The following is a 288,358-nucleotide window of genomic DNA, read 5'->3' as shown; positions in this document are numbered from 1 at the left end:
AACATTTGTCGCACTGCTTTTCTAATTCGATCAAGAGAAACCCTAAACATATCATGAGATTAGAATTCTGACATTGACATTTTGCTCGTTGAAAAATGTGAAGCTAAAACTGCTTTTTATATTTTCTACAAATTAAATGCTTTTTTATAAAGATTTAAAAAGTATTAACCACCACACCTGCTATAAAGTTGGACTGTTTCAAAAGATTTTTGTTTCTACTAGTAGTTCTTCAATTATATCAATTTACAATACAGAAGTGTATCTATGAGACAGTTATTTTTAAATAAATGCAGTATCTATTCTACGGGACAATCAATTCAAACAATTCTGTGTAACATTGGCATTAATTATCTGTTCACTATTGACTAACATAACATGGCTAAAGTAATTCATTGTCATGTTTCATTCACTAGCTTCATTTTCAAATTTCATCAACACATCAACATCAACTCGTTTTTGTTTTTAATACTATCAAATAAAATGTACCCAGTATATTCTATTTTTGAAATATGTATGAATGTTTAAAGAGTATTGTTACTATTAGAATATTTTTGAAGAAAGTATTAAAACTAGCCCTCGGAAATTACTAATATAGAACAATTGGCATACTAGTAAATATCACTCTAGTACTTATGAACTAATTTATATGACCCTAAGAAAATATTAGAATATAAAAATTGAAAATTTTAAGCTATTCCATTGTATAATGGTATTTTATATTAAAAAAATTTACTTGATACTCCATATTAATATAATGCTAAATAATTAATGTAATGCTAAATAATCTATCACTGTAACACCATTGTGTCCACCAAATTGACTCTATTATCTATTAATTACCTGTTTGCACTAAAACCTTTAAACAAATAGAGATTTAAAAAAATTAAAATAAAGTTAAATTAACGTAAAGTCTTATAAATTATACAAATATATTTGTCAATATTAGTAGTTATCCAGTTTCTATTTAAATAGATTATGCTGATGAAAAAAAACTACTAATAATTTGATATTATTAATGATTAGATAAATATAAATCATCCTGAAAGAAACAACTATAAAAAGTAATCTAGAAAGATGATTTAAATATTACGACCGTTTAAAATTCCAAATATTTTTTATTAATTTACAATAATCCTATATGTTAATTCTCCATATTATTTTGTTTAAATTAACTAGCTGTTTATAAAATTTGCATTATTATATGTAAAATAACTACTTTGGCTAGTATTATTATTTTATTTTTGCAGGTTATTGAATACTTACTGTTATTACAACTGACAAAGGATCCGGTTGACTTACCTAAAACAATAAGAAAGATAATTAAAATAATATCCTAAACACATAATATAATATATTGTAATATATAATCAATAGTTATCGATAACATTACGATTCAATAACATTTAAACCTTTACACCTTTTATATTCATCTTTCAACCAACATATCACCAGGATAACTATCCACAGCGACTGAAAGCAAGATATAACGCTTATTTATATTATATCTCAATAACATAAAAAATAGGCAAAGAAAGTATGGACACAGGAAAAAATCAGTAAAATAATAAAATATACTTGATATTATTTGATGGTTTCAGTTTGGCTTTCGCAATAAGCATGGGACTATAGAACAAGTGCATAGACTTCTGAACAATATAAAAACTGACCTAAATGCCAAAAGATATTGTTCGGCCGCTTTTCTAGACATATCTCAGGCTTTTAACAAAATATGGCATACGGGCTTTCAGGTTAAACTAAAGAAACTTCTCCCTCATACGGACTATCAGTTACTAAAGTCGTATCTCACTGATAGACATTTTATTGTAAATCGAGGCGATGAACATACCGAATTAAACCCCATATATTCAGGAGTTCCGCAAGGTAGTGTACTGGGTCCAGTACTGTATCCTCTGTATACGGTCGATCTGCCCACCACAAAAATAACTACTGTGGCAACATACGCAGACGACACAGCAATCTTAGCATCCCATGAAGATCTAGTCACAGCATCAACAAACCTACAAACCCACCTGGAGCAAATACAATTATAGTTGAAGACATGGCGCATTAAAGCCAATGAAACCGAATCCACGCATGTAACGTTTACCCTGCGTAGAAGAACATGTTCACCAGTGAATATCAATCATCATCAACTCCCCCAAGCAGAGCATGTTAAATATCTTGGTATGCACTTAGATCGACGCCTAACCTGGAAGAAGCACATACTCTCTAAACGGAAACAACTTGGACTTAAATTGTATCAAATGTATTGGCTCATCGGGCGCAAATCCAAGTTATCATTAGATAACAAGGTATTGCTGTATGAGTCTATACTCAAGCCCATTTGGTCATATGGAATCCAACTATGGGGTACCGCTAGCAAATCTAATATATCCATCATTCAGCGGTTCCAAAATAAGGTGTTACGTGCCATTGTTGATGCTCCGTACTATATTTCAAATGAAGTGATACAACGCGATATTCCTCTAGAACCTATAACGAGGGTAATCCAACGTGTTTGTGTGAAGTACGTCGAAAGAATGTCGGTGCATCCCAATGTACTCGCTAATCAGCTAAATATGCGACTTGATAGCGAAGTCAACACCACCTGATTTGATTACTGGACATATGTAGACCTTAGAATAAGCTTTAGAATAAGGCTAAATAATTAAGATAATATTTTATACAGAAGATTGCTTAATGAAGTGGTTTTCTACATGCCATGTATATATAATATAGACATAAGAAATACTTGTTGCCAATGGGGCAGATTGTGGAATCACGAAGAGTAATAAAAAATTATTTGATGTTTGAGAAACAGTAATTATTTTGATTAATATTTACAATGCTTAATAATAATCATTTAATTACTTTTTATGTCTAAACTGATTATGAGATGAATATTTGATTTATTCGTGAACTCTATAGAAGAGCAAGTAGATCTGCTATAATCAAAGATATGTTATATCTAAATAATATTTTTAAAGTTTATTTGAAATTATTAAGTTGATTAAGAAACTGAAGTAATATAAAAAGTTTGTATTAAAAATACGATTTATATTAATTCAAAACTTTCTAATTCCTGTTGAAATTCACCCAGTTCGTTCAGTATAAGGCAAAAAAAGCTTTTGAAATATCATTTATAAAACGCGGATATATAATACATAACTCGAATACTGTTCTTGTTTCTTATCGGAATTTCCTGTAAATATTATAAATATCTCGGTCAATGTGGGCGTATTTTGCATATAGATGTTTGAAATTTATTCGCGCCGTAATATATTTCCCACATGAAGTTTTAAATGATCCTACACAAATGAAGACTTATCGTTGAAACCATAAACATCTCCACATGATGGAGCACATACAGTGTATGTTAATGTCGACGTAAGCTCTTCTTGTTTTATCTTTATCTCGACTACTTTCCATTAATAATTAATACATTCCGTTTTACTGAAATAATAGTAATTCTTTCAATAGCAAGTCTATCGAAATAAAACAAAGATTAAAATATATATTCTTCAAAATTTATTTCCGCTCTTTCAACCTCCGCCCTTTCCCCCTCCTGAAAAACAATTTATTTGTACCAATGTTTTCGAAATAGTTTTGAATTCTCAGTATCTTCTCGGTCAACTCATAATTTTGTCCCCAAATTATTTTTCAGCTTAAGAAATAAACTGACGAAGATAAATCACACAAATAGAAAACTTCTAGAAACATATTTTTGTTGAAAAAGTTCGAAAAACTTGAAAAAATAAGTGTAATCAGAAAACAAGATACCAGTCCATAATTCCGACTTTTTGAATCTGTTTTTGGAAAAAAATAGTTTAAATGTTAAAACCAGATATGCAGTGCCAACTCAAATTCCCTAAATTGGGGAAAAAGTTTGTTGATTCCCCACAAATTCCTCTCGGAATGAGAAAACCGTTTAAATAATATTTATTTTTTACATTTCATGACATGGAATAAAGTGTAATGTTATGAATTATAACGTAACGTTTTCTTCCTTATTTTTTTTTCTGGCCTAAAACCAGGTGGTGGAATGCCTATGTCGCCTAAGACCGACGAGTTGGACCAAGTTATCTGAGACTGTCTCTGCGTTTACCAATACGCTAAATCGAAATTACATCAGAGCTGATCAGTGCAGATCACTACCGTTACTTCATTAAGTTTGAGGATATGGTACCCGCCATGATTTGATGAGAGCGTTTAAGTTACATTTTATTCCATATTTTTCTTTCAAGCATTTTGTTTGATATACTAAATTTGACAATGCCGCCCAATTTATTAACGCCTCTCTGTGTTGCCATTAGTTACGGTTTTCTGTTTGTAAATTTATAAGGATACCAAATTTTCGCTCGACCCTTGCATTAGTATCAGCTGTAAGCACAGCACAATTTTTATATTTGAGAACAAGTATTCTGCCCCAGAGTTTTTAAGGCGAAAGCACTAAAAGCGTAGCATTCACCATCAATGTTATCTTCATGAAGCTCATGCTGATCAAAACCCAGCATAGCATGAGCTCGTCATTCATCATTTAATTGTGTGCTGTCATATATTCATGAAAGTACTGAAAATCGATACAGCACTGGAGCCAGTGATTTAATTATCTAGTAGCTGTTGAACTTCTGATGCATTTACAACGAATATTAAAGAAAATCAAGGATCACTGAGATGAAATCGCCTGGTAATATCTGACGTCAATGTAATGCAAAATTCTTGATATACTTGAATTTATCTCGATTTCCTACCTTTATACATAATAATAATTTCAATTTGTATTTTTTCAACCCACAATTTTTTAAATTTGTTTATTACTTTTTTGCTTTTTAACTCGCTTAATGCTGAACTAACATTAGCAAACTTATACTTTGGTAAAATGTTATGGGGTTTCATGGCTTTTCATAGGAAATATATTGATTACAACTTCTAGGTTTGAGCTGGCCATTGAAAGATGAACGATGATTAAATTAATATAAACGAGTAACAGTGATTTACAACTGATAACAGTCATATTATGCAAGATAAGAATAGAGACCACGTGGGTTAATTGAATTTTAATGAATACACATTTTTGCAAATAAAATCTTGGAAAGTTGTTTAAAAGTAATTCAATCATAAAAAATTACAAATTTTATTATAGTTTTTAAGAGAACCGTTATTGTACCGATAGTGTCACATCGACATACTCAAGGCGCTAAAATTTACATAATAAATATGATAGTTAATAACTATATTAAACATAATTTTAATACTAAACTGAAATTATGTGGTATCATCATTTAAAAACAATAACAAAAATGAATGTAATAAATAGGTTTTAAAGGGTATATAGACACGAAAAGCAGTCAACAGGTATGTTTTACATTAAAAACAAAGCAATGTTTTGAGAGATACTTTGTCGTAGTGGCACAGATGGATTATTACGGTTATTCAACGATATTTAAAAAATCCTAGCCAGAACGAAAAAACTAGAATATTTAACATGTAGACAGAATAACAGTAAAATAGAGCACAAGTAAAATATAGAAAGCTATAGATATCCTTCGCTTTCAATACTCTCCATACATTAAATGTCAATATAATAATTTATCATAACTCTCTAATAATATCAAATGATATATAATATTTATAGCATATACTATATGGGTGCCCAAAACCATTTTCTGTAATTTTAAACTACTTCTTGACTGTCGATGCATTTACGCAGGTACGTCGGCCATCTTCAAAAATTGTACGACCATTTTAAACGAACCATCTGATTTAACACACTTACTACCGCGGTACGAATTTTTATTACATTTAAATCCATTCACAATATTACTGATGTTGAAAATTTACATTTGAGTTGAAGTTTTAGTTCTATTATTGAAAAATGGATACTTCGCGCACTTATCGGCAAATTTGGTAGTGGCCCTGACATTGATTCGGTATCCAGAAGAGGATATTGAAGAAGAGGAATCTGGAGATGTCCTGGTTTGATGTAATTTGAATGGAATGGTCTTTTCTTCTAATTTCACTTGGTTTGTGGTGATTCTTAAATGATTTCAGTTTGAACCAAATTTAATTTGAGTACAACGCCAATCACACAACACTCATCGCTATTCTACGTATTAAGTTAGTTAAATATGTTATCAGTTATGCTGAAGGCCTGCACCGAACATTGCACACCTGATATTTAACCTTTTGCAACTATTTCTGGTGAAGTATTGTATTTCTTCAACAATCCAATAACAATTAATATATTGAAGCTATATAATTGGTTTTAGATAATGAACGGTAGCCTTTTGTTGAAATTTGACATATTTACTAGTTCAATATAAATGTCTCACCTTATACATAATGTAAGTTTGTTTGCAACTTTACACAGTAACTTGTTAGATCAAGAATCAACTTCTTTCAAAAATATATCTCCGAATTTAAAATTAAAATGTGTTTAACTTCCAACATCGACAGCCCAATACAAAGAAAAACCAGTAAAATGGCGTGACTTTCTCCCTATTACGACCCTGATGGCCTAACCGAGACAGTTCCAGAGCGCACGCGAGACAGAAAGAGACGGAAGGAAAAAAAAGTTTATACTTGATTAGTAGCGTTAAATTAGGACCGAGAAAACTTAATTAAATTTTATATAATGAACTAACTGAGGAAATGCTGAACAAAAATAATTAAAAACCTAAATTTGCCCCGCCTGGTGAACAGTTAAGTGACAAACTTAATTAACAGGGTTATTCTTTGGATACATTCGAGTACGTTCCGAGCCCTTATCGTCAGAGTTATCGCCTCTTCTTATTAAAAAAGTGGAATACATAAAAGCGGACCGGCAAGAGTGGAGGGGGATTTAGCGCGCCCTCCATAAAATGTTGAATGAGCGACAGAAACAAGCAACAATGTAAACCTTTTTTCGCAAATAATTAAAAAGCCAAATGAAAAAGGTACGGGGGCGACTTGGAAAGGGAATGGATGGGTTAAACGACAACAGAAAAAAAAACAACACAGAAACGCCGGAACTGGGCGGCGGAGGGGGATAGGGAAGCGAGAGGCAGGAAGATTTTTTCGAGTAGTCAAAGAAGGATGGCGGAAGACGGGCAAAGAGGCTTTTATTTTGTTCGATAGCGTTTCTTGAGCGAACAGTTGTGGCCTAAATTAACGTCAAGACAATAAACGGGAAGAGATAATGACAAGCTGCAGTTAGGGCCCAACCGATTTTCAGTGGGGTTCGCGTGTTTTCTTGTCTTGAATAAGACCGTCTGAATGTCTCGTGATTAACAGGCAATTGGTCTTCGAGTGGATGTAACCTAAGTGATCGTGACGAACAATATATGTTAAAATGTCACTGTAATGTATTTTCAGAAAGTTGTTCTAGTTGCAGTAATTTAATAATAGCTTTAATGGGTTTGATGACGTATTAATCTCTTGACGTTGTATAATAATAGATCGATTTTATGTAGATCGATATTCAGATGTGCAATATATCAACACTAATATAATATATACTGAAAAATTAATCCTGAATTTGAAATTGACCCTCCTCTGCCTTTTTATTGCTTAATTAAAAGCATGTTAATTCCAATAAACTCGAATCTACTAATCTCTTCATATTATACAGAAAGGCATGTCCATTTTTAGTACAAGACACCTCAAAAGAATCTTTATATTTACTGGACTGACTTTTAAAATAATTAAGTAAAAATAATCGTCTTTCCTCAAAAGTAAGGACAAATAATTGATCAGACATCTCAATCTTTTCGGCTGGTTTAATTGTTACACTAATTGAATTTGTTTTGTGATGCTGCTTTCAATATTTGTATAACCCGAAATGTAATTATTTAGATTCGAAGGCTAGGATGGTCAGGAACAGACTAATTAATACTCTTCACGTTTTTTACTGATCTTATAGATGTGTAATTCCAGTGTCTTAAAACTTCTTCACACATTTTCAAAAGAGAAGAATATAAGGCTCATCTTGTAAATAGCGAAAACCTAACAAAAACCAAATCGTCGCCAAATCGCCGTTTTTCTAAAATCTATGAACATTAACACAGTCCGCTCCCAATGAACGCTCCATAGATAAATTCTCAAGAGGCAGCACATTAACATACCCCCATGCACCGCGAATTCGTTACATTCACGAAGCAAGCTAAACAATTAAAAAATTTCCCTTAAGGCATCTTAGAAAATACACATAATCCCTAAATTCAAATATATTATTTTCGTAATTAGTTATTTCGTAAAATTAAAGAATTACATATCAGACAAATGCCTGGATCAGCGGTATCAATTCAAATAAAATGATAATAGCTTAAAAAAATTATTTAAAACCTGTACATAAATCAATCTAGACCAACAAATATGACAAGGTATTTAGAAGGCAAGGCCTTGTCCCGCAAATAGCACAGCCACAGAGCAAAGAATGCACAAAGAAGCCAAACAAAATCAAAAGTTCTATCTGTTGATGACACTAATACAAACACCACCTGGTGCCTACCGTAGTAGATTTAATAAAACTGAAAAAACGAATTATAATGTTGGGAATTTAGGATAGGATAAAAGTCATATTCATAATCAACATTTTAAGACATAGAATATATAAGAGTAGTCATCGATATCATCCAAGCTTAATCCTCATGATATCTGGGATATATTGATTTCCCCGTTATAGGTAGAAAGAAAGCCACTTCTGGCGAACTAAAAGGAAAATCTTATTGTTTGAATATCAATCCTAGGAAAAATTAATTTACTGTATCAGAAAAAGCAAAACTCAATATAATTGATCCGTTATAGGTAGTTTTAGAGCAGATTTCTCCAATACCATTGAAGCAATTGGTGGATGTTTTGATAAAAGAATAGGACAACATTCCATTCGAAACTATTCAGGCACTCTAAGAATCTATTCCGCGAAGAATTTGAGCTATTTTAAAAGAAAATGGTGGTTCAACACATGATTAATAAGTACATATTTAGTAAATCAAGTGTTCATATTATTCTGTCTATCCCTTTGTATCCCCTGTATATTTAGCAGATATTTTACCCTACAATATTCTATTTTTGTATACACATTTTTTCATACATTACTGAAACATTACATTTATTGAAAAAGCAAAGAAAAAGTATCCATTGACCGACAGCTCAAAGTAAAACGAAGAAACTACACCGACTCCCCCTGTTTGTTTACACAAATCGATAATATTATTAGAAATAATTTAAAACCGTTCGCAATACGAGGCCAAAGCAATTTTTAAAATATGAAATGCGATACGACGATACAATAAATCCACCCCGAAAAGTATTATTGTGTTTTTGAAAGATCCTAGAGCTTTCATATACAGACGAATTCCGTTCCATCGGAAGATCCAATTCGCTTAGTTGATTACTGTAGTCAATTTGTATAATGGGCGGAATTCTTTGATATATGCACGCGGCCTTCTAAGTGTATTACTTACAGATAGTGATAGAAGGGACTCTGCTACTATTGATGACTACGTTTCCGTCCATTTTGTTATTGCAAATCGCGTTATTCTTATTTCTAATATAGTAAATGGCCAATTCCTATTATTTAGGGTCGATGTTGTTTTCTAAATTAAATAAATCGTATTTTTTCGCTGTCTTGGAGAAAAGCGTTTGAAATATTAAAGCTATTTTTTACACAAAATATAGTGCTCTTCGAAAGGCTTTGCTATATATATTATGATGTTCAATAAGTTCATGGAAATGACATTTTTTTTAAGTTAATGTGTCTTAATTATAACAATGACTTTATTTTTCTGTACACATTGATTAATTTTCTACTGTTTTACTAGTTTGAAAATAATCCACGTCCAAAATGAATTTAGCACATCAAAAAAAAACTAACGATGAATTGATCAAATTCCTTACTAAGTGTATATACTCATTAAAATAAAAGCAGAAAGATATGGAGTGCAATAGAAAAAATCTATTTTGATTTTTGTGATATTCTTATCTAAATTCTTATAAATATTAATGGATGTGTCTTTTTAATACTCTCTATAACGCTCTAGTTTGTGCAAAAAGGCAATATCCTGAAATCATAAGGAAAAAGAATAGAACAGTAGCTATTTTGTAATTACTTCAGATACTATGGATGGACAAAATAATATAAATATATACACAATATTTTCTTATGAATAAGGTTAATTTGCAATTAAAATAGCTGTAATCCTTTGCCGAATAAATTAGCAAGTATATACACAGTTTCCAATGAAATGTTCTCCCATTCTTGTACCAAAACATCTGCTAATTGATTCACTAATGTTCAAGATGGAAGTCTACACCTCAGTCTCTGTTTTAAAACTCACCATATATGTTGCTTTATTTATGTTGAGGTCTAGCGATTGAATGATGGCCTTGATACCGAAAATGTTTGATGATATTCTGATGCTCCTTTGGGCGAAGATAATAAGTCAGTACCTATATTTTAATTAATAATCAAAAATTGTGTTTTCTTCAATGCAACAATACATGTAATTCACCCTATAATTTTATCCTAGATAATTAAACGACAAATATACTCAATTTAATATAACACAATTATATTGTTTCAAAATGTGTCACTGTCTAAAAAATATATAGCTTAAAATTAACCAATAGACAAATTATTAATTCATAAATGGTACTTTGAGCTTCAAGTTATATCAACCAATGTGCTTAAAATATAAATACACAAAAGAAAGACACGATAAAAACGAAATAATATGTTTCAGATATTCTATAAACTTAAATTACAAAACATGTTGTTCAGCTGCTTTCCTAGACATATTTTAGGCTTTCGATAAATTATGGCATACGGGCTTGCAGATTATATTAAAGAAACTTCTCCCTCATCCGGACTATCAGTTACTAAAATCGCATCTCACTGATAGACATTTTACTTTAAAACAAGGCGATTATCATACCGAATTACATCCAATACATTCAGGAGTTCCACAAGTTAGTATATTGGGTCCAATACTATATCTTCTATATACAGCCGATCTACCCACCACAAAAATAACTACTATAGTAACATACGCAGACGACACAACAATCTTAGCATCTCATAAAGATCCAGTCACAGCATCAATGAACGATAGAATAACATGTCTACCAGTGAATTTCAATCATTGTCAACTCCCCCACGCACAGGATGTTAAATATCTTGGTATGCGTCGCATACACAACGAAAACAACTTCATCTGAAAATATATCAAATGTATTGACTCATCGGGCGCAAATCCAAGTTATCATTAGATAACAAAGTATTGCTGTATGAGTCTATACTCAAGCCCATTTGGTCATATGGAATCCAACTATGGGGTACTGTGGTACTGCTACTGTAAGAATCGTACCAAATATTTAAGTAAGGATTTGGATGGCAATTGTATATATAGAAAATAGAAGGAGCCTATTAAAAAAAATTAGTCGAACTTAATTATAGTGGCTTGAAAGAAAATCAAATATGTTAATACATAAAATTATGATTTACAATCAAGTGCTAAATCCAATATGGTTATATTTAATTTTATATTGATTTTATGACTGCCGATGTTCTTCCTTTGTGTGATCATTGTGGACTCGCAAAAAAAAAAGAAGTGCAACACGTTTTGCTATCATCCGAAGCCCTAAGTTATATAATATTTAATTTTACTAATTAGAAAAATCTAATTATTTTATCTTTATAATATTTACATTATATTTTATCTACTGTTTTGTCTGAATGTATTGATACTATATTTACTTAGGAACTATATTTACGTCATTGTTATTTTATATTTGCTTTTGCATTCAAATTTATGCATTTTGTCTATATTTTTATATTTTGTCCCTATGTTATATATATTAGACTTTAGTTTTAAATTTATATTGTATCTCATATTATATATTGATTTGTTAGTGTTTTATTTATACAATTTGTTTTTGTATTGTATATTTATTTTATACATATTTATTCTGTTATACACTAGAATCCTATTTAAATAAATCTACGTTATAAGTCGCTAAATAACAAATAATATATATAATATAAAGTCTTACCCAACCCATCGTATTCACTAAACTTCATGGTATAACTGATAATTCTTGCATTTTTATGAAAATATATAAAAATAAGAAGGCCTAGTTATCTATATCAAATATAATTTTTCCGGTGAAAGATGTCAACATAGTAATTGAAAATAATAATTTGCAATTACATATTACAAAGGATTGAATTTATAAGAACTAAATCTTTAATATCTAACATTAATTTCGTAGAGCTTAAAGAAAATATATATAATTCATAAAAATCGGTGAACTTATTATTTTAATAAATATATTATAAGTAAATAAAAAATCATTTACGCTTCTTTATGACAAAATAAAGCAAATATTAAATGAAACCGAAAATAACTTCACTACTAACAACTAAATATCCAGTGTCCGCCCTGTATCGACTCATCAGCTGGCTCGTCCTTTTCGCCCAACTCCCGTTTCGTCCTCGGCTAGTCAACCTTCCACCCTCCCCCATTGCTTCCCCGTCAGCCACCGCATTCCGTCCGGCTTCATTCCGGCCTTCTCATTATTGCGCTCCACTCCGGTCCAGTTCGGCTTTCCGCCGCACGCTCTCTGACATTAATTGAATCCCGTGTTTGTGATGCTTATTACCAAATTAGCGACGCTTAATTACCGATATGTTTTATTAGTAAACAGGCGGGCCGGCCGCAATTTTAGGCCGCTTCAAATTCGAAGCCGACGCCGCCGACTGACTGACGGCGTCCGTTGTGCTAGCCCACGACCCACCCACCCCCGAGTCGACCGGATCTTTTTGTTCCAATTAGTGAACAAAGCACTGCCTAGATTTGCGTTAAATTAGATTAGTTTTTATCAGCTTTTACTATTCTTTGGGAAACTAATTTCATATGCTACATAAAATCTAACCTAATCAATGTAAAAATTACTTTACAAAATACCCATTTTTAACCTCCAGCAGCCTTTCAAATCTTCAGAATTGCTGCTCCAAAATCTCTGATACTGATGGTATGAAATGCAAACAGCTTATATCGATCACTCGTCACGGAAAAAATTTCCAAAAATAATACGTTGCGATTTCAACGCTCTGGGGTGCTCCAGAGGGAATGCCGCAGACAACAGCATCGTAACCCTAAGTGAAGACTTGGGCTACGATCTTGTCCTGCCAGATGAATCCATCCACCATCCCAGCTCAGTTTTTCAAAGCGCAGAAAGACTCCTCGCTATATTTATTCTTCAATACGTAAATCACCTTTTCCGAAGTTCACGTCCTTGAGAAACTAGACTCTCCATACTCCGGTCGTTCTCAAAATGGGGAACTGCGCCACCATTCAAATCTCACTCACAAGATTCAAAAAAAAGATCGACTGGAAAAACTATCAATCTCTTCTCCCGGAATCCGGTTAGAATATGTACGATTAGAACATAATTTTAGATAAAAAAATAATCACAATGAAATTATCTGTTTAACGAAAATTGGGTGCTTACGTATCTTTTGATGAGGGATATTTATTGCTGAAACATATGATAATGCTACTCCGACATATGTCAATTATTAAATAAGTACTATTTTAAAGTAGTCATCTCGATGTCAGTAGCAAAGAACCACCTGGAGGACCAAAAGCACAACGAATTGCAACACTTATTGGGCGAAAACCCAGATAAAATTCTCAAATGGATTTCAGACAGTCTAGAGTTGATGGATAAACTATTTTCAGGCATTTACATGCGATGAAAAATATCTAAAAAGAGGAAAAAGGCTAGAATATCCGTACTAGTTGAATTGAATAAAAATGCCATTTTGAACTTCTCCAAAAATGGAAGCATTTCCTTTGACGCCTTGTGGATCTAAGAATCCTGAGTTCACTAAGACATGAGTTAGTCTAGGAGAGTCATCCACATCGATACTAAATTAGAATATTCATGAACATACAGCCTTACTGAGGATATGGTGAGATCAGCAAGGGCTAGTCTATACAAGCTGCTGATACCGAATGAAACTATTATTGCAGATATATACCGATGTAAATTGAATAAATCGAATGACGTACTGTTGCAAAAGAGACCCGTAATAGCCAGTAATAGACGTAAAAAAATTATGATAACCTTCAGCCACATGTTGCAAAAGTTCTATTGCAGTTCGAATGAGAAGTTCTGCCACACGAGGCGTACCCTCCAGACCTATCGCCTTTTGATTACTACTTGTTCAAATCGATGCAGAATGGGCTGGCTGACACAAAGTATCGAGTAACTGGATATTGAAAATAACAGCCTTTTTTTCGACACGGTACAACATTATTGCCAGATAGAGAGGAAAATGATGGAAAATATAATGATTAATATATATTGATACACCTTGTCCCAAAAGACGCTTCTTTAAGGTGAAAAAATCGTCAGAGTACATGCAACCACTTAACATATTATAGATATGATTTCTCTTTTTGTGATACTCTCCCTAAAAATCATAGCATTATGTACGGAAAAACAGTCTTATGTCTACCATACTAATTGCCTAGTATCATAATTCCAATGTTAATAAAACGAGGATTCAAGTTGCAAGTTTTAGAGATATATTTCAATATTTTCAATCTCAATTTCAATATAATAGATTTGTTGAGTAATACAGCAGGGTTAGCTGTAAAATAAATGATTTGTTGGGAATATACAAACCACGCTTGCTCGGCTACTATTTCTGCTTGACTTTGACCTGCATGTCACAGTAAAGAAGTGTTCACCGAAAACCGTTCACTACTTAAACGTGGCTCAATCTTGGTCTACTACTTGACAAAATTGGTTCCAAAATACACAATTCTTAAAGTGTCAATGTTGCAGTGCAGTTTCGACATTAGCAACATTTTCGCACTGATAAAATCACTTATATGCAGGCTTTGGTAGAATTTGATGTATTTGTGACAAAATACGTAAGTGAAGCATAATTACATATTTAGTATTTGTATTTCATTTACTCCTTAAAAAATTAATTTGCAATTCATATTTCAAATGCCTGACACTGAAGTGTTTTGTAGCTAGTATTTCAAATTTAAAGTAAAAATGAAAACTGAAATAGAAAAATACAAGCCTACCAAGCAGTGAAACTGATTTTAATATTAAATGTTGCAATAATAATTAAAAATACCTACATAGAAACCTATATTATACCCTATAAATTAAATACCCTACTTATACTTATTGAAGGAAAGAACAAACTTTTTGAAAAGAATATATAAGATTTGTATATAACATTTTTAAACAGGATTGTACCGTAGCATAATTCAGATATTAGATCATTTACATTTCTTTAACTATTTGGCGGTGAAAAATGATAAAACTAGTTCAGTATCCATTATTGTATTAAACCGTAGAATAAATAAACTCAAATAACCCTTTAGGAGGGTAAAAACTTAATCAACAGAGAAATAAAGCAGTCTAGTCGTCAGAATAGTACTGACAAATTGTAGTTATGTGTTAACTAAGCCAATTAATGCAGCGTATCGGATGTTAGAACAGTCCTGCTGTGACACCAAAACACTTAAGGTAAGGAATATTCGAAGTCATTGGCTCTTCCAGGATTTTGGTAAGATCAAACATCTCTATATCAAGTTTAGATTAATATTTACGTGTAACAAGAGGCTGTAGACGCTTTTTTGGAGGAGGATAGTGAGGTTATAGCATAAACTTTAATCTGCTGCTTGAAATCATATGGTCAATTACAGTGTATTTGTAAAAAAATAGACTTAACTTGTCTTAATTAGAAAAGAGTCGATAATTTTACATAACCTCCACAATAAAAAATCGACATAATGTTATTTAATTAATACCATTTTTTAAAAACAACCTAATCTTGCTACATCATTGATCTATTATTAGTTTTGATAGGCTTAACTAATACATAAACATTATTTAAAAATAAATATGATATAAGTACAGTTACGTTCGTTGTCAACAATCTACAAATTACAAAAAAAGGCATAAATCGATTATACACAAGTTACAGAGAACAAAAGACCAGTCCGTCTTAACTAGCTGACCTCAGATTTCGCGGTAATTGGAGTAAATAATTGCTCATCTTAAGCCGATCCAGTCCGTTAATTATTTAATTAGTTTAGATATTATTTACACAGCGTGTCACGCTAATTAGCAGAACTTTATTACATACGTATGCGTTTATTAATTGGCTGCCAGTTGATGGAGAACAGAGACGTGCGCGTGGGCACCAGCCAGACACGAGTTAATTCACCGATGTCCTAATTGAATTCACTACGCGACGTTATTAAATTAATATCAAGTAACATTATCGAGTAACGTGCGCGGTTTAACAAGACTCATTCAGTTGAAAGATTCCCAAGAGCAATGTTCCTAGGCCTTCTTTCCTTGTTTATTTATTTTCTACAATTATCCTGCTGTTTAAAGTTCACTTTAACCATGTACGTTATTATATCGGGTGGAACAACTGTTGCTTAATTCTTGAAGCGTCAGTGTTGAAGTATAATGTCAACAATAAGAACATTATTATTATTTATTAAACTATTATTAATTAACGCCAATTTGAGTAAGATAATCCTTTTTCAGGTTTGCGTACTACATGTTTTATTAGATATCCTTACGATCTTAATTTACACACTACTGTATTAGTATCATTATGTTGTACTTGCATCAATGCGGGCAGGGTGACTGCCGACTGAATAAATACCTTAGTATATATTTCCCAAATTAAAATTAAATTTAAATTAGACTACTGAAACTAAAGTTAACAGTGTAGCGACCTTGAGAGGCATGTCGAATTTTACATAGTGGAATAACGGTTTACAAAATACCCAGAAATATAATCCCAGATGTTGAACACGGGCGGGGTGCCAGCAGCGCCAACTAGAACCCGATAACGAATAGCTGGCAACCCCGAGACGTTTATCTGGGATGTTATTGAAGGGTATTTCCATTCATTCCTGCCCAAGCCTTGTCACCAGGTAACACCGCTGCCATCCGTTTTATCTATTTTACATTTTCCATATTTTTATATTACTTCAAAAAATAACAGTCACATAATGTAAACACCACTGTTTCATTTTGTTTTACCTCCATTCACCGAGCCATCTAATTTACCCTAAAACAGAAAAATTGATACAGTCTATACAAAATAGCAGTAAACTCGCATCATCAATATGTGCCTGTCGAAAGTTGCAATTTCATTTTACAGTCAGACAATATTTTCCATCTCATTTCTTCAATCAATCAATTTCTCATTCTCATTCGAATGAGCCTGTATCAGCTGTATCAGAGATCAAATATACGACATGTATAAAATCAGTATGTAGTTTGTTCAATCGAAACATAATTTAATACAATTATTTAAGAGACAATCTTTAGTCTGGAAAGTATCTATAAAAAGCTGAAAGATATGCAGCTATTTAAAGGATTTTCAACATCCATTCATACACTGTTGGGTAATCAATCAATTCAGAGCACGTGGTTTAAATAGACTACACACTAATGATACTAACTACTAATAGTTCAGTTCATACATAGTAAGTTCATTTGGTTTGGTTCGCTTGAATATTCTCCTTTCCTACGTGTTATTGTTCTGTTGTTTCCACGTTGCTATGATGTAGTGACCTTATTTCATGTTTTAAGACGAAATATTACATAACCTTGTAGATCCATTAGTAGACTGTGATACAGGTCTTCGTTGGTTACGTAACAACAAGCATTGGTAAATAATCGAAGAACACCCTATAGGTCCAAATAGCCTTATAATTTACTGATAAATCAATTTGTTTGATATTAGGTCTATATTAAGTTATATAGTTTTTTAATCTATAGCCTGATGTGATTTTTTATTTTTTCAAATAAAAGACATTTTTATCTTGAAAACTAATCACTAGAGCAATTTATATTTGAAATGTGATCTTTTGATTGGTATCAGGTTTATTCTTATATTAACTTTCTTTCCAGATTTCCCAACTTAGCACACTAGTTTATATTTATTTACGGCCGCAGTTGAATTAGTTAGCTCCAAGTTTTTAAGCTATATAATTTATGAAACGTAACTATTCAATCATATTCTAGTAATAATTCTAAACAATTTCCAGAGGCCCATTCATCAACTGTCTTTAATGTAGGATAAAAGTAAGTCAATGAAAATTATTGAAACATTAACTGTCAGGGTTCAACATTTTAGAAGTGGTGACACAATAAACCAAGCATTTTAGAGTTTACCAAGAATGCCATGAAAACCGAAAATGCTTCAAGTTGAAAAATGGCAACTCAAATCTAATGGATATTATGAAAACAGAAAGACAACAAAATAAGCACAACGATCATCGGTTATAAAGTCTAAATATACCAAATATATATTATAAAATCTAATCTATATGTTTCATAAATAATTAATATTCACAATTATATATAAAATCCACCCTCACAGTCACTAGCTGTAATTTATTAAGAATAAAATTAAAATAAAAAATAAAAGTAACTCTACGAAATGTCTAAATAATTATTAACAAGATATATTTATTTTTATCTTCAAATGAATAATCTCTGTAGTAACACCGGAAAATTCATCAGTATAAACACAATTAAAACCTTTGCAGGTAATCAAGCCATTCTTTATTTTAAAAAATAACATTTTTCTCTTAAAAGCTCCATTACCTCCAAATAAACTGAAAGATTTGTTTTAATTCCCTAGCTAAGTAAATATGACGAGAGGGCATTATTTTTAAGTCTCGGCCTAGGCAGTGTTAAAATATTTATTGAAGTGGAACGTATAAATAGTGTAATTAGAAAAAACAAACTAGGAAGGTATTTAGACATGTTATTGTTAAATAATTATATGTATACATAAGACGGTAGCATACAAGGTGGACAAGATAAAAGACATCTGGTTATTGTAACGAAATTATCACATAGCGTTCAAATAAACAAATGTCGAAATAGTGTAATTAACACAACGTATTGGGTGCGGAAGGCAGTAACTCATAATTTTCTTGAGCGATGGCACTGAAACAGCCTTATTTTTAATGTCATTCATTCTATGACGACGATGTAGCTTCATGAAACACAATTTATATTTAAACAATTTCGAGTTAACCTACTTATGGAAACTTACAATTGCAATATTTTTGCGAACAGCGCTTGCACATGTTGATATAAACCATTTAGAAATGAAAATATCGACTTGTCCTTGGTGGTTGCATGTACTCCGATTATTTTTTCACTTTCAAAAAGTATTTATGGAGAAAAACTTATACTATATATTAATAAAAATATTTTTCGTCACTTTCGACAACGTTTCCCAATCCTTTTAGCAACGTGTCGAAATAACGATGTTGGTATGACAGCGATCAATTTTAGCATTTCTTCAGCATTACGAAACCGTTTAGCGACCAAGACAGGCTTCATCGCTCTGAACAAGTGGTAATCACAATGCGCTATGTCTGCATCATCCTGTCATTCAAGATGCAACAATGTATCTTTCATATCTCTTACAACGTGTGGCCAAGGGTCTTCACGTTAAAGTATGACTTGTATCTATTACTCGATATTGCTGATACGTTGTTGAATTTATTGAAAAAACTTTGGTAAATATCTGCAGTAACACTTTCATTCAAATTTTGCAGCTACACATACATACACTAAACATTACTAATCTGACCATATGCACAACAAAACTTTATGCCTATGAATACTCCGCTTCGGTGTGGAAGTGCATTGATTTTCTAGGCTGACACAAGATTTCCTTGCATTTAGAATTGTGGTAATAGATACACTTTTCATTGCCAGTCACAAAATGCCAGAGAAAACTTTTTCTTTTTTGCCGGACAACCAACAAAACTAGTAGCCATTTTCCAGCCTTTTGGATCTCTCTTATCAAACGTAAATGTATAGATCCATTTGATTTATCAAGTGCTAAACTATGTGAAAGCCTTTAAAAGTTTAAGCCGGATTTTAGTAAAATAAATCTTGGATACATTGTCTTCAAACTTTTTGGGTCCTCCAGTTCGTTTTTTTGTCATTTATATCATAATCAATAATATAGAGACCAAAATAGACAATTGATTATATATTTAATGTATGATTGTATTTTGTATGATTAATAATTCGAATTGCAATTATTGGACAAATACCCAGCAATAGAAGGCACACACTTAACTGTTACTCTATGTGTTAGTAGTGATGATCTTCATGTAGCAGAAAATATTAAGAATGTAGGAAAATCAATAGCACATCAGCTAAACAAGGAGATGTTACTTTCTCGGCATAAAAAACTTTTTTCAGCAGATTTTGCATACAAAATATACATATATTTTGAAAACTCCACACGTAAAACATCATAGGTTGGATACAATTGCTTGCTTTGCAATCTGGTTTTGTCTCACAATGTTTAAAACATGGATTTGTTGCTACGCGTGATAATTAAAACACAAGTCAAGAGCAAAGTTAGAAAGAAACATGAACGTCGTTCAAAGCTACCAAACCAAAAATTATGACCTGCGTAGAGAAATGTTTTGAACAAAATAATTATCATTGATTATAATCAATATTAACAGTATTTTTAATCAGTACAGGCCACACCACGCAATTTTGTCTAAAAATTGAAAAGCAAAAAATTATAGACGAAATAGGCGACTACAAATATATTGTGTGGATTATAATAATGTATATGTTATTTTTCAACGGACATAGTAGTCATATATAGATACCACCACTAAAATCACCGGTAAATGGCAACACTGAGTATAATTAATAGGAAAAACAGGAGAATTTTCTTGTTAGAAAACTTTACAGCAAAAAAAAATTAAACGTCGTCAGACCACCCTGTAAACTGAAGGAAGAGACGTAATTTAATCAACACTTTCGATAAATTTACACAAAGAGGTTGGTGTGGCTGGAACCGGGACCATCCTCTAATAGAAACCACACGCCCCGAAGGACAGATTTATGACCCAAACAAAAATATTTCTTCGTCGACCGACTACCAAAAATTTTGTATATACATCGAATGGTCGGTCGTAGATTAATACGTTCGACTTGCTAGATATAAGGTTTTTCTATTGTATTCGATAATAATGCGACTTGTATTCCTTTAGGTAAACAAACATTAAAGTGGCATCACATTTATATCGACATTAATGGGCAAAAAACCTTTCTATAAAATATCAAGTAATTACAGTTTCAAGATAACTTACATTTTTCTAAGACACTGTGTATTCCTTAACTACGATATATTAAAAATAATATTGAAATAATAAATAATCAAAATAAAACATACGAACGAACTATGAATAAGTTCAGGAACCAAATAATGTGGCTTCTCAAATCCATCCGAACGAAATTACAAGACTTTCTTTATCTATGTCTATCTATTTATCCATCTTGTCTTACCCAGCCTGACTACTGGCGTGACTGGGATGGTTATTCCTTTTCAGCTATCAACTAACAGGCTCAACTATCGCAACAGCAGGAGGACCATACTGTCGCCCTGATTCATAAATGAGAAATCAGGAATGTCAGAATCTCAGTAACAGGTGATTAACAATAATTACAAACAGAGACAGTGATTCTATATTATTTGTAGAATTCATTCCAATCGAGAGCTTAAAGAATTATTATAAAAAAGCCAGACAATTTAAACAAAATAAGAAGAATCAATGTATTTATTAACAAGAACATATTTGTTAAGATTCGCAATTCAACGGTACCCACCCAACCTCAATCAAATCTAGGCCAAGCGTTAAGAAAATTGTCATTGATAAAATTAAATAACCAGCTATTTTCAAACATTGTTTATTATACTGGTACTTTACAATGTTTCGACTATAAAGATTATTTAATGGTAATATACGTAGTTAACGTCATAATATACATTATTTTTTATGACATTGTGAAATACACGAAATCAAATAATAGAATAAGAAATAATACCAATAAGAAATTAACATTAACTAGTAAACATTTCTTAATAATAAATTTACCTGTACAATAAAATAAACGAACTTAAATTTCTCTACATTTATGTGTGTAATAATATAAAGACAGACTTTTTGTTAATTGTTTAGTTAGTTGTATATACGCAATAACTACACTGAACTATATATGAAAAACTTTTATACAGGTTTTAATTATCTTTTGCTTTATTCATTTATTAATATACTCACTTAAGAGCAAATAGAAATACTGAAATGAAAATTAGTTAAACATTTTATTTAACATAATGAATAATCAAAAAATGTCAATATTAATAATAATTTTGTATTTTTAATACCTTTAAAATACATTAATTAATTTTCAACTTTGAAATGCATTACAAACAACTTCAAGCCCTAATTACAAGGTAAAAAAATACGTTATTAATTAGCACGCTAAGGGGATTATCAGGTTACGTCTCACTCCTTTCAATTCAATTAGCGAAGGAGTCGAACCTGAAACCGAAAAAATGTTAAAAAAATGCGATTAAACTAATTTACTTTGGAAACCTTATATTGTGGAGTGTTTATACCCTTCCCTTCTCATTCACCGTATTACCCAGGTGCCCCTTAAGTCGACCGACCAATCCTCCCCCCACCCCCCGATCCCCAACACCTTAACCGCCGCCGCCTCCCTGCCCCTATCCGTCATACGTCAGACCAAATACAGGACCCATTTAGAGTCGATCGTGAATTAGAGTAGGCCGTGCGCTAGCTATTATGGGCCCTTGTATTATTTACCGAATCCCATTAGCTTAATTAGTAATTCGATATCATAATTGCGGACCTCCTGGACATTTTAAAAAGCTTATGAACGCTAATAGCCGTCCGACCTCCTCTCGATCCCTGCGCCCTAGTTGTCATTACCACCTACCGTGCTCAAGTAGGTAGTAGCTACCCGTAAGTGGCCACGTTTTACGTTCTTTCATAATTTATTTCCCTCTAATTTTGGGTATACCAAATTTAATCACGTATAGAATTAGTACAAAAATTAAATTCTTGTAATTATATGTCTTTGCTTATAATTATAGCACCTATACTTTTCTGTCTTTAAATTCAACATTGAACAATTACAGAATAAAATATTATTTATTTCTTGATGGATCTTCGGGATCCTCTTTTGGATCGAGAAAAGGGAAAATAACAAATATTATCAGCTTTAGCTTATTCAAATATTCTCAAAATATGAAAAAATTACATATGTCAAATGCTGTCTTCTAATCTTAATTTTAATTACGTGTCTTAATGGCAGAAGTTGTGCCTTCTTTAACAAGCTGCAGTTTCCAATACGTGTATTTTACTTCAAAATGATGATTATACGATGTAGAAAATAGAAATATTGTTTTTCTTATTAACACTGACTTATTATTTTACACAATCAACGAATTTATTTATATATTATAAAATAATCAATGATAAATTTTTCAATATCTTTTAGTTTCAATCAATATGATTTGATCAATGACCTTGATTATAATAATTCAGCTTCTGAGCTCCTCTATATCCAGCATTACATCATTGAAATAATTTTGAAGAAACGAATATGAAGAAAAATGCTGGCCAAGTTCCAAGCTTTACTGCAAATGCATTAGGACATTCAAACCAATATCGTTCGATTTTTATGAAATCAACTGAATATGTGTAATCTAACGTTAGCAGAATCAAATTCTACCAAAACTGCATCACCATCAACGATCACGCGGACTTCCGCGAAGCTTCCGTAGGATTCGACAATGATCTTTTTCGTACATTGTCCTCGTTATCTACTATTCATTGACCGTAATATCATTTGTTTAAAAGATGGCTCTATTTTGTTTCACTTCTGCAGCAATTCACAAATGGAAACTGGATCCATTAAATATTTCACCATTAATTTATATGGAACCCAAATATCAAGCTCTCTTTAATATCCAATGTTATGTCAATGGTTCAGAAATATTTTATAGCCAATTTTCAGTCCTGTAATAATAACTCGAGATGACATATAACTCGATATTTTAAAGCACATTACCCCTTTAACGATTGGCTAATCAGGCCCAGTTTCATATTTAAAAATCAAACAAGCAAACCGATTCTGATAGTATGCGTACACTATAATAGTATCATTAAAATATGGCATTTATTACCACAGACAAAATAGAGATTTAACTTTATAGGCAATTTTGGAGAAATGTTTAACGTCATCCAATATCCAGATGTAACTACTTTGAAATTATTACTTGTTTAAATCGCTATGCTAAGAGCCATGAAGGGATATGATTGATCATTTTGTTTCTATGGTGCGCTTGTTTTTATTTTAGGCGCCATTTTCAGTGTGGCTTACGTAGGAAGAGTTTTACACTGAGCAATCAAATTACATGAACTAGCGATTCTAATCCCCATCTAGATATTGGACGTAGCGAAACTTTTCTCCAGACCCCTATTGAGTTTTCTCTCTGTTACTCTATGTTTGCTACCATGCTTCATTTTTGCATAATATCAATGTACAACAATTTATATTAATTATCTTTATCGGTAGAATGATCTACAAACTGTTATCTTTCAGACGCGCTATAGTATGGATTCACTGAATAAGTATTACTAGAAATATGAGACTTAAGCGATCTCTAATGGAAAACCAAACTTAAATATTCACTGACCTTATAGTTTTTATTTACAAGTTGTTAATTATTCTGAGGTGGAATACGTCAAAGATATCAAACCTACTATGCGTCAATTATTCATAACCTACCTACGGGGCATAAATACTAATAGCAATAATATATATATATATAACGTCATATTTTAACACAATAAAATTATTTACAAAATTGTGTAATTTGTAAATGAAATAATTGCATTTGCGCTTAGAATGGTTAGACTTCTCAACTATGCTTATTATTATACATAGCATGAAACAAAATAGTATGACTGTAATGAAGGATTTCTACTTAAATTAATTAATGCGCATATAAAAGGTTTTACTTAATTTGTACCAAAAGTGTGGAAGTACCCCTAAACTAATTGCGCCAATTTGTCTTGATAACTTATACAACTTTAACTTATATATTTAGTAGGTGAACATTTATTGAAAAATGAGAAAAATAATCACAAGTTCAACGTAATTAAAGATTCAATTTTCGAAAGAAAAAAACATTGAATATTTACTAAAAGAACCTTTACTAAAAAATATATCTCTATAAAATAAAAAGTATAAACCCTTGATCGATTTGGATGGCATTTGCAAGCATCAAGCATCAACAGGTGCTGCGTTATTTTATTTTTAAACTTACATTAAAATATATTGTGCTGAACATGAGTACTATAAAGTCTCGACATTTTTGATATGTATAAAAAAATATATTCAAATAAACATTTTCAGTGACGAGTATATTGTAAACATTACTTCAAATTTCCAGAACACGAACACGACGGCATCTTCGCGATCCGAAGGCGAGGGGGGATCGTGGGGTTCTTGACGGCGAGCGAATCGAGAACGGGTCGAGTCTATGCGCGATGCAGAAATCCAATTTCACAGTCCTCCAGGATCAATTTAATCACTTAGCGAGTCCCTTTCGGGAACCGCTTGTTAATTATTGACCAGTCTGTTAGTTCAATTGAACGATTGTAATCCGCTTCAATTATTTATTAAGTTTTAATCAGACTATTTACTCCTGCAACGATTCCTGTTTTGGAAATTTAATTGATAGGAATAGGGCCAATTAGAATGTCCGCCCGCTGTGCGATTGTTGTTTCGCTAATTCGTAATGCAATCAATATACGGGCAAGTTTCGAATTTAAGATACCGGGGGAGTGAGATAAATGAAGCTATATAATATAGTTATTTTAAATTGGTTTGGATAGTTGTTTTATACGGTATTATTAAATATTGGGAGACATGCCAATTATTATTATTATTTAGTCAAATTGATCAAACTCATGAATCAGAAACTATCAATATGTCATCTACTTTTCACATCACCTTAGATAAAAAGCAAAGCACCTCAGACTAAAAATCAAAGAATTGAACTGGTTAATATACTTCCAACTGGACCTAAGATCAAAGAATCAGTCAATTATAAAGCCTATTTGGACATATGCAAATATGGGGTTGCACTAAAACATCAAACCGACTAGTAATCCAACGCTGCAAAAACAAAGTTCTGCGATCAATTGCAAAGCTTATCGATACCAACTATACTAAATCCGCTAAAGTAGCGAAAAACAACACGATGACCTCGTATACTCCCAAACTGGACCTAAGATCAAAGAATCAGTCAATTATAAAGCCTATTTGGACATATTCAAATATGGGGTTGCACTAAAACATCAAACAGACTAGTAATCCAACGCTGCAAAAACAAAGTTCTGCGATTAATTGCAATGCTTATCGCTACCAACTATACTAAATCCGCTAAAGTAGCGAAAAACGACACGATGACCTCGTATATTCCCAAACTGGACCTAAAATCAAAGAATCAGTCAATTATAAAGCCTATTAGGACATATGCAAATATGGGGTTGCACTAAAACATCAAACCGACTAGTAATCCAACGCTGCAAAAACAAAGTTCTGCGATTAATTGCAATGCTTATCGCTACCAACTATACTAAATCCGCTAAAGTAGCGAAAAACGACATGATGACCTCGTATATTCCCAAACTGGACCTAAAATCAAAGGATCAGTCAATTATAAAGCCTATTAGGACATATGCAAATATGGGGTTGCACTAAAACATCAAACCGACTAGTAATCCAACGCTGCAAAAACAAAGTTCTGCGATTAATTGCAATGCTTATCGCTACCAATTATACTAAATCCGCTAAAGTAGCGAAAAACGACACGATGACCTCGAAATTAAATGTATTTATGAAGTTATCCAAGAAAATATGAAATAAATTTACTAAATTACAGAATTGTTGAAGTAATAGAGCTACTGGACAAAGCCCATAAAATCAGAAGATTGGAGCCAACCAAACCAAGCAAAATTGTATACTGTATAAGTGTTACTCTTAATTTTACTTTAGTGGTCTACTGATAAATTTATCCTACATGTCTTTTTTATGTATTAATGCAGGTACAACAGAACAACAACAGTTTTTATCTTTTACCAACGCCAACCAAGCCGTCAGAGCACATTAATTTATAAATTAAGAATATATTGAACATCTAATATAAGATGTACTAGAAACAAATAACTTTTATCTAAATTGCCATCCACACCTACTCAAAACCCAGTTTTTACAATCTTAATTAGTTACTGATAAAACAATAATATCATAAAAACAATAATGTTCTTCAATTTTGAAAGAAAACTATTAAGAGTCGTCTCAAACAATCGACGACAAGAAGGTAAGTATATGAAGAAGCAGAAGCAAAAATATTAACAAACAAAAATAATAACATTTGAATTGAATATTGAAATAAATAATCATTGTTTTGCGAAAATGTGAACAAACTGATTTAGCAATATGAGAACGTTTGACCATATGCCGGTCGGCCGGTCATACCTACTGTATTTGCCGGACATTGCTCCCTCTACTTATCAAAATCTTATATAAAACAAAGACTCTAAAAATTGGATCAATTTGTGATACAATAATCTCAAAAGATCAACGTAAACAAAATAGTAGCTATATAGAAAAATAATACTCAATAGGGATGAGCCGGCTTAATTGGCGCAATGGTATAGACGACAGGACGGACTGCCTGCTGTTGCGATAGTCGCGGGTTGCGGGTTGTGATAGTTTAACATTTGTGTTTGTCCTTAGACAATAGTGTAAAACTGACAAGAAAAATTATCCCAATCTCGCGATTAACCCGGCTGGATATGACCGGATATCTTCTGGAATGATCTCGGTAAGCTTAATGATGAGAGTCGACAAAAAACAGACTCTAAAATTTAAAAAAGTATAGATATCACAATATTTTGAAGAAACGGATGATACCATTATTTCACAATTAATGGCTACATTATTAGTAAAAAAAGGCAAAGACTTATTTGTGCTCCATCCAACAACTATCTAATAAAATATTGTCAGAGTTATAAGAAACAACACAAATTCAGTATTAAATAAGAAACAAATATATTTTATAAAACCAACAAACACAAAAAAAACACTAACTCAATAAAAACACCCCGTATTACAGACTTAATTAACTCAGTATTTAAATACATTCGCTAAACAGTTTTTTCTTTTATGTCTCTCCACCTCGAACTCGATAAACCTAATTCAATAGCAAACAATTCGCTGAATTTAAAGGTCTTTTATTGGCTGGAAAATAAGAAACGACGGAGAGAAAGAGAGAAAAAAACGCGAAAGAACTGAAATTGATTGCATATTTCGCTAAGCTCTTTAACCAGCAAATTTACATCTCCATCTCGGTCTCAAATACATCATAAATCAATTTTCTTATTAAAATTAATGGGCGTTCCCTCCTCAAGACAGTCTTCGTTAACATCTGTTGCCCGATAATACTGTTTTCTGCGTTTCTTTGCTTACGAACATTGAAAAATCGGAATGATAACGGGGGGCGTCTAAAATTTTCTTTTATAAACACTCAACTTCTAAAAATTTGCCGTGAATTTTTTAAATATTAAGTTGTAGTATTTTAACCCTATAATGTTAATAAATAACTAATTTCAGATTGGTTATTAATTATTATTATTAAAAGTCTTATTCAACAGATAACTCCTTTATTCCTCCCGCTATTCGATAGTATGCGCTTATAAATTATACTTGCATCTACACGCTGTATTAACAGGAATGTTCTAGAACTATCATCTTCGTATTTTACCATCTTATTATAGCTTCAACTAAAACTATAATATCAATGGCTCTATAAAATCACGTTAATATTTCAATACTATACTAAATGACACGTAATTTCGTGTTAATAATATGAATCATGTCACTAAGATCTTAAATTAGTTATTTATAAACTAATCTGCTAATATTTTATATGCACTAATATGTGATACGTGGTACTAACAACAATTACTGTTGGGACTGATGATTTCTATGAATTTCATTAAGTCTGAACAATTAATAGATGTACTTCTTTTAGAGATATTATTAATTAATTAATTAAAATTAAATTACACTACTAAAACTGAAGTTCAGAATAATACTTATACACCTATACTACTATACAAGGTCGTATCGTTAGGTTCTCTTCAATCTTCTGGTATTCTGCGCGTTGTCCACTGGATTTATTGCTTACAGCTCGCTGTAATTTAGTAAGCTTATTTCATGCTTTAAGGCGAAATATTGGATAACCTCGTAGATCCTGATGTTTCTGTTGGTTATATAGCGAGAAGTAATGGTAAATAACCGAAGAACTGTATGATGTCTTAGGGTAATGTTATGTGCAATATTTGATTTTGTCACTTTAATCTTAGGTCAAAATGGAAGTATATTTCGATTAAGATATAAATGATAGCAAAGTCAACAAATCCGAAAGGAATCGTGAGCATAAAATAATTGTCTTTTCAGTTGGCTTACATCTAGTATGTATCTTGATGGAAGAAGTTTTGCTTTCGTTAACAACTTAGTGTCTTGAGTACGATAAAGGGATTCTTCAATACGACTGGTTGGCATTATTTAATCTCCCAATTATATTTAAAGGATGTAGAAGATTTGCTGAAGAAAATTTCCCTAATTTACGTGATCACCATTCTCATCACCAGCAATTATTTCAAAACCTCAAACAGTAATTTTTTTAATTAGTGATAGATACTGCCATAAAGTTTTAAACAACATAATATTTTTAACCATTAAACCATAAAAACTAATTCTAATTTAAATAAAACTGATTATTACTGATCATTTTATGGTCACAGCTCAACATCTCTGCTGTTTTACATTTTAGTTTATTACATTTTAGAGCCTCTCTTTTACTAACTAGGGTTTATCTGGACTGGACCTACTGTTAAACGTAGGCTCCGAACCACGGTCCTAGGCATTAAACCTACTGACTGGCCAGTGACCAACTTAGTGACCATCCCAGAAGATACCCGGTGTTATCCAGCCTGGTTACTGACGAGACTGGGATCATTTTTCTTCTAAACAATCACAAATATCAATTTACGACCATCTCCCAGCAAGATTCGAACCCGCGATTATCTCAACAGCAGGACCTGTCGGTCCTAACCTGTCGGTTTTATCACTACGCCAAGTAAGCCGACCAGTTGAGATTTACTTTAAATTCCCGAAATAATTGTTATTCAGTTCTAAACTTGAATAAGTTGGAAGTAATATTGTTGACCGATTTCCAATCTTAAGATATAGGATTTAAAACAATATAATTTTATATTACCGAAATGGTAATAAGTTCTCGTATTAAACTCTCATATTAGTTCAGTCCAGTTTCATATTATTAAAAGTAAGATATTAATATTATCAGTGTCTGTTTTTTCTTCACCCAATATAAACTGATCTTTATTCGAATATAACTAAGTCAAATAATTTTATGTACAATGTCCATAGTCCATAAAGTACTGGGCGAGATGTTTGCCATGTCTTGTATCAGTTCCGATGGCCATTAAAAGCATCAGCGAAACATTCTTCAGTAATCATTTTCCGCTTTCAAGAAAATTATACAAAAAGGAGGCGGAGGCGAATTGCAGATCTCGCTCGAGAGTTTTTAATTTTCGTTATGGAGCAGTAACTTTAAACATTAATCGGGTAAAGTGTAATAATTCGGCCGTTATAAGTGTCGATTTTTATAAAGAATAGAGCCGGCAAAGTGGCCAGGGCCCTTTTAAGTAAATTGGAAGTAACCGGGTATATAAGTTAGAGGCGTCGATGGAGCACTTTAGACACACAGACAACACAAAACAGGCCCCTTTCAGATAAATTACTTTTATCGAAATTCACCATCGAACTAAGGCTCTTATAATATTATGGTTTTTTATTGCCCTCTCTCCTCTCGCGCTCGCTCTCTCTCTCTCCCTCTCACTCATTCTAATTTATCGGGAAATCATCTAATGAGAATAGCTCGATACGATACAATTAACGGTAAGTGGTTTAGTTTCTTCGAGACACTAATTCCATAATATAGGTGCTTACCATTAACCAGTAATGGTTCGAATTTATTGACTGTCTAGTTTATAAATCATAACGTTCTTAATATAACACTTAACTGAAGCATATTTTGCTTAAATAAGATATCTAGAATAATGATATATATTTACTCCATATATTTACTCCACAAGTAGGGTGAGATTCCATACAACATTGTAAAGTTATTATCGATTAACATAAGAACTTTGGAATATTTTTGCATAATTCAAAAATGGTTAATTTAGCGTTAATAAAATAGTATAAAATAATGGAATTAATAATTAGTATTAATTATTCTCTACAAATTGATGATTTTGTACGTAAGAAAACTAATGAAAAATATATCAAAATTAATCCACATATAAATTATTATAAATTATAAATTATATTAATTATAACCACGAAAAAATTATTTAAAATTATAATAATTATATAAGGCGTTTGCATCTATATTCATCAACAATATCTATTGGTGAAAATGCGAACTACAAATGTAAACAAACGTTAAATAAACCCTATCTAATTGTTACAATGGATGATTTTAATATTTATCCACATAAAATAACAATTTTGGATTTTATTGCGTTATTCAGTATATAGGCGACACATAATCATGGAACGCTCAAATTTTCGACATTCATTACTATTGGTGCTTGATTTGAAGAAAACTGCTGCTGAAGCCCAACAATACCTTTGGAAGTTAACGGTGTTGATGCTCCGCAACATCCCAATTATTGGTTCTGGTCTCAATAACTTAACACGGATGATTTTGATGTAAATGGCAAATAACAGCCTGGAAGAAAGGAAAAATTCGAAGATATATATGAAGAAGAGTTTCTATATTTTAAGAATAAGTTTCCTAACCGTTTCTATATTTTTCTGTTTCTACAACGTATTTATATGATCTAAGTAGCTCAAGCGCTTGTAGTCACAGGTTAGTATAGGAGAGCTATTCATATATACAGGCGGAATAACTATGGCCATAAAGTACATCTGTGCATATGATAGGGCAAGCAACAGTAATCTATTAATAGTTGCATAAAACTGCTACTGCAAATGACTTATTGTTGGCGAACAGACTCAAAGTCATCCACGATATGACAATGCTCGACCACATCTTATAAACGCAGCAGCAATGTTGAAAAAGTGCTAATATGGATTGACTCGCTGCCAAACCAACAGAGTTTTTTCGAGACCTTATGTTATCAGAAAAATGGAAAAATTTCAAAAATAAAAATCAGGTATACAACAATTAGACAATAATAACAAATTATTTTCAGTTAATATATGTTAAATACAGAGTACGAGTAGAGAGTAAAAAGAAAAAATTACCAAAGTAGGGGGGCAAAAATAGTACATACAGCTTACCAATTATATTGATAAAATAATTAATAAAACCAAATATTAATAGCAGTGGGTTTAAACATCATATTAATGAAAGCAGAAATAAGACAGGCAGTGTAATAAAAAACTAAACTCATTTACAATAATGTAAGAGGATTGTTCGTCTGGACTAAAATATTCACACATTTACCGCATTTCACCAATTATTTTTAACATAAATTAGCAATTTGCGTAACGGTTTTATATTCCACCTGCCAGAATTACCGCTCACAGAAAAACGGGAATATGACCGAACACCTCACGATAATACACATCAGGACATCATCAGTTGAATATAAAAGTTTAGGGGTATAGGCCACGGAAATATTTTTATGGTATTTGTAAATAGGTTTTAAAATAAGGAGTGTTAGAGAGGAGTCCATCAAAAGTTATCCATCAATATATAATTATTGCATTCCTTACCTCCAAAAATTATAAAATAAGTAATTCGTGAAATGTTTTATATACGGACAGAGTATATGTATAATTATCATTTTAATTATCACGCCAAACTATGCAAAATAGAATAATTCGAGTTCCATATAATTCTAAAATTATTCATATTAAAAATCGTTCGATTAAATTCATAACCTTTATTATCAAAACATTATTTGCAAATAATAAAAGTATGAACCCACAATTTTAATAACACACTAATAAGTTCGTAAGATATATAATTTTCTTGTCTCTAGTACCTTCGCTCGACTTGACAGATCCAGATAGAACTTCCTTGCCTCTTCCATATGCTATAAGTGATACCTCCAACCATGTATCCATCCAACCATCCTCAATGGTTTTATAATGGGAATTTTCTTATTTGCGTGTTTCTCACCCCATAGACCTTTATTACTCTTCGCACAGTCTTCTAAAAATATGCCATTTATACGGTTTAAATTATATTTTCATATTTTGGGATAGTCACCCATGCCTCGCAACCGAATATTGATCTGGAATGGTGAAGATTGAATTAATAGTTTTCCAATTAAGATATCATTTCACTCTTTGCTGCTCTCCATTACTTTCAGTATCTCATCTCAGATATATATATATATATATATATATATTAATTAAAAGAAACAGTGAGTGGTTTACATATAATTATCTCAAATGTCTCAACCAGCCCAGCGCATAGTGAAATAAACAAGTAATAAAACATTAACACGGAAACTTTTCTTATTTTATGTCACTAATTAAATTATGTAGTATTATTATTTATTAAGTTCAAAGTGAACTTAATTATTACAATGAAAATTAATTATGTTAAATATAAAACATACTAAAGATATAATAAATCGTTCAATAGATTACTCTAACACTGGGACCAGTTCAACAATACAATTTGTCGTTCGTCCTTGTATTCTTGCTTTGTAACACGGTGATAGTTTAAACAGCAGAAGCCATATGAATATCCCCGATCTTTAGATCATTAGGGAAATACTTTACTATACACCATACTTACTACCCTTTATTTTTATTTTTGTTGCTTTTGAATTTTATTTTGCTACTGTTAGTCTGTCACTGCATTATTTTTCAAACTATTACTCTTCGAGATCTTTACATACTTTTACATGCGTCCAAATTATTACAGAAATCATGATATATATATATATATATATATATATATATATATATATATATATATATATGGCTTTTAAGCGCACCAACGGCTTCTTCTACGTTCTGAAATATATATACTTTTTTCGCCGTTCTATTTCTAGCATCTTTTGTGGAATCCAACAAGAAAAAAAACTGTCTCCACATCTAAATCGTGATCCAATATCTTATATATAAACTAATGCCTTGCCCAGAGTTGTTCAAGCTTCACCACATACCCATTGTACAAACTCTCCGACTTCAGTCAGTCAGTAAATGGTGACTTTGAACTTGTTGGAACAAATTTTCATATTGCCAAATGACGGGATTTCTCCTCTTTAAAATATCTGTATAAAATATAAAATAATTTAATAAATCAATACGTATTATAGGTCATGCCATTCTAAAAGTTAAATATCGCAATACTTTTAAATTCGAGCAAGAAAAACAAACCGAGAGAAGCAAGCGAAAATATTACTTCGACCTGGTTAAGCGGGCAGAACAGTTGCCTTTAGAGGCTTTTCGCAGGAATTATACTCGCAAAGAGGACCTAGAAACTGAACCCGACCACACCGTTGCTGATAAAAAAAACAGCCACTGGGTTAATCATTTTCGAATCAACGATGGGCTTTTTTACATTGTCATGAATTTAAAATGGTTTTCCAAATTTCGCCGTTTTAAATACATAATATTTTAAATACGAAATATGTAAAATAGGTATTTCACAGCAAAAACACAAAACAAACAAAACTTTTTCATTTATATCTGATTAAGAGTGATGAGCAACCAATATGTTCTGTTTGCGGTGACTATTTTTCCGTTCTAAATATTTTTATTCAATGTCAAAGGATAGTACAGATTAGATAATGTTTGTTTTGGTAATTTTGTTTAGATCCATTGGACATATAATGTTGTATTTGAAACGTATCTCATGTATTATATTAATTTATATTATTGTAATTATAATATTATTACGTACCTTTGAAAATACTTTAATCAGGCTCAAAATTAAAGAACTGTACTGATTAGTCAAAAGATACTCGCAACTTGATCTAGGTATATCACAGGAATGCAAATATGGGACTGCACTAAAACATAAAACCGACTAGTAACCCAACGCTGCCAAAACAAAATTCTTCGACTAAATACCTATGCTTATCACTACGTAACCAATGAAGAACTGCAGGATGAGTTCGAAATCAAATGGATATACGAAGTTACGAAATATTTCGTTTTGAACTCTAAAGGAAGGTTGCTAAATCGTAGCAAAGCGGAAGCAATACGGCTGGATTGGAATGGATAGAAAAAAGTCATGAAATCAGGAGTTTGAAGTAAACATAACCACACAAATTTGTATATAAGTTACTCTTAAATTCAGCTTAAGTTGTTTGACTTAATTTTAGTTTGGTAAATTCATACTACTGTATTGATCTCGTACTCCTTTTGCTTATGTACTGATACAACATACCAATATCAATAAGTCAATTTGTAAATTAAGACGGTACTAAGGATATTTAATGTAAGATGTAATAACTGACAAAGAATACCAATAGAAAACAGCATGATTAATAGCAAAACGCAAAACTCTTTTAAATAATACTGTTTCAGCAATAACTCCAAAAGCAATCTACAATTCGGGCTGCCTACAGTTACTTTTGAGGTTATATAATTTGGAGGCCTGTTTCGTAGTATTAATTACGCCTTCTTATTCACATCACTGAATGTTTTAAAGCCCCCAAGCATTAAATCCTTACTATAGTTATTACTGGCAAATATTAAAAAATTTAGTTTAAGATGCATCAAAATGTCTGGAATGTTTAGACAGATCAACTCAAATAATAAACCATGTTAACAGCATCGTTCACAAGTATTCTGACCATGGATGGCATGAAACCTTGACATTAACAAACCTATTCCACAAAGAATTGCATCCGTACTGCTGATAATGAAAAATATAGTTTCTATGTGAGATATTTTTATAAATAATAACAATTTCTTCATTTTGGTATACCATCTTTACATACTCCAAATGATTCTCCAAATATTATAAACCAGAATTTTACATTTTACATTACATTTTACAAATTTTAACAAAAAATAGAATTGAAGAACGCGCAATATTTTTGTCCAGCAATGTGTTTTATAACCCTATTATATTTTTATTTATTATAAATATTTAAGAAGAACGTTTAGGCAGCTTCTGTTATCTTTAATATATACCACCTCGTACATGATGCATAACGTCACCGTTAGATCTAAAAGGCAAACAAACGATGAATAATAGGCCGGTAATTATCCGGTTTAATATAATTTATCGGTATGCTACGTGATGCGACGCTAGAGGTTCCTATGGTTGTTTCGAGAAGGATGTCTGGGGTCTGAAGAGTCTGTCTAAAGAACCGAAGCCTCTGATATAATGGTGCTTTTTATTGTTCGTTAATGCTTTGCAGTAGCTACCGTGGAATTTATTTGGAATCCTGACACTCATATTTTCTTTTATTCCCGCTTGTTCGAATTGCTGGCGACGTAATTACAAATCAAGAATTGTGCTTAATGTAAATGTAATGGTTTCGTCTCACTTATACGGTGTTCAAAAATAGATTAAGACATTCCGGGATACTAATAAACTATATATCTAAATAACATTAAACGAAACACTTTTAAGTTATTTTTGGAAATTCGAACAGTTCATATTCATTATTGACCTTGTCATATTCTTAATCAGTATGGTAATGATCAATATGACAATTATAGAGTCAACGAGACAAAATATTTGGAGTAAGCAATAATTTAGACTAATTGAAAAATGAACTAGAAACTAAATAATAATCACTGTGTGACACAATTTTTCTAACATCACTCAGTTTTTTTTTTAATTTCTTATTCAATTGATGAATTGATGATTATCAATTGATTGAATTGATGAATTGGTAATATGATCAGTATAACAATTATAGTGTAAAAGAGACAAAATATTTAGAGTAAGCAATAATTTAGAGTAATTAATAAACTAAATAATAGTGAACGACAAAATTGTGGTTAATTATATTTAATAACACTGTGTGACACAATTTTTCTGACATAACTAAGATTTTTTTATTTCTTATTCAATTGTTAAAAACATTGTCTTTTGATATAGTTGTCCAACACGTCACGTTCCTTAGTAATAAGGTGAATACTATTTACGCTTAAAAGCTCTATTACTCGAGAAACGAGAAACTTTTAAATTATTTTTGGAAATTCGAAGAGTTCATAGTTATTATTGACCTTGTCATATTATTAGCAGTATGGTGATATGATCAATATGACAATTATAGAGCAAACGAGACAAAATATTTAGAGTAAGCAATAATTTAGAGTAATTAATAAACTAAATAATAATGAACGACAAAATTGTGGTTAATTACATTTTCACCAGGATATAAAACAAATAGAAGAGCGTTATCAAGGAAGATGGAATGCTAAAATGTTAGCATTACGATATTTTAAATAAAATTAGTAATATAAATAAGTAAATTATTTATTTAAAAAATAGTGTTTGATTCAAATCTTCATTGTCATTCTTATAATTTCTAATCATTAAATTTTGTCTACAGTTCAGTTCCTTCAGTCTTATTTACTACTTAAATTTCGACTTAGCTAGCGTATAATCTCTACCTTCTAATCTTCCATGACAATTTACATAGCACAATAGATGGTTGTAGAAGTAAATACGGTGATAAGGTAAAAAGTTCTCGATCTGACAACGAAATACAGCGATTTTCAGTTAAAAAATTATTTTATTTTTTGTTGAGACTACCCATAATTTCCCATGACTTTGACACATTTAGTCCAGTGCTTCTCCAGCATTAATTTGTTATCTGGAGTACCGGAAAGGTTGTTAAAACGTTCATCTGCGTGTAACAGGTGCGAACAACTTGTAAGAAACGAATCTCTTCGTGTTCAAGTGCAAGCCTAAATTTTACAGTTTTCTCACATCTAGCGCGCGAGCAATCTACTCATATTCTGAACAACAACTCAAATTCGCGTGAACAAACTACTTGAGAGAATATGTGTACCCAGACAGCAAAACATATTTTTTGTTCATTGTTGTTAGGTTAAGAATTTTTCATCTTACCCCTGTATAATATTTTAAATGAAAGGTATGACTTATTCTTCTTTTTAAGGTAAAACAAATTTATTCACAGATTCGTTGTGATTCATTCATATTTGTGATTTTTTAACTAGCTGCTGGAAAAATTTAAAAAAAAAAAGAAAATTTTTATATATACTGTCTTTACTTACTTATAATATTTTAATTCATCATAAATTTAAAATGGTATCTTTTACAAAAAATCAATATGTTCATAAAATATAATATGACAAAAAAATCCGTTTTATTTAATGTTATAGCACAAACAAAACTTGCCACACAGTGTAATTCACGAGCTCCTATTATTAACAATTCTATTTTACCATATTTCCATAATGACCGAATTCACCTTATCTTTATTGCTATAGATCAGAAATCATATAAAAAGAATGTTTTGTTCAAGTTGAATATTTTAATAACTCCTGAAATGAACTTGAATGAATAACTGAAATTAGCGACAAAAATGTCAAAGAGTCTGATTGTCTTATTTAATGAAAGAAAAATCTTAAGTCCTGCGAAACCTAACTACTCTAAGTTTCTTGCTTAATACACTATATAACAGTATACAAAATACTTGAGCTTGCAGGTTTTAAAGCCTTTCTATAGAATCTGACCGTATACGAGATACTGACAGTGGCACAAGTCCTAATCAAAAGTCACGTTAAGACGAAAAGAAACCGAGAGGGACCGGGTTTGTGACTAGAGCGGCGGGAGGACAGGGGAAAATAACAATTTCCCCCAGTCCATTCAATCACCGAGTCTCTCGAAATCGAATTTAAAGGCAGCTCACGCACGCACATATACAAATCCAATTAAAAGCTCATTTCATATACCGAAAGAAAGCTGCCTCCCCTCTTTTTATCCTCCCTTTTTTTTTGACTGACCGTCGTCTTCGGCTTTTTGCGCCATCCACAAACAGTGGCGCGAGGCAGGCGGCAAGCGCCAGAAAGAAGAGAGAAGAAGAAAGAGTCGATGGAAGGGGCAACGCCATGGAAGACCGCAAAACCTTCACAATAAACGATCTAATTTCCTTATTTTTCATCGTGATTGTACCCTGGGACGATAGCAGTCTGCCGTTAGATTTTAATTTAATTTTTGACCGTTCTGAAAGCTCTTCCCATTCGGAATGGGTGACGTCAAGTGATAATCGAATAACATTTCAAGATGCCCACCACGATTTTGAATTATATCCAAAATCACTACAAAATTAAAGATAATATTAGTTCAGCAACCATAATAAATGGTCATAATCATAACTATTTGAAAATTGAGCATCCATTTAGTTTTTTTTTTGTAACTTTAAATATCGAGTAATTCAACAACAGTGTTTCGATATAAACAATTATTTTTTTGGGATCATTTATAACCATCATCAATAAAAATTAAAGCACCAATTTTATAAAAGTTGTAATTTTAAAATGGTTGGTATTATTCTAAACATAAAAACAATTCATTAACTAATAGTATAAAGCATCATGGTATTGATGCATCATTAGACACTAGGCTAGATCACGACAGACTAGTTCTTATAGCTTTTATTTCTCGAAAATTCATTTCAATTTAGTTCAGCACCTAAAAAATATGGTAATTTTTTAGAGCATCGCCTGAATAGGACTACACGTTTTGTGGGAGATTAAATTGAGATGAAAACGTACTTTGAAAATTGATTTTAATGTGTTATTTCAAATGTCAACGCAGAAGATATATACTTTCAACTAATATTCATGAAAATATCCCCAAAAACAAAAAAATATTGTTATGGACAAGATCTTGTAAGTAAAGGCAACACCCTACTACCATATTTAATTATCGAGAATATTGAATAAAGCTGGCAATGCGTCAAATTTAATTTTGGTAGATCCAGAAACAGATGCAGTAAACAAAAACCTCAATATTATCAGAAGGCTGAACGCCATGATTATATCAAATTATGCATAACTATAAGACTAGCTCTCTATAAATTTTAACAAATCGAAATTACATTAAATTCGAAGCAGTTAATATGAAACTAACTAAAGAATTATATAAAACGGAACAATTTAATTTAAAAAATGACATGGAAATTCTATAGCATAAGAGATAAGATTAAATAAAATTAGTACTTATCAAAATACCTATATCACAGAAGCCACTAGATATAGTGAATGTGTTTAGTAAATATATCAGGAATAACCTATTACTTTTGTTTAGTTAAGCAAACAGAACGCATACCATTATTATCAAAAGTATTCATCTCTCAAAATATATATCCTTATCTCTATCATTAATGTCAATTAACTGCAACTGTTATAATCTTATCTATAATCGTGATCTTTTAAAAATGAAGAAAATACTAAAGAATGATGAAATTTCTAACGATTGCACGAAGCATAAAAGCGGTGAAGACTAATGTTATGCGTACAAATAGTCATCCATCCTTCAGTATAAAAATAAGTCGGTAAAAATAAATTGCTTATTGATTTGGATCGCAATATTATAATTCTCCAGTAGCTAGTTAAAAAATCACAAATATAAATGAATCACAACAAATCTGTAAATAAATTTGCTTCACCATAAAAAAGAGGAATCATTCATACCTTTCACTTGAAATATTATACAAGGAGAAGCAGAAAAATTATTAGCCAAACACAAAGATGACAATCCAATGAACAAAAAAATATGTTATACTGTCTTGGTATACATATTCTCCCAAGTAGTTTGTTCACGCGAATTTTTGCATCAGACATCTTCCATGTTCTCTGGAAGAACAAAAAACACCACAACAATGCGCTTCTAGAAAAACTGTAAAATGTAGGCTTGAACTTGAACACGAAGAGATTGGTTTCTAAAAAACTGTTCGCATCGAATGGAGAAGTTAAGACAACCATAGATGAATGTTTTAACAACCTTTCCGACACTCTAGACAACAAACTAATGTTAGAGAAACGCTTGACTAGGTGTGTTAAAGTCATGAGGAACTATGGGTAGGCTCAACAAAAAATAAAACAATTTTTTAAATGAAAATCGCCGTATTTCGTTGTCAGACCGAGAACTTTTCACCTTATCACCGTATTTACTTCTACAATCTATTGTGCTATGTAAATTGTCATGAAAATAGTGGAAGAGATTATACGTTAAGTCGAAATTTAAGTAGTAAATAAGGCAGAAGGAACTGAATATTGATTAAAAAGTTAAAGAATGATGAGAATGAAGATTCGAATCAAACACTATTTTTTATCACATAAAAAGGCTACAGATTAATTACAGCATCTAGTACAATTACAACGCTGTAAATATATCAATAAACAAAACTCATACTTAATTGTATGACACCATATTCATAAATTATGTCTCTTAAAGTTCGGAAAAATTTTAATCTTATTTATTTATCATTAGCATTCGTTATCTCCTACTTATCTATTTTAAACACTGCAATGTAATTATCTATTTAACAAATATGTTCTAATCGTTTACCGAATCGATCGTCGTTCATCGATCCACCAGTCTCCGGATGACCGGAAATTCGACTTCCTCCAGAAGTGACGTATCAGTTCTGACTAAATTAAAACAAACTCCAATCAATATTTCGACTAGATAATGCGCAAACACATTTTAAAAACATCCAATTTCCGTTACATAAAAGGTCCGAACAAAACCCGAAAATCCGCCTTTTAATTGATTTAGATTTCGAAAAAAAATTTGTTTTAATAATAGAGCATTGTTTTGGTCATGCACTCGCTAATGTTGCAAGTAACGCTGTGTTGTTTACTCAATTTTAGTAGGTTTGATTTGTTAAATTTAATTAATAGTGACAAACGCACAGATATTTATATCAATCATACTTTTTACCTAAAATTTTACTGTTATAATAAATATATTAAAAATAGTCAATGTAAGAGAAGGCAAAATCAACAAAAACAGCATCACAAAATAAAGTAGGATCTATATCGTTACACCTAAATTATTTTGTTCCTACACCATCACTTCACTATCATCAATGTAATCTAGTGTGCCATGACAAACATAATTAAACATTTATTAATTGCATAAGCTCTAGAGAAAATAATCAGTATTATTTACAAAGTTGTAATATTACTGGCTAAACGGTTCTCTTACTCAATATGATGTTATGTATTGTTTATGATTACTCACATGTAAATCACGCAAGCAGCCAAAGTGAGTAAGAGCGAATATATTTTAATTGTTTAAGTTAGCACTCGCTAGTCGGAAGGGATTATACTAAAGATCACGGTACGGGATCTACATTAAGCTATAATACTATGCTATGCTATAATAGTAATAATTACTATTCTCCAAATAAACTCAAGTAGATAAAAATGAAAATATGGTTCAATAGATAGCGATATTTGAATGTGTTGAAACTTAACTCTCTGACGAAAACTAAACGTAGATTGAAAACGCCCCAAATTAGGAGTTTCACAACAATTTTTGCCAATAAGGTCTGCAAAAAACTAATTGGAGACACTAATAATAAAAGTTTAAAATATGTTTTTAGGAAAATAATAGCGAGAATGTAGCAAACAGGAAGAATATTGATATTCTGTGCATATTTAGTTCCTTGCATTTTAAACTGATATATTTTTAAAATAATTGAAATGGAATTAAGACTAATGCAGAACAACTTTAAATATTCAAAATACTTGAGAAATATAAATATAGTTAATAACAACAATCAGTTAGAAGGAAGCTCACAGCTGTCTGTTAAAAGCAACACATTATCTGTTAAAACTCTTAATGGAATAAAACAAAAGTCAACTATTATTTAAAAAAAAAACCTATTCTTCTAGTCATCTTTAAGTGACTAACAGATTAATTATTTTCTGTAGAAAAAGTGCTGAACAACTACAAAGAGAAAACATTAATTTTCACCATACTTGATATGAATTATATAAAATCAGTTCACTTAAGTTATTGGTTTGCCAAAATGATGTTGTAGCTATATTAGATTCTTAAATTAAAACAAAAAACCTAAAATATATCATTATCATTAATTTAGTGATTAACTTATTGATGAGAGCGTTATTGTGGCTCATCTGGTTAAAGCGATAAGAAAAAAAGGAAACATGCATTATTAATATATTTACTTTACAACACTTGTGAGTTCCAGTCTTCATACATACGGTGAAATCCCAAAGAATCAAGGGATACTGTAAAATATCGTAGCATCTATATTCTATATTAACTTTTGAGAATTCACCATTTCCTCGAGGAAGAACAGCATCTCTAGATCGCGCAGTGGTCAGGGCGATAGGAGGTTCCTCCTACAGTTGAAAATCCGACAGAAAATAACCATTCCAGTCAACTATTATTAAAAAAAAAAGAAAAAAAAGAACCTATTCTTCTAGTCATGTTTAAGTGACTAACAGGTTAATTATTTTCTGTATAAAAAGTGCTGAACAACTACAAAGAGAAAACATTAATTTTCACCATACTTGATATGAACTATATAAAATCCGTTCACTTAAGTTATTGGTTTGCCAAAATGATGTTGTAGCTATATTAGATTCTTAAATTAAAACAAAAAACCTAAAATATATCATTATTATTAATTTAGTGATTAACTTATTGATGAGAGCGTTATTGTGGCTCATCTGGTTAAATCGATAAGAAAAAAAGGAAACATGCATTATTAATATATTTATTTTACAACACTTGTGGGTTCCAGTCTTCATACATACAGTGATATGATGTTTATACAATAACAGAATTTAAAATCTGGATATTCAAGTGAACTTAATCAAAAGAATCAATCCCAAAGAATCAATGGATACTGTAAAATATCTTCTATATTAGCTTTTGAGAATTCACCATTTCCTCGATGAAGAACAGCACCTCTAGATCGCGCAGTGGCCAGGGCGATAGGAGGTTCCTCCTACAGTTGAAAATCCGACAGAAAATAACTATTCCAGTCACGCCAGTAACCACCCTGGGTAAGACCGGATGTCCGAGGACCGTGGTTCGGATCCCACGATAAACATTATAGGTCCAGTCCAGATAAACCCTCACTGGCAAAAAGAACACTTTAAGAGAAAATTTTAAAGAGACATCTCTAGTTCAAAAACTTTAACGCTATTAGTGAAGAGAGAAAATTTTTCCACTTTACAAACATTTACATTTGCATTTATCCAAATTAAAAAGGAATAATATGTAACGATTGTACGACATATTTCATGCAAGTGCCAAACATAATTCTGGTTCGTGCATGAACTGTATCGTAATATTTGCCTCGAAAATTTTCCGTCATATTGTCGTCGAGCTCGATCCTATTTCATTACTCGAATTAAGGCTGGCGCAGGGTCCATAAAGAAAAAGCGATACTGGTTTTAATTTTCGTGGAAATTGTATTCAATTTCCGTTCGGATGATAGTCAATTTAAAGTAGGAACCAGAATAAATCATTTTCAGGTTAAGTTCTCCAACTCAATATACTTATGAGGTGATAAATTTTAAATTTGGCCGATTTTTTCGTGACGCTCCCCGTGCCAACGATTTCGACCGGATATTAAAATTCCGTTAATTAAAATCCGTTTGATTCGCGAACTTTACACATTTTCAATATTGCAAATGAACCGTTTACTTATGATCAATATCAATTAACCGACACAAATTTTAATTTTAAAACAACAAAATGGAGATGTTATCATTCCGTTATTGTAATTGATAATAACAGGTGAGGCAAAAGTCCTGCTACCAATTCGATTGCGCGCCATCTTGGTTATGTGACGCTTAGCTCAGTTTCGCTTTAACCATTGTGTTGTATAGACGTCCAAATTTTATTATGGATAAATATATGCCGCAAGAACGAGCAGAAATAGTGACAATATTTATTGAAAATAATCGTTCCATTATTGCCACTTAGCGGAAATAGCGTAAAAAGTATCCTAATCGTCCAGTGCCTCACAAAACCACAATTTATCGTTTCCATGAGAATTTTCGACAGTACTGTACGACAGCAGACAGTCCTCATTCTGGAAAACAACGGACGTCTCGTAACACTGAAAATGTGGCTCTGGTGCGCGAGTCTCCAGAAACTTCAATTCGGAGACGTGGTTCCCAGTTACACATTTCTGCACACAGTTTAAGGCGAATTTTGGAAACTGATTTGAAAATGTTCCCATGCTAAATTCAATTAGTCTAAAAAGTGTTACCGAGAAATCCTGATCAACGGGCTGAGTACAGTAATGCAATCTTAACGCTCTCTGGTGAAATTGAAGATTTTTCGTCTAAATTGATCATGAGCGATGAAGCCATTTTTTCTCTCCCTTTTTTTCTGTTTTGCGTTCAGTAAAAACAACTATATGGTGTGGTATTCATGCTGGAAACATCATTGGTCCCTATTTTTCTGAAAATGGCCAAGGTGATTCTGATGTTTTTATTCCACACGGCTCCTGCTTGTATATGGATACAAGTACACCTGAACAATAGTAATATATTAATTTTATAAATCAAAATTATACTAACTATATCCAATAAACAAAATAATAAAAATGTTAAGACTTAGTTGGCACAGTGGTAAAAGTCGGGTTGACATTGGATTGGCAATCGTACCGAAGTTACTAAAAGCATTCCTTAAGATAGTAAAATGTAAAAACTTTACTAAAAGAATTACTAAAAATTCTCTCTTTGGAACGAATATCCTCTGGTAGTGGATTCCTGACACAAACATCGCTGTTTAGGATGCAAGGATACTGAAGTTGCTAGCTGATCTAACATAAGATACTGGAATGGATAAAAGCTTACTTATCATTAGAATTAGAATTTGGAGACATCAAAACTTAAGGAACCATTCCATATATGCTATAATATGGAAACTTGGGTAAAAACAGTGCAATTCAGAAGATAATTAAAGACAAACTAACGGAGCTTTTGGACGCCGGTAAAATATATAAAATGCCAGACAGCGATGAAACAAATGTTTTTGGAAAACAAATTAAATGACAACATTAAAACAGAGCTGAGTGTCATTTATAGCTTCTTTGCATTTTCATCGCCAATAGTAAAATAGTGAATTCAAATGAATGAAATCCAACGTTACTGAACAGGCGTTTTAAATTAATATAATTAAATGGTGGACACTTGTATTTTCATATTTACATAGCTTAGATAGTCACTACAACCTTATTGTATGACATTATTGTCTTAAAATAATCGCAAATACTAAGCTAGAAAAAGTACCATATACAAAGTGTAACAATTCTTTAATAACTGCAATACGCTTTTATGATTTTATACAAAAGATCAGTTACTATTCCTAAATAGTTTATCCAAGACGATTCTCTTAAAATATCCATTCTGTTTGGGTTGATTTAAAGCCCCAGGTGTTCCTTTAATCATCATCATCACCCAAACAGATTGCTTGTAATTGAGACGTAGAAGTCGATATGAGCGGTAATTAAAAACCCTCTTAAAATCCCAATACAAACATTTTTTTCGTTCTGAAAAACAGTGGCGTAGATTACTTTAAAATATCCTTAAGTTAAGATTGGGAATTGCAACGTTAGAAGACCAAACAATATGAAAATTAGTAATTTTGCGAAATATTTTTGTGCTTTTTATATAAATGAAATTCTAAACAACCAATAAATAGATTATTTAGATAATAAAAATTAAATAAAAATATTATTAAATCATATTTTAGTTATTTATAATATTTTAAATTAACTAAAGATAAAAACAAAAAGAGTTGAATGAATCTAAAATTAAATCATTAAGAATGTCCTGGCTAATGAAAAGACGACAGAGCTTCCGTCATACGCCACTGCTCGCCACATATGTTAAACGACCATCAACTGTCGACGCTTAATAAAAACGGGCCCCTAACTTAAAAAAATATATATTAAGCCAGGATGCGACAAATAGAAACAAATTTCAGCGACACCTACATTCTGTCACTTAGATTATGAGACCTCGACTGTAGACACACAACAGGAAATGGCCGCTAATAGCCCGACATGAATGTGAAAGATTACGTTGACGTTTGCATTCGCTAAATGTTGTCGTTTTAAGAAGTGTTTAACCGCTTCAGCTTTACCTTTTTTAAGGTTCGGTTTTAGTTACGGTTAATTTTACGACTAAAATTAGACCATGTCATTAACTTATTAGGAATTCATCTTAAAGTGTATTATGGCTGGCTAGAAAAATACTGTTCAACAATACAAACAATTTAAATGCATTAACATTAAAAAAATTATATAATCGATTTCATATTTATAGAATTCGATTTTCTTTTTCTGTATATATTTCCAAGAAAAGCTAATTACAGTTCATAATTTAAAAAGCATTCAAAATAATTACCAATATTAATTAAGTAATTTTTTTCAATTGAATAAATAATTATAAAGTTAGCCAAACATAGTATTATGTTTTAATTATATATTTATATTATATTATATTATATTTATATTGTATTATATTAGTTTGTCATTAAAATTATATCATTTGACGAAACAATAACAAACATTTGTCAGCTTAAAATGAATTTAAAGAACTGTACTGACAATGAAGGGTAACATAATAATTTAAAAAAATTTAAAATAACAACACAGAAATACGTACGAAAAATGTTATTACCATTATATTACTTTATTAATATAAAGTAAAATATCAATGAAAGTGAAAATAAAAATCAATAAAGTGAATTTGCCGGCTTGGTAGGCGCAGTTGTAAAGGCGACAGGACGGTCCACCCACTGTTGCGATAGATGCGGCATGATTGTAAATTTATGTTTGTGATTGTTTAAAATTTTCCAGTGTTTGTCGTAGGCAAGGGTGCAAAATCCGGCAACGAAAATGCCGTTTTCTGGGATGATTTCTAAGTTGGTCACTCGCCAGTCGGTAGGCTTCATGCCGAGGACCGTGGTTAACTGTACCGTTAAATAGTCTAGATAAATCCCTAGTTGGTAAAAGGAAACTCTAAAATATGTATTAAAAAAATAAAGTGAATTTTATATTAAAATTAGAAAATTTAGAAACGGCATTTTCAATAATGACCTAGGACGACTTACATGGAAACAAAAGGACAACTTGCAATATCATAAAGTATATGTCAGCTATGGCTAAACATTTATAAGTTTTCTAAGAGTAAGAAAATAAATGCCACGTCACCTAACAGAAAAATGTTAAGATATCTTATTTCAATGGCTAAAAAATAAAATAATCTTTATAACAAATTACTTAAATAACTTAATTATTAAATGCCTAGGTAATTGTAGATTATTTAAAGGTTTATTTAACGCTCGACTATATATTGCTAAACAAGATAAAGCTGTAATCATGACATAAACCTGATATAAGAAACGGTTTCCCTGGCTTTTGTTAACTACCCATTGTTTCGGTCAATAGAATATAATTTATTTACTTATAAACATGTTTCAATATTATGAAAATGTTAAAAAATTACTTAAAGTTAGAGTTGCTCTGAAGGATTTTCAATTTCTTTAGCGCATAAGTCATATTTTTCTGGAGAAAAACTTAATTGTTAACTATCCATTGTTTCAGTCAATACAATGTAATCTATTTATTTACATACATGTTTGAATCTTACGAAAAAGTCGAAAAATTACTTAAAATTAGAGTTGCTCTGAAGGATATTCAGTGTCTTTAGCACATGCTCATATTTTGCCAGAGAAAAACGTAACTGTTAACTATCCATTGTTTCAGTGAATAGAATGTAATATATTTGTTTACACATATGTTTAAATCTTACGAAAAGTCGAAAAATTAGTTAAAATTACAGTTTTTCTGAAGGATATTCAGTGTCTTTAGCATATAACTCATATTTTGCCCTAGAAAAACTTAACTGATGTGGTCATTAATAGACTACATTTTTAACAAAATTATTTTACTCATTACGAAATAATTAGGGTTAATTACAATAATTACTGATTGATCATGGGAATAAGAGTAATTGTTTATCAATATTTATGAGAATTTTTTTCTTTACCCATAGTTTCCGGTTTAGCCAATGCTTATTACTGATATCACTGGGAACAAAAAACGGATGATGTTTGCTTGTTTTGTCGGTTAAATGACCCCTGTAATGACACGTTATATCATTGCATTGACTGCCTTGTGTTAATTATATATGGATTTGTTATTTCGATTGTTAATGTTAAAATAAATCTGGTTGAGTTTGTATATCATTTATTTTAGAATTAAATTATTTATTTACTCCTTCAGAAATTTAATTGGGATAAAAAAAAGATCAGTAATAAAGTAATCTCCTGAAATGTTCAAGTATAAGTATCTGCAATTATTTTATACAAATTGGTAATTTTTACAAATATTACTTATTGTATCTGAACAAAAAAATAACGAGGTTTAAAGAGTGTTGATTAACTTATGCTGTACTTTGTACCAATTGATTCAATATGAACATGAACATATCCCTCGACTGCAAATTTAAATTATTTTATTGTTAGACAATGTGAACATAATTATAAAATCAAATTAATTTAAGTTCGCATATTATATTCAACTCAATTCATATTTAATTGGAAATATTGCATAAATCAATAGAATAAAATGTTGAAATAACATTCATAAAACAATACATTCTAAAGTTAGAGTCTTTCTCTTGTAGAAAGAATAATAATAACCCAATAAGGGAATAACTGTGTATGGTACACATACAATATACAACTCACAATAATATCTCCTATGTACCTGACTTTACTGTATTTTTAATTACAATAATATAGGATTGGGGAAACAGTAATTTCAGATTTCCCTAATGCATGCCTTCATAGTTACATAACTCCAATTATACATATTAAATGCATCCACACTATAGTGAGTTTAAAAGGTAACATTCTATAAAAAATTCTTGATTCTATTGCATTTTGAATCTGGAGATTTCAGAAACTCTCTAATGGAGGGAAAAATGATGATAAAAATATATATATAAATATACAGAAATATAAGTTACACCATCTATTAAAAATGAATTACAAAAAAAAACCTAACAGTTATAGTGTTATTCAAATAAACGCAGTTTTGTTTTATTTTCACACATATAGGCTTAAATTCGATATCTAAAAATAGCTAAGTTGGTACAAAGTAAAGCCAACTGCAGCTATTAAAATAACGTCAGAGTTTTCACACATTATTAGGAACGAAACGATGCGGACGCGTTGTCTTTTTAAAATAATTAGTCAAATGTAAGTCAAAATAAGATGGCACGTTTTGCTTGGCTCGAAATTGATATTTATGTTACGGTATAATCGAGGAAATGCACTGCCACCAACATCAAAGACTTATTTATATACAAATAATAGATATCAATTAAAAGAACGATGAAAATTGACTTGGGTATTATTAATCTATTTTACAAGATCAACCACATTAGTCGATACTAATTACTTACGAGTCTTCTTTAAAGGAAATCAGCAAAATATTGAAACTGATGTAAGGCTCCATGGTTCATAATCCTTACCTGAAAAAGAAAGATACGTATAATTAATCATTGAGAATCTAAGGGTTTATACACAGCAACTAATAAATAAAATAGAGGTCAATTACATAGTTGTAATGAAGTCATTGTTCAGAAGTAATTTTCCACTTTTTAATTCCATAAATATCAGTATTTTTCAAAATTATTTAATTTTTCTTTTATTTACATCAATACCAAATATTACTGATATTACGTGTTGTTATTTTATTTCTATTGCTTCAATATTCGCAGGTTGCAAAACCAATTGCTTAAAGCCTCTCATTGAAATCGATAATTTGTTAATGTAATACATTTCTAATTTTTTCGAACAGCCGTAATTTACAGAAAAAAATATGTTTGTTCTACGATAGCCAACCGTGTCTAAATTAAGAATTCTCTTTCTTTGTTTCAAATTACTAGGAAAGTTACAATTGTGTCAACAAGGGTGTGCCAATTTTTTCAGGCCCCCAACTTCACTTCTTCCATATTTTTCCATTTATGTGTTCCTCAATATTAATAAATATTTAGTAAAAAATTGACAGCAGTAATATGGTTTGTTTTGTTTTTATTTCACTTGAAAAACTACCTAAAATTAATCCCTCTAAGTTAGAATACCCCGTTTTTGCAACATACAATGTTTTATGCATATATTATTTTCAACCTTTAATTCAATATTTTGACTACTAATAGTTTATAACGTAATTAATATATTAATATTACTAAATCTCATCTTATGATGATAGTAAGAAATGAAGAATTATTTTGTTATATTATATATATATATATATATATATATATATATATATATATATATATATATATATATATATATATATATATATATATATAATACTAGCGACCCGCCCCGGCTTCGCACGGGTGCAATGCTGATACTAAATTAAATACACTACAGAAAAAATATGAACGTTGTATATAAAAACTTAGCGGCCCGCTCCGACTTTGCACGGGCATAAAATATATATGCCTATGTCACTCAATGAAAACATGATTAAAATCGATCCAGTATTTTTGGTTCATTCATTACTGCCCTTGGCCTGCACGCATTAAATTTGGAGTAAAACAATTCCTCTTTCCCTATACTTACTATGAAGATTTCCTGCTATCTTTGGAATATCTAAATTCATACAATTTTTATTACATTACACATTTTTAAACGCAAATTTTAAATTTGTAATATCTCCGAAAATATTTGTTTAATTTACATGCTGTAAGGAACCATATTGATCTATATTAATTGCACACTGTATTTAAGGTACTTAACTCGATAAGGATTAATGCCGTATTGCTTAAAATAGCTTCGTAAATAAGCCATTTTCTCACGTAAAAAGTAAACAATAAAAATGGTTAATGTGGGTTATCCCTAAAAGATAAACATATACCATCGCGGACTTTTTTGTAGACCTTTTTATGGTGTACAATACTGTAGTACATTAATTTGATCTAACTCGTAGGGTTAGGCAGCGTTTTTGCAAATTGCTAAATAAGCCTAAAAAAATAGGTTAATTTACGACATCACGTTAGAAACCTCTAAAATTAGCAATGTTGCCTTAGTATATTATGCATGTATTATACATATAAACCTTCCCCTTGAATCACTCTATCTACTGAAAAAAACCGCATCAAAATCCGTTGCGTAGTTTTAAAGATTTAAGCGCACATAGGGATATAGGGACAGAAAAGGCGACTTTGTTTTATACTATGTATTGATAACAAACTATACATATAACATTATTATATATAACAATATATAATACCTAGTTTAAATGCACCAAAATGCATTCACAGTAACATATAGTAAGTAATGATGATAGCATGATCAATACCAATACTAATATTAATTATTATTATATTAATTTTCTCGCTAGATACCAACCATTAAGAACTAACTGATGTAAAATAAACCAAACATTCCTAATTATTCGTGATAATCTATTAGAGGGTAGGTAGGCAGATGACAGCAATTAATCAGTTTTCAAGGTCTTTCGCTTTATTTTAGTCGCATCCATCCTGCCCAGCGAGTTTACAATAATTATTTTCGATGGCACTCAAAAGACGTTAATTGCATTTGCATCTTGACAGTTTCTTGTTTGGTGGCTTGTCACCGCGGGTTAAGGTGCGAAAGTTGTTGATATGAATTATTCACGACCGTTCACCTCTTATACAGACGTCTCCAGTTAATTGGATATAAGGTCCCGATTTCCTACGCCCTACGGATTTATTTAAAATAATCGATCGATAATCATTAACATGCAACCGAGTGGGAGTACCGGGTTGGATCTTGTTATTGAAACAAAGTTATATCGAATGTTTCTTTCTCAGATTCCCCTCTACTCATCATAATAGATATACTCGTTTTTGTTTGTAACATTATAATATTTTTCACCCTACGCTAAAGTATTATAGAACATATTATGGAATAACTAAATTATAAATTAATCTCATATATAATTGTAAGCTAACAGATAATAATAATAGTTTAACAGTTTTTAAATCATATCGATCGATTTTAGCCTGTAAATCAGTTTCAGTTCAATCAGTGAATCAATCATAATCAATCATCAGTCAATCATCAATCAATCAGTTCAGTGAAGTTTATACCAATCATGCATGGTTTGCAGGAATTTTCAATTATTACTGTGTTGTAATCGAAGGGCTCATAGAAGTGCACTTGAACAAAAAACATTTATTGGTTTTGAATTAAAGAATTTTAACACAGAAAATAAATCATATGGAAAATCGCAGTACTGTAGACGACCAAACATAATAAAAAATTGAGGGACAGTGACACATATTTCTAATAACGCATATTAAATAAAGCTGTACTGTAGCAAGTTTAAAATATCAGAATCTTTAAAACATTCTATCTCTTTTTTATCTAAAAAGTGACATTTACTTACTCAAAAGTTATTGCACTATGAATATGAACCCTTCAGAAGGTCATTTTCATCGTATTTTGTTGTTTAAATTTCAAAAAAGCAGCATGGGCTCTAAAGGCAACTAAGGAAGGTGATACTAAAAGTAAGTAAGTAAAGTATAGTAAAAAGTAGGATTGAAAATTAATTATGCATGACTCTCTACTGTCAAGAGCTAATGTGATTAAAGTAGATTTAAATAAACCGGCCATAATTAACCAAGAGAAAAAACGCTGTCTTCCATCACGCCACCTCATCAGTAGACTACAGACATTTTTAGTGTCTTGACAAAAACTGAGAGATTGGCTGTGAAGAGCATAGGCTTTAATATATATATATATATATATATATATATATATATATATATATATATATATATATATATATATATATATATATATATATATATATATATATATATAATATAATTAATTAATGTTTCAAAGTTCTATGAATAAATTATCCCTGAAATTCACGAAAAAAAAGAAATCACTTTTTCCCAACACATTATTGGTAAGGTTCATCAAACTTAAGGAAATAACTAAACTTAATTTTGAATATTATATGCCAATGAATCACGGATAAGAATGATATAGGTAGTTAACATATTAGAGATAGGCAAATACCAAATCGTACTTTTTTCAACTTAATGAAAAATATTTTATATGAGAAGTAATACTTAGAAATAGTAGAAATGCTTCGTTAATTCACCTTCTTGTTATTTGTTGCTGTCAATAGAGCCCCGGTGTTATTTGAAGAAAGTTAAACAAAATTGAATAATTTTAATAAAAAAACCCTTTAATAATAACTATATTCTCCTATAATTCTGGTATCATTTCAAATCAGTTAATTCTTGGGTAGAAAATGGAAATAAGTTTAAAATTAAATGTATCATTATTTTAAAAGATTTTACTAAAAACCTATATTTCCTGAAAAAGATCTTTCAAAATCCAAGTATAAATCAATTTTAATTGGCGAGGACTAGATCTGACGAGTAGGATAAGAGATCAAGGAATTTAGAAGCAATATTCTAAGCGCAAATACAAATAAAATTAATAGTATAAATAAAAGAAACAAGACCTTTTTCCTACTAGTGCGGTAGTCCCAGGTTCGATTACAGGTCAAGACATGAATGTATTAAATTTATATTTGTAATCGCTTGTGCCTATCTATAAACAAAAGTGTAAAATTCGACAATAAATAAGCACTAACACGAGTTGCCAACCGTCAGTAAGGTTAATGCCGCTGACTGCGGCTTCATCATCATTAATCGCTTCTTTTTATGTTAAAGATCAATTTTCACAAAAAAAATATGCGAAATATTCGTTCACCTTTCATTCGACAGACATGTTCAAATCTTTGTCATCTGCGCTTCTCGATTTGTTTCTCAACTATACACTGATTCTCGTAGTTTAAACGAATAAATTCTGACTGCTATCTCGAAGAGAAATATGCAACATTAAATATTGTAACAGTTTGGACTTTGTGTTAAGTATCAGATACAATTTAACAAAAGAAAAACTGTGTACTTGAAATTTCCTTAAATTTTGAAACATTTAAATGTAAATTGAAAGGTAATAAAATAAAATAATGAAGAAGTTCCAAAAAAAAGGTCTAGGGAATACTTTTCGATTAACCCCCGGTAAACGATCCTTTTCCATTCTATTAACCGAACAGGAACAACATTATTCGGTCGTTCGGCCGAAGTAAATAAAAATTCCGGTAACAGGCCGAAATATATTTGAAATCGGAGGCGATGCCAAACAGCATGGATTCAATTGGCCCGTTGTTGACTTAGGATGATTAGCTATTTGAATAAATTTAAAGAGACGGGGAAGGGCCCCAGCCCATCCGATATTGTCAATTCGTCTTGCGATCTGTTTACAAAGCCTTGACCACCCCACGTGCACGCTGGATACTCGCTTGTACCAACTGATTGTTTTTTTTGTTAAGCGTCGGCCCCATGAATAGGAAGGAGATCTGTTTGATTTGAGAGAATCTGTGAATTGTCTTGACGTCTGGCTGTATTTGATTGGAGAAAAAAACCCTTCGGCTGCGATTATTTTTTAAATTAATTTTATGTAAATCGTCTATTACTAAGTATCTATTTCTGCGAAATATATATTTCGTACATTGTGTGAGCTATTTTTCATTACGCAGCCAGTTAGTCTTTCTTGTATTTGACATTAATTTTAAAAATTATGAAGACTTATAAATGAAAAGGTTTATTTCATAGGTCAAAATAGTTCAGTATTCTCTGAATTGTGACCAGATTGTTATTTTTGGTACAGTTATTGTATGTTAACAGAGCAGAATTTCTGAGAAATAGCCAATACATTCTTATAATTTAATATCTACTTATTTTCCCCATAACATTTTGTATCTGATTCCGATTCTCATGTATATCTTTCCAGCGAAGCTTTCAATTTTTCACTGACTTTTGAAATTTCATTACTACTTCCTGGTGGTCTTCAGTATTATCAAAAGCAGGAACATTCCTAACACACTACTTTGTGGCCCTCACGCCTTTATTCCTTTAAATTTCTTTAATCTTATCTATCCTTCTATAATTTAAACCATTAAAATAACTCCAAATTAATATCATTGTGAAGTTGATCTTCAACCTTCTATACACTTTGTCAACCACCAGATCTATCTCTTATATACTACAGAAAATATATAATCTATCAATCTAAATATATAACTATACATATAACATAAGCATCAAAATTTGATCCTATTTTTTTATGTCTTTTTGTCCCATTTAATTTTAATATGCATGACAAGATATTTGGAAAAAAATATTAAATAAAAATAGTTACTATCTTTGAAAATAAGCTGTGATTTGTGACAACTTTGAATATTCTGGCCCCATAATGTTAGTTTTATCATAAGCAGTTTGTGAAGTAAACTTGAAATTAATCATGAAAATGTATCATCCTGAACTGTAAGGACTACCGTAATATCTACAGTACATATAGTATTTTAGTTTGGCTATTATAACAACTATATATATATATATATATATATATATATATATATATATATATATATATATATATATATATATATATATATATATATATATATATATACATTTCTATAACAATCCTATAAGAATTTAATTTCTAATTATTTTAATTTTCATATGGTCTCCAAGAATTCTAACATATTTTTAAAGGTGTGCAACTTAAATAACATCTAGACAACAATACGTAGTAAAATGCATTGTTTACCCCGTAATCATATATCACAATTGAAAATACCACCACATGAATATGAAAATGTCTACATCAGGAATTTTTATCAGAGAAAAACAAAATATCCGAAGGTTTTTATCATCATCTGATAAATATTATGCAAATTTATAATTAACAATTAGAAATCTATTAACATTTAAATTTTATATTGTGATTAAATTACTTGATATTTTCTCACTAATGATTAAATAATAAATTAGTGATTAATACCTTGTGCAAAAAAACTGTACAACATGTAATAATAATATATTACAGTAATATATGTAAAATAATATAACATGCATATTATAACTTAATTTCTACATATGTTTAAATAAATTTACTTCATATTAAAAATAAACAACAACGAATATAATCTAAAGAAACGAAAGAAACTTCTACTATATACGACGTGGCCCACAAAAGTCCCGCTACCATTTTGATTACCTATAACTTTACTCAAAGAAAAGATAAGTTAGTTCGGTTTTCATAAAAAGTTTACTTGGTCTTAGCATTTTTTTCGTTATGAATAAAACATTATATCGGCTAAATGGTGACCGCTATTCGCTACTCAACTTTTGGCTCTTTTTAAGGCATTTTTCATGACACATCTGCAACATCTGCGGCTGAATTTCTTCAATTTCGTTACGAATATTGTCGTTAAGATGTTGAGTAGTTTGGGGCTTATTCACATAAACTTTTGATTTTAAAAATCCCATAAGAAAACATCTGGTGCTGTTAAATCTGAAGATCTAGCTGGCCATGCTAAATCGCCACTTCGCGAAATTAGTCGTCGTGAAGAAACGTCATTCAATAATTGAATTGTTAAACGAGCTGCGTGTGCTGTGGCCTCAGCTGCAACACCTTGGTCATTTTCAAAAAAATAGGGACCAATAATGTTTCAAGTATGAATACCACACATTGTATAGTGTGTTTTTAGTGGATGCAATGATGTTTCATGAATTAACTGAGGACTGTGTTCCCCAAAACCGACTGTTCTGTTTATTGACGTGGGCAGTGAGAAGAAAATGGGTTTCATGGCTTAATTTAGATGAAAAATTTTCAATTTCACCAGACAGCCTTAGGATTGCATTACTGTACTTCACTCGTTGATCAAGATCTCTCGGTAGAAATTTTTGGACCAATTGAATTGTGTACGGAAACATTTTCAAAATTCACCTTAAACTACTTGCAGAAATGTGTAACTGAGAACCACGCCTCCGAATTGATGTTTCTGGAGACTCTCCAACAGTTTATTTTCCTTTCATCCTATCTTTAGGACGGTCTTCTGAACGCGAACAGTATGTCCACTTCATTATCCGATCAATAGGTCTTTCTAATCAAGTTCTTCGCTGAGTTTATTCAATTGTTCACTGTCTGAATAGCTTCCAAGTGCTTGTAATCAGATACACAGGAAAGCCTTCATTAGTTGGTTGCCTTTTTTAGGTTTAATCAACTGGACTGCTCAAGATCTACCCATGAGTTTTTAAGTTTAGAATTCTCGTAAAAATTCTGTTCTAAAAATGTTTAAACATATTCTAGTGCAAAGACTTGAAAATGGTTGTTCAGATAGGCAACTTAAATAGGAATAAATGCCCATTCTAAAATGTTTATTAATGTTAATAAAATACGTCCACACCAAGAATATCATAAATTGATTTATAAGCATTTTCCTTCTTGGAATTCTTATATTAAGATACTGTGTGGAATGTGATGTATTATAATCAGTTACCACCATAAACATAGCACTTTTCTTTCGGTATTTTATACCTTACATCCGATTCTTTCACAGCCACAAAAGACCATTTTGAAAAAATGTTTGTAAAAGTTAATAGTTTAATTAGTCAATTGATTTAATTTTAAATCATCAAAAATAATTGATCGCTTTTGAAATTGTCCGTCGGGGATGTATACATATTGACGCGAAATGATTTATCGACTAAAATAGAGTATAAAAAAACGAGAATCTAATCAACATAACGTACAAAGTTCGAAAACTACTGCTTTTATACCGAAGCGGGTCTCGCTACACGGTCCTAATCTTTTCCCGGCAATCGAGGGAGGCCGATGTTTGATAGTAGTTCGTCGGTTCGCCGCAAACGGCGCTATTCCAATAATTGAATCACTCTCCAATAGCTGTAATGCGCTAATAATACGTCATAATGTGCGATTGTATAGCCTGATGAGATTGCTTTGTTTCGTATAGATGGCGTATCGTATTCTTGGATTCGGGCTCTGCGAGGCTCTCAAATAGATTGGGAAACGTAATACAATTTACTTTCCTCGTGTATATATATCACCAACGGTTCGTGGCCGTGTTACTCTGATTAACTTTCCATGAGGAGTTATAAGCCGGCTCTCGTTCTGGGGTTTTGTCTCTCTCGCTCACTCTCACTCTCCGACTCCGTTTTATTTATTTATTTATTTAGGAAGTTATTTCCTTTATTGGTCGACGATAAAATGTATTAACCGATTCTAAATGTATTCCGGTTTAAAATAATTACATTTTATAGCAACCTTTGTGACCCTCCATTGAACAACGAAAAGAATGTCTATAAATATATTTTTGAGACAATAGGAAGTATTTGTGCTGATAGTAAACACCTATCTAGTTATCTAAATCGTATATATTATTATTCGCAGAAGCTTTAATTATTGCTATTGTTTAAGCATTTTAATTGAAATTATCTTCATTTTTTTCTTGTCACCTTTCATCCATTTTAACTTCTTTCATGTTTAAGGGTTTGATAAATTCTAAGAAATAAACAGTTCTACATCAAACCTCTATCGAATTATCGAAATACTTTACCTAATATTAATTGATAAGAATTCTGAAACAAGTATCATTCAACTATTGGCTCTCAAAACGATCTCGATCAGACATATGTGCTAAATTCTTGACTTGTCATTGATGGCCATAGCGTAATAAACTATCATAAAACCTTAAAAGAAGCCATATTATTTAAAAAAAAAAACAGCTAAATATATTTGTATTATATTTGTATCTTAGACCTACTTTGGCAAGTTCCATTAAAATTGTATGTCTTATATTAATTGGTCGATATATTTCTGAAAATTATCGTATGAATCTGATTTACGCATCTACCTCAATATCTCTCTCCTAGAAGCCTTCCTATATTTCCACTGTTTATCATTCAGTTTATTATTTAGGCTTGATAAAATTTTATCAACTGTTAGCTAAGTACAGTCATTCCTTCAAAGAGGGAGTACAAGAGTATATGTAAGGTATTCGGTGCCTCAATGACTCTATTAGGTATTCCTCCAATAAAGGTTATCAATTTATTTGTATCGTTGTTTCCAAAATAAAGAGCACAAAATTAAAAAAACACCTTTTTACTAACTTTATCCTAACAAATTAGCACAAATTAGATTTGACTTCCATATCTTCATATCAAAGATTTAACAATTTCTTAAATTTTTTATATAATCGAGAAATGCAATTCAGATAGTTTTCTTAACATTAAGACAGCCTATAATACTTAATCGTCAATTTATGGTTAACTTATTTCAATTTCTCATAACTCCCAACTCAGATATAATAAAAAACACGGAATCCATATTAACAATTAACTCCTATCCAAAAAAACAGTGGCATATTGACATTATTTTAATGTATATAAAAATAAATTCTTCATTGTAACTTTAATTACAATGAAATTTCAAAACATTATATAATAAACTGTAGAATAAATACATATTTTACCATCAACTTTAATAAGAAAGCTAAATTAATATGTGATCGAGCATTTTATTTAATAATATAACCTTAAATAAAACAATTATTATTTTTCTTCTCACGTGAATTAGGTATCAAAATATGATTAATATAAATAAACTATATAATATAAATATGTTTAATACAATTTTCAATTATTTTTCCTTGTAATAGACATATACAAAACGCTTTGAATAGAGTTGTATATTATTCTTCATACGAAACAATAAAAGTTATTGGATATTAAATCAGGACTATATGGAGGATAAACCATTAAATAGATGTTCTAAATACCCAAGAGATATTAGTTAAGTTGATTAATTTGACGATAAATAGTAAGAAATTAGCAAGAAAAATGAAGATGATTTAATTTAAGTTTTAGCCTAGATAAATTTTCCTGTTACTATATTTTATTCTATATTTCTGTACACCATATAAGTGTCACAAATGTTAAGCCGTATGTTATAAACTCCAATGTCTACTAGTTTAACGCAATATTGAAAACATAAAAGGCAGCTCTATGTTTTTCCGAATAATATCACACAATATAACTATATATAATATCAGAATGTAAGAATATCATGAGATTATTCTCATTTGGTTGGAACGAAAACCAAGAACGAAACATTATAATTAATAATCACCAGTATTACACATTATAATTATGACAAAGATTATAATTTGTTAGTCATTTTTTAACATTGATATATAATCCGCATGCCATTCTCCGAGTTTGTTTGCCTCTTGGCGATCCTATGAATAAATTAAAACACTCGTACACTCGTACTAGTATTCATAATAAACGCACGATGTTTAATCATATGTCAGCTGTATAAATTACCGCATTAATTACTAGTGGATATTATTTTAATTATTTCTTATATCAACCAGGTGTGGCTGAACAGGAATTTTTCTAATACACTGGTTTAATTTTCTAATTAAACGTAATATGTTATTCTATCTTAATAAGTATAAAAACAGTCGTCACGTGGTGTATAATAAAAATATAATGGGTATAATTTTCACTTTTATCTCAGTCTACTTGATCATAATGACTAAAAATATAATAGGTGTAATTAAATATACGTTTGTACTTCTACTATGTCTAGATCAGTAGGAATCTTTTTTGTAATCAAATTAGAATCTCAGAACTATCATTTATAATATAATAATATAAAAAATCATTCGCCATTCGAAATGGATTTGTCACAAAGGAATTCACAGTCATCAAGCAAGATCAACAAATAATAATCATAGAAATTAAATGTAAAAAAGTTCTAATAACCGGATAAATTTTACAGAAACTGTCAGAAAAGGGGGTAAAGTTACTAACATTCATATTTAATTTAGGAACTAATTATTTTCCTAACATCTCGAAAGTAGCTGATATAATAATGATTTTCAAACCAGGGAAAATACCAGAAGATGTCACTTCCTAACGGCCTATGTTATATTACTGATAATCTCAAAAGCTTTTGAAAAACTGTACATAAAGAAGTTCAATTGTATAACAGAAAAAAGGACCAAATTACATTCAATATATTCAGGAGTTCCGCAAGGTAGTGTACTGGGTCCAGTACTATATTATCAACTCCAGCAAGTAGAGGATGCTAAATATATTGGTATGCACCTAGATCGACGTCTAACTTGGAAGAAGCACAGCCAAAAAAAAGCAACTTGGACTTAAACTCTACCAAATGTATTGGTGTATCGGGCGCAAATCCAAGTTATCATTAGATGACAAGATATTAATCTGTAAATCTATACTCAAGCCTATTTGGTCATATGGAATGACTATGGGGAACCGCTAGCAAGTCTAATATAGTCTAATATATAATATATCACACATCGGTTCCAAAATAAAGTGTCGCGTGCCATCGTCAATGCTTCGTACCATCTTTGAAATGAAGTGATACAAAGCGTAATTCCTCTAGAACCAATAACGAGTGTATTCGTAATCCAACATGTTTGTGTGAAGTACTTCGAAAGACTGACAGTGCATCCCAATGTACTCGCTAATAAGCCAAATATGCAATTTCATTTGGTTTTAGCAGCTTGTAATACCCTGCTGGTCGCTGGTCCCATCATATGCATATCAAGATATAAAATTAAATAAATCTATGTAATAGATCTATGTAATAAATACATAAAAAAAAATTAAAATATTTGTTAGCAAGAAATTTTAGGTTTTCAATGGTTCAGTATCTGTGACAAATAATCTGTTAGATAAAATATAACCAAAATATATAGCAAATATCTTCGAAGGGTAAACTGAAATTGAAGCACCCTTTTTTTATTATAATTACTCACTAGTTCAATCTGCCCAGTGGGCAATAAGTATTTCTTATGACTATGTATATATTATACATGACTTGTCGAAAATCAATTCATTAGTGATCAATATTTTCTTAATTAGTTAGTCCTATCTTATATGTTCTTCTATTAACCTATTCTATATAACCAACTCGGATTGTGTTAATATACTCTACGCACTTCACTATCACGTCGCATATTTAGCTGATTAGCCAACAACTTAGGGTGCTCTAGCACTCTCTTAAAGCACTCAACACAGACATTTTAAACTACACTGGCTTCTAGATGAATATTGCGTTGAATCACTTCATGAGAGATATAGTGCGGAGCATTAACAATGGCATGCAACACTTTGTTTTGGAACCATTGTGTGATAACTATATTAGACTTGCTAGCAGTACCCCATCATAGTTGGATTCCATATGACCAAATAAGCTTAAGTATTGATTCGTATAGCAATACCTTCTTATCTACTTGATGAATGAATCTCATATCATCAATTCTCATCTTGGACACATATATTAAGGTTCCATTAAACTCAAACTGCTTGTATAAACCATGTTGTATATTAGTTACCTATTTGATTATGAAATATAAATAAAACCAACTTCAATCCAATAACACAAACACTCAAAAACACCTTCATTTAAAGCTTTCAACACCTGCCTGGCGATATCACGAAAGAAGCATTTCCAATTTATTTCAGTGTAATTTTGCTTCTACATCGATCCGATTCATTTTATTTAATTGAATTTCATCCGATAATGGGAAATTATAATTACTTATTTAGGTAGAACGTCAAAGACTGATTATTTTCGGACTGAGTGTGACTCTTAAACGTATGGCAATCACAAACATAATAAAATGTCTAATATCTTTTTTCATATATTATGTATTTTTTCAATGTAAAATAATACAATTTTTGCATACTGCCATATATAATCCTTGAGGTAAATATTTATTTTCGGAAGACATTGTTAGTGCTAATAATGACTGATTATGTTACTAATTTTCACATTTCGAAATGAGACTAAAATAACAGTTGATAAAGTTTTCGATGGATTTTTAAATGATTATCTGTATAAAAAATAAGAATAAAATAAAATGTAAAGATACAAAGATTGACAAATTAATGTGAAACATAAAATATTCTCGTTCTACTTCTACCTATAGTAAAAATGGTCATTAGAGCTTCGACAACCTTCTTCTATTAAAATATTTTCACCAAACAATTATAATTCAACTAACAGTACAACTTCATATGCAATTTACCAGTGAAACTTATATTTAATGAAAGCTATATATGATAATTAATGCTTATCAAATATTTAAATAATAGAATATGCAAATCTTAACTAACTTTATGGTAGTTAGAGGTTAGCGTGCTTCCAAAAAGACGTATAAAGCGCGATACCTTCTAAATTTAATACCAAAAATAGATCGAAAAAGTCGGCAATTTAAGTACAACTGAGAGTAGGTAAACTATCATCATGACGCGCATCATGAACGAACAGAAATTAAAAACAATATTTCACAGTATTAAACTCGTTAGTCAACAAAATACATCTCAAATAGTTTGTTTCTATGTAAAGGGCAGAATATCGACAGTGCTTCGTTATTCTCAATTTTTTCAGTCTTTCATTAATTTATTTCAATACCTTCAATCAACAACAAAAACTTCAGAACCTTGTAAATATTGTACCTTATTAATACATATATCCTATTATGTTTAAAAGGTTTTTTTTTTGGAAGATCCTGATTACGCTAATATTTTCCAGGCCTATGATTCAAAGAGCAATCTTTCTTATAGAGCCATGTTTACAAGTCATGCCATTAGAATGATTTTTATTCTATCCACTACCCTAATTTAAACCTATTGATTCCACTAAAACCTTATGTCAAAAATCTTTCAAAAACTTATTAACTAAAAATATGAAGTTAACGCGCAAGATTTGTGTATTATTTAATTTAACCTGCAGCGACCTTGAGGCATGTCGAATTTTACATCGTGGAATAACGGTCAACAATGTACCCAGAAATATAATCCCAGATGTTGAACACGGGCGGGGTGCCAGCAGCGACAACTAGAACACGATAACGAATAGCTGGCAACCCCGAGACGTTAATCTGGGATGTTATTGAAGGGTATTTCCATCATTCAGTAACCGACCATCGTTTGCTTTAGACGTACCACCATCGACTGCCCAAGCCTCGTCTCCAGGTAACTCCGCTGCTATCCGTTTTATCTATTTTGTACTTTTTACATTTTTTTCATTTCGTTTTACCTCCATTCACCGAGCCATATCAATTTACCCTAAAAACCATTGCTTGAATGTTAGTTCAATGTTCAGGTTCAGTCCAGAATGCAGTACCCAATTTTTATATGTATACTATTTAGCTATTCCCAACCATAATGATATAATGAAATCAAAAATTAGATGGACTAAGAACCTTCATAAAGTTCATGCTGAATCAGTTAACTATTAAATAATTTTGTTGCTGTAATATACAATAACATTTTAGACTTATTCTAATATTAACTACATAATCCGACAATCAGATCTTACGCACTGAAGATTCAATCTATGATTTGGAATCCGATGTAAAAAGATTTTGCATAACATAACATGTTAGCAATAATATTATTATTACAATTATTATTTAAAATTCAACTAATATTCTCTGAAGCGATAGTTATACTTTCATAACTATCTAACGATACCCGAATAAGAAAATAATTGTAGAACTATTCACATCCAACAAACAAAAGTTTCCATTTCGATTCTAATTAAAAGATTATATTAGTTAATTAGCGAATTAATTTAATAAAATGTATTAGTATAATTATGATAGCGTAACGGTTTTTAAGTCGTGCTTTTATAATTAGACGCGAAACTTCGTACACTGTTCCCTCCTTCAGCCGAAGTCTTCCAACTTGGCTAATTAGTATTGGTTTACAAGTTAGTTTCGCAGCAAATGTAATGAGCGAAAATTACGGCCTTCTCAGTATTTGTTCGTAGGATCCAATAAAGAACAACGTAAGAAAAAACGCACACATTAATTAAACTGCTTAATTATTATTTTCAGTCGGGTTTTGATTACATTTCGACAAAATGTATATCGATGTAATAATATTAATCTACGCATATTCGAACTATTTGTTTATATGTTTACATACACTAGAACACATTGACGACCAGTTCAAATTCTTCAAAACAATCATTGTTCAAAAAGTATACATCATCGAAATGTTATCCATATTACAAATATTTTACCAACAGGCCAGCAGTCTGTTACTCTAGGCCCAGCTTATGTTTTATATTAAATTAACATATTTTTTCTGATACATAGTATATCACAAATTCTGCTAAAACCAGTGCTAAAAGTAACTAAAACCAATATTTACTTAGGTTGGTATAACAAAATATAAACTTTATTCAACCGGCTTGGTTGGTGCAGTGGTAAAGGCGACAGGAAGGTTATCCTGCTGTTGCTATAGTCGCGGGTCCGAATCCTGTGTGGCGACCGTTACGACCCTTTAGGCCACCACGCGTTCACCTACACCAAGTTCAAAGGTTGGCAACGCCGGTGGATTAGTATCATGCGGTTCCCGACTATAAAAGACCACCACGCCGACGTCTCGCTCTTTTTTCTTTTCTCTACCCCCTTGTAACAGTACCACTTCCACAAACACATGTATCGTTTAATATCGCAATAAACAAGTATTTCCTCAATCAGTGTTTTTAGTTCTCGTGCAAATTCCTTCCAAAAATAGTGGTGAGTGTTCGGATAAGCAATCGCATCGACAGCCACACATTTCGACAGACCGACCATACGAACATTCCTACACCTGCAACTCATGTTTGTGTTTGTTTAACATTTGATATTGTCCTTAGGTAAGAGTGCAAAATACGACAAGGAAAATGGTCCCAGTCACGCCAAACTGGGTAAGACCGGATGTCTTCTGGAATGATTTCTAAGTTGGTAACTCGCCAGTAGGTCCCGTCCAGATAAACCCTTGTTACTAAAAAGAACGCTTTAAAATATATAAAGTTCATTCATAGTGTGGACACAAGGTACAAAATCCGTTTAATAGTTTTAAAAATCACACTCGTATGTTTTTATCCCATTGCTATCGAATTTATCAGTACTTTTACCTATATTATTAGATTACAATGGTATAGAATCTGAGCAAGCTAACTGAACAACATGGACAACTAGACAAAAACATCCATTTGATATAACAGAAGTACCAACTTTGAAAGAATATTAATCAAAATATCTTCAGATTGACATCGATTTAGAGTGGTGATGATCTCACACGTTTAAAATGTACTATTTTCTACTTTCTTACTATCTAATATTTAAAACTAAAACCAAAAAGGGTCATCCAAATATCTTAAAAATAACAAATCAACAATAATCCACAAGAGCTAGCTGAACAACAGCGACTATTCAAAACATCAACAAAAAATATAACTAGAAAGTGTCAGATGTTTGTTAGGTGTTATTTTCCCGAAATGTTTTTAAACGCAGACAAAGACATGCATCATTCAAGGAAATCAAAAATGGATCCGTATTACTTATGATTTCATCTGGTAATGTGAAATTTTTGGAACTTTTTAATTTTGGGTCATTTATATTCAAAAAAGTTTTAACAGTAACGTAAGCTAAACTAGGCGGGACTGTCGTTTTTTGTAATTGTGGGATTTGTCACCTTTGCAGGCTCTCAGTATCAGAAAGAATTAACATAAATGGCAGTATTTTTGATAATTTTTCGTGGACATTGCCAGATGCGATATCAAAACTTGTTTAACATTGTTATCAATTATCGCCATTATCATTGTTATTGTTATTTCTTGGACTAAGATTGTTGTTAACCATCATGGTTATTCCGTTACTGCTATTGACTATCATTGTCATTGTCTGTTATTAATATCATCAATACCATCCATTTAAATTACTGTTACTAGGCAGTACATTTATTTATCGGTACTATAATAATATTAAAAGTTATTACCGTCATATTTTATTATAACAATTCTTGTTATATTTCATGTGTATTTTTAATTTAAAATTGGCTGTTGAGCTATATTTTCATTTCATTTTTCGAAATGTAACTTGACCATCTCGATATCAAGATCTCGTTCGCTTACAATTTGCTTTATTTATTATGTGAAAACACATCAGTTTGGATTTTTAACCGACATTCAACAATTGACCAGGTGCATAGAGTAACAGATATAATTAAAAGAGCCTATGAAGGTAAAAAGTTATGTTCAGCTATATTCCTAAATGTAGCACAAGTCTTAGATATGGTATGACATAACGGCCTTGTTCATAAGCTACAGAAAATGTTGTCGAAACAACATACTAAATTATTGATATCTTATATTATAGTCAGAATGTTTGAAGTCAAACAAGAGGAAGCCTACTTTACAATAAAAGAAGCCGAGGCAAGGAAGTGTATTGGCGCCAATTTTTTACCAACTCATATATGTGATATAAAACAAATGGCATATATCGCGATGGTTACATTTGCTGACGATGCTGAGATTGGTTACATTTGCTGTCGGAGACAATAGCGAAGAAGCCACACGAAAATTGCAAGGGACTAGTGAAAATATAAATTGGACCGAAACTTGTAAAGTACAAATTGATGAAAATAAATGTGTGTATGTACAGTTTACGTATAATCAGACTGGCATAAGCACCAATTCCATCATCAATACCATCATTCCGTATAGTAACAACGCTAAGTATCTCGGAATTAATCTTGAGGCAAAACTTCTCTGGAAGGAACATGTCAAAAAGAAAAGGAAAGAACTGGAGTTAAAATATAGGAAATTGTATTGGTTAAATGGATGAAAATCACAATTATCAGTACCTAATAAATTGCTATTATACAACTATTGAATCCTATTTAGGGAACTATATTATGGCTGGATGAATGGAGATAGGACAAATCAAACAATGGTTGTTTACGTGGTAGGTTAATTATTAGCATTAAATAAAAATATTATGAAACCCAAATAGGTGAAAAGGATGGCAGCGGTGTTACCTGAAGACGAGGCTTGGGCTGTCTATGCTGGCAGATCTGACCTGAACGATGGTCAGTGACTGAATCATTCAAAGAACACTTCAATAACATCCCACATAAATATTTCGGGGTTGCCAGATCTTTTTCTTGTCTGCCAGAGTATTTTGTAAGCCGCTGTTTTAAAATGTAAGATTTGACATGCTTCAAGATCACTACCCCTATATGGACTTACGGAATTCAATTAAGAGGATGTTCCGCGAAAACGAATTTAAATACAATACAAGTTTTCTAGAACAAAATCCTGAGAAGTATTGTAGGTGCGTTAAAGACAAATTGTAGGTTAGCCGGCAAAGACTAGTATAAAGTAATAAAGTAATAAATAAATTTTAAAAAAATATATTTTGTTCTCTGTTTTTTTTAAGATGTTAAATTATTTTATACTATTTTATTTAAATATAATTTTTATTTTACGTTCATGGTTTGAAATTAACGCCTCCATTATATTGAAATATATTAATTTCTTTAAGTAGACTGGGCATAGATTAAAAATATATATTACAATCGATTAACTCCGTAGGCAATTTAATATAAGCGAAGAGACAAGAGTTAATGTAAAAACTTTAATGAAATCGTGCGGTACCAATAACAATGTGCTCTCAATTTCGGACGAGCCGTTACGGAAGAATGTACCGGCAATGAGTAAATTGTTACGTTATTAGAGCTGATCCTTTTAGGCGAGTGCACGGAAACACGGGGGGGAAATTTATGGAATAGTTGCCTTCAAGCCGGTTGACGCGTGTCTGGCTTAATTATAATGGGGAATATTCATAAACGGGAACTACTGAATGGCGAAAATTTAATTAAAATGGCTTGTTACCAGAAGAACGTTGAACACATAAGTGAAGTTGTGTGTTTTGTCGTGGGGAGGAAAGCGAGGGGCACGGTGCGAAGGGATGTTCGTGAGGTAGGCCGGGTTGGCGTGGCGGAGGCAACGGGGAGAACGCGGCGGCGGGGGCGGAGAGGGGCGAACGAAGCGTGGTTCTGTGTATAATTTATTAAAAAACTAATTAGGTGCTCTGGTGTAATATTCATAATCGGGATATTAATTTTCCTAATTGAGGATGAGGAATGGCGAGGGAGGACGCGATTACAGGAGCGAAAATCGAATATCGTTTTTCTTTTAAATTAAAATCTGCCTGATTATATTTCGTAACTTCAAAAAAAAAACAATTTTGTGTATCTTGAGGATTAAACATCTAATATTTGCTTTAAAAATTAATAATATAAAAAAAATTAATTATGCTTTAAAATATAGTCTTTAAGTTCAACTGAATTTCTTGATTACAACATATAGAAAAGTTAGATCGATTGAATAAAATTATTCCTTTATAATATTGGCTGCTGAACATATTTTTTTTCTATATTTTAAAGTCTCCTTTTACCAACTAGGGTTTTAACTGGACTGGACCTACAGTTTAACGTGGGCTCCGAACCACAGTCTTCGGCATCAAGTCTACCAACTGGCGAGTGACCAATTTAGAAATCATCCCAGAAGACATCCGGCCTTACCCAGCCTGGTTATTGGCGTGACTAGGATCATTTTCCTTATCGGGTTTTGCACTATTGCCTTGGACAATCACAAACATAAATTTCCGTCCATGCCTCAACAGGATTCAAATCCGCGACTATCGCAACAGTAGGTGGGCCGTCCTGTCGCCTTTACCACTGCGCCAACCATACCAACGCTGCAAGATATTGATAATATTCTTTATTACCTTAAAATTAAATATATTATTTTCAGAGTATAATTATTTTAATACATTAAAATTATATACCATACAAGGTATGATTTTAAAAACAAGTCTAATAAACTAACCGCCCTCTTTGGGTCAAGCAAGGAATTATCGTATATTTTTAAATAAGGTTTAAGAAAAACGTAATTAAATGAAGTATATAACAAGTTTCTAAGATGTCCAATAAGACCTTGAATATAATGCACGTAAGCAGATGATGCCTTTTCGAGTTAAAAACATAAAAATATTGAAAAAGCCAATAGTTTTAATTCGTATCGACAGGTTGGCGAAATAAATGTATATTTGAAGAAATAAATAAATGTGCATGCATTCAAAATGAAATATTTTACAGTTCCTGTTTTATTATATAATATAATTTCATATTAACACAATTTTGTTTCTATAAGAATATAATAACTTGTTTGTACCATATAAAGAATTTCTTATATTTTTAAGAATAGTGATATTTATGTTTAACGAATGCCCTAAAAACATTTAGATTTTTTTCAATAATTCAGATGACAGTTATACTCAAATAATTACGGTGAAAATACAATGTTTTTCTTATAATGAACACATTAATTTTATGGATGAAGTGTGGGCAAGAAAACCAATGTACTGTATGTATTGTATTTTCTGAATTTAGTAAATCGAGTCCAGTTATAAATGCAAGCTGAACAAAAAGAAAGAAATACCATACAACAAACTTAATTCATTGGTTGATTTGAACTTCATTGATTTAAGAATTCAGTTATTTTACAATTTATGGAAGAATAACTATAACAAAAACCGCGCAAAAATTCAGATTATAATAAAAGTTCTTTCTTAGGAAGTAAGTCCCGGAGATAGAAAAGTCAATTAACTGGTGTCTGTATGTAAAGCTGTTTTTGAGAAAACTTAGGGGTGAAAATTTATTACATAGTATATAATTTATGGAAATGATTTATACAAATTTTGAATGACTTTTTAACTTACAGCTTAGTTTAACGCATCCTCTATCTCACCAAGGCTGACACAATAAATATATAGTATTCAAGTTCGCTATCGAACACACTCAACAGTTAGAGCTTACTCACATTGTAATTGACGTACATCTTCAAAGAAATACGGATCACACTTTCTAACCAGAGTAGATATCATATCATCATCATATATGTTACATCATACAGTTACTGGTTCAGTTATAAAAAGTTTTTATGAATAAATAGTGGTCGTTCACACTAAATTTATTTATTGTTCTGCTTTTAGTTCCTACAAAACCAGTTTTATTTTATATTTTTTTAAACAAGTTAATTAATACTGATTTCAGGTATTGATTTCATTCATACAGTATACAGATGTTTTTGAGAAAACCTAAGAGAAAAGCTGAATAAATAATATATAGTGTATAAATATGATGAATATCTGATCAAAAAAACTTTTTAACAAGTTTTAGACAAATTTTGAATGACCATTACAGCTTAGTTTAATCTAATCTCTATCTCACTAAGGCCAACACAATAAAAATAGAGTATTCATATTGCAATATCGAACGCAACTCACAGTTAGAGTTTTCTCTCATTGTAACTGACTGCATCTTCAAATAAATACGGATCACACTTCCAAAGTAGATATTATTGTGGTCGCTCATGTTAAAATTGTTTATTACTCTGCTCTGTTGCTTTTGGTTCCTACAAAACGAAACTGTTTTATTTTCTATTTTTAGAGTGAATCAAGAATTGATGCTGATTTCAAATAGTTTGTGCATGTATCACGTGATTTGATAAAAATGCTCTCCTTTGAATAACATTATAAATATATACAATATGTACACTATGAATTTTTTTGGCAAAATTAGTTTTTTTATTCAACATAATTCACTTCAAGGGTGATACACTGATTATAGCGACCCTCTAACTTTTCGATACCATTTTTTAGTACGATTTGTCCCTTGCTTCAAAATAGGCCTCAGTTTCGGCGATTACCTCTTCATTCGACAAACATTTCTTCCCAACGAGCTTGAGACCTGAGAACAGGAAATAGTCGGTGGGGGTCAGATCTGGAGACTACGGTGGACGAGGAAGCAATCGAAGTCACTGCTATCGCTTTCACTGACTTGCGACACGGTGAATTGACCTGGTGAAGCAGCACTTTCTTTTTCTTCAAATACGGCCGTTTTTAACGGTCCAATAACGCTATTTAGTAGTCGCTGTTGATGGTCCTTCTTTCTTCAAGGTAGTCAATGAAAATTATTCCACGCGCATCCCAAAATACAGACGCCATAACCTTGCCAACCGACTATTGCGTTTTCCCACGCTTTGGAGCGGGTTCATCGTGTGCAGTCCACTTGGACGACTGCCGATTGAACATCGGAGTGAAATAATGGAGCCATGTTTCATCCATTATCACATATCGGGTTTATTACGCTTGATCATCTTCAAACACTGTTCCGAATCATCAACTCGTCGTTGTTTTTGGTCAAAAGTGAGCTCGCGCGGCACCCACTTTGCACAGAGCTTTCTTATACCCAAATATTCGTGAATAATATGATGTACACGTTCAGTTGATATCTTTAGAGTGTTTGTTAGTTCATTCAATTTCAATTTACGGTCATTCAAAATTATTTTGTTGATTTTTTTAATGTTCTCGTCGGTAACAAACTCTTTTGTGCGTCCACTGCGTTCACCGTCTTCGGTAGTCATTTCACCACGTCTAAACTTAGTATACCAATGTACTGTTGCAACTGTATTTTTTCCTTCAAAAAGCAATATTTTATCAACACGCGAAATTCCTTTTTATATATATAGCACTTAAAATGCTATAATTCACAAAGTAACGATCCGATAGCTGTCAAATTTATACACGTATCTTTTGAGGGTTAGGACTAACTAAAAGACATATGGATTTAATTCTAGTATTTAATTTATCTATGTGACAGGCCTGGGACTTTGCAATTGAGCTGTTATGGCAACTCAGTACAAAAAAACAATAAATTTTGCGATCAACAGGAAAAATTAATGAATATTTCAGACACAGCTAAAGCTAAAGCAATTATGGAAAAGTATTTATTTCTTAAATGGAAAAGCACATCAAGTAGTTCAGAGCTGAAATAATATAGTTGAAGGAAACGAGGTTATTTAGAGAGTATCGTGGATCGAGTCCCAGATAACAGTTATAAAACCTTTTTCCTTCTTGTCAAAAAACTGTCTTTTTCTTCACCAAACCTCGCCACAATTGACGATTGACTACAACTGTTCTGGCATTGGACAATATTAATCGTCCAACTTCTTAGACGACAATGCAGATGTTTCAAGAAGTGTGAATGAAATTCTATTGCGATATCAAGCGCCCAAAATATCGCTGGGCTGACACATGATTGTGATAAGCTAACGAATTACGCAAAATGAGTACATGAATGGATAAGATCAAAGGTAGTCTCGTTTTAACGCAGCAGTATAACTCTATTGCCAAAAAGATTCGATAACAATTAAAAAGGATTTTAATTTAGGGCCTAATACATTACCATAAATTCTGAAACAGTTCCGCGTCAATCAAACATTGATTGATCTTCATAAGAAGGTTGGAACGAGACGTCGACCTTCGAAACAAAGGACCGCGCATCACGATAAAAACCTGGAGCAATAAAATTAAATAAAATATAAGCACATAAACATATTCCACATTTCATTTTGGAAATGCTTGCGGGCCTCACCATCACCGAACCTTAAGGCGTATATTGTGGCCGGGAAAACAATTTCTGAAATGCTATTTAATTATTTATTTCGGGGCAATCAAACAAGTGCCGTTTTAAAAAACGTTTCATCCGTAAATGTTTGAGGGTTCGTGACCTTTCGGACGACCACGTTATTTTTCCCGTCAGTCGGAGGGACGCCTAAATAATATACAAGTTAAAACCATCAACTCATCCGTCTTATGGTGCACAATTTAATAATGAAGTCCCTCTACTTGTTGTTTCTCCTTGCCCGTACATGGAATAAACTGTGTGGCTCGCCCGGTGAGCATGTTTAGTTCGCAATTTTAGATATTCTGCGTTTGATAATGTAAAACAACTCGGAATATTTCAGACTTGAACGTGTTAGTGATAATAACACTACCATTCTTGTTAATAAGTTGTTTCTAAAATTATATTCCCTATATTTTATTCACCCTCAGTTTCAGTTATCCGGCCAATAAAAGGATTTACAACAAATGGTGTTACATAGTATTATCGCATCGGGTACATTTCTTAACCAACCAACTAACTTGGACAAAATAAATCGCATTTGTGGGTGTTGTTGCAAGTTTTTAGTATGATTAAAAAGACGGCTGAAAATCATTGAATGTTGTGTGAAGTTTAGGGTTTGTCTATATGGGCTCGGTGAATGGAGGTAAATGAAATGAAACAGTGGTTATTTACATGGTGCGACCGAAATATTATTGATGTAATATAAAATGTGAAAAATACAAGTAGAATAAAGAAATTGCCGCGGTGCTACTTGTAGACGAGGCTTGGGCAGTCGATGCGAGCACGTCTAAACTAAACGATGGTCAGTGAATATGAATGAAAGTACCCTTCAATAATATCCCAGATAACGTCGATAACGTTTCGTGGTTGCCAGATATTCGTTATTTTGTAATATTTGGCGCTCCTGACCATGTTCAACATCTGGGATTATATATATGGGTATTTTGTAGACTGTTATTCCACGAGGTAAAATTCGACATGCTTTAAAATCACTACAGAAGGTTATGCTTATGTGAATATTGGTCGCGACGCCATCATCGAAGAACGATAAAGACAGTTAAAAGACGATAATATAAAGACATTACTGTATGAACAATTAATGTTTTTGAGCCATACACTGTGCGAAAACGGCCAAACGACCAAAGACACAAATGTTATTCTTCAGCGTAAGAACGCCCGATCACATATTTGCAAAACCGGTGAAAACATACTTGGAAACATTAAAATGGAAGTGTATTCTAGTGGAAGTGTATTCTTCAAACCTTGCTCCGTCTTATTACTACTTGTTGCGACATGAGTCGTGACCTGTTTGCGCACAGCTTCACCTCTTATAAAAATACTAAGAAATGCGTGAATTCGTGAATAGCCTCAAAAGAAACATCGTTATTTTGAGATAGAATCCGTAAATTGCTGTGATAGACAATACTTTGAATAAAATACATTGTACCGATTTTTCTAAATAAAGATTATAATTTAAAAAATCCTTTAAAACTAAATGTATAGGCACGTAACAAAATCAGTATACAGTAATATTCACCAATGTCACTAACATGTTTGCTTTCATAGCTATGGTAAGCTGATTCTCTTATAAAAAGAACATACAACATGAATGTATTTACACCCTATACTTATTTAATATTATTTTCAAGGCACTGACCATTATATAAATTTACACATATTTCTCATTTGTAGCAGTACCCTACTAGGTAGTCCTTTCCGCATATCGAGAAACTTCAAGCATACACTATAACAGATCGTTCTGTATTTCTTTTGAGGTGACTTTAAATACTGAAGCATTCTTTAAGTTCTCACTTATTCAAATGAGCCATAATATTAGTTGACCCTAATAATGCAAATTCCATTCAATTATGAAGATTGATTCTGTGCTCTAGATCGTTGACCCCTAATTCCGTCCAAGCTTTATCCGAGCCACCAACAAGTAAGCAGAAGAAACACTACAACGTATTATTTTTGTCACATCCACAAAGACATTATTTTTTTTAAATAAATGTCTGTAGTAAATTTACGGGTGTAACTTTTCCCTCTACTTGCACCAGATTTCTCAATAATAATATCTGATAATGATCTACCTTTTCTTTTAAATTTTAACTTTTCTTCCTAAAAATATTTTCAAAAACTCATTGTCACAGTTATTAATAGTTTTCTTATTAACTAAACGAATACACATAAAATTCCGATACAAATAACCGGTATCACATACGGGCGGGCCATAACGCGCTGAATTAAATGCAGCAAAATCTCTACTTAAATATCGGCCTTATTACAGACCGTTTGGACTGGGGAATAGAAGGTATTTAAAGGAGCTCGCAGAGCACGATCGTGTGGCCCAGATAAATAATAGCGATAGCGATAGGGTGAGTCGGTAATCTACAGTAGGTTATTCCGCTGGTCCACATTACTTCCGTCGCTCGCACTTCCAATGAAGTTTTCTTATCATTTATTACAACAAAAATTCGCCAATGCTAAGTGGGATTTGCTTTTGTAAACTAATAGAAAATATGTTAGTATTTTAGTGAGATTACAGAACTACTTTTTGTACTGCAGCGCTTATGCACCACCAGCCTGGCATAATTCTGCCAATTTAAACGGAAATCAATATTTTCCAACGTTATTACAGCGATTTTCTTACATCGTTGTCAATGTCAAGCGCACTTCAAAATATACCGCCAGATGGCAGTGGAGTGTTTAAGCTCACATGGTCATATAGGAATATATATATTTGAAGCTTACTAATTCCGGTTCTACAGCGTCATAATAAAACATACAAAGCGCTCAAGTCTCCCTTGTATAATGGCGAAAAATAAAATAAAAGCCCGCTCGTTCGCATACAGAAATCTTATTTAGACGTCGCCGTTGTCCTCTGTTCAGTTGCCTTTCCAACGGGCTTTATAAATTTATAAACCAGTCCAATTAAACTCCACTTAATACGTGTTATAAAAGGCCGTACGCCGATGTTAAATGTTTAATTATCAATTACCCCGTGAATATCGCCGAGTCGATTTCGAGCCTTTTCCTTATTAAGACCGAGAAGAATAACTTTTCGATAAGTAATGTTTGTAGCGGTAGCTCAACGACTAGATAGCCAGTCAATTAAGCCTATTAAACGGATAAGATTAACAATTATGCGCCTTTCCTGGTCGTTTGGCTTTCGAAATTTTTATTGGGCATCGTCACGATCGCAGGAAACGATGGTACAGTGAAATGCCGGGCAAAGTTCGGCCTCTGCAAACTGAAAGGCTCGCTTGTATTGTTTCGCTGGAAACAGCTTTGTGTAAAGCGGACTGTCACTTAACTTAGCTCTTAAAATAATTCTAGCAATTATATTACCACCTCGTATTCGTCATTACCGCGTCGTCAATCTTACTTCAAGTAAATTCGTTGAACTTTGCGAATGTACCAGGTAATCCAACATCCATCAGCATCAAATACTTCAGAGTATCGTTAACAAAACATGAAATTAAGACATCTAAACCAACATAAGCTAGACAAGGATCAGAATGAAATAATAATGCTTTCAATTTAAAAGGAAAAATCACTCTGAACACAAATACATCAAAGTAGAGTGTTGGGCGCCGGGAAAAATATCGATATTGCGATATATCGATATTTTTTAAAATTACTAAAAATTATTTGACTAAATAAATATGGATATTTTTCAGAAAATATAAGAATATAATAAGTACTAAAATGAATTAAAACTTTATAATTAAGTATTTTATAATATTTAAGAAATATATTAAATTTTATTGAAAAACTGCCGAAAAATATCGGCTAACAAATATACGGATATATCGGTAAAAAAAAATCGACCAAAAATATCCATTTTTTGAAAAAAAATCGATATATTGATATTTTTTCGCCACCTGTACATCAAGATAACATTGCTCCTGAACAAATACAGGCCTGTTCTATGACCAGTACTTTTACTAAAATAGTTCACATGGGATATCACAATCCAGTGAACAATATGTCATCGTGAAATGTTACAGAATCCAATGAATATATACTATGGCATGAACTTAGCGACAGCATGATTTAGAACCTTCCTAATTTACTAAACTTAATACTAAACATTATCATAATAAAATCAAATAACTGGTAAGAGATAACTGGTAACTATTATTTAAGTATAAAATCAATAGAGATAATAACAATAATGAAAGTTACTGAACTAAAACTATCTAAAAATGTTACTTTCAGTCAATTAAATTTCCTTTTTTCTTGAAATGATTTCGAACCAAAGGTAAGTTTTTATATAAACTGTTAATAACAACGATTTTTATTGAAACTATTGAATAAAAGACCACTCAGACAGTATGTCCATCCATGAATATTTCTGCAAGTTTATGTGGCTTAGATAGTGGTTAGATTAGGCATGTTTAACTACAAAACACTAAAACACTATACAAAATGTACAAAATATGAGCTGAAGTAGTAAATCCCAACTCTATGATCAGTTCAGCATTAATTCTGATACATTTAGCATTAGAGCTCTGAACAAAAAAAACTTTTAAACTAGATATTAAACATTATTAAGTACAGGGTACTATTTTTTATAACATTGATAGTTTTCTATTGCTAGTTAATTATTGGAAATTATATAATATTTTATTTTATGATCCAATCCAAATGATTTAAATTATACTCCCACCACTGTGTAAGTTGGCTTATCCATTGATTATATTTTAACCTACATTTTCATAGCATATAAACTTATGGAATATCCAACGACATTCTCTTAGTTTCTAATAGCCAAGCTATACACTCATACATTGTGTATCAAGTTCGGTAGCCTGCTCGGTCCATTTAGTAAATGAAATAACAAATTTGCTTGTTTACGTCAGATATATTGATTCAATTCTTTTTTTGATGATTTATACCGAAAGGATTTATACCTACCCTAAGGATTGACCAATAAAATTCCACGTTAAAAATACATAAATAATTTTAAAAAATTCAAAAGGTATTAAAATCTTGTATTTATTCTACTTCTCGTACTTGAACTTAGAAGATAACACAAAAAAACAAAGAAAATTAAATTAAATTATGTAATTTAAATATTAATTGCTGTTAACTTAAACTTCCTCAAAAACAAAACGATTTTAATGTGTTTGTTTAAAATAATACAATGTCGAAGAAAATATACTTTTATTTATTATTTGAATTTAAAATTGTATTATTTTAAGTTTCAATATTTCAGTTCAATACAAAATTAATATATAAATGTAATATATAAAAATTAATTCTTGACTTAACAAAATAATGGATTTGAGACAATAATCCTATTAATTATTCCTTACATATCGCAGAAAAATGTAATTGTTAAATTTTTACCAGTAAGCCAGTCACATGAAGTTTTTTGTTTAAGATTCTCTATTATATTGTCACCAGTGCCTCTTAAAGCCTCTGCAACTGGAACACACTATCTCAGAAAAAATATTTGGCCGTAAGTATTGTTCCATAATTCTCGCAAATAAGAGGGTTCGTCACTTAGCAAATGCTCATACGTCAAACAGCAGTGGCCTGTTCTCAATCTTGCTTTAACACTAAGCTTATGTCTGCTAATACGTTTAAAAATTTTAGCCCGATAAAATGTTTTAAAACTCCCATAGTTAGGTAATGTATACTGTTAGCAATAATGCCCACGTGTAGGGGCATTCACATTATATTAACTACTGTATTTGCTTTTTCTCTGAACAAGGGTGTGTTTCTTCTGTTCGTATAATGGAGACCAATGGGTGATGGGGGCGAAACTGATAGCAGTAAGGAGGTTATGAAGTACAAACGATACTAATGAACTAATCGGTTATGATACAAACAATGTTTATGTAGGAACTGACTTCAGCGAAGTTAAGATATCTTTAGGATGGCGATGAAAAGTCCCACTGTTAATATTTTGCTTTTTGTAGGAAGTTTGTAGTAATAAAACAATACTAAGCAATTGTAGTAATAGAACGATACCGAGTTTATGATACACTCCACACATGGTTATGCCTTTTTACCATCTATATAGATAAAAATATAATAATCTTCCTTCTTGATCTGTACAAATAGAGCTCGGGTGTTTTTTTTACTTGTTAAGCTAGATATCATATCTTATTGTAGAATTAAGGTGTAGTTTTATTTTTATACTGAATGCTGGGGAAAACGAAGGCGGTGACTAACACTTTAAAATCTGATATGATTCCTTATGTCTACCTTTCGGTGGGCTGCATAATTAGGAAAAAACCTCATTCACTATAACTAATTGTGTCTTGCGGAGAGAGAATACAGCTCAGCTTCACGTATGGCATTTGGCATAGCGGAGCTATGAATAGTGTCCAAATTTCTCAAATCTCTCAACATTGACTACCATAATTCAATTTAACTAATATAATCCTGTAAGCTCCCCAGAGACAATTTAACAAAATTTGAAGCATCCCAATATCAGCCGAACGTTTTACTCTTAATGTCAGGTAGACAGCTCAATAGAGAGTCAAATTTGATTCAGAGAAATTTATGCCATCATTATTTTTATAGCAATATTTCCCATGTTGATTATGCTAATCCGAGAGTCAACGAAAATTAACACTTGATAGACTTTTTGACAGCCTAACTTGATAAGCCATTCAAGCAGTGCGCCAATATCGCTTTAGTAGAATTGTATGATCGGGCAGTGTGATTCAGAACTATCATCAGCAAACCATCCGAAAGTTATGTCCTGAGGGAGTATCATGGTAATAGAGACCATTTAATATAGATAATATACGCATTTAATACAGATAATCAACATTAAATGCGTAAGTAATTGGCAGTCACCGCCAACAAGGCTGACAAGAAATCTGCAGAATGATGCGATTTACTATAACTTTTGTAGCGACCTTGAGGCATGTCGAATTTTACATCGTGAAATAACGGTCTACAAAATATCCAGAAATATAATCCCAGATGTTGAACACGGGCGGGGTGCCAGTAGCGCCAACTGGAAACCGATAACGAATAACTGGCAATCCCGAGACGTTTATCTGGGATGTTATTGAAGGGTATTTCCATTCATTCAGTGCTCAACCATCGTTTGGTTTAGACGTGCCACCATCGACTGCCCAAGCCTCGTCTCCAGGTAACACCGCTGCTATCCGTTTTATCTAATTGTATTTTTCACATTTTTTTATATAGCCAATAAATAACACACAAGGTCACATAATGTAAACACCACTGTTTCATTTCGTTTTACCCCCATTCAAAGAGCCATATAATTTACCCTAAACTATAAATAATAAATTGCATAGACTGACATGAAATAAAATACATTTTTACTTTTACAAACGCTTTTGAACCTAGATACATCCTGTACAATCAGCTAGTTCTTTTTTTCATTATCAAAGCTACATACTCTTAATTAAACGAAATTAAATGTAAATTACTTAGACTGATTGTTTTACCATCGTTCGTTGTAAAGCCGCCGCGTTTTTTCTTTCATTCCCATTCTTGTTGGAATTCTCGGCGATCTCTTTTTTTCTGTTCCACCGAAGGAAATACATTTGAATATTACTAATGATAATTAGCCTTTTGCTGGCTTTCCCAACAAGACATTAATGGTAATTATAGATATGCCAGTGTATATATGTGTGTGTGTGTTTGCGAGTACGCGCGCCAGCGCTTGGTTATGAACGCCTGAAGGCTATTACGGAATCACGCTGGATTTTGTGCAATGATACGTTTACGATGTGAACAGAAATTAAATTCGATCGTCAGTCAGATAAATGCAACTTGTATTGTTGTTTCCGATCAACTGACAGACCGGAATTATTAATAATTGATACAGGATTTTGTGGTGGTTAATTAGAACTAAAGCTGTTTAGTTGGGTTAATTAGGCCCTTATGGTTTGACCGACCGGAATCGTCGATTGAACGTTTACCAAATTTTCATACAAAGATAACAGGTATTAATAACATCCAACGATAATGATTGTGATAAGTAAATTATAGAAATATGATTTAGTTTTGAATGAATAAATTCACAATAGACCCAAGTTATGCTCAATAACACCAAAGAGCACGGTAGCTACAAAATATTAATGTCAAAACATAATAATTCTTGCAATAATAGACCAAGGGGCTTTACTTTTTTACTACCAGTATAAGCAACAAATTTCTCCCAAATCCAGAAAGCAGTCCAGAAAGGTTCGGGAATAGCAAACCTGCTATCTTCTGTGATCTACCCCTATAGCAGACTTTTCATATCCAACATGTTAATTCGGTTCGTACTCCTCTACAGATCTAATGTCTACTTAAAGTTTGTTACACCCAACCTGATGAAACGGCTTCAAGTTTTCCAAAATAAGCTCCTCAGGAGAATCTTAAATGCCCCATAGTTTATCAGAAATAATCAAATTCAAAGGGAAACTGACACTCCAGAAATCAAGCGCCTCATATCTCAATCCTTCCACAAACAACAACTCAGCTCACCTTCTGAAAACGCGTTTGTTCGCTGGTCAACATGCTGAGAACTTAGCACCGCGTCACCGCTCACCTCCCCTTTTCCAAGCTGAAAAGACCTCAATCGTCGCTGTAGTCATAAAATTTCCTCTACACGACAGCATCCACTCGTGTGTTAACTTAAGTTCGCAAATTAATAGTTAGTCTCATTTTCTGTTCTTTCGCCGGGTCCACGTGTCCAATAACGGCTGTACGGTTAGCGGGTGCCATATATCCAAAATTAATCCAGTAGCAGTAGGGATCCACAGGGGTCAACTGTGAGGTGGATTCGGTCTAGTATATTGGTAAAGCCACAGACAGTTCTATAACCCGGAAACCCCCAACTTTTCACTCCAAGGAAAGTCTCAGCGATCAGGTGTGCGTCATACATTCCACCGCCTTGTTTTAGGCCAGAACAAAAAAAGATTAACAAATGGACTCAAGACTGGAAAATTAAAACTAAAAATACATTTTAATAGCTTCAAACTTGTCTATGTTAATTTTACATTGTAACAATAAATGCAAAATGCAATGCAAAAATAAATAGTAACTGTATAATTTAACGTAATAATAAATGGTGAATTTTCATCATATAGCAAGTTGGAAATTAATATAGAAAGACCCTTTATTAATATTAAAAGTTAAAGATCTTCAATACTCGAATCTGTCCCACCAACCTTCAACCGCTCCGCTCCTTTTCTCACTCAACTTTTACCCCCTTTTTAATTTTATTTCAACTGGGTCTTTTATGGGGCGTGAGAAAATCGCTTTCATACCAAATTACCTACACTGGTTTTTTCCCTCTAAACGGAAACTCGATATTTCACTGAGCAACTTTTTAATTATGGCATCGATGGGATTTTTTTTATAAATTTTTATTTCTAAACTTTACCAATTTATTGAAATCTGTCCTAATTTAACGGATGAGTTGAGGCCCTTGTGCCATCCCCAGCTACGTAATCGAAGGGCGACGCGGCGCGAGGGTATAAGGAAAAATGTATTAAATCGATTTATTATTGGATGATGAACAAGAGTTCCGAAGATGCGAGACTTTATTCTCAAATACAGGCAAACAAATCAACTGTCGAGGAACATAAAACTTTTGGTCATAAAAACCATAAAAAGATAACTATATACAATACGTTCCATTTAATTATATATTTTTTAATCAATCAATACTGGTTCTAATTTATGCTTTTTTTTGTTGCAGAAGATGAACCATATTTCGCATTTCCATTGACTTGCCCTGTCAATGGAGAAAAGTAAATATAAGGAACAATAAAATTTATGAATACAGTACGTGAGGTAGAATATCGAATTTTTAACCGATTGATTGAAATAAATTCACCAAATTTAAAGTATACATAAAAATAGTCCCTCCTAAAGTAACTAAAGACTTAATATAACTTCTGCAATATATAGTGGCGGCTTCCTTTCTGTTCACTTATCTTTTAACTTATTTAATTCTCTAAATTTTATTTTATCAAATTATAATCATAATACGTACTACGGGTATAAGAAGTTTGCGTTCAAACAAAATATGTTACTTTAAAATGTCTTAGTCTGTGTCTTTTAAAAGTATATTAGCTTGTCCATGACCTGTTAAAGCTACCACAGAAAAAAACCTAGAATGATAGTAATCATAATATAGTAATCATTTCTGTATATATATATATATATATATATATATATATATATATACAGAAAACTTATATAGATTCCTTGAGCGTCTACGAAAAAAACTGTTCTTAGAAGACATCAGACATATTCCCCCAAAACTCATGGTGTATGAAAAAGTAGTTTGTTAATAAGTAGGTAAAACGCCACTATGACTAATAATTCTAAGCAAAGAATATGGAAATTCTCGCCTATCATTATTTGGTATAGAAGAAGTATAGAAAAAAAGAAGTATAGAATGTTAAGGTGTCACGTAATACGTAAAGAAGAAGTGAAGAAACCTCTTGTATCAGGACACAATGTTAAAAAATTTGAAAGAAAATTACAACGAATTTTTTCTAAACAGAACCTTTTTGGGTACGCTCTATGCGTCTCGCCCATGTAAATAAATTAATCCAACAGACCGTTAAACACCCGCTAAATATGCACGTTTAAGTCTGTCTTTCAAAACTGGAATTTGACACCTTGAAATTAAAGATAATTTAAGATCTGCTATCTAAAATTTCCAAAATATATCAAAAGATAACAACAAAAAGCTTCGGAGTTATATTTGTTCCGTACGGAAGCAAGAAACTGATGTGGACGTACTCCATAGAAAATGGTTTAACATTCTCGCTGATATTCTTCAAGAGGTTGGAACTTCGAGAAAAAAATTTCCTTAATAAATTAACATAATGGTGGAATGCTCTTATCCCAGAATTATTTAATTAAATTAGTAGCATTGTAATTAGTATACAAGCCAATGAGATTCCAAGAATTTATTGATAAAGAAGGACACTGAATAACTTATTAAGTGCGTGCATATATTCTGCCATTTTCTCAATTTTAATAAACATTTCCTATAAATCGTATAAAAGCTGCATCGATCTAAACAAATCGTAAACAAAAGGCGCTATGACTAGTGAGTACGACGGTTGCTGCAGAACATTATTCCAGCTGCGACAGTGTATCCTTCACAGCTCTTACGCCATCTGGTCGAGCGTTATTACTCAAGAGGATGATTTTGCTTCTGTTTCTTAGTGATACTGATTTTTTTACAACATCAGTTCATTCAATTTGTTCTGTTGGCGTTGGTAGATGATATCTGCAGTAACACTTTGACTCTTAATACACTACTCCTTGCTCATCCCATTATATGCACAGCAAGAGTTTATGGCCATGAATATTCCGATTCGATGTCGCTCCCGGATTAACTCTTGGCCTTTCGCGATTGGGATTACCGTAGTACATTGTAGTAAATAATTTTTTGCCTGGCAAGCAATGAAACCCCGATGATGAAACGGGTCCAAATAATATTCTTTTGGATCATTCCAATCGCTGATAAACTTAAAAAAAGTTAATTAATCAATAGCTAGGGTATCTAAAATAATTTGCGAGTTTGAGAAGCAATCATTGGGATTGACAGAGGAGCATCATCGTAAGTTTCTAAAAGTCTTTGATTAACTTCGGTAGAAATCTCTCTAAATCAAATAACAAAAGAGATCAATGTCGACATGTCACTTTGAGCGTTCCATGATAAACGTCTGCATATACCTGCATATAATATATCAATAATACAACAAAACTAAAAGAAAAACTATTACTTTATGTAGATAAATATCAATACCACCGAATTCAACAATCAATTGAAAAATCCTCGGCCTGACACGTAGATGGCGCTACTAGAAATAAATCCATTTGTTTTTTAGTTATCCCTAACCCTCAAAAGATGGGTGTATACATTTGACAGCTGTCGGATCAGTTAGTTTGTGAATTATAGAATTTTGAGTGAAGCAACTTTTGTTACTGTGAAAAAAAATGGATAAAAAGGAATATAGCGTGATGATAAAATATTGCTTTTTGAAGGGAAAAATACAGTTGAAGCAAAAACTTGGCCTGATGCCGAGTTTCCGGACACTGTCTCAGGAAAATCAACCATCAAAGATTGTTATGCTAAGTTTAGACGTGCTGAAATGAGCGCCGAAGACGGTGAACGCAGTGGACGCCCAAAAGAGGTTGTTACCGACGAAAACATTTTAAAAATCCACAAAATGATTTTGAATGACCGTAAATTGATATTGAATGAAATAGCAGACACTGGAAGGATAACAACTGAACGTGTACATCATATCATTCACGAATATTTGGGTATGAGAAAGCTCTGGGCAAAGTGAGTGCTGCGCGAGCTCACTTTTGACCGAAAACAACGATGAGCTGATGATTCGGAGTAGTGGTTGAAGATGATCAAGCGTAATAAACCCGAGTTTTTGCGTCGATATGTGACAATGGATGAAATATGGGTTCATCATTTCACTCCGAAGTCCAATCGACAGTCATCCGAGTGGACTGCACACGATGAACTCGCTCCAAAGCGTGGGAAAACGCTTACATAGCGTTATTGGACAGTTTGAAGGACGAAATCGCATTTTAAGAAAAATCAAGTACTGCTTCACCAAGAAAATGCACCGTGTCACAAGTCAGTGAAAACGATGCCAAAAATCCATGAAGTGGGCTTCGAATTGCTTCCTTATCCATCGTATTCTCCAGATCTAGTCCCCAGCGACTATTTCCTCTTCTCAGATCTCAAAAGAATGCTCGCTGGGAAGAAATGTTCGTTGAATAAAGAGGTGATCGCCAAAACTGAGGCCTATTTTGAAGCAAAGGGCAAATCGTACTACAAAAATGGTATCGAAAAGTTGGAGGGTCGCTATATCAGTGTGTCATCCTTGAAGGGAATTATGCTGGATAAAAAAACTAATTTTGACAAAAAAATGTGTTTTACTTTGTTTAACATTTGTCTGCATTGATACTTCATTATTTTCACCAATAAATTTCGCTGATCAAAATACATGCAAACATCTAATATTAGTGATGAAGCATACATATGCAGGTATTTTTTCTTATCAAACAGGCTGCACTTTTAATTATAATTAATATGTATGTCTTACATCAAATCGAATTATGCAATCGTCCATAAACTTTATTAACAAGATTTGGAAATACCATTCATAGATTTGAATAGTTACTAATCCGAACCATTCATTCAACCAATGTACGCTTAGCAACCAGAACGGAGCCTGACTTATTAACCATCATTTAATTACAATCGAGACCCATACGGTAAAAATGACCTTTAACTTTCATAAGCGGTTATTAGTTATTCCCTAGGTACGTTTTTCTTACTTGAAAAGCGAGAAAACTGGGGTCATAGACCGTGTAATGTTCAAGCTGTTTTGTTTATTTAATATTCTGATTACGGAGTCGGATATTTTGCATAGGTTTAGCTGCAACGTTATTGCATAATGCGATGTATAAATTTGTTTCTAATCGCTCAACTAGTTGTTGCGGTCTTACTAATAACTGTTTGGGTGGGTCGGAAAGTGTCAGGGTAATTTATAAACTTGCACATAGTTTGCACATTATACTAAGTCAATTTATTATTCTTTTTAATGGAAAATGTCAGTTGTTAATAAATTAGATGCATGTTTTATATTGTTTTTAGTTATACTGTGAAACTATTTGATAGAGATTCCATAACTAAATGACTCAATTAATTTTATTTGCTGCATTAACTCGGCCATAAAATATGTTTAATTATTTATTATTAATATATCAATGGCTGGATAAAATAAATGCCATTAGCCCATAACTTTTACATACAAAACCCAGCCGTTTTTACAAAGTTTCAATAAATCCTTGTCATATCATTGTTGCTTCAAGTGATTTATCTCTGCCTAAAGCTATAAAAAAATTATAAATAGCAGTTTACAAGATTCAAAATAGAGCTAAATATTACAAAATAAAGCTTAATACCTCCAAATCTATCCATGTTAATTTTGAGTTTGAGTCGAAATGACATTAGGTTTATATCATTATATCATTTGACGAATGACCAATTCCTCAAGCAGAATCAGTGAAATATCTGGTTATCCATCTCGATTGTAGGTTAAGTTGAAAATATCACATCAGAGTCAAAATCAAAGAACTGTAATGGTTAGTCAGAAAATATTTCCAACTTAACCTAAGATCAAAGAGATTGGTTTATCCGTCGATTATAAAGTTTATTTGGACTAATGGGGCCTAAATAGTTAAGTTCGTCATTTAATTACCCATGCTTATTGCTACGTATCTAACAAAGAGCTACACGATGACTTCGAAATCAAATGGATCTACGAAGCTCGTCGTTCGTCTTAAAATATAAAATACATTGATTAAAACACAGAACGCTGGAAAAATACTGGCACTCAACAATGCGCAGGAAATCAGAAGATTCAAGCGAACCAAACCACACGAACTTGTATAGTGTTACACTTGACTTCAGTTTAGGTAGTCTAGTATAATTTTATTTTAATTTAGGAAATATATACTAATGTGCTCATTCTGCAATCGTCTGGCTAATATATGGATGCAAATACGACAGAGTAATAACAATAAATTAATTTGTAAATTAAAATTGTACAAGGATATCTAATATAAGATGGTAAGATGGTAAGGTAAGATGTAATAACAATGTCATGCTGTCTTTTTTTTTGATATTCTGTCGAAAGAATGGATCTATTTAATTTGTAATAATACTATTATTCCTAAAATTGTACAGGGTGATCCTGAAGAAAATTCATCTTAAAAATAAGAAGAGGGCATCAATAAGCTAATGGATTATCCTAGACTAGTAGACAAAATATTATCTCAAAAACGGGTTACATAAAAAAAGTGTCATATCATGGATCACAAGGAGTACCGATTTAAGTGCAGCAGAACTTCTTTTTATTCAAAAACATTAAACTCCAACTCACCAAGAACGCTGTAGAAATCAAAACTGAATTAAACCAAGAAAAGGAATGCGAACCCATTTGAAGGATGTCAAGAACCCTATCATTATTTGATTTTTGAAAAATATATATATATTTAATAATATTCCTATTAAAAAATAACTAAAAACAATATTTTTTCCTATTTTTTTGTACTTTTGTATAAGCGGAAAAACGAATGTAGAAACATATAATAGCATAAGATATTAGAACTATGCAAACTGTCAAATAAAACAATAGGAAATTCTCAAGCAATTTCTGGGTTTCTAAATAAAATTGATACCAAAAGACAAATATAGTTTCCTTTGAGTATTTGCCGGCCTATTGAAACAAATTACATATTTTTTGCAATATTTTTGAATATATTAAACTGTATTTGATTTTGTTGTTAAACTATTAATAACTTTTATAAGACTCTTTTTTGTGTGTTACGTTAAAGAATTAATTATACCTAATAGACACAAAATATGTTTACAGAAAAGTAAACAACAATAATTGACCAATTTAATTAATGCAGAATATTATAATTAACGCAGTTGCCGATGGTCATCATGTAATTAAACAAATGTTTCACAGGTGTTTAATAAGTTTTAAAACTGACGATATTGATTACAAAGACAAGAAATAATGCGGACAATCGGCAAAGGTATCTAAATAATTGACAGTTGATTACCAACAACAGACAAATGTCAGACAATCTAAATACATATATATATATATATATATATATATATATATATATATATATATATATATATATATATATATATATATATATACATATACGTTCTAGATACAAGAAAATAATTAAAGTCGTATATCAACATACAGGGGAAGCTCCCAAAGTTGCTTGCTTTACAGACTTTAATATTAATAAGATTAAAATCAATCGCCAAAACTAAAAGGTAGTAAAAATCATGACATAAAGTCGGATATTTTTGCCTACATAAACATAAAGGCAAATTTCAGATTAATTTACTTATGTACGATTTACTTATGTATGACATGTAGTTCTTGAGGTGATACCCTTTATATTTTATATGTTCTGAAACTTACATATTATACTAGGTTCCATAGATTAATTTTGTGTATATCTACATATCTTTGTAATAATTCATAGATTGATTGTTTTAAAATTAACATAAAAATATTTAAATATGTATAACGCATGTTTAAATATATATAAAAAATGTTTATAATGTGAATAGGAATAGACTGGTCAAATATAATAGATTGTAGGAGACAATAATATATAAAAGATAAGACAGCTACAATATGAGCAGAAGGTAATTGTTGAATGCTAAGATATCCATCAAAATCAAATTTTCGCCTAATTGATAATAGATGGGTACAATTAATCATATGACCAGGAGAAATATCAAATGGAGCTTTGCAGTAGGCCTAATAGGTATTACAATTATATTTATAAGATTGACGATATAAGCTTGGAGGTCTATTGGGCTATTGTTCGTTTTAGTCACTATGATAAAAATGCTACGGCAACACATGTTAAACCTTATTAGAGAGAATTTCTTACAACTTCATAAAATAAAATTTTATGAATAAATTGAACAATATGCTATAATTCGCTCCTAAAAATGTTCACATCAAAATGTAACACATGGAACGAAGAATACTTTTAGAGGATGAAGAAATTATTAATTTTCAATGACGTAAATCTCTGAATATTACATAACTTTATCAGATTTTTAACATATAATTTATATGTATAATTCTTCTGTATAATTCCATGTGTATGTCAGTGAATACCTCCTAAACGGCTGGACCGACTTTGATGAAATTTTTTAAATGTATTTTTGTGAATGCGAGAATACACAAGCGGACCGGAACATTTTTCGATTATAATAATATATCACAACAAAATCACTAATTGGATTATTGTGATCATTATATAGTATTTGGTTTATTGTCAATTGTCTGCTAGGTCTACAGGTGATTTAATCACCCTAATAGAATCAGGAGAAAAGTCCTAATAGATTTAGACAATATTCAATGCCTTAGAGTAGGAATACTGATACTCTGAGATAGGTAACTGAACTGATATGAGTAAGAATGTTTGTATGTGAACGTCTTGACATCTCAAAAGCAATATTACATTAAAGTTCCGAAATGTTAGAAAAAAATCCGTAATACAATTATAAGTCATAGTTATAATTACGCCTCAGTGGGTTACTGACTAAACAAATATAATCAACATATTTATAAAAATTTATCAATGATTTATCTAAGAAGGAAATATTAATCATAAATTTAATAATTCATATATCACAGCATTGCCGTTATTAAAAAAAGATATCTATTGCAAATTAATTTATGCAAAACTAAATTTAATATTTAATTTTTATTGGCCGCAAAATCCGTATCGCTCCCATTTAAAATACGAAATATCATAATTAGAAAGTTTATTTATTTTAATTTTAATACTGATACGGATTACCAATGGCGTCATTGTTTGCGTCTATTTATTGCTATCATTCGCTCTGTGTTGTTTTCAAAATTTTTCACGGGAATAAATGTGTTCGTTTGTATGCTGGTGATATAAAAGTAGAGTATCTAAAAGCATTTTTTGATCGTTTTTCAAGATTTAGAAGATGTTTGTCGAAATTTACGTGAATAAATAACTTTACCAGAACAATTTTCTACATTTTAAAACACGAATATTAACTATGAACAGCGACCCATTAAAATATCTCGGAAAAAAACTTTCATAAAAATATTATACGGTGTATTTGTTTCCCAAATATACATTATATGCTATTGGTTTTAACAGCCTAATGAAGACAAACACTGAGTTCAAACATTTAATGAGATATTTTAAGATATTCATTTAATGGATATTAGGAGGTAAATATATTAAAAAAAATAATAATTTTTTTTCATTTCATGTCTTAGTAATTGTAGTAATGCACCTCCAAATATTTAACATGATATTATATTTTCAACATTTACTACGAAGTTTATAATCCTTCAACAGTTATTATTATTAATCTTACATTTGTTATTCTTCGGCTTTTAAACCCCTAAATGAACTTTCTCCGAAATTATAAACAAATCAGAGAATATAATAATTCAGTGGTGATTTAAATACATTCTAATAAAAGTGACTTTATGAAATTGAAACACCAACACTTTTAAAATCCTAACAAACGTGTTAGTTAAACCAGTTTCAGTTTTTCATTGATAATTAAACCACTTTATCATTCAGCCTAAGAAAACCACATTTAAATATCAACATGTTTTAAATGTATATAAATTACTAATTAACCATTGGAATTATTACCACTATTAAAATAGTGTCATAATTGGAACGTGATTGAAAGTAAACTTGTTTTTTCCTCAGGCCCTTTCTACTTTAGAATAATATAATTAGGATGTATTGTGGACTGTTTGGTAACCACAATTGAATCAATTATCGATACGTTTTGCTCAATCATTGGGTAAATAAATAACTATCTTGGTAGAATAATATAAACAGGTTAATTATGAGTCAGTTGTAGGCAAAAATCCGAAATCATTCCCGAACAAAAAATGCGAACGAATGTAAACAACGGTTTTGTTTGTTTACAAACTCGGTGGCTGTAAAAAAGTACAGATCAGACACTTACCGCTTTAATTTTCAAGCTGTCTTTATCACCGTTCACCAGAGAATTTCAATGAGAAACAAATAAGTGAGGCAAACACCGCGATTCCTTTGGACGAACGACAGACAACGAGCGAGCACAAGAACGATACCGCGCGAAACGAAAAAATAACCCAACAAAAACAATCGGCACCCGATTCGTTATCGGTCAGATGACGCTACGTGTGCAACCTATCCCAATAGACGAGGCACGTCACCATCAAGAGCGGCGTCCTCGCTTTGGAGAATGTTGAATACCAGGGAACTGTTTTCTCGAGTAAAACACCAAACCGTGTCGATCGCTCGACAGTCTGACTCGCAATACGAGTGTCGTCGTCGACCAACCTGCCGACAAGCTTTCGGAGCTTTTGAGGAACGAACGCGCAACACGCAAACCGGACGGCCGCCGGTCGTGGTGGTGGTGGGGGGTTGGAAAGGATGACCGACGCGGCGGCGTTGAGGGGTGGCGGCGGCGGGGCGGCGATCAGGGATTGAGGGGGACCGAACGGACGGGAGACGCTTCTCCATGTCAAACGGGTAATAAGCGAGAGAAACGATTTTGATTGACGCCGTACCGAATCGTCTAATTGGAACTGCTTTGTGTTTTCCGGGGCGGGCGGCGGGGATGAGGTGAGGTGATGGCTGGCTGACTATGTGGAGAGGGTGACGGGGAAGGATGTTGTTGAATGTTGGTATAGTGGTTTGGTTCCGTTTTTTCTCGATATATGGGTCGCAATATAATGTATATATTACTTAATATTAATACTTTATTTTAAAAAAAATATTTACAGCTTACTTTAAGCACTAATACAGTATTAAATGTTGGAGTACTTATTGATATTAAATATTATCTCTCATTATCCAAATTGTGCAGTAAAACAATCACCTCCAAATTTTCTCCGTCATACCGGTAAATATCACTATTGCGGGCAATGTCCAAATTATTTGAAAGACTTAAGGATAAACCCAATCATTGAGGAAAATCATATTATTCCGAATCATAAATTTGATTTCAGGAAACAACATTCCACGATTCGTCAAATTCACAGAATCGCCAATGCCATAAAAGAAAATCACTTGAAGAAAATAAAGTTTGTGCTGCAATATTTTTAGATGTTGCTCAAGCTTTCTATAAAGATGGAGGTTTTTAACCTGACCAATATAAAAAATTTTAAAGTCACATATGAATGACCGATATTCCAGAGTCAAACAATAAGTTGCCTATATTGACTTTAGGAAAATGCAATGCAAGCCAATAACGACACTGGGGTGTGTAGTGGCCACTCCTTTATCTGCTGTACCGTCGGGATTTTCATACAATTAACAAAAAAGTTGTTACTACATTTATAGATGACACAGCAATCTTATCCATTAGATGTAACAACACTGAATTAACCGAAAGGTTACAAACAACTGTTACCAAAATACAATTCTGGAGAGAACAATGGTGTAACAAAATAAATCAGCGTATGTCAGTATATATGCAAAAGAATCAAGTACCATATAATAATCATATACTATACACTAACAGGTGGTTAATTGAAATGTTTTTGGTCCGACACATAGATGGCGCTACTATAATTAAATCCACATGTTTTTTAGTTAGTCCTAGCTCTCAAAAGATTGGTGTATAAATTTGGCAGCTGTCGGATCATTCGTTTTTGAATGATAGCATTTTGAGTAAAGCAACTTTTGTTATTGTGAAAAAAATGGATAAAAAGGAATTTCGCGTAATATTGTATAATGTGTAATATTGTAATTATATAAAATATTGATTTTTGAAGGGAAAAAATACAGTTGAAGCAAAGCTTGATGCCGAGTTTCCGGACACTACCCTAGGAAAATCAACCATCAAGGATTGGTATGCTAAGACGGTCTGGTAAGTTTAGACATGTTAATTTATTAAATTGCTACAATAAATTTAAAAAAGAAGATTTTGTCTAATGTTCAGTCACTCTCCATCATCTCTATACTTTCTACATTCCAGGAGGATGTATTTCACAGTAATTTCATGAGTTCATGAGTTAATGTGCAATGGCCCAACCTAAGGCAGGTTAGAGTAGTCTGCTGAAAGAGCTTCTTTATATTTTGGTGGTAAGTCTTATTGATTTCCCCTAATTTGTTCTGCTCAAGCAGATTCCAGTTAAGTTGGCCCAGCTTTTTAAAGATAGAAGAAAGGAAGGTGTCCAGTTATTTCCTCCATGTTGATCAGTTGCTATTCATATAGTCTAATATGGACCCGTCCGTGTATATAATTGTATGTTTGGGGTATTTCTCTTCACAGATGCTGATGAAGAATTCTCTGATGTATATATTGTCTTATAGGTCATTTGAGCGACTTTTTGGGAGATGGAAAAATCAATGGAGAGTTATCCAATTTAGGTTTACACTTTGAAGGTTATTTGGAGACGGTGGATTTTCAGGAATCTATGGTACTAACGGCAATATTATTCTCCAAGCGAAAGATCAGGTTGGGTGGAAAAGACAATCTACAGTAACATTCTGGGGCTGATTGGATAGTGCCTATCAATTTAATATAGGATGAAAGGACTGCGGTAATGCACCGGCATCCTTATTACTTTAACTTCTACTATTAATGTTACATATTGGGAGTGAATTTTGAAGAATATTACTTTAAAGAAACTGTTCCTTCTAAAGACTCGATTTCTTCTACTTGAAAATGGTTTAAGTACTACATGTATATAAATTCAGTTCTCTAAATTCACATTTGTGATATTATTATACACAACAATAATTCACCTTCTTCATAGCATTCTTTGAGAATTTTCCATGATAATTCGAACTTCTTCCCTAATATCATGTAATCGCTTCATTTTGAGCAGATTGAGGAGATCAAAACCAAATCGAAAAAAAAACAATAAATGTCGCTACATAAATGACTCAATCATCAATTATTTTCTATGAATACATTTAGTATGAATTATAGTACCATATTTCATCAGTTCTGAAGAAGTGGAATAATTAGCCTACGATTTAAAAACCATTTGTTTAATAAAAGAGTTTTGAGAGAAAAGCAAAGTTATATAATGATTGCACTAATTACTTATCTTGTATAACCTACCAACCTTGTACCTTGTACCTGTGTAACCTTGTACCACCTACCATCTCAGAAAAAAAATATAAATAATATACATTCACACACATCATGTAATGAATATGAGCTTGGAAGAGTATCAATAATTGTAGGGTAATTATTACTTTAAAATAAATTAAGTAAATAAAGCCTCTGCTTCACAGCTTAAACACAGCTTTATTCTGGCATATAAATGCCAACATATAATAAACCAAAACTTAATTTACATAAACAATGATCTAAAATTACTAGTTTTTTTCTCAAAATTATTTTCCTTTCTCCACAACTGTATATCATTACTGATAAAAACGTAATTTTATTTATGTGCCTTTTATTTCCAAATATTTATAAAACTCTCCAAACCACTCATTCTTTTACATATTTTTACATGTACGTTTTACTACCGAATTTCCCCTCGTATAACCATGTACAGTTGTTTTTTGTTTACGTGTTGATGAAATTATAATGTGCAAATGCGTTCAAGTTTAATTAATTTGACTGATATAAAGTAGATTTGTCCTAATTAAATAACGCTACACATACAGCAAATTGATATATATCTAAATACAGGCATGTTATCTGTTGAATTATTCCAAAGAAGGAAAATGTTTTCAAAAATACGGAAAAACAAGATAAATTTGAATTAGTTCAATAATAGTATTGATGTCATTACTATCACATATATCATATTAGAAGTGAATAAATATACACAGTTGTCCGTAGTTTCATATATTAACTGTTAATTAATAAAATACACCTTTGTATCAAACCAAACATTACTTATCAAAATTAATATTAATTACTAATTACTTCAATTTATCTTTAATTTATTAATATGATATATAACAGGCAGTTGTAACACATTCGCTTTATGCCATATTTGATCAAATAGAGCAAAATTTATTGGTACGAAAATCAGTAGACAAAGTAAACATTGACTAATAAATAATTTAATCATAAACAATAATCCTATTAATAAGCTAGAATAGTACGCAATGAATGAAGGAATTTCTTTCTTCTTATGAATAATAGATGGATCTCTTCTGAGATGGTTTTTTTAAATTGGTCTCTAGCCAGTTGGTAAGCTATAAGCATGGCTATATTAAATACAGCAGATCGTTATTCTGAGCCCACGTAACGCAGTAGGTCCAGCCCAGATGAACCCTAAGTGACAAAAAGAAAACTTAGATAATAAAAAGTATCTATCTACATTTTTGCCCTCACAATTAACAATTTTACTTGCGCTTGTGATGCCATCACGACTTCAAGACAGAATTAAGTATTTTTGTCAAATAAGTTGGTAGATATTTCTATAAATAGAAACGCACACTGTAGGCAAATATATATATACAATAATTATTATTATATATTTAAAATGTAATACATATAATGAAGGGAAAACTTTTTAGACTTTTCACGTTTATCAAAACGTATTTATTCATACAAATTTCAAACACCATTACATCAAAAGGAAACTCAGTCCATTAAATGTTTCGCTGTTAATTCCTATAGAACCATATATCCAGCGGTTTCAACAGGTTCTTTCTTAAGCGCGTTTCCAAAAAATATATATTTTGGCTTCATTAAATAAGTATTACTAGAGATATGCGACTTTAAAACCACCTATTAGGGAAAGCCAAAATTGCGGTTTCCCAAATCTTATATTAATAATTAAATACAAATCTGATCATTTTCAAAAAGTGTTATAAATATAAATTATTGCATTCAATTATAATAAATATAATTAGAATAGATTTTAAACCATAATAAGGAATAGCATCCATTAAATGGGGTAAAGCATAAAATTATCCAAATATTTTCTGTTACACCTATAGCGATCGTAGTTTGAAATTTTAGAAGAAAGAGGATGAGGAGGATTACCAGTATTACTTCATTTCTACCTCAGACTATAATATCACCTACCTATAATATCAGTTAAATCAATCACTTATTTATTGCTCAACTTATTTTTAATGATTAACTCAACGAAAAAATGATGACACTGATGACAAAAATTAATAACGAATTCAGATGTTAACACAGACTAACACATGGGATGAATACTTCCGGGCCTAACACATAGATGGCACTAGTTTTATTGCATGTACAACTTTTTCAGTTAGTACAAACGTTCAAAAGAAAGCTGTTAAAATTTCATGATATTCTACTAAACAATTTGTGAGTTATTGTGCTAAGAGTGACATTAATTTTGTTATTTACAAAATAATGGATCAAAAACAATTTCGTGTTTTACTTCTACACTGCCTCTAGGTGGAAAAAATACCGTTCAAGCGAAGCAATGGATGGAAGTGTTATAAGGACTCCGCTCCATCAGAAATAATAATAAAACGTTGGTTTGCTCACTTCAAACGTAGTGGTAGAGACACCGATGATGCAGAACGCATTGGACATCCAAATGAGGTGACAACACCAGAAAACATCAAAAAGGCGAAGAAAAGTGAACTTGCGTAAGTTACCTCACATCGTAAAGATATCAAAAGAACGTATCAGATTTATATTGCATGAGCATTTGACTATGAGAAAACTCTGTTCAAAGTGGGTGCCGCGTTTGCTTACTGTTGACCAAAAACACGAACGCGTTGATGATTCGGAGCAGTGTTGGACCATGTTTAAACGTAACAAACCGAAAATTTTGCGTCGATATGTGACAAGTGATGAAAACGATCGTCATCAGAGTGGACAGCAACTGGCCTCATGATGGAAATTGATGAATAAAGACAATTTTGAACAATTTTTCGGCGCTTTCTTTGTTACGCTCGGAACTTTTCAGAACATGTGTTATTGTACAAAATTTACTGGACATAAAATAGCAAAGTGAAGACTATCCCATCGTTCTTTCAGAAACTAAAATTTTTCCTTGTGGCAGCATGTGTAAGCGACCAAACCTGGTATCACTTGACAATTTTTCTCTAGTCACATAGATAATCAATTAAATCTAGATAAAATACTAATTAAATATCTTGACGAAATGCCTGCAAAACATCATAAAATTAATGAATTTGAACTAAATAATTTAATTCATAGTCTAATCTGATCAAGTAAAATTTTTGACTATATTCAAGCTAACAAATGAACCTCGACTCAGATTATGATGAGACTTGTTGAAACTGAGTTTATTGAATTTAGCCGACAATTGGTATGCTGCCATACAGTATAATTACTATTAATTCAAATAAATAACACAAATCAGGCCATTACAACATTTTAACATATTAAATGTATCCAGTTTTTGGACAAAGATTATTCAATGAAAAAAATAATTAATAGCTTTATAAAGCAGAATATTGTTCGGTTTTGCTCTACATGATCAATATAATTAAAGTATGCATTCCAAAGGTATAATCACGAATATTTCTTATTTTCAGATTTCAATTATAGATAAGTTAAATTAAAACAAAATGACTCGTTAAAGGGTCACTCGCCCTCCAGAGATATTAAGAGAAGTATAATTGATAAACAAAGGTAGTTCACCAGCCTCCATCATTAGGCAATAATTTTCGATATCACATTATTCTATTTCAAATAGCAGTCAAAATTCGTCTATATTTAATTAAGTTCAAATAAAATATTGAAAAATCTAACTTAAAAACATGTTATGATGTATACCCAAATGGGTGTTTTAATTTCTTATTATTGCAAAATGGGTTTTGTATCATTTGCACATTGTACTGTTTTATGGTTTTGATGATTGCTTATTTTTACAGTATTAGCTACACAAAATAATAATACCGGCATTTTTAGTTTGAAAAGAATATCAGTATAATAACAGTGTCTGATAATTTTTTTTGATCCATAATATTAAATAACAGATCAATTGAAAAGTCCCCGGCCTACCATAGTAAAACATATTTTCTTGGCAAAATTAGTTTTTTTATTCAATACAATTCCCTTCTATACTATTTTTGTAGTACGATTTGCCCTTTACTTCAAAATAGGCCTCAGTTTCGGCGATCACCTCTTCATTCGACGAAAATTTCTTCCTAGCGAGCATTCTTTTGATGTCTGAGAAGAGGCAATAGTCGCTGGGGGCCAAATCTGGAGAATACGGTAGATGAGAAAGCAATTCGAAACTCAATTCATGGATTTTTGATATGGTGCATTGTTTTGGTAAAGCAGCACTTTCTTTTTCTTCAAATGCGGCCGTTTTTCTGCGATTTCGTCCTTCAAGCGGTCCAATGACGCTATGTAATGGTTTCTGTTGATGGTCCTTCTTTTTTCAAGGTAGTTAGTGAAAATTATTCCAAGCGCATTCCAAAATACAGACGCCATAACCTTGCCAGCCGACTGTTTTCCCACGCTGGGTTCATCGTGTGCAATCCATTCGGATGACTGCCGATTGGACTTCGGAGTAAAATGATGGACCATGTTTCAGACATTGTCACATATCGACGCAAAACTTGGGTTTATTACGCTTGATCATTTTCAAACACTGCTCCGAACTGCTGCTGTCAACTCGTCGTTGTTTTTGGTCAAAAGTGAGTTTGCGCGGCACCCAGTTTGCACAGAGCTTTCTCATACCCAAATATTCATGAATGATATGATATACACGTTCAGTTAATATCTTAAGTGTGTCTGATATTTCATTCAGCTTCAATTTACGGTCATTCAAAATCATTTTGTGGATTTATTAAATGTTTTCGACGGTAACAACCTCTTTTGGGCGTTCACCGTCTTCGGTGCTCATTTCACCACGTCTAAACTTAGCATACCAATCCTTGATGGTTGATTTTCCTGGGGCAGTATCCGAAAACCCGGCATCAAGCCAAGTTTTTGCTTTAACTGTATTTTTCCCTTCAAAAAGCAATATTTTATCAACACGCGAAATTCCTTTTTATGCATTTTTTTCAAAATAACAAAAGTTGGTTCACTCAAAATGCTATAATTCACAAACTAATGATCCGACAGCTGTCAAATTTATACAGGCATCTTTTGAGAATTAGGGCTAACTAAAAAACATATGTATTTAATTCTGATAGCGCCATCTATGTGTTAGGCCGGGGACTTTCCAATTGACCTGTTTTTTTAACAGCTTTTTTTGTCAAATTTTCCCTGCTGAAACAAAAACTTAAACTAATTTTTTGTAGCACGTATCACGCCGTTTAGTGTTATGATAAATTAAAATAATATAAATAAATAAGGACATTATGTAAATTTTAAATTATATTTCTTTACATTATTAATTTAATAACAAAATTGTAGTATATATTTACAACTAGACAACGAATCAAAATAGCTCAATGGTTAATAGAAAAAATGAGTTATATATTCACAAATAGAAATGATGAAATATTAACTTTTCCTCTTGTGAACAGTAGAATCCTCTTTCGTTGCAAACCAGCAGTAATCTACTAACATTTTACCATTCCATCTTCCTTGAAAATGCTCTTCTATCTATTTTATATCCTGGTGAAAACGTTCACCTTGTTCATGACTCACTATTCCAAGTTTAGGGGGGAAAATCGAAATGAGAATGCAAGGAAAGTAATTTTTAAAGATATCAGCGGCATTTTCAGCATCTTTAGAGATAATCAAGCCGCCAACTCTTTCGCGGTAATATTTTCATTGAATTCATTGTTTTTTTTTATTATCTTATTTGTGGCCTTCTATTAATTTAGTATCACTTTTTAGAGAAAACAGCTTTCTAATACAAAATTTTTTACCATTTTTATCCATGACCTTGACAAATTTTAATTCACTAAACCAAGTTTTATATGTAAGGATGGAAGAATCGCACTTTATTGTGGAATAAGAGGTCCATATTTATCGTTTGATTTACCACAAACAAATTCAATTCGTTTTGGCCAATATTTAACTCAATAGTTGATTTTTGTCTCTACTGCCCTATAGAGAAAACAAAAATATTTCGTGAAACCTCCCATTTCCCTCCAAACAGAGTCCAAGCAATATAACAACAACTTTTAAATCAGCAAGAAATTTCCAGATTCTTCGTATTTGATTAAGTCTATAATTAGCTTCATTTTTTCATAAGTTTCTTCTAAAGTCACTGAATATGCAATAGGTGTGAAAGGATATCGGCTGCCATTGTGGATTAATACAGCTTTTAAGCTTAAATAGTATTCATACTGTTACTAAGGAACGTAATGTGTTAAGCAACCACATCAATAGACAATGTTTTTAACAATGGAATAGGGAATTCAAAACATGTAATCTTATTTATGTTAGAAAAATTGTGTCACACAGTGTAAATATAGTAGAGATTATAACATACTATATACATATCATCAAACCAGCGTCCACAGTAACTTTGACGGATTTATTTTCCTTAAATAGCCATAAAAGATAATTTCAAAATAATTCAGAGTTCTAATATAACTTGAGACTTACACGGTCGTTTACATCTAAACGATTGCATTTTCAAGGCGGGAACACACTAATATTGAGGATCTCTTAATCAGGTTAGCCTTTTTCAATAAGTGCCTATCAAAACTGAGCGATCAACCCATTAGGACTCTGTTTTAACAAGTTAAAAACCAAGGTGTGTTAGATAATTAAAGAAGGATGGTGAGTGTCTTTATTAAAATTGTTATGTTTTATACAAATCTCAAATTCTCGCAGAAAATCTTGTTTTTTCTCTTCAAACAATAGTCTTGTGAATGTACAGTTCGACGTCCCCATCTCATCACATGACTTTTGTGCCCTTATCATCAACCCAGTTTCTCCACTCAATTTCTACAATCTCCCGCACTCAAAGGAAACCTTGGACACTCCTCTCTCCTTTGATAAATACCTTTAGGCTTTGTGGTTAGGAAGAACTGCATTCGGGTCTTCCTGTGTAGTTAGAAAATTTCTTTGATATTATGTTTCTTTTGTATGCCTACCAATGCAGGCATTCCCTGAAGAAATAGGAGTGTTTGTGTTAGACTAAAAATGTGTAATAACCAGACATAGAGGTTTCGTTTATATTATCATAGGAGCCGGCAGTATCGATTGTTTGGTCCAGTAAATATCTATTTCTTTTCATAAAATATAATTTATTATTGTATCGAACACTTCATATCTCTAATTTGGCATCATTCAATTAAAGGATATCAACTTGATTATAAAAAAATAAGACAGGTTGACGTTGTATTGGCAATCGTTCCGTAGCCCAAAACATTTCATTAACATAGCATAGCATAATTCAGTGGAGTTCGGGTAAAAGTATTGCAGTTGAAGCGGTAAGGTCACAAAAAGTTGAAGGTAGTTATTCAAAGTTCAGGATGTTAAGCTTGAAGCTCAGAGTGTACAGCTATTAAGAGAACTATTTCATATACGGTATACTATGAAAATGTGGGTACTTTTCAGGAGATCATCAAAGGCGCACTGTAGAACATGCAGACAATACTCATAAACAATTTTACAGCAATTGTAAGCTGTCCAGACAGGACAACGACCGCGTAAACCCTTTACGTCGTTCCTTTAGGAGGTAGGTGTTATATGTCTCGACTAATGCCATATAACCATATAACACAATAGTTCAAAATAAAGACGGTGTGTTTATGTTAGACACGACGATAAGTGTTATAAGTGATAAGTGAGATGTCTAGATATAGAGATTTATTTTCTATTAGAATTGAATTATTTGTATGATAATTCCAATAAGGCGCCACTTATTTCCGTAAAATAAAATAGTTTCGATGTAATTAAAAGTTGTTGTTGTGTCTTTCTCCTTCACATGTAATAACTATCTTGCATTCAATTAAATAACACGCCACCAGTTAAGCAATGTTAAAAAGTCTGATTTAAAACATAACATTATAAGATTAAACATCTACCATCAACATAACCTTCTTAACTAATCAACCATGATAACCATCAGCATGATATCTTTTTTCTCTGTCCATATTCGAGTTTTGATCAAATTAAACATATTTTGGGGTGAACCTTTATTTTACTTCGTTAATTTAAAGAAACCAGGAAATGAGGTATATCGACTGTTTTTAGAAGCACTTAGTATAGTAATGCTGACTTAACTGACTTGTTAAATTTTTTTCAATTATAAAAAACTAAAAATGATACATATATTACAACAGGACCTCCACTACTTAGTAAAAGTAATTTTGTATTTATAATGTTATTCAAACGCAGGTCTAGAGCTTCCAACCAAAATCAAACCACATTTGATTGGTGTACTTTCACTTCATATATGTTTAAAACTTTTTTGACACATAATTTAACTTAACTACACTAGTCCGAAGCTCGATGTTAGAGACAATTGGTACAGAACTACAAACATAACAATAACGAAGTAGAGGTTCTATCCAGACAGCACACATTAGTACCCATACCGAAGTAGTAAGGTTCTTTAGTCAGTAACAATTAACTTAGCATAGGCTAGATTCTATGGAGAAAATCGAGTCTGTCTGTATTTTCTCCTGTTAAGGCATTTCTAAAATTTTGCAGCCCATACTTAGCTCTAATCTGAGTGAGCCATGGTATGTGGTTGACTGAAATAGGGGCACGATGACAAATCTTACAGTAAGCAGACGGGCTCGAAGTGACCATGCGAGAAATGGCAGTTGCCCAATCTCAGTTGATTCAAAGCTAAGACATCGTGACGAAACGAAGGAACACGAAGAGGACAAAAAATCAGATTTAACCTCAAAGAGCATGTTGTGGTTGGCCTCCTGCGCCCAACAACGTTGTACAACGTTGAACGTAATACCTCGTTCTTTGTGAAACGAAAAACGAATGGGATAAGGTCAGAATGGATACAAATATTTTTGATGGGGAGGGAAGAGATTTGGAGCCATCGGTATATGTGTGCTTGCGGCCAGAATAAGAGTGCAAATGAAATTAACAGAGCCTATCACTCACACAGGGTTATAGATAATCTATATTTTTATAAGTAAAATTTTTTCAATCAATAGTTTTGTTGACAGCCCTTTGTAATTGGTTGATGATTTGTTATATATATATATATATATATATATATATATATTATATCCACTGATATAATACGGAACCTCTTCTATCTGACTGTAGCCTAGACTAAATATATTCGTAACCCGTAATACGTCGGATGAAGGTACGTCTGATGAATCATGAACTGAAAAAAATTAAATTTGAAACCGAAATTGAAAGTCGGTTTAGCAACGGGAACTGGTCACGTGACCTGTCGGTATCAGTAGCCACAGCGGTGTAGACACGTGCCCCCTATCTCAGTCAGATCTAGGCGACCAGGGATGAAAGTGCGCCCATATTCCACGCTCAGATAGGCGACGACCCTCGCCATTCATGGTGGACGATGTGGCGGGAACGGTTTCCACCAACGGTATTAATTATTACATATGTATAAAATGTGTTATTAATTTTATTGAATTTCGCTATGTTGCTGTCTTTAAACTAAAAATTAATGAAAATTAGAGGAATAAAAGATAATAATGTAGAAACTCCATAAATAACTAGAAGATATTATAATATCATATATTATTTTTAATTCATACTATTAATTAAATAAAAATTATGTATTGAGAACAAATCACCAAAAAAAAAAGAAAAAAACAAACACTGAATAAAATTACAACCAATGGTGAAAATCTCCTACTGCTTTGGCCGTATTTTATTCCCATCGCTGTCCAAAACACAAAATTAACATAATCTTTACTTATGCGCTTAGTCCCGAATTTAAAAACCTAAATACACAAGAATGGCCACCCCATTACACAAATATCATAAGTAATGGTGGTCGCGATTACGAATGACATTATGGGAAAATATACGAGGAGTCTTTTGAAGTGCACGGACAGACGTACCAGCAATCATTCGCAGCTCTGGGCCACGTGGGGATTCACGATGCTCGTTTGTCATTAATCATCATCATCGCCTGCTCGAAAAACTGGTTATTTTGCTGATTACAATTAGAAATGTTGTACCATCAGCTTCGAAACCTATATTTTGAATTGAATATCAGTTAAAAATATTATGTTCCTTTTATTCAATATAGCAAACTTCAGTTCAGTTCAAGGTATAGTCTATGTAGACTTTATTTTTCTTGTAGGGCCTTTTACCTATTTATTCAACGTATAACACATGGGCTGATAAGTCCCTAGTCTAACACATACATGGCGTTAGTTTTAATACATTCACCTCTTTTTCAGTGAGTACTAACCCTTAAAAGAAAGTTGTTAAAATTTCAAGACGCGTTATTGTAATAAGAGTAACACTACTTTTGTAATTTTCAAAACAATGGATCAAGAACAATTTCGTATTTTAATTTTACACTGCCTCTTGATGGGAAAAAACCGTTCATGCGAAACAATGGACTCAAAAGCATTATAAGTACTCCGCTCCATCAGAAACAACAATAAAACGTTGGTTTGCTGACTTCAAATGTGGAGATACCGCTGCTGCAGAACGCAGTGGAGGTCCATGACGTGGTAACACCAGAAAACAAACAAAAATCAATAAAACCGTTTTGAATGTTCGAAAAGTGAAGTAGGTGAGTTAGCTAACATCGTAAAGATATCAAAAGAGTGTGTTGGTTTTATATTACATGCGAAATTGACTATGAGAAAGATGTTTTCAAAGTGATTGCTCACTGTTGGCCAAAATCAAAAAGTGTTGGTGATTCTAAGCAATGTTTGCCCATATTTAAATGTAACAAACCGCAATATTTGCGTCGATATGTGACAATGGGTGAAACATGGATCCATCACTTCACTTCGAAATCAAAACAATCGGCATCTGAGTGGACACCAACTTAAAAGACAACGCACCGTGTCACAAGTCAATCAAAACAATGGCAAAACTAAAGATGTTACCGCAGAAACTGAAGTCTATTTTGAGGCAAAAGATAAATAGTTCTACAAAAGTGGTATTGAAATGTCAGAGCGGCGCTGGAATGATGTGTGGCCCTTAATGGTGATTACATTAATGAATAAAGCCAATTTTGAACAAAAAACGCGTTTTCTTTGTTATGCCCGGGACTTTTCAGCCCGTGTGTTATATTATCTTTTGATACTCTTTAGTTTCATTCAAAATTAAGTTGATATCCTAAAACATTGAAGCTCACATACCAAAATACCTATACCACACATACCCATTATATGTTTACTATTCTACACGTTTCATAACTGGCTCAATCTGTAGGATTTCCGAAGATCAATGTTCTCTTTTGAATTCATTCTATTAATCGGAATCAACTTATGTATCAAGAAAAAAAAACAACGTATTAAGAAAAGAAGACATCTTACGACTTAGAAATAGCCAACCAATCCTGTTAATTATATTTTGACAGTTTCATCTTAATTAATATTTTATTAGAAACGCTTAGTACAATCTTAATTATAAATTAATTTATTACTACATTTCATTTGTACTGGGATTAATTCACAAGCAAGACGAACGCGAGAAAATACATTAATATGTATTCCTCAATATTGAAATATATGATACATATTGATAGTAGAACAATCGAAAACAACAACTATAATCATTATCTCTTAAATATTGAAACAAATACTGATACGTTTTTATTTGGTGGTCAAACATAAAAAAGCCAATGATCAACGTAGAAACTATCTCGGAAGGCATCCGGTGTTTCCTAGTCGGCTTGACTGTATTGATTGGTACAAATTACATCGCAGTAAAAAGACCGCCCAAATAACATGATGAATTTTAAATTAATAGAATGTAAACATAAATTTCTACTGAAAACAGAGAGCATTTGTATATGTATATGAAAATTGATAGTGGGCAGGTGGTATTTGTAAATAAAACAAAATTAATGATTAACGGTATATTTGAGTAACTAATGTTAATTAATTATTATATGGATATCAAAACCTTCTTGATTCTTAATTAACCCGACAAAAACGAAACCGTTGCATCATAGTTTATAGACGAAGGTCCGCCCTTGTTACCATTGTGTTTTCCAGGAATACTCAACCCCTACTTCGAAGGCTATAAAGAAGTCCAATACAAACGATTATTATTAGATATGATCTGATAAAATGTATATGCTGATAAAATGTGCATACATATGTTTTCCTACTTACATCGGAGAATCACTTCGATAGTCTTCCACTCCTAAGCGCCTTCATTACCCGCAAATAAACTTCGATTCAATTAAAATACTCCAATTACTTAACATATTTATTGAGCAAATACCTCTTACAACTAACTATATATAACGAAGCGAACCAGAAATGTATCTATAATATTATACGAAACCACAATTATTAATACTCCTGTATCATACCTATCGCAATGTTATTCACCGTGAGGGAATATTATATTTTGCAAGAACCTTGCCCCATAAATATCTCATCAATAAACACTAATAAAACTTTCATGAAATTTTTAAGACGACAATACGACGACAATAAGAAATAATCCATGAAGCGTAATGTATTAAATATAAAATTACAGTAGATAAATATACAGTAAAAAAAGTAAAATTTGTTGTAAAATATTTTTTATAATTTATAAATAAAACTGCTGACTTGTTAGCTACAGTGATCAAAGCTACTTTTCTTCTAATGCTAGATAGTCGTGGGTACGAATTTTGACATTGCATGGACATTGTTATTCAAGTTGTCTATAGGCAGTCCTGCAAAGTCTAAGAAGAAACAACCAATCCAGTCAAGCCTGATACCCGACTAGGAAACACCAGATGCCTTCCGAGATAGTTTCTACGTTGATCATTGGCTTTTTTAATAAAAACGTATGAGTATTTGTTTCAATATTTTAGAGATAATGATTTTAGTTTTATTAACAAACTGCCTACAATGCCTATTTTTTATTATTATCTTAGTATTTTACAATGTATTCAATGGGCTATAAATACTGGATGGGATTTGTTTTATGAAATAACATGTAGAAGATCACTATCGCGCTGTTTTAGTTTCTAATGACGTAATGTGAGGCGTTAACGATAACACTTCATTTTGTAATCTCTGAATGATGGTTATGTTGGATTTGCTAGCAGTACCCCACAGTTCGATACCATATGTCCACATAGACCTAAGAATTGACTTCATTGATTCAGTTTAAGTCCATATATGTTTCTACCAAGTTAAGCGTAGATCCAAATACATTCCAGATATTTTCTGACGTTTTCTGACACAAGTTTACAAATTCTTGTCAATTTTTAAACCTGAGCAAAGGAAAACAATTCTTAGCGTTATTTGATGCTCTGACCTCAGATCTTTAATCCTTATGTCAAAGTTGGTTCTGGATTTCAAGTTCGCGTATGATGGCAGCAGTGCGCTCTTATATCAGCTAACGCTGTTGCATTAAACATCATATGGAACTTCTTTTTGTGCTATGATTCTACTTCGGAACTTAAAAATGCGGAGACAACGTTACAAAGTAAATTCAAAATGTTTTTTTACTTTTGTGTAAATGGATCTAATGATGCATATTTGCAATACTTTGGTTTTACTGTAGTAATCACTGACAAGCTATGGGTACCAAAATTGTTTTATAACGCGTGCAGAATTAAGCTGAACCACTTAATAACTTAACGTAAGTGTCCACTTGATAAAAGTGTATAGTTTACGTTTTCTGCGCCCACATTATAGAGAGACAAACAAAAATATATAGATAATTGCTACATTTTCTCGATGAATGTTATCGGTATAAAGACAACAAAAATAGCTTAGTACAGATATCCTGATGTATCATCTGTATCCAACCTAGTTCCACGTACGGATAGTGATCCATTGCCCATTTTTTCAGGCACATGTGCAAAAAAATGCCTTAAGAACTTCGTCTTCATTACCGGCGAGCAATCACAGCAATTTTGTTATGAAAAAAAAAGCATTTTATTTACTAAGGTATATTTTTCGGATCTGAAAGTCGAAAACTACTAACAGCAGCAGCATGGGCATCGTTTAAAAGTACCGTTCACTACTTTCTCGGTAACCACAAATAATGTAATTACAAGCACGTAATCGACCACTTGATGTGCAAAATTACGATAAGATTAGAGCTCGAATGTCTCTCAAAAAAATAGTCGATTATGTAATAAGTGGCCAATAAATGGCCGTTAATGATCAAAAATAGTAAAATAATGAATTTATTGAATATTTCGAAAACTAGAACCAATTTTAAAAAACGGGCTGCCGATTTGAATTTAACCCCCAATATACTTTATAAACAGCTTATGATTGCTCAAGACCAAAACCGTGTATAATTGTGTTAATAATATTTACCGGAGGGTTTCTATGTAGGCTGAACATCACATAGTATTGTTTAAATATAATAGTAACATTAACAGGAAGATAACACAATTTTGAAAATTAAAATCTTAACTTTATATAAAATTCTTCCAAACTAATTAACGGCTTTGATACAGAATACCGAAATAATTTTTGTAATCCAATATAAATTTAATCTAAGAAAAAGTATTAGGTACTATAAATTGTGCAGGGCTCTACATGAAAATGTAAAAGTCATGAAAAAAGAACTCGGTGTTAGCCGGTTGATTCCGTTTCTTGTCTCTTGCCCGCGCAAGAAGAAAAAATACAACAGACCCAGATCTTGATCTTTCCGGAGCTTAATTTTTAATTTGGCTCATTTCAGAAACGAGCCGCTCAAAATTCATTTCAGACTTTTTATCCCCCGACAAGCTTATCTCAGTTTTACCTCATCGCCGCGGGCGCATTTTCTAATTACCTTTCTCTAATTTAATTACCTACGCAGTTTTTAAAACGAAAGCGAATTTTTTCCCGAGCCCCCTGCAGCACCGCCGCTTCGTCCCGTGCCGCAGCATCCATTCCCTCGCCCCCACCTACCTCGCCGGTTGTCTTCTTCGTCTGTTTCGAAATGATTTATGCTTGGTCAGATAAACCGTTTAATAATTGCCATTTTGCTGATAAAGTTTCTTCATAAAACTTCTAGCTACAATCTGTATAAAGACGGAGTTCTTATTAACGATGTGTCTCGACACTCTCACCAATATATGAACTTTCGTATATATTGTACTTTTTGATTGAAATAGTAGCGCTGTAGTCATTGAAAATAAAACAATAACTAAGTAACCACGCAAAAATGTTTGTTTATTAAATATGTATTGTATGGTATATGGCACAAAACGGCCCTAGATTGTGCTTAACTATGTTTTAATCCAACCTGTGATAACTGAAACTATACATAGGGTTGCCTTTTCTTACAGTAAAATAAAATAATTTTTGAAGTAAAATAAAAACATTTGGTGTTATAAACCCTTCCGTAACTAGTGTTTTCAGTAGAATTCCGGAACTATTATAAGTTTGTCCTCTTTTGAATTCATTCATTTAACCGGAATCAAATTAACAAGAAAAGAAGACAGGTGGGAGTTGGATTGGCAACTAACGATAAATAATAACGTTAAACGATAGATGCGTCAAATCTGCCCGGCCTAGCTGGAAGACAACGTCGTACCTATTAACCAGCTGACAGATTTTTTAATCGCCTGCAACCACATTAGTTGTTGACTGTGGAAGCCAAATTTATGGTTTGATTACTCTCAAGCAACTTATAATGGAGTATTCACAACCCCTATCACCACCTAACCCTTGGCATCGTTTTCTTTGACGTCAATGAGCGCTTGTTCATGCTACGATCATATTTTTTTGTTGTACGTGCTCGACTTTTCATCTCCCAAAATGACTTGATTTCGTTTCGTTTCAGCTGCTGCTATTTATGAATAGAAACTCAGTCTACTAAAAGTTTCATTGTTTATTAATGAGAAACTTAAATATCAAGCATCTTTTGGTAGGTAGTCTTGTGCACATAGTTAAAAACTGTTTTGTCATTGATATTTAGTTCTGTAGCAATATCTCGAGATAAAATATGGCGGTCTACTTCGATATTTTTAAGTGTTTTATAAACTTTTCCAAAATATTGACAGGTTCATTTTTAACATCGGAATTTCCGAAACGATATAGTTTATTGTCCGAACCACACAATTATCGGTGTATCTCCACTTCAAATTTTCCATTTCAAAGGTAAATTATTAAATATAAGAATATTCCATAGACGCCAAATGCGTTGTAATATAGCTTTATTGAATAAGTAATAAGTAAGATATGTAACTTAAAAGTAAAGGAAAGACCAAAATTACTTTTAACCAATTATGTTTTCAAACGTCATACAAGAATAAACACTCAAAAAATCATTTTTACAAATTTAAATAAACCAACAGATAATCCACCTTATAAATGTCAGCGTCATCAGAATAGAATACCCAAATACTATCGGACTGATTACCTACATCGAGACCTTCAGATACCCACAGTCAGTCAAGAAATCAAGAGAATTGCAAGGGGGCATAAGGAAAGACTCCATTCTCATACTAATATTGAAATATTGCAACTTTTGGATAACACCAGAACAGGACACAGACTCAAAAGAATCAAACCATCTGATCTTGTGTAGTGTTGTGTAGTATGGTGCATATATTATTTCATTTTAAACATTATTTCACCAGAGACTGAGTTAGGGCTGATGGGTCCTCCTAGTTATATACCTAGATTTAAGTTAACATAAAGATAAATGGTAGGTTAGACGGAAACGACTAGTAACAATATATTAATTAAATAATAAAAAAAACAGAATAGATTGAGAAAGTAAAAATATTCACTAAAACGAAACTATCTTCTACTGCTAAGGAAATTAACCAAGTTAAAAAGGCAGAAATTTTAGATAATTCGAAATAAGAGTAATAACCATAATTAAAATTAATAATCAACATAAACAATGTTTGTTTACAAAGTTTGATATATACCATCGTCAAAACATATCATTTTTTTTATTTTCATGGATCTCATCATTCCAGAATCACCTTACCACTAAAATTACTCGATCTAAATAATATAACCAATACAGGGCACACATAATTTAGATGTGTTTCTCAGATAAAAAATTGACAATTTATTCAAAAAAAGTATGGAAATATAGAAAGGATCTAAAGAATCGAGGATCATCAAGAGCACAAATTACCGGGCACGTTTATCACATTTTAAACTTTCCTCCAATACACATCCCGAATAGATGCTGAGGACTGTGATGATGAAGTGAATATGAGATGTTCCCTCCTTTAATGTAAAGATCCATACTTTATTCTTAGTTCACATTATTCAGTAAAACCCGACCTTAAAATGTTATAATGGCTATGACTTTCTATTCGCACATATACAAATGTACAATATTGTCACCATGACAAATATTTTAACAATTACATTTCTATAATTCTCATATTGTTAATAATATTGAAATTACTAAAATAATAGCCGCTTAAATATACCTAAATCTGAAAAGATTGATATCATGCAAAAAGATATAACCATTTAAAATGATAACTATTAATATAAATATTTGGAAGCTTGACACAAAATATTCATGCAAAAATAATAAGCATACAATGTTACCCGACGATCAACCCAACCATCAATTTAAAATTTTAATTTGCATTGTGACTTCTTTAATCCTAAAGCAAAATTAATTTGAATTTATAATGCAATTTGGTAATTTCTTTCTGAAACTACCCATTTCGTTAAAAAGTAGTTCTTGTTCTGGCTTTTTTCATCGAAACCAACCAATTACCAATCGCCAAACAGATGACTAAAGGTATACAAGGTATGTTAGAAAAATAAAGAAACAATAACCTCAAATTTAACATTTTACGATTTTTGACAACGGTTTTAAGTAATTTCTATTTTATTCTAAGTTAACTCTTTGTTGATGTAGGAGTTCACAACTTATATAAGTCGTTCAACAGATTATTACAAATTCAAAAAATAATGCTTATAGTATTATAAATATAGCGATTTGTATATTATTGACTTAATTTCGACAAACGCTACTTTTTGTTATTATTTGATTTTGCATGAGGTCAGAAAGAGTTATTTTTTATTTGTTTTTATTTGTGTGTATAGTGTGCACATAGTGTTCCAAACATATAGAAGAAAGAAAGACATAGTCGTTCTTATCATATGATACCAGTTCTTGCACATCACCAACCACCAGTTCTTCATTGGTGATCGTGAAGTGGTCTACAAAGGAGCAATAGATCACTACAATGTTCCTTTCCGAGAGAGGGGTGCTACGAAACGTGTCTTCGTGGGTTTGAAAGGTTGCCTTGCAAAGTTGAAAAGCTTTGTAATAAAATAATCAACAGCAATATAGAGTATTTGAGGATTCCATTCTGTTTTGACTCTTGATCTTCATTCACTTTGACTAGTATATTGGAAACGTCGGATAGGCAGTATTCAATTAGTTTCTCATATATTTCTTGTGTATTCATTTGGAGATATTCATGGGCATTCTTGTGGCCCTTTTTGATCTTGGTATTAGCTTAAAACACTGATTAGTTTTTATTTATTACTTAGATATACTATTTACTTTATAATTAAGATTATTACATGGTCTGGTAATAGAAAACAAAAAGAATCATAATATTTCTGGTATTTTATACTCTCCCACCACATACTAAACATACAGTTTAGATATGTACCAATTCTGCATACTAGAATAATAGTAACTAAAATAATAATAAAATAACAGATAATAATAACATAATACGCATAGCCAACCACTAATTCCTCCTAGGAGTATTTGCCCATGCCCATATCGATCGCTAAAAAATACTTTGATGTAGTAAGATTCATGACTCAGTAGATAATTGTGAAAGCATCGGTTATATTCATCATAATCCTATTATGTATTAAAGTAAGAAACATTTGTTTCCTTAGAAAAAATTGAAAAAAAATTGTTTCGAACAGTGAAGAAGTTCGTGTTTGCAAATATTAATAAATGAATAAATGATTTCCGTTCTATTTTGAAAACCTTTCGAAAAAAGAAAAAATAAAATATTCCAAATAAGTTCGTAAAATGCTCATAAAAACTTTAAGCCATTTTGTTGGTTTTTGGTTGTATTTTGTTGAATAATAAAAAATCTGCTGGCTTGGCTGGCGCAGTAGTAAAGGCGACAGGACGGACCACCTACTGTTGCGATAGTCGCGGGTTCGAATCCTGCTGGGGCATTCTCGTAAATGTATGTTTGTGATTGTTAAATATTTGTGATTATCCTAGGCAAGAGTGTAAAATCCGACAACGAAAGTGATCCCAGCGACGCTACTATCCAGGCTGGGTAACCGGATGTATTCTAGGATGATTGCTAAGTTGGTCACTCGTCAGTCGGTAGACTTAATGCCGAGGACCGTGGTTCGCAACCCACGTTAAACTGTAGATCCACTCCAGATGAACCCTCGTTGGTAAAAAGGAGACTTTAAAATATCAAAAAAATCTACCTGAAATAATTTATTTTATAGCATTCTCATGGTTCATGATCGTCTATCTAGAACTTCTAGACTAGCAACTTTTTGAACATACAAGTTATCATTTTGCTCATCATTTATTTATCTCATTGATTCTAGTATACAAGTTGTTTCTATATAACCCAAATAAACTTTTTAGAATAAGATTAAATTACTGCTGACTTAGTATCTTAGCTCAGTGGTTGAGGCAACAGGATGATCCTCATACTGTTGATCGCAGGTCCCAATCCTAGAGGGCATGGTTGTACTTTATGTTTGTGGTTGTTATTGTAAATGTCTCTAGGCAACAGTGTAAAATCCGACAAATAATCATACCAGCCATGCCAAAAACCAAGGTCAATAAGATCAAAAAAATCTATATTGACCAATTGGTAAACTTAGTTCCGGGGACTGTGGTTCTAAGCTCACGTTAAGAGGTAAATCCACTCACTAAAAAACCAAAAGGTTTACACGACTAAAATCTATAAAACATGCAAGTTCTTCTTCTGTTTATATATATATATATATATATATATATATATATATATATATATAAATTAACAATATTATGTTACATATCTCTTTTAAAATAAACAATGTTGATTATTACACGGTTAAAATAATAATATAGAAATAAAATGAAATTTTATTATTATTATTATTATTTTTCTCTCCCTTTTTGCTGACTTAAAATTATAATATGATATTCGGCACCAATTGTACCAAACTATTAAGTCACAGAAAATTCTAGAACACATTTGGCCTTAACAAACCTATATGCTAATATAACTGGAATTTTTATTCCTTATTAGATCTTACTTCTACTTTTATCTATAATCTATCAATAGATGTAGCATTCCGTTGATCTTCTGATCATTGCACTTCTAAGTCGGCTATAAAAATAATTTAGTTAGATAAGGAATGAAAAGTATCTACAAGTCTTAATAATTTCTCACAAGATCAATTTTATATATAAAAAAGTTCATAAAGTACAAAATAAAAATAATCTAAGAAATCTATACATTGAATGATTATACAATTTAATAAATGACTTCATTAATTATATGAACGGCAACAAAACATTTCATATTACTGAACAAGTCTGGTAAAATGTTAAAAAATAAAGTACCAACGGCAAAAACTATTAAATAGTATTATTGCATATTGCCAATTAGTTTGTATGATAATATAATTATAATAATTACAGTTTGATGGTGTTTGAATTAATATGGAAGCTTTTTTGTATTTCCAATTAGAAAAACAAATTACTATTGTAATTATAATTTTTTAACGCCAACAGTAAACTTTGCATCATTGTATCCCACAGCAATACCTAACTAATGAATACATTTTCTAATTATAAATGCTTATCAAAAATAAATAAAAATTTAAATATATACTTACAGTATACTAATGAGTATTTTTTTAGTAGCAACTCGCTGCTGATAAAGAAAATACCAGACTATTATAAAACATTGTATACAGTATCATTTTTCTAGCGATTGTCTCTAACCTCTATTTTCTCCGATCTTTCAGATAGTATTTAAACTCCACATCGAAAAGTCAACAGGTATTTTATCGTTTTCCAAGAGTCAACTAATTTGTTGGTATCTTCATAAGATTAGAAAACTTTTAAGTCAATACTGATATTTCGATATATTACTATTCAGTAGAATTCGAGGTTTTGGGTGTAACTAAATTTAACAATTTGAAGTTGATGAAAATATGTTGTTTATACTTAACCAAAAATGGTACATAATAAAAATTGTAGCCTAATAATGGAGTTTTTTTTAACAAAAATCTAGTTATTCATTACGATACAGCATATTCTACCATAAATCCGACAAACCGGCAGAATAAATACTATCTTATATATATGCAATAATAAAATTATTTGAGAAACTGCTATTAACACATGTTAAACCACTTATAAAAATACCAAATTCCTAGTTAGGTTTTCGAAATCACTATTCAACAATCGACTTGATCAGCAGCATAGTGATAATGATTAGTAATGTGATCGGTAATTTTTAATTAAAAAATTATGGATTATGTGAGAACTATAAGTTTACCTGACTATCACAAGTATCTAATTTTGGAGAATCATAGAATGCGCATAAAAATTTGAAATCGTAACATTGCCAGTTATTGTAAATTATACGTACATTTTGAAGAACATAATATAAATAGTTTAAATTATCTTGAATTCACTAACTTAATATTTCCGTTGAAAATCAAGTTAAAATGTTTTACAACATAAAAAATATAATTTAAAGAACGTTTTTAAGAAAGAGAATATAGAACAATTTGAAATTATTTATTTATATATAAATATTACAATAATTAACCAAAATTATAGGTCCTGTAAATTATTCGTATATTTGAATATTATATAATAGGTCAATTGAAAAGTCCCTGGCCTACCATAGTAAAACACATTTTTTGGCAAAATTAGTTTTTTTTTATTCAACATAATTCCTTTCAAGGGTAATACACTGATTATAGCGACCCTCCAACTTTTCTATGCTATTTTTGTAGAACGATTTGTCCTTTGCTTCAAAATAGGCCTCAGTTTCGGCAATCACCTCTTCATTCGACGAAAATTTCTTCCCAGCGAGCATTCTTTTGAGATCTGAGGACACGAAATAGTCGCTGGGGGTCAGATCTGGAGAATACGGCGGATGAAGAAGCAATTCGAAGCCCAATTCGTGGATTTTTGCCATTATTTTCACTGAATTGTGACACGGTGCATTGTCCTGGTGAAGCAGCACTTTCTTTATCTTCAATGCGGCCGTTTTTGAATCAATGAAAATTATTCCATGCACATCTCAAAACACAAACGCCTTAACCGACTGTTTGCCTGCGTTTTCCCACGCTTTGTCCCAGTCCACTCGGATGATTGTCGATTGGACTTCAGTGTGAAATGAAGGAGCCATGTTTCATCAATTAAGTCACATATCGACGCAAAAACTCTGGTTTATTACGCTTGGTCATCTTCAAGCACTGCTCCGAATCATCAACTCGTCGTTGTTTTTGGTCAAAAGTAAGCACGCGCGGCACCCACTTTGCACAGAGCTTTCTCATACTCATATAATATTCGTGAATGATATGATGTACACGTTCATTTGATATCTTTAGAGTGTCTGCTATTTCATTCAATTTCAATTTACGTTCTTCCAAAATTATTTTGTGGATTTTTTAAATATTTTCGTCGGTAACAACCTCTTTTGGGCGTCCAGTGCGTTCACCGTCTTCGGTGCTCATTTCATCACATCTAAACTTAGTATACTAATCCTTGATGGTTGATTTTCCTTGGGCAGTATCCGGAAACTCGGCATCAAGCCAAGATTTTGCTTCAACTGTATTTTCTCCCTTCAAAAAGCAATATTTTATCAACACGCGAAATTCCTTTTTATCCATTTTTTTCACAATAACAAAAGTTGCTTCACTCAATATTCACAAACTAATGATCCGGCAGATGTCAAATTTATACACGCATCTTTTGAGGGTTAGGGCTAACTAAAAAACATATGTATTTAATTCTAGTAGCGCCATGTATGGGTCAGACCGAGGACTTTTCAATTGACCTGTTACTCTCGAATTCTATTTTGTGAACCTAAAATCTCCCTTGAAACTCAAGCTCAAATTTAATTAAGTTTACTGTTTATTGTTTTAAGTTTACATATTTTGTCTAAATTATTTAACCTTTTATAAACATATTTAATTTTAAATGAAACAAGAGAAAATAAATCAGTATGTAAGCTAACAGATATATTTTATTTATTAATATATAAAAACACAAGCATCCATTTATTTTTAAAATTACTCAATAATATATTTTCCACAGCTCTAAAAAATAACTTCATTGTTTTGTCATCGAATTTGTTCGATAAGCAAAAACAGCATGAAAACACCTCTCTAAATTCATTAAATACAAGCAATGCAATTTAGATATATATATATATATATATATATATATATATATATATATATATATATATATATATATATATATGCATTAAGCCCGTGTGTAGCATCTAGGTGTACACATACACTTTAACCTCTCATATTGTCCATTCATTATGATTAACATAAAATCAACTTCCTTTAAAGTGAGGTAGATGGCAGATCCATGCTCCAACACTTGTAACATCAATTTTATGCTTTGCTACGGAATTCACTCGATTTACTTGCTAAATATTATATAAATCTTTATTAGTGAATAAGTCTAGTCTAACCAAAGTGCTCGGAATTCATCCAATATAGCATCCATTGAAATATTAGTTGTTCTTTAAATTTAATCTCTTTAGGCCACAAAATATTCGAGCGATTATAACTTCAATGTTATTTGTGCATTTTTAATATAGTGAAATGACTCTATATGATCAACGAGCTGTGATTTTGATGACATATGTCCACACAAAGGACATAGAGTCATATTTATCTGTACTTTTACTTTGGTAGACTCAACTATGCCTAAAATATAACATATAATCGATGATTTATCTATTTCTGCCTACTATTTATAATCAAAATATGAACAGTACAAGAACAAATAAACTAGAAACAACAAAATTCTTAATCTCACAAAACAAAGCCTTTACCAGTACCAGAATTAAACCCAAAACTGCCGCTGTAATCAGTTAGATTCTACTTTTTTCTGTGGATTATATCTCTCAGTTTCTTGTAAATGGCAACGTCGCAAAATCAAGCGGAAATTATCAAAGCTCACCGAATACAGAATATGATTCTCCAAAAATAGCCGTCTCCAAATATATAGTCCCCAAAATTACTCTGTCTATCTTGCACCATTATTTCCCATCCAGCAGCCACCCCGCCACCATTCTTATGTTAATAAGGTATCGAACGGTCCATCAGCCGGAGTCAAAAAGTCACCGGCCGCGTCTAATTAGATTAAAAGCCAATTTTTAGCCCATTATCTTCGTCGGTGATGTCGTCGACGATCACAATGGCCCTCCACGTTACGCGCGTCGTCCCACAATCGTCGGGATGATTGGGGGCCGTCCGCTACGACCCCGTCGAGTCTTTCTCACGCTGTGTCGAACTCGCGTCACTCTAATCCGGATTACGACGGTGTTTAGCCTCTGGTACGGCTTCAGCTGGTCCAGGATATTTATTATCGTTTGTTTCCCTTGTATAAAAATAACTCATTTCACATAACACACGAGCAAATTGCGAAAAATATTTCAACTTTTTTGTCAGAAATATTACGTATGACTTAATTTTTACAATTATTTTCTCTCAACTTAATTATCATGTTTTAAATAAAAATGTTTCAATATAATCTAATTTAAGGGGATATTACAGTTTAGAAATTTGAATAATTCGTTTTTTTAACCAAAATTCCAGTCAGAAAAATTACTCTTTATTTCCGCCAGGTGTTTGAAATTTTTTCTTAAATACCGCTTTTTACATAATCGATTTTTTTATATATTTTTTATATTTATTTTAAAGTCTCCTTTTTAGCATCGAGGATTTATCTGGACTGGACATACTGTTTAACGTGCGCTGCGAACCACGGTCCTCGGCATTAAGCCTAAACACTAGCGAGTGACCAATTTAGAAATCATCCCAGAAGATATCCAGTCTTACCCAGCCTTGTTATTGGCGTGACTAGGATCATTTTCCTTGTCGGATTTTCCATTATTGCCTAAGGACAATCACAAATGTTAAACAATCACAAACATGAATTTACGACCATGCCCCAGCACGATTCGAATCCGCGACTATAGCAACAGCAGAAGTAATGTCCTGTCGCTTTTGCCACTGCACCAACCGGCTATATCAGACTTAATTGAAAATCACTTTGGAAGTAAAATAAGACAACTTTTTTCATACTAAAATGTTTGTAAGATCACTATAAATTATTATCATCTACATTTTAACCAAATAAAACATTTTGAAACGGACGTACGTAACATGCATATTGGGGAGAGTAAATTGGTGAAGAACACTGTTCTATATAACTTGTTCAACCTTCTGTAAAACTTAAGTCACAAAATTTTTGACTTATTGTAAATAATCTTATGCAATGAATCTTAGAAACCAGATTTATAAAAAATCAACGTATGCATACAGACCTTTAAACCAACAAAAACAACATTGATCATTTAGAAAAAAAAGCCGGGAGCCTTAAAAAGAACAACCTATATTATAAAGACTCAATATTAATGCTACCGCCCTAAAGATACAGTCTGTAACAATTTAGAAATATCAGATTTAATTAATTTATTAAAAGTAATCCAACGGAATCCCACTAACAATTGCGAAAGTTATAGTTCAAATCTAATATAGCTAAAAAATTAATCTAAATTATCCGTATGATAAAAATATTGAGATATTACTGACCCCTAAAACATTGAGCACTGAATATTTTATTACTAAATTCCGTTACCAGTTGATTTTGGCAAGCATTGTGGTGATATTATTTCTTTAATCTCTCATATATTTTCTTATTTATATACTAGTTATTTTATTTATCTTATTATAACCTATTTAATATATGAATGGTTTTCCACATATTATACGAATGAAAACTTTAGTAATAAGAATTATCGCATTTCTAGTAAGGATTTTTATTTTCCTTTCAATTATTGATTTCTATATGTATTCTTTAAAGTTCTTATTTTTACTTTTATTTTATTTTATTTTATATTTAAGTTATGCTGATCTATGCTATACTGCTAGTTCAGCATAATTTTAACAATATTCGATAATCAAGCTTAAAATGGAAAAGATTAGCAAACTTCATTTGAATTTACGAACATAGTAATATAAGACGATAACCTAGAATAAAACTCACACAGACCTTAAACACTCAGTGTTACCTTCACCAACCAATCAATGGTATAGACTCTTATAAACACATATGACAGGTATGACTGTAGCTGACTCAGGATTTTAGATTGGTGCTAAAAATTTATTTTGGGATTTGCCACAGAAGTCTATATTTTTTATGGAGAGATATTATTTCTATAATCTCTCATATATTTTCTTATTTGTATACTGGTTATTTTATTTATATTATTATAACCTATTTAATATGTGAATGGTCTTACACATATTATACGAATGAAAACTTTAATAATAAGAATTATCGCATTTCTGGTAAGGATTTTTCATTTTCCTTTAAATTATTGATTTCTATGTGTATTCTTTAAAGTTCTTATTTTTACTTTTTATGCATTTTCGATTTGTTTCTTTAAGTTATGCTGAACTATGCTATACTGCTAGTTTAACATAATTTTAACAATATTCGATAATCAAGCTTAAAATGGAAAATATTAGCAAACTTCATTTGAATTTACGAACATAGTAATATTAAGACGATGGCCTAGAATACTTAATAAAACTCACACAGACCTTAAACACTCAGTGTTACAATCACCAACCAATCAATGGTATAGACACTTATAAACACATATGACAGGTATAACTGTAGCTGATCCAGGATTTTAGATTGGTGCTAAAAATTTATTTTGGGATTTGTGACAAAGGCCTATATTTTTTATGGAGAGGAGAATTTAGAGCTTCGTTACTGTATAGAACAAGCTGAAAGAGCTGAAAAATTTAGATAAACACTTGTTCCTATGGTTCATAACCGTTCACTAGTTCAATAAATACAGAACAGAAAAAAAAACTTTTAATATTCTTAATATTCACTAAATGATTAACTAAATTTAGACCGCACCTCTATAAGATTTAACAACCTCGCGTTTCTTACAAATTCGATTAAAGAGCGTCACACTTTTTCAGGCGGAAAAGTAAAGGCGAAAAAAACGGACGTATTCATACGCGTAATTTCTTGCACCTATGCATTTAAAGCATGAGATGCAGTTACATTTGCAAAATCGCCCAACAAGAAATATAATAACGGCGGACCGCGGCGCAAATCATTTAAATTTAAATTACATCCATTTTAATTAAAGTTAAAAAGTTTATTTTGCATTCAGATACGTTTTTAATTAAAATTACCATTTTAATGCGAATTTTACAAGCATACACAGTCATAAATGGTCTCTCGGTGTCGGTATTTCGTTCGTTGACAGAAGATCGTTTTGGATTTTTCTCCATTATTAATACTTGGGTACAATAATGTACTTAGTTATACAACCAATCATACATTCTCTCACTTATACCCTATATGTTAACATTACTTCAGATCTAATTCACATGAAATTTTTTATTATCAGCATCAAACATATGGTTTTTCAATAGTTATTTTAATTTGAGAATATACTTATTTTAATGTCAATATATAAAACAAAATTGAATTGTACTACATATATATATATATATATATATATATATATATATACATATAATTTCTAATAATAAAACTGGCTTTTTTCACCTCAACCATCCCAGATACCATAATTTCATAAATGATAAACCGTGATTTTTTTAGTATAGTCCAGATTAGATGCCTTTCTCAGGGAGCTATCAAAAACTTTAGAGACTTAGAAGGGGACCCACGTTTTTGATAAGTATTGTTAAGCTTTTAAGTTGTTTGTCTGAAAACGAATAAGATAATTTAATTAGAATGATCATTAATAATGCACGATGACTGTTACAGTAAACAGACAGCTTAGCCAATTCGGTTTATCACACAACAGATGCCACTTTATTCTCCTGTATTACTGATCCCAAGTGCTAAGTACTTCGGAGTTATATTGTTCTACAATGGCAGCTATATCGCCAAAAATGCTATCAGCAAATATAGCGATATCATCAGCATCATATTGAACGCCATGCCTATTTTTTTAAATCTGTTACCATGTCCAAGTCGTTTTGACAAATCGAGACAGCTAATAACATGCTCCAAAAGCTGTCCAAAGTGTATCAGTCAAAACTAGAGGGAAAATCAAGAAAAAGCGACCATCACATGCTTTTCATATCTAATATGGTCCTCCATCAGCTGGTATCGGCATCGTAGCACCTGGTTTTCTCCGCTCTATCTCGAGCTCTTTGAAGTATCATTTATATAATTTTAATAAACATCTTCCCGGCATTTGATAGGAGATTTATATCTCGATAGTTATTACGCCGTTTACTGTCGCCTTTTTTTCAATATACGTGCATACAACGAAGTAGATTATAAAAGAAGAAAACATAGCAACAAAACAAAACATCTAGATATATAATGGGAACTTAAATACGTACACCCGTCACCATGTTTTGCAAGTCCAAATCACAAGAGGATTGTAGGTAAAATTATTACAGATTTCTATTCCTTCTTTCGATTTGAAATTTTGTGACATCTATGTGACCAGTCACTTTTATTTTATTCAATTTTTGTGTATAATTGTAACGAAAATTGTTATTATGTTGTTATTTTGGTAGCATTTAGGGTAAATATTATTTATTTAAATCATAACATAAAATCATAATAATCATAACGATTAAATCATAATACGAGTATTATTTTCCATAATGTCAAGGTTCATATGAAATTAATTACTTTCCAAAGAATTCTGCTCTAGTGCAAAAATAGTTTTTAAAAGTAAATAATGATAAACTTATGATTTGCTACATAAAGTTCTCAAATAGAAAGATTTATTGTTTGCATTTCGGATTGACCTGATGATTATGGACACAAATGTGTAATATCATTGCTTAACCAAAATGCAAATCTACATCGATAATTTAATTGAAATACATAATATGTGTATATTCACAGATCATTTCCCGTAACCTAACAGATGAATTGAAAAGTTCCAGGCCTAACACAGAGATGGCGCTTCTAGAGTTAAATCCATATTTTTTTAGTTAGCCCTAACCTTCAAAAGATGTGTGTATAAATTTGACAGCTGTCGGATCATTAGTTTGTGAATTATAGCATTTTGAGTGAACCAACTTTTGTTATTGTGAAAAAAATGGATAAAAAGGAATTTCCCGTGTCGATAAAATGATTTTGAATGACCGTAAATTGAAATTGAATGAAAAATCAGACACTCTAAAGATATCAACTAAACGTGTACATCATATCATTAACGAATATTTCGGTATGAGAAAGCTCTGTGTAAAGTGGGTGGTCTCGTTTTAGACTGACGACACTGCTTTCTTCACGGCCTCCAGATTTGAGGTTACAATTCAATAACGTTTACAGAAGCACGTCGATCATGCGGTCAAGTGGTTCAAATTCTGAAGGTTGCAAATCAACCCACTGTAAACCCAGGCCGTCATTTTCCATAAGAAGAGTTATGCACTGCGCATCTCGCAACTTAAGATCGACACCGCAACAATTCCATAGCTGGATAACGTCACGTAATTAGGTCTCCGCTTCGATCGACGGTTCGGTTGACACGCCCAAATCTAGAAAGCAATCCAGAAACGTTCAGGAATAGCAAACCTGCTATCTTCTGTGATCTGCCCTTCTAGCAGTCTTCCCATCTCCATCAAATGCTTATTTTACAAGATGTTAATTCGGTCCGTACTCCTCTATGGATCTAATGTCTACTTCAAGTTTGTTATACCCAACCAGGTGAAACGGTTTCAAGTTTTCCAAAATAATCTCCTCAGGAGAATCTTAAACGCTCAGAAATCAGAAATAATCAAATTTGTAGGGAAACTGACACTCCAGATATCAAGGACTTCATATCTCAATCCTGCCACAAACAACAACTTCTGAAAACGCGTTTATTCGCGAGCTGGTCGGCATGCTGGGAGCTTAGCACCGCGTCACCGCTAACCTCCCTCTATTCCAGGCTGAAACGACATCATCCGTCGCTGCAGTCATAATTTTTGCCCCTATACGACAGTATCCAGTCGTGTGTTAACTCAAGTTCGCGAATCAATAATTAGTTTCACTATCTGTTATTTCGCCGGGTCCTCGTGGCCAATAACGGATGCCCGATTAGCGGGTGCCATATCCCCAAATTTAACGCAGTAGCAATAGCAACCCACTGGGTTCAACTGTGAGGCGGTATCGGTTTAGCGTATTGGTAAGCCCAGAGGCAGTCCCACATAACGCGGTCCAACTTGTCACTCCAGGACAAGTCAGGTCACTCCGCGACCATGTATGACCTATACATTCCACTATGCATTCCACCGCCTAGTTTCAGACCAAAACAAAAAAAAATCGTATTCTAAGTCTGTCTATTTTGTGATTCACTCTTATCGCTCAACCTGCAAAATATTTGGTGCAACGTGCAATATTCACTTTTCGATCGCGGCGAGGCGCCCACGCCATTCTATAAAAATAGACTTCTATTTTTGCTTTAGTTTTTACCTAATATCTCATATAATGAGGAAGCAGCACATGCTACGATCCTTACAGAATCTTTTGTGAAACGCTACGAATTAATTCCAACGCCTAAACCATTCATTTATTTAATCCATCAATACCCCATTCATTTATTGTACATGAGAAATAAGATTTTGCAGTTAAAGCGGATATTATTTCGAGACACACCTATGATTCAAGCGACGGTCTCAAGTGAAGGTTTCGTCTCAATTAGCCGGTGCATATTTTCATTTCGGGAAAATGCGCCCCGTAATTTTTCAAAAGTTTGCCACGTAATAAATCTGAGCCGCTGCGGAGAGTGAGAAAAGCAGAATAGAAAGAGCCAGAGTTTTAATTAAGCTAATTATTTATTATTGCTCGTTTTCCAGAAAACGGATGCGCTTTTAATATTTATTATTAAGTTTGCGCCATAATAAAAATAACCGAGCGCTGGTGGAGTGCATATGCTTCTATATTGCCGGTTCAGGTTTTAGCACTAACTTTTTGCTAATTTAGTGAAAAACTTTTAGACAATTTTCATAAATATATATAACATGACTCTAAATGGTAAATGATTTATTCAAACTATTACAGCCGCAACCTTAAAATTAATATAAACTACTTGAATGCATCCGCATATTTGGAACTTTCTGCAGCTAATTAAGGGCATGGCGATCTGCAATAGGTCAGTCCAAGAATCGTTTTTTTTTTGTATAATTCGATTAAATGAATCAACTTCAAACAACCTAAAATTGACTTTTGATTCTACTACTTACTGGCAGAATACTGTTTTGAAATATCGTTTGATCATTCACCAGTACTACCGAAAGTCTTTTTAAAAATTAACACCAAAGATAAGCGTCTTTCTACGTGTAGTAATAACATTAACTGACCACTATTTAGAGAAAAGCTAGCTAGGAAAACATCTCTAAACTTCCTTTTAAAAACTGACATAGATATAAAAGAATCATCAATAAATATAACAAACTATATAGAGGAGGTGAAGCCTAACAGTGAAATATACCAAATGTCTGCCACAATTCAGCAAAAAATTTCAGAAAAAAAAGTTAGAAAAAAATTGGCAACATATAAGAACGAAAGAAACAAGAGAAAATTTAAAAAGCATTAAAGAGCTCAAAGATTCGATCGAACGAACGAACGAACGAAAATAAATATTTATGTTTAATGCAATGTTTCGAATAAATTACCCTAGAATTAGAAAGTGATTAAAAGTCAATATGATAATCAGACTCGAAAAAACCCAAAAGAGGTTACTTCCTACCTACTAATCCTACTAAACCTGCAAGCAAGTGTATTACATGTAATTTGTGTCAAAGATTTTTGAGATATTGTACATTAAGAGGCTTAATACAATAATTGAAAATAAAAGTAATATTCGAAAACTAAAACTTGTTTTCATAGTATATTGAATATAAGATCAGAAATGTATTTGAGACATAACATTAATAAAAATAATAAATGTCTGTATTTTAATATACATCCAGATATTTACAAAATATCTAATTTCAATAACCATTTTTAAATGGCATTTAATTAAATCTAATTTCCATTAAGTTTCAATAATCAACAAAGTATTAATAAGAGAAAATTACTTCCACTTATTACTATTACACTGAACATAATAACAAAGTATCATGAATAAGATTATTTTCAGAAATGTAACTTCATAGCATCAAATATAAGTATATATTTATTTACTTTAATATTATAAACGTAAGTATGGAATCATATTTAATTTGTTTATTTAAACCCATCAGCCTCTTGGGCTATTTAGGGTGAGTTACAATGCGTTAGGAAACATTAAGTGCTATAAGAACATCAACAACATACAATATTGCAATTTGACAGTCCAATAGGATGTGTCTGCCGCTAAGTTGAATCTGGCACAAATCACATAAGGGTGGGCTCTGTCCCTTCAGCAAATATTCATGTGTCAATCTACAGTGCCCAATACCTAGTCGTCCAAGGATGCTTGACTTATGTCTACTGATGTTATTATAATCTATAGATATTATAGAAGATCCTCTTAATTTCCCAAAATTTGTTGTCGTTTATGAGAAGGTCCCATTCTAATTGGGTCACTTGCCTATTTAGGCCCTTGATATAAACCTTGGCATCTTTTTTGCCGAACAGCTCATTTAACCTGATTGACTCCTCTTCCCTACTTGCCAGATAGTCGGCTCTTTCATTACCAGATATTCCCTTATTGGAGGGGACCCAAAGGTATGTTATTCTTAAACCCCTAAATTGTAGCTTTGTCTGTATCTCTCTGATGGATGTGACCAGAGGGTGGACTGTCTTTACCAAACTTAGGCTCTCTAAGGAACTTATAGAATCTGATACTATTAGTGTCGATTGGCTAATCTGAGATTATTCCAAGGCAGATAAAGCCATATAGATAGCCAGCAGCTCCGCGGTAAAAACGCTAGTCATGATGGAAGCCAAAAGTGTCTCTCAAGTAGATTAGACGTATAAGGGGCATCCACAAAGTTGTCTCGTTTTGAACCATCTGTGTAGATGACAACATGATTCGGATAGTTCTCTTCATTTATCTGTCTAAAAAAACTTTTTATTGTAGAAGGACTATTTGGTTTCTTGTGCAGAGCCTTCGTAGAGAAGACTGTGTGTATTCTTTAAAACTGCTGTGGTATTATAGTAGTGATTCTACTATTCGCATCTGGAGTCACAATCATTATTCGTTTGCATATCCTCTGGAAGACTAATGAAGGACTTAAGTGCCTCTTCCTTATATTGGTCCAGTCGGTCTTCGGTGGGAAAAAGGTAATGAACTGGTCCAATTCAACACGGAATTTGAGGGAACTTGCATAGTTTAGTAGGAGGAGCTCTCGCCGTGACTCGAGTGATGAAATATCTGCTTCACACTGTAAGCTTTCGACCGAACTAGTGCGGAATGCTCCCAGTATGATTCTTATAGCGGCATTTTGAATGGGATCCAGTTTCTTCACGTATGAAAGGGGTGCGGTAATATAACACTAACTTCCGTAGTCTAATTTGCTTCTTATCAGCGCCTGATATATATTGCTCAACGATGCTCTATGTACTACCCAATTAATGTTGGAGAGGGTCTTCAGTAGACCTATGTCTGCCAAACGTTTATCCTTAATATAATTTATGTGTGGAAGCCAGTTGAGCCTGTGCTCAAACAGCAAGCCAAGGAATTTGTAATCTGGTATATTTATCAGGTTCTTACCCTGCATCATTAGTGTTGCTATTCGCGAGTGATATATTGTTAATATTACTCCATTAACCCTGACCCGAAAGCTTCTGTTAGTCAAGAAGGTTGCAATGAAGTCGAACATTCTGTCCTCTATTTCCCAATTAGATAGTTGTTTCAGGATGCTATCAATATTGTTGGAGTCAAAAACCTTTTCTAAGTCAAGAAAAACTGCAGTCACATGTTGTCCCGTATTAAAGGCTTCACAAAGGTCCTCCTGAAACCCGATCAAGTGATCAAGTGTAGAGTATCCTCTAATGAAGCCTTTCTGACGATTATTTAGTAGTCTCTGCTTTTCAATCACATATATCAACCTATGACAGACCAGGCGCTCAAGTACTTTACATAGGTGACTGATTAACACGATAGGCCTGTAGCTGGGTACTGAATGCCGTGGTTTACCTGGCTTATATATAGGGACTAATAGCGACAGCTTCCATGACAAAGGCAAATGTCCTCTCATCTAAACTTCATTGTAGATATTAAGCAGATGGAAGTGTTGCGATTGGGTTAGGTTTTTGATTAATGGGAAGCAAATTTTGTCTAGTCCGGATGATGTGTTTCTGCCCCTGCTCATAGCCTTATTAAGCTCTTCAATTGTGAATGGAGTATTTAAAAAGTCAGGTGCATTTTTGCTTGTCCCAACATTACTGTTCATCTCTTTCTCCTTATGTTTGTTTAGTATGGAATGATGGTGCGCTGCAAACATTTCAGTCGTCTCACAAGGGTCTTCAATACGTCGACTTCCATCAACCATATATTATATTATAGGGTGCCATTTAGTGTGCATACTTTCCTCCATATAGTATGGGATGAGGTTTGCGGGGTAAGGCTACTTGTAAATTTTCTCCATGAGCTAAATCTTGCTTGCCGTATACCTTCTCGCAATTGCCATTAATCTTTTATAATTTTGGATAAAATTCGGACGTTGGATTTAATTTGAATATGTTAAGGGCCCTTTTCCTATCCTTTATCACCCTAGCACAGTCTTTATTCCACCACGGTACAGGTAATTTGTTTATTTTTGTGGCGTTAATGGAAGTGGATCTTCTAGCTGCATTGATAATAGAGTCGGTGAATTATTTTACAACTGTGTCTATATTTTCAGTGATTGGGGATGGTTTCAATCAGCGCCCTGTATTGGTCCCAATCAATACCTCTAATATTAAATCCGATCGCTGTAGGTAATATACCATATGAGTCAGTGAATTCAACCAGAGTGGGAAAGTCATCGCTGTCATGCATATCAGCTATAGTTGTCCATCTCGCATGTCCAACCAATGAGGAAGAGCACAGGCTCAGGTCCAAGTGTGATAAAGTGCCTGACAAGGCCGATACAAATGTAGGCGATCCATCATTCATAATACACAGATTATTGTCATCAATCACCTCAATATAGAACAATAAATAATTAGGTAATTTTTTTTAGGACTTAGCGTATATTAAAGGAAACTTAGGCCTGTAAAGTAAATAATCAAAATAATTGGTACAAGTTTCAAATAATAAAATGGCATATAGTTACATATCGTCTTACATTAATCGTAATGTAATCAAATCAAAAATCAAATGTACTGTTAATTCATAATTTATTCTATTTGTCCTATGTGTTGTCCTACGTGTCCCATCTATGCAAATTATGTAATTAGATTCATTTTAACTCCTGCGTATTTTTATTACTTCATTTATATATTCATATAGTCTTTATCTTTTATCCACATTTCTCACCTAGAATATCTATTGCAAAAACAATAAATACACTAGGCTGATTAAAAACATAATTTTATTACCTACATTTTTAAATAAAAATTTTTAAAAAATTAAATAAAATCTTTGCTTATTTAATTTACTCTTCAATAACACCCTTGCAGATAACTCACCTTTAATTTGTCTTCTATGGCTTTCATTTATCTATTGCTTTCTACATTGTCTTATGTCCCACGTGGGAACTAGCTACTCATCAACAAACGAGGATTGAAATTCTATGAAACCATTTTATAACTGTTAATATTCTATGCTGCATTCATATTTTAACTATTGATACAGAAATTAACGCATTTACGCGGGTGGTTCAAATATGATCGAGACAAATACTCTGACACATCTATTTACTCTTGAAAAAATTTAAAAAAAAGTAGTTTTTTAGGTATTTTCCCCTCACTAGTTACACATTTTGTCCATCTTTCGGGTATGCGGACGCGCGTTATCCTGGAGAAGAATCGCACTTCGTGCTAGAATGCTCCTCCATTTCGAGCGATAAAGGGGTTTCACGTGTGTTTTCAGAAGGTTAGAGTAGTATGCAGTATTAATAGTAAGTTGGGTGTGCAGAAAATCGACGTACAGCACGCCCGCCGCTCCCAGAACACCGTTAACAGAACCTTACCTGCGAACCTGGTTGCCTTCGCTTTGACTGGCGCCCCTTCCTCCTTCTTCCACCACTCTTTAGACGACATCTTGCTTTCGGGAGGGTAATAGTGTACCCATGCTTCGTCTGTAGTGAATATTCGCGTTAAAAAACCCGCCCCCTCCCCCTCGAATCGCGTCAGCAAGCAGCGACAAACTTTCAACCGCGTAAATTTTTGGCTCGAAGTTAAACAGTTTAGGAACCCATCGTGCCGTTATTTTCCCATATTGAAGGTGTTCGTGGATGATAAACTCTACAATTCTGATGCCAGGTTCAGCCAAAATAACTCGAACATTCATTCTACTGTCCTCCAAAATAAGTTGTTCTACGGGGCGAATGTTGTCCGGCATGATGCTGGTTCGCGGACGACGATCATGCGGCTCATTCTCTATTTAAACACAACAGCCGTACTCAGGCCTAAAAAATTTCCTTCTTTTTAACGCCTTCCCACACTAAAAAATGAATAACAATACATTGCACTAAGACGGTTGGCACTTCACGTCGACTCATGATCGTAGCACGCGCGTGAAACATGTAAAATGAAATTTTGCGATACAACGTTACTAGATTTTGATTTTAAAAATTACACATCCGTGGTTGATTTACGTATAACAGATAAAACAACGGATAGTCTACCGTATAAGAATTTGAGGTCGCACGCACCACCCGGAGTCTAAAATATTTGTTTGTAGCACATATTACACAAAAATATTAGGCTCAAAAATTCTTCCTCGATATAAGCATTAACTGTGTCAAATTTAACGCTTCCAGGTTCCCCCGTTTTCCTCAAAAGAGGAGGAATCATTTTGGCTAAGCCGATTAATATATAGATACATAGACTGGTACACCAAACAAATACAAACCTAAATGTTAAAAAAAATATTGATCAGCTACATTCTTAAATATATTTCAGACTTTTGATAGAGTATGGCAACACAAACCTTCAGATAAATCTAAAAAAGCTTTCCGTCATCCGCAATTTCAGCTACTAAAATCGTACATTCCAGATTACTATAAAATTAGCAATCTATAAAATAAATTCTTCCTCGATATAAGCATTAACTGTGTCAAATTTAACGCTTCCAGGTTCCCCCGTTTTCCTCAAAAGAGGAGGAATCATTTTGGCTAAGCCGATTAATATATAGATACATAGACTGGTACACCAAACAAATACAAACCTAAATGTTAAAAAAATATTGATCAGCTGCATTCTTAAATATATTTCAGACTTTTGAGAGAGTATGGCAACACAAACCTTCAGATAAATCTAAAAAAGCTTTCCGTCATCCGCAATTTCAGCTACTAAAATCGTACATTCCAGATTACTATAAAATTAGCAATCTATAAAATAAATTTACTATAAAATAAGATGATGAACACACTGTGGCTGAAGCACTGAATAGCTCTGACGATGTAACTTTTAATGTAATTGCGTCTTGCATTGGGTTGTACTGACTCTAACTACTCTACTCTGACGTCTAACTTGGAAGAACAAACTTGCTAAATGAAAACAATTCTGACTTAAACTAAAACAAATACCTTGTCGGGCGTAAATCAAAGTTATCTATAAGTAACAAGATATTGTCGAAATCCATTTGTAGGGTATTATTATTTAATAAATCTAATGTAGCCACCATTCAACGGTTGCAAGGCAAAGTACCGCGTGCTATAGTCGATGCTCTGTACTACGTCAAACAACTAGTTACCGTATAATATCCCTCTAGAATCCTACAACCCTTTAGGCCACTACGCATTCACCTACATCAACGTGAAAGATTGGCAACGCTAGAGGATTGGTACCATGCGATTCCCGGCTATAAAAGAACACCACGACGACGTCTCGCTTTCTTTTCTTTGCTCTACCCCCTTGTAACAGTACCACTTCCACAGTGCTACCGTATTTCCTTTACTAATATCATGTCCATTCCCCCGTCGACCACATATCACTCAATATCGATTTATTCAACTAAAGTTTTCAGTTCTCGTTTGAATTCCTTCCACAAAATAGTAGCGAGTGTTCAGACAAAAAATCGCATCGACAGCCACACATTCCGACAGACCGGACGAACATTCCCACAAGTACATTGAAAAAGTGTTAGTACGTAGATTTGCCAATCAGCTAAATATGAGTGATAACAGTGAAGTGTGTATATTAAAATGTTTACTACCATCTAATCTTATTATTGATATAGCCTTAGACTTTAAATCAAAATTTAGAATAAGTTATTTTAAACAGGAAATCACTTAATAAAGTGATTGTCTATATGCCACATGTATGCTACATGTATATAATAATTATCATAGAAATACTTATCGTCTATTGGGAAAATTGTTGAACCACTAGTACACAAACCTTCAGATAAATCTAAAAAAGCTTTCCGTCATCCGCAATTTCAGCTACTAAAATCGTACATTCCAGATTACTATAAAATTAGCAATCTATAAAATAAATGTATTATAAAATAAGATGATGAACACACTGTGGCTGAAGCACTGAATAGCTCTGACGATGTAACTTTTAATGTAATTGCGTCTTGCATTGGGTTGTACTGACTCTAACTACTCTACTCTGACGTCTAACTTGGAAGAACAAACTTGCTAAATGAAAACAATTCTGACTTAAACTAAAACAAATACCTTGTCGGGCGTAAATCAAAGTTATCTATAAGTAACAAGATATTGTCGAAATCCATTTGTAGGGTATTATTATTTAATAAATCTAATGTAGCCACCATTCAACGGTTGCAAGGCAAAGTACCGCGTGCTATAGTCGATGCTCTGTACTACGTCAAACAACTAGTTACCGTATAATATCCCTGTAGAATCCTACAAACCTTTAGGCCACTACGCATTCACCTACATCAACGTGAAAGATTGGCAACGCTAGAGGATTGGTACCATGCGATTCCCGGCTATAAAAGAACACCACGACGACGTCTCGCTTTCTTTTCTTTTCTCTACCCCCTTGTAACAGTACCACTTCCACAGTGCTACCGTACTTCCTTTACTAATATCATGTCCATTCCCCCGTCGACCACATATCACTCAATATCGAAATAAACAAGTATTTATTCAACTAAAGTTTTCAGTTCTCGTTTGAATTCCTTCCACAAAATAGTAGCGAGTGTTCAGACAAAAAATCGCATCGACAGCCACACATTCCGACAGACCGGACGAACATTCCCACAAGTACATTGAAAAAGTGTTAGTACGTAGATTTGCCAATCAGCTAAATATGAGTGATAACAGTGAAGTGTGTATATTAAAATGTTTACTACCATCTAATCTTATTATTGATATAGCCTTAGACTTTAAATCAAAATTTAGAATAAGTTATTTTAAACAGGAAATCACTTAATAAAGTGATTGTCTACATGCCACATGTATGCTACATGTATATAATAATTATCATAGAAATACTTATTGTCTATTGGGAAAATTGTTGAACCACTAGTAGTAATAAAAAAATTACCTATAGTCACAGCACAGCAACGTAAAGAGCAACATAAAAATAATAATACATAATACTAATCTCGTATATAAGTATAAGAGTTATAACCTCTTATCACTATTGCTTTCAAGAATTTTGCATAGGTCAAACAACCGGACAACTTTGACAGGCCCATTCGATTACGTATTCGAACTAATCAGACAGCATTGTATCTCTTTTTAACTAGAATAAAATGAGAAGGAAAATATTCTCTGATTCTAAAACTAATTTACAAATTGCGGCAGGCAATACATTAAACATCTTGATGACGTATATACAAAAGAACTTTGGATAGACTATAAATCAATGAGCAAATATAAATTATCTATAGCGGAGGAATGTAAAATTTAGATTTAGGTAGGTTCCGACGTAATCGGTATTTTTTTACGCTAATACTGAAAAACGGACTACAACATTATGCTTTCAGGGCGACCGTATATCGGGCAGGTCCTGTGGGCGAACAATTTTGCAAATCGGGATTTGAACTTGCCATTTCGGAATTTCGAAAGTTCGATTCCCGAAGGTGTAATCAATCGAAGGGAGACCCTCGTCGCGCGTCGCGGTGCCCATTAAGCGTCTTCCTGCAGGTCGCTTCGGGAATTGAAAGGCTTGCGAAACTTATCGGAGGACGACGCAAGATAAAGCCGTTAACTTTATAATGGGTCCGTAGATTCGACTCTGCGGACCTGTGTGAGTTGTTGGAAACGTCCGTCACAATTGGAAGCCGGAGAATTCCGAATTTGTAGGTTATGGGCGATATTTTGTTTAGTTAGTGTCTCATATACATTTTTTAAAACGAAAATATAGCCCGTTCAATAAAATAGTGATCTCGCGTCATCTAAATTTATGATGTCGAAACGTCGCAATGTTGCCGCATCAACTTTAAGTTTTAGTTCGATTTTGGCTTTAACATTTAACAAAATTCTAATCTAAATAAAATAATGAAACAAAAATGATGTTATGAGATACAATTTATTTTAACATTATCATATTTACTCCATATATTATCGAAGGACTTAAGCTATAGTTAATTATACAGTTAGTTTATAGGTTAGGATTTTATTTTATTGTATTTACATTGAACTTTTCTCCATGCCGCCACGTATGAGGTAAAATTCTAGGAGCAATTCTTAATGTAGTGGCATCCCCTGGAGTACTAATCCACCTAATTAACAATTGTATGGCCGAATAACATTTTTCTTTTAGTTCTTGTTTTCTTAGTTGCAATGTATCTTAGTTTGCAATCTGTAATTATCATCAGTAATGTTTTGAAGAATATTGCAGACGTTCGACAACAGCGCGACTTTTGTAGGCTGATGCGGTTAAATATTCGAACGTATCAGACAGCATTGTATTACATTTCAACAGAATAAAATAAGAAGGGAAATATTGTCTCATTTCAAACAAATTTTCAAATTGCGATAGGCAACACATTAAACATGGTGATGACGTCTGTCCACTCTTATTTTGAACAGAAATACAAGACAAGATTCTTACAAGATTTAACTAGGGTAAAATGGGACGAAAAAACCGCTCTTAATTTAAAATGAACTTAACATTTTTACAAAGTGAATTTGGCAATATATTCGACCTCATCTATAAGATGTATTGTCTATTTATTGGGATGGCTATAGCTTTATTTTTTAACTTTATTTGCAAATAACTAGCTGACACCCACCCGCTTCACTGAGCACAGTATTAAAGTTGATTGTAGAACTTAGGTGTAAACCCCAGGATCCCTTAATCATTAATATGAAATGCAGGTAATTTGAAAATAAATGGTAATATTTTAAAGTAAGTAAGAACTAAGCTTAATATATAAATTAGAATTAGTTATTTATTCTGCATATAATTATGATAGCAATTATCTAAAATTCGCAACACAACCATACAGCGCCATCTATTAAAATTCTAGAGACCTTATGGGTCAATAAAAGTTAGTTTTCTGTAGATCCCTCTCAATTTATACTGGACAATAAGTTATAAATAATTAAATAAGAAGTTTATATATGAATATTAAGGCGCACCCAAGCACTCATAATTAAATAATTAATGAGGAAAATATAATTCTAATTATCATAAACTTAAAAAGATTAATTTGCAGTGCTAAATATTAAATTTTGTACAGATATAGTGGCACAAAACATTTATAAATAACTTATATTGGCTGAATCCTTTGTTATAATTAGCAATCTAGACTAAAATCATTCATCCATCATTCCTAAATAACTAACAAATTTTTCAAGGGTGGGATATGTTTTTAGTTGTTACTTGCTGAAAATCTCCAAGGCCTATCACACGAATGTTATGTATTTTCACCAAATTTTTAAGTTCAATTCACGTAAATATAACACATGTCTTTTAAAGACATTCACAGAGAATTACTCTATAAAGACAATTAAGAAATTTGGAAATTAAAGAACATTTGTCATTTTATGTTAAGTTTTTTGTTTCTAAAAAATATATGGATTTTTAATATTTATTTTGTAATTATTTATTGTTCGTTAGTATACAACAACGAAAAAAACAAATGAACAGATTTAGTTATATGAATATACTAGGTTTTTTATTGTGTCTTTAGTTAATTTTTTAGTTTTTTAGTTCTGATATTCTTTATTAACTTATCTTTATATTCTGTACAATCAAGGTTCAACAATAATTTAAATTTTGTATAACCCTGTTTAGACCATATTTTTAAAGTTGAGCTTTGAAAATATGAAAAAAAAATGGATTTAAAATTTTTAGACTAGAATACACACTAATAGAATTGAAATTAGTCATAATAAAAGTAGCACTTCATTTATATTTGTAAATATATTTCGTATAACATACAAATCTACTCAGATTCATCATCTGATGAATCTTCTTCTTCAGCTTCTTGAAGCCAGTTAGCGAAAGGCTCTACTTGATTATACAATTTCGAATCCTGTTTAACGTTGCTGAACCATTTAAGTATTGCCTCTTCGCTAAGGAAATCTTTTTCATATAGGTATTTCAAAAGGAATATAACCCATTTATCCTTTAACTCAGTATTAGATATAGCTATATCCTACAAATGTGTATAAGAAAACTTGAATGAATGTTTCATATTAGTTTATCACATACCTCTATAGCTTGAAGACAATCGGCCATTGCTGCCTCATTTTTAATATAATTCTTAAGTATAGGTGAAAAATAGGATAGCAGTTGTGATAGCTGAGGGAAATATTGAGTTCCATTTGGTAAATTTTGGGATAGGGTTAAAATTGCTTTTATGACATTGTAATTTACCTAAAAAATCATAAAAAAACAATATTAATACAAATCATTAAAAAAAATATTGCAAGCATTGTTATAATGAATTGTGTTAAAAAATAAAATCCTGAATGCAATATAAATAACTACAAAATTAATTCAGAAACAGTAAGAACTCTGAAGAAAGTTGGTTTAAATCAAAAATGTATATTATGTTTATAATTATAATAATAATAAATATAATATTATTAATAATATATAATATACAAATATGTTTATAATATATATTTCAAATAAGAGCGGTCGATGTTAGCTTCCTGTGCATATCGAATAGAAAATTGAATTATATGGAAGTGGACGACAAAGTTAGATAGTGAACCCCACTAATAACATTCTGCATTAACAATTTAAGTGTATTCTCTTGCCTAAGTATCGTGAATTGGCCACTAAGATCTGGTGATTTGACACCGCTAGACTTATTAACATACATTAAACACAAATGCTTTAACATATTTAAAATGCAACAAAAATATGTATGTATAATATATACTAATAGTGTTTTATTAAAACAAATCAAAGCAATAAAACTTACCTCTTTTAAAGTAATATTATAAGCATATCTTGATGAATTCACTTCTAAAATTAAGTTATCACAAAGTAATTTGTCTTCATAGCCCCTTGTCAAACTATCAACAACTTCAGTGAAAAACACTAAAACGAAATAGTTAAAATATGCCTAAAATAAAATTAAAGATTTACATTTTGTATCATCTGGTGGAGGCGAATAAGTATGAGATAATTCTTCTGAACTATCACTGAATTCATCATCGCTATCTCCATCATATTCATACAAATCATCACCAATATGCAATCTAGATAGTTTATTAGCTAATAACTTATCTAGATTTAGATCTTCTTCATCTTCACAGGCCCTTAAACGGTAAGCAAATTCTCCGATTTTATCAATTGGTTGAGCTAAAACTTACAATAACAATATCTTCTCTTTCTATACGTATAATCTTCACTTACTATCATCTGATTTCGTTGATTGTATCAAAACATTCGTAATTAAAATATCCTCATTAATAACAACACCTTTTCCCAGAATAGAACCAGCTGTTACTTTGGCACCTTTTTTAATAATACAATTAGGACCAATAACACTTAAAGAAATCACAACATCATCTTCAATTTGAACGTTATCAAATATAAAAGAATCTGTTATTTTTACATTTTTTCCAATTGTAACATTAGAGCCTATGATGACTTTGTTAAAACTAGAGTTTAAATCAATTGTACTTTGAGTGGAACATACTGAATTTTCCGGTAATGTTCTGTTTCTAAAAATATTTTCTGATAAGTGTTTAATATAAAAATTCCTATAAACAAATATAAACATTCCTATATCACCTGCATAAAATGATTAATTTTAAATAAGGTATATATACTTTATTGAAATTGTATTAAAAAAGATTTTTCTGACAATTTACTGAATTGGTACTACAAACCATTTGGTTTACTAGTGCAGACAAGAAAAAATACAAATGAAATGATTATACAAATCAGCCTGACAGACAGATCTATCAAGCATTGAAAAATTCAAGTAGTTATTGAGAATTAGTTAATAATAGTCGTTAACTTTCAATAATTTGAGTTGGGTCAATATGAATACTATTCGGCAATTGAAGATTGACAAACATAGTGGAAACAATGTTTAAGTGAATTCTTATGTTTTTAAATATTGCTAAATCAAAACTGCAACCACAGCCCATGTCTACATTATTGTTATTATATGAAAGTACATTATAAATAAGAATTACAAATAGACTACCAGAATATATGTAATAAAGATAAACATTTTTAATAAACTGAAACATTAATTTGAAATGAATCATATTATGCAATGTTTTTTTTATATTTACCTCTTTACAGTTGGTACTATAGGATAAACCCATTTATTGTTTAATTCTAAACTAACAGCTTGATACATTCTCCAATTGCTTATAGCACTGCCATAGTTACTTCCCTTCAATATCTGACAATAAATTGTGCTTCCTAATATGTCTTCATTAATAAGCAAACCTTTAACAAAATCATCTTTTGTTTGAAAATCAAAATTATCAGAAAATAAAGGAAGAACAGCAGGGGAACATATAGCTATATGAGTATCTTTAAGATTATGGCGAACTGACACAGATGAATTTTCAATAAATATTTCCTGGAATTAATCAATTATGATCAACATGGTACTAAATATCTACTAAATATTGAAATATGTACCAAAGGGAAGGTAACTCTTTTCTCCTTAGTTTTCTGTGTTTTTTTGTGAAATAATACCCTGTTTTTACTATTATATGCTATAATTGTTTCATCTTGAGGACATAATGCCATATGACCAATTGATGATTCTTGATAAATTAATGTCATTGCAGCCCCTTTATCGAGTTGAAACACCTCACTAAAATTAATAAAATAATAATTACTCAATAATGTAATAAACATGGTTCTAATTACCTGTGCTTTTTAAGTAAAGGAAGTAATTGAATATTAGAAATAACACCTGGTTCCAATAATACAAAATCACCTCTTAATAATCCCTTTGCATCCAAATCTCTCAGGCAATCTCCAAAAGACCAACAACTTTCTGATACAATTATATGAACTTTCATTGTTAATGTCCATCCTACAGCTTCATCAATACTTTTCCTTAAAAATATATATATACCTTGATATAAATAACAATCATGTAAACTTACTTTATATGAGCTTTTACTGCAGCAACATGATTACAACAAAAAAGAAATGTCTCTTCTATTCCACCTAATGATAAAAATTCCAGAGTATAATCAATAAGTGGTCTGTTCACTACAGGAAATAAACACTAAAAATTTAATTACAAAAAGAAGGTGTACACTTCCAAAATATGTTAGTTAATAATCCTGTTATTTTCCAACTTTTTTAACGACTTACTAAAGGTACATCATTAGAAATTGGGACAAATTCATCTTCAAAGGTGTCTGCAATCACAATTGCTTGAGTTGCATTATCCTTAGCTACAGTATTCCTAGATTTTGACATTTTTGCAATCAGTACTTATTTACATGAAATGTTATTAGAAAAATATGTGTGGTTAGAAACTAAGTATCAATATTCTTCGTTTTATAGTTATGTGGATAACCTTTTAAAATTAATTACCAATTTTAAATGTTTATTAAAAATAATTAAATTACATATTTAATTTTTTTGAAAAAATATCGAAAAATAACGGCTATCAAAAATTTGGATATTTTTTCAGGGTCCATATAAAGATTAATAAGAAAATAAGCAAAGAAGACGAATAGATTATTAACCTGGAAGTGTTTGTTTGTATTGAACGAAAACAATGATCTATAACTACAAAATTAAATAGCAACATTGAATGTAACATGGAAAAAGTAAAAAGTGACTAATTTACTGAGATTAAAATGGTACTAATGTAATTACTTTTTAGCTACTTTTTCGTTTGGAACAACCCCATGGGAATGGGGATATTTATGTTTCATGGCAAAAAGGGTCTGGAATGTATTTAGCTACAACTGGTATTGATTGTATGGTTAATATATTTGACCGTTATGGAGAAATATTTGAAAGAATTAAATTGCCTAAGTCAGCCCTAAGATATAATTTAATTTAAAATTTTATAATGTATATTATAATCTTCTAGCTTATGTACAAGCTTTAGCTGGGATTCAGATGGAGATCTACTTGGTATTGTCAGTCAATCTCAATTAATAATTTGGGATGCTAATTCATCTAAGAAAGCTGTAATAGATGTTGGGCTTAAGGATTACATGTCCTGTTTAACTTGGTCTAAAAGAGCTCCAATATTGGCAGTTGGTACAACAAAAGGAAATGTTTCAATTTATAATCATACAACAACAAAGTATGTCTAACGAGTAGATTATATATTCTTACTTATATGGAATATTTTAGGCGTATTCCAATAATAGGAAAACATAGTAAGAGAATTACTTGTGGAACTTGGAACAAAGAAAATCTACTTGCTTTAGGTTCTGATGATAAAACAATATCTATTAGTAATGCTGAAGGAGACACACTAAAGATAATCAATTTAAGAGCAGAACCTTCAGATTTACAATTTTCTGAAATTAAAGTAGATGAAAGAGTTGGAGCAGAAAATACAGTAAGGGCATTTTTTAAATATTAGTTTCCCCACATATTTTTACTAAAATAAATATTTTTCCAGCATTTTAAAAGTAATTTTAATGAATAATTGAAATTTATTTATTCATTTATGTATTAATATATTAAATTATTATTTCTCTATATGTTTCCAATATATAAATTTAGGTAAATTAACTAGTAGACTGTAAAACTAGTTACTTTTCAGATCAGTGCAATAGTTGGTAGAAGAACTCTGTACCTGTACAATCTTTTGGACCCAGATAATCCATTTGAACTTGCTTTTCAGCCGCACTATGGCTCAATTGTATCATATAGGTGGTTTGGAGATGGATACATATTACTTGGTTTTACAGCAGGTTATTTTATTGCTATATCAACACATATCAAAGAAGTTGGACAAGAATTATTTCAAATAAGAAATCATAAAAATCTGTTAACTGATATTGCCATTTGTGAAACTATTGGAAAAGCAGCATCTTGTGGAGATAGCAGGTTAGCCCATAGGTTCATTAATATTTGCTTATTTTATTTACATAAAGTTTTTAGTGTCAAAATTCATGATTTATCTAATCTTCAAGAAACTTCAAGTGTGTTAAATTTACCACAGGAATCAGGTTTAGAAAGAATAGCTTGGAGCTATGATGGACAATTATTGGCAGTTATGACCAGAGGAGGCTCAGTAAATGTTTATGTGTCTCATATGCAATTACTGACAGCAGTTTGTCCTCCAAGAATAGCAATATTATCAAGTTTAACTGAAATAAGTCTTTATAGTTACTCTTCAGATAAGGTAAAATAAGCATTAATACCCTTTTATTAACATTATATTACAGCAATGTATATAAATATTCATTGTTGAAATACATTTCACATTAGTACTTATTTATAGTAGCAAAAATAAGTGGTACATTTTTTTTCAGGGAAAAATAAAACCTATTTTAGTAAATTTGGATACAGAACCTTCTTTTATAGCTGTAGGACAATACCATCTTGCTGCTGGAATGAATAACAGAGTATGGTTTTATGATTTAACTAAACAACAACCAGGATCTGAAGACATGCCACTTAGTCTGAAGGACAGACAGTACTTGGGAGCAATCACTAGTGTCAAACTGAACCCTGAATATGCATCAGTACTATTTGAAGGAAAGATTCAGTTGCATATGGTAAACATTTATTTCAGATGTTACTTTATTATATTATGTATAAATATATACATTGTTCCTAGATTGAACAACCTGAAGTATGTCATGAAGATCGCGAATCAATTATCTTTCCTGAACCAACCAATGATTCATTGGTAATAACTTGTCATGAGTTAACAACCGATTTTTTGGTTTATGGTACTGATATGGGACATATAGTCTACTTTCATATAGAAGATTGGGCAAAGGCTTCTGAATATAAGCATGTTATTGGTATCAGAAATCTTTACTTGGATCCAGCCGGTAGCAGATTAGTTTTTGTAGATGTTAAAGGACATGGATATATTTATAACGCAGTATGTTGATAATTATTTTATCTTGAAAATATTCTTATTAGTTTAATGTTGTTTTAGGTTACTAGTGAATTAATTATGATTCCAAATATGCCAAATAAAATAAACGGTGTAACATGGGACAGTAATATATCAGATAGAAATATCTTTGTTGTTTATGATGATCATGAAATACATACTTATCTATATATTAGGTTGTTTATTGAAGGTATAGTAATGTAGTGTAATTAGTCAACATTTGTAATATATTTAAATTGTATTTACAGGCTCTAAAGTCAAAAAAATCGGCGAAACAGTATTAGTAGCCAAACAAATTCCGCTACTCATGTATCAGGGAGAAATTATGTGTGCAACATCTAGCGGACAATTATCTCAACTAAATTTAACAACTCACGACGTCTCACATATTATGTTAGAACGGGACAGAAAGGCGTTGGAAACTAATTTCAATAAGCAGCTACCCTTGCATAGGTATGTTTTATCTTTCATTCATTCTAAACCTCAATCACATCAATAGATATTTGGTTCGTTTCTCATAAAATTATGAATTCATCATACATATACCATGGTGCGGATCCAAGGATTTCGAATCTTCTTCACCAAATTTCTCTTTCGTCTATTAATAACTAGTTGCATCTTCAATCCTCCATTCAAATTCAATCTTCAATTGTTTAGAATTCCTTCGCCTTTCATTTCACAAACAGTGTGTCACAACAAAATGTGGTCGTTGGTAAATGTTATTGTAATATTACTTGATTATATTGATTAGTTGATTGATTTGATTTTTGCAGAAGGTCTTCATCGTTTGCTTTCTAATATTTAATATAGAGTTTTTGCTTAATTAGAATTTGAATACGATTTAGTGATTTTCGTGGTATTCTTGAATGAATGGACTTAATTATTGATATTTTTTTGTCATAATCAATTAGCAATTAAACTGAGGTCTATACATGAAAATAATACGCCTATAGCAAATTTAAAATATTTTAAGTTACCATCTAAGACAAATTTATTATATTATAATTGAAAAAATGATTTAATATGATTAAATGTAATATTACTTAGATTTGAATCAGCTTTAAAAACATGCCAAGCTTTAAAATCCAAGGAGTTTTTCACTAAACTAGCTGAAGAATGTTTGAGATGCCTCGAAATTGAGACGGGTATTTATAATTTTTCAAAGGTAAACCATATCTATGAATACATAATTGTAGCTATTGAAATTTATAAAGAGATTGAGGATGTGGCGATGGTCTTGAGTTTGGAAAAAATTTTGGATATTGACGATTGGAAATTACTTTTCGGATACGTGGCTATGTTTTTGAACGAATACGATCGGGCGCAAAGCTGGTTTTTGACCTCTAATCAACCAACCGCCGCGTTAGAGATGCGGAGGGATCTTTTACAATGGGAAGCAGCGCTGGAACTAGCTAATAAATTGGCCCCCGAACAAATCGCAATGATTTCGCGAGAATATGCACAACAATTAGAATTCATGTAGGTAATTTTAATATTCATGATTATTTTCATATATTAAATCTTGGTTATTAGAGGAAATTATTCAGAAGCTCTAGTTCATTATGAAAGAGGTTTGCAAGAAAATTTAAGTCAAGAGCATACATATACTTGTAAAGCTGGTATAGCGAGAACCACTTTATATTGCGGAAATTACCGTCATGGTATTAGTATAGCTGTGGAACTAGACAACAAACCATTAATTCGAGAATGTGCTGATATCCTCGATAAGAAAAGACAAATTGCCGATGCTGCTATGCTTTATGAAAAATGCGATCAGGTACGTTTTTTTATTAGTTTGAGTATCAATACTAATGTTGTAATTTTAGTATGATAAGGCAGCATCGAATTATATCATTCTAAAGAACTGGACCAAAGTTGGCGATATTTTGCCACATATTACATCAAATAAGATTTACCTGCAATATGCCAAAGCAAAAGAACAGGAAGGGAAATATCAGGAAGCAGCCAAAGCTTACGAGAAGGCAAAGGATTTTGATTCTCTAATAAAATTACATTTGGAATACTTAAATAATCCAGAATTGGCTGTAGAAATTGTCCAAGAAACAAAAAGTGTAGAGGGAGCCAAAATGGTTGCACGGTATGTGCTGTATATACTCACTTGATACAAAGGATAATAAAATATTGTTCATTAGGTTCTTTCAGAAACTCAATGATATTACATCAGCGATAAAATTTTTGATTCTGTCAAGATGTACAGATGATGCATTTGAATTAGCAAAGAAAAACGGAAAAATCGAACTTTTTGGTGAAGTATTATTAAACAGTTTCACCGATGATGAGGTCAAACCCAAAGATTTTGTGAATGTGGCATCACATTTTGAAGCTGAGAAGGACTCTCTGTTGGCCGGAAAATATTGGTTTCACGCTAAAGAGTATCATAAGGTTTGTATGTTTGTCATATAATATATTGGGTAGTAATGTAACTTCGTGGATTTTTGAGTTCAATTACTAAGTTAAATTCAACTAGTTTTCTATAATATGAAAGTTTATTTATTTCAGGTATGTTTGATTATCATCGACAGTGTTTTGTATTTATTTGCTGTCTAAGATAATATCTTTCTTATAATATAATTTCTATGGTTTTCTTTCAATTGTCTGGCGTAATATCTTTATTTGTCCATAATAGAATGAACACGAATCTGTCTGATCAACTAAAAGTAATTCATGGTGGCCGATCCTATATTCTTCCAGTCCTACCATATCCCTTTTCCTTGTGATTTTGCAAATGCTTGTGCTATTTCTTGTCTATGATTATTGACGTTTCCAGTTATCATACGTGATCCATTTTTGATTATTATTATTAATATAACTTTTATCGATTTATCATGATTTTCACATTCAAATGAGAAAATATGAGAATTTTGTAACTAACTGTATATAAATGTTTCAAAACAGTTTTATGGTCATGGCAATGTTAACACAGTTGATATGCTTCCTTTGTTGGGCATTTTCAATTATTTTTCCTAAACTTTTTCAGTGATTGCATAACCGGATTGCATTATCGAAAGCAACTTCACACTATACTGAACGGTGTTTTTCACAAGCCTATGCAGCGTTATTCCTTTTGTCGTGATATTTATAAATGCGGAGCAAAGCAATTTTGACCAATCCCATACCGATTTTCATGTTTGGCCAAAGTAAGGCCACAAACTGCCTCAAATTGTTTCCACATCGGTTATTAAATATCACAAAGTATTATAGTTTTGATTTACTTTTATATTTATACTATATTTTTATATTATATTATATATTTTATATTATATTGTATTTTTTATATTACATTGTATTTTTTATACTATATTAAAATTATGTTTAGGCCATGAAGCATTTACTAACAGCAGCAAAATCTAATTCCAAAGAAAGGGAAGCCATTAGTACTGCTATTGACGTAGTTGCCTCTGCCAGTGATGAGTCTCTTGTATCAACTTTGATAGAATTCCTACTTGGTGAATCAGATGGAATTCCTAAGGAACCAAAATATTTATTCCGACTGTATATGGCCAGAAAACAGTATAGAGAGGCTTCAAAATCAGCTTTGATTATAGCCAATGAAGAGCAAATTAATGGTAACTATAGGTAATTAACATACACATATTTTTTGTGAGACTGGCACATTTATATCTGATGTATTCCAGAAATGCCCATGATGTTTTATTTGCAATGTACCAGGAATTGAAACAGAACAATATACAAATTCCATTGGAAATGTACACCAATCTTATGCTGCTTCATAGTTATATCTTGGTCAGACTACATGTTAGACGTGGAGACCATATTAAGGGAGCAAGGTTATTAATAAGAGTGGCAAATAATATTTCAAAATTTCCTTCTCGTAAGTTTTTTTCTTTATTTACCTATATCTAAACTTTTATTATTATTGTATTAAATAGATAATTATTTCAGATATTGTTCCTATTTTGACTTCAACAGTTATTGAGTGTCACAGAGCTGGATTAAGACATGCAGCTTATAAATATGCAACTACATTAATGAATCCTGAATATAGGAAACAGGTAAGTTCTATAAATAAAACATTTAATTTTGTTATGTCAAATTATGGTTGTCTTGTTCTATGCTCATGGGGCTTTAAATTACAGGTGGATGCTAAATACTCAAAGAAGATTGAAGCTGTTGTAAGAAAACCACCGAGAAGCGCTAAAGAGGGTGAAGATAATAGCGATACTCCAGAACCATTGAGTCCATGTCCCTATTGTGATAAGCTTTTGCCGGAAAATGATACTACGTGTAACAATTGCAAAAACAAATTACCATTTTGTGTTGTAACGGTAAAATAATTATATTAACTGATATAACTTTTATAGTTATCGTTAATTTACAGGGGCGCCATATATCTACTACAGACTTAACCTGTTGTCCTAACTGTGATTTTCCTGCCATTAAGAGCGAGTTTTTGGAGTAAGAGTTGTTAAACTAACTTCTGTAATATATTTATATTTTCATATATTGTACTATAGGATATTGAAAACAGAAGATTCTTGTCCAATGTGCTCAGAGCAAGTGGACTCCAGAAGACTTGTTGATCTCCAGGACTCTAAAATATATTTAAATATTGAATGAAGCTTTTATTAAATAGTGTAATTCATATGTGATCTCACTCATCTTTGTTACAGTTACAAATAGTTATAGTTATTGTTAATTATTTATTGATTAGTTAGTTTAAACTGGCTTTAATTATAATTTGACCTCATACAATATACAAAATAAACACATACATATATTTTTGCTGTTTTAGATTTTATTGTAATTAAAAAAAACAATTTTTGATAGTCTAAGAATTATAAAGACTTTTTTGTATTTCGCCAAAAGGCAAGTAAATTAGCAAAAAAGTAATTTCGTTTTTTTTAAAGCGTGTTAGTCCACGTAAATATGTTGTTTTTGTCAATGGTAGTTTGCCAGTTTTCTGGTATAATAATTCCAACACACACTTCTGAAAGTTCTGAAGAACTTCTAAGATTTCTGAACAAAAATGTGAACCAAATGATTTTGACCTTTGTTTTATAGTCGAACTTTAGATCAATAGTCGGGTTACAAGATGAAATATGTCTCGATATTCTCGACGTTCATTTTTGATATAAAAATTTCCAGAACAAGAATGAGCAAACTAATTCTGCAACTGGCGTTCACTTATCGCTATAAACAGTATACAATTGTCAATGGGCTTTGCAAAATTTTCCTTCTTGGCAGTAAGTTAATAAAAGTATCAAATATTTAATTTTGTAATGTCAATAAAGTGAGAATTATTAAACTCCGATGTGAAAACTGCGCATTTTACTTATTAACTTTTTTATAGTCGAATGATGAATATAATAGGTAAATAATGATAACTCAGAAAGTATTTCTAAAAATTCCGTAAACAAGATTTGTATTATGTACTACTCCAAAAATTATGTCGACATAGTACTGGATTTAATTAGTTTAATGTATTTATTTAATAATAGGCAGGTTTATTGTATCTTATCCACTCACAGCGCTATCTTATCAATGCATTAAATAAGTTAAGAAATGCATTACTCAGTATATAGAGATGCTAATCCTGGAACGCTTCAAATTGTATTTTGGGCATTTATTACATTTATGGTTTAATTTGTGTTTGATTTTTAAGTTTGGTTGAAGAAGCCCAGCAAACATTTTGGATGATCACAGATGTTCAACATAAGTTGCAATGATTGAATTGCTTAATTTTTATCTGCATAAAAATATTCATCGTATCCAAATTATAATACTTCCTTCGCAATAATAAACAAATTAGTGTATTTATTAAAAATAGCAATTGTCATGATACGATATGGCATACGATACGAATTTGGTATTTATTGTGACCAACTTTAGATGAATTGGTAACAGTTGAAGATCAAAACGAATTTAAAAAAATCTATTAGCAAAAGTTGCAGGAACTCATCGATGTTGCGACGTCCTACAATATCCGAAAATATTTTAGGATATTATTGTATTATTTCATCATTGAACATATGATACTGTATTTATTATTCATCTGTTAAAATCAAACCAAGCTTCGATATGAAAAATATGTTAGTTTAGGCTGTTCAGTTATAAATTATGATAATACAAAGAAGTTTGCAAGATTAGCGCATTTAGTCTTTCATTTATTTTTTATTATTTATTATTTCATTTATTATATATTCCATTTCACCAAATTGAGCGACATCTACTGGTAGCCAGATGTAACTAATATTTTAATTTTTTATTAACCTTAGTGGTTCAACAATCTACCCAATGGGCAATACGCATTTCTTTTGATAGTTATTATATACAGAAGATGGACGAAATAATATGAATATATATACACAATTTGCTTTAAAAATAGCTGAAATTTTGCGAGGAATATATTCGCAAAGTGAATAGTTTCCAACGAAATGTTGTTCTATTCTTGTGCCAAAACATATGCCAATTGGGTCAATTATATCGGAGACAGAAATGTACTTATCACGCTCTGTTCTAAAACTCCTCACAACGGTTCAATTATGTTGAAGTCTGGCGATTATGCTGGCCAGGCAAGATGTTTGATGATATTTTGATTCTGGGCCCATTATCATCTCGTGTCAAGTATCCAGGTTTTATGATCATTGCACACATCTTTCGCAGCTTTCTGTTGGCTTCCGTTATAAAGGATTTCGCAGTCGCAGCCCTTTCATAAATGTTAGCTTTGTGGAGCTCTCGCCGTACTGTTTTTATAGAAACATTATTACTCAAGTGAGTGTTGAGTTCTGAGGTCACTTTTGCAGCAGTAGTTCTATATTGATGATATATATGATATATGACGACATTTATTTTGAATGTTCGTCGATCTCTGTGAGATCACTTTGGTTTTTGTTGACTATTGCTCTTCACCGATGATGTTTTACCATGTTTTGTATATGTTGCCATCACCGTAAATACTGTCGCTCGTGAGATTTTAAACTGTTGAGATTTTAGGTTATTAATTGATATTCTGAGATTACTTTAACAAATAGCTTTATTGATTTAATACATTTATCTAAACTTTTGAAGACTCTATAAACGAAATAAATGAATGATCTATATAAAACAATGTGGTTTTTCTCTTGACTGACAGATACGTATCTAACAACTACATAAGTCAAAGTCCCTAGAAACTAGTAATGCTTGATTGTTGTACTTAATACAGAATCTTCCTTTTAACTAAAGAAGAAATGGTATACTTTAACATTTTCCATTTCTTAAGTACAATAATTAAACAAAGAAAAAGAATTTAATCCTACAGCAACCTTAATTCTTCTCCGTCGAGACATGCTGAATTTCGAGTCTTCCTTCTGCAAGCTTTTCTCCGATGAAAAGTTTTTGTTTGACATATGTTTAGTTCTGTGATGAAATTCAGGATTTTGTGCCAACCTTATTGCTGCTGAATTATAGACTTTTAAGATTGGAACATGATGAAGCCTTGCGATCCTGCAAAGTAATCAATTTAACCAAACAATCTCAGCTTCAGTAGTTAACGTTGCCACCATAGCTTGTCTTTGGCTTAACCATGAAATTGCCCCTCCAGAATACTTTCTGACAAATCCGGATGTTGATTGACCTGTTTTTAAGCAACTTCCGAAATCTGCATCACTGTAACACCCCATTTTCTGGATTCGACTGATGCGTGATTCCGTAGTTAGTTATCCCTGCTACATAACGAAGAACCCTTTTCAGTCGTAATACATCTTTAGTGGTAGGATTTTCGAAATGTCTAGACAATATTCACACTGTAAGCCAGATCTGGTTTAGTCCCAAGCATTAGATACATGAAGGTTCCGACTGCTTTTCTATATAGAAACATCTGATTTGCATTATCTTCTTTCCCTGATTGTGAAGTTTCTCCAAACTTCAACATTGGAGTAGACACTGCTTTGTACTCTTCCATTCAACACAATCTTTATGCTTGATTGTATCCTTATAAGTCTCAGGAACTTCGCTTGTGTTGACTAAACTTTCTACTGTTAGAATGTAATCATTCAAAGACTGAGGCTTTTTTAAAGTTGAACTATCTCTTAGTCTGTCCCTCTTCTTGAAGCTCCGAAACATCTTCATCAAAGTCTTCCTCTGAACTGTCCTCAATGGTGCTGTCTGTCTCACAATCTTGTGATTTATCATGAACAGTTTCCTCTTCTAGTTTCACTTCTTGAAGTGGTAGATTAATATGTTCATTACAGCATCCAGGTTTCTCTTCAAGTCGTACATCTCTAGACAAAATAACGCTTTGATCCATTTCAATCCAAATTCTAAACCATTCATCACCATCATATCCTATGCCCTTTTACGGCTTTTCTATCCATTTTTCGCTTTTGACTATGGATATGGGCATAACATGTTGACTGAATGATCCTTAGATGTTTGGTTCGCGGCTTCTTTCCATTCCACCACCATTCGGCACCATCTACAGATGATTTTCCCGTTCTGTTCAGAATGTATATCACGGTGTTAACTGACTCAGCCCATAATCCTGCTGGATAGGTCACTTCTGGATTTGAATATTTCAAGGTCCTGGCCATTTCAACAAAAGTTTTATTGTCTCGCTCTCAAATTCGCAAAAAGTGATTGTCTATCTCTGATACAGGACACAGTAGAAGATTACGTTTTTAGGCTTAATATTAATTATTGCTCTAGTCTATATATATCCATTAATCAGATCAGAATCATAAACGTTTTGTCTATGGACTTCACTATTATCAATCACATTTAGCTGATTGCCAAGTTTAATACTAAACACTAACTAACATTCTAGAAGGATGTCACACTATATAACAGAATTAAAAGCCTAGTACGTAGAATTAGCCAAAGTCCAAATTAGCCTAAGTATTGATTTTTGCAGCGAGATCTTATTATTTAAGGATAAATTCGATTTGCGTCCGACAAGTCAGTACATTTGCTCTAGTTTAAATCCAAGTTGTTTTCTTTTAGTAAGATCTACATTTTCCAAGTTACACGTCATCGTTTTGTACTGTGCATCTGTAAGGTATGATTTGAGTAGCTGAAATTGGGAATGAGAAAAAAGGTTTTTGAGTTTAATCTGCAGCCTGGTGGATAGCCTGAGATATAAGTCTCAGGACTAGCACATAGATGGTGCTACTTTTATTGTATTCACCGCTTTTTCAGTTAGTACTGACCTTCAAAAAAAAAGCTATTAACATTTACGATATTCTACTCATAAATTTGTGAGTTATTGTGCTAAGAGTGACACTATTTTTGTTATTTTCAAAACAATGGACCAAAGCAATTTCATGTTTTAATTTTACACTGCTTCTTGATGGGAAAAAATACCATTCAAGAGAGGCAATGACTTGAAAAGTGTTTTAAGAACTCCACTCCATCAGATGTAACTATAAAACGTTGGTTTGCTGACTTCAAATGTGGTTGTAGAGACACCGATGATGTAGAACACAGTGGACATGCAAATGAGATGGTAACACCAAAAAACATTAAAATAATCCACAAATTCGTTTTAAATGATCGAAAAGTGAAGTTGCGTGTGTTAGCTAACATCAAAAGAACGCATTGCATGAGCATTTGACTATGAGAAAGCTCTGTTTAAGGTGGGTGTCGCGTTTGCTCACGGTTGACCAAAAACAAGAACGTGTTAATGATTCTGAGTAGTGTTTGGCCATGTTCTAACGCAACAAGCTGGAATTTTTGGGTCGACATGTGACAATGGATGAAACATGGATCCATCACTTCACTCTGGAATCAAAACGATCGTCATCTGAGTGGACAGCAACTGGCCTATTTTGAGGCAAAAGATAAATCGTTCTACAAAAGTGTTATTGAAATGTTAGAGTGGTTTGTCAATCTATGCATTTGTTGTATAGTTTTTTTCTTAATCTGAAACCCAAATTAATGTTCAAGAATAATATTTCTTTGTTCAATTATTGTTTTAAGTCTCTTGTTGTACAGTTTCTCAAAATCTTTTGAGATTACGTGTAATAAACCGTAAACTAAACGTGTAGGAGGTAACTCTCTTGTTTTATTCCGGGTTTGAGGGTTTAATGAGCTACTTTCTAAATGTTAGTGAATTTGGATTATCCGAATCTTTTCTAGAAGTTCTTGTAGAATTTTTCCAGTTTAACTATATTCAGGAATATTTTTTATGGGGTAGATATATTTGGAATGGGGAATTTAGAAAGCCGATAATTTTATTTATGTCTATACTTCATCTGTAGATATCTCAGGGTTTAAAAACATTTTTTTTATTACTAGAGAAAATGTCAGTATTTTCTATATTGTAGCCCAATTATTGTAATTAATTTTAACTGGTTACACTGTTGTTGCCTTTTAAACTTTCTTGTTGCTAAAACTTTAGTAAAAAGTAAAATAGAAATGAATTAAAAGGTGTTTTGGAAAGTTTTGTTAATATCATTTATTTACACACAAATAATTTTTGCAAAATTATAAATTACTTAAATTAATATTTATATTATACAATTTGTAACCACATGCACACAAAATAATTCATAGATATGTCTTTACATAATTATATTTCCTAAAACAAATTTGGTTAAGCATGTAAGAGAGGGGATAACATGAATTAAAAAAAACAATGCTTGAGGTTTTCCCATCACATTTTTTTGTTGATTTCAGATCAGAAAATATAATCTTTTTTTTGTAAATTTACATAATTTTTACATGGATTTTGTTACATATTACAATAGAGGTTAGTAGTGAGTTATACCTGAAATTTTTTATTTACAATTCAAGTAATTATTAATTATGGCTTTATATAAGGGAAACGAAAACAACACTAGAAAATATCGTATCGCTTAGTATCACACACATACATACGTACAATCAAGACTCTTTGGAAGGTAAAAATATTTTTGGCAAAAAACATATTTTATTGTTGTTACACAACAGTAATTTTGTATGCTTAAATTAGTTAATTTAGCTTAAGATTTAAAATGAAATTTTTGTACAAATGATAATCTAAAGTAGATTTTTTAGAGTTAGATGTAACAATGAATTTGTATTTGCACATTCCCATCTCAGTCATCTTCCACACATTTGTACTGGGTGTTCTTTAATTATACGTTTCTGTGGAAACAATTGAACAACTATCTATCGTAACATTCCTCACTACATTGAAAAATCTAACTCGACATAATTTATAGTAATATTACACTTTAGAATAGTCCGTATATATCCTTGTGTATCAATAATTTGAATGTTTCTGTTCGTGTTTTATACTTAACTCCACCAAGGTCACTGTATGCGCGGCCAATATTGTGAAGTCATGTCGGTTTGTCCTGGAACTGCTATAGGAACTGATACTCCAGGTGAAATCAATCCTAATAAAATACCCAGGTAAGAAACAGTCCTTAAATTATAATAAATAATCGCGAAATAACTTACCGGTTGAAGTTCCGTTGGTGTTATATTGATGGCCGTTCATCTGATAGGGCTGGCCTGGACTGCAAGGCGATGGTCTGGATCCATATCCAATACCCAAATCGTAACCGGAAGGCCGACCCATGCAGTAGCTGCTCATGGCACCGCCCATACCTGGACTCTCTCGTTGTTGAAGACATGCCCCAGGAGATGGTCCCATAGCTGATGTTATTCCTCCGTGAGTAAAATTGGACATAGGAGACATCGTGCTAAAATGTAATATAATTAATGTAAGCATTTTATTTGAAAAATTAACGCTTGTTGGTTTAGAATTTAATAAACGGTATTATTGTATAGTCTATTCAAAATAACAGTGAACTCACGTCATCTAGATGTTTAATGTATTGCCAGTCGCAATTTGTAAATTCGTTTTAGAATCACACAATATTTTCTTTTTAATTTGATTCTAGTTAAAAAGAGATACACTGCTGCCTGATACGTTCAAACATGTAACCGAATCAGCCTACGAAAGTGATATGGCTGTCAAATGTCTGTAAAATTCTTCAAAGTTATTGTTATAATAATTATAAGTTATATACCGACAAAAGTTGTTTTAACGTTTTGATAAATTCCAAATCGCTCAATATTATTACTCCGATTAGAAATACCGAAGCCAGGTATAATAGATTGCGTCTCCAATCAGTTATTTTGAACAGGAACGAGATAAAGGAGGCTCCTTTTTGCCAGTAAAATTCGTTAGAGAGGTAAGCATTTTTACTGTTAAATTTTAAGTTGCTGAGATTTTTATTAAAAATATTTTTAGCGTGTTGCAGTTGCACTGAATATTAGCATGGGCACGGTCACAAAAATATCTCAAAAAATGAAAAATATAATTTTGGATTTAATGAAAAGAAACGGTCTTCTTACGAAGCGGGGTCTTATCAGAGATCAAAAATATAAAATGTATAAAAACAGTGAGTGGTTTTTTCAATATCAACATAATTTAATACAATTATTTCGGAGAAAACTGTTAGTGTGGAAAGTAACCATAGAAAACGATATTAGAGATATGCAGTTCACTAAAGGCTGTAGAACATCTCTGTTAGGGACATACACTGTTAGGTAATATAGGATTTAAAGGGTGTAAAAACAACCCATGAAAAGGTCTAATGGAACTTCCATACATTGATTTTTAAAGAATTCAATTTTTATACAAGCATATAATAAAATCAAGGAAAAGTTATTATTTCAATTTGTGTATTTAGATATGGATACATGATATATAAATATTTCAGAATGCGACATTGGGTCATTCATGGAAAGATGATAATAAAAATTGTGTTCTGACAACAAAAGTTAATGAAAAAAGGTAAAACTTGAAATAACAATTGATTAGGTTTTATTAGTCATGACTTTTATTAATAATTCATCGCAGATATAATGTTCTTCATGCTGGAAACAGGAATGGTTAATAACACCTTCGATTTGAATGAATTCGCTCAGATACATTGAAGACAAAATTGATAAATGATGGAATCGTGAACAAATGATTGGAATAATGACTTGAAATTAACAGCTCACTGATTCATTTGAATCAAACTTTCTGAATAAGAGACTATGATTCAATGTTGACAATTTCCAAGACAGCGCGATAAGATTGGAAAAACTAAAGTTGAGCATATAATTTATTTACGACATCTAAAGGAAATAATATTATAGAGTGTGGAAGATTTATGTGTATAGATATGTGTGTATAGATATGTGCGAGGAGAGAAATCGTATTAACTGTTTCGCAGATATGGAAAATACATTAGGGAGAATGTAGTGATTAAATCTAGTTTTATCTAGAAAGATGTATACAGGTAGGTACAGAACAAAATAAGGAGAAATACAGTGACATCAAAATTACTTTACAAGGAAACACTGTACCCAAGAAAACAAGAACTAAACCTCAGAAATAAATATACTCCGTAATGAAAGTAAAATACATTACTTGGATATACAATTGCTAATTAAGTGGTTTGGGTCTTCAGGGGATATCAGTACATAAAAAACGCGCCTAGAACTCTATCTCATAGGTAGTGTGGAAAAGAGTTCAATGTAAATATAATAAAACACCACTCTAACCTACAAGCTATAACAACTGTATAATTAATTGTAGTTTTAGTCCTTTGGTACTATGCATTAGATGTTACTTGATAACATGTTTGTTTCATTATTTTATTTAGATTAAAATGTTGTTATCAGAGCCAAAATGAGCTAAAATTAAAGTTCGTATATCAACATAGCGACGTTTTAACGGCATCAAATTAGATAACATTGTTTTATTGAGCGAACTATATATTTTTAAATAAAATAACGTACCTATACGTATCTGCTATGGTCATAGAAGGAGCAATTGGAGAATACATGGCGGGGCTTGTATTTCCAAAACTTTGCAGTCTAGGTGGTGACGCATTAGGTCCGGGTGCATCACTGGGTGCCTGGCCACCTCTTCTTTGATTCCTCAGCTTCTCTTCCCGTCTCCATTTTGCTCTCCTATTGGAAAACCATACCTGAATCCGGGCTTCAGGCAAACCAATCTTCGCGGCCAAACGTTCTCTAGCGAACACGTCTGGATAATGAGTCCTTTCGAATTCTGTTAATAAAATACATATATAAACAATTGATTCCAACAAAATTTTAAAACAAAATACCTTTCTCTAAGCTATCGATTTGATCGTTAGTAAATGATGTGCGGTTTCTTTGCAGTTTACGCTTTAGCCGTAATCTGGCTTGATCATCGTCAGTTCCTATACTTGAACCGGCGTTAGAATTGTCCCCTGAGTTAGTTTCGTCTGAATTTAATCCATCCAAATCAATAACTGTAAAAAAGATTATGTTAAATATGATTTTTACAGAATATTTGATGAAATTTTGGTGCTACAATTGGATAAAAAAGTGAAAGTTTAAGACATTACATGTATTATTTCAAACAAATTTCCCGGTACTAAAACTTTACAAAAGTTGTTATGAAATAGTTACGATGGATTGTGTATGTTAAAAATACAAATATATACAAAAAAGTGAGAAATGACAGGACTCCATGGTTTGCTATGTTTTCCTGAACCTGTAACAGTTGTATATGACAAAAACGTTGATAACACAAAAACAAACTGAAGCGTTTAATTCTGCATCTGCATAGAGGTTGATTCAAGATTTGAACATATCTTCTAAAAATATTCGTAACATTATGACGGGCATTTTAACATAACATCGTGTTGCTATACGACTAGCTCCCAAACAGCTTAGTTTTATGCAAAACTGATATTTCTAATATACATGTTCTCTATTCAATTTAAATAATCGAGCTATTATTCTGTTTGGTTAAAGTTGAATTTTTCATTTTTTTAAAATGTCTGTATTACATTCATAGCAATAGTTTAACTAGGTTACAGTGACTAGTCATGGCAATATTTCATAAACACTATCAATATTAGAATATTAAAATATTTATCTAAACTTTTTAAGATAGCTTTAATGGTCTAATGTATTCTCCATCTCCCTTCAAACTGAATATCCATTGTAGAAAACACTCCTTTATATCAGTCTATATCAGTATCAGTTTATATCAGAATGGCGTCACTTATTCAACAATCGTATCAAGTACTTGAGTCTTCTTGCCATTAAACAGAACCATCGGTTAAAGCACGCAGATAGAAAACGACGGGACAAGGAGATGCTCGTCATCAACGCAGAGAAAGGGTCTTCAGTATGTACTGCCAAGTAGCGTACAGCGTACCATCTGGAAAGACAGATTCTCATGTCAACGTTTATAAGGTAGTGCACAGTTGCTACTCCTTGTAAAATTCATGTCATGTGCGTATGTCCATAGATAAAAATGAGCAATCCACAGTAAAGACCTTTTTTTCTGCGGTTCTTTTAGTCCTATTTAGTAAAGAGAACGATTTTATTGTAGTTCGTTCACGGGCTATATAAGTCTACAAACTATTAATTAGGCGGACGGCTATCAATCTGGTTTTAATTTGCTGCTTAATAGCACATTCGTTACTTAATAGTTTGATTGCTGCTTATAGCTGACGACACTTTTCTTTTGACACCATTCTAAACTATATATTATCGGCTTGGTGGCGCAGTGCTAAAGGAGATAGCACGGTCCTCCTATTGTTGCGATAGCCGCGGGTTCGAATCCTGCTGGGTGATTGTCCTAGGCAAGGTAAAATCCAACAAGGAAATTGATCCCAGTCACGCCAGTAACCAGGCTGGATAAGACCGGATGTCTTCTGGGATGATTTCTAAAGTTGGTCACTCGCCAGTCGGTAGGCTTAATGCTGAGGACAGTGGTTCGGAGCTCACGTTAAACTGCAGGTCCAGTCCAAATAAACCCCAGTTGGTAAAAGAAGGCTTTAAAATGTATTTAATTTTTTTTATATATACATGTATATTTTTAGTAGTATTATCCTTATTTAGTAAAAATTGCAAGGAAAGATATTTTATTTTAGATTGTTGAAATGGCACACTACTATTACTAATACTAAATTGCAGAAATATTTTCACTAATTAAAAATAATATGCTACATACATTATAATTAGTTTTCACCATCTAGTAATTTTGTCTTAATATTGTTTTCAATAATAAGTTCAAATCGAGGTTTCGAACCCACACTTAAATAATATTTGATGCAGATTAAAGCTTTACACTTTTTTAATGCATACTTGACTATAGTAGTGGAGGGTAATTTAAGGCTAATTCGAGTAATTGTAAAACTTTAAAATTTTTGTGTTTACATAATTAATCAATTAATAATAGTTAATAATTTCATTTGGTGTTCTTTTCCAAACCGTTTAATTCTTAGGTATTTGTGGGTGTTCCCATTTTAAATACATCTCGAAGCGTTGATGATGCTTCGAAGAATTTTGTTTTGATATCTTTCGATTACATTGATGTTGGTTTTTTTAAGAACTCACATAGTTGCATTTGTTGGGTAGTGATAATTTGGATTGTCGTCCAAAAAATCACCATACTTTTTTTGAGTTTCATGTAAAGTTCTGCGCGTTTCTTGTTAACATGCTTCCTTCCACCAGTGTCACGCTAAAATATTTTACAGTGTTCGCATAAAGTATTATTCTAGATTTTGAAGTAGTCTTCTTTTTCTAGTGCATACCAACATGAGCAATAACTGATGTTTTTAGCTTTTTAGTTGGTACAGCTCCATTGTTAGTATTCTCCTTAGTTAAATGTATTTTGTAAATTAAAGAAATGTAAATTTTTTTGTCTAAAAGAAATATTTATCCTTTATGGATTATTGTGATAGCCCATTTTCATTCTAAGCAACTATTCTAATATTTGACATTTTTATTTCCCACTATCGGAAAGTTGTTCAACTCGTTTTAACATTGTTTAGATCTATTTTTCATGTATATCTATTGTTTATAAGATTATTTGCAACATATTATTTAAGGCTGTTTGGCTTTTACTGCCAGTTGTAACTATTTCCTGTTGTGTTATTTTGTTGTCAAAAGTCAAAAAGACACTTTTATTTCTCTTGGTTTATTGGTTTTATTTATTTTACTTTGACTGTTCTTGAATTATTTATTATTTCTTTTAAGTATTTTCTCTCAGTTTCTACAGTTCTTTCGTTACCTAATTTATTATTCTATTCCAAATAAGATTTGAAATCCCAGAATATAAAATAATATGAGTTAATTACAAGTTAATCACACATTTAATTACAAGTGGAAGATTGGACTAGAATCTGGAAAATATAATTCAGTAGCTCTTGCCCATGCCAATTTTGCGTTGCGGTGACAATACAGAAATCTAATTATATCACTTGATGGATGGATAATTATTCAAGCAGAATCAGCAAATACCTTGTCATGGTAGAGTGAATTGGAAACATTACGTTAGACAAAAAACTGAGCAGATCAGATTTAAAATTAAACGGTTAGTAGAGTGATGCTCTTAACTTAGCCTAAGAACAAAGAGATTGATTTATCAGAGGATTATAAAGGCAATTTAGCCTTATCGGATGTAAATAGGGTTTGATATCAAATCAACAATCAAACAAAACAATCGCAACCAACAAAGAACTTTACGATGACCTCGAAACCAAGTGGATCTACTAAGTTATCCAAGAAGTTTATTAAATTACAGCAACGTTAAAGCAACACAACTACTTGACAACACGCAGGAAATTATAAGATTGAAGTCAACCAAACCACGCGAATTTGTATAGAATTTACGTGAAACTTATTAATAATTAATTTGCAAATTAAGATTTTATTAGATTAAGATTAAGATTGTAATAATAAAGTACATATTAACTTCGGACACAAAGCAAGTTAATGGAAAATGAGTAACTTTAACTATTACTCTTCTGAAACTCTTCTAAATTAGAAAGTTCATATATCATGAACATTGTAAATAAAAATTACCTGGAATTTATCGTTTGATGAAAGAATATAAACAATGTCAATATATTATTTTCCTAGGTTTATATATAATTAATGGGCCCAATAATTTACAAACATAAATTGGAGTATTTGTGATTTGTATTGTGAATTTCGTTATGTCGAATTTAGTTGAACAAAGAACTCCAATCGCTAACAATATCACAGTTCGGTATAATTGATTGTGCATGTTAAAAAACAGGTTCGACCTTTGCTGGCTATGATTGAAGAATTTCTGGCTTTAAATCGTTAAAATTATTGCAGGAGCAAAAGAGTGGATTGTAAATATCAAAAATATAAATATATGAATGGTATAAAGTATTAAAAAAGTTAGAGAATTTATAGATACACCTAAAGTATGTACAAGTTATGGAATTTGTGTTTAAAGACGCGCATATTTTCTTTGTTAATTTTCTTTGCAATATTAAGTCATCTATCTAAAACAAAAATTCGTTGCAAATTACGTTCATTCAAATGTGTGACGAGATAATGTTTCAAAAACATTGATACAACACCTGGATCCCTCGATTTGTTTCTTGGATCACAGGACTACTAAGTCTGCGAATCGTTCAATTTTATGATTTCGCGCGCGCTGTTGCCTTTGATGTGCACGAAGTCGTTCATATATTTTAAGCCACTTCATGTCCAATTATTCTCGAATGGAATTGTGACGTACCAATACGGTTATGTCAATGATTTTTTGTCTCTAGCTGGTTATCAGTGTTCCTAGCACGTGAGGTAGCTTGTCGCACATTTGAATGACTTCGACGAATTCCTAACTTAACCCCTCGGTCGTCTTATCCTCGGTATTATTAATAATTAAAGCAAAGAAAGTTCTTGCGCACTAAGTTTGAGACTAAATAATAACAAATTTGAAGTATATTTACAAAGTATGCTTTACTACAAACAATCACTACACATTTCAACTCTATTCTTGGTAAATGTTTACTCGACCGTAATTAGAATAAGAGTCGAAATTACCGTTATCACATAGCTATATCGTATTTGGCATATATGCCATTGTTGTTACGTTATAAAATACCTATCAGAAATATCTTCAATTGTATGAAATATAAATCCCTTAACCAATCGAAAAGGAAAATTTGGTTACAAGTTATATATTGGAATTAGTACTTGCTTTGAAAACTGAAAATTATTATATTTTTATCTGCAGATGTTTTCAAAACAGACCAATGCCTGTGCTTTCAAGTTCATACTTTTTTTGATATATTTTTAAAATGCTTTATATAAATGTTAACTAATATTTAAATAAAATATTTTAGGCAAAATTATTTTTTTAATTTCCCCCGGTAATGTATATAATATTTTTCATCCTATTTTTAAATTTTACCCTGTAGTACATAAATCCGTTTTGTGCGCCCTCAGGTGACTCGGACAAACAAAACTTGGTTACAACTTTATACATGGGATATCGTATTCTAAATCTGTCTATTTTGTGTATAATTCATGACAGTGACAGTGACATTTTGTATAGAAAAACAAAATTCTAGTGTTACTATATTAAACTAATAATTATTCCACATTTTATCAACATTTAAGCCTTTCTAATGTCCGCATAAATATTTAAAAAAAAAATGTTTTTCTTAGTTGGATTGGAGACTTATTAAGTGATGCTAGATATCGATCAAACGATTTTGACAAGAGGTATATTCAGGATATTTATCTTCAAAATGTTGACGGTGCGAAAATATCCCCTTAATATTTACGTTTGGAAAATTAACCGCTAAAAATTGAACATTTTCGACGCTATCCCTACCCGATTCGAAACCCCTCGAGGGTTCCGACCCTGGAACGAAGGGCAGAACGTCGTGCCCGCCGAACAACGTCGTCCCCTAAGTCCCGCCTCTGTCTGACTTCCTTCAGCCCTTATCATTAGTTTCTGGTTGGCTGCGTCCGCCGTAACGCAGATCGTTGTGTCTTATCTGGCATGAGGCGGCAGCGGTGGCGGCCGCCCACCCCGAAATAAGTCGTTGGAGGCGCCCCCTCGCGGCCGACGCGTCTAATATATTTTTTAAGGGGCCCAAACGCCCGACGACAAGAGCGTTACTTTAAAAAGAAAACGGCCACCGGCTAGATTCGAATCTCTGCCCTTCTTATTATACAGCTAGTCTGATGATGCCCTTACCAGAGCGATTAAAACGCGAGGAAATTTTAAAGATTGTCCATATAACCAAGGAATAAAAAAAGAAATTTATAGTAAAAAAAAATTACTACTTTGTGATGAAATTTCTTTGTATCATTTTCATTTTTTTTATTAATTGCCATGACATATATTTTATCGGATAAAATGAAATTAATAAAATAGAATAAATAATCATTTGAGAGAAGTTTTAGTTTTCAAAAATGATTAGACGGTATCGATTCTAAACAATGGAAGAAATATACAGATATATGTAGGTGATTATGCAGAAAAGCGATAAAGTTATCTTTCACCATGCATCTCTCTGACGCGCTGTTGCAATCTTCATGAAAAGTTATTTGGAAACACTAAAATTTCTCTAAATGTCTTGTATGTTCTGTTACCTGACGGATTTATTAGTCATTGTCACTTGTACCAATCGATACCAGTTAGTTGGGCGGGCACTATTTCCATATGTTAAAAATAATGTATATAACTGAATTGAGGAAAGAAAAATAATTACATATTCCACAATAAAAATATTCATTGTATCCATAAAAATTTAATCGTTTAATCTAGTTCGTTAAACACTAGAGTTCTTGGATATCCACTATATAGAACAGTCAGAAAATTTGTGTTTAAGAAATTACAGAAAAAAAAACGGATCTTAAATGGTTATAACACTTTTTCTTGCATTTGGTAGTCTAAGTTAGTTAATTAAACAAAAACTTTTATCTAGAATGTCTTCAGTTTTTGTGTTTTGATCCCAGACTGCAAGGTAAGTAAAGTAACTATTGCGTTTGAATGAAACTATTGACATTAATCAATGACAAAGTGACTATTGAGTTTGACATAATTCTTTTGATGCAATTGTTACTTTTGATTAATTGGTTTACACATGAAAATTCTATATTGATTTACTTGCGGTTAATAAATTATTCAACTAAACATCATACATAAAGTTACCGAATTACCAATATTTTTTTCATAATATTCTTATGTTATTTAGAGCATTTAGTATAGTTTAGTGTGTAGTAAATAATTTTATAAAGATATGAGTGTGAATCACATTTTCATATATAATATGACCACGACCATTTTTTAACTGTTTGGTGTTAATCATTTCAACTCAGCATATTAATAAGCTAAAAAGGGAATATTTCACCAAGAAAATTTTGTGCTGTGGAAAATTTCACTATGGTTTTGGAAGTGTTAAAAATAATGTCGCTAAAATTATTGAGACGCAATGTATGATTATTTAAATGTCGATGAAAATGTTTGATTTGACAGGTATTATTTGATTGACAGTGGTTTTGTCAGGCTATTCAAATTGCTACATTATTACCATTTCTGCATAATACCGAAGGGAATAAAAGGGCGTTTATTGAGAAAAATTGGTGCAATATAGTTTTCTCGCGACATTACGATACCGTGTTGAAAGAATTTTACTGGTTTGGCAGTAATACAATCATAGATCCATTTTCACACTTCTGCAGAATTTCAAAACCATGTGTCAGCTAAGTCATGCTGAATTTAATCAAGTACTAATCAGAAGGTGCTTTGTCTGGCGTGTACGCTAGTTTCGGCAGAAATTCCAAACTTTTAACTGCAATTATGTATAGGGCTGTGCGTCGTCATGACAATGAGGAGGATAGCTTTATGTCTGCTACTCACTCTTCGTCTTCTTTCTTTTCTAATTTTTAGTCTTTTTTATAATAATATATGGTTCAGTTTGAATTAACATCACGCAGTAACAGTTTCATTCGATTTTAGTAGTTCATAATACACTGCACCTTGCTGTTTCCACAACGTGCAGAACAAGACTCAGCAGAACAAGCTTGTATCAATCTAGCAAGTATCAATGTGGCTCTCCTGCGCTAACCCATGATTTTTGGACCTATGATTGTCATAATAGATCAATTTTCCATCGCCAGTCCTAATACGACGTCTTCTTTTTCTTTGTCGTGATAGTGATATATTTCAAAATGGCATTTTCTTTTTCATTTAATTCGTGTGGATCTTTTCCGTCGCATGTAAACACCTGGAAACAGTTGATTCATTTAGTTGAAGAAATTAAGCTGTTTGAAAGTTTCTTAAAGAGTTTGAGCTAGGTTTTCGTCCAATAAGTCTTGTTTATTGTCTTCGGTCCTCCAGGTCTTTTTTTATTATTTAGATCAAAATAGTTACTTTTAAATCGTTGAAACCAAAACCGACAATTTGGATATGACGGAAAATATCAACATAATTGGTAGCAGATTTCCTGAAATCAAATGCTGTAAAACTGTTCTTTTATGTATAGAAATGACAACAATTGAATTTAACAGTTAGGCTGGATAGTTTAACATTTGTTCTTCGCAGTTTTATCAATAGATACCGCTGATCAAAATACATGCACTATCTTAATATATACTTATCGGACAAACTATAAGGACGGAATTTGATTCAGAATTGTACATTCTTTATTATTTATTACCATTAGATTTGCATAATGTATATTATTATAACAATCTAAAGATCAGACTATATTTTAAGCCAATATCCTTTCTAATTTTAAATATTATATTAATACTGACAATGAACTGACCTGGTAATTCATTTAAATATAAATTTAATGGGAAATTGTTCTCTAATAACAGAATTAAACACTTCATTTCTCCAGTGTTTACTCATTTGAAAAATGTATTGAGCAATTAACGGACAATATGGAAAAATCATCGAGGTATTATGGCAAGAGGAACGGACGTCGCATACTGTTTAACGTATCGATGTATAAATTTAGCACTCGACCATTTCCACAAAAAAGTCTGTGCAAAATCTCGCGTCACTGCACAATAATGTATTCGAAAATCCCCCATTAAATGGCTACCTTTTTCAATTATATTCACAATCTAGCCGCTTTCGCTTCGTTGCCCAAACAGAAAACCTCCTTTTTTCCCTCGGCCAGCTCAAAAGGACATGTGTTCCTCGATGGTTCCGAAACGGTTGTAGGAATTAATTTTTTTCCGAATACGTACGTACGCTTCCCCTCATCCGAATCCGAAGCATCCGAGTCATAAGGAATAGCGGTATGTTTACATGTCGTTTTTCAATAGATCCTTTTTTCCATATTTGTAAATATTTCTCTCAATGCTGTTCGTTGAGATCTCATTATTACCGAAGATTATTTGACATCTGTTTGCGTTTACTTCACTACAACAGCTGAGGGTATCAGACATAATTATGTCTACAAGTTCAGGTTAGGGCAATTTAATAAACTGTGTCATTTGATGTCAGTTAATAAGACATGTTTATTGTTGTGTTGTTGAAGAAAATTGTTAAATATTATGTCTTATTTATTTAATTAATTGTTAATTTAAATCTAATTTAATTTCTATTAATTATTATTATATCACAAGTTGTTTAAGACAAGTTCTTCAATTTTCATCAGACAAGGCACCCAGCTATAACGGTCATAGTTACTCGTATACCTGACATTGGATTTGCTTTACTTTTAATCTTTAGATTTGATCAAGAAATTTTGAGTCCGCTAAGTTGTCATCCTCTTCGTAGTCTATTGTCTATTAAATCTGTTTGTATATGTAGGTATATGTTGTTGTTGCTATATAGTATATATAATAAGTTTGAGTATGAGTGATTTATTTATATGTCTTTTCTGAATAGAAATAAAATTAAGACTAAAAAATAACAGGTCAATTGAAAAGTCCCCGGCCTATCATAGTAAAACACTTTTTTTGGCAAAATTATTTATAATATATTTATTTATAGTTTTCTTTATTCAACATAATTCAAGGGTATCATTTTTGTAGTAGGATTTGTCCTTTGCTTCAAAATAGGCCTCAGTTTCGGCGATCACCTCTTCATTCAACGAATATTTCTTCCCAGCGAGCATTCTTTTGAGATCTGAGAATAGGAAATAGTCGCTGGCGGCCAGATCTGGAGAATACGGTGGACGAAGAAGCAATTCGAAGTCCAATTCACTGGATTTTTGCCATCGTTTTCTGTTTCAAGGTAGTTAATGAAAATTATTCTATGCGCATTCCAAAATACAAACTCTACACCTTTTTTGGTTTTGGAGCGGGTTGTTCCAGCATTGTCACATATCGACGCAAATACTCGGGTTTATTACACTTGATCATCTTCAGACACTGCTCCGAGTCATCAGCTCGCCGTCATTTTTGGTTAAAAGTGAGCTCCCGCGGCACCCACTTTGCACAGAACTTTCTAATACCCAAATATTCGTGAATGATATACACGTTCAGTTGATATCTTTAAAGTGTCTGCTATTTCACTCAATTTCAATTTACGGTCATTCAAAATCATTTTGTGGATTTTTTAATATTTCCTTCGGCAACAACCTCTTTTGGGCGTCCACTGCGTTCACCGTCTTCGGTGCTCATTTCACCACCTATAAACTTAGCATACCAATTCTTGATGGTTGATTTTCCTGGGGCAGTGTCCGGAAACTCGGCATCAAGCCAAGTTTTTGCTTCATCTATATTTCTCCCTTCAAAAAGCAATATTTTATCAACACACGAAATTCCTTTTTATCCATTATTTTCACATGCGCAAAAGTTGCTTCACTTAAAATGCTATAATTCACAAATTAATGATCCGACAGCTGTCAAATATATACACGCGTCTTTTGAGAGTTAGGGATATTTAAAATACATATGGATTTAATTCTAGTAGCGCCACCTATGTGTCAAGCCGGGGTCTTTTCAATTGACCTGTTATTACTGTAACATTAAAAATAGCGTATGTTTGTTACTGGGGACATAATTGTCTTTTATTTCTAAAAATGAGGTTCATCGAATCCGAGGAAGCCATGGTAAACTTGTGGTAATTATTTTCAAAGTGAAATTGATTTAAAATCTATTAAAAAAGAAGGAACCAAATTCAAATTTATTAAATTTGTGTATTTAGCATTAGCTGATTAACAACGAAATAATTATTGATTTTGTAGTTTACTAAACAACTGCATTTTATTAATAATATAGATTCCTGACAATATTTCTGCAAATACTTATACGTACCGTAATATGAAATGGAACTTATTAATAAAATAACTAGGAAAATTTTCTATTCTGATCTCTAGATAGCATCCTTAATAGAACACTGATGACGTTTCACCGCGTTCACGTTTAGTATCGTCGTGCAAAATAATGTCCAAATTTGTTATGATAGAATATTAATACGTGTCATATCTCGCTCACTATGGACGTTTTTCAATCAATGCTTGCTTAGATTTAGTGAGACTCAACCGGTAATGTTTTCCATTAATAGTTTCATTCGGTTTTCGTAACTCATTAAATAACGAGTATTAGAGGCTTTATTAGGGCAGGCGATTTTGATGATATTCAGGGCTTAAGATACATACGAACTTTTTCAACTTTAGATTATCCTAGGATTATCTATGACCTTATTACGAGTAACGACACAATGCAGACATTTTTTCTTTAGGGCAAATAAACCGCCCTTCAACATCACCTAGCTTCATATGGTACCCGAATGTCTATATTTAAATAACTCCGATTGGTTTCTAGTCCGCAAAAGAATAAGCCAAAATATTAAAGCGCAATCTATATGATGTTCACCTAAACAGTATCATCTTTGCGGCATAAAAATAATTCCTCATTATAGCATATTCCTCATAGATTCTACAAAAAGAATATTTTAGTTTTCTGCAGCAATTATTATGGTGTACAGCAATGCAGTGCAGCAATTATTATGATCGTACAAATCGAATAAAAGATTAAAACTCACAACAAAAACAAGAAAAAAAATTCACATTTTCATAAAAAAATCAAACTTGTGACAAACGTATAGCATTCAACGATATATTTTGTGGTTGGTTATACGTTATCATTCAGTTAACAGACAACACAAAGTATATGTAACAGACAAAAAAATAGAATTGTAAAAAAAAACGAATAATGTAAGGTTAGGTATTATATTTTTCTTATATTCTGCCAATTAACTATTTCCTAGTTCGCTTCTAATATGTAACGAAAATTCTCCGAAGTTGATGGAGACAAATAACATTTCAACGTATCCGAAAATCGAACAAATCTATTAATGGATTAAAATTCAGAACAAAAAGAAAAGAACTAAATTTGACATTCTTAAGAAATCAAACTTGTGAGAAACGAATAGCACTTAACTATATACTTTGTTGGTGGTTATATGAGAAGTATTCTGTTCTTCAACAGAATACTTCTCATATAAATGTACTTTCTGTTCAGACAACACAAAGTACATGTAACAAAAAATAACAAAATGAAAAAAATTAAACAATTTAAGGTAAAATATAATATTTTTCCTTTATTTTATCAATTAACAATTTCCTAACTCACTTTTAATATCTAATGAAGTTTCTCCGAAGCTGATGGAGACAAGTGATATTTCCACGTATCCGATAATCGAAAAAATTGAATAACGGACTAAAACTCACTGCAAGGACAGCGGCAATATTTTACATTTTCATCAATATCAAACTTGTGATAATGTGAATAGTATTTAACTATAGGTTCTAACTTATCAGACGCATTGTATTTCTTTTTAACTAGAATAAAATGACATGGAAAGTATTGTCTAATTTTAAAACGAATTTAGAAATTGTGATAGGCAATATATTCGACATTGTGATGACGTAAGTTCATTGTTATTTTGAATAGATTTTGTTGGAGGTTATACTTGAAGCATTCTGTTAACAGACAACACAAAGTATATGTAGCAGACAATAACAAAATGTAATTATGAGAAAAAATGGAATAACTTAAGGTAAAATATAATATTTTTCTATTATTTTGTCAATTAACCATTCCCTGATTCACTTCTAATATGTAACGAAGTTTCACCGAAGCCGATGGAGGCAAGTGACATTTCCACGTATCCGAAAATCGGACAAATCGAGTAAACGCCAAGCATAAAGGGCGGCACAGCCGAACTGTTAAACGTTTAATTTGTATACTTTTGTGAGCCCGTTTAATCCGTGCGTAATCAATGCAAATTCAATAAACGACCATGCGGAGGGGTAAGCGAGAGCATCGGAGTGAGTGAGAGAGAGTGAGAGAGAGGATGAGAGTCACCGGAGTTAGCGGACGAAGACGGGAAAGGGACGCGGACCACGACGGCGACCCTTCTACGAACTGGGTCTCGATCGGGTCGTAATCTGGTTGTCAGTGTCGCTTCACAAAAGCGTTCCCGGTTTACTTTGGCGTTTCGGAAGCCGGAAGGCAAATGTTTGCTCGGATAAAGTTGTCCGATGCGGCGACTTATCCCTGGGCGTTTGTTCGGTTCCGCTCGCTACTTGTTTATTTGTTTGTTTGTTTGTTTGTCGTTCAACACTTGCATCATCACTCTCAAGTATTTGTCCATCTATTAATGCGATATTGAAGAGAAGCGAATGGAAAAAATGTGGTTTCACGTAACATTGAATCTAACTTGAAAAGTCTGCCGAGAAGTCTACTTGAAGTTGCATAAAAGTGTTAAAACATGTTTTATAATTGAAATATGGAGTTAATACATAAACTAAAATGTTTTTCAATATTTTTCCCATATCTTGGCAATAAAAATATACAACGAAAAATTATAAAAACCATAAATCAACTTGTTGCTATATTTATTTGTGACCAATGAAAGTAAAAACTCCTTCTTCTAGAAAATCTTCTCCCTAGTGTCTGATCAGTTTAGTTTTATATCTCAATAATTAATATCAACTTTAGTGATTAAAAATTATATACATTATCATCATCATTAATCCATAGCCGCCGCTCTTCCCGAGCTGTTATTTCTCAACCAATATTCTGCTCTTGGCGAATCACTACATAAAAGTATAAGAGGAATTTGTTCACTTTTATTTGATAGTCCTGGGTCTCTGGATTTCTTCTTCAAATTTGCATTGATTGTTGTATCTTTAACGAATGACTTCATTTCTAATAAATCTCGGAAAGAAATCTATGGAATTTGTCTTAAGCATCGCATTTGAAAGACTTCAAGCTTATAGATGTCAGACTATAACTTAGACTATAACAGAGTCCAAATCTCGAAACCATGCAGAATGTTTGCCAAGATATGCGTTTGAAAGAGACTTTTAGCAATAGATGCCACTTTCCTCTGTTTACTCTCTCTTTTGTATTACAAAATTGGCATTTGTTCTGACTGCACTTCACTGAGATTTGCAATATCAACACTTGTTAGCAGCGTACCTAAGGATATATATGATAAATGCTAGAATGGATGCTAGAAGCGATCTGTATCAGTGAATATAGCGCTATCATCAGCGAAATTCGGATCGAATATTTGAACCTAGAGAAACCCAACTTAAAACCCAACTAAGCTCTTTGATTACAAAAGGTTTATCGTTGAGTAATTAATGAAGAACTTCACAATGACTGATGAATCAAATAGATCTACAAAGTTATCCAAGATCTTACTGTAAAACATGAAAGAAGAAAGCAATGCAAACTGTTTAATATTATTATTAATATGATCTAACTATAACATTGTCTTTAGAACGTTTTAGTTCATCCTATTTTTAATTTTAAGAATATTTTAAGATAATGGTATTAAAGCTTGTTCTGTTAATTTTTTCTTTATAGAGGTGGCTCATTATAAAGTTCTACACTTCTCTTGCTCAAGTGAGTTATGAAATAGAATATTTTAAACGGGGACTGGTCTAATATTTTGTTCATTTGGATCATTGTTTTGGTTCAAATATGAAGAATTGTAAACGGAATAAAATTTCCTTCAAAACAATGTGCATGTTTGTAATTTGTTATCTAAAATGCTAACATTGGATATGCTTACACGAAAGTTTTAGAAAGGCGAATTTTGTTTTGTTGTTAATGTTGGTATGATATATTAATGGATAAATTAATTTTGTAACTGTATACTTTCGTAATAAAGGAAATAACGTTGTAATAATATTAAACACTTACTACTCATTAGATAAATTATAAAAAAAGTATATCAAATTATTGCAGAAGACTATTTTCATTATTATACATTTAAGTAAGTATTTATAAGTTATGAGTAATCTGTTACTAGTCTATACATTAGCCTAATTTTATAAAAAGTATACATTTTCTGTCACTATCTTAAATGTATATCTTATTATATTATTACAGCAGCGATTTAGAAGTATCAAACATTTCAGAAACGTACAGACATGCTGTACTAAAGCTTGTGATCATTTGAATTTTCATGTATTCATTGTTTACATTCGCTTTACATTTTCCAAGAAAATCTAAAATTATATAAAATTATATTAGAGAATTAATTGTTATATACATAAATAAAACTAAAAACGCTACGCTTCTAAAATCTTTTAATATATGATTATAGAATAAGTATTTATTGCTTGTAGACAGCATAAAATCGTAATTTTAAGAGACAAATTACATCATCACATTATTTAACGTTTAATGCACTTTTATCACCACATAACATCCGTCACAGTCGGAATATAATCCGGAATACAAACAATACAGAGTTATTAAACTAAAAAAGTAAATTTCATTATTATTATATTTGCCATATGAGAAATGTACTGTTAAGGAAGTAAAACTATTAATAGTTAAAGAAATTATGCTAAAGAAGCCTCTGGTTTTGACTTAATTATTGGAAGAATCGTAAAAGAGCTCTTGGGAAAGCGCATGAAATTAATAACGTTTATATCTAATGCCATATTCTAAAGAATCAGACATGTCTCGTCTTATCGTCCTATAAGCTTCTTACCTGTGATCTCTAAAATTTTTGAAAAACTAGACATTAAAAAACTCATATCATCAACGAAAATCATAGAAGAGAGAAATATTATTCCAGAACATCAATTTGGCTTTCGTAATAAACACGCAACAACAGAACAAATACATAGATTAATCAAAAGAATTAATAAAAACTTAAATAATAAAAAATATTGCTTCGCTGCATTTCTCAATATATCTCAAGTCTTCGACACAGTGTGGCACACTGGACTGCATGTTATATTGAAAAAGTTTCTGCCCCATATGCACTTTTAACTACTCAAATCATACCTCACAGGCAGACATTTTATTGTGAAACAGGGTAACGAATAGACTGACCATATTCCATTTACCATATTCAGGTGTCCCGCAGAGCAGTGTTCTTGATGCACTGTTATATCTGTTGTATACAGCTGAACTACCTCAAAAAACACTAATGTTACAACATCTTCTGACGATACAGTGGTTTTATCATCACACATGGATGCAATATCAGCCACAAGAAACCTCCAACTTAGTCTTAACAAACTCGAATTAACCACAGTTCATTTATACCATTGCGTATCAGAGAAAATGAGACAAAATCTACCCATGTGACATTCGCTCTTAGTAGAAGAACTTGTCCCGCAGTAAAAATATAATTATAAACCTCCCATAAGCAGACAAAGTTAAATATCTGGGAATGCATTTTGATCGATATTGAATATGGAAAAACATATAGTGACAAAACACAAGCAGCTTGGGCTTAAACTAAATCGAATGTATTGGCTGATAGGGTGTAAATCTAAATTATCCTTGAATAACAAGGTTTTGTTATATAATTCAATACTTAGGCCCATTTGGTCCTATGGTATTGAACTGTGGAGTACTACTAGCTAATCTAACATAGATATACTCTAGAGTTTCCAGAATAGAGAAGTGTTGCGAGTCATCGTCGATGTCCCATATTACGTCTCCAACAAACTAATTCAGCGCGATATCCCCTTAGAATCCATAACGAGGGAAGTGTTAGTACAAAGTACTCTAAAAGATTGTTAGTGCATTCCAATGCACTCGCTAAACTGTAAAATGTGCACGATGTCACTGAAGTGCGTAGGCTCAAACGTAAACTACCATACGAACTGATTAACAGATACATAGAATGATATATATAACAATCTTTAGAATAAGTTAGAATAGTACTTAGAAAAAATTAGGATATAGTTTAGAATAAGTTAGAATAGTATCTAGAATAAGATTTAGATTATAACTTTGTACAGAAAATTAGACTTACTGAAGCGATCTTCTGCATGTCAGTAGAGTTTTATTGTATAACGGAAATCATTATAATACTTATTGCCCACGGGCAGATTGTTGAAATCTTAAGAGATTAATTAAAAAAATATTATTACATGTAAAAAATAATTTCAAATCTTCGAATGGTATTATTAAAGCTCAATTTTTTACTATATTAGGAGCTGCTTCGTTATATAGTACATTCAAAATTTTAAATCAATTCCAACGAAACCTAAATGATCAAACTTGAATGGCCATTATTCTATTATGCAACAAAAGTCAACCCTCCGCTCTTCAACCAATCGAAAACAAAAAGACAAAACGGTATAATGTTACCACTTGAACGAAGCACCCCCGACAAACAACAGCCACAATAACAGTCAACCGTTATTGGTCCACCACCTTGACATGGGGTACGTTCTGTCGAAAGTCAGCCGAAAGGAGAGAAAGCAAAAAAAAAACAATATTAATATTGATATATCAATGCGAAGTGTTCGAAAGTGAAGTGACATGTGGGACGGGTCTCCTGGCTGCACCCTTTCAACCTCTCGGGGGTAAAAAGTATCGTGTAATTCCGGGGCAGTTAAAGGACGTTAAGTATCGGTTATGAATTATGGGCGACCCCCCGATTGTCGACGGGTAGTACACGCACCAAATTAGTATTGTTGGCGACGATTGACTGTGAATGGCTCGTCTAATAAAGCGATACTAAACGGCCAGAACAAGGCTTTCAGAGTGGGGGGAGGGAGGGGTTGAATGACAGGCGGTGCGAGGGGTGGAAGGTAACTGATATGGGTCATTCGGGAACAATCGAGAACACGTCAGGCTCAATTTTGCTTGTGGAAGTTTTTCAACAACAATAGGTGCAGCGAAAGCTCAAATACTCCGCAAAATTTCGCCATTAAAATATTACAACTTTAACAGTTTAAATCTTTTGTTATACATCAGCATGCAGCATGGCATTACTTCACGTTCACTGGTTTTACGATTACCGACACTTTCTAATAATATATGACACTTTACGAGGCATAAATAATATTGTGTCTTTCATAAACATTGAAATTTGATATATAATTACATATATTATGTTATATCATTACGGATATTTATATAACTTAGTATTTGGTGGAATTTGTCCAGAAAGAAAATATTTTTTCCAGATTCGATGATGTAGAAACAAAACACCACTGGTGTAATCTTTCACTTTCTCTCTTAAATTCAATGAAAATTAATAAACCATTCTGATGAGATCGATGGAAAACCTGAAATTTCAAGGGTACATACAATTTTTGCACATATTTTTTACCTAAAATAATTAGATATTTGTGTATAATGTTATTGCTGAACTGATATAATGAAAAACCGAAAGTACTTCAGTGTAAAAGCTATTCAGTTTGCTTTTTAAGCACTAACCATATCATCATATGAGTTACTTAACTTATACGTAACTTTCTATGGTATAATGGTTAGGACGTTAAACTCACACGCGGAGGTCTCGGGTTTGATTCTCAACAGGGCAGCAACTTTTTCTGTTCTAGTTTGATTGGAAAATTTGTCAAATCACCTAGACTAGGTGGCGGATCTCAAGGCATAAAACGTTCCTCATTTTCATTCATTGTTTTTTATTATTATTTTTCCTCATTTAAAATAATATTGTAAATAGATAAATAGGCGGGTTAATATTAAAATCGTAAATAGTAAATATGAACGTCAAATTACAGTTACTGAAAATAAAAAAGTAGTTAGTCATGCAAAACAAATTATTGTTTTGCTATTGTTGATAAATAGAGCATTATTTTATTTGCTTATGTCGATTTAGCTTTTAAAATTTAGTTTAATGTTTGAGACATTTGAGAGATTTGACAAGTTTCGGCCAGTGAAAAACTAAATTGGTGTGAGAAGACTAAATATCACTCAAATATTTGTTCTATTATTGATGAAATATGTGAAGAGCAAAATCCTGCGATATTGAAAAACGTATTAAAAACTTATGTAAATGAGATTAAATTACAAGAGTAATAGAACAATTATCGTTACAAATTATATGGAAAATTGTTTTCCTGTTGATATGATTCATCATCAAGATATCTGATAATCCCATGAAGCATCGAATGAAATTGGCTAAGCACCTATAATTTATTGTGCACACAAAGGAATATATCGCGTCTTTGTTATAGAGCCTTAGTTCGTTGTTAAAATATTTGCACTTTTTGTTACAATATAGATTGTGACGCTCCTTCAGCTATATTTCGTAAAAGCTTATTCAGATTTACTATTTACTGACGTAAGCAATATGAGTTGTTCGAAACTTACAAAAATTGGTATATGTCATCGGTAAAAATTTCGGTAAGTAATAAAGATTAATTTAAATACATGAATAAATTGTGACCTTGATGAGGAATTAGAGTAGTAAACTGTAATAAATAATAATTATAAAAGTTAAATAATTAAAAGGAACTTAAAAAGTTCATATTAATATTAATATTTAATAAAACGTATTATTGCCTATTTCTATATTAAAAACTTTAATACTTAAATAACTTTACCATAATTGAAAATTATATTTTATGGTGACATGATTGGTATGCGATTTCCCAATTTTTCACAATCATTCTTAAGGATTTATATTATTAAAATGAGAAACTACTAGTGACTAATAGCGAATTTAATGAACGACATTAGACGCATATAAATATATTTACAACGCAAGATTCAATGAATGAAGGTAAAAATCAGTATAGAGGTCGCAATGTATGAATCATGAATATTTCAATATTATTCAAACGATTCGAGAAGTTCCTAAACTATTTTCGAAAGATTATTAAACATGCTTTGATGGCTTGAATTTTCGATAAAATAATTTAATAAAATATGACGGGAAATGATCGTTTAAATATTTATATAGCTAAAGTATGTATAATATGTAAATATGTTTATAGTTAATATTGGTTGTAAATTTTACGAGCTTGTAAACAATTTTGTCAGAATTACGTTTTTTACGTAGACGTTTCAATAATTGTACCATTGTGGAAAATTCAAATCATATAGTTGGCTTTTCGAAAGAAACAAAAAGCTTAATTGATCGTTTTGTTTCGGAGAACAATACGAATTATCAACACAGGAAGAATGTTTCTTTTTATTTGATGTAAATTAACAAAATATCAACTTCAAGCAGTGAATACGACAACAATGTCAATTTAATTTCATTTTACTTTCTTCAAGGAAACTCTATTGCAATATTATGAACGTATTTTGTTATAAGAATAAAAAAGCGAAATATAAAAGGAGGCATTAAGTAATTATTTTTTGGGAACATGTATACTGACATACACAATTGGCTACTATATAGTTAATGAATTTCCTTGTATCAAATTATCATTTGTAAAGACAATGAAGTATATAAAAATATTGTAATTAATGATTTTAGTTAAATGTTATGATGGCATTGAAAAAAATAATTATAAATATAGTGATTTAGTTTTATTTTATTTACCATGATCAAATAAGTTCGTGGTTTAAAATGGAGTAGGAAAGTTTTAAAGTCAGTTTTTGGTGTGCAAAGGTAATTTTGATCCTTTTTTGATTTTTTCACCTTTTATGCTAATTAGATGTAAACATTACTTAAACAACTTCAAAAATATCGTTAAAAGTATTGTAATAAAATATGATTTGTTTCAACATATTTATTCACCTGATTTATATCCCTTTTGACACATCCATAGTTCTCATATTTCATAATTATTCATGAAAAAAAGAGCATTTTTTAAGCGAATTTGTAATGTTGGTATTCTGTACATCCACCGGAAAATTACTACGGTGATTGCAATTGGAGGGTCATTGGAATAAGCCTGTCGAACTTGGTGAAAACGTTTGCGACTAGAAAAATATTTTTCTCGTTTTTATTTCTATTTCCAGAAATGAAATGTTAAACTAGAATTTAAATAGTTGTTGAGAATGTTGTCAGTTTTGGAGCTTGCGAAGTGAAACTTTCTAAAAAACATCAGCGTTTATGGCAAATTATATATAAAAAATTACATACATATGCTTTCATCTATAGTTTCGGCCCTTTACAACTTCTCAGGTCAAGTTATTGACAAGTGATAGATATATCGCAGTTTAAATTTTCAATTTCAATTAGAACAAGTGCAGATGTTTAGGCGCTTGGAATAAATAATATAGGAGAAAAAGTGGCATCATTATTGAGATAATAAATCAAATGAATCAAGTTGCAGGAGCTGAGCATTTGATTTTCTAAGATGATGCGTAGGAAGAGCGGAAGGGATGAAATATTACGAGATTTGTTCACTGTTTTAAATGCGTTACTTAAGGCACATTCTACATGTTTCTCTCCAAGATCGTATTAGAAATGAAATCATTCGTTTAAGATGTGACAATCATAGCATTGAACAAATTTAGAGATGCAGATGATAATGGTTTGGACATGTTTATCTCATGCAAAGTAAACGAATTCACACAACTAGAAAGCTCTCTTAGCGAACAGCTCTGTAAAAGACATCGATCAGGATCATAGAAAGCGGTTTGAAAAATAGAAAAATAATATTTTCTGATGTTAGAACAGTTGCGATCGATCACCAACTTTGGTGAGATTTAGTTTTCGAAACCTTGGGGCACCAACAGCAGCATGTTGGTTGAGATGTAGACACTCTTGCCGAGTGACGGATATGGATCGATTATGATGATGATGATACATCTTCGGAATTGTTTTTCTATGTGTGTTAGTCGGCTTTTTAAAGTTAGAGTTTTCGAAATAGCTAATAAAGTTCATCAAATTATTAATACTCCAAAAATGTTTAAATGTGGCAAATTAGAAGCTCAAAGTGAACAAAACCAGCAATATTATCAACTGTTTTTAAGATGTGGAATTTAAATTTTATCAGAAGGATAAGAAAATATAGTGATTAGAGACTGATACATAACAAATAATTACGTCGATGATGCTGATAATCGTCATAATACGAAAACATTGTTGCTTAATTCAAATATCAACAATATATACGATAAGTGTCTGGTATAGTTTTATTAAAAAGTGAATTAACTATGTATTAAAGATACCCTCCTACCCGACGTGCCTCAATATCGACACGAATTAATAACAGACTAACTTTCTGGTCCGACGTTTTAAAGGATACGGGGGGCCCGGGCCAAAGACGAGGCCTGCCCGACGTCGAATTCCATCCGCAAACCCTCCGCTCCGGCGCCCACCGCCCCCCTTCGCCACCTCCATCTCCACCTCCATCCCCCGCCGCCCAGTCCCGGCCGGTTTGTTTGTTCTCGTTACGGCGCTACGCCGTGTCTATCTGCGTATCTGATACATGCATGTTACTGTGAGAGAGCGCGCCGAGGCCCTTTTCTTTGTCCCGATATTGAAATGGAATCGTTTGGGCGTAAATAATTTGCTTTACCGTGCCCCTGCTGCTGCTACTGCCGCTGCTGCCGCCGCCGCCGCCACCGCCACCGCTGCCGCCACGTTATGCTTCTATACCCGTAAACACCCCGCTGTGTCAGAGCCAGTTTTAATACAGGTCCGGCTTTTCCTCTTTTTTTTCCCTCGTCGATATTGTTTCTTTTAATATGTATCACTGTAGCTGTCGCAGTAAATCGACGTTGTGAAATATTTGAAAACGTCAGTAGGATTATTTATTATAGGAATCTAGTAAATTAGCACAGTTTTTAATATGTGCTGAGTTTCATTTATAACTTCAATGAATTAGATCAAATGGTTTTACTTTATTTAATCTTCTGGCTAAACTAATCTAGGAGGTCGAGAACGTCAACAGTAATGTGGTGATGAAGCCTCTGTCCATATATTTGGGTATAGTTCGTGAAAACTTTATCGGCAGTTTCTACCTTCAGGTCTTTATGCAGATTGTCAGTCATTACGAATGTACCATGGAGCATCAAAAACATCCCGAGGTGCCTTGTTTTGAAATCCTTGTATAATGTTTCTATTGCTTTAGCTGGTACAACCCCAGAGTTGGACACCATAAGTATATAAGTCTTTTCCTCCTTTTTCTCCGCAGTAAATCGCCGTGATGAAATATTTGGAAATGTCAGTGGGAGTATTTTTAAATTATTTATTTTATTAATGTAATAAATTTACAATTATAAGCTGTTCATTTTATCCTTTATTTTTTTTATCTTTACTATTTGGAACAATTTTTAAATTACAAACTACTTATTCCACTATAGACACTTTAACATCTATGCCATGCTTTTTAATGTGCACAGAGTTTTATTAATAACTTCACTGACCTAGATCAAGTGCTTTTACACTGCTAATCCTCTAAGCTATCATTATCTAGGAGCTGGAGAACCTCAACGTTCATGTGCTGATGGAGCATCTTTGGTCATAGTCGTTGACAAAGTTATCGACAGCTTCAGGTCCTTATGCGGAATGTCATTGTGAATATACTATGCAGCGCCAACAATACCTCGCAGTACCTTGTTTTAGAATATTTGAATAATATTTTTATTGCTTTGGCTGGTAAATCCCCAGAACCAGTTGAACATTGTAAGTCCACACTGCTTTCAAAGATTGTTGGTAAAATAAGAGCTTACTATAGACTGATAGCTGAATATCTACTTCAGCTTGAGTTATTCACATTTGTTTTGAATATGTGGCTTCCACCTGAGTTTAACATCAAGGGTCATGCCAAGATATTTGACAGTATTTCCCTACGGGACTACCTGTTGTTTTATATATGTTGATTTGTGCTTGATTTTTTTTTCGTGATATCAATACGCACTGATTAATTTTGATACGATATTTTTCTGTCCAACATTGTATTTCGGCTATAGCTGGTTATAACTTTTCGGTTGATTCAGTATTGTCGTCTTCAGTGGCTAGGATTACAGTGTCAACTGCAAATGTACCAACAACATTTTTATTGAATGTGAGCAAATCATCAGTGTACAGCAGAAAAAACACTGGTTCCAATACACTACCCTGTAGCACTTCTGTTTATATTTTCTTCAAGTTAGGGTAAGGGTTAGTTTAGGCTTCAGGTTAGGATAAAGATCAGTTATATTTGACTCTTGATCTTGTACTTTAAGCCCTCATGCTAAACTTTAGCTTAAATTTTAAAAAGCTTAATACTTAAAGCTTGAGCAACATCTAAAAATATTGTAGAATTTTTTTTATTTTCTAGTATAAGTATTTCAAATAATTTGGATATTGTCGGTAATTGTGATGTTGGTCGGTATTTCATGAGGTGGATTTCCTGATTTAGGACTACTTCAGCCACCTTCCATAGTTGTGGTACATGATAAAATGAAAACCTGATAAAATTACAGTTCATAAATGTTCAACCATTATATCACTGATAGATTTTGATCTCGTCTCTTATTTTCAATAACATTTTATATTTTTTTATTTTAAATATTCTTATCATATACAGGATATAGACCCAATAATATTAACGCCTGAGGTATACACAATATTTATTTATTTATAAGGCTTCAACCACCATTTACTTTTAAAACAGCTGCAATTCTTAAAGTGATTCGTAGAGTACTTGAATAGTTTCCGATTCTTATATCATACATCGCCAGTTTTTTGCTTTGCTTTAAAATTACCCATAATGGTCCAATTATATTGAAGTCTGACGATTATGCTGACCAGGGAAGTTGTTTGATTATATTAAACCTTTTTGGCTGTGGTTCACCGATAATCTACAAGACTTTGCATGTTAAATGAGCAATAGATACGCATCACATTATTTACATGGAAGTGGTGTTACCATCATGTAACAAGATGTACTATATTACATGGTGTTCACATTATTTTGTCTATACCTTTAAGTATTATTTAAATAATCTAAGCCCTCGACAATGTTTACACAGTATTCCAAAATGCACAATATACTTTAGTGTTTTTAACTAATACAGATCTGAAAAACGACACAATTGATGCATGATGAAAAAGGAATGAAAAAAATGAGGATCACTTTACTTTAGTCTTTATTAAATAGTATATTTACTTCTAATTTGTATGGATATATTCATGGTGATTGGAAAGAATAAAGTGTAAAGTTCATTAAAGTTGAGTTCGATGAAATACGAATTCAATTGTGGAAACTTGATGAATTTAACATAATAAATAGGTGGAAAATTCATTATAAAATTGAGAGGTATTACTGACAGAACTTGGAAGTGGATTTAACAATAAATTCATATTAATACTTTAACGTCTTCAAATACATATTCATCAAATGGTTACATGAATAGATATGAGAGCATTATGTATATTGTTTAAAAACTGATACATAATAGTGAATTTGTAACATAGAAAATGGTTTAAGTATAATTTATAGATGTGTACTTCAGAATTATAAAATTGATATAAAAGTTTATAAAAATGTTGTAACAAATATTTTTGTTTAGTTCTTGTAAAGGACTTGTTGATGTGTAAAAAATACATTTTCCTTCTTAGGAAATTGAATCTCTATATAATTTTAAATAATCTTTGAACTTATTCAGTTAGAAATAAATTTGGTTTATCAGATACTGCCGAACATATTCGTTTAAGACATTAACCGACAGAGTTATATAGAGGAAAATGTGAAAGCGAGCTTGCACGGACAAAAAGCGCTCTCCATAATCCGTTCCGGGCGATTTTATCGAAAGGGAATCGTCGCTTATCCCCAACGGACCCCCGACCAAATTAATAATCGAATTTAAATTTAAAACCACCGCCGTCCCCAGGGCGTTGTTACGGTTGCGATACAACGGGCGCGCCAATAGATTTTAAGAGATCCCACGGGTTTTGTACGGGGATCCGGTGTTCAACAAGCCTGACCAGCAATGTTTCGCCGAATAGCTGGTTAACGAAGCCTGACTAAACGCGGAAAAAGGGGGACGAGAACGGCTGAGGCGGGAGAGGGGTAGCAGTCCGGGGGAGGGTTTTCCGTGAGGCGGTGGTTTAGAACGTCCGGATGCCACGAGCTTAAATTACGACTTTGGTTGGTTTGAACGATTTTAATAATTTAAATTCATTTTTTCTCATAATATCGCAAGGTAAAATTTGAAGTGAAATATAAAATGCAAGTTAATTTAGTTTTTATTATATTAAAAACTAATTAGTTTAAACTTTTTTATTAAGATCAATTAAAATTTTTAAAAAATCTTTCTGAAACTTAAATAACATATTTATTTTATATTTAAAAAAATATTTTACTAGATATGTTTGTAATCAAATGTATCCCAATTCATTTGTTAAGTTTTTCTAAATTAGGTATCTCAAGTAGTTTAGCTCAAATATTTTCCAAAGCTTTCCAAAGATAAAAATCATCAGAAATTTAGATTTATATGAGCACATATACAGAGCAATTATTAGTCAATAAAGAGATGTTCATTGAGATATACTCATATATGTTAAGATATATCAACGATTCGTTAAGGAATATAAAACAATTGCAACCAATTATTATTGAAAGATACCAGGTATACCGGAAAGTTATTACCGTTTTTTGGGAAAAAAGCTACATAATTAAAAAAAAGTTATTTATTGAAAGTTATGGCCATTTGATCTATACATCTTGTCCATCTTTTAGGCAATTTACGGATGTATTCCCAAACAAACTGTTTGTCGTTTAAGCAACACCATTCATCCAGCCATTTTCTAACTTAGTGAAGTGCTACTCTGCAAACGTGTATCCATACGTGACGCTAAAATAGATGATAGCTTGACGATATAATAGATAATACTAACTCGATATAATAAATATATTTGATATAATTGTTCTAAGGCTGAAGCATGTCCCGGAATGCTTTAAAGTTGCACAAATAATTATGCTCAAAAAACCTGACAAACCTGTAGAACAAGTCGAATCTTACAGGCCTATTTCGCTACTACCTGCAATATCAAAGCTATTTGAGAAGCTGATATATAAATGTGTTAAACATTTGGTAATAATACCAGATTTCCAGTTTGGTTTTAGAAATCACCATTCAACTATCGATCAAGTGCACAGAGTAACTGCGGCTATTGAAAGAGCGTTTGAAGAAAAGAAATACTGCCCTGCAATATTCCTGGATGTCTCACAAGCTTTTGATCGGGTTTGGCATTTGGGATTAATCTGTAAGATGAGCAAATTGTTACCGCGTAACTATTGTCAATTGCTGGAGTCATATTTATTCGGAAGAAAATTTAGAGTATCGCACGAACTGGCGTTCTCGACATTTAAAAATATCTCAGCTGGAGTTCCACAAGGTAGCGTCTTAGGACCTCTCCTGTATCAGCTCTACACTGCTGACATTCCAACAACAAAAGAAACACTTCTTGGAACCTTTGCTGATGACACAGTTATTATGGCAAAAGATATATCTCTGCCTAGGGCAATAGAAAAAGTGCAAGTGGCAGTCAACAAAATCTACAAATGGACAAAAGATTGGAAAATTCAACTTAATAGCTCCAAATCTGTCCACGTTAATTTTGCATTAAGGCGAAATAATAAAAACTTAATTATATCACTCAATGGATGCCCGATTCCTCAAGCAGAATCAGCAAAATACCTTGGAATCCATCTTGACGGTAGATTAAATTGGAAGCATCACGTTAGACAGAAAGCAAAACACATTAGAACCAAAATAAAACAACTATACAGGTTAGTCGGAAGATACTCTCAACTTGATCTAAAATCAAAGAGGTTGATCTATAATACAATTATAAAGCCAATTTGGACCTATGGGGTGCAAATATGCGGTTGCACTAAAAATTCAAATCAGTTAGTCATACAGCGCTGTCAAAACAAGATTCTTCGATTGATTACCAATGCCTATCGCTATGTAACCAATGAAGAACTGCACGATGACCTGGAAATCAAATGGATTTGCGAAGTTGTGCAGGATTTCGCCTTGAAACACGAAAAAAGATTACTAAATCATTTTAACGTGGAAGCAATACAACTGCTGGACAGCGCACAGGATGTCAGGAGATTGAAATGAACAAAACCATACGAACTTGTGTGAACATTTAGTGTGTATTATTAGTGTAAACTATAGCTATAAGTGAATACATACTGATGTAGTTTCTCGCACTCGTCTTGCTTGCTAATTAATCCAAGCACATAGGAAAAGTAGTAATAAATTAATTGTAATAATAATAATAATTAAGATTGTACTAAGCGTATCTAATAAAGATGTTATAAAAAAAAATATAATTGTTCTGGAAATTAAATTTATATTATATCAGTTAGGATATGTAAAGGGATGTTCCTCACTTTTACTTCATAATTCTACTTCATATTTACTGACCATTTCTGTTTAAAAGTTCTTCAATAAATTATCATTTAAATTCAGAAGCTGTAAATTTTCGATTATAGATTCCCCCGTCGTATTTTAGCAATTAAGCTTGTTTGCTATTAACCAATTAAATAAGTTACGTATTTGATTGTTGTTTGCATCATACCATGTTTGTCTATTGCATTTTTGTCAGTTGCGTAAACTAATACCTGGTATGTTTATATTAAAATATTTATTATGAAAATGTTTTATGGATGTTTTTTAATCTTTGATAAAAAAAATTTGATAGGTTTATAGGTTTAAAAGTATGTAGTATGTTTATCCTATACGTGTAATGTATATATGAGGCAATGATATATGGATGAATGATAGTTAATTTAACTATAAACTAATAATAATTATAAAAAAACTATAAAAATATCAAGACGTTCAAAAATTCTTGTTAAAAAACTAAAATACTTGTTAATGAAAAAAGTAACAAATCTTATTAAAATGGAGCTCAGAAATTCTAGCATTATTATCAAGTTTAAGATATTGAGCAGTTCTGTTAAAACAAACTTGTTAAGTAGAGCTGACTGTATTTATGACTATACAAACACATTTGATGAAAGATACCCAGGCCATCCAATTATTATCCGTTAAAACATCATCATAAACAATCGAATAATAAATAAGTATGGGATTGCTGGGATTGTAGGAATACTATTTAAATAGGTGCAGAATATTTTAACAATCTATCTTGTTATGAATGTAGTGTATCCTTAATAATTATTTTATTTTGATATTTTTACATTACTTTATGCATTGACTGAATGGATGAATTTAGCACAATATTTCACAATATCAAAAACATGAAAAAACATTAATTCTAGAGCTGAAGATGATGTTAACAAACACTTATTTCGAAGAACTCGTATCTGTTAGAGAAGGTGCAAAATAGAGATAAATTTTAAACAATTTATTAATTTGGTTATTTAAAATAAAAAATTAATTTGAAAAAAGGACTAAGATGATGGTCTGCTTCCAAAATAGTATTAACTGTGATTGTACATAGATAAAAGTATAAAACTTGACAAGCGAAAATAACACATTCATATCTGCAATCAGGCTGGGTAAACTGGGGTATGTTGCGGGATAATCTTTAAGTCGGTGGACCAAGTACCGTGGTTCGAATATCATATCAGTAGGTCTAATCACTAAAAAATCAGGGAGATTGACATGGCTAAAATACATAAATAATTATTGAAGAAAATTATTTATGCTATTAAGGTGGAGATAAAAATATTTAAATCACTCTCTAAGTTAGGATAGACAAAGAGGTATTTAACATAAATACAATAATAATACTACAATAATAAAAAACAAGATACTCTGCAAATACCCAAATTTGAAGTACCTTAAGTTTAAGAATCAAATGTAATTTTTATAATTAATGAAGTGTATAGTTGTATATTATTATATAATTATATGTTTTATAAATAAGAAAATGTTGACTTGAGTGACATAGAGTGATCATCTCAGTAAGATGGGCCTTCAGAGGAAATTAATCAGATATATATGGAGGTCCATAATTCGAAATCAGCGTTAAGACATATGCTCACTTACTAAAGAAAAATTCGTGTCTAAAATCCTATATAAATAAATGCAATATGCCAACTAAAAATATCAATTAACTAATTTAATAATAGTACCAATTTAAGTTCTTAGATTTGTAATTGTTCATTTTCATTCAAAATAAAACAGATATTAATATAAATTATATTTAATCCGATTGGGCCAACAAGTTAGAATTCAATTAAATAATATATCTCCAACATTACAAAAACCATATATTAACATTCGCAAATTATTGCGTTGCCAATACGTCAGTAGTCCTAGACCGAATATAATAGAAGAGGAGGAAGGATTTCGATCTAAAAATAATCCATATGAAGCGAACCAATTCCAATGAAAACAATACACCTGCACAGGTACCACGTTTCAGGTCAATGTCAGTTCTTTCGCAGCATTTTAATCATGTGTACGATAAATTTATTAGTACAAGCAAATATGCCTACAAGCAATTAACATATTTATTTCAATATATAATTAATTGCTTTATATACGGAACTATTGTTTATAGAAAAATATAAATTACTAAATATGGATATAATTAATTAACCATAAATTATATTATTTTTTATATATTTTTTAATTACTATATCTACTATTGTAAAATATTAATACTATTTTACCATTTGAAGAATAGTAGTGATATTAACAAAAATATTTCTTTTATAGATTTATTATTTATTATCTTTCTTTTTTTGTTCTGATTGAAACATGGTAAAACATAAATACAATAGGGTTATCAAATTGTCAAGAAGAAATATTATTTGAAAGTGTGTGAGTTGTTGAGGTTTGTTGACCAAATATCATCAATATTTTTCCAACAAAAATTCAATACACACAATCCTTATTCGCCCAATTTTGCTCCATCGGAACTCATAAAATACTTACGATGACAAAATTTTGATTGAAGAGATAACCAAAACGATGAAAGCTTTAAAAGCCGTAACAAAAACATAACAATTGTTTGAAAAACTGAGAAAAAAGCGCTGACTTAATCTGAATTCACTTATCTTCAAAAGGGACTAATTTGAACCGAATAAAATAAATTTTGAAAAATAAATAAATATTTGCATTTTATTTCCTTGGGAAATATATGCTATGCGCATCTGTATAAATACAAGTATAATAGAAAAATAGAAATAAATTAATTTGTAAATTAAGGTTGTACTAAACATATTTAATTCAAGATGTAAGTAATACAAATATTTATAACAAAATTAATATTAGAAAATGTTTTAAAGAATATTATGGATTATATACGGAATATAATAACTTAAACACAATGTATTAAGTAATATATCAAAGTAAATTATAATAATAATTACAGGGATATTAACTTAGGATGCCATTTTAATGCCTAAGATAATCAAATAAATATAAAAATTGCCTGTAACTATTCATTTAAAATTTAAAACCAAACCAATTTTGTTACATATATATATAAAACATCTACTCTAATTCCTATCTAATCTTCTAGAAAATTTTTTTGTTGAGGCAAATCTCATATACGAGTATATTATAAATATACCATATGTTGTAATACAATAAAGGTTTTAATACAACTAAGTTTATCAAAAATATTGAATAAAGATATTTTAAATTTTAGTTTTATTTGCATTTTCGAGGTTGTAGATGTAATGTCAGCATCAATGTCAGAAATTGTTGATTCAGAAGAGGAATTATTGTTCCATGAGAAACCTCGATAAAATCCATCTGTTATGTGACTAGCATTAAACCGATTTTCAAAAAAGGAATAAATTCAGATTTACTCCAAATATTAAAACATATTATTAATATGGTTATTCCACCTTCGACAACCCATTTCCAAACGTTTGGCGTTCTTTGACATGGTTTAAGGCTAATCACGTACCCAGCTAAAAGTTCGAAATATAAATACCGACCGATTATTCCGATGGTTATCAGTCTTAGGTTCGATACCAGACAGAAATCCATTCAGACCAATAACAAAAAAAGTAAACAACCACCATGAAGGTACGTAAGACGATTCTTAAAAGGATACCGATAGATGTGAAGTGATTCGGTTCGACACGCCATAAAGTGGCCGTGTGTTCGTGTGTGACGATGCTGAAACATCGTAGATCAGTTGAAGCTGATAGATGGGATATGGGTACTATTATTGACGTATGTAGAACAACGTTAAAAAGTTAATCTAGAAGAATATTTCGGATGAGTTATCTATTTTATACAAATATTGTAATTAGAATTATTTCATTCCCGAATATTAATACTTAGTTGAAGAGGAGAACTTGATAATCTGAATAACTTCTAGTATAGTATAAATTATTACAATAGTTCACTATTATTAATTTATTATATTTCATTACTTTTGTGTGTATTTGTTTGTAAATATTTACATCGGTTTTGTTTCATTCTAAATTAAATATGTTAATTAAATAACTTATTTAGTATTTAATTTATTAACAATTTTGATATTTACACACTTTTTATTTTAAATTTATATAATTTAATACTGAAGAACACATTAGTACATATTTTATTTTATTTAAAATTGAAGTAAAACAGAATCAAGTAAAAAATTATTTACAGAAAGAGGTTTTAACAACAGAAACGTAGTTTAATATACAAAATTTAGACAATTTTTTTAACAATGTTAAGTTATTATGCTAACCAAAAAAAAACACAGATGTTTTGTAACATTCATTGATTTGGAAAAGGCATTTGGCAGATTAAGAAGAGAAATACTAAGGGTCATATTATCAGAAACAATAAAGAGGTAAGTAATAAAATTGTAACAAAATAAAAATGGTACACCTACAAGATCCAAGCAGAACTAAGAAAAGACGAAAGTCCAATCCTATTTATGATATTAATGGATGAAATAATAAAATGTTGAATAGAGAAAACGCGACTACATATAGGGTATATAATATGGAAAAATTGGAAAAGGTAGGAGCTGTTCAATCAAGTCATGCTGGTGAAAAAGCTAGAAGAAATATGTTTCCAAACTGAAGATGTAAAAATAGTACAGTTAAATGCAAATATCTGGATATAGAAGTTGGAGGTAATGGAAGCCTTATGACATGTAAGTAAATGAAGGTCAGAACTGTAGAAACCATGAATTTTTACGTCTCTATAAACAGTAAATTCATTAATGAAAAAGAAATATCAAACACAACTAAAATGGAAGTGTATAAAAAGCAATATACCGATCGATCCTAATGTTAAGCAGGGATAAGGGCAGGATGAGCAGTTGATATAAGAAAAGATCTCAATATTGAATCAGTGTAAGAGTACACAGAAAGAAATCAACTCAGTCGGTGGGGACACTTAAAGCATATGGAGGATACAAAACAGAATCTATGGAGCAAGGACAAGAGGAGAAAGGTCAAAGGGCGACCTAAGAGAATATATCAGGGAGAGAATTTATTAAGAGACGGAAAAATTAAGTCGAAATGAGAAGACTGGGCACAGAAAGAGAAATATGGATAGAATTTCTATGTGAAACAAGTGCCTACTTCTTACAATTTCACAGACAGCGACTTTTTTATATTGTTTTGGATAAAATATTAACATGAGTATGGTTCCATCTTTGGTAGATGCTATTAAATAACAGGAGGATATTATCTTATTTGGATATGTATAGTTATCTACATGATATTTTCAAGACATATATTTTGTAACTATTCTTACGCCTTACTATATTCCCATTTATCAGCCCATTTTTATAGATATTCCATGTTAAACTTTTGAAGTGAAGCTGGAAATAAACCAATTCATTACAAATTATATTTTACAGAAATTATAAATTACAAAAAATTCTAAATGACCAAATTGTATTTCTTTTTTAAATATTTTGTTATTAGATTTATGTTTCCAATTTACTTTATTTACAGTACTGTGCTGCACTTATCCTTGTGGTTATCAGTCTTGCTGCCGCTGAGCCACCTCGCAACGGGGGTGTTTTTGCTAGACAGCAACAACCTCCATATCCTGCTCGAGGTTTCAGGCCTTCCGGGCCTGCTTTCAATCTTCCTTTAAGGTGCATATTCAATTTTTTCTTAATATGCTCTTTATTGTATTAATAATTTCAGATCACAAAAACAACAATTCAATCCACAACCGCCTGCACCAGCTGCATCATATGGACCACCACCACAAGAATATGGTCCACCAACTGAACCAACTACAGAAACACCTACTACGACTGAATCTGTTGAAATTACCACTCTTGAGCCTCAAGTATATATTATTTATTATTTTATTTATTAGTATAACTGATACATATTATTTTCAGGCTGAGAACATTAAAGTATCGCCAAACAAAGACAAGTTGACCGCTGCTCCTCAAGGTACAATTAATCCGGCTTCAGTTTACGTCGTTCTGCCTCAGAGCCAAAACTTTATTTACTCCCCGGCCCCTATTGCATCAGCCAAATTAGTTTTACCTGCTAAAGTCGAGCAACCTAAACTATTACCAGTGCAGGCTATCCCAGCTTTTGCCAAGATTCAGGAAGCTCCTCGACTTGCTCAAGTTGTGGAATATCAGAGAGTTGTTCCAGTGTCTTCAGCCTATACGTCCATCGTAAACACACCGTACAGTTCAACCTTCGTACAGAGTTTCCAATAAATGGGCTAAAATAATTTACGTTTTGGCACTGATAATTGTTTAAGTGTATTTATTTGATTTGCCAACTTTTAGATTTGTTAAATGTTAATTTGTTTTAATGTTATTTGTATATTGTAGTATCTAATAAGATACATTTGTAATAAAAAGTATGAGACATGATTGTGGTATTAATTTTATTACAACGCAGCTTCGATAATTCAAATATTTTCTTGAGTGTCAAAAAGTGCTACAATTTTATTAGGTATCAGATTATCAGAATTTTAGATACCTACTTTCAGCAAACTAAAGAAATTTGGATAGTATTTTAGTATTCATGTTATCACAAGGTCACCACATAGATAAATTTGCGCGATGACAGTAAAGTGCGTAGACTCAAACGCAAACTGCCATACGAACTGATCAATAGACAAATAGAGTGAGATTTAATAATCTCTAGAATAAGCTAGAATAGTTTTTAGAATAAGTTAGGATAGACTTTACAATAAGTTAGAATAGTATCTAGAATAATATTTAGATTATAATTTGTACAGCAGACATCACTTACTGAAGTGATCTACTAGATGCCAGGAGAGTTATATTATATAACTGAAATCATTTAATAATACTTATTGCCCACGGGCAGATTGTTGACGTTCTACGAGATTAATTAAAAAAATGTTATCACAATAATATTATTTTATTGGTAAAACTTGTATTAAGGTTTTTAAGATAAATAAATAAGCAATCATGTCTCTTTTCATACAATGCATGAACAGAAAACATGCTCAAAAGTCTTGTAGTATTGGAACAACATTATAATTTACGTAGAAAATAACAGCTCAAATATACTATCTTTTAATAAAAATCTAATTTAAACGAATGAACCAAGGAGAAAAATGGTATTTATTGTCAAATATAGTAGATAAACTCAATGTTCTTATGAAATGTTCTAAGATTGACTATAAATTACTCGAAAGTGTAGATGTTGTGGGAGCATCATGAAAGTGACAATGAAGATCCAGAGTTAAGTATTATTATGTAAATCAGATTAGAAGTAAAAAAAACAAACATTTTCTATTACAAAGAAGGGATTAAGCAAATAAAAGTTAAATATAACTGGTAATATAGAAAAAAATTAATAACGTCCTTTCTTCATGTATAATATTTCTCATTTCAATACAAAACTATTATATTCCAGTAATTTGAATTTACGTATCCAGATAACCGTGCTTTCAATAATTTTTTTAGTCAAGGACAGATTGTATTACTTTTACAAACCATCGTTACAATTTGACGTACCAAAAAGCCAAATAACATGGCATGTATTAATTAATGCAAATATATATTAAAGTGTATCAAATAGTTAATAAATAATTGATAAAATCCGCTTGTAATTGTTAAATAACATGATACTGTTTTATTATATGAAACAATTCATCAGAGTTTGCATTAACATTTGTTTACATAACAATATATCCTTTAGGTCTATTCATCTTTAGCTGAATCATCTTAATAAGTCTTATCTATCCAGTTAAATAAAAAATTACTCAGATCTCAAAATTTTTTTCTATCATGTTAATTGTGCAAACGATATTGAAATTGTGGAAATATGCACACATACGTAGTCATTGTGTATTAGAGATGCGTCTAGTCTCAAGAAATTAACCATGAATATGTGAAAAGTTATCGTAATCTAAATTGTTAACAACGAATATCACCTGAATGTTACTCGAATACTTTGTTTTTTCTTTTATAAAAAAGCTTCCATAACAATAATTGGTAGTGAATGGACTAGGAAGATTAAATTTTATTTCAACAGTCTTAATATAGAACGAAATTTTATACATATATAAATATATTAGTTTTTCAATTTGATTAATTACATCTTAAATTAGATATACTTAGATATAAGTTACAAATTAATTTATTACTACTGTTATGTTCTAGGTGCATTAATACACAAGCAAGGCCAGTACGGGATTAATACATCAGTATATATTTTTCCAAATATAAATAAAACTAAACTACTTAAGCTGAAGATATGAATACTAAGTACACTAAACAAGTTCGAGTGGTTTGATTCGCTTCAATCTTCTGACTTCCTGTGTGTGGTCCAGTAGCTGTATTGCTTCCACGTTGTTGTGCGAAATTATTTCATGTTTTAAGGCGAAATATTGGATCACTTCGTATGTCCATTTGATTTCGATGTCATCGTGCAGCTCTTCATTGGTTACATAGCGACAAGCATCGGTAATTAATCGTAGGACTTGGTTTTGGGTTCGTTGGATTATTAGTTGGTTTAATGTTTTAGTGCAACCCCATATTTGCGCCCCATAGGTCCAAATTGGCTTTATGACTGACTGATAAATCAATCTTTTCGATCTACTTCTTTTTACTACTATTCCTTTTTTGTCTACCATGATGTTTTCGATTTAACCTACGGGCTATCGAGAGGTATATAATCAGGTTATTGTCATTTCGCCACAACGTAAAGTTAACATAGATAGATTTGGAGCTATTAAGCTGTATTTTTCAGTCTCTAGTCCATTTGTAGATTTGTTAGATACTTGTGCTATTTCTATAGCTTTAGACAGAGATACATTTTTTGTCATGATAACTGTATCAAATGTTTGGGATATCAGCAGTATAGAGCAGATACAGGAATGGCCCCAAGACACTATGCTGTGGAACTCCAACCGAAATAGACTTAAGTGTTAAGAATGCCCCTTTATGAGAGACACTAAATTTTCTTTCGTAAAGATATGATTCCATCATTGGACAGTAATTCCGCTGTAGCAGTTTGCTCATTTTGTAGATTAATCCCAAATGCCATACCAGGTCAAAAGCTTGGCATACGTTCAGAATTATTGTAGGGCAGTATGTCTTTTTTTTATGCACTTGGTCGATTGTCGAGTGGTGATTTCGAAACGCAAACTGTAAATCTGGTATTTCTATAAAAGATTCAGTAGTTTTTAACAGCACTTTCTTAAATAATATTGATATCGCAGGTAGTAGTGAAATAGACTTGTAAGATACAACTTGTTCTGCCAGTTTGTCAGGTTTTTCAAGCCTAATGATTCGAGCAACCTTAAAACATTCCGGAGCATGTTTCAGTCTCAAACACGCATTGAATATACATGTCAACATGATTATTAACTCTCTCGGCACCTCTTTTAATAATCTAGATTAAACATCCTCAATTCCAGGCGCCGTTTTAGAACTGAGGTTGTGGTCAATTTCCGTGGCAACTTCCATTGGATAAATCAGATTTACAGCTACATCGGGCTGATAAATAAGATTTAGATCTATTGTAGATTCTACATCATTCGGTTGGAATACTTTAACTAAATGCTCTGCGAATAATTCAGCTTTTTCATCGTTGCATCGAACCCATTTATTTTGATCATTTCTAATAGGCGGTACTCTAATAATTGGTCTTCTAAATCTCCGAGTTGCTTTCTATAGCGAGTAATCTTTCTCTGCTTCCGAGATTAATTCACTTACAGCTCTGTTTATATTCTTTTGATCATCGTCATTCTTTGATTTATCTGATTTGTCTGTAATTTTAAATGCCACTTGATTTAACATTTGATTTGAAGTTGATGCAATTTATTTGGTGTGAGATTTGCCGAGATATTCATAATTCTATGCTAAACATTTAATATCTAAAAGTATTTCGACAATAGGTTACCCGCTCGCACAAATGTTATTAATATACGAAATATTTTCACTCGGAGCCAGCCCCCAGCTATGTTATATTAAATTTTAGTTTTGTTTTTGATCACAAAGTACAAACGACTAGTTTCATATTAAACAGGATCGCGGTTGGCTTTGTGGCGGATCGCCGACCGCCCCCGGACGCCGTACCGCCGCCGGCCCCGTGATGCCTCCCCCCAACGGCCCAGCGCGGCGCCCTCTCGTCCGAAACGTTACAGTATCGTTCAGGATGCGGCGGACTCCTGCAAGTGACACATTTGTTAAAAATCCCGAACGCAAAACGACCCGTTGCCCGCAGGAGACGCGCTAATTGAAATCGGGCGCCGGGGAGGGGTGGTATGACTGAACGCGCCATCCGCCATCCTCTCACCCCCCAACGGCCCCACTACTCCCACTCGCGCTCTTTGGTCGGCCGCGATGCAATTTTGTTTACGGTGGTGAGGGGAGGTGCTACCGTGCTGACTGTTATCCCGGAGGGGACGGGGGCACGTTTAACGCACGCTCTAATGAAATTATTACGCATTAATTAAATTTTGTCCAATTTTCGGGTTTGGTTTCGCGTGCTTTTGTGTGAACGTTTCATTTACCAGATATCTCCCCTTCAGGGGTATTTTCTCTTTCATAATTTCTCGATATTGTTACTAATTATAACAATACTGTTCTATATATAGCACGAATTGAAATCTGCCCATATTTCTTAAATTTTAATTTTTTATTATTATTTAATTATTACATTGTTACTAGTCGTTTCTAGGAGGATCCATCGGTCCTATCTCAGTCTCTGATGAAATAATGTTTATACATGTCACTGCTGTATTTTTTATTATATGCACCTTACTACACAACCCTACACAAGATCAGATGGTTTGATTCTTTTGAGTCTGTGTCCTGTTCTGGTGGTATCCAAAAGCTGCAATACTTCAGTATTCTCATGGAAATGAAGTCTTTTCTCATGCCTCCTTGCAATTCTCTTGATTTCTTGACTGACTGTGGGTATCTGAAGGTCTCGATGTATGTAATCAATCCTATAGTATTTGGGTGCGCCCACAATACATCTCAGGACTTTGTTCTGAAAATTTTGTATTTTATCTATGTTACCCTTTGCAGAACATCCCCATAATTGAACTACGTATGTCCATATAGGTTTCAGTATTTGTTTATATAATGGCAATTTATTATGTACTGATAATTGTGATTTTCTTCCAATTAACTAGCACATTTTCCTATATTTAAATTCCATTTCTTTTCTTTTCCTCTTTATATGTTCCTTCCAGCGAAGTTTTGCATCAAAATTCATTCCGAGATATTTAGTATTGTTGCTATATGGAATGGTAGTATTATTTAATGTTATAGGTGCGTGTACGGTCTGATTGTAGGTAAACTGCACATGCACAGATTTTCTTTCATTAATTCTTATTTTGCAAGCTTTTGTCCAATTATTTATTTAGGCTTTCGAGGCTTCTTCACTATTGTCTCCGACAGCTACAATCGCAGTATGATCAGCAAATGTAGCCTTCGTAATATTCTCTAAAAGTTTAATGCACAAAATTTGTTACATGTTTATTCGAAAAAATACTTTTAATCATTGTCCCCAACTTTCGGGCAATATGTAGATTCCGCGCCTATAAAATTCATCTTATTTATAGACGATCGCCCACTTTTTGATATCTTATTATGGAACAAAACAACGAAACGATTATATGAATAAACGTGCTACTTAGCCAGTTGTTACTTTATCATTCCTTTCTCAATATACAGGCCATTTTTCTTTTAATGTCCTGCTCAAAAGCATAAGTTTTGATAGTGTGCTCCTATATTCGGTTCATTTGATTATTAAAAATTCTATTAGTAGATTAAAAATGCCTTGTAGAAGAAGATTTCTCAGGTTTGTTCAAATGTCAGGTTGAAGTCGACAAAACAGGCACTGGTGCATCAGTGTATCATTTGGCACATGGCGCAGATCATTTGGGGCGAATATATTTGAAAAATATATATTAATATATAAGTATTGGTGTTAAGTATTCATATTCTTTTTAGCAGGAAAAATAAAAAATATTGAAAATTATATTTGTTATTTTATTTCATGGAAATACAGCCAAATATCTTGGAATGATCCTTGATGTTAAACTCAAGTTGAAGCCACATGTTAAGGAAAAATGTAAAGAACTCCAACAAAACTGTCTGGAGTATACAATAATTCGCGGAACTGGCAAACATCATTAACTCCATCCCGAGGCTGCAACATTTCCCGGCATCTTAGAAAAAATCTTAGAAAATCATCTCCATCTGACTAAAGACCCATCAGTCTTCTCAGTGCCATTTCTAAGCTTGCCGAGAGGGCAATACTCTACGCTCTCAACTCTTTCACATAGGAAAAGAACATCATTCCTGATGAACAATTCGGCTTCCGCGCTCACCACTCATCCGTCCATCAGGCTACCCGTCTGGCCACACATATCCATCACGATCTTGACCAACGTAAAAAGATTGGAGCAGTCCTTCTGGACATAACCAAAGTCTTCGACAAGGTCTGACACGGCGGTTTGATCGCAAAATGCGTGCGGTTAGGCCCTCAGAAGACCTAACCTAACACTGCTTTCTTCACGGCCATCAGGTTCGAAGTTACAGTTCATGAACATAGGAGGTTGCAAATCAACCTTCTGAATACCCAGGCCATCATTTTCCATAAGAAGCATTACACACTGCGCGTCTCGCGACTTAAGTTCGACACCGCAATAATTCCATGGCTGGATAACCTCCCGTACCTAGGTCTCCACTTCGACCGACGGTTCGGTTGGCATTTCCAAATCCAGAGAGCAATTCAGAAAGGTTCGGGGATAGCAAATCTGCTATCTTCTCGGATCTGCCCTTATAGCAGACTTCCCATCTCCATCAAACGCTTATTTTACAAGATATTAATTCGGTCCGTACTCTTCTACGGATCTAATGTTTACTTCAAGTTTGTTACACCCAACCAGGTTAATCGGCTTCAAGTTTCCCAAAATAAGCTCCTCAGGAGAATGTTAAACGCTCCATGGTTTGTCAGAAATAATCAAATTCATAGGGAAGCTGACACTCCAGAAATCAAGCACTTCATATCGCAATCATTCCAAAAAAACAATTCAACTCAAGTTCTCCTGAGAACGCGCTTGTTCGCGAGCTTGTCGACCTGTTGGGAGCTTAGCACAGCGTCACGGCTAACCTCCCTCCCTTTTCCAGGCTTAAACTTTTACCTCATACGACAGTATCCAGTCGTGTGTTAACTCAAGTTTGCGAATCAGCCGGCTTCGTGGCGCAGTGGTAAAGGCGATGGGACAGTCCTCCTACTGTTGCGATAGCCGCGGGTTCGAATCCTGCTGGGGCATGGTCGTAAATTTATGTTTGTGATTGTTTAAAATTTGTGAATGTTCTAGGCAAGAGTATTCTAGTGTTCTAGGTACGCCAGTGACCATGCTGGGTAAGACCGGATGTCTTCTGAGATGATTTCTAAAGTTGATCACTCGCCAGTCGGTAGGTTTAATGCTGGGGACCGTGGTTCGGAGCCCTCATTAAACTTTAGTCCCAGTCCAGATAAACCCATAGTTGGTAAAAGGAGACTTTAATATATATATATATATATATATATATATATATATATATATATATATATATATATATAAAGTTCGCGTATCAATAGAATCGCCGGGTCCTCGTGCCCACTAACGGCTGCCCGATCAGCGGGTGCCATATCCCCAAATTTAATGCAGTAGTAGTAGCGATCCACAGGAGTCAACTGTGAGGCGGTTTCAGTTTAGTGTATTGGTAAGCCCAGAGGCAGTCCCACATAACCCGGTCCATCTTGTCACTCCAGGGCAAGTCTCCGCGACTAGGTATGCGTCATGCATTCCACCGCATGACTTTAGGCCAGAACAAAAAAAAAGTATACAATGATCTTTTGCTTGATCAAGAGGCCTTTAAGGTTGTACGAGCCAAAGCAATAGACATATTACAGAAATATTCTGAAGTAAAGTACCGTGAGGTATTGCTGATATTCCATGGTACGTATAACATTCGTAGTATTCGTAATAATAATCTGCAAAAGGACCTGAAGGTAAAAACTATCGATATCATTATCAACATTATAATGCTATGCCCAAAGACATGCATAAAAGCTCCATTAAAATATCAATGTTGAGGTTCTCATCCTTCTATATAATGATGGCTTAGTTTGAAAATTAATAATGGTAAAACCATTTGATCCAGTTCAGTGAAGTTATTAGTAAAACAAATTGCCTATGGTAGAATAAGTTATTTGCAATTTTAGAACCGAAGCAAACTAGGATAAAAATAAATAGCTTATTCATGTTGATTTACTAGATTGTTATAATAAATAATAATAATTTGCTTAAATTTCGTTACATGGTCGTACTGTAAAGGGAAGATTCGCTCTCATTTTGATTATTGTTACATCCGGGCGAATTTTGACGGATAAAATAGCTAGTAAAATATAAAATTTGATTACAGTAATTCTAATTGTGTTTGAGTAACAATTCTAATAAATGTAGAATTAATACAATTGACTTACTGTAGCTAAAAATGTTATTGTTGTTTTTAAGGCAATGTTTTGGTGGCTTAAAATGTTGAATAAACCGCAGTATTCCATAAATTGTATTTTTTACCAATTTTTAAAGAATTTTTGAATAATTAAATGTACGATATTAAGAAATTCGTTTGAAGCAATAACGACTTTTAAACTGATTTGATACGAAATCGTCAAAAATATTATTGAACCGTTATAACAATATTTCATCTCTGCCATTTCGCCAGCCCCAGTCATTTCCGCATCTCTTAATTATCTGAAATGCATCCGCAACGGCAACCTTTTCATTCTTGGTCGGATTCCATCGAGACCTCCATCCTGCCATGCCCTGATAAATATCTCTAGAGCGCCCGGGCATCAACAGGACCAGCTTGGGCACAAAGCATCTCCCACGTTCCCGTGGCCCCCCTTTTGTCTTCGGCCGTTTTGTGTATGGCTGGAGTGCTCGGCGGGTCGTCTCCATTAAGCTTTCCGTGACGCGAGTCGCATTTAATATCTTTAAGGGGAATTTTTCAACGGTAGCGGCTCTTGGTTTGCCATTGCTTGGTGTGCTTTCACTAATTTAAGTGTTAAAATTAATGATAAAGTTGTGATATAAAACGTGGATCATTTTAACCAACAGAATACATGGTGTAGAAGGAATTATAGTACCATGTAGTTTTTGTTGTATTTTAAAATGCTTTTTATCAATTTAGATTCGTCTGGGCTGTACAAATTGCCTAAAGTGGGTTTCGAACCACGGTATTAAGCCTACTAACTAGAGAGTAACTAATTTACAATTTCATTATATTCATTCATTATATTTTGTATATATATTATAAATATTACATTTATTTCAATAACATATCTATTAAAACTAGTGATTGTCCACTGGTCGAAATTCGGCCACAATTTGTAAAGTTAAGCATGTTTCTGTACTAATAGACTAAAGGGAATAATTTAAAAATTATATGTTAATATTACTAAATCTTACTTTCATAATATTTTCAATATAAGATCAGAAATATATTTGATATAACATTAATTATCGTAACAAATGTCTGTATATTAAAATAGATGTAAACTATTTCAAGAACTAACTCTCATTAACCTTTATTGAATGACATTCAATTAAATTTAATTTTCATTAAGTTTTAATAATCAACAAAGTATTAATAAGTTTAACTTACAACAATACTTAACTTTGTTATAATAACAAAAGTATCATGACTAAGATTATTTTTATATCAGTTATTTAGAACTGTGAGAACTTCGGAGCGTCAAATATAAATATATATGATTTGTATATTAATTAAAACAATAAAGATTATTTATTTTTACAATATAGAAATTATATTAAAGTAATGTATTTTTAATTATTAAATTAACCATTGATTTATCAAAACGTAGCACTATAAGGTAAATCGCTATAATAATTGATAAAAGGTTTAAAGAATATATATATCATATCGTGATATATTTTATTGTATTAATCGTTAAATATCTTAATATTTATTAGCGGTTTAAAATATTTACCAAATTACTGTTAAAATACTGTTTAATGTCATGGTTTTCTTTCACGGCTGAATATATCTTCCGATAAAACGGACATGTTAATTTGTTACCCCTACAAATATTGTAAAATGTAACTTAATATGATCATACATTTCTTAATTTTTAAATCACAACTACCATAACTCTTTAACAGTTCGAACAATACGGGAATAACCGCTAGTAATAATATAAGAATTCTGTCTAAAATTAAATGAAATTATTTAATAATCTTAATTTAATAATCTTATAATCTTTTACATCTTAATCTTAACTTACTCACTTTTTGTGTTAACATAGTTTGAAATTCAAGAAATTAAATTTCATTTTTCAATATAGAAAATTCTATTACTTCATTATTGATTTTGCATCCCATGAAGATCCAGTCACAGCATCAATAAGCCTACAAACCCACCTGGAGCAAATACAATTATGGTTGAAGACATGGCGCATTAAAGCCAATGAAACAAAATCCACGCATATAACGTTTACCCTGCGTTGAAGAACATGTCCACCAGAGAATATCAATCATCGTCAACTCCCCCAAGCAGAGCAGGTTAAATATCTTGGTATGCACTTAGATCGACGCCTAACCTGGAAGAACCACATACTCTCTAAACGGAAACAACTGGGACTAAAATTATATCAAATGTATTGGCTCATCGGGCGCAAATCCAAGTTATCATTAGATTACAAGGTATTGCTGTATGAGTCCATACTCAAGCCCATTTGGGCATATGGAATCCAACTGTGCGGTACCGCTAGCAAATCTAATATATCTATCATTCAACGGTTCCAAAATAAGGTGTTGCGTGCCATTGTTGATGCTCCGTACTATATTTCAAATAAAGTGATACAACGCGATATTCCTTTAGAACCTATAACGAGTGTAATTCAACGTGTTTGTGTGAAGTACTTCGAAAGAGTCTCAGTGCATCCCAATGTACTCGCTAATCAGCTAAATATGCGACGTGATAGTGAAGTGCGTAGACTAGAACGTTTAACGCCACCTGATCTGATTACTGGACATATGTAGACTTTAGAATAAGCTTTAGAATGAGGCTAATTAATTAAGATAATATTTTATACTGAAGATTGCTTAATGAAGTGGTTTTCTACATGCCCTGTATATATAATATAGACATAAGAAATACTTATTGCCAATAGGGCAGATTGTGGACTCACGAAAAGTAATAAAGAAAAATAAAAAAGTTATTGATTTATTGATAATAATATTTCTTCATAATAATTTTAGGCAAAATTCAAAATTACTCACTGGTATCAAAAAACTATTTAAAAACTATAAGAAAACAACATTCCTCTATTCCCGCTCCCATACACATCGGATTCCCCTTCGGTGGGAATCATCGCTATTTACCTAAACACGAAAAGCGAATAAATATACTCGAGGGTAATTTTATAATCATCAATGCGTCTCTAATCCTAATCCCAAATCGTACAAGATCTAAAAAAAGGGAGAGCAGAGGTCCCGGAGGGCAGCGTCGGCAATCTTCGCTCGAAACTGTTTTACATCTATGTAGAAAAAATATTGATTGCCGAAACCCCCGGGGCTTCGATTCAGCTCAGGAAACTTGGGGATGGAGGCGGCACTAGCCTAATGTCGTCTGTTTATTGACACGCTGATTTTCATAATTATTTAGAAAGTATATTGTTGGAGTAGATTTTAATATTATATTTAATTTTTATAGAATAATAATATTTTTTATATATCAATATTAATATATCTTTTTTTTATTTTTTATATAAGTCTCCTGTTAACCAATCAGAGTTTATCTGGACTCGACCTACTGTTTAAGATGGGCTCCGACCCACGGTCCTCCACATTAAGTCTACCGACTGGCGGGTAACCAACTTAGAAATCATTCCAGAATACATCCGGTCTTACCCAGCCTGGTTGCTGGCGTGACTGGGATCGTTTTCCTTGTCGGATTTTGCACTCTTCCCTAAGGACAATCACAAACATGAATTTACGACATGAATAGCTGGAGGACCGCCCTGTCGCCTTTTCCGCTGCGCCAACCAAGCCAGCTGTTAATAGACCTTATTAGCAAGATTATATTTGTTCATAAGGAATGTCTCTCAAAAAACTCTTTATACAGATACTAATACCAATTAATTTCTTTGAATTACATTTGCGACCATTGAGATTATGTTACTAATTTTGATATATTTGTATATTAATAATTAAAAGCTCCAACACATTTTGTGTAAGAATAGAAATGCAGTTGGAATGAACTCACTGAAATGATGAGTTTATAATTAGTTTATAAAAAAAAATTATAATTATTATTAGATGCCATCTAAGCATAAAACAATACTAAAAACTAAACAACAGAAACACAAAAACTTCTAGCAAATACAAAAATATAAAAAATTTTGGTGTTTATATGCAGTTATTGCATTTATTTTGAAGAGGTGTGTTTAGCACAGTGTTTATGAGTTGAATTTTGTGAGGATGTGGAATATATACTTATCAAATTAATCGAAGAAAAATTTTGACTATTTTAACATAAATTTTACCACTTCTATAAGATTATAATACTTATTTCATTATCAATTAATTAATTATTTTATGTGTATATTTATATGCACGTACGTATGAAATCTAGATTTATCATTAAAATTAAATGTTAAATTATTGTTAAAAAATAATGTTCTCAAAAATCTTAAAAACATTCAACTTCGTAATGTTTCAAAGCAATGTACTTAAATTAAAAGAATGAAGGCTGATATGGATGGAATTTGTTAATTGTATATTTAGTTAGATAATTTAAAGGATAAATGTATGCATATAACAATAGAGAAATAATAAAATACTGTGATTTTATTTCGAATTAGTGGTGACTTTATTAGCGTGGCGGACAAAACTCTAACAATATAGGCATGTTGTTCGGATTAATTGTTGATTAATAATTACCAAAAATGTAGAACTATGTTATCTTAATTGGAGGAAATATTGGCATTTGAGTCAAAGAATAATAGAACAACAATATCTTGATTACCGACTTTGCATACTTAAAAATAAACAAAAAGAAAATAAAATTGATGAAAGTAAGTCGTAATCTAAAAGAAATCAAATTAAACAAAGAGAGACTAGAAGAAGTAAAGAATTTTAGGAATTTGTAGTATTAAGTAAGTAAGTATATTGGAAGGTATTATTGAAATTGAAACTATTTTAGCTGATAAAAGGTTAAATAAAAAAGGTCAAATTAATCATTATAATTAATTATATTTAATTAATTAAAGTGTTATATCTGGCCAATGCTATTATATGGTGCGGAAGCCACAACAACGGCTAAAATTAAGAAGATTCAAGCCCTTGAAATGTAGCATAGTAAGAAACAATAATGGATAAAAGTAACCACTGAAATAAAATGCATATAACTATAACGTGTAGAAAGAAGGACCAGTAAATAATCCACTTGTTACGAATCACCTTAGGAGGAAAAATAGAGGGAAACAGGCGACCTGGCAAAAATAAAGCATTGCGGACATCACAAATTATGTACCCTGACTAGAGTACTAATTCTACATACAGTACAAGGTAGAGATATAGATACAGATATAGAGTTATAACCTCAATACCATGAATTATCATCATACGTATCATACGTATCGAAGACTAGATATACCTATATATTCACAGCAAACATTTTAGGTACGTTTTAATTCGAAACAATTATACATATGGGAAAAATATATTCACATAAACAAAAATTAATATAAACTTAATTTAAATATAGCAAAGATAACTTGAGAACTCAGCACGGAAGGAAAGTCAGGGAACCAAAGATAGGAAAAATAATTCTCTTTTCACCGGCACGCGAGGTTTTATTTTCAATGTTATTTCGCTGAATTTGTAATAAATTTGCGGCAGCCTCTGTGTATTATATGTTCGGATTTGTGTCCCTTTCTGTTGATGTTTGTATACTTTTTTTGAAGGGAGATTTATTAGATTTCGTTGTTTTCTTATTGGATTGTTTTCGAATTGTGACAACACATGTTTGGAAATAAATAACACGGCATTATGTTGTGATACTATAGATTATCAATTAGATTTTTATACTAAATACTACTATTTTTTAAGTTTTTTTAAGTTTACGAAGTTAAGTGGTAGAATAATACCATATTATATTGAAATGAAGTATAATAATAATCTGTGTACTCTGTAATTCTTCTACAAAAATAATTTGAAGCCGACTTGGTTGGCGCAGTGGTAAAGGCGACAAGACGGTCCACCTGCTGTTGCAATAGTCGCAGGTTTGAATCCTACTGGGGCATGGTTATTTATTTTTTGTGATTGTTTAAAATTTGTGATTATCATAAGCAAGAGTGTAAAATCTGATAAGGAAAATGATCCCAGTCACGCCACTAACCAGACTGGGTAAGATCGGATGTCTTCTGGCAAGATTTCTAAGTCAGTCAATTGCCAATCGGTAGGTCGGCTTTGACGCACGTCTTTGCACGTTTTCGCACGTTGAAACAGTAGATCCAGTCCAAATAAACCCTCATATATATATAAACTTCGGCTATTTCAATTTGAGAATTTGGAGGTATTTCGTGACAATTAAATTTTAAGTAACGATCCTTGTAATATAAAACTGTAAAATAAATATTTATATTTCAAGTAGTAAATACGAATTCTTACGAATAATGAAGAGTTTTGATATATACCCAATAATGTAACCAATGAAACTAGTTAATACCTAGTTATATTAGAAGGTTTTAAAATACAGTATTATAATGTCAGTATTTTAAAGAGTGTTTAAGATTTTTTTTCTCAAGAATAAGTTTATTTTCTTCAGGGATTATTTGTAATAATCGATTTTACTTTATGTTTAATATTTGATACATATGTAATAATTTGTTAATTGCATTATAATAGTTTCGTGTTGTATGCACTATTAACCATCCCGATGAATAAAGAAACATTCCTTTTGTTATAAATTGATAAACGAAAAGTTATTATATTAGAAACACTTTTAAGCTTATTTAAAGAAACATGTATTCATTATCTATCTATTTATATATATATATATATATATATATATATATATATATATATATATATATATATATAAATAATTTGAAGAATGGAAAAAGAAACGACGATTTTTGATGATTTGGATTAAAAAAATTATTATTGCGAAATAGAATAAAAAGAAAATAAAACTAACCTTTTTTGCTACTTTCATCTGATAAAATCGTAGGGGGAGGACTGAGAGGCTGCAATGGAAACGTGTTTCCTGTGGAATACCACGGCGTTGGACGCCAGTTAGTTTGATTGCCATTAAGGAGTCTCAGTTTATCGTAAACTGTGTCGTTTGCTGCAGTAGGTGGAGGATTCTGCGAGGATTGTTCTTTTTGTGCCGCTAAGTTGCGAAGAACCCTGTTTATTGATGATACCTGCAAGAATATAAACATTATTATAGCCTAAATATTATCTTTATAAAATATCCAACTATATATTATTATTTTGTAAGCAATTTATTTTAAGCATTTTTATTTATTAATAAATGATTTTATATAAAAAGTATATGAAATTGTTTTCAAAATTAGCAGTAAATTGCTAAAGATTATTAGTATAATTTTGAAGAGAAGATTAATTTATATTTAATGGTGTTGTAATGAGGACGTCTCGGAAAAATTGTGACTCTTCAACCAATATACTACTAGTGGTGCCGTAGGACGGAGGGCCGAATATCCTTCACCAAATTTCTCTGTTGACGATCCGCTGTAAATGTTGTGACCTTGGGTAATGTTAATCTCCTATTTCTCAGATCTTGATCCATTCTTTTTTAGAGTTTTTTCTTTGTATATTTTATCGAAAAGTTTAATTTCGATACAACAGTCTGCGAGGAATTGATTCATATTTCAGTCGATAGACATGCTCAAACCATTGAAATCTGCATCTCTGGATTATCTCTTCAACTATGCACTGATTGTCCCATTTTAATCCAATGGATTTTTTTCTAATATGATATTGGAGAGAAACATGTATAATTTGCCTTAAGCATTGCGTTTGAAATATTTCAAACCTGTTGATTCGAGACTGTAACGATGTCCAAGTTTAGGAGTCATGCAGAATGATTAGCAGAATAAGTATTGAAATGCTGGATTTTAACCTTGATTGTAAATCTACCTATTTTCCACACACAACGTTTTAGAAAAATTAATGCTCTTGTAGCTTGGCTGATGCGGCTTGTTATTTCAGTCGTAGGAACCCCTCTCTTCTCCCGTATTATTGATCCCAAATATTTCAATTCCTTAACTTGCTCTAATTTGACACCATTGATATTTATAATAGCAAGCGATTCGTCAAATGTAAGGCGCTATATATTATGAAGAATACACGAAGTCTCAACATATTTTTCAGCGCATATATCTCTGTCATCAGGGAATATCAGATATCGTCGATTTTATTTGAACTTTATTTAGAGAAACCAAATACTATATTTTACCATGATGTTTTCATGTTAAGACTTTTCTGATTGTGTTGATCAGAAGTCATTTTATTTTGCTGGCGTCAATTTTCTGAATACTTTATTAACTAAACTTTGGCCACTTCAATTTAAGGTTTTGGAGGAATTTCGTGACAATTATATTTTAAGTAACGATCCTTGTAATATAAAACTGTAAAATAAATATTTATGTTTTAAGTAGTAAATACAAATCTTACGAATAATGAAGAGTTTTGATATATACCCAATAATGTAACCAATAAAACTAGTTAATACCTAGTTATATTAGAAGGTTTTAAAATATAGCATTATAATGTCATTATTTTAAATAGTGTTTAAGATTTTTTTTAAGAATAAGTTTATTTTCTTCAAGGATTATTTGTAATAATCGATTTTACTTTATGTTTAATATTTTATACATATATAATAATTTGTTAATTTCATTATAATAGTTTCGTGTTGTATGCATTTAAGCACTATTAACGATCCTGATGAATAAAGAAACATTCTTTACAACAAACGAAAAGTTATTATGTTATAAACACTTTTAAGCTTCAATGACTGGCCAACTATTATATGTAAAAAAAACACGTATTCATTTTCTATTATTTTATGTTTTAAAATGAACTTTATTAAGTTAAAGTAAATTTGCAATCTTATAGAGCAGAAAACTGATAAATTAAAGATACGCACTATATGAACGGGACAGGAAACAGACGCAATGTGACTGAAAGTCGTCCAAATATAGTCGCATTATCTTTTTTTTTCGGCTGCACGGGAATGAACCGCATTGATTGGAGGATCTCGCAGCCAGTGAAGCGAACCAAATCAACTTTAAAACGGCGCCGAAGGCACCCCCGCACGCCGAATTCGCAACCAACCCTCAAAATCTCCTCCGGTCCCGTTTCCCCGACGTTTTTCGCCCCCCGACAGTCCCCCACCGTATCCGCCGCCCACGCCACCGCCGCCGCCTTCGTCCCTCTTCTGTTCCTCCACGTTCCGCTGCCGATGTTCCCCGACCGTTCGTTACACGCAGGCATTGGACGAAGTGCCACTGATAACGGCTTTTAATTCAATTAAGGGAGGACGCGCCGCTGCGGAAACGCCGGAAAATGGAAACGATTTTCCACGGAAAGCGATAGTGGAACACCGATATTCGGAATTGTATGTGTCGAGCCGGATGGGGCGGAGATGACGGGGAGGGAGTTTCGAAACTCTTTGCAAAAATGTTCCCGTTATGAGTTAAGATGAGGAGGGTTGATTTAAAATATCATCGTAGGATATATATATATATATATATATATATATATATATATATATATGCTTTTTTTGGTGTAACGTGTTGGTGCCTAACAGATGCAATTCTTCGTGGAATAGATTCGTAGATTGTCTGAATAGTTTTCAATAGAATATTGTCCTATTCTTATACCAATACATCCATCATTTGCTTCACTGATGTTAGAGATAGAAATTTACTTCTTACTCTCTGCTGTAATTAGGTTGAATTATGTTGAGATCTGGCCGTAGTGCTGAGCAGGGAAGGTGCGTGTTTCGGCTATGTGTATGGGCGCATTATCATCTTGGAATATGGCGGTGTTTGGTAGCAATATGTTAGTGATAGTAAGAACTTCATCATTGAGGATATCGATATATTCATTCCCGGTAATCCAGCGTTTGAATGAGAGGACCAGCTATCACAGTAGTAGCGCTCAAATCAAAGCGAATCATACAATATCCCAGCTATTCGTAGTACACAATGTAAACGATGATTCATCCGACCAAACCATATTCTTTCAATCAAGTGACCAGATTTTATGATGGTTGCGCCACTTCTTTCGCAGCGAGCGTTCATTATAAAGGGTTTCATTATTTCAGCTCTTCCATGAATGTTAGGTTTGTGGAGCTCCCGTCGTACTGTTTTATCGAAACAGTATTCCTAAAGTAAGTGTTGAGTTCTGCTGTGAATTTTATTGCGATAGATTAATGTTATCTATCCAGAATATTTTTTAATATTCGCACTTCAGTCTTTCTCAGTTAACTTGGGTTTCGCCCACTACATACTATCTGAAAATATGGCCGAGGTTATAAAACAGGACATGTTTATCGAGTGAATAAATAAAGGCCCTACGTGTTTTACCCTACAACCAAAACATCCCAATAGAAAAAGCAAACGCAACCGTATATCGATCGGAAAGGCGAAGAGATAATTCTAGATGACTCTTCTAGATGATCTCGCATACATCCCAACAAACAACAAACAAGACACAAACAAATGAGAGGAGCACCGGTGGGTTTATCTTTATCATCTGTCATAACAAATTTATTTATAGAGGCTCTAGAAGTAAAAGCAATAAATGCAGTCAACCATAAACTTCTTCTATTACTCAGATATGTGGACGGTACTTTCGTTATATGAACGCATGGACAAAAAGCTTTAGAAACTTTAAAAGAATGATTTCACAAGCATTTTTAAAAAATCATCGCAAGATCCAATTCACAATGGAGATCGAAAAGGAAAACAAACTCCCATTCTTGGATGTTTTAATATACGAACAAGAAATGTAGTGCTTGGGTACTCAAGTATACCAGAAATTAACACATACGATAGAAAACTCTGTCGAATCCTTAAAACCACAACATAGAAACATTATTTAAAGCCGACAAAGAGATTAATTCAAGCCTACCAACTCCAAAAATTAAAGTTGTTCTAGAAGATCTCGGAGTATACAAAATTCCTTGTGAAGGCTGCGAAAAGGTTTACATAAGACAACCAAATAGAAGATAGGAAGGGAGGAACATCACAATGCAGTGAATAAAATAGAAAAAACATCGTAGTACAACATAGAAGAATTATTTCGTACAAGATTGATTTTGATAACTTAAAAGCAATATCCAACGTAATTCATAAATCGAAAAAGATCATAAGGGAAACTATTGAGACCGAAAAACAACCCAATATTCTCAACAGCGGAAAAGATACATAACGCCTACCAACATCTTTGAAATCAGGGATACAAAGTGAAGTCAACCATTAGAACGTACTTACACCAGAAGTCAAGCGCGACCAGGTTCAGTCACTTGGAATTAAAAATTGTATTGTATTATACTTAACCCATCTTTGTTGATGTCTGTATTTACAAAGCATATATTAAACTATACACCATCATATAAAAACCCTAAAGCGTTTTATCTTAACAACATATTATATTTTGTTAAAAATAGTTTGCGTTGATTTCATAAATTCCTGCTAAATTTTTATGTAGAAAAATAAATGAAATTGATTATAAAAATGAACTATAGAATAGAATACTGCATTATTTTTGAAATGCAATTAATAGAAAATCAGCTTTTAGTATTTTTATATATACTATGATAAATGAAGTATTTGTTCGTGTTTTGATAAACTATGAGTGTATTGTTATCAACAGAATTATGATCTGTTGAAAACTAAAAAAGACATTAAACTTGTTAATAAAATGAAGAGCCGCCAAGGAACATATTGATAACAGAAATGTAATAATATGATCAAGCATAGCAAGATAGAAACGACAATGCGTAGAATACAAGAAATAGACGAAGAACTTGTAAAACCTGCAGAAAAGTTACATATGGTCGAATTCAATACAGAATTATAATCGAACAATGGGTATCAGAATTCAAATTCAATAGTATTTTAAAAAATGTAAAAGTTTAATTCAAATTAATTTTTCATTGCTATTGTTTAACCGAATATATTACAAATCCAATGACTAAAAAATATAACACTACCTTGTTATAACACCAAGTAAATTCCATAAGAAATTTAATGATATTCGGTTTGAAAGGGTCTTATATCTTAGGTCTAAGCTAGTTACGGGGTAGCCGAATTGGAAAACGATAATTTACTAGGATATAAATAAAAAATAAAAGGACAAATAAGTTCGAGAGGTATTGTATAGTGATTGAGGATTTTATTGCGTAACTAAAATTATTACATAAATCAGTCAATTTATTGAATTACGTTTTGATCAAGCATTATAAAAATCAAGAGACCATATAGAAAGCTTAGACTAACTGATGATTCAAATGTTATTGAATAGTATATAGACTGATCAGTATGTACAGTAATATGTAAATATTAGATATCTTAATTGATAATAATTCAAATTAGCCGAAATCGATTGAGATGAATTGAATTTATTGTTTGCAAGATTTAGGTATCTTAATTTAACGAAATATGATGGTTTATTTGATATTTTTTCCAAATTCCCATTCTCGAACTTTTTGGATATGCTTCGTCAAATGTACTAAATTAATAGTTATTAATAAAATGTTGAATGCTGATAGGTTTTCATTAATAGAGTATCTTTAGTGAAAATCTCAAACAAAACTCGGTTACTATTATAACACATTGTTAATTAAAGAGGAAAAACATACTAATAACCATAGACAAGGCTGTTTGTTCGCCGACTGGACTTTGGGGCGCTTTGAGGAAAACCCTAATTTTGGTCTAAATATAATTTTTATCGATGAGGTGCTTTTTTGGATGAATGACTATGTTAACGGACATTGCCACGTATCGAACACCAGGCAATACAAACCCAATGCTCGTAAAATCGTGTCGCATACGTAATAGCATATATAGATTATTCAAATAAAATTAATTTTGCTGATACAGTTCATCGTCATGCATCGTTCATTTCTCACCAGCTTGGAGTTTTAAGTTTTTTCTATTAAAGTATATGTAAAACTATTTTGCAACATCTCTTGATTTCAATTAAAGTGACACCCAATTTCCAAATTGAAATAAACATTTACAATACGTTTCAAATACAGCAATTTTAACAAGAACTCGCTGATTTTCTGTAGTTTAATCATTAAATAATAATGGAGTAAAATATCTTATAAATACACTTATTTAAAAATGTAATTTAATGATAATGCAGCAAGAAATTATATTATTGTAGGATACTCGTGATATATTTTTGTATGTATAATCTATCAAATAAAGAAATAGCTATGAACAGTTAATTACATGGAGCCACCTGTTGCTATCCAGCTAGAACTTGGATATAAACAATAACTTTTACAAAATAACATCTTCTTAAAATATATCCAAAAAAAATCAAGCCGTATGATAACTTTTAGGATCGAATTGTATTCGATTTTCTTAAATTGTAACTGCAAAAACAAAATTTTTATATAACATTTCCAAAAATTGCTGGAAGATCAAAATGATAAATGCGAATTATTCATTTGCAATTGGATATCGGTATGGGATGGCTCACGAACCAAATTATGATTATTTATAGACCAAATTATGATTAAATTATAGATTAAAGATCATTTCATTTTAAAACTAAACAATATTAAATAAACCTTTCAATTCGTTGAATTTAGTATTCATCAAAAATATAATAATAAAGGGACCGTTTATACAAAATGTTAGGTTAATTTTCCTTAAGCTATTACAATATTCTATGTCGATTAGTATGTATAATATTATAAAATGTTAGATATTTTAATTAACAGTAATAATTGAATTTGACCAAAATTAATTGAGATAAATTAAGCTTAACTATTTTGTAAAATGTAACTATTTAAATATCATGAAATATGACTGTTTTATTTAATTATGCTTTCAATTTCTCATTGTTAGTCTTTTAATTGATCTGCATATATTTTGTCAAATGTACTGAATCAGCAGTTGCATAAATAAAACGTTCAATGCTGATACATTTTTATCAATGATTAATAAAGCTTTAGATTGATTTATCAGGAAAATGTACTAATAGGCAAGGAGAACGCCGTTTGCCCGCTGACTGAATTTTGAAGCGTGTATAGAGAACCGCAATTTTAACTTAAAAATAATCTTTATCGATAATGTGTCTTTTTGCCTCTATTACTATGCTAACGTAAATGAAACGACATTAACGCGACATTTAACGACGTTAATTATATTATATTATCAGAAAACTATTTTATTCCACGGAAAGAAGTGGCGATTTATTGAAGCGAAGGTAGAGACTGCCCATTCAAGGCTATCTTAATGTAAACGAGATCCTTCTAATGTAAACATATCGCTCGTCATATCATATCAGATCGAGTATCCAATAGTGTATTAATCACATTCTATAACGTATATCGGTCTTTCATTTAAAATATAATTACGTTTATGATTATACCTAGCTTGTATCATTCTATTTCAATATCACACCACACCTTATTACCCTACTTATTAAAGAAAAAGTTGTCAACTACCATCTGTCCATCTGGATCTTAAACAATCCGAGCTGAGTGATGGAAAACTTCGGTGACAAAGTGACTCAGACAAAAGTGAATATAATTTATTGTAGGTCAAAATAAAAAGTTATTATAGGTTTATAGCTAGTGCCGGATTAGCCTATAAGCAAATTAAGCAATTGGGAATTAAGCTTAGGGAATCACGTCTAGGGGGGTACCAGAAATATCACCAAAAATATATATAGTAAGATAAACAAAGCGATACCAGTTTACTTATGGTTAGAAGGGGAGGCGGGGTTCCACAGGCATGGATTACTTAGGGCATCAAGCATAGCATCAAGCTTAATCTGGCACTATTCGTAAGCGGTAGCTTCGCAGCCTGCATATTTTTTTATTAGTTTCGATTTCTTAGGCTTTTGTCATTAACACAGAACATCAATTTTTGCCATTGCCACTAAAAAAGCGATAAAACAACATTTCTCAAATTATCTGAAATGGCACACAAACTCGTTTGATTTTTTGATTTATCAATATGTTATTACTAGTCGCTGCTGACTAACTTGCAATTTGTGTTTACAGTATCTAAAAACTTTTTTTTTATTACTCTTCGTGAGTCCACAATCTGCCCTATTGGCAATAAGTATTTCTTCTGTTTATATTATATATACATGCCATGTAGAAAATCACTTCATTAAGCAATCTTCTGTATAAAATATTATCTTAATTAATTAGCCTTATTCTAATGATTATTCTAAACTCTACATATGTCCAGTAATCAGATCTGGTGGTGTTAAACGTTTTAGTCTACGCACTTCACTATCACGTCGCATATTTAGCTGGTTAGCGAGTACATTGGGATGCACTGACACTCTTTCGAAGTACTTCACACAAACACGTTGGATTACACTCGTTATAGGTTCTAGAGGAATATCGCGTTGTATCACTTTATTTGAAATATAGTATGGAGCATCAACAATGGCACGCAACACCTTATTTTGGAACCGTTGAATGATGGATATATTTGCTAGCGGTACCCCATAGTTGAATTCCATATGTCCAAATGGGCTTGAGTATAGACTCATACAGCAATACCTTGTTATCTAATGATAACTTGGATTTGCGCCCAATGAGCCAATACATTTGATATAATTTTAGTCCTAGTTGTTTCCGTTTAGAGAGTATGTGCTTCTTCCAGGTTATGCGTCGATCTAAATGCATACCAAGATATTTAACATGCTCTGCTTGGGGGAGTTGACGATGATTGATATTTACCGGTGGACATGTTCTTCTACGCAGGGTAAACGTTATATGCGTGGATTTTGATTCATTGGCTTTAATGCGCCATGTCTTCAACCATAATTGTATTTGCTCCAGGTGGGTTTGTAGGTTTATTGATGCTGTGACTGGATCTTCATGGGATGCTAAGATTGCTGTATCGTCTGCATATGTTGCCACAGTAGTTATTTTTGTGGTGGGCAGATCAGCCGTATACAGAAGATACAGTACTGGACCCAGTACACTACCTTACGGAACTCCTGAATATATGGGATTTAATTCGGTATGTTCATCGCCTTGATTTACAATAAAATATCTGTCAGTGAGATACGATTTCAGTAACTGATAGTCCGGATGAGGGAGAAGTTTCTTTAGTTTAACCTGTAAGCCCGTATGCCATACTTTGTCAAAAGCCTAAGATATGTCTAGGAAAGCAGCCGAACAATATCTTTTGGCATTTAGGTCAGCGTTTATTTGGTTTACAAGTCTATGCACTTGTTCTATAGTCCCATGCTTATTGCGAAAGCCAAACTGATGTTCTGGAATAATTTTTCTTTTTTCTATTATATAGTTTAGTTTTTTATGTATAATTTCTCGAAAACTTTCGAGATTATTGGTAATAAACTTATAGGTCGGTAGGAGGTCACATCTTCTGGTATTTTTCCTGGTTTAAGTATCATTAATATTTTAGCTACTTTCCAGATACTAGGGAAGTAATTAATTTGTAGCATAGCATTAAATATATATGTTAATAGTTTTATAGCCTTTTCTGATAGTTCTTTTAAAATTTTGCCAGTAATTAAGTCATTTTTTTTTTTTTTTTTTTTTTTTTTTTTTTTATAATTATATACATTGTTACTAGTCGTTGCCGACTAACCTACAATTTGTCCTTATAATAGCTTAAATCTAGGTATATATCTAATAGGACTCATCAGTCCTACATAGTCTCTAACATAATAATAATTGTTTTAACACTTTGAGTTTTTTCTAATGCACCTCACTGCACTACACTACAACACACTACACAAGTTCAAATGGTTTGGTCCTTTTGAGTCTGCGTCCGGTTTTGGTGTTGTCCAAGAGTTGTAATACTTCGAAATTAACATGAGAGTGAAGTCTCTCCTCATGTCTCTTTGCAATTCTTTTAATTTCTTGATTGACAGTCGGTATCTGAAGATCTCGATGTAAATAAATGGTCCGGTAATATCTGGGTGCACCTACGATGCTTCTTAGGACTTTGTTCTGGAAAACTTGTATTAGATTTATGTTGCTTTTTGCGGAACATCCCCATAATTGTATTCCGTATGTCCATATAGGTTTTAATATTTGTTTATATAGAAGTAATTTATTATGTATAGTTAATTGAGATTTTCTTCCAATTAGCCAATACATTTTTCTATATTTTAACTCAAGTTCTTTTCTTTTCTTTTTGACATGTTCCTTCCACCGTAGTTTTGCATCAAGTGTCATTCCGAGATACTTAGCATTATTGCTGTATGGTATGACAGTGTGGTTTATGGTCAATGGTGTAAGCGCGGCCTGTTTATAGGTGAATTGAACATGCACAGATTTGTTTTGGTTAATTTGTATTTTCCAGATTTGGGTCCATTTATTTATAGCGTCAGTAGCCTGTTGTAGGTTTCTGGTTGCATCTTCGCTATTGTTTCCGACAGCAAGAATAGCAGTATCATCAGCAAATGTAGCCATTGTAATGTTTTCGATTTGTGGTATATCACATGTGTAAAGTAGGTACAGAATTGGCCCCAGTACACTTCCTTGTGGTACACCTGCTTTAGCTTCTTTTATTGTAGAGTAAGCTTCCTCTTGTTTCACTCTAAACATTCTGGCTGTGATGTAGGATTTTAATAGTTCGGTGTGTTGCTTCGGTAATATTTTCTGTAGCTTATGGACGAGGCCTTTGTGCCATACCTTGTCGAAAGCTTGTGCTACATCTAAGAATACAGCTGAGCATACTTTATTATCTTCATAGGCTTTTTCAATAACATCTGTTATTCTATGCACTTGATCAATCGTTGAATGTTTGGTAATAAACCCAAACTGGTGTGTTGGTATTAGGTTTTTTCTCTCTATAATTGGTTTTAATCTTTTCAAGAGGAGCTTTTCAAATACCTTAGCTATCATCGGTAACAGTGAGATAGGTCGATAAGCTTTTATATCATTTGGTGATTTTCCAGGTTTTGGAACCATTATTATTTCAGCCATTTTCCAAACGTCTGGGACATATTTCAGTCGAAATGCTGCATTGATTAAGTTAGTGAGCTTTATAATACCCTTTCTTGGCAGATTGTGCAGCAATTGCCCTGTTATTAAATCATAGCCTGGTGATTTATTTGGCTTGATGTTTGTTTTAATAACGTTGGTGACTTCTTTCGGAGTTGTTAATTGAATTGTCGAATTTTCGCCGTCTATGTCCGGTAAAGTATGTTCAATTTCACTTTCGTTTGGTTTGAAAGTTTTCTCTAAATGGTCAGCGAATGCTTCTGCTTTCTCCAGGTTGCTGCGTGCCCAACTTCCATGCATGTTTCTTATCGGAGGACTATGTAGACAGGATCGTTTTAGGTATTTAGTGGCTTTCCAGAGCGAATAGTCTGTGTTCTTGTCGTCTGTTAAATTTCGTAGATAGTTATTTATGGAATTGTTTTTAATTTCCAAAATTTCCCTCTTCAACCTTTGTGTTATGTTGTTTAAGATATTCTTATTTTCAGGTGTTCTATTTTGCTGCCATTTTTTCCGTAGTTTTCGTTTTTCAGCTACCATTTCCTTGATTTCTTTCGGGTAATTTATTCCTTTGGTTGAAGTTTTAATTTCTGGAGTGTTATTCCAAGCAGCCTGTTGGATGTCTGCAACGAATTTTTCGGTTTCATAATTTAATTGGTCTTCTGTCTTAAGGGGAACATTTAGTTGAATTCGATTGTTTATTTCTTCAACAAATCCTTCCCAGTCTGTCCTCTTGTTGGTTAATGTTGGATTTTGTTGTTTTCTTATAATGTTTTCACTCAGCGTCAAAATCACAGGTGTGTGATCTGAACTTAAGTCAAAATTTTCTTCAACTTCCATGTAGTTAGTGGTTATGTTTCTAGCTATAAAGAAGTCTAACAGGTCTGGAGTTTTCTCTGGATCGGTAGGCCAATAAGTTGGTTTTCCTGTCGACATGTAACTGCACCCTAGCTCAGCAGCTGCTTTATGTAATTCATTACCTTTAGTTGTCGTCATTCTAGATCCCCATCTTGTATTTTTAGCATTGAAATCACCACCGATTATAAATTTTTCTCCTAGGTTGTTTAGAACATTCAAGTAATTTTCTTTTTTTTGGTTGTATCTTGGAGGGCTATATATGGAAGCTAATGTAACCCTGTATTTGCTAGATATAACAGTTACTGCCGTTACCTGATTTTCTGCTAAACTGAGTCCGGGTTCTTGATGATGGCATATATTATTTTTTATTATTATTGCACTTCCTCCTCTTGCTGTGTTAGCTGGATGAATGGTGTGGTAAAAGTGATATCCTCTAAATTTAATAAAGGATTCCTTTGTCAAATGGGTTTCAGATATTAAGCAAATATCTATTTTTTGCAATTCTAGGAATACTTGTAGGTCAGCGTGATGTTTCTGAATCCCATTAGCATTCCAAATTGCGATGCGGATGTCTTTACTTGCCATTTTTAGTTCTTGAGGCCACCGCCCTATTGTTTTCGAGTTTAAGTAATCTTTCAGAAAACGATTCAATAATCTTTTCCTGGTTGTCCAGCTTTGCTATAAGTTTCAATAGCAGTTCGTTGGTTGTAACGTCTTCTTTTTTTGTTTCTTTTTGAGCGGTTTGGTTTATGCTTTGAGCATAGGTCATTTCATCGTTGACTTCGTTGTACATTTTTGGTTGTTTATTTTGAGTCACTGTTTTTTGCTCTTTAGCCTGACTGATTTTATTTCTTCTCTCTTGGAATGTTTTCGCAACTACGCATCCTCTGTAGCTTGCTGGATGCGCTTCATTGCAATTCGCACATTTCGCTTTTGTTCCTTTGGGTTTTTTGCATTCTCCCGTGATGTGTTTTCCTGAGCATTTTACACACCTTGGTTCCCTTTTACAGAATTTTTGTGTGTGTCCATGTAATTGGCATCTCTTGCACTGTGGCACAAGATTTGCCTTTCTAAGAGGTTCTATTTTTACTTCGACTCCTAGAATTTGTTTAATTTCATAAATTGCTTTTATGTCCGTGTTATGTTGGAATGATAACATAAACAGTGGTAAAGGCTTCTTCTGGACAACTATTTCTCCATTGTTATTTTTATTTCGTTCTTTTTTCAGGATATTTGTGACGTCAGTACATTTAAGTCCATTTTTTATTAACTCTTCCACTATTTTAGTAGTTTTAGCTGTCGGTGGAAGCCCTCTTGCCATTACTTTAATGTCTCTGGTTTGCTTATCTTCATACGAGTGCCATTGTAATTTTAGGAATTCCAAGCACTCAGCAATTTTCGTAAAAGTTTTACGACATTCGGCGTTTAATTTGATTTGTCCATTGTTTAATGTTGTTGCTCTAAATAGTATATTATTTGTTTTCATTGTTTCATATAGCAAGTCAAAGTCTGTGACATTACTTACTATAATTGGAGGTGGTCTCGGCACTTTTATTTCTTTATTCAATTCTTGTGCTTTAATGGTTTTTGGTTGTTGTGGTGAAGCTTCAGGTGTATAGTTTGCTTTTCGTTTCTTATTTCTTTTAACTGTTATCCAGCCTACTTCTTTTTGCAATTCTTCCTCGTCTGTTTCATAGTTTACAGGCAATTTGTTTTCAGTGCACTGGTTCACTACGGGAATGCTAGTTGGATTGTATGTGTTTTGGTTTTTTATTAGGAGTTGTAGTGCATCTAATTGTTTTTGCATATTTGTTAGTGCAATTTCCAGATTCCGTCGGGCTGTTTTTTCGTTAATATACGCATTATAGAGAGCTTGCTCATTTTGCGTTCTCTTATGGTTTTCTTGACAAAAGATTTGATTCTGTTGTGCCAGATGAGCTTCACCTGACGTTGAGGATTGTGTTTCCATCTCATTTAGTCTCTGGTTCTCTCTATCAATCATTTTTATTTAATGAATAGTTTAATTCACGTTTTTACAAAAATTTCAGTACCGGTATTTGTTTCAGAACCGTTATAACGCCGCATTTGTGGTACAGATGATGCACCTCCGACCCTTAACAGCCCCCAAAATTTTACCTTTGTTACTTTATTACAGTGACCATCGTTTTAAACACATTTTCACTAAACATTTAACGCGCAGTTTTAACACTGTTATTGTCGTCACGGTTTTTACTTATTTTTTAAAATCGCATTTGTGGCACAGGTAGTACACTTTCAAATTTATTACACTGACCGTCGCTCCAAACACGTCTTTACTCTACGAAGGTCGAACGACAACTGATTAAGTCATAACCAGGAGCTTTTTTAATATTAATCTCTCTCATTATTGTATGTTTAACTTTTTTGACCGTTAATTTCTCGTGCGGTAAATCCATTTGAAATGGCGAATCTAGAAAGTTAGTAATTTTATTTTCGTCATCTTTATGTAGCTGAGACTGGAAAGGTTTAAAAACATTTTTTAAGTGTTTTGAGAAAATGTCGGCCTTCTCTTTATTGCTTCTCGCCCAATTATTTTCGCTTGTTTTAATAGGTGGGTTATGCTGCTGGGATCTCCTAAGCTTTTTTGTTGCTTTCCACAACGAATAGTCTGTAGTCTCAGTTGATGTCAAGTTTTCTAGGTATTCTTGAATGTCTTGGTTTTGTTCAATTTGGATTAGATCTCTCAGCTCTTTTATGGCCCTATTACATTTTCTTTTATTCTCTTCAGCCTTTGCTGTTGCCAATTTCGTCGTAACTTTCTTTTTTCTGCTATCTTTTTCTGTATTGTACATGATATATGTGTATTTTTTCTTGGAAATGTTTCACTGTTGGGAGTCGCGGAATATATTGCCTCCTGTATATTTTTTGTAAGATTTATTGCTGCTATTTCTATATCTATTTCAGTTTGTAACGGTAAGTTTAGAGAGATATTTTGGTCTCTAAATGAGGTTTTCTCTAAATGAGGGCCAGTTAGTTCTATTATTGCACAGAGAAGGGGGTTTATCTTTGATGGTAATTTTTGAAGAAATTGTTACTATTATTGGTGAATGATCAGAAGACAGGTCGAAACATGATTCTGCCTGACACTTTTTTGGATCAATATTTTTTGTAATACAGAAATCTATTGTATCTGGTTTTTTATTTCTGTCTGAAGGCCAATATGTTGGTTCACCAGCAGAGATATGTTGTAAGTTATTTATCCTTATGGCTTTGAGTAGTTCTCTACCTTTTGAGGTTATTATTCTAGAACCCCACATTAAATGTTTTGCATTATAATCTCCTCCTGCTATAAATCTATTACCTAGCGTACTGAAGAATTCTTGAAATTGTTCTGCCTTGTTGTTATGTTTGGGTGGGCAATAAATCGCAGAAATTGTTAATGGTCCCTGGGCTTCCTCTATGGTTATACTGGTGGCTTGCAGGTAGTCTTTGCGGAATTTTTCTTTTTCGAAATGTTTTTATATCATTTCGAATTATTATTTCTCTACCTCCATGTGCTTTATCATCAGGGTGATTTGTATGATAATGAAGATATATATCATAATGAAATAATATCATATGTTGATGCCTTTTTTCCCTTAAGGTAGGATAGAGTTTCTGTTGTAGTTGCTTGTGAACTGCGCAACCCTTGTAGTTCGCTGGATGATTTCCGTTACAGTTAGCACATTTCACTTTTTCATCGCGAACTTTACGAGTACAATCTCCTGTCTTATGTTCTCCTACACATTTTACGCATCTATATGATTTGCGACAGTAAGTCTTTGTGTGCCCGTGCGCTTGACACCTTGTGCATTGTGGTATAATTCTTTTTATATGTGGTGGTTCGCATTTAATAATATTATTTTCCAATTTGGTGATTTCATACACCGCCTTATTATTTCCATTAGGTTTTATATCTATATAAAACATAGGCAGAGGTTTTTTTGTCGTGTGATATCGTATATTCTGAATATTTACGACCTCGTGACCTTTTTCAGCTAGTGCTACCTTGATGGTGTTAAAGTCCGTCCCGTGATGTAATCCTTTTAACACGAATTTAAATGTTCTCTCGGATTTTGGCCTGAATGTATGGTATTGGGTGTTTCTTTCATCTAATTCTTTTATAAGAACTTTAAAGTGATCCGCTTCGAACAATTGGATTTTAATTGTTTCATAGCTCACCGTTTTAATTGTGTAGTTCGTAGTAATGGTTTTCAATAAGTCATGGATGTTTTTTATTATTCCTACCTTATAGACTGTTATTGGTGGTGGTTTGGGAACAACTTTTTCAGGGCTTGGTTGTATGTTCTCTTCAATTTCTTCCGACAGGTTGCTAAAACTGTTTTTTGTCTCTATCGGTTTCTGTAACCAATAGTCACTGATTCTTGTTTGTTTCCTCGCGATTTCTTCTTCTGGACTTCTCAGTCGTTTTTTGTTAATGACTGTAGTCCATTCTGATGGTGGAGTTTGCGTTATTGCTGTTTGTTCTAATCTTATATCAAAGTGTGCAGGTGATTTGGTTGAATCGCTATGGTTTGCCATTTTTTAATTTTTATTATTTTATTTAATTTACTTCCAGAGGATAAAAAAATAAAATAAATACATTGTTTATTTCACGCACTTCATTTTTCACTTACGTTATTTTAGCACTAGTTTTTGACCAAAAATACTATAAATGAATTTCAAAAGGACTGTTGTAAAATAAGATGAAATAATTTTAAAACACTAATAAAAATGAGATGCAGTCCTTTTGTCTGGTCACGTAAACACGTATTCACTACACTTTAGGTCCACTGAGAGACGGATAGCCGCATCTGTTATGCGTTTTTAACACTCACTTAAATAACCGTAATAAAATACTGTTTTTTTTTAAAGAAAGGTATCTTTTTATAGCTTGGACCGTATTGAAAATACGTCTTCACCCTACGAAGGTTGGGACTGAACTATCTAAAAACTAAGTATTTATATATTGTATACTACCCATTGACGCTTAGTTAGTCTCTAAGAAAAGTGAGTAATCCTTTTCAGTATTTTTTCCACTTAGTGTACTTCACTATATAATTATATAAAATCACACGGTTTGGTTCTCTTGAGTCTGCAACCTAATTCAGTGTTGAATAAGAATTTAAGGACTTGTCTTGTTGTCCTGTTGCGAATCTCTTAATTTCTTCTGTAATACTTTGAATCTGAAGGTCTCAGTGCGAATAATGCTGTAGTATCTGTGTACATCCACAATTCCTCTCAGGACTCTATTCTGAAATATTTCAATGCCCATAAATAAATTCCATAGGTCTATACATGTTTTATGGTATCTGCTTGTATAGCAGCAAATTTTTTGTACGGATAATTTAAATGTTAATTCCTTAATACATTTTCTATATTTTAATTCCAGTTCGTTTCTGTCCATTTTGATACTATTCATTTTTGATAATTTTCCAATGAAGTTTTGCGTTAATATTCATTCCAAGGTACTTAGCATTGTCATTGTATGGGATTATAGAATTATTCATATATATTGGCATAATGTTGCAGATGAAAGCAATACGCAATGTTTCACTTTCGTTGACTTTTATTATGCATGCTTGGGTCCACTTATTTACATTATTACTTGAATGTTGCAGTTTTCTGGTTACTTTTTCTCTATTTTCTCCAATAACAAGTATCGCACTGTCATCGGCAAAAGTAACCCCCACATTTTCTATTTGTATAGAGTAGTTAAAAAGCAGAGCCAAAAGCCTCTTCAATGTTGAGTAAGCTACTTTTTGTTTTACTCTACACATCCTGGCTGAGATGTAGAAGTTTAAGAGCAGTCTAAAATAAAACCCTGTTCTCATCAACAACTTCCACAAGAATATAATGGTTTTCTGCAGATATCTTCATTAAGTAATAACAGAGTAAAATATTCTATTAATATGTTTTTTTCAAGAGCTAAATTTGATGATAATACAGAAAAAAGTGTGCTATTATATCTTCCAAAAAGCATTCTTGATCTATTACCGTATGTCTAATGCATCGAATAAAAAAAGCTCTCCATAAAGAATTAAATAAACAAAAATGTTCTTAAATATGTCTTAAACCGTCTACAAAAAATCAAGCCATACAATAACTATTACCATCAAATTGTATCTCCCGAAAACAGAAATGTGATATAACATTTCCTAAAATTACAGGAAGATCAAAATGATAAACGCGAATTATTCATTTCGAATCGGATATGGGATGGCTCGTGAACGTCGGTGCACGTAAACGTTTCGCATCAGCGGCATCAGAATTTATTTTCGGACCGTATCGGCACACGATATCATAAACTGATGAGGAGCGCTGCTCAAGTCGGAAATTCCTCCAATCCCCCCAGCCTCCGCCCGCTTCCCCTCCGCCCATCGCGATCCCCGCCGTCTCCGACTGTTCCCCTCCCGTTCCGTTTAGTCGTCCGCCGTCGATGTTATGAGAACGACAGATGGAGGCGAAACGGATCAATAACGAATGTCTTGAATTTTAACGGCCTCTATCCAGTCGCGAACGATAATCGATTCTAACACTTTTTTTCGCCAGTTTGGCGAGCACATTTCGAGACGGTCTTAAGCGACACGGGTAGCAGTGAACGGGGAGGATACCGGGACGGGGGGATGGGGCGACAGATCCCCTCGAAATTATTCCCTGGAAAAAATCGGCAACCAGGAAAAGTTGGGTGTTTTTTTTTATTGTGGCTCGATAGTCATTAAGGGCACTCGAACCGATGGCACATTGCAAAGGAAAGTTAAAATAGGATTTTATCATATTGTTCTTCAGAAAATTTAACGTGTAAAATTGACTGATGGTCGTATCTTAAACTATAGACTATTCAAAATAACAGTGAACTCACGTCATCAAGATGTTTAATATATTGCCGCAATTTATAAATTCCTTTTAGGACCACACAATATTTTCCTTCTCAATTTATTCTAGCTAAAAAGGGATACAATATTATCTGATACGTTCGAATGTGTAACCGAATCAGCCTACAAGTCGTCTGGTTGTTAATCGTCGAAAACATTCTTCAAAATATTAGTTATAATAACTACAGGTTATAAACCAGCAGATATCGTTTTGCGGCTTTGCCTGTTTTTATAAATATCAAATCGCTGCTTATTACTACTCTGAAAATGCCTAAACCAAACAGAACAGATTGCGTCTCTTAAACAGTTCGAACAGGAACGACACAATCACTAAAATATCTCAAAAAATGTAAATATAATCTTGGATTATAGAAAACGGTTAGCTTGGAAAGTATCTATAGAAAGCTTAGAGATATGCAGTTCTCTGAGGGATGTAGAACATCTCTTCATACGTTGTTGGTAATATAGGATTTAAATAGTGTAAATATAACCCACGAAAAGGTCTAACGGAATTTCCACGCATTGCTTTTAAAATACTTTAAAACAATTTAAACGCATTTAATAAAAAAAACGAGGAAGACTTATTATTTTAATTTGTGTATTTAGATGAGATATGGGTATTTCAGAATGGGGCCATTTACCAATTGAATGGTCACTTATGGCAAGATGATAACAAAGATAGTGTTAAGACAACAAAATTTGATGAAAAAAAAAGTTAGAATAACAATTGATCAGGTTTTATTAGTCATTACATTTATTAATAATTCCTTGCAGATATACTGTTACGTATATATACTATACGGAGAAAAACAGCACGTGAGGCTCAAGAGATGCGAGATAGGTTAAATAAGGTTTTTGTTTATTTTTATTTAGTTATTACAACGATTATTATATGTACATATTATATTTTAAAATGTTTTTTTTTGTTAAAAATCCTTATTTATTTTTTGAAGTCGGTTCAATTTTTTTGTAAAAAAATTTAATTTGTCTCTTTTTAGTCACTACATAGTATAAAACAAAGTCGCCTTTTCTGTCCCTATATCCCTATGTGCGCTTAAATCTTTAAAACTACGCAACGGATTTTGATGCGGTTTTTTTCAATAGATAGAGTGATTCAAGAGGAAGGTTTATATGTATAATACATGCATAATATACTAAGGCAACATTGCTAATTTTAGAGGTTTCTAACATGATGTCGTAAATTAACCTATTTTTTTAGGCTTATTTAGCAATTAGCAAAAACGCTGTAAACATACAGCATGTAAATTAAACAAATATTTTCGGAGATATTACAAATTTAAAATTTGCTTTTAAAAATGTGCAATGTAATAAAAATTGTATGAATTTAGATATTCCAAAGATAGCAGGAAATCTTCATAGTAAGTATAGGGGTAGAGGAATTGTTTTACTCCAAATTTAATGCGTGCAGGCCAAGGGCAGTAATGAATGAACCAAAAATACTGGATCGATTTTAATCATGTTTTCATTGAGTGACATAGGCATATATATTTTATGCCCGTGCAAAGTCGGAGCGGGCCGCTATGTTTTTATATACAACGTTCATATTTTTTCTGTAGTGTACTTAATTTAGTATCAGTATTGCACCCTTGCGAAGCCGGGGCGGGTCGCTAGTATTAGATAAAGTGTTGTTGAGTTACTCAATAAATTACGCAGTTATTTTAATTAATATGACAGTAGGTAGGTCAAGTAAAGGTGCAGCCCGTATGAAGGAAAGTAAGGATAAAGAAGCAATGATTGAAAATAAGGAGCGCTTCTGGCCCCGGAGTCTGCTACCTAGCCCAGGTGATTTGATAGATATATGACGAACTGAACTAGAGAAACAAAACTCTTTAACAATTACACCATAAAAGCAATTAACTAACATATTTCTACGATGTCTTATATGTTATAGTTAGTGATTAAAAAGCAAATTTAATGGCTTTTATACTGAACGAGTTCCGATTTTCTGTCACATCAGCACAGAAATAACATTATACACGAATATCTGATCATTTTAGATAAAAATATGTAAAAATTTTGTACGTGCCTTTGAAATTTAAGCATTTCCCTCGATTTAATCCCCCTTTCCCCCATCAGATCCTGACTTGCTTCCAATGGGTCCGCCTAGGAATAAAAAAAATTCGAATAGAAAAAAAATATTTGAAAATCGGTCCATAATTGAGGGAGAAATCGGCAAACATACATTAAAAAAAACATATATACAGCCGAACATAGAACCTGCTCCTCTTTCGAAGTCGGTTAATTAAGACACATATGTAACTTAAATGACATAACAGCCAATAAATAAAGCTCTAGATAAATAAAAAGAACTGCATTAAATCTATGTCAATGACGAAACAACGATAACCTGAAAACATCCTCAACAACTTCCGCTTCCGATAATGTTCCGAATTTTCCCAGCGCCGATTGCATTCCGATTCTCCCGATAAGGCAGAGCGCAAAACTAAAGTGGCATAGCAGTTCCGCCCTGTCGAACAATCCTACAAAAGGCATTGAAATAACGGGAGTACACACACATATACACGTTCGCTGGTGACTAGCGAGCCACTTGTTGTCCGCATTATATTTCGATTAATTGCGGAGCCCTTAAATTCATAATGGGAGCCCGTACGGCATAGAATTGTTATTAAGTGAGGGTTTATATCGAATTAAGGTCGTTTAATCGCGGACGTTTATGTCAAAATATTTTCCCCGGTTCCTATTGTCGCATTCCGCCGATTATGAGCGACGGTTCCGTTTCCCCCGGTTCGGATCTTGAGAATTTGGATCTTTTTAAACGAAATAAAAGAGAAAGGGACCTTATACTTACATGGGATCTTTTATTTTAAAAGCTCATTAATAAAATAATGTTTTATTATAAATAACTAGCTGTGCCTGGCATTGAATTGATTGAATTGGTTGAATTAAAATAAAAGTTTTTGGTTGTACCTTGTATAAGTGTTTTTGGATACACGATTTTTTGTTACATTTAAAAATATAATTTTTACTAACTAAGGTTTATTTGGATTATAACTATCTCTTAACAGAACCTCCGGACTTCGGTATTAATTTTACGGACTGCCTATTGGCCATCTTAGAGACCATCCCATAGAACATCCGTCTTACGTAGCTTAGTTACTGGCGTGATTATTTCTGGTAAGATTTTATATTATTGTCTAGAGACATTATCATCAATCCATAGCCAGCACTTGAGGGGAATGTCTACTTCTCAACTAATACTCCACTGTTAGCGCCGCAGGATTTCGAACATTCTTTATTAAATCTCTACACAGTTGGCAATCGGCCGTTCTGAGATCGGACAACCTTAGTTTTCCCTTTTTTAGTTCGCTTTCTCTGATTTTGATCCATGTCCCTTTTGCAGCTGCTGCCTAGAGACATTTAGAGTTACAATTAAAGACATAAAGTGCATCCTGCGTCCTGCGGGATTCGAGCCTATCAATAAGAGGATAGTTCTATTCCTTTAACCCTTACGGTCAATTTTTCCACTTGGCATTTATACAAACAAGTCAACGTTCTTATCTAAACGCATGAAAAAACCAATATTGTGTTAAAATAATTTAAAGAAAATCTTTCTCAGATCGTTCAATAGTCAAAGAATAAACGTTAACATACTAGGGTTCAAAAGTGTGGGATGGGAAATGCGACGTGATTGAATTCAAAAATTCAATAAAAACTTATAAGCTCGTATCGTTTCATTGCAGCACACCATGTTTAGGTTTCGGCATGGTTGTGTTTTATATTCTAAATGATAAAATAAACAAAATTAACACCGCTGTTTTTATTTGCCAAGAGAATACGTTTACTGAGCCACTGATGATGTTTGTAGTTATGTGCGATATTTTGAAAAACTGTGAATTATTTCGTGTGGCGATTTTACAAGGGCTTGTTGGCAATATACTAAATTGTGTTGATTTGTCAGTTTTTAAAGTCAATTTTTACGTGTTGACATAAGCCATAAGACAAATAATTTGAGACATGGTCACACTTTCCATCTCTCGTATGTTTACTTTGTTTCATTGACTGTTTAATAGACATAATTGAATTATATAAAGAAAGCTTTTCTTAAATTCTTTTGACTCATTGTTAGCTTTTTTTAATTCGATTTTTATTTTCAAAGTGTTTTTATTTTTCTGAACAATTATTGAGTCCCATTCAATACACCGACTGTGAAGGTTAAAACATTTCATCGAACTCTTTCACCTTTTTTAGGATCACTATATATTACTTAGAATAGGTAATGATAGAATCTGAACACACTTATTGCTAATTGGCATTTCGTCTAAAGATTTACAATTAGCTGTATTCAAAAATGTTGCGAGATTTTATTTCAGATTTGTATATGGCTTGTACACACATCAGAAAACCAACCAGAATTTGTGGTTTGAAACAAGTATCCGTTGAAAACTATAATTAGATTCAAAAAAGTCGGGATGTTAATAATTTCCTACTAATATTTCATACTTAAGTTTATCGGTAATAAAAGCAATAATTTACTTAATACAATAATTTAACAATATAACACAAGTTTTTTTATTAAAATATTATTGGCATATTATATTATTGGCATCCAGCATAAAAGCCGGAGCTTACGTCGTCTGATTACCACGTATTCCAGTCCTTGCAAAATTCTTAATGGTTTGGAGTTCACTTCAAAAAAGTTTTATCAGAATAACACGGTTCATATTTTTGTTCAGAAATCACGAAGTAGTTCAAAAATATCAGTTTTTTAGTAAAGGAATTATGGTTCAACTAGAAAAAAGGACAAAAAATCGTCTCGATCGATCAGGAAAATCAGTCAGAACGGCATAGATACAAATGATTAGTATTTGAAATATATATGAAGAAATTCGCGTTGAAAAGTATGAAAAAACAGAAATTCTTTTTTCTGTAACCGAATTTATACTTTGAGTCTAATTATGAAATAACTGTAATTTATTAACCAAAATGGCTTTATTATTTTTTAAAGTATTCTTCATAACGACAAATATACTATAGCATTCGCTTGAACCAATCAAACATGGTTTTTGAATGCATTAACGACTTCTCCAGGAGCCGAAAAACACTCGCCACGCAGTTCGTTCTTGACATGCAGAAATAAAAATGTTGGTGATAACTCAACATGAACTGAACATTTGGCCAGGCAAGTAGGTGCTTATATCAGCCGATGTGATGAGCTTACATTGTCATGATGAAATTATTAGTTGTCGGTTCTTAACCAAACCAAGCCAAAAGCAGAAATAAGTTGAGCGATTTACTCATATCTTGATTCCCTTTTTTCTCACTGAGATAAAATTTTCAAATCACTGTAATTAACAAGTTGTACTCAAACGACAACATGTTCTGAAGAAGGTTATGATTAAAATGGTCAAACAACTTCCAATTGGAAACGTCAGATGGAGTCTATATAAATGTAAAATGTAAATAACAACCCTCGTATATATTTCATAAACTATATCTATAATACGTTAAGTATCTTGAGATAAATATTGTTGTAATATGTCATTATAATGAGTAAATAGAAAACAAAAGAGAAGGATACGAATTGAGTTATAAATAATATTAATCGGAAAGAAATCTCATTTATCAGTATATAATGATTTCTAGCTGCAATAACATGTACATCGACATGACAATCTACATCCCCTTATGGAATCCAATTATGAATAAGTTTTATGAAGTATTGTTTTATAAAATATCATAGATGCACCCAGATATTATATGAATAGATAGTTACGCAACACTTTCAGCTTTCTACTGTCATTTAGGGAATTAAGATATTTGAAACCGGGCTCTACTGTCATGTTAATAACTAAGATTTGTGACTTTTATAATAATATTGGAATAGGATGTAAGTATTTTAAGTTATTGTAAAAAATATTGTGTGTTACTCGACAATGTCTAGTGACTATGTATTAAATTAAAAATTCTCTTTCAGTATGGTAGCAAATTACGGAATTACAAACGGAATTACGGTCTGTACAGATTAATGCAACATATACCGAATAATCACAACACACTAACTAACAATCCGTAATTATTTTTAGCAAATAAACTAATATAAAAGCAGTATTTTGTTCAGTTCTTATTCGGCCAATACGGTTGGTTTATCAGAGGAACCAATTAACAGTCGACCCTCCGATATAGAGCCGGAATTCCTTCCGTGAGACTTACCCGGTTCTCATCGAGATTACATCGGCATGTCGAAATTAAAATCTCGACAATCGACCGGTCTGTACGTCTACCAGAAATCTCAATTAGTCTATCGATATTGTCAATGCCGCGTAATCGTACAAAGGCCAGCGGGTGGCCCTTAGTTGGTAGCCTATTCACCGTCACCCCGTGATACCCATTATGACTTCTTTTCTTTTTTCGGCCGCTTTGTCGCAGACGGTGACTCCGAAAGCATAGAAAAAAAACAACGCGTACGCATACGAGCATTATGCTTCTGCACTGCACCCTTACGATCGATCTCAGTGGCGATCCTTTTTTCGGGATAGTCGATTTACGACCGATTCCCAAACGAGGTGGTCCCGGCCGCTGACGTTTGACGCTTTGACAGGGTATTGCGGTTGTTTGTAGGATGTCGATTCTGCGGTATAATGGCTGGTTACGACACCTGTTGGGTTAAAGTCTGTTCAATGGTAGATTCGTGTGACCCGAACTGTTCGCCATTCATTAGATTTTTGTTTGAGGCTATTCTTACGATCCAAAGAAGTTTTATGTTCCTTTTGTTTTTGCGATACTAGAAAGAATGCGCCCTTTACTTTACTTTATTATAAACTAAAAAATCGAATTAAACTGATTTATTTTGCTAGTTATTTTCTAGTCTCATTCTAGAAAATAACAACAAAACATGTTCCATATTGACGCTGCATCCCCACGATGGTACGCTATATACCAATAGAAATTATAATAATTCATAAGTAATTCGTTTTTGGTTCTATATAGTGTGTCTAGCGGAAATATATTTTTTTAAGTTTATGCTAGTTTATTTTTTTCAGGATGTAACTCCAAAATCGCGTTTGACTAGTAAATTGGCCGGTTAGACGCGTCAACGTGATACACATTGATACACACGTGACACCTGATATATACGCAATATTTATTTTTAAAGCTTTGTGCCTCCATTTGCTTTTAAAACGGCTGCAATTTTTCTGAGTAGCTTCCGACGAAATGTATTTTGATGCTCCTCAAACTGCTTTTTGCTGCTTTTTGGCTGTATGTATGAACTCATCATCTTGAAATATAATCTACAAGACTTGTGAGATATATAATCTGAGAAATACTTATATGCCACATTATATATACGGAAGCAGTTTTGCCAACACATTAAATGTACTATATTGCATTTGTCTATGCCCTGTAAATTTGACCCTTCATTATGAACAGTCTGTACACGTTTTTTCTTTTTCAACCCCCTTATTTAATATTTTTAAACTCAAGGTGTCTGTCTGTGGTCAATCTTCTAACACTTTCCTCGACGCAATTATTCTATTTAAGTTTGGAATTAAATGTTTACATACTACGGTGATCAAATAGAGCAAAATTTTAAAAAGATGCAAATGAGTTATTTATTTTCTAACATTTATCTCGTACCCTTCAAAGTAATCCTCTTATTACTAGAAAGTAATCCCTGTATTATTCCATCGTTTTTTCTACTCTCGTTGGAATTCCTTTTATGAAATTCGATTGGAATTAAATCAAGGGAACAAAATGTATTTTTTATGATAAGATCCGGAAGAACTGCTTCTGTGTGTATGGAATGAAAAATAATGAAATAATTATTTCAATCCATAATATCGGCCCATTCAGACAATTAGTTTTACGTAAATAACGCACTCAACTCAAATAATATTCTCTGTTAATAGTTTACCTTGAAGAAAATTATTCATAATAAACAGAACCACGATTTTTGTAAACAGATGCAAGTTGTTTTTTTTCTATTTTTAAAGCTGATTTATACGAATTTCTTAATATAGCAAGTTAAATGTATGTATACTAGCTGTGTTTAAATGTAGTCCTCATTCTTGTTTCAATAATGGGTACTTAAAATCAGTTTAACGAAAGGACAATGGTTGGTCTGGATATCAGGTTTACAGAAAACCAACACATACAGATAGATACCATATGGTTACGATACACCATAACATCTCCCAAGAATGATCAATACTGAATTCAATAATTTAAAGAATTACATGTATGTATTTTCTCAAAATGGAAACTTTAGGAATATAAATAACAAAATATATCATGAATAATAAGACAGAACAAATAGAGAAACAGAAGATCTTCAGATAACAACAGACAGAAAGTTATCTCAGACGCTTTCTAATTTCAATACTAAAGAAATAGGCTAAAGACGACAAGAATGTAGAAAATCCCTTATGGGTATGGCAAAGTGTATATGTGGATTAAAAGAACATCAGCAATATATGAAATATGGAGGTATGATCTAGTCAACTTTCACACAAGGCCTCTAAGTCCAATCTTATTTGGCACCCCGATTATTAATTATTTAACAAGTTATGAAAAATTCAGGACCCTTATTGGTTAATCACCGAATCGTGACAGGCACTTGTTTAATAGGGTTCTTCGTCGAAGAGCCTTAACATTTGCGGCTTGAAGTTGCAATATGTAATGATTGCGAAACATCGACTAGTTTTACAAACCAGAAGTCCAGAATAGTTCAGTTAAAATATACCAAACATTATACGTCAAGGTTTATTTTATGGAGAAAATCAGTTAACAGCACCGCAAGACATGTTTTTTTTAAATGTGTGACTGATACAGCTAAGTTATAGTTTCTTTAAAGCAAAACGATAGTATGTTGGATATCCTTCAATATAGTTTAGCGACCTTAGCGACCAAATCAGAAGAAATTTGTGATATACATAATTAATTAGCCACAAAATATGGATTGAATGATAAACAATTTGTGATATAAACTTACCACGTAGACATATCAATAATTCATTTATCTTTTGTGCCAAAATTGATGCATTTTATTTTTTGATTGCATAAGTGCATCCTCTTTAACTTTAACATCTTCTTCATGATATTTACTTTTGTAATCAATAAATTTTGTTGGGTTTACTTTTGTTGATCAACATAATATTACTGATCGGTATATATATTAATTTCCAACAACATTTTTTTTAAATTGGTACCTCTAAGATAAGCTAAACCACGTAGGGATTTAATAATTTAATATTAATGTCGTCCTCGTATTATTTTGACTAATGATTGTGCGCATGCTTTGAGGCCTGCGCCCTAAAATATCACAGAGATCTTAAATAAACTGTAACAGGATACTAATCATAATTTTAAATGATGACAGTTGTGCAGACGAAACATTCCCGGACACAGAGATCGATACGAAGCAAAAATATACAAGTTAATTATCAGTTCGGGGTCAAGAAAGAGTCACCCCTCCGACGGCCGGCGCCCTCTTCGCTTTCTTAACGGCAAACAAGCGTCAAATCTATGCACCCTCGAGTTTCTATACGAAGAGTTTACGGTTTGCTGCCCACCACCCCTGGCTTGTCGTTGCTAGACGCGCTCTTAGGAAGCGACAGCCGGATAAGCGTTTTTTTTTGTTGTTGTCTTTTCAGCGAGTCCCGCCGAACGTCACACGTGTTGAGATCTTGTTAGTTGACGACAGGAAGACAGCTTAAGTTGCATAATATCCTACCTATTTATTCATATTATTTAAATTAAGTGATAACACGCAAATTTTCATCTAAATTCAAGATAATAATTTGAATAAATGTGACAATCTAAAAATATAAAATGTCGGTAACAAATTTAGGATATTTAGGATAATTATTATTTTGTAAATTACACTGTCCAAGAATGTAAATATTTTGGAATTTTTAATGTTGTTAGCATATGCAATTAATATCTTAACATATCTTATTAATATTGTAATATCTTAATAATTATTAGTTATATATCTTAACATTGTTGTTATAATGAACATATTTCACATTTTTTTTACCTAAAATTAGTCCATTTGAATTGAAGCAAAGTTACAATGATAAGGATGCTCTTGCTAAACTGATATTGCATTGAGATATTATAAAACATGAATCAAAATACATTCAATGTTTGCACTTTATAAATATTTGACAGTTGAGCAATATTTTTTCTATATGTGGTATTTCATGTAGGGCGGTTAGAACTTGCAGGTTTTTATAAATTTCTATATATTGCATAATTCCTTCTTAGTAGAATTATTGACAGTAGACATGCATCCTGCTGCTTGGTTAGGAAATTTTGTATTTAGAGAAATAAATGACAATGGTGTATCTTTATTGTCATTTGTTTCATTATGCAACTTTTTGGTGGATAATATTGTATTTCAACGCCCTCCAAAGCATCAGCTAACATGGTGGTAACCAAGAGGTATTAATTCAGAGTTATTGAATTATGGATTATTGGTTTTGATTAATTCAGTTTGACGCTCAACGATCTAAGGGCAATGCGAGGACCTGATTGTGGATATGCTCGAATTCATGACAAGTGCAAAAAGCAAAATGTAACTAAAAAGTTGCATACAGTCAATCGCCCAAAGTATTGACAACCAACAGATCGCCTGTTATTGTAAATCTCAACGGAATCTAGTTAAAACTAGTGCAGGAATTCGAGTACTTTACGTACTATGAGAAAGTGGTATTTATTGCTGATGTAATAAGTCGAATCGGTCAAGCTACAGGATATTTTGCTTTTTTTAAGATGGAGGAGATGAAATATTGCAATCAATACTAATATCCACCTGTTTCGAACGCTTATCTTGTCAATTCTTCTATATAGCTTCGAGCCTTGGGCACTGTTACAGTCTGATATCTGTGTTTAAACAAATTCTGTATTTCTTCCACTAAGATTTTGTTATAAATGTCAATAAAATTATAATTAAGTGTTAGTTTCGCTCGTTTGAGGTGTTACAATCAGGGAAGAGTTGAGGAAAAAAATCAGAGACGCAAATTACAATGGTTTGGAGATGTCCGTCGAATGAAAAGTAAATGTATACCTTACATACTTGCTTTAAAGATTTTCATTCATCCTCTTTTAAAGTGAAAAACGTTCATTAAATTACTTCAAATATATGCAAAAAATTATATTAAAATTAATTGTTTTTAATTTAAAATCCTTGTATAAGAGATTTACGGAATTAGGATTAGCTGCAAAATATTAACTCTATAATTTAAATTATATTAATATAAATATTAAAATTTTAATATTTTTGGCATAACTTACGCCCGAATATCTATTATTATAATAGAATATATATAATTATAAATAAAATTATGGAAAATAATGACTATAAAAATAATGAAACATATGGTTATACAATATTTTTATAGAGCGTAATTTGTTTTTAATATATCTAAATGTCTCATAATAGTATAATGTTTTATATAGATTGTATACTAACCTATATTTTATATTTGATGCACATCATATTTATTCATGTCGTTTGATATTCGACATATTTCGATTTTTAGGTGTTGGGTTGGAAGAACGTTTTTTGTATAAAATTTGACACTTGTACGACCGCTCATAACTTGTAAGAGCTCATTCTAGTATTTCTGATATAGTTTAGAGCTCCGGTCCTAAAGATACCAAAAGATTTAGCCAACAGATGAGGCTCCAATCTGGAATACCACAGTTTTGCAAATTTTGTGTATTGATTGAGATATTGATTTTCTAATTGACTAGAAAGTGACATTTAAATAAAGTATGATTCACTGTTATTTAAACCCTTGCTGCTATGCTAAGTTTAAGATGTTCGTTTTGATGATATTTATCCATTTGGGATTTCAGAAATTATTATAATTTTTTACAAATGAACGTTATCATTTATAACTTCATAAATTGTCTATTATAGTTCTTGTTAAAGAGATACTCTTGCTCTAAATAGTTGCAGAGTTATGTGTTATACTCTATACATTGAAAATTTGATTTTAAACAAATGGTATTCGCATCATTATATGATAATGAAAGAAGGTGTTTTCTACAAAAAAGTCCAATTGTATGCTTATATACTCAAAAAGTGGCTGCGAAAAAATTACAGGAGTGAAAAAATCCCATATAAAATTGTAATCATTCAATAAAAAGCAAAGATGTCATTATACGTTTTCAACCAATTCTTGTCAATGAAAATATTGTTAATTTAGAATATTACTATATATAGACTATAAAAGAAAAACATGATAAATTTTCCAAAATTAAGTAAATATCATAATATTCGCCATTATTTATCCTAAATGAATGTGTAAACTGATATTATAAAGGTGCCACGTTGTTCCTTCATATTTTGATCTAATAAGATTTGAGCAAACAGCCACCGTAAACTTTTCTCTTAGTTTATGAGAGTCAGCTTCGATCTTCCTTATCGGCGTCATTGGTTTTCGGGACGCCGGAACATAAGCGTGCCACGAAACTGACGCTGCAAAAATGGGCGTCGCGACGAGCCTATCGCCGAATCAATTTATTAGAAAAGATTTATCGTCTTTGGAAATTATTCGCGACCGCTATTTAAGGTTCCCTCTAATTCATCGTGTCATGGTTGGTGCAATATCAAATTTGAAGGGATACGAATTTGTTATTTTCATGTCGGAAACGTTAAGCCTCTCTCAGATATTAATTAAATGTCAAACGTATTAGTTTAATTATTATTAGGGTTTACTCATTGTTTATTAAAACCTATTGTTATTTACACTCGTATTTGCAATAGATAATGTAATTAGCCAAAGCTAACATTGTGAAGATATTACTTTTATTACGGTTAAGATATTACAAATTAGGAGCTAAGAAAATTTTTGAGAAATATTTTGGCTTTCCTGTTTCTTTTAAAAAGATTTCATCCTAATCAGAAATTCATAGCCGGTGTACCTTGAGAATATCTATTTCTTAACCAATACATTGTTGTTGGTAGCTCAGGATTGCAAATATTGTTCACCAAATCTCGGAACATTTGATGATTATCCGCAACTGTTCTAGCCTTAGACAATGTAGTATTTCTTATTTTTCAGATGGCTCTTTATTATTTTGATCCATGTCTTTCTGAAGTCTGTCAGGAATTCGTTTCCTTTTATTTCGACTCGTTCAACGCAAAGCAATGTGCGTCCTAAAGGCTTGGTTTGTTTTCTCACTAGTGTCTCTGATATAGTCCTAAGAACCAAATCAATTCAAACTAAATCAAATTAACTACTAAATATATAAGAAGAGTATGAAATCAATGAGCAGAATAAAAAGTGGCTATTGATGAAAAGTGGTTCATGTGTTTTTTTTATGAAAACCTTGCAACATCATTTTTTGCAAAATTGGTGATAGTCTAACTTGCAGGGAATTGGGAAAACCTACTTTATCTGTTGATATTAGCAATTGATCCTTGTAATAAATGTTTGTTTGAATTAATGTCTGAGTCAACAGAACTACCATTTCTATGAAGAAGTACAAAATGAAGTACAAAGTATACCTTTGTACTTAGCAAAAATAGTAATAAATATTACTAAAACAGTAAATCCTCGAAATTATAAACATACTTTAATATGAAATCACAGAACTTATATAAGATATTTTAGTTTTGACATATTTAACCGGTTTAACAACAAATAATCGAATAGGCATTTTTTCTTTAATACTCAATTTAGTGCGATTAATTGTTGTTTATTGTGATGATAATTTCTAGTTATAGTTTTATCAAATTGGAGCTTCGAGATGTGATTTTTTAAATACATCACAATTCATATTAAACATAGAAAAAATTAATTTTAATCAAATTTCATTTCAGTGTTGACATTGACGTCAATGGTTGCACTAAATAACTTTTTTAAATAAATAATTACATCTTAATATAAAATTACGTCTTTTCATTAGTTTGAAACATAATTTAACAACCGAAAACCATATCATAGTTTGTTTTCCTATCATTTTATTTTCATAATTCCATGTTATATGATAACCGTTTTCCTTTATTTTTAATGGTCCTTAATTCTTAGATATTTATGTGTAACTTTTCGACCAGTGGCTTGTAGTGTTGTTCAAAATTAAAATACCTTAAATACATATTTTACATACTTTAAAGATATTTTCCTATAGAATGTCTTAATTAAATTAATAGATTAATAATTATTATATTCCTATATAATTATTATAATAAATTAATGAATATATTAATAATAGATTAATTAATTATTAATTGAATTAATAGAGCAATCATTAATTTCATCAGCAGATGTTGATCTGAGAATAACTGGCGTTGAACAGTGACATCATTGCGGCTGCCAAAAGGTTCTGATTGCCATGCAAATCTCTTAATGACCAATTAAGTGGTTTCAGTGCTGGTTTGTGTATCATCTTACACTCATCCCAAATATTACAATTATGAACTTTCGGCGTTGGTAATGTACTGATATTACATATCGCTTTACCTATTGTTTGCAAATTCAATGGCAGTTTGAGCGCGTATATTTGCTTCTATCGTATCTAAAATTAATGAAACTAGCAATGTTTAACCAGTTCCGCCAGGTGCATCTGGGAAAAATATTCTTTTATTGTCGTTATTTACTGCTTTCATTATAGTCTCGTAAGCTGTTTTTGTTGCTGATTTAATAGCTGTACCTTACTTTGTACCAATTCAGTCAAAGCATTTCTATCGTATAGCTGTTCTCATTTAAATTCATTATTGAATGCATTGTTCATGGGGCAACTAGAACAAACCCTCCGAATATATCAAAACCTCATTGTGTATCTCTTGAAAAAAACTCCCTGGAACTTTTATGTATGAATGTCTGTTAATATGTTTATTTAATAAAATTGTTTAATATAACAAAAGTAAAGCTGAATAAATTCAGTCCATTAATACTTAGAAGCCAATTTAAAAATCGTCAATCTGTCTATGTTTTGTCAATTTTCTTCTGTGTAACTCATCACATTGTGATAAATTTAATAATTTAAAGGCAAATCCGCGCCATTCTAACCTTTTTTGTGTAAACCTTATTTTAACAATAAAGGCACAACAAAAAAGGAAATTATACAATTCTATGTATTATTTCTTGCAAATTTTTTCCGACAATAAAAATAGCTTATACGTCGATTGTCGGTGAACTAAACCTCCCGGCGTGTTCATCGGCAGGTATTTTGTTAGGTCTGATGACAATAGTATGATGGCATCAGATGACTTCCAATCCAATACTAGTTTGAATTTGTGTGTTACATTGTTGTTTCTGAGAGAGGATTGTATTCTCTGGACATTAGTTGGCCCGTTCGTAATTTATTTCTGATACGAACTCGAATATTGTCCTGTACAATATGCATTACGCAATGGTGTTATTCGGGATCAATCATTATATTTTTGAATTTTGTCCAAAAAATGGCAAGAAACATTTCCCATCCTAGAAACTATGGTTAAACAATTGTGTAGAAAGCATGGTCCCACAATTGTGGAAATTTTACTAATTTCTTAAAATATTGACAGGGGATTGTCATTTCCCCAATTATATGATTTCTTTTCTGAACAAAACGGGTTATTGTGAAATGCTGCTCGTAGTGAATCGCTAACTTTCATTGTATCGTGCTCGCTGTTGTTGTTAACTTCTAAGCTTACCCCCTACATTTCCAGTCACTCTCATATGCTTACCAATAGGACTATCGTTAGTCATAAATACGGCTAGCACATGAGGTAACTCGTCGCATTTTTGATTGACTTTGTCTACCCAAGTTCTTCTTTCTCTTTGGAATGTTAATAATAAAAATTAAGAAAGTTCTTGTGCACAAACTTGTTTACTAAATAATAACAGACGTGAAATACATTTACAAAGTAAGATGTAAGGTACAGGCACTACATATTTCATCTCTATTCTTGGTAAATGTTTCGTTATTTTTCACTTATCTTTTACGTTATTGATGTGCCTATCAAAAAATAGCTACATTTGTATGACATATGTAAACATGTAAGAAATATGTAAATATGTAAAAAAATGTATACATTGCAAAGTGGTCTGTGACGAGAAATTATCTTCAATTTTCAACAACGTATTATATATTCTGGCTACGGCGTGATAATAGTGATTGGTAGTGATTGATGGTAATTTTTATTCAATATTTAGCATTGTTAATCACAAAATAAATTTCCGAATACAACCATAAATATTTGAGAACCTACAATAATCTTGATCTTTTGTGACCTCAATTAATTTTTACGCAATTATATCATATTTTCTCACCATATAAGCCTTCCCTGGATTAACATAAATATTCCAAGATCAATCTTCAATTTCAAATCTGGATCACTTAACATAATAATCCGGATAATAAAAATCGGATCAAAAAAAAAATATATATATACATATATATATATGTCGAATTCGAAAACATATAGAGCAATAAACAATATAAATCTCTTATCAAGTGCCGAAAATCTATATATATATATATATATATATATATATATACATATATATATATGTCGAATTCGAAAACATATAGAGCAATAAACAATATAAATCTCTTATCAAGTGCCGAAAATCTGCTCTTAATCGATATTAGGTTTTGCCTCGATGCCCTAGTTTAAAACCATTTTTTACTCGGGGAAACTTTCGGACCCCTCCACTAAGTGAAGCTGCGTTCGTTCCGAGCGTCGATTTTAATCTAAAGTTTCTAATAACGAAATGATATTTTTTCTGGTCTAAAGAGCCCGACAATATAAAGACCGCGTGTCAGCCACGTGTCCACTACAGATTATTGCACATTAAAATTGGCAAGCGGTATATCGGGGCAAGTCCCACCCCCTCTCACGGTCCAATCCAATTACCCGTTCAGCTGGAAAAAGTAGACGATTTTTTCGAAACAGTTTTAATCCTTTAAATCGGTTGGTACACGTGTAGAAAATCGCGGCCGCTCCCGTCCGTTCGTTTTGAAAGTGGGGGCGTCATCAAGCCTAACACCCGCAACAAAAGATCGAGTTTTTTGTAATAAATTGTCAGAATTTATTATCGGTAAAAAACACGAATCCCCGCATCTCGATACGGTGATATTAAATTTTATTAAAAGGTTATTCGCTTTCATTTTTTATGGATAACGCGTGGCCTATTCCATGATGTAATATTAGTTTTTTGGTATAGTATATTGTAATTGAAATTTTTGATATTAAAATTTGATATAGTTAAACTAAATTTTCCATATACTTGTCTATTACTATGTTAAATTATTGGTACTGGTCGATGATGGCGACCTCAAGAGATAATTATTTTATAATAATTAGAATAATTATCTTTTAAATTGGTTTTAGTTTGTATATATCTATTTATATATTAAAGAATTCACATTAATAAGAGGAATTAAAGCTTGATGTAATTTTGAAATACATTATTTTTATTATATTGTTAAGTTAATAATATTTTTGTACCTATGGGTCACTAATGTGAGCGTAGATCAAATGGGAATTATTGCCGATCAGTACCTGTATGTCAAAATATACTAAACTCGTTCAAGATTTTTGGACTATCACCTTTAATCACATCACAAGTTTAGGAAGGACTGCAAGCTTCTGGAATTAGTTTCAGCGCAAAATACCCAGACTGTTAATTAATTTTGGAGGATATAAAAAGGGCATGAAAAAAAATTACATATACAAATTACATTCAAAGTGATATTGCTTTTTTAGTGACATTTAATCGGTTATAATCCTTTCGTCATTCCAGAGAATTTTATACCTCCGTTCTATCTCAGAAATATCTCGATAGAATCATTCTCCACGCTTGCCAATGGCAGTGTCAAAACTTCAATATCAAAATATCAATTTGGGGGTGGGTAATATTTTGCTCTCAACGCCTGACTTTCTGGTTGTAGAAGAAGGGAATGTATTGGATTTACGAAGGGATTTACAATAATATTTTTAACAGAATTATAGCAAGTACCATTAGTACTAATTAGTTTGTTTGTCTATTGTAGGATTTATATCCCTTGTATTCCACATACATCAAAATAGACAATATCATTCAACCTAATTTAATTAATAATTGAGTTTATAGGTACTTGTATTCATTGAATAGACATACATGTATTCGACAAATTTTCATTGTTAGAGAGAATCAAAGAATACATCACACTTTCAAGGTGGAATTCGTAAATTGTCTGAAATATGGGAAAATTAATGGCTACCGATGGACAATACCTTAAATAAAATACATTGCACCTATTTTCACAATAAAACTTTAAATAAAAAAAACATTTAAAACTAATTACGCACATTATGTTATATTGTAATAATTGTAATCATATAACGTAGAATAATTTTAACCACGGTAAGGCCACACCCCTCGCATATTTGTATGTTAAGCAGCTACTAATAAAGGAGAGAGACAGAATACGATAAAAAAAAACAAGATCTACCAGGTAATCCAAGTCGAGGAAATTCTAGAAAATTGACGTGGTGGCGGCTGCCGCCTTATGCGAGTAATCGAATGAGACACGACCAGGTCGGCTGTAAATTGATGCTGCTTTAGTGACGCGGAAAAGTCCAAGTAATACGATCCGCCTCGATCGAACAGAGATGCGATCTGCGATATGAGTCTGCTGCTGGTGGATATTTACGAAAAAAAAGAAATATTTAAAGAAAAAACGACAAAGGACAAGGTCTAACAGGACAGAGCCACCGAATGTGGTTAGAAGCTATTACGAAGAAACGTTTGAACTAAAGTTATAAAGTTTTAAAAATGTATCATTATTTTATATCATTTGAATATATACATTTTTTTATAACATCTTTATTAGATACGCTTAATTTACAATTAATTTATTACTACTTTTTCTATGTACTTGGATTAATTCACAAGCAAGACGAGTGCGAGAAAATACATCAATATGTATTACCCAATTATTAAATTATAATAACTTATAGGTATAGTTTACACTAAAATATACACTTTATATAAGTTCGTATGGTTTTATTCGCTTCAATCTTCTAACATCCTGCGCATTATCCAGCAGTTGTATTGCTTCCACATTAGTATGATTTAGTAATCTTCTTTCGTGTTTCAAGACGAAATCTTGGATTACTTCGCAAATTCATTCGATTTCCAGGTCATCGGGTAGTTATTCGTTGGTTACGTAGAGATAAGCATTGGTAATCAATCAAAGAACCTTGTTTTGATAGCGTTGTATGACTAGTTGATTTGAAACTTTATGTCAACCCCATAATTGCACCTCATAGTTCCAAATTGGCTTTATAATTATATTATAGATCAACTTCTTTGATTTTAGATCAAGTTGAGAGTATCTTTCGACTACCCAGTATAGCTGTTTTATTTTGGTTCTGATGTATTTTGCTTTTTGTCTAACGTGATAAATATATAAATAGTGAAAATTTATTTTATGTTATGTATTTTAGATAGCATTCAATTACTCAGTAATTCTTCAGGCAGACCAGGCTTCAGGAGAGCATCAAGAGTTTTAGGTTCTATTAAGTTTTTTTTGTTGAATCTTAAAATTTATACAGAATATAGTAAATTTAGTAGAACTGTCGGATATGAAGTTCTGTCGATGATTTTTCCTATATTTAATTATAACTGGCCTTCCAGACCCAACCAATGTTATTAGAACCCAACTAGAATTTGGTCCTCTTCAATCTGCGAACGATGTCTATTTAGCATCTGCCGAGTTTAGCTATTCATGGCGCTGTAGTCTTGCTTCGGAGAAATACTTGATTTGTTTTTTGACAATATGAATTCCTCGCTATTGTATATCACATTGTATGAATATATGTGCTAATTTTTTCACTTTAACAAAGAATTTATGTAGAATAATTGGTACAATATTTATAAATAATTTCAGCAGAACTTCCCATTTGACCTGCAGTAGTTTATATTCGCAACTTTTACTTGTGACCAAGCGTTGAAATACAACAGGATTATTTTGCGCCGGTTGCTGGCTATTATTGGTCTATTTACAACAACATGTCGTTCAATTTGTTCAATTGATATCGCCAGGTGTCAGTTTCGGCGTCATTGTAGAAGGTTCTCTTAGACTAAGCCATGTTTTTGCGCTTAATAGTCGGTCCATTTTTTCTACGCCAGTTACACGCATCAGAGGAAACACTTTTTTTGACTGGCAATCAATGAAGCCGCGATGTTAAAGCAGTTCAACATGACAGTTTCAGTCAATTCATGGGGCAGCCATTTTCCTTCTTTGAATTTTTCCTATCGCATACAAATATCTGAAAGTCGTGGATTCTTTAACAGCAAGGCTGTTAAATTTCAGATATCTTGAAGATAATGAGCTGGGTTTTCAACCAGTAAGTCTTGCAAATAATTTTTTTCAATTTTTTTAAATTCTTATGTGTAATCATAATATGTGTCCTCGCTATTACGTTTATCTCTGCATTTACTACGGTACGTAACGTTGGGTTCAGTGATATTTGAACATTTTCATATTCCATATTTTATATCAAGTGTATCTTCGTAATTATATACATCTCTAGCCGAATATTTTTACAGCTATTTGCGTATTAACATATTCGTCCTTTTCCATTTTTCCATACAGTCTTATACCTAAATCTTTGGAATTTAAATTTGAGATCGGGTTCTTATTCCGCTGTTGGTAAAGCTTTTAGGAACAAACTTATGCTCATTTCGTTTTATTCACCATTGTTTCGTTCAGTCTATAATTTTATCATTATTTCTTTGAAACCGTTTTATAAATGCTTCTTGAATTTTATTCATTGCTAAAAATAATGTATCAATCTAAAATATAACTACCGTGATTATCTCTAATTTATGTATATGATTAGTATATCGCAGATAAAGAATAGGTTCTAGGGTGCTACCGTAAGGTACTCGTATTTATTTTAATTGAGAATATTAATATTTTCGCTTTAATTCTTTAATTAATATTTCGCTAACATACCTTAGTTGCAGTTCCACATTCAACATTTCAACATTCTGCTTTGGAATGCTTTTTCTCATTCAATTCGTTGTTTCATTCTATTTTTTATTTAATTTCACTGGTATGAATGATATGGTTATATGTAAATCAAGCTATTGAGCCAGATTTGTAGAGAGCTTTTCTTTTTAGCAGAGCAATAAGTGCACAGCTTTGTGCAAGTGCACAAGCAAGTGCGAATAAGCCATTCATAATGATTACCTGACCTTTGATTTTGTAAAATATTCCGGAATTGTTACTCACTATTATTTATTCAATATACTCAATATATTTATTCAATATAATTATTATTTCAGAAATTCAGTCAGAGAGATGAAGAGTAGTAGTTGGAGCTATGAACAATACTTTTAATGATATGTTAGCGTAAAAATATGTTCATAAAATAATAGTCATTAAATTTTACATAAAAGTACAGTCTTTGGTAACTAAATACCAAGTAATTAACTTTTTCAATAAAATAATTTTAATGTAATAATGTTGTATATATTTTAAATTAAAATTTTATTTCATACTTACACTTGGTATATTGTCATTTGTGCAGACTCCTTCTTGTAGAAGTCGATCCCTTATCTCCCAGGCAAATATAGATGGGCATTCCCGCTTGTACGAAGATATCTTGGACACTACTTCTGCAGTTGCCACCCGTGGTTTAGAGCCGCCAATTGCTCTTGGTCGAATGGAACCGGTCTCATAGTATCTACAAAAGAAATTTAAAGAAAGCCTTCAAAACAGTTTCCACAGACAAACATAATTTTACTCTACCATTTTAGTTCGCTCTAGTTAATTCAAAATAGAATCGTATCTAAATAATTAATAATGCTAAATGTATTTTAACCCAAGTTAACTTCGATTTATCGTATCAGATTTATTATTTTTTAATTACTATTCCTGATATTACCTCCGTTCGAATATGGTATTGAAACTATTATTTCTAATCTACAAAACAAACTATATTATCCAAAATTGTCTATAACGAGCAAATATATAATTGGGGATAAACAGACTTATAAGTATAAAGTATCATCTATATTTAAAATTCTTCTTCTTTATATATTTTCAAAAATTTGCTGTAGAAAGCAAATTAATTCTTGTGAGATTTACAAGTGTAGTAATCACGTAAATATTTTTGCGCTATCTTCAGACTTTGTATATATAAGTATATATTTCTGTCAAATATCAAATATTCTACAATATCATCTAAATCAAGACCAGTGACTTCCTAAATTCATATTAAATATAAACGAATTTACAGGGAAGCAATTAATTTTTATTTAGACGTTAAAAAGTCGAGAAAGATGGTAATAATAACGATAAATTACGAACTGAACAATATTTCACAATAAAGCTTCGAACCTACTGAAGAATCTCAAATTTAGTCCAAGGCCATATTATATATTTATATAATTTAAATGGTATTTAAATATTTATTTTATCATATATTTAGTCATAATTGTCATATATTAGGTATATAACTTAATTTTTACAGATTTTTCGTACAATTTATTTCATGTAAAACAATAACAATCAATAAACAAATTTGAAGGATTCGGCGTGATAACGTCAACAATGATTCTTCCTGCGTTTTGAACTGTTTATGCAATAAGTTAATCCTAGTGCTATTAATAGAAACAAATTATTTTTAAAGTAAACAAGCTTGGATAAAATGTTGTTTAATTATCGAAAGTATTATTAGTTATATTAGTCCGGCCAGTTTCTAATAAAATATCTTGTTCGTGTCCCACCTATACAGGAAAAACTACTTTAAATGGCAAAGTTTTGGCGTCGGCATATTTGGTTGTCCAAATCTATCTACAACATTACGTTTGAAATTTTCGAAAAATAAACGGAAGAAGAAGAAGAAGATAAAAGAAGTGTAACCTCATTATCAGTCACAGTTTTTGACAAGATGGCATTTTTTACTGTCGACTAATGAAAAATTTCTCATGAAAATGCTGAACTTTACTATTCTGAGAGGGCATGCAACATAAACTGCAGTGTTTCCTGCGCCTGATCATTTCAAAATTACCAAAATTCACGAAAATATGTTTTAAATATAGTTAGGCAAAAGAAAGAAAAAGAAAAATCTGTAAAAATTCACCCGTTATTTTAAAAATAAGTAAAAACCATAGAATAGAGAAATATAGAAGAGAAACTTGTATGGACAAATCGCATCCCACGTTTGAGCTTTTTGGAATCCCCGTTACGCGGCCAAATGTAAATTAAAAATGCAACAGCTATATGTGTGTTTCTCTCTCGCTCGCCTTCGGTATTAATAATTTTAACCTAAGCAGTTAACGACCATTTTTAGGTGATATAATTTGTGGTGTAATTTACAGCAATTTTTTCGGTATGTGTTTTTATATATATTTAAAAATTATTTTAGATTATTCTGTGTATTTTAATTTATTATAATAATAAATAATATAATAATCTATGGTAATCTCCTATGTAGGTCCAGGAAAGTTTGTAAACATTTTAATGTGGAAAGCCATGGCTGAAACAAGATTTAATTCCTACTTGTAATTTAAATAGCAAGTATGTTGTTATGATTTATTGCATTGAAATAATTAACCTGTATTTATTGACAGATTATTTACCTTTACGGCAAGACAAAGAATATGCCCCTAATAGCAATATTACAATAACACAAGTTGTTTAAGGCTATTGAGGTTAAGCCAACCTCTGGTAGATATATAGAAGATTCTTCTACCCCAACAAAACCGAAGTAAATATATAATAAGAAATTTATGTTTATTATTAGAGATTGGAGGTTTTAACTTAAAATTACAATGAAATGCAGTGGAAGAGGATATAAGGTGTTATCGAAGATATTCTGATTACCTTCCAGAAGAACATTAGTGCAGTTACTGAATAAGTCCTTTTGGTTGTTGAAGTAGTAACCTCTAATTTTGGTCGTTATTTCAGAAATTTGACTGTATAGACCGAACTGCAGTTGTCATATTTGATGAAATGTACCTCAATTTAGGTAGGTTGATAATTGATTCTAAAAAAATAAAACAACAAAACAATTAATAGTTATATCATCTTATTTTAATGTTTATTTTAAATATTAGAGAGAAGATTACGTGTTTTGGGTAGTGGAGATATCTCTGTGATTACGTCAATGTCTTTATGGTCAAGGAAAATTAATGTAATTGTTATATTTCAATAAAATATATTCAAATATATGAATTTTTTAAAATAATAATAATTTTTTTTAATTTCCCGCTAAATATTTTTAAACATCCCGCCGTACCTAATTGTTACAGTGCGCCTGCGTAAGCGCCCTCACACGGGGATTCCGAGCGTAACTTAGAACCAATTTTAACATGTAATATGCGCTTCTAAGTCTCCCTATTCTATGGTAAAAAATATGTATTGACGTTAACATTGACATTTTATCAACGAATCCCAAAAAAAAAACGCAGACAATTAAGGACTTTCTACCAACGTAGTCATCATCTTACAGTTATTTTTATCCAATCATTGAAACATAAACGGTACAAACAAACATACTAATCACACGGTAACGAAAAAAGAAAAAAACAACTTAAAATGCTTCATACAGCTTCTACAACAACCACTGTTATACCTGCCGAGAATTTTGGACACGCATCCGTTCGAAACTTGAAGTATTCTGGAGATATCACACGGTCTCGCTCCTGAATGGGCCAGCTCCACGATTTTCTGCCGGGTGGAATCGGGCAGGGGGCGCCCGCTGACGAATACACCCCCTAGCTGGTTCACACCGCTATGGCCTGTCCACAGTCACATCGTTAGCCGGATGGAAATGTTAGAGCATTCTTACCATTTGCCAGTCCAATCACATGTTCTATATATAAGTTCAATCGATAGAAGAGAAATCAAATAAAATATTTCATCATACCCTTGAGTAATATCATAAATAACCATTAGATATTTATCGAAATAGAAACAGAGCGTTCATGAGTCATTTCTTTTTTCAGTGCTTTTAGAATAATTTTTTGCAATATTATTGCTTATCATTAAACAATAAGGAACGTTGACAGTGATGGTGTGAGTTAAACGTTCAAGATGTTTCGATCTTCGTGAGAAATATATATATATATATATATATATATATATATATATATATATATATATATATATATATATATATATATGCACCACAAAAATAGGGATAAATGTGCGCTTATTCTCTATTAATAATAGTCAAAACCAGCAACCAGCAAAGACAACTTTAAAAAAAAAGACCGAGATTTTTAAAATAAAAATATGAATATGAAAATTGAAAAATAAACAGTTCTATCTTTAAACGTTAGATCAGTCAACTGTATTGAACCCAAAGAAGTTCAACAATATGTTAATTAATTATCCACTTTACAAGCATGGACACTTTCTTGTGCTGTTTAATATTGTAATTGGCATGATAATGCATTTGAAGGTTTTTCAGATAATAGATCGATATACAGCACGAAATGGAAATGGAATCTGCAGGGTTTAAATTGGCCAACGAGTTAAGAATGCATCAATAAATAATTTAGTTGTCCCAATTATGAAAACGGAGAAATTATATTTGCGATGAACCAATGGAGGGTTGGTCAATTGAATTTTGGAATAATGTGGTTATTCTATTATAACCAAGTAGTAGAAAAAAATATAATAACAATGTTGAAGATATAATAATGATGTAGTGATGGTTAATGAATTTAAAGAGATTAAATCTAAACTATATACATAATTAGTAGAATCGACCACATTTTAAAATGATAGAAAATGCTGACTTTACCATGGATATGTTTATCTCTGAGGATTTGGTAAGAACTGATACTTTTTCAAAAAGGTTCTGACATACAATCTGGAATTTACTCATTATAATATACTCTCATATTTGACACAAATTATTTTTCATAAATGAGTTAAAATTAATGACACGAAAATAATCTAATAAAAATACTGATAATAATCTCTTTACTATTATTCAATCAATTCAATCAAAAAAATCTGTTTTTTTTAAGTTTTATTGCTTACTAACAACTCAATACAAACGTTCGTCACTACAACTGTCACCATTAGTCTTATATTGATAATTATACAAAATCAATTATTCAAATATTATTATCATAATGAATTACAATTAGGAAGCTATAAAAAAGCTAATTAAATCGAGTAAAACTGTAGAAAAATGTGTTGTAAAAAGGAGCTCCTTACTACTATATAACACAGAGTAACCAATAAATTGTAAAATATTTAGTCATATATTTTCTGATGTTAATAAATGGAATATTTTATCTCTGTTTCCATTTTCTTTGCGATATCAATGTTTTTATAATTTGATTATTCATTTGATTGCTCTTATGTAGATTTGGACAACACATGGCAAGAACTCATATTTGAATAACATATATAAATAGAAATATATAGAGAAGGAAAACTAAAACAAACATCATGTAACTGTGCACACGTTATTATCGGTGTTACAACGAGCTAAAGAATGGACAGTCGTCAACTGACAACCTCGCTCGATAACGGGAATACAAAAACGACAGTCGAAATTTCGACGCAGCTTCATCAACTCTCATTTGAAACAATGCTAATGTTCTAAAGTCAATTATAATTATTATCAAACTGAAATATTTTAAATTACATTATATACTTAACAAAAATAAGTACCCATACATGGTCACGTATTATCATCGAAAAGAATCATCGCCACCTATTTTTGTTAAAATAAAAGACAGTCCATTAGTAGTTGTATACGGCCAAAGGATGTCACGGAAATGTTCACATCATTCTTACAGGAACTTTTAGACTTTAAACACAAAATCTGATTGCAACAAGACAAAAGAACATATAACTTTTATTAAATAAACTTTTAATCAAATCTGATATCTAAAGTCCATGTTTATCTATAATGGACCTTTCTATTAGGAGTCTATTGAAGCGAAACAGTTCATTAAGTCATCAGACTATTACGTAAAATTACTAGGTACATTAAGGAAATTGCATACTAGATCACTGGAGAAGCAAAAAGGTTTCATGAAACAATGCAGGCAGTTCCATGATCTTTTGAAGAAGTCAAATGAAGAGAATTTTACTCAGGAAGAAAGTTCCAGTACCAGTTCCTAAAGGCAGATATAATGCCGGTCTCTATCCTTTAATTTCACCCTTAAGCCTTTCCAATTCCATTTAAGAATAATAGTATGTTAAATTAAAGATTCTTACAATATAATTTCAACCATTATATAATAGAACAAATATCAAACAAATAATAGAGAATTATCTAAAATATGTAAATCAAATGAATGTTGGTGAGCTACATCGGCACTTTGTTTTTGGATCCTCGTTTGTTTGCGTTTTACCTCGTCAGGCATCAAGATGTGTATATCCATCTTGAATTACCTGAAAGAAGAAAGAAATGAGAAACATGCCTTATTATCATTAAAAATATGGTCTGGCGTATCAGCAAATTGCTGATTATTGTACAACTACATAAACTGAAATTTTTTTTAAATGCGAATGACATCATTTTAACAATAATACATTTATTCTAAATACCATAATGCATAACTATAAACTACATCTCTTGTAATTATTCTTTTATACGAGTTTAATACAACATAGTTAGAAATTTTTTTTATTTCAATTTATTCATTGTAAAAACCGTTTCGGTTTTAAATTGTTTGTTGAAAAAATCTATAAAATATTCTCTAATCTTTTATTGAATTCAGTGTCAGCTTGATATGGCTAGCGCTGTCCTCATTTTAAGTGTTAAATGTGGATATATAAAGAATGAAATTCTTTGGTTATTTTATAAATATAGTTAATTATACTATTTTGATATACATTTTAAATTTATCTTTGGTTTTTTGGATAGTAATCAATAAACATTAAAAAATATATGGATCAAGAACATGGAGAAATATATGAACTACAAAAGGTTTTTTTTAAAGATTGTACAAAATCAGAATCAGCAGTTCATTGTATTGGCTGTGAGGTAAAGCTTCCCCGGCCGCCATATTTATGTAGTATGTAACACCCTTATTGAAAATTTAAACACATTTACTAGTCAGTATTCTCAACAATTAGAGATGGACTCTTTATATAATTATTTTGATGTTATACATTCATTCTCCAAGTAACACTTATTGTCGTAAACCTCTGAATTCAATAATGGTAGTCAGTACACTGCACATCTTGGAGAGGTAATCAAACCCTAAAGTCATTATTTCAACATTTTGCATGACATGTATGAAATCGCCTTGCTTGTGTATGCAAGTATAACAGAATAGTAGTAATGCAGTACTATGGGGTGCAAATATGGGATTACACTAAGACATCAAACCAACTAGTAATCCAATTCATCCAAGACAAAGTTCTAACTATTCGTTACCAACTCTTAATCTACGTAACGTAACCGACGAAGAGCTGTACGATGATTTCGAAATTATATGGATACACGAAGTGATCCAGGATTTCGCCTTAAAGCATGAAATAAGGTTGCTAAATAAGAGCAACGTGGAAGCAATACAGCTGCTGGACAATACGTAAGAAATCAGAATATTGAAGCGAATCAAACCAAACAAACTTATTTAGTGTATAAGTGTATTTTTAACTTTATCTTAAGTAGATTAGCTTTATTTTAATTTGGGAAACACATACTGATGTATTAATCCCGTACTCGCCTTGCTTCTGTATACAGGTACAATAGAATAGTAGTAATACAATTTGTAAATTAATATTGTACTAAGCATATCTAATGTAACATGTAATTAATAAAAAAAAATAAGTTGTTCAATATAATAAACCTTCTAATTTAATAAGGCTTTTTCACATTAAACTTAAAGTAATAAACAAACGTTGTTGCTTAACCAAAAAATAAAAGAAAACTGTTACAAAGCTTAAAGGCTAAGAACTGAATAACCTCCCTCTGGATTTCGATTGATCACACCCGTTCCCTCCTTATCCCATTTCCTCTGGCTAAAAATAAAGCATCGATATTACACAGCACGAATTCAAAAATTTATCTTGTGTATGGTTTGAAGAGCGTGCCCCGACTGCCGATCGTATTGGCGACGCGTCGAAAATAAAGGAATCGACAAGTGTAAAGAAATTCTTTGAGAAATCAGGATGAACGACGGCGAAATCCGACGAAAACGTCAATCATTCGCTTCGACGATAAAATTTACAAACTTTTCACGGGAAAAAGGGACGCGTCGGCCTGGTGGAGAATATTAAACGCGGTCTCTGCAGATCTACGATACTCTGCCGTTTGTTTGGATGCCCTTTTTTTTTATTGTTTGCGTTGCGTTATCCCTTTCGAAAAATATATAGTTACAGATACATTTCTACTTTGATTTATACAAATCTGTGTATATGAAGTATATGGAAATGATATATTCATATATATTGTGAATAGCCTGAACATTAGACGATTATAAAACCTATGGAACGGTAATTTCTAAATGTGTTCATCAGTTTAATCTTCAGATATTAACTTTTTACTTCATGTCAAAAATTAAGTGTGAAAAATTAAGTTACATGTTACGAATGCTGTATGAAGCTTAAGACAACCATGCTCCATAGATACCAACATGTGAATATTGGTTTAGATATTTTAAAAGTGGTGTTTTTGACACCGAAAACGACGATTATTTTAAACAATCAAAAAAAAAAAGAATTCAGGGATTTAAATGTATTACTTGGTGAAACCACCAATGGGGATAGTTATCCACTACAAATTATGTTTTTAAACCGAGCACTGCGTGAAGAACAGCTAGAATACAAGCAAGGACACAACTATGCTATTCTTGAGCATGACAATGATTTGATAAACATTTTAAATTTATTTTTGGTTTTTTTGGATAGTAATCAATAAACTTAAAAAATATATGGATCAAGAACAGGGAGAAATATATGAAATAGAAAAGGTTTTTTTTTAAGATTGTACAAAATCAGAATAGCAGCAGTTCATTGTATTGGCTGTGAAATAAAGCTTCCCCGGCCGCCATATTTATGTGGTATGTAACACCCTTATTGAAAATTTAAACACATTTACTAGTCAGTATTGTCAACAATTAGAGATGGACTCTTTATGTAATTATTTTGATGTTATACATTCATTCTCCAAGTAACACTTATTGTCGTAAACCTCTGAATTCAATAATGGTAGTCAGTACACAGCACATTAATGTCAACCCTAAAGTCATTATTTCAACTTTTGCATGACATGCGCTGTGTTTCATGTAGTGTCGCTATACTGCAACTATTTCTCTGTGTCCATATCGTTCAATAGGTGCTAAAAACATTGTCTTCGTCTTCGAATAATAATGAATTAAAATCAGCCAGTCTAAGCAGTAATTGACGCATTTACGCTTTTTATTGACGCATTGTCACCTGGCGAATATCGTGTGGGTTGGGCGTCACTCTATATAAGTTTTTGTACGATTCTTATGTGACTGACGAATATGTACATATGTATGAATATGTACATGAATGATCTATTAGGATAGATAACCTTAGTAGAAAAAGTAGCACCAAAATGTTAAGATAAACATTTTCAAATTTATTTTCACTTACCAACACTAAGGTGAGTGACAACAATAGGAATATAAAAGTTTGATCAATTTTTTGTGTATAATGTCTGGTGATTAATAAAAAAGAACCAAGTGTCGGTAATTGGATGGTTATATACTCGCCATTTGCAGCTATTTTTAAAGCTTCTCTAGATTCTGATCACGATATTAATCACAAATTATTCTCGAATGTTGCTATTGTTGCCTTTTCATGTTTTATGGTTAATGTTTGAATACTTCGCAAGATTAAGTATGTCGGTTTACCCAGATATTCTTAAAAATTTCATTGGGTCTTTCAACGAGATGGGTCTTGAAATTTGGCTAGCTAGAATGAGACGAGAGAGAGAAATTAAGTTACATGTTTAGTTAGACCAAAGTACGAAAAATAATAACAAACATAATACACTTAATATAATCATTTAAATTAATTGCTATATATTAATTCTAAAGGATTTAGAACAGTGTTCATCATGTACATTTGGAACCAACCTGGTGTTGAAGCGTCATTTGCAGGCTTCACTCTTAAATATTATTTTGTCAATGTGTTATTAAACATTTTTTCAGCGCATTGAAATTAGGATATTAAATTTTTGAGTTACTTTTTTAATTTGAAGAAAATGGCAACTGAAGGTCATCGAATGCTGTGTGAAGCTTAAGACAACCATGCTCTATAGATACCAACATGTGAATATTGGTTTAGATATTTTGAAAGTGGTGATTTTGATACCGAAGACGACGATCATTTTAAACAATCAAAAAAAAAGAATTCAGGGATTTAAATGTATTACTTGATGAAACCACCAGTGGGGATAGTTATCCACTACAAATTATGTGTTTAAGCCAAGCACTGCGTGAAAAACAGCTAGAATACAAGCAAGGACACAACTATGCTATTCCTCAGCATGACAATGCTAGACCATATGTTGCAGAATTGGTGAAAACATACTTGCAAACATTAAAAGGCGGAAGTATTATACCACCGGCCGTATTTTCAAGATATTGCTAATGACTTGTATGAGCATTTCTTATGAAGATACCAAAAAATGGGTCAATTCGTGAATATGGTCAAAAGATATATCATCCGACATAGAATCTGTAAATTGCCTGAAAGATGGGAAAACATAGTGGCTATCGATGAACAATACTTTGAATAAAATACATTGCACTGCTTTTTCACCATAAAGCTTCTAATTTAAAATATCATTTTAATATTCAATTTAATAGGCGAATACTATAATATTAATATAATAATTATCTATTTGAAAGTTTTCTTTAGCGTTATTTCTAAAACTTTTACACTTTTAGGTGTTAGATTACTACTCGTATTTTATGATTGCAAAAAAGCCAAGAAGAACCAAGTTCGCCGAATAGAGGAATTCTTCCAGATTAAAAATAACTATTTATGAAAATTTCTGCGAAAATACTTAATCTTAAACATATTTTTATTATCCGTTAAACCACATCTGAATTGATCTAGGTATTTGACTTAGGCATTAAATATAAAATGGGCAACAATAAGATAAACAACATAAAGATATTGCGACATAAGTTCAGTTTTAAAATGACGGTGGAATAAGTTAGAGGTAATTGGTCTGCAAGAAACCAATAGAGTATGTAGCTACAGGTTGCAAGAGGTCTGAAAGTACATATTTTCATTCTGATTTCTTAGTATGCTTATAATATAATAACACATGTTATAATTCCATCATATTTTTTCCAATATGAATCTATATCATACGCTTGCATGCATTTTTATCAGCAATATTTATTAATGAAAATATGAAGTATGCGCTAACAATTGTTAAGCAATATAGCTTAACTATACAATTCATAGAGTTTGACATTTCTCTGCATGAAATAGCTTTTTCCCGTTGTTTTGTATTATTGAGTTACTCGGTTTATAAAGACTCTAATTATGAACTATATTATTGTTTGAAAATATCTGCTCCCGATGACCATAAAACAGTTTTAGAAACTCATGGTCATGCTACTCCATGATATATAAATTGTCAATTTTGGTTCCAACCATTTAAAAGTGGTGATTTTGATGTTCAAAATGTTTGATGGTAATGAATTACAAGACTTATTGGACGAAAACCTAACTCAAAGAATTTTCAGACAGCTTAGCAGTTGATTAATCAACGGTTTCCAGACATTTACACACGATGGTAAATATCCAGAAGGAAGAAAGTGAACACCGCACGAATTGATTGAAAATACTAATTCAAACAGTTTCGATATCGTGATGTCATTGTTCGCATGGCAAAAGAAGTAGAGTTTTTTGTTGCGCATTGTGACTGGCTATGAAAACTAGACCTAATGTGACAATCACAAACGTAGAAAGTAGTGGGTTAGTTCAAAAGAGACACATTAACATCAAAGTATCCATCATTATCTTGCTGTGCATATGGTGGAATCAGCAAGGTGTAGCGTTTTATGGGCAGCTAAAACATAATTAAATTCTTACTGAAGATGTCTGCCAAAGAATAAATTGTTTCTGCCTTAATTTTAAAGTTCTACTGTAACCAACATATATATCAGATGTTCTGATCAACATTTGTTGAGATCGATGAAGCATAGTTTGGATAGCTCATGTTTCATAAATGCTGAAGAGGGCCGAAAATACCAAAGTGCTTATTTAACTAATAATATTTTATAACGGAATCATCAGATTGCCAGAAAAATGGGAAAAAGTTGTAGAAAATGATGGAAAATGTTTTTATTAATACGTATTCTAGCTATTCTTCTCAATATATGTCTTTTCAAATAGTTAGAATACGTGCAGGAACCTAATATGTATATGTTTACTTTAATTCTACTAAAGTATATAAAAGTTTTCCATTGCTTAACATTCCTGATAACATTTTTGGGCCAATAAGCTCGTATATACATCGATGGATTACGAAGACAGAATCAACATAAATAAAATAACCCCGAAAAAATAGTTTGGAGGAAAAAAAATAAACTCAAACCGAATAGGTGACAACAAATCATTTATCAGGCATTGGAGGGATCCCAAAAGGAAAAAGCCGCTCCATCAATATCAAACCTCCAGCGCGCGAAGAACAAAACGAAAACCATAACACGGCAAAGATAGTCGGCACGTAAAATCCGATTCTAGACAAATCCAATAAATCAACGATGGAAAAAAGAGCTCGCCTTTACGAACGATCCATACCAAAAATCGCATATCCTCCGGTTCGGTCCACCTCTATCTCGAAAGTGACAAATGAAATCTGCCCGTGAAAGGTGAATACTCTTCGATTTTTATATTTATATCGGGTAGGAGACACGCACGAAAAGGACGAGGGTTGGGGTGGTACGGTGGCGTCGTCGTCTTGAGAACCCCCCCATTCAGCGGTAGGAAAAGTCGATTTCTGCGACGACAATGCGCGCCCCTTGGCGTTTTAATGCCACGCCACGAAGACGGCCGTCAGATTCAGCGGTTTTATGGGTGTATCATTCACTGGCTTTACGACGGTTCTTTGTGCGGAAACTGGCGGAGGATCGGCTGAAAATTAACCGCCCTGGTGTGTAATTAATGGCGACGGGCCGTAGAAAAGCGAGGTAAAACGCCTTTGTTTATGTTATTCGATGAAGGTTCGCGCATGGAGATACCCTTGTTGGATGTGCCGATTTATTTGTCATCTTTTATATTATCATTTAAATGTAAGATATTTTTAGTGTATGACAATTTGTTAATGTCAAAAATTTAGTTTTATTTTCATATCAATATATCAATGTAATATCAATACATTGGTGAACATTGGTGAGGCTTTATAGATATAATGTTTGTATCTGGTGTTTGTTATATACAGCCGCCATTCTTATACAGCTAGAATGTTTAAAAGTAGCAGTCTTTAAGGAGTCTACTCTACTATAAAAGAAGCTAAAGCGATATATTACAAGAAAGCATTTGGAGTTATATATTTACCTCCTCTACACATGTGATATACCACAAATGAAAAATATCTGATATTGCGATTCTTTCTGTTAGTAAAAATAGGGAAGAAGAATGACAGCATCAAGCGTTTTTCAACAACAAAAATACACAATATTAACTTCAGGATCATTCAGTCCATCTACATCCATGGTATTGTTATCGCTATTTCACAACATAATGAGATGGACAAAATATTATTTATTAATAAGATGTAGTTTCCAACAAACTTTCTAGCCATTATTTCAGTGATGTTGCAAATGAAAATCTACCAAAAATTATCCATAATTCAATATCCATGATTCAATTAAGTTGAGGTTTCGAGAGTGTGCTGGCGAGGAAAGATGCTTGATTATATTCCGAATACTGAACCTTTGAAGCTATCTGTATGGGCCCACTATCATCTTGGAATATGCGGTGTTTGGCAGCAATACCATTACATTGGTTCATCATTCACAGAACATATGAACTAACTTATTTAACCAAAGCTGTTTTACACTTGTATCAAAAATACATAATAAAACTGACTGCAGATTTGAATGGAATCTATTATTAGCTTGTATTCATATTAAAGCCACATTTTTGTGTGTTTCTCTCAAAATCTGATGTAGCCAATTTGAAAATTCTTAAAATCAAAAAAGTCTTCGAAAAAATCCCAAATGATTAATATCCGTAATATACCTGCTTTGATGATAATTTCCATACTTTTTTTATTATTTTAACTGCTGAAAATTAGTATGGTAAATAAAAGGATGTGAAAGTTCACCATCATATTCATGGTAAAATTTTCTTACTTTCCTGACTTATCTATCTTTTTAAATTATTAGCTTGTATTCATATTAACGTCGAATTTTAGTAACTCTCAAAATCTGACGAGGTCATTTTGAAAATTCTCAAAATCAAAAGAGTCTTTTTGAAGAAGAATCAAAAGAGCTTGAAAATAAGTTTCATACTTTTTGTTAATTTAACTGCTGAAAATTAGTATAATAAATAAAAGTAGGTGAAAGTTAATAAAATTCTCTTTAATCCTCTACATAACCAAATAATTTGATGAATATCGTTTTCCGTTAACTATTTTTTTTTTGAACGTGAAATGAGCCAAAAGCAGAGAACTAAATATATCAAGTCATCTGGATACTTTCATTTCATACTTTAATTCACTGATCTTAACGATAATTTCTTGAATGGTTTGATAGGTTGTTTTAAAGGAAAATTATATATTCTTGAAAAGTTTTGCTTCTAATAATATGTGTTTATGTTTTTATCGTTATGGAGATTTTCCACAAATAAAATGTATTTAAATTTCTCCCAAAATCTGACAATCTGACTTTTCTTAATCGATTTCTAATTGGCTTTAGAGTTTGGTTCACGATCATGGTGGTAAGTTCAAGTCCCATCCATAGTCATGAAAGTACAAAATCCTCTTATTCCTCCTATCCTCTTTTATTGCTAGCAAAACCTATTATGAGCATAGCTAGGTGTGTTATGAAAGCCCAAATTGGTTATTCTCTGATAAAAGATTAAATAATAATATATAACTTTAGGCCTATCAATTAGCCTTAAAACATTTTTTAAATTTGAAGCTTTATTGTGAAAAATCGGTACAATATGTTTTATTCAAGGTATTGTCCATTTATAGCCGCTACTTGTCAGAAGGTACAAAGTCTGGAGAATACGACTCATTGATGGTTTCATCGAGTAATGACTTCATATCCTCATCTTCACATTTTTTGTCAGTCTAGAAAGCTCTTTGTCTTCGGTGTTGAAACAATCACTTTTAAAACCTCGAAACCAGCATAGACTTATTGAAATCGAAGGAGCATACTTGCCATAAGCTTCACAAAGTATTCGATGGTATTCGGCGGACTCTTTCTTCAAACTCATGTAAAGCGGCAACACCGCAATGCAATTTACTGTATGTATTACTTGTATGTTCACACTTTGAGGAAATTACACATAACATATTGATAAATGAAGTCTGTCAGTGAGGCTTCATCATGAAGTTGTAAATGTACCCCATGCGATTAAATCACCAGTAATATCAGTAAATCCTTTAAAATTAATTTACAGGCCATAATATAATTTTGAATTTTTAACTCTACTGTTGAAAGATAAATACTACCTCGTAACTATATTGAACAACTTAGCATGTGTATATATAGTATCAATAATTTAAGTAATATTCTAGATTGATATACTTAAGAGTCTTAATGTATCATTATCTAAATTAGTAGTCCCCAAGTGTATAAAGTGTATTCGGCCAAGGAAAAAGAACTAGGAAAGGGCCCTCGGCAGGATCATTATGTCCAAAACACATCCGAGTGGTGTGGCCGACTTTGACGCCGATGTTCCTTTTATTGACGACGATAAAAAGGACGACATCGCTTTTTTCTGTCTCTCCATTTGACCCCCCCACCCATCTCCAACTCCGGTCGGGCCACGAGCTGGTCCATCGTCGGGGCGGCTCATCTTCTCGCCCCTAAATTGTTCGTCCCGCCACGTCCGGTACTTAAGAATATTTACGATATGAACGACCACTGTCGTCGGCAACTTTCTATCGATTTCCGCCAACGTCGCTTGTGCCATTCAATTTGTAGTTCGCATTGTCCCTCCGAATGTCTCCTGCGAAACCTTTTTTCAGGTTTAGTACTTATTTTATTCATGTTACTTGTCCTATAACTTAGAACGGGCATTCGTGCCATTTACATTTTTTCCATTTTCGAGAACGTCATAATATTAAGTGATCATTTAATATAATTTAAAAATAGATTATTATTAAATGATCAGAATAGTACCACACACTTACAATAGTGTTTTCAAATGATTAAATTACATTTTTAAAAAATAACGTATTCGGCCAAGGAAAAAGAAGTAGGAAAGGGCCTTCGACAGGATCATTATGTTCAAAACACATCCGAGTGGTGTGGCCGACTTTGACGCCGATGTTCCTTTTATTGATGACGATAAAAAGGACTTCAATAGTCTACAGGTAAGAAAATGAGCTACTACAATACGATTTAGGTGGTCGCTCACTCTGAACTGCAAGCCTATGTCGAAATTCCAGTAGATTATGCTAGTTCATAGCAACTTTAGTCCGCCTTTGGTGGCCTTACACACTAAACTATGATACCTGTGCCCAGAATCCACAGACTAGGGGTATTTTACAAGGCTTTAATGTTTCTTACTTGGAAAAGTTTATGGCTAGGGGTCATTCAGCACCTTCAAATCACCTTTTGTGGCCTTACAGCTTCAGCTGCGATACCTTTACTCAAACTTCACTTAACTATACCAAGGAATGTTTCGAGTAACTGCAGAACCTTTTTTTTGATAATTAATTTAATTCCAGTTAATTGAATGAATTTAAAAGGAAACAACATTATGGTCTACTCGAAATTAAATATTTATATTTTATCATTTAATTAATACATTATTACTAGTCGTTTCCGTCTAACCTACAATTTGTCTTTATGCTAACTTAAATTTAGGTATATAACTAGGAGGACCCATCGGCCCTAACTCAGTCTCTGGTAATATAATGTTTATACATGTCACTGCTGAATTTTTAACATATGCACCTCGCTACACAACACTACACAAGATCAGATGGTTTGATTCTTTTGAGTCTGTCTTGTTCTGGTGGTATCCAAATATTGCAGTATTTCAATATTCGTATGAGAATGGAGTCTTTACTCATGCCCCCTTGCAATTTTCTTGATTTCTTTACTGAGTGTGGGTATCTGAAGGTCTCGATGTAGATAATCGGTCCTATAGTATTTGGGTGCATCCACAATACCTCTCAGGACATTTTTCTGAAAAATTTGTATTTTATTTATGTTACTCTTTGCAAAACATCCCCATAATTGAACTCCGTATGTCCATATAGGTTTCAATATTTGCTTATATAAAAGCAATTTATTATGTACTGATGATTGTGATTTTCTTCCAATTAGCCAGTACATTTTCCTATATTTTAATTCGAATTCTTTTCTTTTCTTTTTTATATGTTCCTTCCAGCGAAGTTTTGCATCGAGATTCATTCCGAGATATTGCGTTGTTGCTATATGGAATGATAGTGTTATTTAATGTTATTGGGGCTTGTACGTTATTGGTACTTGTCTGTTTATAGGTGAACTGCACATGTACCGATTTACTTTCATTAATTCTTATTTTCCAAGCTTGTGTCCAATTATTTATATTGTCAATTGCCTGTTGTAATTTTCGTGAGGCTTCTTCACTATTGTCTACGACAGCTATAATCGCAGTATTGTCAGCAAATGTAGCTATCGTGATATTTTCCATTTGTGGTATATCACAAGTGTAAAGTAGATAAAGCATTGTTCCCAGTACGCTTCCTTGTGGTACTCCTGCTTTAGCTTCTTTTATTGCAAGTTGTTGGAAGGTTCTTCTTGCTTGACTCTAAACATTCTGGTTGTAATGTATGATTTTAATAGTTCGGTGTGTTGTTTTGGTAGCATTTTCTGTAGTTTATGAACAAGGCCTTCATGCCAAACCTTATCGAAGGCTTGTGCTACATCTAAGAATATAGCTGAGCATACTTTCGTAGGCTTTTTCAATAATATCTGTTATTCTGTGGACCTGGTCAATTGTTGAGTGTTTGTTAATAAACCCAAACTGGTGTGTTGGTATGAAGTTTTTTGTTTTTCAAAAACCTTAGATATTATTGGCAGCGGAGATAGAGGTCTATAGGATTTTATTTCGTTTGGTGACTTCCCAGGTTTTGGGAGTTATTAAATATGAAGGACTATAAAACAAGAAAACTTTTAATTTGCTTTAAAATACTAATTTATTTTACAAAAAGAAAATGAGTTGAATGAAAAAAGAAATGAGCATTTTCTCGAAGGCCATACAAAACGACATTGAGTATTTAGATGTATACGAACATAAACCAAATTGCCTGTGTCTAGACGTCTCACTCATCACCACCGTTCAGTACCACAAGTACGTCGCCTCGTTTTTGGATGGTATCTATCAAGAAAATCGGCTTTCACATTGATATTTTAAATATCAATAACATCAATCCATAACCGGCGTTCGGTTCTCAACCAATACGCTACTATTGGTGTAGCAATCTTGCCGATGTTCTGTGCTGAGTTCTATGCTATGTGTTCTGGCCTCGGACAATGTACCTCTTCTATATTTCAGATTGATTTTTATGATCTTGACTTATGTGTTTTTCGGAGCTGTTCACTGCGTTTTCCGCCTGAAAGCTTCATTTTGTCAGAGAAGTATATATTGGACGAGAAGTCTACACTTGTTGTAGCATTTTCAAAGAATGACTTCATTTCCGATATGATCTTGTAGAAAAACATGTAGAATTTGCCTTAGCTCTTTCATTCGAAAAACCTCAAGCTTATATTTGTCAGACTGTAACAATGTTCAAGATTCGGCGCCATACAAAAGAAATTCTATGGATTGGGGTTGGATTGCCTGACAAAGTCTAATACAGGATAGTCGAGATTGATCTTGATCGACCTATTTTGTTTATTTTGAATCCGGCATAAGATTCCTTGACTATAATAGATGATTCTGGTGTTAATTTGGTGGCTAAAAGTGAAGTGAAAGAAAGTTTAATGAAAATGAAGAAGAACCCGAATCCGTGGCACCCCTTGGACTTTTTAAGCATTTCTAAGGTTCACGTCTCACTTAATTATGAAGATATAATTGCATTTCCATCCAAAATTCAATTAGTGTAAGTTTTAATTTAAATCAGTCCTAGGAAAAGCTTGCGCTGAGATAATATGGTAAGATTTTCGTAGGCAGTGTAGACTAAATATTGTAATCTTCAGTTATGAAGCCTATTTTCGTTTGGAAGCTTTCATACATAAACTGAACTATAGATATAGGATTACAACAAACTCAAAAGAGTAATTTTAACGATTTTTACACATTTGTTTATTAAATACGTTAAGGTTTGATTCAGTGTAGTGAGTAGGTACAGAATATATATATATATATATATATATATATATATATATATATATATATATATATATATATACATATACATATACATAAGACTTAATAATTGTATTAATATTGAAGCTGTCCAGTTTCATGAATGAGGAATACGAAAATAGAAGCAAAATAATCTGCTTTACTTATCATAAGCAATATTTAAGGATTCAAGCCATTATGTTTAATAATTGATTTACTGAAAAATGTTAATGATTAAATATGCAATGCTTGTTTCCAAGATTCAGCAATATTATAATTTAAAAAATTAAAATTGTTAAAAGGAAAACAAAATTTTAAAGTCTAATAATTAAGTTGTATATAAATATATTAATCGTTGTATATTCTTCTGCGGTAAAAACTGATAATGGGATCCCTTTCACATCCCCCGAACTGAGGTTCTTACAAGGGGATCAGCGGCTACTGACACGTCGGGTCAGCATCAAACAGCGCCGAACAAAAGTAAAAGTTTCTCTAATCACAATTCGTTAGGCTTTTCAACTCGTCTCTACGAACTGCGGAACGGAAGGGAGACGGTTTAGAAGTGAGAGAAAACCGACGATGTGGTTTCGAACATAGTTCGACGTTAACAGATGGCATTTCACATCAAAAGGTGATGTATTCATCGCGAACGACAGCCGTTGTTTGGCACTAGTGTGTAATAGGTCCTATTTAGTGAATAAAGCACAAAAGGTGTTAAGGTACTAGTGGTACCCAAGTTGAGGTGTACTTAAGCGATATAATTAATCACCTCGTTGGAAATATTAATATGGGACTTACCAGAATGAAATCATATTTTTAAGAAGATCCATATAGTTCCATAAACATTTATTTATGTTAAAGTATAAATAAGATAAGATAATTGTCATAAAAGATTATGTAATAAGGAATGGCCAAAATTATTTTAAGAGCGACCTTTACTGTATATACATATACAAATTCTGAAATATTTCATAATGACTGCTATATTGCATATATTGCATATATTGTTCATATTAGTATCATGAACAATATACAAGAAATATAAGCCAAATTTTGAATAAATTTTAAATTATTATTAAAAACGCTATGATTTTATAAACAGTATAAGTACGATTGAAAATCTTATGACATACAATATATTACTTGTTAAGATTTAAATTTTACAGTATAGATATTCGTTATTATAATTTGAGGACAGTAATACTTAGGAAAGGTTGAAGCATTTTAGAATAAGTTACTAGATAATATTCTCTACTCTATTTGTAGAAATTTTAAAACGGAAAGAGAAGTCAGAAAAAGGATATTACGAACATGAGAAACTGGTAAGAGACAGTATACAGCATAGTTCACAATTACACAACATATAAAGACTTGACGATCAATGTTATTATAATTTTAAAAAAATCTATTGCAAGAATAAATATTTAGCATTATTAGAGCATTAAAAGGTACTTCATTTATGATGAGTGGATACAGTGGTATACCAAACTCATAGGTGCTAGACTACTAAAGTTGATATAAATATTGTCTTAACTAACGCGGAACTATAGAATAAATATATAGACAATCACCATATGTAAATAAAGATCTAGGTACTAAAATATATTTATCGTCTACATTCCTGAGTATATCTAAGGATTTTGATGAAGTGTATTACGCAGGACTGCAGGTTAATTTACAGAAGTTTTCTTCTAAGAAGTGAGTTTTCTTCTTTTCTTTCTTTCTTTCTCTTTTCTTCTTCTATATATATATATATATATATATATATATATATATATATATATATATATATATATATATATATAAAATAACAAAAATATATGAATCTAATTAGACACAAATACATGTGTTACAGTGTTAAGAGCATTCAATTGCATATCATACTGTTAAACATAACTTTAAAAATCTACTCATTATTATGGCATTATGGTATTCAGAATATTTACAGTATTTTCCCATAATATTGTAATATGTGTCTTAATACTTTCTTGACCTTTAAATAAAATAATTCAGGACAAAATATCAAATTAACTTCACTCCTACTACTAACTAATTATGATATCAGCAAACAATTAAGTAATGCTTTTACCATTACCTTTACCTTTGTGTGCCATATCGTCGACGGAGGTGATCCCAGAGGGCCATGGCGCCACGGCCGCCCCGATTTGCTGTGCAGGGAGAATGATGGTGCTTCTGTAAAGTCACCACACGGCCACAAATCCTACAACAAAACAAAATAATCATTTTGTATAAATATGAAATTATAATAAACTAAAATAATATTATGCTATAGAATCCATTATGAAAAATAAACATGTGAAATATCTATATATTGTAAAAAATTAGCGACAATAATTAGTAATTACTATTTCAGTCAAATGCACGTTTCGACTGTTTTCTATTCGTGATAATGCACGAAGATGTACGAATTCCTTACCGTATTAATTTTGAGAAGAAAAGACGACGATAGTTCATTCCAACGGTTGCTTGCAAAAGCTTTTCTTAACCGTTTCATAAGTGAGACGGAGATGTAAGACCTTCTCGAACTTCTTTTGGAAAAGAAAGGGAAAGACATAATTGCTGGGTTATATTATGTAAAGTAACGTAGTAAGTAAGTATAATAATACTTACAGATTATTATTCGTTGAAACTTCAATAAAAGAAATTTTAATATTAAAAAGTTTTGTATAAATATCGAAAGACCCCAATATATTAGTAAATGATATAAATTAAATATTTTATATTATCTTTTTTACCAACGAAGGTTTACCTGGACTAGCGAGTGACTTAGAAATCATCCGAGAAGACATTCGGTCTTACCCAGCCAGGCTACTGGCGTGACTGGGATGATTTTCTTTGACGGATTTTGCACTCTTGCCTAAGGACAATCACAAATGTTAAACAATCACAAACATAAATTTAAGGTCATTGTCGTTGTTTAGTACATTGTAATTTTTACAGCAAATAGGTTAGAAATAGTTTTCTAAAGTTTTAGAATAACAAGAAAAGTCTCATAACTGTCGAGACTATGAATAAACTAATAGGTATCGATCGACATATTTTTTATAATATTTTGTGATTATACTGCCAGTTTGTGAACCTTGTTGGATCGTTCATATACGGTAATTATGCGTATTAACATGGCCTCTTAATCATATTAACATCTTCTTTCTCAAGGTTTCTTGGTCCAAATTAGAACCCTAATGAACACGTTTTTCAAAATAAGGTTTTCTTATTCGAATTTTTTGTTCAATCGTTGGATTTTAGCGTTCTCATAAAAGACGTTGTTTAAACAACATGGCTGCCACAAGTTACCAACCGTAACTCCTGGTTATTTGGAAATCCTATAATTCATATCTTGGTGCCAGGGTTGCTGCTATATTTCGGTATTTAGGAAGAAGAATTATAATATTTATTTATATCAAGTTGCTTATATGCATTGTTTTTCAAAATAATCTTTACGAAGGGCTATACACTATTTTGAAACATTTTCATTGCAATAAGTACTTTTTAAATAATGCAGCTGCAATTTATTTTTGTGCAGTAATAAATAAGTATTTTCTTAATATCATTGTGTCTGTAATCACTTTGTTTATATTTGTAGTTAATGTGTATTATATTTTTAAGTTATTCAGTATGTTTAAATAGATTTGTATACAATTTTATATATAAAATTATATTATTTTAATTACTACCAATTGACTACCTTGAATTCGGTGCCAAATCCAAGCTGTTATATTAATTTTGATTTATTTTGTTGGTAGTTAAATTTTTTATATGTGTTAATTTTTAGTGAGCTCCTTATTTATTTTTTGAAGCCGGTTCAATTTTTTTCTTAATTTTTTTTTATTTTTCTCTTTTTAGTTTTAGATATTTACTGAATAAATTACGCAGTTATTTTATTTAATATTACAATGGGAAGACCTAGTAAATATGCAGCCCTATGAGGAAAAATAGGAATAAAGATACGATGAATGAAAATAAGGAGCGCGTCAGGCCCCGGGTCCGCTACCTAGCGTAGGTGATTTGGCAAAGATTCTAACTAAACAACAACAAAATGTTATTGTCCCCGCCGGGAATCGAACCCACGAGCTCCGTTTGGGAGCTCAACGCTATAAGCAGTTGTCTACGAGGTATAGTACTTCTACGAGGTATAGAAAAATTTGCACGTGCCTTTAAAATTTGAGCGTTTCTTTGATTCCCCGCCCCTCCGTCAATAGATCCTAATTTGATTCCAACGGGACCACCCCAGAATATATATATATTCTAACCAATCATAGAACCTCCTCTTTTTTGAAAGACAAATTACTTATAAAGCTTGATTTTGATGTTATAACTTTTTGCAAAATCAAACTCAAGAATAGTGGAAACTATTTTACAGGTGACTTTGCCGAATTAATATTTATTATGGAATAAAACAAATGTATCAGATTCCTTCTATTACAATATATAAGAGACTAAAGTAACTGCCAAGGTCCGTTTTATTGACGGGCTAAACGAAATTAATTTCGACCCTCGACAGTACATTTGCGGAAACCGACGGACCAAAATACTTTAGATTCGCTCTATCTACTAATTAGTAACAATTTATCTTCGACGGCGTGAGGCCGCAGGAGGAGGATCGAGGGGAGAGTTAGTGAAATGTAGGCCGCCATAAATCGGGACCACAGGATGTAGAGGGACTGGCTTTTATTTCTGCTAAACTCGTTGGTTTTTTTTTCAGAATTTATGCTCGCGTTCTCTCTCTTTTTATTTTTGTTCCGTAGCTTCTATACTGTATCGTTCAATAAGTTATCGGAAATGAAACGGAAATTTTCGTTATGGAAAAAACAGTTTTATTTTGATTCCAATATTCCCCAGATGAATCCAATCAATTTTAACAATTCTTCAATTTATAGATATCGAAATATCCTCTACAGCTATTGGCTCTTCGTTTGATGACCATTTTCCGCAAAGAAATTGAAATGTGAAAATAACTAAAAGTTAAGGGAAACTATATGTGAAGAATAATTGTCAGTATAGCGAGGCTTGTTTTGAGCTGTGTATCCAGGTTTAATTTTTTGTCGGTTCTAAGAACCTTTTATCACGATTTCTTGTAATAATTTACGTATAAGGTTACAATAATTATATATTTTTACCAATTTGGTCAATAAATCACAACACTAATATTTAACATCTTGTATCGATTGACGATCTTATCATGGTGCATTCAATTATCTATAACTTGCACAATATCCTTTGTATTTTCCCAACTTGATTATTACATTTTAGTTATGTTAGATGAAATATGATGGCGTCGAATTTTCAGTTCATCTGTTGCCAAACCGATACATTTTATGGAAAATTTTTATTTCAACAATTTGAAAAATAACATAAGATCTTACTGCTTAATATGGATACCGAACTCAGGTTCTCAGTATTAGGTTTACTAACTGACACGTGACAATTTAGTTTCTTGTAGTTAGTTTCATCTTTATGCGTATTTTGTAGTATTGGACCTCATACTATTACTACCAAATATTACCACTATATTACTATAGTTTTAATCAACAGATTTAGAAGTTATATTCTTAAATTAATTATTACAAGTGGATTAATCTAAAATATTAGTCTATACTTCATCCAAACAACTACGCGTCGAATGATTATTAAAATATTACAGAACACTGGCTACAATTTGTTTATTGTATTTCTTAACCGTTACATAACCGTTATCACAGCTGGCGTTTAATAATTAATATCATAGCTGGAGTGCATCATTTGTGGTCACTAATTATTCTGGTCGCTCTCTACTATTTCAATATATCACCTATTTTATCAAGTATTCTGAACTTATTTTTGGTCAGATTTTTAGCTGTATTCAAATCTTGAAACCATATATAATAACTAATTAGAAGAAATAATTTTAATATTATTCTTCCTAATTCTTTCAATTTGACAATATTTATAATATTGTATTAATATATCAAGAATATTTCAATTAGAAGTTAGTAATTAACATAATTAAAATAGAGTAATAAATAGTGCATTAGTTAAGCTAATATTTGATATATAATGCATTCACTTTATTAATTCACAGATTTTAATAAATATTGTGACCAGTATTAACTATTTATATTACACATTTAATTTATATTAAACTATACATATAGTTATTATAATATATATAAGTTATTATCGAGACAAATAATATTTAAGTTTAAATAGTATTCCTCTCAATAACTTTTCGAGTTACTGCTAGTTCTATCGTGAATATATTCGTCGCTAATGCTTACAATTTGATGAAGTAGAAGTAAAATATTGCTAATTATATCTTATATCCTATCTTATCTTGAGATATTTGTTTTTTTTTAATTATATGTTGTTCTTAAACAATTCAGAACAAGTAAAATGAATAAGTAAATTTTATTGCAAAACAAACCTTAAACAATAAAATTATGTCATGAATATACCTAATATTTAACATTGTACTATATTACACTATTAATCTATTTCATTTGAAGATTAATATTCCTGAACAATGATGATTTCTACTGTTATAAGTTATTAATATTACCTAACGAAATATTAATATCAAAAACCTCATTTCTTAAAAACCAAACTAAATATACTATTTTAAGCTATTCCTAGTTATTTAAAATAATGTCATAAATTAATTTAACCAAAGACTCTCATATAGTTTTTATTTAAGAAGAAAATATAATTTGAGGAAAACCTAAAATGAAATATTTAAAAAAATTTATACTTTATGATGCTATTAAGTGTTTCATTTGCTTTCAATTTATTAACAATTTTCTTTCAATTTATTAACAATAATTAGATTTTACATTTGCGTTAGCAATACCATAATATTTCTTTATCCAACTATAAATTAACATTATAATTTTGATGAATAGGGCCAAAGTCATTATACAGAGTTTTGGTTATAACGATATTAACCCAACACTGATAAGGTTTAACAGTTATCAGTATTAATCAAATTTTGGAGATTGCAATGCAACTTGATTGGTTTCATAAGTTTTGACTTAGTTCATTAAATTTAAATATCATATTAGAATCATGTGAATACTTGGAATGTGAAAGTTATGCTTACTTTTAAAGACATATACATTTTCTTGAAATTATTTTCTTACTAAAATATATATGAAATATAAATATTATTCTGAAATTTACTTACTATTCTCACCGAACTCTTGATGGTTTAATAATAACACTCAAGGTGTCAACATCAATCGTTTACGATAAACATAAACTAAAAAAATATTTAAACCAAAACCGAAATTCACCAAGAAACAATAAAACCGAAACGGCCGATTAACACCGATCGGCGGATTGTGCAAAAAAAACCCGGAATTATTCAAAGGCAATTAAACAATTCTGGACTACTTGATTAGAGAAGAATTGCGAATCCAATGAGCTATTAAGGGACGCGGGCAGCGGTCGGATGTTGTCGAGTGGAGGACCAAAATCGCCAACTGTGATGTGATGGAGCGCGGGACCGAACTGATAGCCGCCGAAAGGGCCGTATGGGCGAGCTCGAAGCACCTTGCTAGGTGTGCACGACTATCGAGAGCGTCGTAATGCCGGCCAATAGTAGAGCATCGACGACAGATCCTTCCAATCAACGTAGGGGAAGGTGTGGCTATCGTATCGATCCGGCTAAGAGCTGTGCTCATTCGCGCGGAATGTAAAGGTGCCGATAAGAGGGCGCCACCGTTATCGTTTCGACGCTGGGGGACTTGGTCTCCATCTGGAGGTGACGGTTTTGGCTTTGGCGTCCCGCCATTTCTTTGAACGGCTAGCGATTCCGATCATTTTCGAAATGGATTATTCAGAATAAGCGCATCAGTGATGCCAGGCTCACTTTAATCCCAAATATTTAATAGTCCATTTTAATTTTATCAGTCGTTAAATGTAGAGTAAGGTATGGTATTTAATTTAAAGATATGTTTTGTTAAGAGTGACAATTGTTTGTAAACAGAAAATTAATCTTACTTCAAGGTATCATACAATCCGATCATCCTAACATTCTATGTAATATTTCTGATAGAGAATGGATTTTATCTAAATTATTTCCCGATTTTTCCAATCAATTATGCGCTGTTAACCAAGTGAGACTCAAAAATAATAATAATAATAATTGTGTCTAGTGAAGTAGGAGAAGAACAACAGTGCACTTGGCACGAAGCACTTAGTAAGTTAAATATTAATTAATTATTATTTATAAATCAACTAGACAAATCACTACTGTGGCAACATATCCAGACGATACAATCATATTAGCTTCACACGAAGTTCCAGTAACATCAAAGAATACATTGATAAAATACAACTATGGCTCAAGTAATGGCATATTAACCCAACACTGATAAGGTTTAACAGTTATCAGTATTAATCAAATGTTGGAAATGGTAATGCAAATTGATTGGTTTCATAAGTTTAGACTTAGTTTATTGAATTTAAATATCATATTTATTCTCACGAAGTTCCAATAAAATCAAAGAATACATTGATGAAATACAACTATGGCTCAAGTAACGGATTATTAAAGCAAATTAAACAATATTTACCTAACTTCACCTTGCGTAGAAGAACGTGCCCATCAGCTAATATCAATGGTTGTCAAATTCTCCAAGCCGAAGATGCTAAATATCTTAGTATGCATCTAGGCTGATGCCTAACCTAGACGAAACATATACTTGCCAAACGAAAACAACTAGGACTTAAACTATACTAAATGTATTGACTTATCAGATTTATCATTAGAGAACAAGGTATTGCTATAATAATATATCTAATAAATTGTGAAGGGTATGTGGTAATATGAAATCCAACTACGGGATACCTAGCAAGTCTAATAGAACCATCATAAAACGGCTTCAAACAAAGTGTTACGTGCCATTGTCGATCTTCCGTATTATGTCTCTAAAAAAGTGATATAACTCAATATCCCTCTAGAACTTATAAGTAGTGTAATTCAAAATATTTTTATTAAGTACTTTAAAAGAGTGCTTAATGCACCCAATGGGTTTGCTAATCAGCTAAATATGCGACGTAATAATGAAGAGTATAAACTAAAACGCTTAACACCATCCGATCTGGTTATAGGACATATATAGACTTAATTATAATCATAATAAATGCTTATAGCGCCATTACTCAACGGATATAGGACATAGCTTTTTGAGTATCATTTTATATTTGTCTATCGGTCTAAACATCAATAATATCGATAATAAAGGTAATTACTTATATCTATGTTATCCTCGTGTACTAACCGCCATGGTTTTTAAATATTAACATTTCACAGCACTTTGAACCATATCTTAACTTCAAAAAGTTATAACTTATTTTTATTTGTCTTAGACCCTGTAAAAATATTCATCCATAGATGCTTTTTATTTATAAAAACACTATTAATAAACTAGTCCTTTAATACACAAAATTGGTTTTTCAATTGTATCTTTTTTCTTCGAAGTATGAGATATACAATATTTTTATAATTTATTTAATACTAACTAAATAATTCAGAGGTAATAGAAGTTAACAAAACAATATAATGAATTAAGTTAGAATCAGAGTCGGCATCATTAAGTCTTCTTACTATAGGAGTAGAATTATTATTATAAATTTTATTTACACAAAATTTAACAAAGTATTTCACCACTACTCGCATCTGATTAAACTATATTAAATTCAATTTTATTTATATATATTTTATTAAATATGTACATACGATTTAAAAAAAATTATAAAATAATTGTCGGATATTTAAAAAATAGAGATACTGCCAGCAGAGGCTGAGACATTGTCATGTATATAAGTTTATTCAACTTTGCAAAACATACGTAGATATCATGTATATAGACAGACGTTCGAAAACATTCACCTGTTTTCTAACCAACCTATTTTCAAAGAATGTGTTGGCCTGACAATAATTCAAACAATATTCCTCATCAAACTTCGCCACTACAGCAATCGTTTTAACCTTGTGCATCAATAGTTCCTTATTTTTCCAAAGGTCCTATGATTTTGATTCATTCTTTTTTAAAGTTCACAGTTGTATTTCCTATTGGAAAGTCGAATTTCCTACAGAGTTCAGTGAGAGATTGTTTCACTTTTCATTCGACAAACATATCTAAACCATTTCAGTCTCCTTCTTTCGTTTGTTTTCCAATTATGCACTAATTGTCACCTCTAAATGGAATAACTTATATTTTAATACGATCTTGGAGAAAAACCATATAGGAAAAATATAAGCCATATAGGAAAATTGCCAACATAATGTAATAATATAGGACATAAAGAACTTTATTAAAAAATAATATAATATGAAAAAACAATTATTATTTCACTAGAGTATATTTATGAAAATTTGCATTTTACAAAGCTCCAAATCAAACTTAGACAACACAGAGAGGCTTCGAGTGTGATCGAATTTGAAATCCTATGTATTTCTAGGACATTGCCACAGATAGTTAAAGATAAATTTAATTATTGATTATATCGTCACATTGATAGACACACAATAGCAATGAAAAGAAAGGGAACGTTTGGTTAACGGGCGATTTGCAATTGTAGTAACATATTTCAGTATTTTCCCCTTAATTTGTATGATATGTAGTTTCAGGTGCAACTGAAGTCTCTCCAAATAAGACAGAACTATTATATAAGACAGTATTATTGCAAATTATTATTAATATTTCATAATTCTAGGTTTTTAAATATACTGAGATAGTGAATAATCCCGGCAAAATATTAAACGAACTTTGCAGCCCTAGTGAGTTAACTGATAATCTGGGTCCAATACTATAAAAAAGAAATAAAATAACAATAAAATGCTAATTATCTCGAAAGAATTATGTTAATTCCTAATTTTTTAAAATAAAAAAGACGTTCAGAATTAAGTATTCACGAAATAAATTAGTTCTAAGTTCGTTATAACAGACATTCCCCGACCTACACGAAACATTTCATCAAATGTAGCTCCTCGTGAGCCCAACAAACCGAAACTATGTGACCTAGGGTGAGGCACAAATAGCTTGAAATAATGTGAGGACGAAGAGCGTAAATAGAAAAATACATACAATGAAATTAAATTAAATCGCTCGAACAATCCTCAAAATATCTTCACCTGTTGATACTTTCTTATATTACATCAAAATAGTTAATTTTCTTATTTGCATATTTAGGATCCTCTTATCCCAAGACGGCGATTAAAAGTATATATACCATTTTTATAAACTATGTTAATGTTGTTCACCTTACATTGTCAATCTTTTTAATTCACGAATAATTTTATCGATATAACAATGACTAAGCTCCAGTGGTGTTAGGTTTTAGATTATTTGAAGCTTCAGTGCCATCATTATTAATAATTAATGAGAATAAAAACTAAGTAAATAGAGGTTGTTGAAGAAATGGAATTAAGAACAAATATGTGCCCAGTAAAAGTTGCAAAATACATGATCAAGTGTTGTAGTGCAAGATACAAATGCTAGTAAGAAAAGACACAAATATATAATAATTGCTCACACATTCTGGAATATTTAGAATGCAAATCAAACACGATACATATTCCACCTAATAAACCGTAATTAGCGCAGACATGCCGTGGTCCTATTAATCATATTTTCTGCTGATAAATTGTCACACAATTTAGCATTTACAATTTTATAGAAATACTAAAGTATTAGAGTCAGCTCTTGGAAGGCCTCAAAATAATTTTAATAATTATTTATTTATATACTGATGCTAATCATGGAAAACTTAAAATTTTGTTGTTTGATTTAAAAAATCTGATACCCAAGGTCACCAAACACTTTAGTAAACTTATAATGATGTTGCTCCGACATAGTCCGACTGTCCGTTTTGCTTTCGGCGATTTAAAAGTGGTAATTTTAATGTCAATTTGAAAGACTTACTGGAAGAAATTCAGCTCAAACTACTAAAGAACTTTCATGTAGCATAGAAGTTGAAGAATCAACTGCGCCCAGGAGTTTACATGCAATGGGAAAGGTCCAGAAGGACGATAAATGGCTGCCAATATTCATGGCATTTAAAGGCTTTGTATATTGTGGGATTAGTAAAGTTTAGTGTAACGAGATGTTAAAATTGAATGAAAGTATTACTGCAGATGTTCACCGACATCAATTGAATAAAACAAAACGATGATTGGATCACTGTTAAACCAACAACCATCTCTTTTTGTTTGTATGGGAAATTATATTGTATCAATCTTTCTCAATAAAGCCTTTTTAAAGCGAAAAAAGTGTTATATATGAATATTTGCATTCACATAATAAAACTTATACCCGTTTAGTTCACAAAAAAAATCCGAAATATTTGAGTATGAACTATTGTTATTTACGTTTCAATAAAATAAAATGACATGAAATAGATAAATTAATGACATTAAGTAATAACAACTGGTAAAAGGTATTCATATACGCCGTCTTCTGAATCTGTAACAAATTATATTTTATTAAAGCTAACCTATTCATTCCAATAAAGCAGCCAGTACACAATTCAGTTTGTGAAAACGTAAAATTCGTTTTAAACTAAAAGCGGATTTTTGTTCTCATTTTACTAATTAGTGTTCCTCTAGTTGAAAAGAAGCAGAATGAAATCTGATGCATCCGAACATGTAACCAAATTGGTCTATATATTATATGTGTACCGTTATATGTTATATTATATATAGGAATGTTATTAAAATTATTCGAAATATTACAGATAAGAAGTTATAAAAGTGAGGTTATAAACCGGCAAATGTTCGTTTGGCGATTGTTTTGATACAATTCAAACTGTTTTTTATAAATTTCTGATAATTCTGATTAAAAATGCCAAAGCCATTAAGCAGTCAGAGTCAGAAATTAATTCCATCTCTAATCAGTTACTTTGAACAGGAACGAGATAATGGGCTCCTCTCTTGCCAGCACAATGCGTTAGAGAGGCAAGTATTTATACCATTAAATATTAGGTTGATGCAGTCTTATTGGAAATATTTTTAGCGTGTAGCAGTTGTACTTAATACTTTTATTACTTATAATGTTTTTAATCATTTATTGCAGATATATTACTCTTAATGGTAGTAACAGGCATTGCTTTATTCCTGGAGCTGAGTTAGTGTTTTTTTACTCGTTACGTATAAATTGAATGTTCGTTTTTTAGGTAATTTACTTTATTTTTAGAAAAAAGGCTAAAAAACGCGAAAAAATTGAAAGATGGTAGAATCGTTAACGAGTTCGAATCGTTAAGTGTTCGATATATTAGAAATTAACTATTTGGTGACACAGTGATTCTGATAGTGAAAGAGACTGAACGATTTTTTTTCTTGTCGGTTGATAATTACCTACATAAAGTGATAAGAGCTGAAACAACTAAACAAGATTAGTATATAATTAACACAGAATAACTGTCGAAAATCATGTTGTAGAGTGGAAAATATTTATGTGATTGTTCAGAATACATATGAGCTTTAAATAGAATTAAGACTAGATAGAATTATATTATATTAATATTAGATAGATCAATTACTAGAAGATACTAGAATAGAATTAACTATTTTGCAATGTAACTATTAAATCTAATTTTACGAGGAAAAATGTATGCAAGCAGTAACAGAAGAAACTTAAGAGATATCAAAATGTCTTAATAAGGAAACACAGGAACGAATGATACAAGAAAAAAAGATAAAAAAGTAAATATGCTCTCTAATGAAAATAATTACTATAATTCGGTACTTGAATATACAATTAGTAATTAGGTAGATTAGGCATCCTGGAGGTAAACTGCATAAAAATGTACCTAGAACTCTACCTCATAAGTGGTGTCATAAGTAAAAAAGAGTACAATATATAGTATTATGTAGTATTATGTAGTACCTATAAACTTCTGTGTCTGTTTAATAAACAATGGTTTCAATAATATATGCCTTAGACGTACCGTGATGTTAAAATAATTTATATTTTATAACATTATTTTATGTCAGAGTTATAAATAAATTTAAATTTAATACGGCATCGTCGCATTATTAACTTTGATGGCATGCATTGGTTGTTATTGGAAGTATTATGTAGTAACTTGTAGTCTCAGACCTCCAAAAATTATTTATAATTATTTATTTAGAAGTAATATTAGTATTTTGGTGGTCTCCCAGAATTTTTTTTATGAAAATAAAAAATAGAATGCTAAAATGGAGTATCGTTGAAATAGATGTACAGAAATTGAAAGAAAATTATACTGAAAAATATTCATTCTTGAAACTATAAAACCGGTTTTGAACTTCTGTTTCTGGAAATTTCCATTTCATCCCCGGAAACCTAACGAATACCCTAATATATTTGTAGAGCTAAAGAATAAATTAAATATTTAAGATAAGAAATAAGGGTAAAAACAAATTGATTTATATAAATGCATATGCTAAACGATCTCCAGAGCTACGTCAATCCCGAACGGATTTCTCTATCTGAAACCGGAACGTAAGAAAGTTTTCCAGATTAATAACGCATAATATGAAGGGGTGAACCGTTCCCCTCGATCAAGCGGGGGATGAATCACGAGCGGGCGGGAATAGGACTATGTGCAAATCACCGTGCCCGCCTAATTCCAATTTGTTTCCATTTTAAATCTGGGTCATAAACGTATCTAAACGCATTGGAAATGATCCAAATCCGCGGTGAGAAGTCTCACATGTCCCCGAGGGTAGAAGGTAGAGGGTGTGGATTCTTTTTTCCCGATTGTATAGATGCTAAGATAATTTTGGGATAATGCCGCTGTGGGTAAGCCACTTGTGCGTAATGTATTAAGAGAGATATAAATGACAATGTGCTTTTAAAAGGTATTATTATTTAATATTTGATATATTTAATATAATATTAATAATTGTTTGTTTTAAAATGTTATCATATTAAATAAAATTGTAACCAGTGTACCAGACTCACCAGTATACCACTACTTGTAGTTGTATGTAAGTTGAAAACGTTACATTAGATGTAGAAAATAATATATTTTTTTTTATTATTTAATTAATACATTGTTACTAGTCATTTCCGTCTAAGCTACAATTTGTCTTTATGCTAACTTAAATCTAGTATATAACTAGGTGGACTCATCGGCCCTAACTCTGGTGAAATAATATTTATACATGTCACTGCTGAATTTTTTAATATATGCACCTCACTACACAACACTACACAAGATCAGATGGTTTGATTCTTTTGAGTCTGTGTCCTGTTCTGGTGGTATCCAAAAGTTGCAATATTTCAATATTCGTATGAGAATGGAATCTTTCCTCATGCCCCCTTGCAATTATCTTGATTTCTTGACTGACTGTGGGTATCTGAAGGTCTCGATGTAGACAATCAGTCCTATAGTATTCGGGTGCACCCACAAAACCTGTCAGGACTTTGTTCTGAAAAATTTGTATTTTATTTATGTTACTCTTTGCAGAACATCCCCATCATTGAACTCCGTATATCCATATAGGTTTCAATATTTGTTTATATAATAGCAATTTATTATGTAATGATAATTGTGATTTTCTTCCAATTAGCCAGTACATTTTCCTATATTTCAATTCCAGTTCTTTTCTTTTCTTCTTTATATGTTCCTTGCATCGAGATTCATTCCGAGATATTTAGCGTTGTTGCTATATGGAATGATAATGTTATTTAATGTTATTGGTGCTTGTACGGTCTGTTTATAGGTGAACTGCACATGTACAGATTTACTTTCATTAATTCTTATTTTCCAAGCTTGTGTCCAATTATTTATATTGTTATTTACCTGTTGTAATTTTCGTGAGGCTTCTTCACTATTGTCCCCGACAGCTATAATCGCGGTATCATCAGCAAATGTAGCCATCGTCATATTTTCCATTTGTGGTATATCACAAGTGTAAAGTAGATACTACCTTTGCTTTTGCCCTCACTTTTCTGCACTACATTCAGTTAAGAGTGCATTCACCCTCACTCGGTCGGTAAGCCACGTTCTACCCTTCAGTATATTACTCTTAGCCCATATACCTTCAACATGGACATGCTTAAATGAAAGCCTTATCCTACTAGCACTAAGATATACGATTTCCTGAAAATATAGGTCTAGAGACAATTCATATCTAACGACGGGCAAGGCTTTGAAGAAAATAATATACGAACAGCTCCGAACAAAGAATCAAAATTACAGAAAAAGTTTAAAAAATTTCTTCAACTTTAATACTGGTACCAACGTTACCAAAATGGTGACTTTAGTGTCTTTATAATTAACTATAAGCCAACTCTTTAGGTTCTCCTTAGGTCAAGTTGGGGGTTTCTTATATCAGTGGAGATGTTTCGAATTTAATATGCTAAAACTACAGATCAAATCAGTATACTGTAGTATTGATTTCTGCACATATACATTGAGTGGCTATGTCGAACGAGATTCTGCAGCATAACAACGCTGCAACTTACATGTTGAACGATGAAAATCTGTTTGAGAACAATAATTAGAAGTTAATCTATTCGCCATAATCACCATCACAGATAATTATTAAATTTGATACATGTGATTTTATTTAGTGCGAGTCAGTACTTATTGTAATTACTTCAGAAAGATCAAAATAGATAATGGCTAAGGGGGAATCTTTAAATTAATTATAAATGACTTTTTGGAATTTACAAGAATCACATTAAATATATTTTTACTCCTTGTCAGAATTTAATTATCTAAACAATATGAAAAGTAGAAAAAGAACAATTTTCTGATATCTAATAATCATTATTGAAAAGGGTAATCAGGATTTGAATCGTCATATTTTAATCGGAGATAAATACCAATCATTATAGTTTTAAAGATGGTATAACTAATTGGAGAAGAAGTACAAGCTGTGTGGTAACTGACAATAATCTAAAGACAAGTAAACTTCCTTCTAAGTCCTCGAAAAAGAAATCTCCTTAATTAGCAGCAATTAATCAATATTATAGATTTTTAAAGTGCGGGAAAATCAATCGAAGCCGAGGCAATTTCTTCAGACATCCTATGGACTATTTTTAACCGTCCACGCTGTCGTGTAACTTAAGCCAACCTCGAGCAACGGACTCTTTCGGTTAATTTGCTGCCATTTGATACAAATCCATCGCGACTGCGGCATGTTTTCATTTTTTTCCGTGATCTCTCACCAAGGTGGTCGGTATGTCTTAAGGTTTTTTTTATGCGTGTGTTTTTTTTTGTATTTTGAAGCACCATCAGGTGCTATTCTTCGTTCAGACTGAAAATTATTTTTGTTTTATTTCAGTACCATAATATAGATTTTGCAATAGTTGGTTTAATATACTTAGATTGCGTATAAACTAATAGTTATATCAAAAGAAATTTTTCCAAATCTCATTTTAAAATGAAATTTACTGACCTTCGAAAATGATTTAATAGCTATATAATTTACACGAATATTCCTAAAGTTAATCACTAACATCTTTATCAGATCGTAATGATAAAAATATCCCGTTTTTGGAAATCTGTCTAACTATTTACACACTAATTTGTATTTATGATAATCTAGGCGATCCAGTACATTTTTTTCCAAAGATATCACTGTGAAGTTTTCGATGCTATTACCAACGATTATGTTTTTTTTTATCCAGATATTTGACGTTTCCAATCAAATGATTTTAAATTTCTTGAGGGCGTCTCCGAAATTGTATGTACAGTACTAAATGAGTTGAATAATAGCCTGCCTAGATTTCAATCCCGTTAGCTTCTTGCATTTTTTGGTGACTGGGTCTACTGCTTCAAGCAGGATTTCGACCAAATCGTGATATTATAGATAAGATTCTTAAATACCATGTCAGTTTATGGTGGAACATAATTCTTCGTTCATTTTTAAGTACCATAAAATTACATTGAAAATATATGGAGAAATGACTGAAATATTGTCAAATGCTATTGTGAACCTCAACGGCATCCGATCAGAGCAATTGCAGGATCAATAACACAGATTTACCAGTAACGACTGAATGAAAAGCGTTATCGTTCAAGCTGAGGTAAATAATGAGATGGTAGTTATAAGAGAGGAAATATTTATAATATAAAAGTATAGTACTGCTTTTCTGGACGCATACTTTGCTAATTTTTCTAGCTCCGGAAATTAAACATTGCTAAAGACTGGCATTTACAAGCTTGAGGTAATTTAAATACTATGTTTTTTTTATTGCTTTGACGAATATCGTCATTTCGTGGCTATAAATCAGTACGGTCTTGATATAAAAGGGACGAAGATAGCCACAAAGTGTATATATAAAATAATAAATAAGCTAAAATTAATAAGACAAACAGGGGGATGTAAAAGTATAAATATTGTATATACAATTTAAAAATAAATTCGTAACTTTAAGACAAGATATACATTCAAGTTAACACCTACAACCACCACAAAGTAGAGACACCATCCATACTGCACCCACTAGCATCCACGCTGAAGTGATTATTTGGTGAGATATTCTCATTCAGGATAGGCTAGACCCTATAAAGATAGTCGATCTCTTGCAGAAATGGGTAAAACGTGATGTGAGACCCTAAGCTCTGTGAGACGTGGACAGTCGCTCAGTATATGGTAGACTGAGGTAAATGCAAGATGACAAAACTCACAGTAATCAGGCGATCTCCAAGTGGCCGTGCGCGAACCGACAATGACCCAATCTCAGACTATTCAGAGCATCGTGACGAAGGGAAATAACGTGAAGAGAGGAGAAAAAATCCGTTTTAATTCTAAGGACTTTTTTATGGTTGGCCTCCTAGACCAACGACGCTGTATTTCGTTCAGAGTGAGAGAAAATGGGAACATGAGACGAATGGGATAAGGTCAGTGTGGATACAGATATTTGTGATGGGGAGGGGAGTGGAGGCTGCCGATTTAGCAGCCATATCTGGACGCTCATTTCTCAGAATTCACACTAAAATTATCTTGTAATCATTATCAGTGCCAAAGGGTATGGACGACTGACAGTGAGTTAAGGCGATGGTTGAACTGTTCTAGGAAACTTCCGAGAGAATTTAGGGAATCGGTAAGGATCAGCCATATTTTAGAAAATTTTATTGCAATACGGAATAAGGTTTTGAGTATCGCAAAGAATTCAGCGGTTAATATAGAACAGGGGGCTTGAATTTGAATGCTTAGAAATTTAAAGCCATCAATATAGATATGTTCGCGGTAAGTGTTAGATCAGAGATGCTCTCAGAACTTGGAGGAACAAGATATGGACAATATCTTATATAATTTACTTAAGGAATGTGTTTATAAACATCATAGGATAAAGCAGGACCGCCAGATAACCTTAAGTTGAGGTGAGATCTAAGGAGGATAGCAGACCAAGCGATCTCAAGGCGAGCCTCAGTGAAAGAAGGAAATACTATGTTTTAAACAAATTATATGTTCTTATCTTTGAGGTCTTATTAAAAAGGGAGTTATCCTATTAAAATTCAAGATTTAATACCACTCTAGAAATAACTTTAGAAACGTAGACTGTAAACATGTACAAATTATTGTCGAACAAAAGCTGAACAAATTTCATAAGAAACTCTGTGATCAAATTGACTCCTTGAATGAAAGTCTCAAAGAGTTAAATTTTATGACCAGGAACATAGAGAATTATTTGAAAAATTTTAAACTAACACTAACACAGACTACAAATATTTCAGCCTATCGTTCTGTGTTACCAAATTCAGCATATTGTTTAAAAAGTTGACATTTATATACACAAATCATATACACATAATTTCAAATATAATCGAATTCTATTCGATAAAAGTACTTCCACATTTTTATCTTAAAATTAGCGGTAGTTAGAAATAATTGTATTTATTAAAAGTTAACAGGTCAATTGTAAAGTCCTCGGTCTGACACATAGATGGCGCTACTAGAATTAAATCCATATGTTTTAGTTAGCCCTAACCCTCAAAAGATGCGTGTATAAATTTGACAGCTGTCAGATCATTATTTTGTGAATTATAGCAGTTTGAACTTTTGTATTTGCGAAAAAAATTGATAAAAAGTAATTTCACGTGTTGATAAAATATTGCTTTTTGAAGGGAAAAAATACAGCTCAGGCAAAAATTTGGCTTGATGCTGAGTTTCCGGACACTGCCCCAGGAAAATCAACCATCAAGGATTGGAATGCTAAGTTTAGACGTAGAGAAATGAGCTCCGAAGACAGTGAATGCAGTGGACGCACAAAATTATTTCTTATATATCCTTAAATATTCTATTTCGACCAAAAACAACGATGAGTTGATGATTTGGAGCAGTGTTTGAAGATGATCAAGCGTAATAATCCTGAGTTTTTGCGTCGATATGTGTCCGACAGTCATCCGAGTGGACTGCACCAAAGCGTGGGAAATCGCAATCGCTGGCAAGGTTATAGCGTCAGTATTTTGGGATGTGCATGGAATAATTTTTATTGGCTACCTTGAAATTGAAGGACCATCAACAGCAACTATTTCATAGTGCTATTAGACAGTTTGAAGGACGAAATCGCCGAGAAACGGCCGCATTTGGAGAAAAAGGAAGTGCTGCTTCATCAAGACAAAAATCCATGAATGTCGTGTCGTGCGTGTCAAAAATCCATGAATTAGGCTTCGAATTGCTTCCTCGTCCACCGTATTCTCCAGATCTGGCCTCCAGCTACTATTTCCTGTTCTCATATCTCAAAAGAATGCTTGTTGGGAGAAAATTTTCGTCGAATGCAGAGGTGATCGACGAAACTGAGGCCTATTTGAATTATGTTGAATAGAAAAAACTAATTTTGTCAAAAAAATGTGTTTTACTATGGTAGGTCGGGGACTTTTCAATTAACCTGTTATTTAACTTTTATACAACCATAATAAACTTCTTTTAATCCAGTATAATAGCATAAAGCGGCATTAACAAAACTGTTACAGCCAAATAATCTCAAAGTACGTCGAGTATCATCACGTTCCCCCTCGTTAACAAAGTGTGACGTCCTCGACGATATATGCCCGTCCCCAAAAGCAACAACTCAATTAATCCCTACTCCAGAACTATTGTTTGTGGCCCACTCGTCGACCTAAACAGCCAAAAAAAAAACATCATTTCTTGGCCGAACCAT

General features: G+C 32.0%; 5 protein-coding genes across 11 annotated transcripts in view; 2 read left to right on the top strand and 3 right to left on the bottom strand.

Annotated features, from left to right (window-relative positions):
- The window catches only part of LOC143193611 (LIM domain only protein 3), a 145,094-nt gene extending 51,862 nt beyond the window's left edge, over positions 1-93,232 (bottom strand). Inside the window, exons 1-3 of one of the 4 annotated variants that reach the window (XM_076399935.1) lie at positions 92,894-93,029; positions 50,482-50,550; positions 1,264-1,299 (exon numbers count right to left, since the gene is read on the bottom strand). The gene's annotated coding sequence lies outside the window, so the exon portion shown is untranslated. Of the gene's footprint in view, positions 1-1,263; positions 1,300-10,913; positions 11,039-50,481; positions 50,551-92,893 lie in introns of those variants that run through there. The other 3 variants (XM_076399936.1, XM_076399938.1, XM_076399937.1) reach the window with 3 other exon arrangements.
- Positions 93,233-138,441: 45,209 nt separating this feature from the next.
- Positions 138,442-142,027, bottom strand: eIF2Bepsilon (eukaryotic translation initiation factor 2B subunit epsilon). 2 transcript variants are annotated; one of them, XM_076399933.1, is made up of 10 exons: positions 141,863-142,027; positions 141,649-141,773; positions 141,407-141,598; positions 141,173-141,350; positions 140,815-141,110; positions 139,922-140,232; positions 139,652-139,873; positions 139,485-139,603; positions 138,764-138,928; positions 138,442-138,707 (listed from the first exon to the last, which is right to left on the bottom strand). In XM_076399933.1, the coding sequence occupies exons 1-10, from the start codon at positions 141,968-141,970 to the stop codon at positions 138,495-138,497; spliced, it is 1,929 nt and encodes a 642-aa protein (XP_076256048.1). In that variant the 5' UTR covers positions 141,971-142,027; the 3' UTR covers positions 138,442-138,494. The 2 variants fall into 2 exon arrangements, with proteins under 2 accessions (XP_076256048.1, XP_076256049.1); XM_076399934.1 differs by having other exon boundaries at positions 139,652-139,867; positions 141,863-142,026.
- A 133-nt stretch (positions 142,028-142,160) lies between these two features.
- Positions 142,161-149,466, top strand: Oseg6 (intraflagellar transport protein Oseg6). The gene is made up of 21 exons (XM_076399931.1): positions 142,161-142,326; positions 142,383-142,537; positions 142,596-142,814; positions 142,865-143,075; positions 143,283-143,569; positions 143,624-143,867; positions 143,998-144,243; positions 144,306-144,578; positions 144,636-144,783; positions 144,842-145,046; positions 145,641-145,738; positions 145,790-146,072; positions 146,127-146,370; positions 146,420-146,691; positions 146,747-146,996; positions 147,931-148,190; positions 148,250-148,446; positions 148,518-148,627; positions 148,712-148,900; positions 148,954-149,030; positions 149,090-149,466. Exons 1-21 carry the CDS (start codon positions 142,318-142,320, stop codon positions 149,190-149,192), a joined length of 4,080 nt encoding a protein of 1,359 aa, XP_076256046.1. The 5' UTR covers positions 142,161-142,317; the 3' UTR covers positions 149,193-149,466.
- A 5,618-nt stretch (positions 149,467-155,084) lies between these two features.
- Positions 155,085-274,765, bottom strand: Ey (eyeless). 2 transcript variants are annotated; one of them, XM_076401335.1, is made up of 9 exons: positions 274,432-274,765; positions 269,356-269,475; positions 251,398-251,563; positions 248,322-248,502; positions 208,072-208,300; positions 158,669-158,836; positions 158,337-158,610; positions 155,997-156,241; positions 155,085-155,932 (listed from the first exon to the last, which is right to left on the bottom strand). In XM_076401335.1, the coding sequence occupies exons 2-9, from the start codon at positions 269,366-269,368 to the stop codon at positions 155,847-155,849; spliced, it is 1,362 nt and encodes a 453-aa protein (XP_076257450.1). In that variant the 5' UTR covers positions 269,369-269,475; positions 274,432-274,765; the 3' UTR covers positions 155,085-155,846. The 2 variants fall into 2 exon arrangements, with proteins under 2 accessions (XP_076257450.1, XP_076257451.1); XM_076401336.1 differs by lacking the exon at positions 251,398-251,563.
- LOC143194483 (uncharacterized) lies at positions 190,386-193,228 on the top strand. 2 transcript variants are annotated; one of them, XM_076401338.1, is made up of 4 exons: positions 190,386-190,451; positions 192,335-192,480; positions 192,533-192,680; positions 192,736-193,228. In XM_076401338.1, exons 1-4 carry the CDS (start codon positions 190,446-190,448, stop codon positions 193,066-193,068), a joined length of 633 nt encoding a protein of 210 aa, XP_076257453.1. In that variant the 5' UTR covers positions 190,386-190,445; the 3' UTR covers positions 193,069-193,228. The 2 variants fall into 2 exon arrangements, with proteins under 2 accessions (XP_076257453.1, XP_076257452.1); XM_076401337.1 differs by lacking the exon at positions 190,386-190,451 and adding an exon at positions 190,502-190,601.
- Positions 274,766-288,358: the final 13,593 nt, after the last annotated feature.

Source organism: Rhynchophorus ferrugineus, unplaced genomic scaffold, assembly GCF_030347505.1.
Source record: "Rhynchophorus ferrugineus isolate W39M unplaced genomic scaffold, kcgeb_rfMv2 rfM3, whole genome shotgun sequence".
NCBI lineage: Eukaryota > Metazoa > Arthropoda > Insecta > Coleoptera > Curculionidae > Rhynchophorus > Rhynchophorus ferrugineus.
Note: the sequence above shows the minus strand (reverse complement) of the source record. Positions and strands in the feature narration are given on the sequence as shown.

Coding starts and splice junctions, on each gene's coding strand:
- LOC143194483 (XM_076401337.1), top strand. CDS start 190,542: ATGCTGAAACATCGTAGATCAGTTGAAGCTGATAGATGGGATATGGGT. Junction 190,602..192,334: donor ATATGGGTACTATTATTGAC/GTATGTAGAACA, acceptor CTTTATTTACAG/TACTGTGCTGCACTTATCCT. Junction 192,681..192,735: donor TTACCACTCTTGAGCCTCAA/GTATATATTATT, acceptor TATTATTTTCAG/GCTGAGAACATTAAAGTATC.
- Oseg6 (XM_076399931.1), top strand. Junction 144,244..144,305: donor GAAAGATTCAGTTGCATATG/GTAAACATTTAT, acceptor CATTGTTCCTAG/ATTGAACAACCTGAAGTATG. Junction 148,901..148,953: donor TACCATTTTGTGTTGTAACG/GTAAAATAATTA, acceptor GTTAATTTACAG/GGGCGCCATATATCTACTAC.
- Ey (XM_076401335.1), bottom strand. Junction 158,837..208,071: donor AGATGAAAGTAGCAAAAAAG/GTTAGTTTTATT, acceptor TCTTTTTTACAG/TTATTGATTTGGATGGATTA. Junction 158,611..158,668: donor AATCGATAGCTTAGAGAAAG/GTATTTTGTTTT, acceptor TTTTATTAACAG/AATTCGAAAGGACTCATTAT.
- eIF2Bepsilon (XM_076399933.1), bottom strand. CDS start 141,970: ATGTCAAAATCTAGGAATACTGTAGCTAAGGATAATGCAACTCAAGCA. Junction 141,774..141,862: donor TTTCTAATGATGTACCTTTA/GTAAGTCGTTAA, acceptor TTAAATTTTTAG/TGTTTATTTCCTGTAGTGAA. Junction 138,929..139,484: donor ATAATATTACTTTAAAAGAG/GTAAGTTTTATT, acceptor ATGATTTTTTAG/GTAAATTACAATGTCATAAA.